The 288,358-nt window shown below is 49.0% G+C and overlaps 4 protein-coding genes across 11 annotated transcripts in view; 2 read left to right on the forward strand and 2 right to left on the reverse strand.

Moving 5' to 3' along the window:
- The first annotated feature begins 62,901 nt into the window (after positions 1 to 62,901).
- LOC140391497 (putative defense protein 3) lies at positions 62,902 to 76,478 on the forward strand. Its single transcript, XM_072476024.1, has 5 exons — positions 62,902 to 63,119; positions 66,127 to 66,239; positions 70,835 to 70,959; positions 72,840 to 72,898; positions 75,418 to 76,478. Exons 1-5 carry the CDS (start codon positions 62,927 to 62,929, stop codon positions 75,501 to 75,503), a joined length of 576 nt encoding a protein of 191 aa, XP_072332125.1. The 5' UTR covers positions 62,902 to 62,926; the 3' UTR covers positions 75,504 to 76,478.
- Positions 76,479 to 77,631: 1,153 nt separating this feature from the next.
- Positions 77,632 to 168,497, reverse strand: gramd1c (GRAM domain containing 1c). Of its 4 annotated transcripts, XM_072476026.1 has the most exons (14): positions 168,367 to 168,449; positions 167,635 to 167,695; positions 124,066 to 124,184; positions 122,067 to 122,235; positions 109,528 to 109,696; positions 107,083 to 107,226; positions 106,197 to 106,315; positions 103,732 to 103,874; positions 99,410 to 99,513; positions 95,540 to 95,701; positions 94,700 to 94,778; positions 90,142 to 90,261; positions 87,751 to 87,856; positions 77,632 to 82,710 (listed from the first exon to the last, which is right to left on the reverse strand). In XM_072476026.1, the coding sequence occupies exons 3-14, from the start codon at positions 124,155 to 124,157 to the stop codon at positions 82,636 to 82,638; spliced, it is 1,482 nt and encodes a 493-aa protein (XP_072332127.1). In that variant the 5' UTR covers positions 124,158 to 124,184; positions 167,635 to 167,695; positions 168,367 to 168,449; the 3' UTR covers positions 77,632 to 82,635. The 4 variants fall into 4 exon arrangements, with proteins under 4 accessions (XP_072332127.1, XP_072332126.1, XP_072332128.1 ...); XM_072476025.1 differs by lacking the exon at positions 167,635 to 167,695 and having other exon boundaries at positions 168,367 to 168,497; XM_072476027.1 differs by lacking the exons at positions 167,635 to 167,695; positions 168,367 to 168,449 and adding an exon at positions 142,578 to 142,677.
- Positions 168,498 to 191,581: 23,084 nt separating this feature from the next.
- Positions 191,582 to 252,236, forward strand: LOC140391499 (uncharacterized). Of its 5 annotated transcripts, none has more exons than XM_072476030.1 (6): positions 191,582 to 191,741; positions 195,639 to 195,690; positions 196,767 to 196,963; positions 205,040 to 205,726; positions 233,176 to 233,316; positions 250,148 to 252,236. In XM_072476030.1, exons 3-6 carry the CDS (start codon positions 196,834 to 196,836, stop codon positions 250,165 to 250,167), a joined length of 978 nt encoding a protein of 325 aa, XP_072332131.1. In that variant the 5' UTR covers positions 191,582 to 191,741; positions 195,639 to 195,690; positions 196,767 to 196,833; the 3' UTR covers positions 250,168 to 252,236. The 5 variants fall into 5 exon arrangements, with proteins under 5 accessions (XP_072332131.1, XP_072332133.1, XP_072332134.1 ...); XM_072476032.1 differs by having other exon boundaries at positions 205,040 to 205,642; XM_072476033.1 differs by having other exon boundaries at positions 205,040 to 205,468.
- Positions 252,237 to 262,039: 9,803 nt separating this feature from the next.
- atp6v1ab (ATPase H+ transporting V1 subunit Ab) overlaps positions 262,040 to 288,358 on the reverse strand; it is a 41,611-nt gene continuing 15,292 nt past the window's right edge. The window contains exons 9-14 of the mRNA XM_072476035.1: positions 287,280 to 287,394; positions 284,668 to 284,731; positions 282,065 to 282,268; positions 275,209 to 275,303; positions 267,304 to 267,475; positions 262,040 to 265,570 (exon numbers count right to left, since the gene is read on the reverse strand). Of these exons, the coding sequence (XP_072332136.1) occupies positions 265,478 to 265,570; positions 267,304 to 267,475; positions 275,209 to 275,303; positions 282,065 to 282,268; positions 284,668 to 284,731; positions 287,280 to 287,394 (743 nt within the window). The 3' untranslated portion in view covers positions 262,040 to 265,477. The remainder of the gene's footprint in view (positions 265,571 to 267,303; positions 267,476 to 275,208; positions 275,304 to 282,064; positions 282,269 to 284,667; positions 284,732 to 287,279; positions 287,395 to 288,358) is intronic.

The following is a 288,358-nucleotide window of genomic DNA, read 5'->3' on the forward strand; positions in this document are numbered from 1 at the left end:
CCCCAGGAGCCTCTTCACTAATGTACCCAACCGAGGTGATAGTCTCTGCGATGGTGGAGGGTGTTGGAGACAGCAGTGACGGAAAGTCCGTGTCCTCTTCCGACCCGCGCTCTGGGGTGTCCTGAACCTCGACGGAGGGCTGGTGTTCAGGCTGCTCAGCATTCTGGGGGGCACTAGCTTTGGCACTGGGTGGGGGGGGGCACCGGATCGAAGGGGCCACTTGTCCGGCAGGTCCTGTAAACACAAGACGACCTGTATGGATAGAGAGTGGGCCGTGGGGTTCAGCGGGGTGACGGGGGGGGGGGGGGGGGGGGGGCTGAGGGGGGTATGGGGGGTGTGGGTTGAGGAGGTACAGGTTGAGGGGGTGACGGGGGGGGGGGGGTGTCCACACGTGTCATGGGGATCCGCAACTAAGCAGGGTCTCGCTCCCCCGCTCTATGACCTCCCTTTCCTCCAGGCCGCCGGATACATCCAGTGCCCTCTGCTCGGCCATGGTGAGGGGCCGTAGTTCTGGTGGTCTCCCTCCGGTCATCTCCCACTCCCGGTGGTTGTGCGCAGCATTCTCCTGGGGGTGGGTGGGGGGCAAACACAAACAACGACAGTGTTAGATGGTCCGGGACATGCAACCCACGGGGCGGGGAGCTGGTGGCCTCAGTCTCCAGGGTACCTGGCGGCTGGCATGTGTGCTGGCATGCAGGGCAGGGTGGGGGTTTGGCTGTCCTCGGGGAGGGCGGGAGGCAGGGTTACAGGTGTGGGAGGGGGTGGGGTTAGTGCCAAGGCACAGTAAAGCCTACTCCCCTGCCGCCCTGAGGAGGTCGTGTAGTCTCTCCCGGCACTGCTGGCCAGTCCGGGCGATGTTGCCCACAGCGCTGACCGCCTCTGCCACCTCGAGCGGCCTTCCACCCGTGCCGGGGTACAGAGCCATCCGCCTCTCCTCCATGGTGTCCAGGAGGGTCCCTGAACCGTAACGCTGCTCTGCTTCCAGGCAGCTTGTTGGCTGGGACGGTGAATGTGTGGGGGGGTGGATTGTTTAAGTGCGGCTGCGGCGTGTGAGCCTCATGAGCGGCAATCACGGACCCGGTGAATCCGGCACCGTTTCCCATGGAATTGATTGCGTTCCGCGTAAGAAGGACAAGCCCATTTAAAGCAACTGAATCAGTGCAGCGGTTGCGCCGTTTTTTCTGGCACAAAACACCACTGTTGCCAGCACCATGCCACACCAGCACCACGCCATGCCAGCGCCAGTGCCACACCAGCACCACGCCATGCCAGCGCCAGTGCCACACCAGCACCACGCCATGCCAGCGCCAGTGCCACACCAGCACCACGCCATGCCAGCACCACGCCATGCCAGCGCCACGCCACGCCATGCCAGCACCATGCCAGCGCCAGTGCCACACCAGCACCACGCCATGCCAGCACCACGCCATGCCAGTGCCACGCCACGCCATGCCAGCACCATGCCAGCGCCAGTGCCACACCAGCACCACGCCATGCCAGCACCACGCCATGCCAGCGCCACGCCAGCGCAGCACTTACAAGAACAAAGAAATGTACAGCACAGGAACAGGCCCTTCGGCCCTCCAAGCCCGTGCCGACCATGCTGCCCGACTAAACTACAATCTTCTACACTTCCTGGGTCCGTATCCTTCTATTCCCATCCTAGTCATGTATTTGTCAAGATGCCCCTTAAATGTCACTATCGTCCCTGCTTCCACTACCTCCTCCGGTAGCGAGTTCCAGGCACCCACTGCCCTCTGCGTAAAAAACTTGCCTCGTACATCTACTCTAAACCTTGCCCCTCGCACCTTAAACCTATGCCCCCTAGTAATTGACCCCTCTACCCTGGGGAAAAGCCTCTGACTATCCACTCTGTCTATGCCCCTCATAATTTTGTAGACCTCTATCAGGTCGCCCCTGAACCTCTGTCGTTCCAGTGAGAACAAACCGAGTTTATTCAAACTGCCCCCATAGCTAATGTCCTCCATACCAGGCAACATCCTGGTAAATCTCTTCTGCACCCGCTCTAAAGCCTTCGTCTCAAAAGCGGAGAATCCAGCCCCAGGTGTTGACGCCGGCGCAGAATCCGTGGAGTTCCACAACAGCAAAACTGGCGGAGAACCCGGACCGACTCAGCGACCAATGAGGGGCAGCACCGGCTCCACGTGGAACACAATCCATTCCAGTGGGAAACGGGGCCGGATTCGCCGGGTCTGTGATTGACAATCTGGAGGCTGACAAGCTGCAGCCTCACACACACATTACACTCCCCACACACACTCACCCCAGCCGCACACACACATTACACTCCCCACACACACTCACCCCAGCCGCACACACATATTACACTCCCCACACACACTCATCCCAGCCGCACACACACATTACACTCCCCACACACACTCATCCCAGCCGCACACACACATTACACTCCCCACACACACTCATCCCAGCCGCACACACACATTACACTCCCCATACACACTCATCCCAGCCGCACACACATTACACTCCCCACACACATTCATCCCAGCCCCACACACATTACACTCCCCACACACACTCATCCCAGCCGCACACACACATTACACTCCCCGCACACACTCATCCCAGCCGCACACACACATTACACTCCCCACACACACTCATCCCAGCCGCACACACACATTACACTCCCCGCACACACTCATCCCAGCCGCACACACACATTACACTCCCTACACACACTCATCCCAGCCGCACACACACATTACACTCCCCGCACACACTCATCCCAGCCGCGCACACACATTACACTCCCCACACACACTCATCCCAGCCGCACACACACATTACACTCCCCACACACACTCATCCCAACCGCACACACACATTCCACTCCCCACACACACTCATCCCAGCCGCACACACACATTACACTCCCCACACACACTCATCCCAGCCGCACACACACATTACACTCCCCACACACACTCACCTCAGAGAACAGGCTGGCACTTGTTGTTCTGGAGCGCGCCCACACAGCTGATGGGTCAGCTGGGGTCAGAGGGCATCCAGGGGAGGGTGGCCTGAGGGGGACACAGATACGACCCGCAGCACTAAACTTACAGTGGGCAGTCAGCGGGGTGCGCAGCTGCATGGCTACCTGTCCACCCCGACCCCACAGCCCAACTCCTGGCCACCCTCCCACCCCCCCCCCGCTACTCCCCACCCCCCTACTCCCCACCCTCCCCGCTACTCCCCACCCCCTGCTTCTCCCTCCCGCTACTCCACACCCCTGCTTCTCCCTCCCGCTACTCCCCATCCCCCCGCTACTCCTCTCCCCCGCTACTACCCACCCCCGCTACTCTCCACCCCCCCGCCACTCTCCATCCCCCGGCTACTCCCCACCCCCCGCTACTCCCCACCACCTGCTTCTCCCTCCCGCTACTCCCCATCCCCCCGCTACTCCTCTCCCCCGCTACTCCCCACTCCCCGCTACTCTCCACCCTCCCCCCCCCCCGCCACTCCCCATCCCCCGGCTACTCCCCACCCCCCGCTACTCCCCCCCGCTACTCCCCTCCCCTCTGCTACTCCCCAGCCCCACTTCTCCCCTTGCTACTCCCCAACCCCCGCTACCCCCCTGCTACACCCCACGCCCCCGCTACACCCCACCCCCCCGCTACACCCCACCCCCCCGCTACACCCCACCCCCCCGCTACACCCCACCCCCCCGCTACACCCCACCCCCCGCTACACCCCACCCCCCCGCTACACCCCACCCCCCCGCTACACCCCACCCCCCCGCTACACCCCACCCCCCCGCTACACCCCACCCCCCCGCTACACCCCACCCCCCCGCTACACCCCACCCCCCCGCTACACCCCACCCCCCCGCTACACCCCACCCCCCCGCTACACCCCACCCCCCGCTACACCCCACCCCCCGCTACACCCCACCACCCGCTACTCCCCATCCCCCGCTACTCCCCATCCCCCGCTACTCCCCACCCCCGCTTCTTCCCCCGCTACTCCCCATCTCCCGCTACTCCCCATCCCCCCGCTACTCCCCCCACTACTCCCCACCCCCCCGCTTCTCCCCCTCCCGCTACTCGCCCCTCCCGCTACTCGCCCCTCCCGCTACTCCCCACCCCCCGCTACTCCCCACCCCCCCGCTACTCCCCACCCCCCGCTACTCCCCACCCCCCGCTACTGCCCCCCGCTACTCCCCAGCCCCCCGCTACTCCCCCCGCTACTCCCCACCTCCCGTTACTCCGCCCCTCCCCGCTACTCCTCACCCCCCGCTACTCCCCCCACTACTTCCCACCCCCCGCTACTCCCCCCGCTACTCCCCAGCCCCCCCGCTACTCCCCCCCGCTACTCCCCACCTCCCGTTACTCCGCCCCTCCCCCGCTACTCCCCACTCCCCGCTACTCCCCCCACTACTTCCCACCCCCCACGCTACTCTCCCCCGCTACTCCCCAGCACCCCCGCTACTCCCCCCCCCGCTACTCCCCACCTCCCGTTACTCCACCCCTACCCCGCTACTTCCGCTCCCGCTACTGCCCAGCTCCGGTAGGAGCCCCTGGACAGCGTCAGCAAGCTTTGGCAATATTGGGCACTTTCCGCACCGCCTCTCTCTCCCTTCGCAGCCACGACGCCGGTTTCACGATGTTTAAAAGCACAAATGAACCGCGCCGTCGGGAACTCGGCCCAGTGGAGACGGAGAATCGCGGAGGACCCGGAGAATCCCGGGTCGGGTCCGCTTATGACATGCCGACAGTCTTTACTGAACGTGTGTTCAGGAACGTAGTGACGCTGCTGTCGAGGTGATGGAGAATTGTGATTTGGTGTCAAATCGGCACCCGCCGCCATTTTGGCATCGGAACCTATTCTCTGTTCACCTGCGTTTCCCGATTTCAGCGCAGCCAACGGAGAATCCCGCCCCTGAGCTTTAGGTTTTTCCCTTGGTGAAGGAGGCTGGTGAGGCTACGATCACTCGATGTGGGTGAATTCTCTGGGCTTCGCAACCCAGGGTCCCCACTTATTGCAATGGCTGTGTCTGGGGAATTCCCCGGTTATCGCTGAGTCTTGTTCAAGGATCAGCTACTGCGAGTTCTTGATAAGTATGTACCGGTCAGGCAGAGAGGAAGGCGTCGAGCGAGGGAACCGTGGTTTACCAAAGAAGTGGAATCTCTTGTTAAGAGGAAGAAGGAGGCCTATGTGAAGATGAGGTGTGAAGTTTCAGTTGGGGCGATTTGATAGTTACAAGGTAGCGAGGAAGGATCTAAAGAGAGAGCTAAGATGAGCAAGGAGGGGACATGAGAAGTATTTGGCAGGTAGGATCAAGGAAAACCCAAAGCTTTCTATAGGTATGTCAGGAATAAAAGAATGACTAGGGTAAGAATAGGACCAGTCAAGGGCAGGGATGGGAAGTTGTGTGTGGAGTCTGAAGAGATAGGCGAGATACTAAATGAATATTTTTCGTCAGTATTCTCTGGGCTTCGCAACCCAGGGTCCCCACTTATTGCAATGGCTGTGTCTGGGGAATTCCCCAGTTATCGCTGGGTCTGGGGAATTCCCCGGTTATCGCTGTGTCTGGGGAATTCCCAGATTATCGCTGTGTCTGGGGGGCTCCAGGTTATCGCTGTGTCTGGGGAACTCCCCAGTTATCGCTGTGTCTGGGGGGCTCCAGGTTATCGCTATGTCTGGGGGACCCCATGTTATCGCTGTGTCTGGGGGGCTCCAGGTTATCGCCGTGTCTGGGGGGCTCCAGGTTATCGCTGTGTCTGGGGAATTCCCAGATTATCGCTGTGTCTGTGGAATTCCCCGGTTTTCGCTGTGTCCGGGGAATTCCCCGGTTATCGCTGTGTCTGGGGGGCTCCAGGTTATCGCTCTGTCTGGGGAATTCCCCGGTTATCGCTGTGTCGGGGGGGGCTCCAGGCTATCGCCGTGTCTGGGGGGCTCCAGGTTATCGCTGTGTCTGGGGGTCTCCAGGTTATCGCTGTGTCTGGGGGGCTCCAGGTTATCGCTTGTCTGGGGGGGGCTCCAGGCTATCGCCGTGTCTGGGGGGCTCCAGGTTATCGCTGTGTCTGGGGGTCTCCAGGTTATCGCTGTGTCTTGGGGGCTCCAGGTTATCGCTGTGTCTGGGGGGCTCTAGGTTATCGCTTGTCTGGGGGGCTCCAGGTTATCGCTGTGTCTGGGGGGCTCCAGGTTATAGAACATAGAACATTACAGCGCAGTACAGGCCCTTCGGCCCTCGATGTTGCGCCGACCTGTGAAACCACACCAAAGCCCATCTACACTATTCCCTTATCGTCCATATGTCTGTCCAATGACCATTTGAATGTCCTTAGTGTTGGCGAGTCCACTACTGTTGTAGGCAGGGCATTCCACGCCCTTACTACTCTCTGAGTAAAGAACCTACCTCTGACATCTGTCTTATATCTATCTCCCCTCAATTTAAAGCTATGTCCCCTCGTGCTGGACATCACCATCCGAGGAAAAAGGCTCTCACTGTCCACCCTATCCAATCCTCTGATCATCTTGTATGCCTCAATTAAGTCACCTCTTAACCTTCTCTCTAACGAAAACAGCCTCAAGTCCCTCAGCCTTTCCTCATAAGATCTTCCCTCCATACCAGCCAACATTCTAGTAAATCTCCTCTGCACCCTGTCCAATGCTTCCACATCCTTCCTATAATGCGGCGACCAGAATTGCACGCAATGCTCCAAATGCGGCCGCATCAGAGTGTTGTATAGCTGCAACATGACCTCATGGCTCCTAAACTCAATCCCTCTACCAATAAAAGCTAACACACCGTGCGCCTTCTTAACAACCCTCTCAACCTGGGTGGCAACTTTCAGGGATTTATGTACATGGAGACCGAGATCTCTCTGCTCATCCACACTGCCAAGAATCTTACCATGAGCCCAGTACTCTGTCTTCCTGTTATTCCTTCCAAAATGAATCATCTCACACTTTTCTGCATTAAACTCCATTTGCCACCTCTCAGCCCAGCGCTGCAGCTTATCTATGTCCCTCTGGAACTTGTAACATCCTTCCGCACTGTCCACAGCTCCCCGACTTTAGTGTCATCTGCAAATTTACTCACCCATCCTTCTACGCCCTCCTCCAGGTCATTTATAAAAATGGCAAACAGCAGTGGCCCCAAAACAGATCCTTGTGGTGCACCACTAGTAACTGGACTCCAGTCTGAACATTTCCCATCAACCACCACCCTTTGTCTTCTTCCAGCTAGCCAATTTCTGATACAAACTGCTAAATCACCCTGAATCCCATGCCTCCGTATTTTCTGCAGTAGGGAACTGCATGGGGAACCTTATCAAACGCTTTACTGAAATCCATATACACCACATCAACTGCTTTACCCTCATCCACCTGTTTGGTCACCTTCTCAAAGAACTCAATAAGGTTTGTGAGGCACGACCTACCCTTCACAAAACCGTGTTGACTATCTCTAATCAAATTATTCCTTTCCAGATGATTATACATCCTATCACTTATAAACCTTTCCAAGATTTTTCCCACAACAGAAGTAAGGCTCAATGGTCTATAGTTACCGGGGTTATCGCTACACCCCTTCTTGAACAAGGGGACAACATTTGCTATCCACCAGTCTTCTGGCACTATTCCTATAGACAAAGATGACTTAAAGATCAAGGCCAAAGGCTCAGCAATCTCGTCCCTAGCTTCCCAGAGAATCCTAGAATGAATCCCATCCGGCCCAGGTGACTTATCTATTTTCCCACTTTCCAGAATTGCTAGCACCTTCTCCTTATGAACCACAAGCCTTTCTCGTCTAGTAGCCTGAATCTCCGTATTCTCCTCGACAACATTGTCTTTTTCCTGTGTGAATACTGACAAAAAATATTCATTTAGCACCTCTCCTATCTCCTCGGACTCCGAGCACAACTTCCCACTACTGTCCTTGACTGGCCAGACTCTTACCCTAGTCATTCTTTTATTCCTGATATATCCTGACAGTTATCGCTGTGTCTGGGGGGCTCCAGGTTATCGCTGTGTCTGGGGAATTCCCAGGTTATCGCTGTGTCTGGGGAATTCCCAGGTTATCGCTGTGTTTGGGGAATTCCCCGGTTATCGCTGTGTCTGGGGAATTCCCAGGTTATCGCTGTGTCTGGGGGGGCTCCAGGTTATCGCTGTGTCTGGGGAATTCCCCGGATATCGCTGTGTCTGGTGAATTCCCAGGTTATCGTTGTGTCTGGGGGGGCTCCAGGTTATCGCTGTGTCTGGGGGGGCTCCAGGTTATCGCTGTGTCTGGGGAATTCCCCAGTTATCTCTGTGTCTGGGGGGGCTCCAGGTTATCGCTGTGTCTGGGGAATTCCCCGGTTATCGCTGTGTCTGGGGAATTCCCCGGTTATCGCTGTGTCTGGGGAATTCCCCGGTTATCGCTGTGCCTGGGGAATTCCCCGGTTATCGCTGTGCCTGGGGAATTCCCCGGTTATCGCTGTGCCTGGGGAATTCCCCGGTTATCGCTGTGACTGGGGAATTCCCCGGTTATCGGTGCGTCTGGGGAATTCCCCGGTTATCGGTGCGTCTGGGGAATTCCCCGGTTATCGCTGTGTCTGGGGAACTCCCCGGTTATCGCTGTGTCTGGGGAATTCAACGGTTATCGCTGTGCCTCGGGAACTCCCCGGTTATCGCTGAGTCTGGGGAATTCACCATTTAGCGCTGTGTCTGGGGATTTCCCAGGTTATCGTTGTGTCTGGGGGGGCTCCAGGTTATCGCTGTGTCTGGGGGGGCTCCAGGTTATCGCTGTGTCTGGGGAATTCCCCAGTTATCTCTGTGTCTGGGGGGGCTCCAGGTTATCGCTGTGTCTGGGGAATTCCCCGGTTATCGCTGTGTCTGGGGAATTCCCCGGTTATCGCTGTGCCTGGGGAATTCCCCGGTTATCGCTGTGCCTGGGGAATTCCCCGGTTATCGCTGTGCCTGGGGAATTCCCCGGTTATCGCTGTGACTGGGGAATTCCCCGGTTATCGGTGCGTCTGGGGAATTCCCCGGTTATCGCAATGTCTGGGGAATTCCCCGGTTATCGCTGTGTCTGGGGAACGCCCCGGTTATCGGTGTGTCTGGGGAACTCCCCGGTTATCGCTGTGTCTGGGGAACTCCAGGTTATCGCTGTGTCTGGGGAATTCCCCGGTTATCGCTGTGTCTGGGGAATTCCCAGGTTATCGCTGTGTTTGGGGAATTCCCAGGTTATCGCTGTGTCATGGGAATTCCCAGGTTATCGCTGTGTCTGGGGGGCTCCAGGTTATCGTTGTGCCTGGGGAATTCCCCGGTTATCGCTGTGTCTGGGGGGCTCCAGGTTATCGCTGTGTCTGGGGAATTCCCCAGTATCGCTGTGTCTGGGGGGGGGGCTCCAGGTTATCGCTGTGTTTGGGGAATTCCCCGGTTATCGCTGTGTCTGGAGAATTCCCCTGTTATCGCTGTGGCTGGGGAATTCCCCGGTTATCGCTGTGTCTGGGGAATTCCCCGGTTATCGCTGTGTCTGGGGACTTCCCCGGTTATCGCTGTGTCTGGGGAATTCCCCAGTTATCGGCGTGTCTGGGGAACACCCCGATTATCGCTGTGTCTGGGGAATTCCCCGGTAAGCGCTGTGTCTGGGGATTTCCCCGGTTATCGCTGTGTCTGGGGAACTCCCCGGTTATCGCTGTGTCTGGGGAATTCCCCGGTTATCGCAATGTCTGGGGAATTCCCCGGTTATCGCTATGTCTGGGGAACGCCCCGGTTATCGGTGTGTCTGGGGAACTCCCCGGTTATCGCTGTGTCTGGGGAACTCCAGGTTATCGCTGTGTCTGGGGAATTCCCCGGTTATCGCTGTGTCTGGGGAATTCCCAGGTTATCGCTGTGTTTGGGGAATTCCCAGGTTATCGCTGTGTCTGGGGAATTCCCAGGTTATCGCTGTGTCTGGGGGGCTCCAGGTTATCGCTGTGTCTGGGGAATTCCCCGGTTATCGCTGAGTCTGGGGGCTCCAGGTTATCGCTGTGTCTGGGGGGCTCCAGGTTATCGCTGTGTCTGGGGAATTCCCCAGTTATCGCTGTGTCTGGGGGGGGCTCCAGGTTATCGCTGTGTCTGGGGAATTCCCCGGTTAGCGCTGTGTCTGGGGAATTCCCCGGTTCGCGCTGTGTCTGGGGAATTCCCCGGTTATCGCTGTGTCTGGGGAATTCCCCGGTTATCGCTGTGTCTGGGGAATTCCCCGGTTATCGCTGTGTCTAGGGAATTCCCCGGTTATCGCTGTGTCTGGGGGGGCTCCAGGCTATCGCCGTGTCTGGGGGGCTCCAGGTTATCGCTGTGTCTGGGGGTCTCCAGGTTATCGCTGTGTCTGGGGGGCTCCAGGTTATCGCTTGTCTGGGGGGCTCCAGGTTATCGCTGTGTCTGGGGGGCTCTAGGTTATCGCTTGTCTGGGGGGCTCCAGGTTATCGCTGTGTCTGGGGGGCTCCGGGTTATAGCTGTGTCTGGGGGGCTCCAGGTTATAGAACATAGAACATTACAGCGCAGTACAGGCCCTTCGGCCCTCGATGTTGCGCCGACCTGTGAAACCACACTAAAGCCCATCTACACTATTCCCTTATCGTCCATATGTCTGTCCAATGACCATTTGAATGTCCTTAGTGTTGGCGAGTCCACTACTGTTGTAGGCAGGGCATTCCACGCCCTTACTACTCTCTGAGTAAAGAACCTACCTCTGACATCTGTCCTATATCTATCTCCCCGCAATTTAAAGCTATGTTCCCTCGTGCTGGACATCACCATCCGAGGAAAAAGGCTCTCACTGTCCACCCTATCCAATCCTCTGATCATCTTGTATGCCTCAATTAAGTCACCTCTTAACCTTCTCTCTAACGAAAACAGCCTCAAGTCCCTCAGCCTTTCCTCATAAGATCTTCCCTCCATACCAGCCAACATTCTAGTAAATCTCCTCTGCACCCTTTCCAATGCTTCCACATCCTTCCTATAATGCGGCGACCAGAATTGCACGCAATGCTCCAAATGCGGCCGCACCAGAGTGTTGTATAGCTGCAACATGACCTCATGGCTCCTAAACTCAATCCCTCTACCAATAAAAGCTAACACACCGTGCGCCTTCTTAACAACCCTCTCAACCTGGGTGGCAACTTTCAGGGATTTATGTACATGGAGACCGAGATCTCTCTGCTCATTCACACTGCCAAGAATCTTACCATTAGCCCAGTACTCTGTCTTCCTGTTATTCTTTCCAAAATGAATCATCTCACACTTTTCTGCATTAAACTCCATTTGCCACCTCTCAGCCCAGCGCTGCAGCTTATCTATGTCCCTCTGGAACTTGTAACATCCTTCCGCACTGTCCACAGCTCCCCGACTTTAGTGTCATCTGCAAATTTACTCACCCATCCTTCTACGCCCTCCTCCAGGTCATTTATAAAAATGGCAAACAGCAGTGGCCCCAAAACAGATCCTTGTGGTGCACCACTAGTAACTGGACTCCAGTCTGAACATTTCCCATCAACCACCACCCTTTGTCTTCTTCCAGCTAGCCAATTTCTGATACAAACTGCTAAATCACCCTGAATCCCATGCCTCCGTATTTTCTGCAGTAGCCTACCATGGGGAACCTTATCAAACGCTTTACTGAAATCCATATACACCACATCAACTGCTTTACCCTCATCCACCTGTTTGGTCACCTTCTCAAAGAACTCAATAAGGTTTGTGAGGCACGACCTACCCTTCACAAAACCGTGTTGACTATCTCTAATCAAATTATTCCTTTCCAGATGATTATACATCCTATCACTTATAAACCTTTCCAAGATTTTTCCCACAACAGAAGTAAGGCTCAATGGTCTATAGTTACCGGGGTTATCGCTACACCCCTTCTTGAACAAGGGGACAACATTTGCTATCCACCAGTCTTCTGGCACTATTCCTATAGACAAAGATGACTTAAAGATCAAGGCCAAAGGCTCAGCAATCTCGTCCCTAGCTTCCCAGAGAATCCTAGAATGAATCCCATCCGGCCCAGGTGACTTATCTATTTTCCCACTTTCCAGAATTGCTAGCACCTTCTCCTTATGAACCACAAGCCTTTCTCGTCTAGTAGCCTGAATCTCCGTATTCTCCTCGACAACATTATCTTTTTCCTGTGTGAATACTGACAAAAAATATTCATTTAGCACCTCTCCTATCTCCTCGGACTCCGAGCACAACTTCCCACTACTGTCCTTGACTGGCCAGACTCTTACCCTAGTCATTCTTTTATTCCTGACATATCCTGACAGTTATCGCTGTGTCTGGGGGGCTCCAGGTTATTGCTGTGTCTGGGGGGCTCCAGGTTATTGCTGTGTCTGGGGGGCTCCAGGTTATCGCTGTGTCTGGGGGGCTCCAGGTTATCGCTGTGTCTGGGGAATTCCCAGGTTATCGCTGTGTCTGGGGGGCTCCAGGTTATCGCTGTGTCTGGGGAATTCCCCGGTTATAGCTGTGTCTGGGGAATTCCCAGGTTATTGCTGTGTCTGGGGGATCTCCAGGTTATCGCTGTGTCTGGGGAATTCCCCGGATATCGCTGTGTCTGGGGGGGCTCCAGGTTATCGCTGTGTCTGGGGGTGCTCAAGGTTATCGCTGTGTCTGGGGAATTCCCCAGTTATCTCTGTGTCTGGGGGGGCTCCAGGTTATCGCTGTGTCTGGGGAATTCCCCGGTTATCGCTGTGTCTGGGGAATTCCCCGGTTATCGCTGTGCCTGGGGAATTCCCCGGTTATCGCTGTGCCTGGGGAATTCCCCGGTTATCGCTGTGACTGGGGAACTCCCCGGTTAGCGCAGTGTCTGGGGATTTCCCCGGTTATCGCAGTGTCTGGGGAATTCCCCGCTTATCGCTCAGTCTGGGGAATTCCGCGGTTATCGCTCTGTCTGGGGAATTCAAGATTTCTCAAGATGCCCCTCAAACTTGACAATCGTCCCTGCTTCCACCACCTCCTCCGGTAGCGAGTTCCAGGCACCCACTACCCTCTGTGTAAAAAAACTTGTCTCGTACATCTCCTCTAAACCTTGCCCCTCTCACCTTAAACCTATGCCTCCTAGTAATTGACCCCTCTACCCTGGGGAAAAGCCACTGACTATCCACTCTGTCTCTGCCCCTGAACCTCTGTCGTTCCAGTGAGAACAAACCGAGTTTATTCAACCGCTCCTCATAGCTAATGCCCTTCATACCAGGCAACATCCTGGTAAATCTCTTCTGCACCCGCTCTAAAGCCTTCGTCTCAAAAGCGGAGAATCCAGCCCCAGGTGTTGACGCCGGCGCAGAATCCGTGGAGTTCCACAACAGCAAAACTGGCGGAGAACCCGGACCGACTCAGCGACCAATGAGGGGCAGCACCGGCTCCACGTGGAACAGAATCCATTCCAGTGGGAAACGGGGCCGGATTCGCCGGGTCTGTGATTGACAATCTGGAGGCTGACAAGCTGCAGCCTCACACACACATTACACTCCCCACACACACTCACCCCAGCCCCACACACATTACACTCCCCACACACACTCATCCCAGCCGCACACACATTACACTCCTCACACACACTCACCCCAGCCGCACACACACATTACACTCCCCACACACACTCATCCCAGCCGCACACACACATTACACTCCCCACACACACTCATCCCAGCCCCACACACATTACACTCCCCACACACACTCATCCCAGCCGCACACACATTACACTCCTCACACACACTCACCCCAGCCGCACACACACATTACACTCCCCACACACACTCATCCCAGCCACACACACACATTACACACCCCACACACACTCACCCCAGCCGCACACACATATTACACTCCCCACACACACTCATCCCAGCCACACACACACATTACACTCCCCACACACACTCATCACAGCCGCACACACACATTACACTCCCCACACACACTCACCCCAGCCGCACACACACATTACACTCCCCACCCACACTCATCCCAGCCGCACACACACATTACACTCCCCACACACACTCATCCCAGCCGCACACACACATTACACTCCCCACACACACTCATCCCAGCCGCACACACACATTACACTCCCCACACACACTCATCCCAGCCGCACACACACATTACACTCCCCACACACATTCATCCCAGCCCCACACACATTACACTCCCCACACACATTCATCCCAGCCCCACACACATTACACTCCCCACACACACTCATCCCAGCCGCACACACACATTACACTCCCCACACACATTCATCCCAGCCCCACACACATTACACTCCCCACACACATTCATCCCAGCCCCACACACATTACACTCCCCACACACACTCATCCCAGCCGCACACACACATTACACTCCCCACACACACTCATCCCAGCCGCACACACACATTACACTCCCCGCACACACTCATCCCAGCCGCACACACACATTACACTCCCCACACACACTCATCCCAGCCGCACACACACATTACACTCCCCGCACACACTCATCCCAGCCGCACACACACATTACACTCCCCACGCATACTCATTCCAGCCACACACACACATTACACTCCCCACACACACTCATCCCAGCCGCGCACACACATTACACTCCCCCACACACACTCATCCCAGCCGCACACACACATTACACTCCCCACACACACTCATCCCAGCCACACACACACATTACACTCCCCACACACACTCATCCCAGCCGCACACACACATTACACTCCCCACTCACACTCATCCCAGCCACACACACATTACACTCCCCACACACACTCATCCCAGCCCCACACACATTACAGTCCCCACACACACTCATCCCAGCCGCACATACACATTACACTCCCCACACACACTCATCCCAGCCCCACTCACATTACACTCCCCACACACACTCATCCCAGCCCCACACACATTACACTCCCCACACACACTCATCCCAGCCGCGCACACACATTACACTCCCCACACACACTCATCCCAGCCCCACACACACATTACACTCCCCACACACACTCATCCCAGCCCCACACACATTACACTCCCCACACACACTCATCCCAGCCCCACACACATTACACTCCCCACACACACTCATCCCAGCCGCACACACACATTACACTCCCCACACACACTCATCCCAGCTGCACACACACATTACACTCCCCACACACACTCATCCCAGCCCCACACACATTACTCTCCCCACACACACTCATCCCAGCCGCACACACACATTTCACTCCCCACACACACTCATCCCAGCCGCACACACACATTTCACTCCCCACACACACTCATCCCAGCCCCACACACATTACACTCCCCACACACACTCATCCCAGCCCCACACACATTACACTCCCCACACACACTCATCCCAGCCGCGCACACACATTACACTCCCCACACACACTCATCCCAGCCGCACACACACATTACACCCCCCACACACACTCATCCCAACCGCACACACACATTACACTCCCCACACACACTCATCCCAGCCGCACGCACACATTACACTCCCCACACACACTCATCCCAGCCACACGCACACATTACACTCCCCACACACACTCATCCCAGCCCCACACACATTACACTCCCCACACACACTCATCCCAGCCGCACACACATTACACTCCCCACACACACTCATCCCAACCGCACACACACATTACACCCCCCACACACACTCATCCCAGCCGCACACACACATCCCACTCCCCACACACACTCATCCCAGCCCCACACACATTACACTCCCCACACACACTCATCCCAGCCGCACACACACATTACACTCCCCACACACACTCATCCCAGCCCCACACACACATTACACTCCCCGCTCACACTCATCCCAGCCCCACACACACATTTCACTCCCCACACACACTCATCCCAGCCCCACACACATTACACTCCCCACACACACTCATCCCAGCCCCACACACACATTTCACTCCCCACACACACTCATCCCAGCCCCACACACATTACACTCCCCACACACACTCATCCCAGCCGCGCACACACATTACACTCCCCACACACACTCATCCGAGCCGCACACACACATTACACACCCCACACACACTCATCCCAGCCGCACACACATTACACTCCCCACACACACTCATCCCAGCCGCGCACACACATTACACTCCCCACACACACTCATCCCAGCCGCACACACACATTACACTCCCCGCACACACTCATCACAGCTGCACACACAGATTACACTCCCCACACACACTCATCCCAGCCCCACACACATTACACTCCCCACACACACTCATCCCAGCCGCACACACACATTACACTCCCCACACACACTCATCCCAGCCCCACACACATTACACTCCCCACACACATTACACTCACCACACACACTCATCCCAGCCGCACACACACATTACACTCCCCACACACACTCATCCCAGCCACACACACACATTACACTCCCCACACACACTCATCCCAGCCGCACACACACATTACACTCCCCACACACACTCTTCCCATCCTCTCACACACATTACACTCCCCACACACACTCACCCCAGCCGCACACACACATTACACTCCCCACACACACTCATCCCAGCCCCGCACACACACTACACTCCCCACACACACTCATCCCAGCCACACACACACATTACACTCTCCGCACACACTCATCCCAGCCGCACACACTCATGCCAGCCGCACACACACATTACACTCCCCACACACACTCATCCCAGCCCCACACACACATTACACTCCCCACACACACTCATCCCAGCCGCACACACATTACACTCCCCACACACACTCATCCCAGCCGCACACACACATTACACTCCCCACACACACTCATCCCAGCCGCGCACACACATTACACTCCCCACACACACTCATCCTAGCCGCACACACACATTACACTCCCCACACACACTCATCCCAGCCGCACACACACATTACACTCCCCACACACACTCATCCCAGCCACACACACACATTACACTCCCCACTCACACTCATCCCAGCCACACCCACACATTACACTCCCCACACACACCCATCCCAGCCGCACACACACATTACTACTCCCCACCCACCCCCGCTACTCCCCACTCCCTCGCTACTCCCCACCCCCCGCTACTCCCCACTCCATCGCTACTCCCCACCCCCCGCTACTCCCCACTCCATCGCTACTCCCCACCCTCCCCTCTGCTACTCCCCATCCCCCGGCTACTCCCCACCCTCCGCTACTCCCCACTCCCTCGCTACTCCCAACCCCCCGCTACTTTCCACTCCCTCGCTACTCCCCACCCCCTGCTTCTCCCTCCCGCTACTCCCCAAACCCGCTACTCCCCACCCCCCCGCTACTCCCCACCCTCCAGCTACTCCACCCCCTGCTTCTCTCTCCTGCTATTCCCCACCCCCCCCCCCCCCCGCTACTCCACCCTCCCGCTACTCCCCCCAGCCCTGGTACGACCCGTAGCACTAAGCTCACAGTGGGCAGTCAGCGACATGCGCAGCTGCATGGCTGCCTATCCACCCCGACCCCACAGCCCACCTCCTGGCCACCCTCCCACCCCCCCGCTACTCCCCACCCACCCCCGCTACTCCCCACCCCCCGCTACTCCCCACCCTCCCGCTACTCCCCACCCCTCTGCTTCTCCCTCCCGCTACTCCCCACCCACCCCCACTACTCCCCACTCCCTCGCTACTCCCCACCCCCCCGCTACTCCCCCCCCCCCCCCCCCGCTACTCCCCCCTCCCGCTACTCCCCCCAGCCCCGGTAGGAGCCCCTGGACAGCGTCAGCAAGCTATGGCAATATTGGGCACTTTCCGCACCGCCTCACTCTCCCTTCGCAGCCACGACGCTGGTTTCACGATGTTTAAAAGCACAAGTGAACCGCGCCGTCGGGAACTCGGCCCATCGGAGGCGGAGAATCGCGGAGGACCCGGAGAATCCCGGGTCGGGTCCGCTTATGACATGCCGACAGTCTTTACTGAACGTGTGTTCAGGAACGTAGTGACACTGCTGTCGAGGTGATGGAGAATTGTGATTTGGTGTCAAATCGGCACCCGCCGCCATTTTGGCATCGGAACCTATTCTCTGTTCACCTGCGTTTCCCGATTTCAGCGCAGCCAACGGAGAATCCCGCCCCTGAGCTTTAGGTTTTTCCCTTGGTGAAGGAGGCTGGTGAGGCTACGATCACTCGATGTGGGTGAATTCTCTGGGCTTCGCAACCCAGGGTCCCCACTTATTGCAATGGCTGTGTCTGGGGAATTCCCCGGTTATCGCTGAGTCTTGTTCAAGGATCAGCTACTGTGAGTTCTTGATAAGTATGTACCGGTCAGACAGGGAGGAAGGCGTCGAGCGAGGGAACCGTGGTTTACCAAAGAAGTGGAATCTCTTGTTAAGAGGAAGAAGGAGGCCTATGTGAAGATGAGGTGTGAAGTTTCAGTTGGGGCGATTTGATAGTTACAAGGTAGCGAGGAAGGATCTAAAGAGAGAGCTAAGATGAGCAAGGAGGGGACATGAGAAGTATTTGGCAGGTAGGATCAAGGAAAACCCAAAAGCTTTCTATAGGTATGTCAGGAATAAAAGAAAGACTAGGGTAAGAGTAGGACCAGTCAAGGACAGGGATGGGAAGTTGTGTGTGGAGTCTGAAGAGATAGGCGAGATACTAAATGAATATTTTTCGTCAGTATTCACTCAGGAAAAAGATAATGTTGTGGAGGAGAATGCTGAGGCCCAGGCTATTAGAATAGATGGCATTGAGGTACGTAGGGAAGAGGTGTTGGCAATTCTGGACAGGCTGAAAATAGATAAGTCCCCGAGGCCTGATGGGATTTATCCTAGGATTCTCTGGGAGGCCAGGGAAGAGATTGCTGGACCTTTGGCTTTGATTTTTATGTCATCATTGGCTACAGGAATAGTGCCAGAGGACTGGAGGATAGCAAATGTGGTCCCTTTGTTCAAAAAGGGGAGTAGAGATAACCCCGGCAACTATAGACCGGTGAGCCTCACGTCTGTTGTGGGTAAAGTCTTGGAGGGGATTATAAGAGACAAGATTTATAATCATTTAGGTAGGAATAATATAATCAGGGATAGTCAGCATGGCTTTGAGAAGGGTAGGTCATGCCTCACAAACCTTATCGAGTTCTTTGAGAAGGTGACTGAACAGGTAGACGAGGGTAGAGCAGTTGATGTGGTGTATATGGATTTCAGCAAAGCGTTTGATAAGGTTCCCCACGGTAGGCTATTGCAGAAAATACGGAGGCTGGGGATTGAGGGTGATTTAGAGATGTGGATCAGAAATTGGCTAGCTGAAAGAAGACAGAGGGTGGTGGTTGATGGGAAATGTTCAGAATGGAGTGCAGTTACAAGTGGCGTACCACAAGGATCTGTTCTGGGGCCGTTGCTGTTTGTCATTTTTATCAATGACCTAGAGGAAGGCGCAGAAGGGTGGGTGAGTAAATTTGCAGACGACACTAAAGTCGGTGGTGTTGTCGACAGTGTGGAAGGGTGTAGCAGGTTACAGAGGGACATAGATAAGCTGCAGAGCTGGGCTGAGAGGTGGCAAATGGAGTTTAATGTAGAGAAGTGTGAGGTGATTCACTTTGGAAGGAATAACAGGAATGCAGAATATTTGGCGAATGGTAAAGTTCTTGGAAGTGTGGATGAGCAGAGGGATCTAGGTGTCCATGTACATAGATCCCTGAAAGTTGCCACCCAGGTTGATAGGGTTGTGAAGAAGTCTTATGGAGTATTGGCCTTTATTGGTAGAGGGATTGAGTTCCGGAGTCAGGAGGTCATGTTGCAGCTGTACAAAACTCTGGTACGGCCGCATTTGGAGTATTGCGTACAGTTCTGGTCACCGCATTATAGGAAGGACGTGGAGGCTTTGGAGCGGGTGCAGAGGAGATTTACCAGGATGTTGCCTGGTATGGAGGGAAAATCTTATGAGGAAAGGCTGATGGACTTGAGGTTGTTTTCGTTAGAGAGAAGAAGGTTAAGAGGAGACTTAATAGAGGCATACAAAATGATCAGGGGGTTGGATAGGGTGGACAGTGAGAGCCTTCTCCCGCGGATGGAAATGGCTGGCACGAGTGGACATAGCTTTAAACTGAGGGGCAATAGATATAGGACAGAGGTCAGAGGTAGGTTCTTTACGCAAAGAGTAGTGAGGCCGTGGAATGCCCTACCTGCTACAGTAGTGAACTCGCCAACATTGAGGGCATTTAAAAGCTTATTAGATAAGCATATGGATGATAATGGCATAATGTAGGTTAGATGGCTTTTGTTTCGGTGCAACATCGTGGGCCGAAGGGCCTGTACTGCGCTTTATCGTTCTATGTTCTATGTTCTACAGGCAAAAACCAGCAAGTGCAGAAATCCTGTGTATTGGAACTTGCAAAAACCAGACAGCACTGAAACCAGCAGCCATCTGCATAGTAATGAGCGATCCCCGGGCACAATAGATACACTTCAGGTCAATAAGGCCAAGCCAGACTCCTCGGCGCCAGCAGGAGCCAAGACAAAGGAAGGCCAACGGACACTCGGGGACCGCCCAGCGATCAGGGAACGGCTCCAGTATTGGAGAAATCGATCCAAGTGATCGGAATGCAGTCCAATCACTTGGAACCAGATACGGGGTCCGCCCCAAACGGCGGGAAGCCCCTGGGGTCTATAAAGTAAAGCCCCCAAGTTCAAATCGTCCTTCTTGGCAGGGTCACTCAGCAACTTGAATCAACCCGTGAGAGTGACCTGTCTAAGCTGCCGCATCAACCAAGTAAGTCTCCAGTCAACGCTCGCTACAAGATAGGCGCTCCTAGCTACCAGTCCATACCAGCTTTTGAATCCTGCAGACTCAGGACCTGAACGAAAGGCCATTTGTTCCCCTGACCTGGTGGGCCAATTCCGAAGCTAAGTATAGGCCTTTTAGTGATAGGAATAGTCTAGAAAGTAGATTTTATGCATGCGTAGTGATTTACTGTGTATAATAGATGTGTTTTGATTTGAATCTTATTAATTGGTGTGTTGAGTTATTGATCAGTACTTGAACTTGAACCTCGTGGCGGTATCATACAGATACCTGGCGACTCTAGAGCAAAGGTTAAACAGACAAAGCAAATTACGAATTAAGAGCCAACCAAAAGTTAGCAACATATTACTGGCAACTCTGGTGGGACCTGACTTAGAAGTGGCTTAACCACTCCGGGAGAACCCAAAATTTGAATTAGAAATCGAATTGGGAACAGAAAAACCACAAATGTTCAAGCAGTTCTGATCAATCCTCAAAATTCGGAACTGTGCTAATGCATGCGTAACTAACAGGGCGATAAGGTAAAACTGATAGATTTTTTGTTGCGAAAAACTGTCGGGAGTTTGTATTCCGGAAAATAGCGAAAGTCGTACCCGTAATTACAGCACCGCCTTAGTACCCCTCGTTCCAAATTTTAAGAGAGTATTTAGAGAGGAAAGATGGCAATGCAGGCAATGCAACGCCTCATGAACCCTGAGGAATTTGTGGTTGCAGCTACCAGCAGTATAGTAGGACAGTGTCCCGTTTGGGAAGAGGAAATCAGAAAGTACCTCAAAGGGAAAGGATGGCCCCTTTGGAGTGAATTCTGTGACAATGAGGAAACAGGACCCGGGAGTATAGGACATACTTGGTGGGAGAACCTATCAGAAATTCATAAGAAAAGCTTGGGAAAAGCTCGCAAGCCGATGGCAATCGTGTCCTGTCTGGCACAATTGCGAGACACAGAGGAGGTCGTTCGGACGCTCCGTAAAGAGGTAGAAGGCGTACATCGAATGAGCAAGATCAATGTAAGTGAGGTTGAGAAAGAGAACATAGAGTTGAGAAGAAAGTTAGCAGCAAAGGACGGAGTGGTGGATGATGCCAAGTGGGCACACCAGTCTTGTCTGGCGCATTTAAGCAGCTTCCAGACACAGTACGAAAAGGCCTATCAGGACACGCAACGTGCAGTCCTGGTAAGAGAGGAAACAGAGAAACAGGTAGAGGCATTGCAAAGGCAGTGTAGCCACCTGAAAGCAACATTACGAGCACTCCATGCTACCACCACGGAGCACAGACAGAGCTCACTAGATTATGCAAAGTGCCGGAAGCAGATTACAGAACTGCAGTCTTTGCTTTCAATTCAGAATGGATTCCAGAGCACCTTTGGATCCCAGTTAGATACAGAAGATGGCCCGGATTGGGAAGAATTAAATGAGACCGCGCATAAATATGTTCAGGGGACATGTGCGCAAGGAAAGCCCCAGAAGAGAAAAGCGCCCCAACCCCCCACATCGCAGATAGTTCAGGCACCAATGAATCCAGTAACCACCCACCGCACAGTCACATCGGACAGAGATACAGAATTTCTTTATACCACCCCCTTAACCGTGACCCAATTACGGGACGCGTGCGAGAAAATCGCACCGTTCCTCCCCACCTCAGACCCCCACCACTACTTTGCTAGAGTAAAGCAGCAGGCAACCATGTACGGCCTGGATGAGCGTGAGCAAATGAAGCTCACAGTTTTGAGTTCAGACCCTTCTGTCCGAGCAGCCCTTCCCGACCCACAGAATGTAGGAGGAGGCACCCTTGCAGAGATGCACGCAGCGATCCTAGATGCGATCGGCTACAACAGAGGTGACCCCGTAGAAGGCCTGAATAAGTGCAGGCAGAAAAAGACAGAACACCCCACAGCGTTTGCTGGACCATTTCACAGCAGTTTTCGGTAATTCGGTAAGACCGCGCCCATTTGTCCCAAGACGGTATGGCCAAATGGACCCGCACCCTTATCTCCCATGCCATAGAGGAGGGACAAAAAGCCTGTACGAATTATGACCCCTCAGAGGAAGCCCACAATGAGAAATGGGTTTTAAAGAGATTGTCCCGCACCTGGGAGCAGTCTGTACAAAACAAACCCGCAGTTCGGAAACCCGAGGAACAGCAGGCAGAAGCAGACATCCAAGCGGTGAAAACGCACCAGAACCCCGCATGGGTGAACGAAGGCAGGACAGCCCCCCACAAATGCCACAGGAGTGTTACAACTGTGGACAGTTAGGACACTTTGCACGAGAATGCAATGCCCCACGAAAGCCACAGAGATCCCAGCAGGCAGGCAGTCTGAATAAGAATAGGACAGAGCCCATACATAGTGTGAGCGCCTGTTCAGACCAGACGGACCTGAACGGAGCGGACTGACGGTGTTCGGGCTCCCCCAGTTGGGTCTGCGACACCCTTTGGGATAGGTCCGGCCGACCAGTAGTTGCAGCAAAGATACGGGGGCAGCCCGTCGAATTTCTCTGGGACACAGGAGGGTCCAGCACCACAATTTTTTTTTTTTTATTAAATATTTTATTGAAAATTTTTGGTCAACCAACACAGTACATTGTGAATCCTTTACACAATATTATAACAACACAAATAACAATGACCTATTTTACAAACAGAAAATGAATAAATAATAAATAACAAAAATGAAAACTAGCCCTAATTGGCAACTGCCTTGTCACAAGTAACACTCTCCAAAAATATAATTTAACAGTCCAATATATAATTATCTGTAGCAACGACCTATACATACTATACAGTATATATTAACAACCCTGAGAGTCATTCTGGTTCCTCCTCCTCCCCCCTCCCCCCCCCCCCCCGATCCTGGGCTGCTGCTGCTGCCTTTTTCCCATTCCGTCTATCTTTCTGCGAGGTATTCGACGAACGGTTGCCACCGCCTGGTGAACCCTTGAGCCGACCCCCTTAGGACGAACTTAATCCGCTCTAGCTTTATAAACCCTGCCATGTCATTTATCCAGGTCTCCACCCCCGGGGGCTTGGCTTCTTTCCACATTAGCAATATCCTGCGCCGGGCTACTAGGGACGCAAAGGCCAAAACATCGGCCTCTCTCGCCTCCTGCACTCCCGGCTCTTGTGCAACCCCAAATATAGCCAACCCCCAGCTTGGTTCGACCCGGACTCCTACTACTTTTGAAAGCACCTTTGTCACCCCCATCCAAAACCCCTGTAGTGCCGGGCATGACCAAAACATATGGGTATGATTCGCTGGGCTTCTCGAGCACCTCGCACACCTATCCTCCACCCCAAAAAATTTACTGAGCCGTGCTCCAGTCATATGTGCCCTGTGTAATACCTTAAACTGAATCAGGCTTAGCCTGGCACACGAGGACGACGAGTTTACCCTGCTTAGGGCATCTGCCCACAGCCCCTCCTCGATCTCCTCCCCCAGCTCTTCTTCCCATTTCCCTTTTAGTTCATCTACCATAGTCTCCCCTTCGTCCCTCATTTCCCTATATATATCTGACACCTTACCATCCCCCACCCATGTCTTTGAGATCACTCTGTCCTGCACCTCTTGTGTCGGGAGCTGCGGGAATTCCCTCACCTGTTGCCTCGCAAAAGCCCTCAGTTGCATATACCTGAATGCATTCCCTTGGGGCAACCCATATTTCTCGGTCAGCGCTCCCAGACTCGCGAACTTCCCATCCACAAACAGATCTTTCAGTTGCGTTATTCCTGCTCTTTGCCACATTCCATATCCCCCATCCATTCCCCCCGGGGCAAACCTATGGTTGTTTCTTATCGGGGACCCCCCCAGTGCTCCAGTCTTTCCCCTATGCCGTCTCCACTGTCCCCAAATCTTCAGTGTAGCCACCACCACCGGGCTTGTGGTGTAGTTCCTCGGTGAGAACGGCAATGGGGCTGTCACCATAGCCTGTAGGCTAGTTCCCCTACAGGACGCCCTCTCTAATCTCTTCCACGCCGCTCCCTCCTCCTCTCCCATCCACTTACTCACCATTGAAATATTAGCGGCCCAATAATACTCACTTAGGCTCGGTAGTGCCAGCACCCCCCTATCCCTGCTACGCTGTAAGAATCCCTTCCTCACTCTCGGGGTCTTCCTGGCCCACACAAAACCCATGATGCTCTTTTCAATCCTTTTAAAAAAAACCTTTGTGATCACCACCGGGAGGCACTGAAACACAAAGAGGAATCTCGGGAGGACCACCATCTTAACCGCCTGCACCCTCCCTGCCATTGACAGGGATACCATATCCCATCTCTTGAAATCCTCCTCCATCTGTTCCACCAACCGCGTTAAATTTAACCTATGCAATGTGCCCCAATTCTTAGCTATCTGGATCCCCAGGTAACGAAAGTCCCTTGTTACCTTCCTCAGCGGTAGGTCCTCTATTTCTCTACTCTGCTCCCCTGGATGCACCACAAACAACTCACTTTTCCCCATGTTCAATTTATACCCTGAAAAATCCCCAAACTCCCCAAGTATCCGCATTATTTCTGGCATCCCCTCCGCCGGGTCCGCCACGTATAGTAGCAAATCGTCCGCATACAAAGATACCCGGTGCTCTTCTCCTCCCCTAAGTACTCCCCTCCACTTCTTGGAACCCCTCAACGCTATCGCCAGGGGCTCAATCGCCAGTGCAAACAATAATGGGGACAGAGGGCATCCCTGCCTTGTCCCTCTATGGAGCCGAAAATATGCAGATCCCCGTCCATTCGTGACCACGCTCGCCACTGGGGCCCTATACAACAGCTGCACCCATCTAACATACCCCTCTCCAAAACCAAATCTCCTCAACACCTCCCACAAATAATCCCACTCCACTCTATCAAATGCTTTCTCGGCATCCATCGCCACTACTATCTCCGTTTCTCCCTCTGGTGGGGCCATCATCATTACCCCTAACAACCTCCGTATATTCGTGTTCAGCTGTCTCCCCTTCACAAACCCAGTTTGGTCCTCGTGGACCACCCCCGGGACACATTCCTCTATTCTCATTGCCATTACCTTGGCCAGGACCTTGGCATCTACATTTAGGAGGGAAATAGGTCTATAGGACCCGCATTGTAGCGGGTCCTTTTCCTTCTTTAAGAGAAGCGATATCGTTGCTTCAGACATAGTCGGGGGCAGTTGTCCCCTTTCCTTTGCCTCATTAAAGGTCCTCGTCAGTACCGGGGCGAGCAAGTCCACATATTTTCTATAGAATTCGACTGGGAATCCATCCGGTCCCGGGGCCTTTCCCGCCTGCATGCTCCTCATTCCTTTCACCACTTCTTCTACCTCGATCTGTGCTCCCAGTCCCACCCTTTCCTGCTCTTCCACCTTGGGAAATTCCAGCCGATCCAAGAAGCCCATCATTCTCTCCCTCCCATCCGGGGGTTGAGCTTCATATAATTTTTTATAAAATGTCTTGAACACTCCATTCACTCTCTCCGCTCCCCGCTCCATCTCTCCTTCCTCATCCCTCACTCCCCCTATTTCCCTCGCTGCTCCCCTTTTCCTAAATTGGTGTGACAGCAACCTGCTCGCCTTCTCCCCATATTCGTACTGTACACCCTGTGCCTTCCTCCATTGTGCCTCTGCAGTGCCTGTAGTCAGCAAGTCAAATTCTACATGTAGCCTTTGCCTTTCCCTGTACAGTCCCTCCTCCGGTGCTTCCGCATATTGTCTGTCCACCCTCAAAAGTTCTTGCAGCAACCGCTCCCGTTCCTTACTCTCCTGCTTCCCTTTATGTGCCCTTATTGATATCAGCTCCCCTCTAACCACCGCCTTCAACGCCTCCCAGACCACTCCCACCTGGACCTCCCCATTATCATTGAGTTCCAAGTACTTTTCAATGCACCCCCTCACCCTTAGACAGACCCCCTCGTCTGCCATTAGTCCCATGTCCATTCTCCAGGGTGGGCGCCCTCCTGTTTCCTCCCCTATCTCCAAGTCCACCCAGTGTGGAGCGTGATCCGAAATGGCTATAGCCGTATACTCCGTTCCCCTCACCTTCGGGATCAATGCCCTACCCAGCACAAAAAAGTGTATTCGCGAGTAGACTTTATGGACATAGGAGAAAAACGAGAACTCCTTACTCCTAGGTCTGCTAAATCTCCACGGGTCTACACCTCCCATCTGCTCCATAAAATCTTTAAGTACCTTGGCTGCTGCCGGCCTCCTTCCAGTCCTGGACTTCGACCTATCCAGCCCTGGTTCCAACACCGTATTAAAATCTCCCCCCATTATCAGCTTTCCCATCTCTAGGTCCGGAATGCGTCCTAGCATCCGCCTCATAAAATTGGCATCATCCCAGTTCGGGGCATATACGTTTACCAAAACCATCGTCTCCCCCTGTAGTTTGCCACTCACCATCACGTATCTGCCCCCGTTATCCGCCACTATAGTCTTTGCCTCGAACATTACCCGCTTCCCCACTAATATAGCCACCCCCCTGTTTTTCGCATCTAGCCCCGAATGGAACACCTGCCCCACCCATCCTTTGCGTAGCCTAACCTGGTCTATCAGTTTCAGGTGCGTTTCCTGTAACGTAAACACATCTGCCTTAAGTTTCTTAAGGTGTGCGAGTACCCGTGCCCTCTTTATCGGCCCGTTCAGCCCTCTCACGTTCCACGTGATCAGCCGAGTTGGGGGGCTTCCTACCCCCCCCCGCCCCCCTTGTTGATTAGCCATCACCTTTTTCCAGCTCCTCACCCGGTTCCCACGCAGCTGTATCTCCCCCAGGCGGTGCCCCCCCGCCCATCCTCTCCCATACCAGCTCCCCCCTCTCCCCAGCAGCAGCAACCCAGTAATTCCCCCCTCCCACCCCCCCCGCTAGATCCCCCGCTAGCGTAATTACTCCCCCCATGTTGCTCCCAGAAGTCAGCAAACTCTGGCTGACCTCGGCTTCCCCCCGTGACCTCGGCTCGCACCGTGCGACGCCCCCTCCTTCCTGCTTCTCTATTCCAGTCATGATTATCATAGCGCGGGAACCAAGCCTGCGCTTCTCCCTTGGCCCCGCCCCGAATGGCCAACGCCCCATCTCCTCCGCCTCCCCTCCTCCCCCCATCACCACCTGTGGGAGAGAGAAAAGTTACCACATCGCAGGGTTAGTACATAAAACCCCTCTTTGCCCCCCACATTCGCCCCACCACTTTGTTCGAACGTTCTTTTTAATAACCCGCTCATTCCAGTTTTTCTTCCACAATAAAAGTCCACGCTTCATCTGCCGTCTCAAAGTAGTGGTGCCTCCCTCGATATGTGACCCACAGTCTTGCCGGTTGCAGCATTCCAAATTTTATCTTCTTTTTATGAAGCACCGCCTTGGCCCGATTAAAGCTCGCCCTCCTTCTCGCCACCTCCGCACTCCAGTCTTGATAAACGCGGATCACCGCGTTCTCCCATTTACTGCTCCGAGTTTTCTTCGCCCATCTGAGGACCATTTCTCTATCCTTAAAACGGAGGAATCTCACCACTATGGCTCTGGGAATTTCTCCTGCTCTTGGTCCTCGCGCCATCGCTCGGTATGCTCCCTCCACCTCCAACGGACCCGCCGGGGCCTCCGCTCCCATTAACGAGTGCAGCATCGTGCTCACATATGCCCCGACGTCCGCTCCCTCCACACCTTCAGGAAGACCAAGAATCCTCAGGTTGTTCCTCCTTGCGTTGTTTTCCAGTGCCTCCAACCTTTCCACACATCGTTTCTGATGTGCCTCCTGCGTCTCCGTCTTCACCACCAGGCCCTGTATATCGTCCTCATTCTCGGCTGCCTTTGCCTTCACGACCCGAAGCTCCTGCTCCTGGGTCTTTTGTTCCTCCTTTAGCCCTTCGATCGCCTGTAGTATCGGGGCCAACAGCTCTTTCTTCATTTCCTTTTTGATCTCTTCCACACAGCATTTCAAGAACTCTTGTTGTTCAGGGCCCCATGTTAAACTGCCACCTTCCGACGCCATCTTGGTTTTTTCTTGCCTTCCTTGCCGCTGTTCTAAAGGATCCACTGCAATCTGGCCACTCTCTCCTCCTTTTTCCATCCGTATCCAGGGGGGATTCCCTTCTGGTTTACCGCACAGTGTTTTTAGCCGTCAAAATTGCCGTTGGGGCTCCTATCAAGAGCCCAAAAGTCCGTTTCACAGGGAGCTGCCGAAACGTGCGACTCAGCTGGTCATCGCCGCACCCGGAAGCTCACAGAGGGACATAGATAAGCTGCAGAGCTGGGCTGAGAGGTGGCAAATGGAGTTTAATGTAGAGAAGTGTGAGGTGATTCACTTTGGAAGGAATAACAGGAATGCGGAATATTTGGCTAATGGTAAAGTTCTTGGAAGTGTGGATGAGCAGAGGGATCTAGGTGTCCATGTACATAGATCCCTGAAAGTTGCCACCCAGGTTGATAGGGTTGTGAAGAAGGCCTATGGAGTGTTGGCCTTTATTGGTAGAGGGATTGAGTTCCGGAGTCATGAGGTCATGTTGCAGCTGTACAAAACTCTGGTACGGCCGCATTTGGAGTATTGCGTACAGTTCTGGTCACCGCATTATAGGAAGGACATGGAAGCTTTGGAGCGGGTGCAGAGATTTACCAGGATGTTGCCTGGTATGGAGGGAAAATCTTATGAGGAAAGGCTGATGGACTTGAGGTTGTTTTCGTTAGAGAGAAGAAGATTAAGAGGAGACTTAATAGAGGCTTACAAAATGAGCAGGGGGTTAGATAGGGTGGACAGTGACAACCTTCTCCCGCGGATGGAAATGGCTAGCACGAGGGGACATAGCTTTAAACTGAGGGGTAATAGATAGAGGTCAGAGGTAGGTTCTTTACGCAAAGAGTAGTGAGGCCGTGGAATGCCCTACCTGCAACAGTAGTGAACTCGCCAACATTGAGGGCATTTAAAAGTTTATTGGATAAGCATATGGATGATAATGGCATAGTGTAGGTTAGATGGCTTTTGTTTCGGTGCAACATCGTGGGCCGAAGGGCCTGTACTGCGCTGTATCGTTCTATATTCTATGTTCTACAGCGATACCCGGGGATTTCCCCAGACACAGCGATAACCGGGGAGTTCCCTAGACACAGCGATAACCGGGGAGTTCCCCAGACACAGCGATAACCGGGGAATTCCCCAGACACAGCGATAACCGGTGAATTCCCCAGACACAGCGGTAACCGGGGAGTTCCCCAGACACAGCGATAACCGAGGAGTTCCCCAGACATAGCAATAATCTGAAGCCCCCAGACACAGCGATAACCTAGAGCCCCCGATACACAGCAATAATCGGGGAATTCCCCAGACACAGCTATAACCAGGGAGTTCCCCATACACAGCGATAACCGGGGAATTCCACAGACTCAGCGATAACCTGGAGCCCCCCAGACACAGCGATAACCTGGGAATTCTCCTGACACAGTGACAACCTGGGAATTCCCTAGACACAGCGACAACCTGGGAATTCCCCAGACACAGCGATAACCGGGGAATTCCCCAGACACAGCGATAACCTGGGAATTCCCCAGACACAGCGATAACCTGGGAATTCCCCAGACACAGCGATAACCGGGGAATTCACCAGACACAGCGATAACCGGGGAATTCCCCAGACACAGCGATAACCGGGGAATTCCCCTGACACAGCGATAACCAGGGAATTCCCCAGACACAGCGATAACCTGGGAATTCCCCAGACACAGCGATAACCTGGGAATTCCCCTGACACAGCGACAACCTGGGAATTCCCCAGACACAGCGATAACCTGGGAATTCCCCAGACACAGCGATAACCGGGGAATTCCCCAGACACAGCGACAACCTGGGAATTCCCCAGACACAGCGATAACCGTGGAATTTCCCAGACACAGCGATAATCGGGGAATTCCCCTGACACAGCGATAACCGGGGAATTCCCCAGACACAGCGATAACCGGGGAATTCCCCTGACACAGCGATAACCGGGGAATTCCCCAGACACAGCGATAACCGGGGAATTCCCCAGACACAGCGATAACCGGGGAATTCCCCAGACACAGCGGTAACCGGGGAATTGTTGCTAACTTTTGGTTGGCTCTTAATCCGTAATTTGCTTTGTCTGTTTAACCTTTGCTCTAGAGTCGCCAGGTATCTGTTTGATACCACCACGAGGTTCAAGTACTGATCAATAACTCGACACACCAATTAGTAAGATTCAAATCAAAACACATTTATTATTCACAGTAAATCACTACTCATGCATAAACTCTATTTTCTAGACTATTCCTATCACTAAAAGGCCTATACTTAGCTTTGGAATTGGCCCACCAGGTCAGGGGAACAAATGGCCTTTCGTTCAGGTCCTGAGTCAAATTCAGGATTCAAAAGCTGGTATGCACTGGTAGCTAGGAGCACCTATCTCGTAGCGTGCGTTGACTGGAGACTTACTTGGTTGATGCGGCAGCTTAGACAGGTCACTCTCACGGGTTGATTCAGGTTGCTGAGTGACCCTGCCAAGAAGGACGATTTGAACTTGGGGGCTTTATTTTATAGTCCCCAGAGGCTTCCCGCCCTTCGGGGCGGACCCCGTACCTGGTTCCATGTGATTGGACTGCGTTCCGATCACTTGGATCCATTTCTCCAATACTGGAGTTGTTCCCTGATCGCTGGGCGGTCCCTAAATGTCCGTTGGCCTTCCTTTGTCTTGGCTCTTGCTGGCGCCGAGGAGTCTGGCTTGGCCTTATTTACCTGAAGTGTATCTATTGTGCCTGGGAATCGCTCATTACTATGCAGATGGCTGCTGGTTTCAGTGCTGTTTGGTTTTTGCAAGTTCCAATACACATGATTTCTGCACTTGCTAGTTTTTGCCTGTGTTGGCTGAATTTCCCTTTAGTCTTTGCGGTTCTCCATTTTAAGTCGGGAAGTGGCCAACCCAGGTGGCTACACACCCTCCTTGTGATCCCTAACGTGAAGCGTGAAGGATCACATAACTGCGTTGTCTTCATTCCCTAACCCGGTGAGCACTCTTCCGTGGCCTCTACTCTGACCATAGCTATGCAAGAAAAATTTTAACTAATAATCTAAGTGGCGCTATATAAGACAGGGACATGCATTACAACACAAAAAAAAAGGTACCTCTAACTGTCCTCAATAAACTACACTCACTAAAACATTCAGTCATATTAACTTCCTAAACAATACAAAAATAATAGCAGCATTCACATTTTTCCTCTGGCTTGGCAGTCAAGCACAGGGGTGTACAATATTTCTATTTCTTTATTTACAAAAGGAATGCAAATGAATGTCCTTTATTATGGATCGAGGGGTTCGGGGTCCTGTTGATTACCGAAAATAGGGGATCTTCTCCTGTATACCGGGGTTCGAGCGCGGTAGGCTCTCCTTCTCCATTTCCTCATGCGGATAGTCTGCACGATGCTGCAGAGTATCGCAACACTAATAGGAATACGTAGGAAAGGGAGTACCATGTTATGAGCTTATCACACCATGATGGTGTGGTGTTGCCTGTTACTGGACTCTGGGTGCTATGGGGAAGTGAATCATTAACAGCCGGGGGGGGTTGGGGTCAGGGGGTTCGCGTTCGCGCGCAACCGGGTACACATCATAATGGCAGTGATCAACATGGAGGTGTCCTCATTGTTGTTCTTCTTTCTCTTCTCTTCGTTTCTTTCCTTTGGGCTTCTGGAGTTCTGTGGGATCAAGCATAGTTTCTGTTGCCATCTTGGTTAATATCTTGTCTGTTAGTACGTCTGTTCCTTAGTGCCAATTCCCCTTTACAATTTGTCACCATGTGTGACTCCCTCATTTATTTTTTAAACCGAATATTCAGGACAAGACACACTTAAAAATACTGAAACAGTGCGAGCCGTCTCGCAGGCTGTGCGATTTACCATCCAAATGTGTGAGGATGTAAATAGCATAGGGATGGCAATCTAAGGGTTGCCGGAAAACAAAACAAAACTTTTGAACCAAAAGTGCCGAAATGAGGTGCGTACGGGTAAGAAATGGGTGGAATCCCCGGGCAGGACGGTGATCAATGCCGTATGTGCTCTACCCGAGTGTAGCTGACCAGAGGGGGGTCCTCAGGCAGGACAGGGACCAATGCCGTTCCTCCACTGCCTGAGCAACCGGCAAGAACGGGCAAGAAATGTAGTCATCGTGGAGGGTTGCCGTATTGGTTCTACCTTCGAACCAGAAGAGCAGTTATGAACGGGGGTCTGGCAAACTCTCAGCGGTTTCGGCCGATGAGCGTGCTGGCACGTTCTCATAGGTTTCGGCAGACAAATAAGGCGTGGGGTCGTGGAAAAAAAATTTCCGATCTTACATACAACATATAACAATAACAGTAACAAACAACTTTAAACAACATGCTGCAGGTTCCATCAGAAAGGACACCGTTTCTCCCAAGCGGTTCCTTTTTAAAACATCATCTGGACACCTCAGTTATCAGTTGCGAACAGGGTCGCAAAGGGGTTCTCGTTTTGGGAGTCAGACTCAAAGTGATCCTCTTCTCCCGAATGCCATACTCTCGAATGTATAAGGGCGGATACGGCTGCATGGTGCGATTTGGGGTCCACCTCGTCGTTCCGGACGAGCCTGTATGAATTATCGCGGTGCCAAAAGGTGGTGTCTAGTTCTGTGGGGACGGAATTGTCATCGTAGGGCGGTGGTCTTTGGTGGGTTTGTTGAGGAACGTGATGAGGAAGGGATCACTCGAATCGTGGTCAGATTCGCTGGGTGTGGGGCCTGTTGCATGGGGACAGTAGGGAGGCGTGCTGTGGCTATTGCCTGTGTCACAGTCGCTGTCGCTGCTCCTGCAGTCTGTGGGTGTTCCGGGGCGGAGTCTAGAGTTTGGGGGTGGAGTCGAGGGCGAGTCCGTGGGTGCGGTGGACGTGTTGGGGGAGGGTAGGGATACGTTGGGTGTGGGCGGGGTGTGGTCTGCTGCGTCGAGCATGACGTGATGTGCGTGATTGGACTGTGGGCCATATGCCTTAAGCTGGTTAATATGGAACCACGCAGTCTTTCTGTTGGGGTACTTAATTTTGTAGACGGAGGGTCTTACTTTGTCCGTAATGGAGTACAGACCCGAATATTTAGGTGACAGGAATCTGCTGGGGTTGTAAATTGAGAGCATGACCTGCTGTCCTACCTCAAACTCAGTCGCATGCACTGTCTTGTCGAAACAGGCCTTGCTCTGTTTCTTCCTTGTGCCTAATCTTACTGCGGCTGCTAGCTGAGCCGTTTTCACATTCTCCACTAACTGTTTGACTGCGATCTCGTGTGTGAGGGCCATCACTTCGGGGCTGGTCAAGTCCAATCCTAATAAAAATTCTGTGCCTTTCATGGGGCGTCCGGTCATGAGGGTGTGTGGGGTGTAACCTGTGGATGTTGAGCCAGTATTTCTGAAAAACATCAGCGCAAAAGGGAGGACTGAGTCCCAAGTGGTGTTGTTTTGTTGGACCATTTTTCTGAGGGTGGATTTTAGGGTCCGATTCATGCGCTCCACGATACCACTTGACTGGGGGTGGTATGCGATCTGGAATTTTTGGGTAATGCCAAATATCGTGAGGACGTTCTTCATGACATGTCCCGTAAAATGGGAACCTTGGTCGGATTCAATGCTGCGGGGGAGACCCCATCATCTTAAAATGTGGTGGGTTAAGATCTTGGCTGTGGTCTTTGCCGTGTTCGTTCTGGATGGGAATGCCTCTACCCATTTCGTAAAAGTGTCTATGACGACTAATACGTACTTGTAACCATTCCTGCAAGGGGGCAATGGACCTATAAAATCAATCTGGAGGTTAGTCCAGGGGCCATTAACGGGGCGGGTGTGGCTATGTTGAGCTTTCTTTGCGTATCTGTCCGGATTGTTCTGGGCACAGATAAGGCAATTCTCACGTAGTGCGTTACGTCTTCTTTTAAACTTGGCCACCAACAGAGCTGCCTGAGGTGGGCTGTAGTGGGATCAATTCCCTGATGCCCATGACTGTCATGGAACAAACAAATAAGTTGATTCCTGTCCTGTTCAGGAACCACATAAAGGGTGTCTTTTAACACCACACCGTCATGTGTGGTCAGTGTATTTTTGAACCTATCATAGGGTGCTGTAAATTGTCCTTTCAAAATCTCCCTGAGATTGCTGTTCTGCTTCTGGGCCTGCACTAAATCCTCGATATTAGTCTGCGAGACCTGAACTGCATTCACTGGTGCGCTTTCGGGGGGCGTCCAAAAATATCCATGCCTGGAACCTGCTTTAGCCAATGCGTCGGCTTTTACATTTCCGGTGGGGGGGGGGGGGGGGGGGGGGGGGGGGGGCGGAGGAACGGTGGTGACTGCGAACTTTAACTATTCCAAATGTCCTGTCCTGTGCTTTCTCTAAAATGTGGCGGAGCAATGGGGCTGAAGGGAGGGGTTTTCCATCTGCGGAAACAAATCCTCTTGCTTTCCACAGGGGTAGGAATTCTGTAAAGCTGTTGTAGACATAGAGGCTGTCCGAGTATATGTCTGCCGGGCTGGGGAAGGAATTTGGGTGGTCCACAATGTACGCAACAGCTGCTAGTTCTGCCGCCTGCGCGCCTAAGTGGCCTGGTAGCTTTAAGGAGATCTCTTCTAGGGCGCGTCCCTGCGCATCCTCAACATATACAGTGAATGGTAGAACCCTCAAGAGTATTGAAAGTCAAAGAGATCTAGGAGTACAGGTCCACAGATCACTGAAAGGGGCTACACAGGTGGAGAAGGTAGTCAAGAAGGCATACGGCATGCTTGCCTTCATTGGCCGGGGCATTGAGTATAAGAATTGGCAAGTCATGTTGCAGCTGTATAGAACCTTAGTTAGGCCACACTTGGAGTATAGTGTTCAATTCTGGTCGCCACACTACCAGAAGGATGTGGAGGCTTTAGAGAGGGTGCAGAAGAGATTTACCAGAATGTTGCCTGGTATGGAGGGCATAAGCTATGAGGAGCGATTGAATAAACTCGGTTTGTTCTCACTGGAACGAAGGAGGTTGAGGGGCGACCTGATAGAGGTATACAAAATTATGAGGGGCATAGACAGAGTGGATAGTCAGAGGCTTTTCCCCAGGGTAGAGGGGTCAATTACTAGGGGGCATAGGTTTAAGGTGAGAGGGGCAAAGTTTAGAGTAGATGTACGAGGCAAGTTTTTTACGCAGAGGGTAGTGGGTGCCTGGAACTCACTACCGGAGGAGGTAGTGGAGGCAGGGACGATAGGGACATTTAAGGGGCATCTTGACAAATATATGAATAGGATGGGAATAGAAGGATACGGACCCAGGAAGTGTAGAAGATTGTAGTTTAGTCGGGCAGTATGGTCGGCACGGGCTTGGAGGGCCGAAGGGCCTGTTCCTGTGCTGTACATTTCTTTGTTCTTTGTTCTTTGTATATGCCGCATCCTATAATGCTTCTAATACTGTGGAAGAACCGTCCACATATATCCTTAAAGGTTTGCATGTGTCTGTGTGCTGGGGGCTCTGGGGTGAACTACCTATCTTTCTGGGGGGTGTTTTTGCAATAAAGGGGCCTGTGTTGTGGTGAGATGATTTCACATTTGTGGGGGGTGCCTGGGTACTGAAGGTTATCGGCTAAGAAAATGTGGGTCTTGGTCCTTTTAACAGTGATGTCCCGTCCCTGCAAAAGAAGGGTCCATCTAGCTGCTCTAATTTGGCTAACTGTACCTTCCTTGAGTCGTCCGTCAAGTAAAAGTTGGGTGCGGGTGTGTTCCGTGAGGATTGTGATGGGGTTTAGTCCAGTTATGTAGGAAAAATACTGAACTGCCCAGAAAACTGCGAGCAGGTGCCTTTCACAGGCTGAAAATCCCTGCTCCACAGGATTTTAAAGTCTGGATGCGTAAGCCACGGGTCTTAACTGGTCGTGCCGTTCCTGGAGGAGCACGGCCGAAAGGGTGCAGTAGGTGCTAGCTATCTCTATAGCATAGGGGGAAAGCGGGTCTGGAACCTGTAGTGCGGGGGCTGCAATGAGGGCTCTTTTCAAAGCATCCACAGCATCCGTATGCTGCGGAAGCCATTCCCAAGGGGCTCCTTTCTTTAGGAGGTCTGAGAGGGGCGCTGCCTTGCTGGCGAAACCGTCAATGTGGTTTCGGCAGGAGCCAACCAGTCCTAAAAACGACCGGAGGGCTGAAACATTCTGGGGAAGGGGCAATTTGGCAATTGAGTCAATTCTTTTGTGCTCGATCTCGCGTTTACCATGCGTGATAATTGCACCCAAATATATCACTTTGTTTTCCAAAATCTGGGCCTTTTTGGGGTTTACTTTGCAGCCAATCTGTTGTAGGAGTTCCAGGAGTTCGGCCAGAAGCTCGATGTGCTCTGCCTTGGTCTGTCTGCAGTAATAGGTCGTCCACATACTGGACCAGACATTGGGGGCGAGAAAATTTTGATAATCCATTTGCCAGCTGTCGGTGGAAAATGGAGGGGGAGTTGTGGAATCCTTGTGGAAGGCATGTCCACGTGTACTGCTGACTTTTAAAAATGAAGGCAAATTTGTATTGGCACGCTTTTGCCAATGGAATGGACCATAATCCATTACTGACGTCCAAAACCGTAATGTATTGTGAGTTGAGTCCCTGTTTGAGCATGGTCTTGGGACTTGTGGCTACCGTGGGGGCTGCTGCAGGGGTGACTTTGTTGAGTTCCCGGTAATTGATGGTCAGTCGCCATGATCCACCGGGTTTTCTCACTGGCCAAATCGGGGCATTATTAGTGGAGGCTACTGATCTGAGTACGCCCTGCTCTAATAAGCTGTCGATAACTTTTGCGATTTCTCCCTCTGCCTCTTGGGGAAATCCGTATTGCTTTTGGGGTCTAGGGTCAGGTCCTGTGATTTGAACGGAACCAGTCATCCGGCCACAGTCGTGTTTGTGGGTCGCGAATGCTGTCCTGTGCTTCTGCAGAACTGCCCTAACCTGCTTGTCTGTGCTAATTGTGGTCGGGTCAAACCAAAATTCGCCGACTGCGCTAATCTTGTTTGCGTATTCACCTATTGTGAGCGTTGCGGGGGCTCTTGCGTATTTTGCCATTCTCCAAACACATTGGTTTACCGGATCAAATGAAAGGTTGTGGGAGTTCATAAAGTCAATTCCCAAAATGTGTTCTGCTGTGTGGGGCAGGTCAACTAAAACTATGGGGTGCTTTGTCGTTATATTGCCAATCTGAATGGGTACAGGGGCTGTGATGTGTCCCTGCTGTGAGTGGCCTGTGAAGCCGCTGAGGGAGATTGTGGCTGTAGTGGGCCACGTGGAATATGGTGGAGGAATTAATTGTGGTGCGGGGACTTCCGGGTGCGGCGATGACCAACTGAGTCGCACGTTTCGGCAGCTCCCTGTGAAACGGACTTTTGGGCTCTTGATAGGAGCCCCAATGGCAATTTTGACGGCTAAAAACACTGTGCGGTAAACCAGAAGGGAATCCCCCCTGGATACGGATGGAAAAAGGAGGAGAGAGTGGCCAGATTGCAGTGGGTCCTTTAGAACAGCGGCAAGGAAGGCAAGCAAAAACCAAGATGGCGTCGGAAGGTGGCAGTTTAACATGGGGCCCTGAACAACAAGAGTTCTTGAAATGCTGTGTGGAAGAGATCAAAAAGGAAATGAAGAAAGAGCTGTTGGCCCCGATACTACAGGCGATCGAAGGGCTAAAGGAGGAACAAAAGACCCAGGAGCGGGAGCTTCGGGTCGTGAAGGCAAAGGCAGCCGAGAATGAGGACGATATACAGGGCCTGGTGGTGAAGACGGAGACGCAGGAGGCACATCAGAAACGATGTGTGGAAAGGTTGGAGGCACTGGAAAACAACGCAAGGAGGAACAACCTGAGGATTCTTGGTCTTCCTGAAGGTGTGGAGGGAGCGGACGTCGGGGCATATGTGAGCACGATGCTGCACTCGTTAATGGGAGCGGAGGCCCCGGCGGGTCCGTTGGAGGTGGAGGGAGCATACCGAGCGATGGCGCGAGGACCGAGAGCAGGAGAAATTCCCAGAGCCATAGTGGTGAGATTCCTCCGTTTTAAGGATAGAGAAATGGTCCTTAGATGGGCGAAGAAAACTCGGAGCAGTAAATGGGAGAACGCGGTGATCCGCGTTTATCAAGACTGGAGTGCGGAGGTGGCGAGAAGGAGGGCGAGCTTTAATCGGGCCAAGGCGGTGCTTCATAAAAAGAAGATAAAATTTGGAATGCTGTAACCGGCAAGACTGTGGGTCACATATCGAGGGAGGCACCACTACTTTGAGACGGCGGATGAAGCGTGGACTTTTATTGTGGAAGAAAAACTGGAATGAGCGGGTTATTAAAAAGAACGTTCGAACAAAGTGGTGGGGCGAATGTGGGGGGCAAAGAGGGGTTTTATGTACTAATGCTGCGATGTGGTAACTTTTCTCTCTCCCACAGGTGGTGATGGGGGGAGGAGGGGAGGTGGAGGAGATGGGGCGTTGGCCATTAGGGGCGGGGCCAAGGGAGAAGCGCGGGCTTGGTTCCCGCGCTATGATAATCATGATGGGAATAGAGAAGCAGGAAGGAGGGGGCGTCGCACGGTGCGAGCCGAGGTCACGGGGGGAAGCCGAGGTCAGCCAGAGTTTGCTGACTTCTGGGAGCAACATGGGGGGAGTAATTACGCTAGCGGGGGATCTAGCGGGGGGGGGGGGTGGCAGGGGGGGAATTACTGGGTTGCTGCTGCTGGGGAGCGGGGGGAGCTTGTATGGGAGAGGATGGGCGGGGGTGGGGCACCGCCTGGGGGAGATACAGCTGCGTGGAAACCGGGTGAGGAGCTGGAAAAAGGTGATGGCTAATCGACAAGGGGGGGGGGTAGGAAGCCCCCCAACTCGGCTGATCACGTGGAACGTGAGAGGGCTGAACGGGCCGATAAAGAGGGCACGGGTACTCGCACACCTTAAGAAACTTAAGGCAGATGTGGTTATGTTACAGGAAACGCACCTGAAACTGATAGACCAGGTTAGGCTACGCAAAGGATGGGTGGGGCAGGTGTTCCATTCGGGGCTAGATGCGAAAAACAGGGGGGTGGCTATATTAGTGGGGAAGCGGGTAATGTTCGAGGCAAAGACTATAGTGGCGGATAACGGGGGCAGATACGTGATGGTGAGTGGCAAACTACAGGGGGAGACGGTGGTTTTGGTAAACGTATATGCCCCGAACTGGGATGATGCCAATTTTATGAGGCGGATGCTAGGACGCATTCCGGACCTAGAGATGGGAAAGCTGATAATGGGGGGAGATTTTAATACGGTGTTGGAACCAGGGCTGGATAGGTCGAAGTCCAGGACTGGAAGGAGGCCGGCAGCAGCCAAGGTACTTAAAGATTTTATGGAGCAGATGGGAGGTGTAGACCCGTGGAGATTTAGCAGACCTAGGAGTAAGGAGTTCTCGTTTTTCTCCTATGTCCATAAAGTCTACTCGCGAATAGACTTTTTTGTGCTGGGTAGGGCATTGATCCCGAAGGTGAGGGGAACGGAGTATACGGCTATAGCCATTTCGGATCACGCTCCACACTGGGTGGACTTGGAGATAGGGGAGGAAACAGGAGGGCGCCCACCCTGGAGAATGGACATGGGACTAATGGCAGATGAGGGGGTGTGTCTAAGGGTGAGGGGGTGCATTGAAAAGTACTTGGAACTCAATGATAATGGGGAGGTCCAGGTGGGAGTGGTCTGGGAGGCGTTGAAGGCGGTGGTTAGAGGGGAGCTGATATCAATAAGGGCACATAAAGGGAAGCAGGAGAGTAAGGAACGGGAGCGGTTGCTGCAAGAACCTTTGAGGGTGGACAGACAATATGCGGAAGCACCGGAGGAGGGACTGTACAGAGAAAGGCAAAGGCTACATGTAGAATTTGACTTGCTGACTACAGGCACTGCAGAGGCACAATGGAGGAAGGCACAGGGTGTACAGTACGAATATGGGGAGAAGGCGAGCAGGTTGCTGGCACACCAATTGAGGAAAAGGGGAGCAGCGAGGGAAACGGGGAGTGAGGGATGAGGAAGGAGAGATGGAGCGGGGAGCGGAGAGAGTGAATGCAGTGTTCAAGACATTTTATAAAAAATTATATGAAGCTCAACCCCCGGATGGGAGGGAGAGAATGATGGGCTTCTTGGATCGGCTGGAATTTCCCAAGGTGGAAGAGCAGGAAAGGGTGGGACTGGGAGCACAGATCGAGGTAGATGAAGTGGAGAAAGGAATTAGGAGCATGCAGGCGGGAAAGGCCCCAGGACCGGATGGATTCCCAGTCGAATTCTATAGAAAATATGTGGACTTGCTCGCCCCGGTACTGACGAGGACCTTTAATGAGGCAAAGGAAAGGGGACAACTGCCCCCGACTATGTCTGAAGCAACGATATCGCTTCTCTTAAAGAAGGAAAAGGACCCGCTACAATGCGGGTCCTATAGACCTATTTCCCTCCTAAATGTAAATGCCAAGGTCCTGGCCAAGGTAATGGCAATGAGAATAGAGGAATGTGTCCCGGGGGTGGTCCACGAGGACCAAACTGGGTTTGTGAAGGGGAGACAGCTGAACACGAATATACGGAGGTTGTTAGGGGTAATGATGATGGCCCCACCAGAGGGAGAAACGGAGATAGTAGTGGCGATGGATGCCGAGAAAGCATTTGATAGAGTGGAGTGGGATTATTTGTGGGAGGTGTTGAGGAGATTTGGTTTTGGAGAGGGGTATGTTAGATGGGTGCAGCTGTTGTATAGGGCCCCAGTGGCGAGCGTGGTCACGAATGGACGGGGATCTGCATATTTTCGGCTCCATAGAGGGACAAGGCAGGGATGCCCTCTGTCCCCATTATTGTTTGCACTGGCGATTGAGCCCCTGGCGATAGCGTTGAGGGGTTCCAAGAAGTGGAGGGGAGTACTTAGGGGAGGAGAAGAGCACCGGGTATCTTTGTATGCGGACGATTTGCTACTATACGTGGCGGACCCGGCGGAGGGGATGCCAGAAATAATGCGGATACTTGGGGAGTTTGGGGATTTTTCAGGGTATAAATTGAACATGGGGAAAAGTGAGTTGTTTGTGGTGCATCCAGGGGAGCAGAGTAGAGAAATAGAGGACCTACCGTTGAGGAAGGTAACAAGGGACTTTCGTTACCTGGGGATCCAGATAGCTAAGAATTGGGGCACATTGCATAGGTTAAATTTAACGCGGTTGGTGGAACAGATGGAGGAGGATTTCAAGAGATGGGATATGGTATCCCTGTCAATGGCAGGGAGGGTGCAGGCGGTTAAGATGGTGGTCCTCCCAAGATTCCTCTGTGTTTCAGTGCCTCCCGGTGGTGATCACGAAGGCTTTTTTTAAAAGGATTGAAAAGAGCATCATGGGTTTTGTGAGGGCCGGGAAGACCCCGAGAGTGAGGAAGGGATTCTTACAGCGTAGCAGGGATAGGGGGGGGGGCTGGCACTACCGAGCCTCAGTGAGTATTATTGGGCCGCTAATATTTCAATGGTGAGTAAGTGGATGGGAGAGGAGGAGGGAGCGGCGTGGAAGAGATTAGAGAGGGCGTCCTGTAGGGGGACTAGCCTACAGGCTATGGTGACAGCCCCATTGCCGTTCTCACCGAGGAACTACACCACAAGCCCGGTGGTGGTGGCTACACTGAAGATTTGGGGACAGTGGAGACGGCATAGGGGAAAGACTGGAGCCTTGGGGGGGTCCCCGATAAGAAACAACCATAGGTTTGCCCCGGGGGGAATGGATGGGGGATATGGAATGTGGCAAAGAGCAGGAATAACGCAACTGAAAGATCTGTTTGTGGATGGGAAGTTCGCGTGTCTGGGAGCGCTGACCGAGAAATATGGGTTGCCCCAAGGGAATGCATTCAGGTATATGCAACTGAGGGCTTTTGCGAGGCAACAGGTGAGGGAATTCCCGCAGCTCCCGACACAAGAGGTGCAGGACAGAGTGATCTCAAAGACATGGGTGGGGGATGGTAAGGTGTCAGATATATATAGGGAAATGAGGGACGAAGGGGAGACTATGGTAGATGAACTAAAAGGGAAATGGGAAGAAGAGCTGGGGGAGGAGATCGAGGAGGGGCTGTGGGCAGATGCCCTAAGCAGGGTAAACTCGTCGTCCTCGTGTGCCAGGCTAAGCCTGATTCAGTTTAAGGTATTACACAGGGCACATATGACTGGAGCACGGCTCAGTAAATTTTTTGGGGTGGAGGATAGGTGTGCGAGGTGCTCGAGAAGCCCAGCGAATCATACCCATATGTTTTGGTCATGCCCGGCACTACAGGGGTTTTGGATGGGGGTGACAAAGGTGCTTTCAAAAGTAGTAGGAGTCCGGGTCGAACCAAGCTGGGGGTTGGCTATATTTGGGGTTGCACAAGAGCCGGGAGTGCAGGAGGCGAGAGAGGCCGATGTTTTGGCCTTTGCGTCCCTAGTAGCCCGGCGCAGGATATTGCTAATGTGGAAAGAAGCCAAGCCCCCGGGGGTGGAGACCTGGATAAATGACATGGCGGGGTTTATAAAGCTAGAGCGGATTAAGTTCGTCCTAAGGGGGTCGGCTCAAGGGTTCACCAGGCGGTGGCAACCGTTCGTCGAATACCTCGCAGAAAGATAGACGGAATGGGAAAAAGAAGGCAGCAGCAGCAGCCCAGGATCGGGGGGGGGGAGGAGGAGGAACCAGAAGGACTCTCAGGGTTGTTAATATATACTGTATAGTATGTATAGGTCGTTGCTACAGATAATTATATATTGGACTGTTAAATTATATTTTTGGAGAGTGTTACTTGTGACAAGGCAGTTGCCAATTAGGGCTAGTTTTCATTTTTGTTATTTATTATTTATTCATTTTTTGTTTATAAAATAGGTCATTGTTATTTGTGTTGTTATAATATTGTGTAAAGGATGCACAATGTACTGTGTTGGTTGACCAAAAAATTTTCAATAAAATATTTAATTAAAAAAAAAATCTATGTCCCTCTGTAACCTGCTACATTCTTCCGCACTGTCGACAACACCACCGACTTTAGTGTCACCTGCAAATTTACTCACCCACCCTTCTGCGCCCTCCTCTAGGTCGTTGATAAAAATGACAAACAGCAACGGCCCCAGAGCAGATCCTTGTGGTACTCCACTTGTAACTGAACTCCATTCTGAACATTTCCCATCAACCACCACCCTCTGTCTTCTTTCAGCTAGCCAATTTCTGATCCACATCTCTAAATCACCCTCAATCCCCAGCCTCCGTATTTTCTGCAATAGCCTACCGTGGGGAACCTTATCAAACGCTTTACTGAAATCCATATACACCACATCAACTGCTCTACCCTCGTCTACCTGTTCAGTCACCTTCTCAAAGAACTCGATAAGGTTTGTGATGCATGACCTACCCTTCACAAAGCCATGCTGACTATCCCTGATCATATTATTCCTATCTAGATGATTATAAATCTTGTCTCTTATAATCCCCTCCAAGACTTTACCCACAACAGACGTGAGGCTCACCGGTCTATAGTTGCCGGGGTTGTCTCTACTCCCCTTTTTGAACAAAGGGACCACATTTGCTATCCTCCAGTCCTCTGGCACTATTCCTGTAGTCAATGATGACATAAAAATCAAAGCCAAAGGCCCAGCAATCTCTTCCCTGGCTTTCCAGAGAATCCTAGGATAAATCCCATCAGGCCCTGGGGACTTATCTATTTTCAGCCTGTCCAGAATTGCCAACACCTCTTCCCTACGTACCTCAATGCCATCTATTCTAATAGCCTGGGTCTCAGCATTCTCCTCCACAACATTATCTTTTTCCTGAGTGAATACTGACGAAAAATATTAATTTAGTATCTCGCCTATCTCTTCAGACTCCACACACAACTTCCCATCCCTGTCCTTGACTGGCCCTACTCTTACCCTAGTCATTCTTTTATTCCTGACATACCTATAGAAAGCTTTTGGGTTTTCCTTGATCCTACCTGCCAAATACTTCTCATGTCCTATCCTTGCTCATCTTAGCTCTCTCTTTAGATCCTCCCTCGCTACCTTGTAACTATCAATCGCCCCAACTGAAACTTCACACCTCATCTTCACATAAGCCTCCTTCTTCCTCTTAACAAGAGATTCCACTTCTTTGGTAAACCACGGTTCCCTCGCTCGACGCCTTCCTCCCTGCCTGACCGGTACGTACTTATCAAGAACACGCAGTAGCTGTTCCTTGAACAAGCTCCACTTATCCAGTGTAGCCAACACTTGCAGCCTACTTCTCCAACCTGTCTCCCCAAGTCATGTCTAATGGCATCATAATTGCCCTTCCCCCAGCTATAACTCTTGCCCTGCGGTGTATACTTATCCCTTTCCATCACTAACGTAAACGTCACCGAATTGTGGTCACTGTCCCCAAAGTGCTCTCCTACCTCTAAATCCAACACCTGGCCTGGTTCATTACCCAAAACCAAATCCAAAGTGGCCACGCCTCTTGTTGGCCTGTCAACATATTGTGTCAGGAAACCCTCCTGCACACATTGTACAAAAAACGACCCATCTAATGTACTCGAACTATATCTTTTCCAGTCAATATTTGGAAAGTTAAAGTCTCCCATAATAACTACCCTGTTACTTTCGCTCTTATCCAGAATCATCTTCGCCATCCTTTCCTCTACATCCCTAGAACTATTTGGAGGCCTATAGAAAACTCCCAAAAGGGTGACCTCTCCTTTCCTGTTTCTAACCTCAGCCCATACTACCTCGGAAGAAGAGTCCCCATCTAGCATCCTCTCCGCCACCGTAATACTACTCTTGACTAGCAGCGCCACACCTCCCCCTCTTTTGCCTCCTTCTCTGAGCTTACTAAAACATCTAAACCCCGGAACCTGCAACATCCATTCCTGTCCCTGCTCTATCCATGTCTCCGAAATGGCCACAACATCGAAGTCCCAGGTACCAACCCATGCTGCCAGTTCCCCTACCTTATTTCGTATACTCCTGGCATTGAAGTAGACACACTTCAAACCACCTACCTGAACACTGGCCCCCTCCTGCGAAGTCAAATCTGTGCTCCTGACCTCTATACTCTCATTCTCCCTTACCCTAAAACTACCATCCAGGTTCCCATGCCCCTGCTGCATTAGTTTAAACCCCCCCAAAGAGCACTAACAAATCTCCCCCCCAGGATATTTGTGCCCCTCAGGTTCAGATGTAGACCATCCTGTCTGAATATGTCCCACCTTCCCCAGAAAGAGCCCCAGTTATCCAGAAATCTGAATCCTTCCCGCCTGCACCATCCTGTAGCCACGTGTTTAATTGCTCTCTCTCCCTATTCCTCATCTCATTATCAAGTGGCACGGGCAACAACCCAGAGATAACAACTCTGTTCTCGTTCTGAGCTTCCATCCTAGCTCCCTGAAAGCCTGCCTGACATCCTTGTCCCCTTTCCTACCTATGTCGTTAGTGCCAATGTGGATCACGACTTGGGGCTGCTCCCCCTCCCCCTTAAGGACCCGGAAAACACGATCCGAGACATCACGTACCCTTGCACCTGGGAGGCAACATACCAAACGTGAGTCTCTCACGCTCCCACAAAATCTCCTATCTGTGCCCCTGACTATCATAGAACATAGAACATACAGTGCAGAAGGAGGCCATTCAGCCCATCGAGTCTGCACCGACCCACTTAAGCCCTCACTTCCACCCTATCCCTGTAACCCAATAACCCCTCCTAACCTTTTTGGACACTAAGGGCAATTTATCATGGCCAATCCACCTAACCTGCACATCTTTGGACTGTGGGAGGAAACCGGAGCACCCGGAGGAAACCCACGCAGACACAGGGAGAACGTGCAGACTCTGCACAGACAGTGACACAGCAGGGAATCGAACCTGGGACCCTGGAGCTGTGAAGCCACAGTGCTAACCACTTGTGCTACCGTGCTGCCCAAATTACTATTATCGAGTCCCCAATTACTAATGCTCTGCTCCTCTTCCCCCCTTCCCTTCTGAGCAACAGGGACAGACTCCGTGCCAGAAGCCCGTACCCCATGGCTTACCCCTGGTAAGTTCCCCCCCCCCCACAAGTATCCAAAGCGGTATACTTGTTACTCAGGGGAACGACCGCAGGGAATCCCTGCACTGACTGCTTCTTCCCAGTCCCTCTTACAGTTACCCAGCTATCTCCAATCTTTGGTGTAACTAATTCCCTGAAGCTGCTATCTATGACCCCCTCTGCCTCCCGAATGATCCGAAGTTCATCCAACTCCAGCTCCAGTTCCCTAACTCGGTCTTGGAGGAGCTGGAGATGGCTGCACTTCCTGCAGGTAAAATCAGCAGGGACACTAACTGCAGCCCTCACCTCAAACATCCTGCAGGAGGAACATTGCACTCCCTTCCCTGCCATCCCTCTAACTTCCAACCAAGATCTGGCTAATCAGTAAATTTAAAAAAAAAAAGAAAAAATAATAATATAATATGGCACTTACCTCGCTCCAATGGATCTTATTATTAGGTTAGAGGAGGAGGGTGGGTGGGAGACACTACACGTGTAGTGTCTCGGGTTTCCTCTCCACCAGAATTTATTGGTTGGGGGGGGCGGGGGGCCTTCCCAGAAGTCCGCGGGTCGAAAAAAAATAAAACAGAAAAGAAGTGCTTTAGTGTTTTTAAAGGAGAAACTTACCTCCCAGAAATCACTTGCGCACCGCTCCCGCTGAAATCCAATGGCCTGCTCCTGTGAAAGTAAGTGTTTTTAAAGGAGAAACTTACCTGTGTATGGGGGGGGGCTCCAGGTTATCGCTGATTCTGGGGAATTCCTAGGTTATCGCTATGTATGGGGGGCTCCAGGTTATCGCTGACTCTGGGGAATTCCTAGGTTATCGCTATGTATGGGGGGCTCCAGGTTATCGCTGACTCTGGGGAACTCCACGTTAACGCTGTTTATCAAGCAATACAAGGAACTTGAATTTTCTGCACCACCTTCTAACTAACTCAAACCTGTACTGTACCCTCAGCTTCCATACTAACCACAAAAACGTGAGTGTTACAAATGCTCCTAATTGTGACGCACCAAAGCCCCTGTCTGTTCAATTTTAACGACGAGCCGCAGGAGAGCTGCAGATTAAACAGTCTGACGTGCGCATCTGCCAAACAAGTTCCAGTTACAAAGCTGACAATTTACCGTCAGTTTGGTGTCGAAACATTTCCTTTTTCAGATTTTGATCTGGGGCTTGCTGGAATCTAAACAAAGTATGAACAGTGCCCGCTGTGATTAAATGTGTTCCAATGAGTTCCGAGGATGAAGAGATACCTGCGGCACAGTAGCACAGTGGTCAGCACAATTGCTTCACAGCTCCAGGGTCCCAGGTTCGATTCCTGGCTTGGGTCACTGTCTGTGCGGAGTCTGCACGTTCTCCCCGTGTCTGCGTGGGTTTCCTCCGGGTGCTCCGGTTTCCTCCCACAAGTCCCGAAAGACGTGCTGTTAGGTAATTTGGACATTCTGAATTCTCCCTCCCGTGTACCCGAACAGGCGCCGGAATGTGGCGACTAGGATATTTTCACAGTAACCTTATTTCAGTGTTAATGTAAGCCTACTTGTGACAATAATAAAGATTATTATAATAGTGTCTAGAACTCCACACAGACAGTGGTCCAGGCGGGAATTGAACCTAGGATCCTGGTGCGGTGAAGCAACAGTGTTAACCACTGCTACTATGCTGCCAGAACTGCTTTTGTTTTGCTTTAATGTTTTGCATTGCCTGCAGTACCACTAAATACTCTTTGTTCTCCAAGTATGGAAGTCTGGTACGCAACCTTCTATTCTTGTGTAACTCTGCTGGCAATCTACCATGTGGCAATGGTAATGTTTTGTAATGTGATTTTGCAAGATATGGATCAGATTGGCTGTCCATAGCTTTCTGTAATGATTGTTTTTACAATATGTACACTTTTTTTGTTCAGATCTTTGGGGTCCATGCCTATACGAGCATCACCATTTTTCTGTTTCACACATACCATGACATTTATCCCATTGGTTGGTTCTTCTATCTTCTTGATAACTTGTGGTTTCGTATCTGATATGGGTGGTACGGTAGAAATGAGATTGACATGCAGATCTACACCGTCAGCAATTTCACTACGAATAGTTTGTATTGGTGCTGTAGATAATGCATCTTCTTTAAATTGTATCTCGTTGGTGAATGATAGTGCACTAAAATCAGCGAACACATCACTGAATTTGTTGAAAATGTTCTCAGAATTGTCGGAATGTTGATCCAATCCCTTGTGTTGCTATATACCAACTGCACTGGACCTAATTCTTCACAGGACTGATCACCTAATAATGAATTGGATACAATACATGACAGAATAAACTGTGTTCTTCACTACCACACTATAACAAGCACTATAATATTTAATGCTTGAACTATTATAATCTCTCAGAGATATTTTGTGATTTCTTCTAATTGGTTGAATTTTTAGATTTTTTAAATCAGTCTTGCTGATTAAATTGGCTTCGGCACCAGTGTCTAACTTTAATTAGACCACTGTACCGTTCACTTCAAATGGTAGCAGCCATTTGTCCTCATGAACCTCATTTATTTTAAATGGAGTATCTGTTTTGCATTTTGTTAAGTGCTGGAGAATATTTTGATGTCTCCAAAAAATTCTTCTTCTCTGTTGTTACTCCAACAAACAATGATGTTTTATCACTGGAGACTGTGTCTTCCACTGTGCGGACTGATCTGGGGTTGAACTTAGAGTGACAATTCTGAGCAAAGTAATTTTTTCATTTGCATCTGGAACAAAACTTACCAAACGCTGGGCACTGCCTTAATCTGTGCCTTTGACCACATCGTTTACACAGAAATACTGATCTTTATCCTGTTTGTTGGTGTGCGAGGAGCTGCGGGAAATTTCCCACCTTTTGGGGGGAGTTTCCCACCGTTTTAGATAAATGGCAGCAACCAGAGTGCTTTCCTCCAAGAAGATGCCCCCATTACTGAGAAACATTTTAGAATGCTGTGCTGCTAGCTCGTGAGCCTGACAACTCCTAACTGTTTAGTCCAAAGACAGCTCCCATTCCCTCAGCAACCGCTCCCTCAGCTTATTCTCATTCACACCAAACACAATCTGGTCCCGAATCAGGGAAGATTCAACTGCAGTGAAATTCCAGGTTTTAGCTTTTAACTTTGGATCAGTGATGAAATGATCAAGGGACTCTCCTGTCTTCTGTAAACGTGATCTAAACACATAGTGTTCATAAACTTCATTCTTTCTGGGGGTGCAATGTTCATCAAATCTTCAAATTATTTTGTTAAAATTCTTACTATCTTCATCTTTTGCAAATTTAAATATATTAAACACAGCAATTGCTTTGGGCCCTGCCGCTGTTAGGAGCATCACTACCTTTTGTTTCCAGAATTTTTAAAATTTAGAGTACCCAATTTTTTTTCTTCCCCTAATTAAGGGACAATTTAGAAATGGACAATCCACCTACCCTGCACATCTTTGGGTTGTGGGAGAGACACCCACGCAAACACGGGGAGAATGTGCAAACTCCACACACACAGTGACCCAGGGCCGGGATCGAACCCGGGTCCTCGGTGCCGTAGGCAGCAGTGCTAACCACTACGCCACCGTGACGCCCCGGGAGCATTGCTACCTTACGCAAATGATTGATCTCCTAAATTTACTGCAGTAAGGAACAGATTAAATTGTTGTTTAAACAATAGTAACAATAGATATTACTGAACCCAGTAATATAACATTTAATACCATCCCGCCCTGGTATCATGTTATGTTCTTGTCGGATGGCCTGATTTATATTACAAGAAAACTTGCAGCTAAATCTGTAAACGATTTATTAACATTAACTGTGGGTCAAATATATACGAAACAACAGATGAATAATATTATGAACATGCACAAGCAATCTCTCTCTCCCAGCTTCCCAGTCAGTCTGAGGTCACCTGTCTCTAACATTCACTTATATACTAATGAGACTCCTAGTGGTCAGTCGGTGAATTACAACACAACGATGCTATCACTACACCCCTCAAAGGGGAAAGCAGCCTATGGCAACTTAACCTTTATGGTCTTATTATTCTAATTTTCTGTTTTATGTCTGTTAATCTGTCCTCAATCCATGCTAAATCACTGATCATAGAATTTACAATGCAGAAGGAGGCCATTCAGCCCATCGAATCTGCACCGGCTCTTGCAAAGAGCACCCTACTTAAGCCCACGCCTCCACCCTATCCCCGTAACGCAGTAACCCCATCTAACCTTTTTGGACACTAAGGGCAATTTATCATGGACAATCCAGCTAACCTGCACATCTTTGGACTGTGGGAGGAAACCGGAGCACCCGGAGAAAACCCACGCAGACACGGGTAGAAGGAGCAGATTCCGCACAGACAGTGACCCAAGTCAGAATGGAACCTGGGACCCAGGAGCTATGAAGCAACTGTGCTATCCACTGTGCTACCATGATAAAAAACAGGTATTTTAAAAGTATTTTTATTCCAAATTTTCAACTTTTGACATTTTACATTAACCATAAACCCACCCAACACATTACATATCCCACCCAAATCTTCCCCCTCCCTCCCCTCCCTCAGCAGTCAACAGTAACCAACTTTCCAAAATGCAGCAGGAACAAACCCCAACTTTTGTAGAACCCATCACTCGGTCCGCTTAGAGCAAATTTCACCTTCTCCAGGGTCAGAAACTCCAGCAGGTCCCTCCGCCGCGTCAAGGCACAGGGTGGAGAAGCTGATCTCCACCCCAACAAGTCCCGCCTACCATCAATCAGCGAGGCGAAAGCTAAGACATCTGCCCCTGCACCCACCTGCAACTCTGGCCAGTCCGACACCCTGAATATGGCTTCCAGGGGATCGGGCTCCACATCTACGTGTAATACCGCGAAATGGTGTTGAACACGGACTTCCAAAACCTCTCCAGCTTCGGGCAGGACCAGAACATATGCACATGATTCGTAGGGCCCCTCCCACATCACTCACAGATATCCTCCACCCCCTCAAACCGCCTCGACTTTGTCAGGTGCACCCTGTACACAACCTTCAACTGTATCAGCCCCAGCCTCGCACACAAGGTCAAGACATTCACCCTCTGCAGCATCTCACACTACAATCCCTCCTCCAACACTTCCTCAAATCCTTCTCCCTCTTAGTCTTCATCCCCTCCATGGACACCTTATCCTCCTCCAAAATCCTCCTGTATACCACCGAGACAACCCCCTCTCTCCACTGTCAGCACCCGCTCCAGCAATGAGGAGACAGGTGCTATCGGGAAGGTCTTCCTCGCATGTCCCAGAAATTCTCCTCCCGTGCCAACCCAAACTCCTCCAATCTCGCAAACCGCCCTCCCAGAAACAGATCCTTCATCTCACTAATCCCCCTCTCCTCCCATCCCCTGAACTCGCATCCATCCTCCCCAGCTCCAATCTGTGATTTCTCTTGATCAGCATCCCCCCTGACCCCGCTCCCCACCCGAGTTGCTGCCGAAACTAACTCCAAATCTTCAGAGTGGCCACCACCATTGGACTCACCAAATACTTCATTGGGGCCATCGGGAGCGGGGCTGTTGCCATCTCCCGCAACCCCAATCCCCTACATGAGCCCACCTCCATCCTCACCCACAAGACCCCCACCTCCCTATTCTATCCCTGAAACTTCTCTGCATTCGCCGTCCAATAATAGTACATCAGATTCGGGAGGCATAATCCCCCCCCCCCCCCCCCCCCCCCCCCCTGACTGCCGTTCCCTCTGCAGGACCACCTTCCTTACCCTGGCCACCTTACCCACCCAGACAAACAAGGAGATCACCCACCCGGTCCAGCCCCTTGAAAAACTCCTTCGGCAAAAACACCGGCAGGCACTGAAATAATAACAAAAACAGAGGTAGAATGTTCATCGTCACCGCCTGTACCCGGCCCGTCAACAGCAGAGGAAGATTATCCCACCTCCACAAACCTGCCTTTACCCTCCCCACCAAGCTAGAGAAATTCAGCTTCCGAAACCAGACCAGTATCAGGTCACTTCCACTACCGATGGCTATCTGATGGATTTCTAGCTGGCCAGTTATGGGAAAGCCGTCTGATCACTTCATAAAAAATTTGCATCATGGCTTCTGTCTGTTTTTTTGAATAATTCATCTCAGGACCTCGAGGGTTGTAATCTCGGGATTACTCCCTGTGCCACGTGCCAGTGAGGCTAGAAATAGGAAGATAGAGCAGACAAACACGTGGCTAAACAGCTGGTGTAGGAGGGAGGGTTTCCGTTATCTGGACCACTGGGAGCTCTTCCGGGGCAGGTGTGACCTGTATAAGATGGACGGGTTGCATCTAAACCGGAGAGGCATAAATATCCTGGCCGCGAGGTTTGCTAGTGTCTCACGGGAGGGTTTAAACTAGTATGGCAGGGGGGTGGGCACGGGAGCAATAGGTCAGAAGGTGAGAGCATTGAGGGAGAACTAGGGAATAGGGACAGTGTGGCTCTGAGGCAGAGCAGACGGGGAGAAGTTGCTGAACACAGCGGGTCTGGTGGCCTGAAGTGCATATGTTTTAATGCAAGGAGCATTACGGGTAAGGCAGATGAACTTAGAGCTTGGATTACTACTTGGAACTATGATGTTGTTGCCATTACAGAGACCTGGTTGAGGGAAGGGCAGGATTGGCAGCTAAACGTTCCAGGATTTAGGTGTTTCAGGCGGGATAGAGGGGGATGTAAAAGGGAGGCGGAGTTGCGCTACTTGTTCGGGAGAATATCACAGCTATACTGCGAGAGGACACCGCAGAGGGCAGTGAGGCTATATGGGTAGAGATCAGGAATAAGAAGGGTGCAGTCACAATGTTGGGGGTATACTACAGGCCTCCCAACAGCCAGCGGGAGATAGAGGAGCAGATAGGTAGACAGATTTTGGAAAAGAGTAAAAACAACAGGGTTGTGGTGATGGGAGACTTCAACTTCCCCAATATTGACTGGGACTCACTTAGTGCCAGGGGCTTAGACGGGGCGGAGTTTGTAAGGAGCATCCAGGAGGGCTTCTTAAAACAATATGTAAACAGTCCAACTAGGGAAGGGGCGGTACTGGACCTGGTATTGGGGAATGAGCCCGGCCAGGTGGTAGATGTTTCAGTAGGGGAGCATTTCGGTAACAGTGACCACAATTCAGTAAGTTTTAAAGTACTGGTGGACAAGGATAAGAGTGGTCCGAGGATGAATGTGCTAAATTGGGGGAAGGCTAATTATAACAATATTAGGCGGGAACTGAAGAACATAGATTGGGGGCGGATGTTTGAGGGCAAATCAACATCTGACATGTGGGAGGCTTTCAAGTGTCAGTTGAAAGGAATACAGGACCGGCATGTTCCTGTGAGGAAGAAAGATAAATACGGCAATTTTCGGGAACCTTGGATGACGAGTGATATTGTAGGCCTCGTCAAAAAGAAAAAGGAGGCATTTGTCAGGGCTAAAAGGCTGGGAACAGACGAAGCCTGTGTGGCATATAAGGAAAGTAGGAAGGAACTTAAGCAAGGAGTCAGGAGGGCTAGAAGGGGTCATGAAAAGTCATTGGCAAATAGGGTTAAGGAAAATCCCAAGGCTTTTTACACGTACATAAAAAGCAAGAGGGTAGCCAGGGAAAGGGTTGGCCCACTGAAGGATAGGCAAGGGAATCTATGTGTGGAGCCAGAGGAAATGGGCGAGGTACTAAATGAATACTTTGCATCAGTATTCACCAAAGAGAAGGAATTGGTAGATGTTGAGTCTGGAGAAGGGGGTGTAGATAGCCTGGGTCACATTGTGATCCAAAAAGACGAGGTGTTGGGTGTCTTAAAAAATATTAAGGTAGATAAGTCCCCAGGGCCTGATGGGATCTACCCCAGAATACTGAAGGAGGCTGGAGAGGAAATTGCTGAGGCCTTGACAGAAATCTTTGGATCCTCGCTGTCTTCAGGGGATGTCCCGGAGGACTGGAGAATAGCCAATGTTGTTCCTCTGTTTAAGAAGGGTAGCAAGGATAATCCCGGGAACTACAGGCCGGTGAGTCTTACTTCAGTGGTAGGGAAATTACTGGAGAGAATTCTTCGAGACAGGATCTACTCCCATTTGGAAGCAAATGGACGTATTAGTGAGAGGCAGCACGGTTTTGTGAAGGGCAGGTCGTGTCTCACTAACTTGATAGAGTTTTTCGAGGAGGTCACTAAGATGATTGATGCAGGTAGGGCAGTAGATGTTGTCTATATGGACTTCAGTAAGGCCTTTGACAAGGTCCCTCATGGTAGACTAGTACAAAAGGTGAAGTCACACGGGATCAGGGGTGAACTGGCAAGGTGGATACAGAACTGGCTAGGCCATAGAAGGCAGAGGGTAGCAATGGAGGGATGCTTTTCTAATTGGAGGGCTGTGACCAGTGGTGTTCCACAGGGATCAGTGCTGGGACCTTTGCTCTTTGTAGTATATATAAATGATTTGGAGGAAAATGTAACTGGTCTGATTAGTAAGTTTGCAGACGACACAAAGGTTGGTGGAATTGCGGATAGCGATGAGGACTGTCAGAGGATACAGCAGGATTTAGATTGTCTGGAGACTTGGGCGGAGAGATGGCAGATGGAGTTTAATCCGGACAAATGTGAGGTAATGCATTTTGGAAGGGCTAATGCAGGTAGGGAATATACAGTGAATGGTAGAACCCTCAAGAGTATTGAAAGTCAAAGAGATCTAGGAGTACAGGTCCACAGGTCATTGAAAGGGGCAACACAGGTGGAGAAGGTAGTCAAGAAGGCATACGGCATGCTTGCCTTCATTGGCCGGGGCATTGAGTATAAGAATTGGCAAGTCATGTTGCAGCTGTATAGAACCTTAGTTAGGCCACACTTGGAGTATAGTGTTCAATTCTGGTCGCCACACTACCAGAAGGATGTGGAGGCTTTAGAGAGGGTGCAGAAGAGATTTACCAGAATGTTGCCTGGTATGGAGGGCATAAGCTATGAGGAGCGATTGAATAAACTCGGTTTGTTCTCACTGGAACGAAGGAGGTTGAGGGGCGACCTGATAGAGGTATACAAAATTATGAGGGGCATAGACAGAGTGGATAGTCAGAGGCTTTTCCCCAGGGTAGAGGGGTCAATTACTCGGGGGCATAGGTTTAAGGTGAGAGGGGCAAGGTTTAGAGTAGATGTACGAGGCAAGTTTTTTACGCAGAGGGTAGTGGGTGCCTGGAACTCCCGGAGGAGGTAGTGGAAGCAGGGACGATAGGGACATTTAAGGGGCATCTTGACAAATATATGAATAGGATGGGAATAGAAGGATACGGACCCAGGAAGTGTAGAAGATTGTAGTTTAGTCGGGCAGTATGGTCGGCACGGGCTTGGAGGGCCGAAGGGCCTGTTCCTGTGCTGTACATTTCTTTGTTCTTTGTTCTTTGGTGAGCCTAGTATGACTCAGAGACCCACCCTAGTGTCAGTATCACCTGCCTCATTGTTGCTAAATTAGAATGAACAATTAGCCCAGATTTTGCAGCACAGTAGCATAGTGGTGGTTAGCACTGTCTGTGTGGAGTCTGCACGTTCTCCCCGTGTCTGCGTGGCTTTCCTCCGGTTTCCTCCCACAAGTCCCGAAAGACCTGCTTGTTAGATGATTTGGACATTCTGAATTCTTCCTCAGTGTATGCAAACAGGTGCCAGTGTGGGGAAGGGGCTTTTCACAGTAACTTAATTGTAGTGTTAATGCAAGCCTACTTGTGACACTAATAAAGATTATTATAGATAATAACTTCCTTAAAATTTCGACAACGCAATTATCTTATTTTTGCGTCAGTCCCTTCCTCATTGTGAAAAAGTGCACAGTCATTTTCAAAATGTTTTTTATTTTTATTTTTCTGCCAAGTCATCTCTGCATCAATGAGGGGCTGGTTTAGCACATTGGGCTAAACAGCTGGCTTTTAAAGCAGGCCAGCAGCATGGTTCAATTCCCGTACCAGCCTCCCCGAACAGGCGCCGGAATGTGGCGACTCGGGGCTTGTCACAGTAACTTCATTGAAGCCTACTTGTGACAATAAGCAATTTTCATTTTCATTTCATGATCAGAAAACCAGCCAAAATAATGTGACAATTCCCTCCATTGAAAATTGCACAATGATTTTCTTTTTTATACAAAGAACCCAGTCATCAGCTATTGCTGAATCAGTTGGCCCAGGGGTTCAAATCCCAACCCCAGCAATTTGAACCCTCGCAGTGCAGTACTAAGGGAATGCTGCACTGTTGTAGGTGTCATCTTTCAGATATGATATTAAATTAAGGCCCTGTCGACCCTCTCAAGTGGATGTAAATGATCCCATGGCACATTGCTAAGAAAAGTGGGGCAATTCTCCCTCGTGTACTTGCCAATATTTATTCCTCAACCTCACGGAAACAGAAAATGTGATTATTGTTACAGCGCTGTTTATGGGATCTTGCTCTGCACAAATCTGATGTCACATAACCTGCTTTACAACAGTTCTAAAAGTATTTAATTGGCGGCAGACATTTAGGAGCCATGAAAGGCGCTATAGAAATTAAATATTATTTTGTTCTAACACTGAACTCATTACAGGCGCACAGATTGGTGAAGCAGGTTTGATGTCATCACTCTGCGTAGTTAACCAATCATGAAGTCGAATGGGGACAAAATATAGGAGCCGGTCATCCAGTCTATTGACTTTCTTCCCCCACAAATTGTTGATGAAGATTTCCCATTGTGCAAATCTCTGTTCTAAGAAAGCTATCATATTATGTGGCCATTCGGCCCATTCTGTCTGTGCTTTAAAAGAGATCCAATTAATCCCACTTTTTATTGACTCTGTGGGTTCAATGAGTAAGGGCTCCATTCGCCGTCGCATCTCTATCACCTGCCCTCAGTCCCTCACTGCCAGCTGCCCTCTCTCAGCCCCCTGATTCTCATCAGACCATCTCCCATTATCACCTACTTTCTCTCTCAGCTCTCTTACCTTCTGACCCCCTCTCACTGTTTCCCCTCTCTCAATCCTCCCGCTCCCTGATTGCCCTCTCTCTCACCATTTTCCCCTATCTCTTTTGTTCTGCCTCCTTCCCTCTTGACCATTCCCTCTTCTCTCAGCCTTCCTTTCTCTCTGATCACCTTTCCCTTTCTCCCATTGCCCCTTTTCTGTCCCTCTCTCAGGTGCTTAAGTGTTTGATTTTTACCTCTATTTAAGTTGGGTGGTTGCTAAACCCGAGACACTACACTTGTCTCCCACCCTTCCACCTCCTCTAACCTAAGGGAGTGAGTGAATATAAGGTAAGTCTCTCTTCTTTTTCTTTTATCCACAAGTTATAGCTTCAGATTTTCGGCGGGAGCAGTGGCCAGTGGTCTGTCGGGAAGGTAAGTAGCTGGGAGAAATTTAACTCTTCCTGGGTTGGTAAGTATTGTGATTGGTAAGTAAAATCCTTATTCCTTTCACTTATTCATTATTTGATATTATATTTGTAATCAGTTAAGGTAAAATGTAAAAATGGCAGGAGATTCCAGGCCCGTGTTATGCTCCTCGTGCTCAATGTGGGAGTTCAGGGACACGGCCGATGCCCCTGACTCCTTCATGTGCAGGAAGTGTGTCCAGCTGCAGCTCCTGTTAGACCACATGACGGCTCTGGAGTTGCGGATGGACTCACTTTGGAGCATCCGCGAAGCTGAGGAGGTCGTGGATAGCACGTTCAGTGAGTTGGTCACACCGCAGATTAGGGTTGGTGAGGGAGATAGGGAATGGGTGACCAAAAGGCAGAGAAAGAGCAGGAAGGCAGTGCAGGTGTCCCCTGCGGTCATATCCCTCCAAAACAGGTATACCGTTTTGGATACAGTTGGAGGGCGAGAAAAAGATTGGCAGGGCTATAGTCATAGGGGATTCAATCGTTAGGGGAGTAGACAGGCGTTTCTGTGGTTGAAAACGAGACTCCTGAATGGTATGTTGCCTCCCGGGTGCACGGGTCAGGGATGTCTCAGATCGACTGCAGGACATACGGAGGGGGAGGGTGAACAGCCAGTTGTTGTGGTGCATATAGACACCAACGATATAGGTAAAAAAATGGGATGAGGTCCTACAATCAGAATTTAGGGAGTTAGGAGATAAGTTAAAAAGTAGGACCTCAAAAGGTAGTAATCTCAGGATTGCTACCAGTGCCACGAGACAGTCAGAGTAGAAATTCACGAATAGTCAGAATGAATACGTGGTTTGAGAGATGGTGCAGGAGGGAGGGATTCAGATTTTTGGGACATTTGAACTGGTTCTGGGGGCGGTGGGACCATTACAAATCGGGTGGTCTACACCTGGACAGGACTGGAGCCAATGTCCTAGCGGGTGCTTTTGCTAATACTGTTGGGGAGGTTTTAAACTAATGTGGCAGGGGGATGGGAACCAGATTAGGAAGTTAGAGGTCAGTAAAGAGGCAGCAACTAAAGCCAGTAAGGTACTAGATAATAAACTCAATGTGACTAAGGGGAAGAGTAGACAGGGAAGAGATGATGAACGCAAAGGGACAGGTGGTCTGAGGTGCATTTGTTTCAATGCGAGAAGTGTAGCAGGTAAGGCAAATGAACTTAGGGCTTGGATTAGTACCTGGGAATATGATGTTATTGGTATTACGGAGACTTGGTTGAGGGAAAGGCAAGACTGGCAACTAAATATCCCAGGGTATAGATGCTTCGGGAGGGATAGAGAGGGAGGTAAAAGGGGTGGAGGAGTTGCATTACTGGTCAGAGATGATATCACAGCTGTGATTAAGGAGGGCACGATGGAGGATTCGAGCACTGAGGCAATATGGGTAGAGCTAAGAAATAGGAAGGGTGCAGTAACATTGTTGGGACTTTACTACAGGCCTCCCAAAAGCGAGCGTGAAGTAGAGGTACAAATATGTAGACAGATTATAGAAAAATGTAGGAGCAATAAGGTGGTCGTGATGGGAGATTTTAACTTCCCCAACATTGAATGGGACTCATGTAGTGTTGGAGGCGTACATGGAGCAGAATTTGTAAGGAGCATCCAGGAGAGTTTTTTAGAGCAGTATGTAAATAGTCCAACTCGGGAAGGGACCATACTGGACCTGGTATTGGGGAATGATCCCGGCCAGGTGGTTGAAGTTTCAGTCGGTGATTACTTTGGGAAAAGTGATCACAATTCCGTAAGTTTTAGAATACTCATGGACAAAGACGAGAGTGGTCTTAAAGAAAGAGTGCTAAATTGGGGAAAGGCCAAGTATAACAAAATTTGGCAGGAGCTAGGGAATGTGGATTGGGAGCAGCTGTTTAAGGGTAAATCCACATTGAAATGTGGGAGTCTTTTAAGGAAAGGTTGATTAGAGTGCAGGACAGACATGTCCCTGTGAAAATGAGAGATAGAAATGGCAAGATTAGGGAACCATGGATGACGGGTGGAATTGTGAGATGAAAAAGGAAGCATACATAAGATCTAGACAACTTAAATCTGATGAAGCTTTGAAATGAAAATGAAATGAAATGAAATGAAAATCGCTTATTGTCACGAGTAGGCTTCAATGAAGTTACTGTGAAAAGCCCCTAGTCGCCACATTCCGGCGCCTGTTCGGGGAGGCTGGTACGGGAATCGAATCGTGCTGCTGGCCTGCCTTGGTCTGCTTTAAAAACCAGCGATTTCGCTGAGTGTGCTAAACCAGCCCCAGATAATTGGAGGAATATCGGGAAAGTAGGACAAATCTCAAACGAGCAATAAAGAGGGCTAAAAGGGGTCATGAAATATCTTTGGCTAACAGGGTTAAGGAAAATCCCAAAGCCTTTTATTCGAATATAAGGAGCAAGAGGGTAACTAGAGAAAGGATTGGCCCACTCAAAGACAAAAGAGGGAATTCATGCGTGGAGTCAGAGGAAATGGGTGAGATTCTTAATGAGTACTTTGCATCGGTATTCACCAAGGAGAGTGACATGACGGATGTTGAGGCTAAGGATGGATGTTTAAATACTCTAGGTCAAGTAGGCATTAGGAAGGGGGAAGTTTTGGGTATTCTAAAAGGCATTAAGGTGGACAAGTCCCCAGGTCCAGATGGGATCCATCCCAGGTTTACTGAGGGAAGCGAGGGAAGAAATAGCTGGGGCCTTAACAGATATCTTTGCAGCATCCTTGAGCACGGGTGAGGTCCCGGAGGACTGGAGAATTGCTAATGTTGTCCCTTTGTTTAAGAAGGGTAGCAGGGATAATCCAGGGAATTATAGACCTGTGAGCTTGACGTCAGTGGTAGGCAAACTGTTGGAGAAGATACTGAGGGATAGGATCTATTCACATTTGGAAGAAAATAGACTTATCAGTGATAGGCAGCATGGTTTTGTGCAGGGAAGGTCATGTCTTACAAACCAAATAGAATTTGAGGAAATGACAACGTTAATTGATGAGGGAAGGGCTGTAGATGCCATATACATGGACTTCAGCAAGGTGTTTGATAAAGTTTCCAATGGAAGGTTAATGGAAAAAGTAAAGTCGTATGGAGTTCAGGGTGTACTAGCTAGATGGATAAAGAACTGGCTGGGCAACAGGAGACAGAGAGTAGTGGTGGAAGGGAGTGTCTCAAAATGGAGAAAGGTGACTAGTGGTGTTCCACAGGGATCCGTGCTCGGACCACTGTTGTTTGTGATATACATAAATGATCTGGACGAAGGTATAGGTGGTCTGATTAGCAAGTTTGCAGATGATACTAAGATTGGTGGAGTTGCAGATAACGAGGGGGACTGTCAGAGAATACAGCAAAATATAAATAGATTGGAGAGTTGGGCAGAGAAATGGCAGATGGAGTTCAATCCAGGTAAATGCGAGGTGATGCATTTTGGAAGGTGTAATTCAAGAGCGGACTATACGGTCAATGGAAGAGTCCTGGGGAAAATTGATGTACAGAGAGATCTGGGAGTTCAGGTCCATTGTACCCTGAAGGTGGCAACGCAGGTCGATAGAGTGGCGAAGAAGGCATACAGCATGGTTGCCTTCATCGGACGGAGTATTGAGTACAAGAGTCGGCAGGTCATGTTACAGTTGCATAGGACTTTGGTTAGGCCACATTTGGAATACTGCGTGCAGTTCTGGTTGCCACATTACCAGAAGGATGTGGATGCGTTAGAGAGGGTGCAGAGGAGGTTCACCAGGATGTTGCCTGGTATGGAGGGTGCTAGCTATGAAGAAAGGTTGAGTAGATTAGGATTGTTTTAGTTGGAAAGACAGAGGTTGAGGGGGGACCTGATTGAGGTCTACAAAGTTATGAGAGGAATGGACAGGGTGGATAGCAACAAGCTTTTTCCGAGAGTGGGCGTGTCAATTACAAGGGGTCTCGATTTCAAGGTGAGAGGGGGAAAGTTTAAGGGAGATGTGCGTGGAAAGTTTTTTACGCAGAGGGTGGTGGGTGCCTGGAACGCTTTGCCAGCGGAGGTGGTAGAGGCGGGCACAATAGCATCATTTAAGATGCATCGCGACAGATATATGAACGGGCGGGGAACAGAGGGAAGTAGATCCTTGGAAAATAGGTGACAGGTTTAGATAAAGGATCTGGATCGGCGAAGGCTGGGAGGGCCGAAGAGCCTGTTCCTGTGCTGTAATTTTCTTTGTTCTTTGTTCTTATCAGCCCTTCCCTCTCTCTCTCTCAATTGGTTAGAGTTAAAGAGATGTGTAATGGGTTTGAACCATTTGCCAGTTTATTGTTATAATAATATTTATTATTGTCACAAGTAGACTTTCATTAACACTGCAATGAAGTTACTGTGAAAAACCCTAAAGTACCTCCCATGGCAACACATTGCTGTTCGCGGGAGTTTGCTGTGTGCAAATTGACCACTGCAACAAATTTCAAAAATGCTTATACTGCCTATGAAGGGTTGGAGGTGGCAAAAGGCGCTATTCCAATTCAGCTCTCTTTGCTCTTCGAGGCAAGGAACTAAGTGGAGATTGCGCGTTGTGAAGATGTCTTAAGGAGGGTGCTTCCTGAATTGTAAATGGTTAAAACTCAGTTTAAACTGGGAAAGGTGAATATTGCCTCTCCTGTTGCGGACTGCCTGCATCTGTGTCGAGTGGGTGTTGGCCCCGCCCGCAGCTCCCTATAAGAAACTGGGAGCGGCCGCGCTGCTCTCAGAGCTGCAGAGATGGAGATGCCGCAACTTGTCCTCGCTGTCCTCGGCCTCTTGGCGAGTCACTGGCCGCCAGCCGCAGCCTTGCCCGGCGGCGCTCCGCTCAGTGCCTGCGGGTCTATGGCTCCCAGACACAACAACGTCTCCCCTCAAACCGGACTAAACCCTCACTCCATCTGGACCGAGAGCCAAAAGCCAAACGTGCAAGGTAGGAGCGGGAGTGCACTAGTAACTCCCTGGGGGCCAGTGAGTTACTGTCTGGCTAGTGGGCAGAAGGTCAGTGAGTTACTGCCTGGTTAGTGGGCTGGGGTCAGTTAGTTACTGTCTGGTTAGTGGGCTGAAGGTCAGTTAGTTACTGTCTGGTTAGTGGGCTGGAGGTCAGTTAATTACTGCCTGGTTAGTGGGCTGGGGTCAGTTAGTTACTGTCTGGTTAGTGGGCTGGGGGTACGTGAGTTACTGTCTAGTTAGTGGGCTGAAGGTCAGTTAGTTACTGTCTGGTTAGTGGAATGGGGTCAGTTAGTTACTGTCGGGTTAGTGGGCTGGGAGTATGTGAGTTACTGTCTGGTTAGTGGGCTGAAGGTCAGTTAGTTACTGTCTGGTTAGTGGAATGGGGTCAGTTAGTTACTGTCGGGTTAGTGGGCTGGGAGTATGTGAGTTACTGTCTGGTTAGTGGGCTGAAGGTCAGTTAGTTACTGTCTGGTTAGTGGGCTGGAGGTCAGTTAATTACTGCCTGGTTAGTGGGCTGGGGGTACGTGAGTTACTGTCTGGTTAGTGGGCTGGGGTCAGTTAGTTACTGTCTTGTTAGTTGGCTGGGGGTCAGTGAGTTACTGTCGGGTTAGTGGGCTGGGGGTCAGTTAGTTACTGTCTGGTTAGTGGGCTGGGGTCAGTTAGTTACTGTCTGGTTAATGGGCTGGGAGTCAGTGAGTTACTGTCTGGTTAGTGGGCTGGGGGTCAGTGAGTTACTGTCCGGTTAGAGGGCTGGGGGTCAGTGAGTTACTGTCTGGTTAGTGAGCGGGGGTCTGTTAGGTACTGTCTGGTTAGTGGGTTAGGGGTCAATTAATTACTGTCTGGTTAGTGGGTGAGGGGTCAGTTAGTAACAGTCTGGTTAGTGGGTTAGAGGTCAGTTAATTACTGGCTGGTTAATGGGCTGGGGGTCAGTTACTGTCTGGTTAGTGGGTTAAGTGTCAGTTAGTTACTGGCTGGTTAGTGGGTTAGGTGTCAGTGAGTTACTTGCTGGTTAGTGGGCTGGGGTCAGCTAGTTACTGTCTGATTAGTGCGTTGGGGGTCAGTTAGTTACTGTCTGGTTAGTGGGCTGGGGGGTTAGTTAGTTACTGTCTGGTTGGTGGGCTGGGGTCAGTTAGTTACTGTCTGGTTAGAGAGCAGGGGTCTGTTAGTTACCGGCTGGTTAGTGGGTTGGGGGTCAGTTAGTTACTGTCTGATTAATGAGCAGGGGGTCAGTTCGTTACTGTCTGGTTAGTGGCAGGGTCAGTTCGTTACTGCCTGGTTAGTGGGCTGGGGGTCAGTGAGTTACTGTCTGGTTAGTGGGCTGGGGGGTCAATGAGTTACTGTCTGGTTAGAGGGCTGGGGGTCAGTGAGTTACTGCCTGGTTAGTGGGCTGGAGGTCAGTTAGTTACTGTCTGGTTAGTGGGCTGGAGGTCAGTTAGTTACTGCCTGGTTAGTGGGCTGGGGTCAGTTAGTTACTGTCTGGTTAGTGGGCTGGGGGTCAGTGTGTTACTGTCTAGTTTGTGGGATGGGGGTCAGTTAGTTACTGTCTGGTTAGTGTGTTGGGGATTGGTTAGTTACTGCCTGGTTAGTGGGTTGGGAATTGATTAGTTACTGGCTAGTTAATGGGCTGGGAGTCAGGTAGTTACTGTCTGGTTATTGGGCTGGGGGTCAGTTAGTTACTGTCTGGTTAGTGAGGGGGGGTTCAGTTAGTTACTGTCTGGTTAGTGGCAGGGGGCCAGTGAGTTACTGTCTGGTTCGTAGGCTGGGGTCAGTTAGTTACTGTCTGGTTAGTGAGCAGGGGGATAGTTAGTTACTGTCTGGTTATTGGACTGGGGGTCAGTTAGTTACTATCTGGTCAGTGAGCAGGGGTCAGTAAGTTACTGCCTTGTTAGTTAGCTGGGTGTCAGTTAGTTACTGTCTGGGTAGTGTGTTGGGGATTGATTAGTTACTGCCTGGTTAATGGGCTGGGAGTCAGTTAGTTACTGTCTGGTTATTGGGCTCGGGGTCAGTTAGTTACAGCCTAGTTTTTGGGAGCCTGTTAGTTTCTGTCTGGTTAGTAGGTTGCGGATTGGTTACTTACTGACTGGTTAATGGGTTGGGTGTCAGATAGTTACTGGCTGGTTATAGTTACTGGTTGGCTAGTGGTGAGGTGCCTTTTTGGTCTGGGGCTATAAACCTGTGCTGTAGGTTTGTGATGTTAGCAGTGTTGCCACAACACACACATGATAGAAGGTTAAAGTCAGAGAAAATGATATATTAATATGTAGACACGTTTTAAAGATGGGGGCGGTGTTGGGTGGTGAATTGACAGGACACAGTATGCAGGTGCCTCAGTTTGAAATGGAGAGATAGCTGTTGTGGGCATATTGGGCCATTTGAAAGTTTTAATTTAGGAGTGTTGATGATAGAGGAGCCGTTTCTACTGAGGGTAGTTGAAACCAGAGATCCCTGATCTAAGATAATTTGCAAAAGAAGCAAAGATGAGGAGATTTGGGTTTTTTTACACAGCGAGTTGTTGTGATCTGGAATGTGCTGTCTGACAAGGTAGTAAAAGATATTTAGATAAATAATTTACAGCAATAGGGCTGAGATCAGGGGGGTGGGGTTAATTGGACAGATCTTCAAAGAGCCGGCGGCACTGTTCTGTTTTGTGTTGGATGCAGTTATCCTCATGATGACTTCAAACAGGCTTTTCAAGTGCAGGAAATTGGTATTCAGAAGTTCAGCCCCTTTAGTCACAGTCATTACAGCAAGAAATAGGCCCTTCAGCCCAACGTGCCTGTGCTAGCGATCGAGCTCATATCTATTCAGCCCTTAGTCCATAGCCTTCTGGGCTATGACGTTTTCTTTGAGCCTATTCATCTCTTCGCCTGCCACACCGGGTTAAATTCGGTTTACTCGCGTGAATATTTTCCAGAAAATTCTGTACAAATCTGCCAAAGTAAAATATAAATTAAAAATACCCCCCACAATCTGCTTTTCCTTTTCAGTACACATCGCGGGGCCAAACTACAAAGGCATCTTACTAGAGGCACGATATCCCAATGGAACCACTGCAGTTGGCACGTGGCAAACAGCACCAGCCAATACAAAAACAATAAGGGTAGGTGCAATATGTTTTCATTTATATTGATACTTTTATAAGTCGTCGAATAATGATCAGACTTCCTTAGAATTCTGTTGTAAAGGAATTTGTGCTTTAGATTTTGTCATGTTGGTGTTTTACATCTTGGAAGGATGCGTGGGCTAATTAACAGGCTGACGTATGTAACATGAATGTTCCATCTATGATGTAACTACCTTTAAAGCGGCCAAGTTGGGATGGGTGGGGGAGAGGGGGTGGGGTTGGTTTAGTCGGCGGCGCTCCTACCTGAGAGAAACACGGAATTCAGAACTGCAGCTCCAGAACGAGGTTCAAACTTGTCCTGGCACAGAAGGGGCACAATTAAACATTTTGGAATTGAGGTTGCCAATTGTTCGGGTCTTTTTTTCTCTCCGAATTCATTCTTTCCTTTCCATAAGACCATAAGACATAGGAGTGGAAGTAAGGCCATTCGGCCCATCGATTCCACGCCACCATTCAATCATGGCTGATTTCAACTCCATTTACCCGCTCTCTCTCCATAGCCCTTAATTCCTCGAGAAATCAAGAATTTATCAACTTCTGTCTTAAAGACACTCAACGTCCCGGCCTCCACCGCCCTCTGTGGCAATGAATTCCACAGACCCACCACTCTCTGGCTGAAGAAATTTCTCCTCATCTCTGTTCTAAAGTGACTCCCTTTTATTCTAAGGCTGTGCCCCCGGGTCCTAGTCTCCCCTGCTAATGGAAACAACTTCCCTACGTCCACCATTCATTATCTTGTAAGTTTCTATTAGATCTTTCCTGTTCCTGTTCCCAATTTCATTCTAATTCAACTCTATCCTTCTCTCTGGTTTCTTTGCATCCTTGTCAAATCTTCCACCTTAAATCACATTGGGTAAAGAGCTGGACTGGTGGTCTCTTCAGAAAGGTTTGGGAGTCTTTTTAATAGTTCACAGGCTGTGGGCATCACTGGCTAGTCCAGCATTTATTGTCCACCCCTAATTACCCTTGAGAAGGTGGTGGTGAGCCTCCTTCCTGAACCCCTGCAATTCCTGTGGTGTAGGTACATTCACAGTGCTGTTAGGGAGGGTTCCAGGATTTTTTATTTTTTAAATTAATTTAGAGTACCCAATTAATTTTTTCCATTTAAGGGGGCAATTTAGCGTGGCCAATCCACCTACCCTGCACATCTTTGGGCTGTGGGGGCGAAACCCACGCAAACACGGGGAGAATGTGCAAACTCCACACTGACAGTGACCCAGAGTCGGGATCGAACCTGGGACCTCATGAGACAGCGGGGCTAACCCACTGCGCCACCGTGCTCCCCTGGGTTCCAAGATTTTAACACAGCGACAGCGAAGGAACGGTGATATATTGCCAAGTTAGGAGGGTGAGTGACTTGGAGGGGAATCTCCAGGTGCTGGGGTTCCCAGGTAAAAGCTGCCTTCGTCCTTCTAGATGGTAGTGGTTGTGGGTTTGGAAGGGGCTATCTGAAGAGCGTTGGTCATATACTGCAGTGCATCTTGTAAATGGTACACATGGCTTATCGGCAGTAGTGGAGGGAGTAAATGTTTATGGAAGGGGTATCCACATAGTGGGGCTGCTTTGTCCTGGATGGTGCTGCGGTTCTGGAGTGTTGTTGGAGCTGCACTCATCCATGTTTGAATCAAAGCTGTAATAGCTCTCTAAAGGAGGACCTCCTTTCCTCCGCTGCCCCACCAGCTGTTCCTGGTGGAACTCAAACTGAATCTGTGAGCAGTTATTGCTGAGTAAGTGATGCTTGTGTCACGACACACTGGGCGGAATTCTCCCCCCCCCCCGACGGGTGGGAGAATCGCCGGGGCGCCACGCGTGTCCTGCCCCGACACCCGCACGCGATTCTCTTCCCCCCCCCCCCCCCACCACCACCACACACACACACACACACAGGGGAAAGACTGGTGGAAAGGGAAAGAAAATATTCAGAAACTCACTGGGATAGCTTCCAGTCAATGTCTTTCTGAAGTTCAGGCTTTTGTTTTGGTATTTCTCCCTTGAGGCTTAAGGTGGTTGTCTACCTTCTCTGCAGACTGTTATCATTCCAGGTTCACAGCAAAGGATGTGCCAGGCACTCACTGCTGTCAGAACAATAGGGCAGTTTTATCACTTCAGTAAACAGTAGAGACATCTCCTTTCACTTCCAAGGTTTAAACACTTCTGCCCCATTCTCTCAGAAAACATTGCAGAGGACCCAATCACTGACTGTTGTCAGGCAGAACACTGGGCGGAATTCTCCCCCCCCCCCCCCCCGACGGGTGGGAGAATCGCCGGGGCGCCACGCGTGTCCTGCCCCGACACCCGCACGCGATTCTCTTCCCCCCCCCCCCCCCAAACCACCACGGCGAGAATCGCGGCTGGCCGCTGGGAGAATCGCCGCTGGGAGAATCGCGGCTGGCCGCTGGGAGAATCGCGGCTGGCCGCTGGGAGAATCGCGGCTGGCCGCTGGGAGAATCGCGGCTGGCCGCTGGGAGAATCGCGGCTCGCCGTTTGCAAAAGTCGAGCGGCGATTCTCCGGCTCGGATGGGCAGAGCGGCCACCCCAACACGACAGGTTCCTGCCGGCGCCGTCCACACCTGGCCGTTGCCGGCGGGAACTGCGTGGGAACCGTGGGGGGGGCGGGGGGGGGCGGCCTGTGGGGGGGGGGTTCCAATGGGGTCTGGCCCGCGATCGGTGGCCACCGATCGGCGGGCCGGCCTCTCTGAAGGAGGACCTCCTTTCCTCCGCTGCCCCACAAGATCCATCCGCCATCTCCTTGCGGGGCGGCCTCGGGGAGGACAGCAACCGCGCATGCGTGGGTGACGTCATTTACTCGGCGCCGGCCGCGTCATTTACGCGGTGCTGCTTTTTACGCGACGCCAAGGCCCAGCGCGTGTAAATGACTCAACGCCGCTCCTAGCCCCCCGGGGGCGGGAGAATAGGGGGCTGGGAGCGGACTCCGACGTCGGAGTGAAACACTCCGGTTTTCACTCCGGCATCGACACTTAGACTCCCGTTGGGAGAATCGCGCCCAGAATCCCTGGCCAATCCACCGGTTGCCAGTTAACCAACCAAACCTAGATCCTCGAAAGCTGGTTCCCAATATTCACCCGGTGCCAAGGAGTCTGGCTTCTCCTTTCCAAAATACAAAACCTGGGAACACAGTGTCCTGGTGAGCAGGCTATTTTAACTCAGTCTTCTGCTTAAAAGGTACATCCCAATTATGGGTCCATGGACCAAAATAATGAAAGAAATGGGAACAAAGGAAATACACAGGAAGGACTCTTACACTTGATGCCACTGTTGATGACACTTTTCATCACTTTGCTGATGATCGAGTAGACTGATAGGACGGTAATTGGCTGGGTTGGATTTGTCCTGTTTTTTGTGTGCAGGACACACCTGGGCAATTTCCTACTTAACCGGGTAGATGCCAGTGTTGTAGCTGTACTGGAACAGCTTGGCAAGGGGTGTGGCAAGTCTGGAGCAGAAGTCTTCAGTTCTACAGCTGGAACGTTATTGGGGCCCAGAGCCTTTGCAGTATTCAGTGCCTTCAACCGTTTCTTGATACCACTTGAATCACAGAAATTTAACATGTGGAACAGTGAGTTATTAGGATGGCAAATTAGGGCCTGGTTCAGCACAGTGGGCTAAGACAGCTGGCTTGTAATGCAGAACATGACCAGCAGCACGGGTTCAATTCCCGTACCAGCCTCCCCGAACAGGCGCTGGAATGTGGCGACTAGGGGCTTTTCACAGTAACTTCATTTGACGCCTACTTGTGACAATAAGCAATTTTCATTTCATTCATTTCATATTAAGTGGAATGCTAGCCATTATTTTAGGGAGGTTAAAGTATTAAAATAAGGAAATCTTGCTGAAACTATATAGCACTTTGACAAAACATTTCCTGGAATATTACTTTTGTTATAGTTTTAGTCTTTTTACAAAAGACTTGCTTTAGAAGCCATGGAGTTGTGGATCGTTAGATTTATAGACTTCTAGCTGTTCTATGAGAGACTAAATTGACTGGGGATGAAACATATTGACAGGGTAAATGTAGTGAGGCTGTTATCCCTGCTGGAGAGTCTGGGACTATGGGGGCATGGGTTCAGGGTTGGCTATTTAGGACTGAAATATGTTTTCACTCAAAGGTCTGTGAATGGTTGGAGTTCCCTAGTGCAGGGAGCTGTTGATGTTCAATCAAGCACTACGGGAATCGAGGAGTATGGGGATAAGGCTGGAAAATGGAGTTGATCTAAAAGTTCAGCCATGTCCTTATCAAAGGAGCAGGTATGAAGGGATGTATGGCCTCCTGCTCCTCTTTATGATCTTATGTTAAATTTCTGTGATTCAAGTGGTATCAAGAAACGGCTGAAGGCACTGAATACTGCAAAGGCTATAAGATCATCGTTTACTAAGATCCCAAATGCCGTGTTAACAGTTTACACTTGCATCAACTAGCAGGACCATCATGTTTCGGAGTTGAAAGGGGAAATGTGGTCTCGCAGGGCTGGTTGCAAGAAGCCACATCTCAATACATTCTGGCCAATTCTCATAACTCTGTGTGCTAACCACTTGCATTACATTTGTCACAGTGCTTTGACAGAGCTGATAGTGCGGTTACGCACTCAAACACTAACGATAAAAGCAGCGCCACCATTTACATCTGGGTACCACCCCAATCTTCAGGGAATTGTACTGAAAAAGCGGTTGTTTTTCGGTGAGTATTCTGTTACTGGTTGAACCTGAAATTATCAAATCCAGAAATGACCCGAGGTGGTCAAACAAACTTGTGAGATTTACACCATCAGATCCACCAGGGAAATTTCACAAAACCCTGTCTGTTCTGGGCTTCCATCCAGTGAAGATTTGAGATCCCAGATGCTTTAGATGAGCAGGGAAGTCCAACTTTCACCCAAACTGAATGCTGCCCAAACCAAAGCAAATGCATTTTTGGAGTAAAGTTAACCCAAGACAGTGTGGAAATAATCACTTGGATAAGACTCTGCCTAGACTGGCACCTGGCAATAGTTAGCCAGCATGGATTAATATAAAAAACACTGGAAAAGTATGTCACGTGGACTAGATGTTAGGTGGATTTTCATTTCCCAGAGAGTACTGAGGTTCTAGAATTCCTTGCCAGCGAGCAGAGTGGGTGATGACTCTCTGCATTGCCCCAAGCAGGAACTGGACTTGTTCCTGATCTGGGCAGAGATTATATCATACAGAAGATAATTGGATTAACATAACACTTGATCTGTATGATTTCCTGGACTGGTTTCAGTTGCCTGGGGAGCTGTCAGAGAGAAATGCTTTCCCCTATTTGCCCTGGGGTTTGTGTCCCTTTCTCAAAACATTACACATCTGTGGGGAGCATGTATTTGGTCATGATCGGATGGTGGGTTCCAGAGCTGGCAGAGGGCAGGCATCAGAAGGATGGGAGATCTGTTCATAGACGGAAGCTTTCCCAGTTTGAAGGCACTAGAGGACAAATTTAATCTGCCGCCAGGAAACGCCTTTAAATATCTGCAAGTACGAGCCTTCCTGAAAAAACAGGTAGTGGCCTTTCCGACGCTGCCGCCACTGAGGATACAGGACAGGGTGGTCTTCGGCACCTGGGTGGGGGGAGGGGAAGGTGTCGGATATCTACCAGGAACTACAGGAGGCGGAGGAAACCCTGCTGGAGGAGCTCAAGGGCAAGTGGGAGGAGGAGCAAGGTGAGGAGTTGGAAGCGGGTCTGTGGGCAGAGGTCCTGGGCAGGGTTAATTCCTCCTCATGTGCCAGGCTCAGTCTAATTCAATTTAAGGTGGTCCACCGGGCACACATGACGGCAGCGAGAATGAGCAAGTTTTTTTGGGTAGAAGACAGTTGTATGAGGTGCAAGGGCAGCCCTGCAAACCATGTCCACATGTTTTGGGCATGCCCGGCGCTTAGAGTTCTGGCAAGGTCCAAAGTGCTTAACACACGGGTGGTGCCGAGTCCAGAGATAGTGATCTTTGGAGTGTCAGAAGAGCCGGGAGTTCAGGGGGTGAAAGAGGCCGACGACGTCTTGGCCTTTGCCTCCCTAGTAGCCCGGAGACGGATTGTATTAATGTGGAGGGACTCGGAGCCCCCGAGTGTAGAGACCTGGGTTAACGGCATGGCTGGGTTTCTCAGTCTCGAGAAAATAAAGTTTGCCTTAAGAGGGTCTACGCTAGGGTTCTCTCGGAGGTGGCAGCCGTTCGTCGACTTACTCGGGGAAAATTAAAATGTCAGCAGCAGCAATCCGTGGGGGTGTGGGGGGTGGGGGGGTGCTTCATTGGGATGGTGTGGGAAGATTGGGTCGCGTGGGGTAATGTCTATTTAATTGTTATTGTATATTCTCTTTTTACACTATGTTAATATTCGCTCTAGTTTGTTTTGTTATTATTGTTACTACTGTTTTATTATGAAAAATTCTGCAAAACCTTAATAAAAATACTTTTTTTTTAAATAAAGTATTTGGTCATGATCTTATGGCTATGATGAGGTGTAGGGTTGTACAGGGGTTGTTGTACAGGGGTCTTTTTCTGCTGTTCAATTTTGTCTGTTTGATATTGAAGTCAATATATTCTGTTGCAGAGCGACTGTTGCTCAGAGCAGAGCTGTTTATTGGCTGAACTTGAGATCCAAAATAATTTGTGAGTATTCATTACTAATTCATATCCTTCAGCAGAACTAAGCAACATGCTGCCTGCTGTGAGCTATGGAGGCCTATATTGGAGCATTAAAATCATCTGGTCTCAAATGCATTACTGTCTGCTGGATGGGGGAAGATGAAGAAAAGATAAAAGTGAAATGAGATAGCCATCTGAGTAATCTATAATCAACTCCACTGGACCATCAGTTTTGCAATTAGTAGGTGATTTAACGGAACTACCTCAAGCTTTAAGATACCCGTGCCTGGTCCAGTAACACACAAGCCATTTTGTGGAGGTAAACTTAATCTTACCTGCCCAACTGAAATTCAACTAGACCAGATTATCCACTCTCCACTTCGCAAACTGCACTTTGCTTGGAGGTCCTTGGGAAGTAAAGTTGGGCAACGTGAGAAACGGGTTGGGGGCGGGAGGAAGACAAATCTGAAGCTGCCGGTTTGCTTCAGTTACGATTACAGACAGTTGTGTAACATCAGTTAATAGAAACATTCACCAAACATCCTGACATTCTGATGAAAGGATTTGGACTCGCAGCGTCATTCTGTTTTGCAGCATTTTCTGTTTTCAGTATGTGCAACTTTTCGATTTCTGCTTACGATAGCCAATTGCCTCTTTTTAGTATTTATGGCCACAATACTTATAAATATGTGTACCCAAACATCACCCAGGTATAACTCATTTCCAAAATTGCACAAAGATTATTCAAAGGAATCTTGAATTGCCGCTGAATGTTCTGGTGGTTCTCACAGTCCGAACTGACCTATGGATGGACAGGAAATCGGAGTTGTGTAAGCACAATTCCCCAAATGAGCAACGTGTAGGGATAAGGCTTTGTGATTTACTTTTCTTTTAAAAATAAAATGGTGAGGTTTCTTGAATTTCTCTTTCTATTTCTATCTTTGCAATAGTGGGTAGCACTCTCACCCAAGGTCAAAAGGTTCACATCGGAGTTACATTCAAGTTACACATCGGAGACTTGAGCACATAGTCCAGCTAACCCTCCAGTGCAGCCCTGTGGGAGCGAGGGTAGCCCTGTGGGAGCGAGGGTAGCCCTGTGGGAGCGAGGGTAGCCCTGTGGGAGCGAGGGTAGCCCTGTGGGAGCGAGGGTAGCCCTGTGGGAGCGAGGGTAGCCCTGTGGGAGCGAGGGTAGCCCTGTGGGAGCGAGGGTAGCCCTGTGGGAGCGAGGGCAGCCCTGTGGCCTGTGGGAGCGAGGGCAGCCCTGTGGCCTGTGGGAGCGAGGGCAGCCCTGTGGCCTGTGGGAGCGAGGGTAGCCCTGTGGCCTGTGGGAGCGAGGGTAGCCCTGTGGGAGCGAGGGTAGCCCTGTGGGAGCGAGGGTAGCCCTGTGGGAGCGAGGGTAGCCCTGTGGGAGCGAGGGTAGCCCTGTGGGAGCGAGGGTAGCCCTGTGGGAGCGAGGGTAGCCCTGTGGGAGCGAGGGTAGCCCTGTGGGAGCGAGGGTAGCCCTGTGGGAGCGAGGGTAGCCCTGTGGGAGCGAGGGTAGCCCTGTGGCCTGTGGGAGTGAGCGTAGCCCTGTGGGAAGTGCAGCTCTAACGCTGTTGCTGCCTTTGGAGGAGATGTTAAGCCAAAATTCCATCTGCTCTTTAAAGTGGACAAGACCCCATGACCACTATCTTGACAAAATGGGGAGTTCTCCCTACTGCTTTGGCCCACCTTTATCCTATCAGCATCACTGATCATTCTGACATACTGCTCATTGTGGCAGCTTGCTGTGCATAAAAAATGACTACCACATTTCCTGGATTTCAACAATTCAAAAGCACTCCATTCACTGCAAAGCACTTTGGGATATATCCTAAAGGCATGAAAGAACAAAGAAAAGCACAGCCCAGGAACAGGCCCTTCGGCCCTCCAGACCTGCGACGACCATGCTGCCCGTCTAAACTAAAATCTTCTACACTTCCGGGGTCCGTATCCCTCTCTTCCGATCCTATTCATGTATTTGTCAAGATGCCCCTTCAACGCCACTATCGTCCCTGCTTCCACCACCTCCTCCGGCAGTGAGTTCCAGGCACCCACTACCCTCTGTGTAAAAACACCTGCCTCGTATATCTCCTCTAAACCTTCCCCTCGCACCTTAAACCTATGCCCCCTAGTAATTGACTCCTCTACCCTGGAAAAAAGCCTCTGACTATCCACTCTGTCTATGCCCCTCATAATTTTGTAGACCTCTATCAGGTCGCCCCTCAACCTCCGTCGTTCCAGTGAGAACAAACCAATCTCTCCTCATAACCAATTCCCTCCATACCAGGCAACATCCTGGTAAATCTTTTCTGCACCCTCTCTAAAGCCTCCACATTCTTCCAGTAGTGTGGCGACCAGAATTGAACACTATACTCAAAGTGTGGCCTAACTAAGGTTCTATACAGAAAGAGGCTATCAATTAAAACTCATTCTTTAAAATATTTGAAGGTTAGGCCTCAATTATCGAGAAAATTAGTTGCTCTCATCATGTTTAAACAAATGTTTTTGTTTTTACCTTACAGATGTTGGTTGTTCTGGATCTTTGATGAGCCTGTCTGGGTTTGCTGTTCTTGCTATGTCCATGGTTGCAGGGTTGGCTGCATTCTGAGCAGCAACAGTACAGCGCCTGTAAATTTCATTTGGGATTTTTCTTTACAAATGTATTCTGTTCTTCAAACTATTGCATAGTTTAAAGGCCATGTTACCAACCAGTTCTAAGGCATCATCTTCTTTACCCCTTTCTACTGAGAGTTAATGATGCAGAATCTATTAGCTCAATGATTGAGTTAGTTATTATGGATGAGGTGCAGAACTTGATGAGGCCTCAAGTAATTTGCAAACCCAAAGGTTTACCTGCTTATTCGTCTATGAAAAAAATACTCCGGCACACTTTCACTTGATTGTAAGTGAAATGTTCGAGGGAATGTTGTATCACAAGAATTTAGCAAACCAAATTAAACTCAGGTTTCAATGAAATGAGGATTGCTAATTTTTTCATAAATCCTGATTGTTGTTAATTGTACATAAATAAACATGAAGATCTTTATTGAATGTCACTGTTTTTATAGCAGAAGAAAATGTACTCTGGGGTTACTTAAGAAATATACTTACTTAAATGTTTTTTTAAAAATCTTCAATTGTAGAATTTCCAGCGACTGTCTAAATCATGATTCCCTTTTTGTTGATGTCGAACATTGAGTTTGTGCATTTTGCTTTCCAGCCCAACAGATTTGCTATGATTCGGAACACTGGCACTGGCATTACTGCACCAGTGCTTACTGAAATATTTTAAATGAAATGACATTAATCTGTTCACTGGGAACTGAAAGCTGGGATAGAAGAATAGACGTGAGCAACTTCATTTCTTTGCAGCTTACAAGGGAATGAAAACGGAGTTGCAGAGGAGACTGCAACAACCCAAAATGAACAGACCAATACAAAAAAGAAACAATTGGTGGATAGGAACATGTAAATATGAATGAAGGATACTGGATTCTTTTACAGTTAATTCTTGTAACATCTGACCATGTGTGTTACAATGTAGTCATTGCTACTACTTTGGAATAAAGATTTAGAAAAGCAAGTTTTACTTCCAGTCTTTTTAATAAAAGCCTCCAGAAAGCACCCAATCACACGGACTATATTGATGAATCCACGTTCAGTGGGTAAAGAGCAAACAATTATCCTTTTAGTGTTTACTTTGTGAATGGTTTAAAAGGTTTTGATATGAAGTTTGTTTTTTTTAAAAAAGGCCATCATCCATAAAACAAACTGGACAGAATTTTCTGCTGGTGGGATTTTACAACCCACTGGAGTCAATGGAATTTTAAATGGCCCTGTCCCACGATAACAGGACCGGAAAATTCCGTTCCCTGATCGGACCTGGAAATTTGTTCATTCAATGTTAACAAAGACCTAACCATGAAAATGGAGTGGCTCCTCCTCACCTGCATGGCTGATTAATGCTGGATTGGAAAATCAAATCCTCGAGAGATATGGTGCAATCTACCAGTGGGACGGGCTGGTAGATGCCATTTTACATTGACACCGCCCGATCTCTTCCTGCACAAACCTGAGCTCCACAATGCAGGAAATTACGCTGAGTGTGGCCTTGGGGATGGGGGGAGCGTTCCCCGCTGGGGCATTAAAAACACAATGCCATTGGATAGCGGGGTAACGTCTCAAACGACTCTGCTAATTCTGCCCAGAAAGGTTTTTTTTTAAAGTTACATCGCGCCCATGATCTATTGAACTTTTATCATAATCACAATATTATATTACTTTTCTGAGGTCACCATATCAAACCAAGGGCTGGTTAGGAGAGATTTTGAGAGATGGAACATTCTCTCAGGTTGCGCTACACTATAGAATCCTATTGGAATGATCCTTTGGAGGTCTTCATTTTAATACACAATGTGACATTTTCCCAATCTCTTACAATGATCAGAACAAGTCAATTGTATTCAACGGGCCATGCTCAGAGTTCACTTGACTTCCCATTGTAGAGGTGAGGTGGGCCTTATGACACAGTCTCAGTTAAACTGATGAGAAGGCAAAAACTGTGAGGATGGAAGTGGCGAATCATTCCAGTTACTCTTCTCCAGTAGGTGGCTCAAGAATCTCACTTGCAAGATTTGACTTAAGTCTAAAATGGATTACCTACCTTCTTATTTCAACTACTCAGCTGTGTTCAATGATATTTCTACCCAAGTCACTTGGTAACACAAAACAAGCTGTAAACAATACAGTTTATTTCAAGAACATGCTCTACAGATTTTGTGCAATAGAAATGTTTTAAAAATTAAGAAACTAAATATTTATTTCCATACATTTGTTATAGTTTGTCAGTTGTCATACATTTTCTCATCATCCTTACCCAAGACATCATGCATACTAAATCAGTAATGAAAATTCATCTTTTGGTTCAATTGGATTCTTCAAGTGGTTATTAATTAGTGCAAGAATTACAACCATACTCAGCTACAACAGATCTCAACAGCAGATCATCAGATTGTGGAGATCAATCATGTAATGAAACTGAGTTATTTCCAAATCCTCAAGCTCTCTTTTACCCATTCACTAGTTACAAATTTGACGTTGAGGTTTTGTTACCCCACAAAATAAAAGAGGATTGAAATTACTGTTCAGAATAAGAGCAAAGAGCCATCTAATATTTCTATATTTGGGGAGGTTTTAAACTAATGTGGCAGGGGAGATGGGAACCAGATTAGGAAGTTAGAGGTCAGTAAAGAGGCAGCAACTAAAGCCAGTAAGGTATGAGATAATAAACTCAATGTGACTAAGGGGAAGAGTAGACAGGGAAGAGATGAAGAACGCAAAGGGACAGGTGGTCTGAGGTGCATTTGTTTCAATGCGAGAAGTGTAGCAGGTAAGGCAAATGAACTTAAGGCTTGGATTAGTACCTGGGAATATGATGTTATTGGTATTACAGAGACTTGGTTGAGGGAAGGGCAAGACTGGCAACTAAATATCCCAGGGTTTAGATGCTTCAGGAGGGATAGAGAGGGAGGTAAAAGGGGTGGAGGAGTTGCATTACTGGTCAGAGATGATATCACAGCTATGATTAAGGAGGGCACGATGGAGGATTCGAGCACTGAGGCAATATGGGTAGAGCTAAGAAATAGGAAGGCTGCACTAACATTGTTGGGACTTTACTACAGGCCTCCCAAAAGCGAGCGTGAAGTAGAGGTACAAATATGTAGACAGATTATAGAAAAATGTAGGAGCAATAGGGTGGTCGTGATGGGAGATTTTAACTTTCCCAACATTGAATGGGACTCATGTAGTGTTGGAGGCGTAGATGGAGCAGAATTTGTAAGGAGCATCCAGGAGAGTTTTTTTAGAGCAGTATGTAAATAGTCGAACTCGGGAAGGGGCCATACTGGACCTGGTATTGGGGAATGATCCTGGCCAGATGGTTAAAGTTTCAGTCAGTGATTACTTTGGGAATAGCCATCACAATTCCGTAAGTTTTAGAATATTCATGGACAAAGACGAGAGTGGTCCTAAAGAAAGAGTGCTAAATTGGGGAAAGGCCAAGTATAACAAAATTTGGCAGGAGCTAGGGAATGGAGATTGGGAGCAGCTCTTTGAGGGTAAATCCACATTTGAAATGTGGGAGTCTTTTAAGGAAAGGTTGATTAGAGTGTAGGACAGACATGTCCCTGTGAAAATGAGGGATAGAAATGGCAAGATTAGGGAACCATGGATGACGGGTGGAATTGTGAGACTAGCTAAGATGAAAAAGGAAGCATACATAAGATCTAGACGACTTAAAACTGATGAAGCTTTGGAGGAATATCGGGAAAGTAGGACAAATCTCAAACGTGCAATAAAGAGGGCTAAAAGGGGTCATGAAATATCTTTGGCTAACAGGGTTAAGGAAAATCCCAATGATTTTTATTCGTATATAAGGAGCAAGAGGGTAACTAGAGAAAGGATTGGCCCACTCAAAGACAAAAGAAGGAATTTATGTGTGGAGTCAGAGGAAATGGGTGAGATTCTTAATGAGTACTTTGCATCGGTATTCACCAAGGAGAGGGATATGACGGATGTTGAGGCTAAGGATGGATGTTTAAATACTCTAGGTCAAGTCAGCATAAGGAAGGAGGAAGTTTGGGGTATTCTAAAAGGCATTAAGGTGGACAAGTCCCCAGGTCCGGATGGGATCTATCCCAGGTTACTGAGGGAAGCGAGGGAAGAAATAGCTGGGGCCTTAACAGATATCTTTGCAGCATCCTTGAGCACGGGTGAGGTCCCGGAGGACTGGAGAATTGCTAATGTTGTCCCTTTGTTTAAGAAGGATAGCAGGGATAATCCAGGGAATTATAGACCTGTGAGCTTGACGTCAGTGGTAGGCAAACTGTTGGAGAAGACACTGAGGGATAGGATCTATTCACATTTGGAAGAAAATAGACTTATCAGTGATAGGCAGCATGGTTTTGTGCAGGGAAGGTCATGTCTTACAAACCTAACAGAATTCTTTGAGGAAGTGACAACGTTAATTGATGAGGGTAGGGCTGTAGATGTCATATACATGGACTTCAGTAAGGCGTTTGGTAAAGTTTCCCATGGCAGGTTGATGGAAAAAGTGAAGTAGTATGGGGTTCAGGGTGTACTAGCTAGATGGATAAAGAACTAGCTGGGGAACAGGAGACAGAGAGTAGTGGTGGAAGAGAGTGTCTCAAAATGGAGAAAGGTGACTAGTGGTGTTCCACAGGGATCCGTGCTCGGACCACTGTTGTTTGTGATATACATAAATGATCTGGACGAAGGTATAGGTGGTCTGATTAGCAAGTTTGCAGATGATACCAAGATTGGTGGAGTTGCAGATAGCGAGGAGGACTGTCAGAGAATACAGCAAAATATAAATGGATTGGAGAGTTGGGCAGAGAAATGGCAGATGGAGTTCAATCCAGGTAAATGCGAGGTGATGCATTTTGGAAGATCGAATTCAAGATCTAATGGTCAATGGAAGAGTCCTGGGGAAAATTGATGTGCAGAGAGATCTGGGAGTTCAGGTCCATTGTACCCTGAAGGTGGCAACGCAGGTCAATAGAATGGTCAAGAAGGCATACAGCATGTTTGCCTTCATCAGACGGGGTATTGAGTACAAGAGTCGGCAGGTCATGTTACAGTTGTATAGGACTTTGGTTAGGCCACATTTGGAATACTGCGTGCAGTTCTGGTCGCCACATTACCAGAAGGATGTGGATGCTTTAGAGAGGGTGCAGAGGAGGTTCACCAGGATGTTGCCTGGTATGGAGGGTGCTAGCTATGAAGAAAGGTTGAGTAGATTAGGATTGTTTTCGTTGGAAAGACAGAGGTTAAGGGGGGACCTGATTGAGGTCTACAAAATTATGAGAGGTATGGACAGAGTGGATAGCAACAAGCTTTTTCCAAGTGTGGGTGTGTCAATTACAAGGGGGTCACAATTTCAAGGTGAGAGGGGGAAAGTTTAAGGGAGATGTGCGTGGAAAGTTTTTTACGCAGAGGGTGGTGGGTGCCTGGAACGCTTTGCCAGCGGAGGTGGTAGAGGCGGGCACAATAGCATCATTTAAGATGCACCTAGACAGATATATGAATGGGCGGGGAACAGAGGGAAGTAGATCCTTGGAAAATAGGCGACCGGTTTAGATAAAGGATCTGGATCGGCGCAGGCTGGGAGGGCCGAAGGGCCTGTTCCTGTGCTGTAATTTTCTTTGTTTATATTACATCCCCCCCTGGCCTCTGCTTTAACAGGTCTTGATTTATGTGAGTGCCTCCATGATAAACATTAGGTACAGATGCATACGCTGAACATGGTCTTATTATTTTCATGAGTAATGTCTGCCCTCAAGACGTCATTAGGAATCCAAGGTCAATTAAAACACAAGTGAAATAACAGAACACTCCAAAATGAAATAAATGCATGCTCTGTCTTCATATTCTAAAATGTAAACAAAAATTACCCTGAGTGGTGCTACAATTCACTTCATAACTTTGCCTTATTTTCTTTTAAAATCTTTCAAGTTTTAGGCAGGTACCTTTATAACACACTTTGGAATGAGACACTGGGATGGGGAGGAGGGGGGCGGGGTGGGGAGAGCGGGAAGAGAGGATTTTCAGCCCACGTTTTGCCATCTGAGAGGGGAAGAGGTACATGTTGGCACAGGTTGGTGCTGCCAGGCTGGCACAGTGCCAACTGGTGCCAGGGGGAAGTGTCAGGCGCAGGCCCTCGTGGGAGCCTCAAAAGGGGGGTGAGGGCAGGAGGTGAGGAATTGGGGGAGGGGGGGAGAAATGCTGGCGATACCTTCGCTGTGGTGGTGGGGGAGCCCCGATGATTGTCCGGGGGAGGGGGGGGGGGGGGTTGCAATTCAGTGCTGATCGGGGCACCCTTTAGTGATGGTGCCCTGATATCTGTGGAGCTGGGTACCGGCTCTATCAGGTCCCACCCCACCAGAGTGGGACCACTCCCACTCATTTAATTTTCTTTGTGAGGCTCAGAATTGGAGGGAAAATTGATCTGTTCAGCTGGAGAGTTACTCGTTGGTTTTCAGTCTGAGCCTGACATTTTGAAAAAAATGTGGTAAGACCCTACCCTATGGATTAAAAATCTGCTTATAAAACATTTTTAAAATCTAGATCTCCTGTATAAATTGAAGTGCCCTTTGATCCATATTGCCACAAGTTGCTCAATACATATCCCAGCTATCATTTGGGTGCCGCAATTAGCTAACCCCATGTTCTACATCAAATGAAATGGTCTTAAGTAATTAGTGCAGCAAAATCTAGAACGAACTACAGTCAAAATGAACTGTGCAATTCTTAACTGGTGAAAAATTACAATTGTTATCATAGATAACGGTGGTTAAATGATTAGTGATCTGCAGCGGTTTAATCATCAGTGTTTTGACATTTAACCAGGTTCTGAGTTCTGGAGAATTCACATCCGCCATAGACATCAATTAATTGGTTGAATTCATCTTTAATAGACGATGGTCAAGCGTTGAAATCCACTATAATCATGCTTTGTAGATTTGTGTGTCAAATATTTGGTAGCTCAGTGGTTCTGGGTCAGAGACGGTGGGCTTGATTTTCACACCAGGGCAGGAGAACATGATCGACTTTGGGCTGTTCCCAGTGTTAAATGCAGTACATAAACACAAAAGCATTGTTTTTATTGTTTTCTATCTCATGTTTTGACTATCCTCAAATTTCACCTGCATTCTTCAGAGCTCCTATCTGCTAGAGGTCTTCACAGTCTGGTTTTGTAGTTCAAAACTCTTCTGAATCGCTGCAAGTGAACTTTTCAACTACAAGTGAGAACAGAAAACCAGTGAAAACCACAATTGTTTTCATAAATCATGCATCTTTGTTCTTGAGTGCTTCATAAAAAGTGAAGGGGCAGTCCCCCACAGCTGTTCTTTCCTCCAGAACTGGAGTACAAAGAGGCTGCTATCCTGACTTAATGGACCTCTGCTGAGCTATAAAAATAAACAATCTGATTCTATGCTTTGAAGTTCCAGCGAGCTGTCAATCATGATGCTTTCAGCAGGCAAGAGTGTGAATTTCAATGTAAACAATCCTCCCAGCTGCACACACGGTCTTCAATACTTCAAAAGGCAATGAAATTGACTGTGTGAAAACCACTTCAAAGGTTTAAAAGTATAACCTCACCTTCATCTCAGACCTTTTAAATTTGGCCTACTGACAGGGAGTTTTTAAAGGGTTCAGGGGTACATAAGGGATCACTTTCACTTTATTATGAGAAAACTTTATTTCTTACATACCAACTTCCTGTTTAAAGGGTTTAGATGTGCAAACGGGATCATGTAGGTGCCAACGACATAGATAGAACAAGGAGAGCAGTTCTGCTGAGGGAATAGGAGCAGCTAGGGGCTAAATTAAAAAATGGAACCAAAAAGGTAACCTCTGGATGACTAGCTGAGTCATGAGTTAATTGGTACGGGGTCAATAAAATTAAAGAGGTAAATGCGTGGCTCAAAGGTCAGTGTGGGAGAAATGGGCTCAAATTCATGGGACATTGGCACCAGTACTGTGGAAGAGGGGAACTATTCCGATGGGACGGTCTTCACCTGAATCAAGCTGGGACCAGAGTCCTGGCGAATCGCATAACTAGGGCTGTAGATTGGGCTTTAAACTGAATAGTGGGGATGGGGGTCGGAGGGGAGGGGGGGGGGGGGGTCAGCTGTCTGGAAAACTAGAAAATCAAAGTTAAAGGAGAAGGTGAGAGTTCAAGTTAATGACGAGGGGGCATGTTACCAGAAAATAAGAGGAAGGGGCAGAACGTGTGAACATCATAATGCACCAAGGAATCAGACAAGAGGAGGGAAATCTGATGATAGAACAAACTTAAAGGCTTTGGGTGTGAGTCTCCAGAAATGTTTCTAAGTGTTGTAGCGAGCGGGAATTGCCACAAGCTTCCTGGCGCTCAGCCCAAAGCTGGCAATGTTAATCTACCTTAATTGGCCCATTTAACGAGGCCTCGCGGGCTTCTCGTCACAAATGAAAGCTCACTAGCAGGTTCGCCGGGACCGCAGTCGCCAGCTTCCCCCACACCCAAGCTAACAAGGTCGAGCAGCACTTGCTCAACCAATCGCACTCAGCTCACAGCCATGGCACCGAGACGACCGGCCCTAAGATTTGGAGACGTGGACCTGGAGAGGCTCCTAGATGTGGTGGAGGCCAGGAGGGATGTCCTGTTCCCCCGAATGTCCCGGAGGGTGAACCACACGACAGCAAGTGCTGCCTGGGCCGAGGTGACAGCTGCCGTGAGCTCGGGGGAGTATGACCAGGAGGATTGGCCTCCAGGCAGCACGGGCGAGTTGATCCCTCCCCACCTCCGAAGCCCCTGGCCCCCTCCAACCCTCAATCTGACCCCCAACCGACCCTTCACCTCAACCCTTCCATCATCCCCCCTCCTTTCACCACCCCCTCCTCCCACCGATGTAAACCACATGTGCAGCTAATGATGCCCCCTCGGTGTCTCCACAGGAGAAGCTCTTCCACATCATCGGGAGAGGGCCAAGACCGAGGGAGGGGTGCCGGACAAACGAATCCTCACGACCTTCGAGGAATGGGCCCTAGAAGTTACGTGGGGTGGCCGAGAACAAAGCGGTCACCAATGCGGAAGTCAGCGCACGCTGCAGAGGTGAGGATCCACAGGTCCCACCCGGATGGACTGTCAAACCGGAGTTGTTAATGCCATACAGACTGACCTGACCCATCCCTCCCACTGACCACGTCTTCATTCCCCCGCAGGTCTTCCAGCCAACGGAGCCGGCTCATCCAGGATATCCCCCTCCCCTGCGACCACCTTGGGGGGGGGGGGGGGGGGGGGGGGGGAGGCTTCAAAGATGCCACAGTCGATGCGTCACAGCTGTCATCCCCACCCTCCACCAGCACAGAGACACACACCGTCATGGGCAATGTTAGTGGACAGGCATCTGGGGCGCAATCTGGTGAGCACTGCAAGGTTGCTGACGCACATCAGGTGGAGTCAAGAATGCCCAGGGAGACAGCAGTCAGAGGGCTGCTGGATCCCAGAGTCCCAGCCAGATGCTGAGCCTCTGAAATAGGTTTACCCGGAGCTGATGGAGACGTTAGGGAGCAGCTGGGACATTCAGAGAGAGATGTCAGTGACACTCCAGCAGGTCTACAGTTGATTGGAGGAATCCCAGAGGCTACGGCACAGGGTATGTTGCCGGCAATGCTTGGCACCGAGGCCAACACTGCTCGGGTGGCAACCACGGTGGGGAGCCTGGTGCATGACGTCGGCAGCATGAGTGAAGATGTCCAAGGCGTAGCGCAGTCGGTGATGGCCATGGCGGAGGGTCTTGGTAGACTATCCCACTCGATGGAGTACATGACCGTGTACCACTCTCAGATGGGAATGATCGAGACACTGCAGACATGTCCCAGTCGCAGGTGGGTACTGCCGTGTCACTGCAGAGCATGGCCCAATCACGGAGGAGCATCGCCGAGGGCGTCGACACCATGGTGCAGACCATGGGGAGGTTCACAATTTCCGAGCACACGTGGACCGTGCCATCAGGAACTCGGCCCATCGGAGGCGGAGAATCATGGGTGGGCCCACTCATATGAAAACGGCGTTTCAAGTTTGCGTGCCGTGCAACGCATTGACGCCATTTTTGAGGTGACGGAGAATCGCGATTTGGCGTCCAACCGGCGCCTGCCCCGATTTTGGTGTCAGAAGCTATTCTCCGCCCAATCGCACGCCCCGACTTTGGTGTCAGCTAATGGAGAATCCTGCCCCATGTTTAACAAATTTATTTGAATTATTGGAGGGTGAACAACAGGGTAGATAGAGGAGAACCAGTAGATGTCGTATATTTGGATCTCTAAAGGCATGGATAAGGTGCCACATAAAAAGTTGCTGCAGAAGATCAGAGTTTATGTTATTGGGGGTGATATATTAGCATGCACACAGGATTGGGTAACTAACAGGAAACAGAGTTGAACAAATTGACATTTTCCAGTTGGCAAACTGTTACAGTGGATTGCCACAGAAATCAGTGATGCAGCCTCAACTGGTTACAATCTATATTAATGACTTAATATATTAATGACCCTAACCCTAAATGAAGGAAGAGACTGTATTGTAGTCAAATTTGCTGATGATCCAAAGAGAGCAAGTTGGGAGAAGCATGCAAAGAGTCAGTAAAGGGATATGGATAGGTTAAGTGTGTGGGCAAAAGATTGTTAGATGGCGAATAATGTGGGAAAATGTGAGGTTGTCCACTTGCCAGAAGGAATAGAAAAATAGATTGCTTAAATAGAGAGAGACTGCAGAGTCCTGCAGCACAGAGATCGGGGTAACTTGATGAATTACAAATAGTGAACATGCAGGTACTGTAAGTAATTAGGAAGGCAAATGGCTTTGATTGCAAGGGAAGCTTTGCGACAGACATACAACATTGGTGAGGTCTGGGGCTGGTTTAGCACACTGGGCTAAATCGCTGGCTTTTAAAGCAGACCAAGGCAGGCCAGCAGCACGGTTCAATTCCCGTACCAGCCTCCCCGAACAGGCTCCGGAATGTGGCGACTAGGGGCTTTTCACAGTAACTTCATTGAAGCCTACTTGTGACAATAAACGATTTTCATTTCATTCATTTTTCAGACCGCACCTGGGAGTACAGTATACTGTTCTGATAGCCTTGTGAAGGAGGGATATAATTGAATTGGAAGCAGTTCAAAGAAGTTTCACTTGACTAATTCCAGAGATGAAAGAGATGTATTCTGAGGAAAGGTTGAACAGATTGAACCTATACTCATTGGGAGTTTGGAATAATGAGAGGTGATCTTATTGAAACGCAAGATTCTGAAGGGGCATGGCAGGGTTAATGCTGAGAGGATTTTTCCCCTCAGTGGAATCAAGAACTAGGAGACAATTTTAAAATAAGGGGTCTCCCATTTAAGATGGAGGGGAGCAGGAATTTCTTCTCTCAAAGGATCATTAGTCTGTGAAACTTTCTTCCACAGACAGTAGTGGAGGTTGGTTCATTGAATATATTCAAGGCTGCATTGGCCAAATTTTTGATTGTCAAGGGTGTTACGGGGGACAGGCAACAGAGTGGGATTAAGACCACAATCAGATCAGCCATGATCTTATCAAATATCAGAGCAGGCTTGATGGGCCGAATGGTCTACTCCTGCTCCTAATTCTTATGATCTTCCAACTGTTTTAGCTTGTGAGTGGACTTGACTTAGAATCCCTACAGTGCAGAAGGAGGTCATTCAGCCCATTGAGTCTGCACCAACCCTCTGAAAGATCACCCTACCTAGGCCCACTCCCTGACTGTACCCCCACCTAACCTGAAGATCCCTGGACATTAAGGGGCAATTTTAGCGTGGCCAATCCACCTAGCCTGCTCATCTTTGTTCATAAAGCAGACATTGGGTGAGGGGGACGGGGGTTTTAAATGGATCTGCAGGTTCACCATATCTACTGTGCCTCTTCTTTTTTTATTCATTTATTGCCCATCCCCAATTGCCCTTGACAAGGTGGTACTTAAACTCTGCAGTCCGTGGTGTAGGTGCACCCCAGTGCTGTTCGGGAGGGAGTTCCAGGATTTTGAATCTGATGTACCACCTTAAGGGTTTTTGCGAACAGGGGTGGGCTTTTAAACCTGCCTGTTCCATACTTGGCCCACCAGGTCACTTAGGGCCTGGACTCCCTGAAGATCCCAACTGCTGGCATTGTTGAGACGGGGGCGGTATTGCAACAATGAGATTAGTCCCACCTCCTTATTCCCACCTCTGCCGTGTAAATCTGGCCATAGACCTTCAAAAATGTTCCCCACTGGTTATACCTGTTCCAGAAGTGAAATGGAATCATTGATCACTGTCCGCAGGTGTTGAAGTTCAACATTATCCTTGTGTTTTGTTTCCTGCTTTGTTATTGTCTCTTGATCCAAACTATAGGAAAAAGGAAAATAATAGACTCAGCAAACTGTGAAGAGGCTTTCAGAATAGGATTTAAACTAGGTTCAAGGATTTGCAGAACGGCACAAGCAAAATTACAGTAGTTCATGTGAACGGTCTTCCACAAAGCCTGGGCTCCTTCCAACAGGATGTGTCATTGTCACAGTTATTGCTTAGATTTAGGTACGAATCTGACCAAATGAACATATTAGTTAAGCAATAAAAGTGAAGTATTTCCTGCCTCCACAGTTTCTTGCTGAGATTTCTTTGCTAGATAAGAGAAACGAATCGCCAGTATAAAATTCAACAGGGAGTGTTCTAGAGCAGCGGCTGTCAAACTCAGGGGCATGACCTGCGGGTGGGACGCGGGAGGGTCGCAGAGCCATCCTTCGCGGCACTCACTATTGCGCAAATCCACGCGCAGCAGCCAGCTTTTAATAACGCCGGCTGCAAGCCGCCTTCAAAATGGCCACGAACATGTAAAAAAAACATGTGGCCGCATTGCGCATGCACGCCCGATCATGGTGCGCATGCGTGCCCGATCATGGTGCGCATGCGTGCCCGATCATGGTGCGCATGCGTGCCCGATCATGGTGCGCATGCGCATAACCGGAGATCGGGCGCGCGCATGCGCAGTGCGGCCACTTTTTTTTAAAAATGGTCGCAGCTTTTGTTTTACAAGTTCGGGGGGGGGGGTTTATTCATTTATTTTATTCGTTGAATTTAATTTTTTTTCATTTTTTACAAGTTCGGGGGGGGTTTTATTTGATAAAATTTTACAGGAAAAAATGCAGAACTTTGGACAGATGGAGACTCCATACTTTCCGACAACGGAAGGCTTCACCTTCATCCAACAGGTTCCATTGGAGGAGCGTGTACGAGGGCCAAAGTGACCCAAAACCATTTCCTCCATTTTTGTCAGCAGCAAACACGGCAAGAGAAAATGGTGGGTCGTGAAGGCCGGCCGCGTGGGTCGCGAAGGTTGGCCGGCTGGTAAAAATGGGTATCCGGAAAAAAAGTTTGAAGAACACTGTTCTCGAGGCAACTAGTGCCCTCCGCATGCTATTCTCCAGGGTGTCAAGAGGTAGGGGAGTCAAGGGGGGCGGTGCTTGGGCTAGGCTAGAGGGGCTCCAGTCTGGGGTCTTTCCCGGGATGGGGGACGTTTAACTGGTCGTCCCATCAGCAACCTTTAAACCCTTTAAGTTGTCTCCCAGTATGTCAAGTTCAAACATCTGCAAGATGAAGGCAAAAGTATTTGCTTTAATGTGGAGGATGCCTTTGAAGTGTTTTTTTCACAATCAATTTCATTGCCTTTTAACTTATTGAAGCCTCTTTGCAAGCTTAGCAGTATAAAACCTTTGAACTGCATTGTTTACATTCAATTTCATGGACCATTGACTGTTAAAAGCCTCTTGGCAAAATCAAAGGCAGGATTACCGTTGTTTATTTTTTTGGCTCTACACTGGTCCATTATCTCTGAAGAACTTCCTCTTATGAGCAGCTGATATTTCTAACCGCAGCTTTTGTTTAAAAAAAGAGGCTGCCCCTTTGTTCTGAGGAGCGTCCGACAAAAGGGCAGGGGCACGATTTCCCCTATGCCCCATCTCCCATGAAGGAGCCCCCTTGGCACACTGGAGGCAAATGTTGGGCTTTCACGATTCCTGCTGCTGGCTAATGGCCCCAGAGAATCCCCTCCCCCCCATTATCTTCTCATTTTCCCATTACTTTTTGCGTAAGCTTGTTTGGTGTAAACTGGCTCCCACATTTCTTACAATACAGCAATGACTGCCTTTCAAAAGATGGTAAGAAGTCTTACAACACCAGGTTAAAGTCCAACAGGTTTGTTTCGAATCACTAGCTTTCAGAGCACTGCTCCTTCCCCAGGTGAATCCATTCACCTGAGGAAGGAGCAGTGCTCCGAAAGCTCGTGATTCGAAACAAACCTATTGGACTTTAACCTGCCTGGTGTTGTAAGACTTCTTACTGTGCTCACCCCAGTCCAACACCGGCATCTCCACATCATTTCAAAAGATGCTTCACTGATTGTGCAAACAGTTTGGGACGTCCTGAGGGTTGTGATAGGTGCAATATCAATGCAAGTTTTTTAAAAATTTGTGAATAGAAAAACATGTAGTTTACCGACATTTAATCTATTTGATAACACTTCCCACAAGGTAGAAAATATTGTCACTCACAGGTTAAATATACTTTCAAACCAACAACAGAGTCTAACACCTTCAAATTGTTTTTTAAACCTTGCTTCTGACTTGACCACTTACCCAACACTCAGTTTTTCCGATATTCTTATCTTGTTTGAAAAATGGATCTTTTGAGCCACAGCTTCTATGTTCCAAAGTTTTAAAAACAGGCCTAAGTTCAACAAGGCTAGGATACAGAGTCTGAAATATAAAAAGAATTGAATTAGCTGTTCAGCTTCTAAGGCTGTAACTGCAAATAAATAGATTGTGCTATTTGGTAAGACAACAATTACAAAAATACTTAATATTTATTTTTATTGATAATTATCTCAGAAAATATAATAAATATAGCCCCTTCCATTTGTACAATGTTACAAACGTTTGAAAAATAAATTGTTTCTGACGAGCCTTCATCATTTTTGAATGAACAATTTTTTAAAAAAAATTTAAAAGTATTTTTATTAAGGTTTTACAGATTTTTTCATAATAATGAACAATTTATGACACTGCACATGAACATTCAGATGGCAACTGGAAGCTGTAGCATGGACCTAATCCTTTAAATTAGTTGGGACACTGATGTAAGGTAGATAGACACTGGTTTCTGTGACTTCCTCTTCTTGGATGCCCACAAAGAATTCACAGCAAATAAATTAGCTGTTCAGCTCAACTGCTCGATGAACCACACAGGATACCTGTCTCCTTCCTTCAACTCACTCCATCAGTATATCCTTCAGCCCATCTTCTCTCATGTGATTATCTGCCTTCCCCTGAGATTGACCTCAAACACTCCGTGCTGGCAACTTCACATTCTCCCTGGTAGAGGTTTTTCCAGAGTTCCCTTGTGGATTTATCAGTAATGATCTTGCATTTAGTCTTCTGGTTCTGTTGATCTTCCCTACGTTTACCCTATCATATTCCTTTATAATTTAAAAATATTTTTTCAGCCTTCTGTTTCCCAGATAAAAAAACCTCTTCCTGATCGGTACAACCTTACTTCTGGTGTCATCTTTTCATCTTTGTAAACCCTTTTTGCACTTTGATGCACGATCAATGACCACTAAAGCGAGGTTGTAGTCCAACTGAAGGCTTTAATAAGCTAGATGTTTCCCCCAGCAGCTCAGGTACAGAAAGAAGGCTGCTGGGGCGGCACGGGTTCTTATACCCTGCCTTGCAGGGCGGAGCTACCATACAGCTTGACCAATAGGAAACATACAATATCTATCAATGGTGTTCCAGCATTACCAGGTACCGTAATAACTCTACACAGACTACCACACACTTTCCTCCTTTTTTATAATAATATGAAGCCCAGAACTCTTCTTGGGCAGACTTTCAGCATCAAGGATGACTTGCTGCACTCCGGTTTGGGGGGGGGGGGGTTCTGTGGTGGCTAATAGTCTGTTTTTGGATCCACAGACTCTGCCACAGGTTTGACAGGTGGTGTTTGATGAGGTGGGTGGGTGGGACACTCTGGATTCCGTTGTTTACACTTGGCCTCTACGTGCTCAACCCCTACATCGCTCGAGGTAATTGGCACCTTCCTGGATGCTTCTTCTCCAGTTTGTGAGATCTAAGGCAAGCGGCTCCCACGTGTCGGTGGGGATGTTGCATTTATTTAGGGACGCTTTCAGAGAGTCCTTGTAGCATTTCCTTTGCTCTTCTAGTGATCATTCACCATTGCGGAGCTCGGAGTAGAGCACTTGCTTTGGGAGTCTTGTGTCTGGCATGCGGGCAATGTGACCCGCCCATCACAGCTGGTCGAGTGTGACCAGTGCCTCGATACTGGGGATATTGGCCTGGAGTGGGCACTCACGTTGGTACACCTATCTGCCAGTGGATTTTCAGGATTTTGCAGAGGCAGCATTGTGATATCTGTCCAGAGATTTGAGATGTCTGCTGTACATTGTTCATGTTTCTGGGGCATACAGGAAGGCGGGGACCACGGCTGCTCTGTAGACCATGAGCTTGATGCTGGGTTTAAGGTCTCGGTCTTCGAACACTGTTACTGAGGCGTCCAAAGATTGCACTGGCGCATTGGAGTCGATGTTGGATTCATCATCAATGTCTGCTCACACTGAGAGGGGGCTCCCGAGGTATAGGAAATGATCCACATTGACCAGGGGATCACCGTGGATCTGGATGGCCAGGGGGCTATTTTGTGTGGCAGGAGCGGACTGGTAGAGGACTTTTGTTTTCCGGATGTTTAGTCTGAGGCCTATTCTCTCAGATGCCTCGGTGAATGTGTCGACGATGGTGTGTAGCTCAGCCTCTGAATGTGCGCACACAGGCGTCATCTGCGCACTGCAGCTCGATGACAGAGGTCGGGGTGGTCTTGGTTCTGGCCTGGAGGCGTCGGAGATTGTACAGTTTCCGCTTGTCCAGTAGGTTAGTTCCACCCCAGCGGGGAGTTTGAGTGATGGGGTGGAGTGATTCTGCGAGGAAGATGGAGAACAGGGTTGCTGCAATGATGCGGCCCTATTTTACCCCAATTAGCACACATACGGGGTCTGTGGTGGTTCCGTTGGTGAGGGTCACGGTGTGGTGACCTACCAGGGCCTAGCATTAGGCCGGAGTAAAATTGGCCATTTTAAATTAAAGAATTGGGCACTTTAAACAAACCAAAGTCACTCCAGCACAGCCTTATGCGAATTCAGACTGGCCAAGTTGTAATACACTAAGAGGTCAGACAGGCTGCCAAGACATGTCCCTACCTGCCCTGTCAATCGGTCATCAAGAGATAATCGATCCACTTGGATGTGCATCGACCTATTGTTGCAAACCTAGGCCAGGCCAGACTCTCGGTCTGTAGAGTTCCCACCTTCACCTTATTTGGTAAAGGTGTACCTGCGAACACGGCCACTGGAGATGGACTCCTGGGGTGGGTCCAGGTGCCCTGTTAATTGGACATCAATCAGATCATTTGACGCAAACTCCCTCAGCAAAAGGCCACAGGAAGTGGGAAAAGGGTGCAAAGCTCACCCTTTTCCTTTAGGGCAGCACGGTAGCACAAGTGGATAACACTGTGGCTTCACAGTGCCAGGGTCCCAGGTTTGATTCCCCGCTGGGTGACTATCTGTGCGGAGTCTGCACGTTCTCCCAGTGTCTGCGTGGGTTTCCTCCGGGTGCTCCGGTTTCCTCCCACAGTATAAAGATGTGCAGGTTAGGTAGATTGGCCATGATAAACTGCCCTTAGTGACCAAAAAGGTTAGGTCGGGTTATTGGGTTACGGGGATAGGGTGGAAGTGAGGGCTTAAGTGGGTCGGTGCAGACTCGATGGGCCGAATGGCCTCCTTCTGCACTGTGTGTTCTATGTTCTCAGTGGGGATAAAAGTAGGAACTTTGGAGGAAGGGAAAGGAAAGGAAAACACAGCCAGTGAAAACAACCTTCATGAAGACGGACCAGAGGAATGCAGTGATCGAATCCATAGCCCTACCAAGCCTTCTTTGTGGGTAGCATAAACTGATGTTGGGTACCTCTAGAGTATATTTTGTGGCTTAATTGTGTTAAACAAATCTTGTTAAACTTGAATTTGTCTTTGTGGTTTGTTCTCCCCGTTATTAAGACACCTTGGTGAATCTTTTGAGAAAGTAAGCTGGTTGGACATTATCGGAGATTTTACAGATACAACAACAGCAGCTTGCATTTTCTCATGGAGCAGGCAGAGACTGGTGATGAATTTCTGCGTACAGCTAAATTTGAGGAGGATGTTCCACAATCCCTCACGGTTGACAGAGTCAAAGGCCATTGCGAGATTGAAGAAGGCCATGTGCAAAAGTTGATGCTGCTCCCTGCACTGTTCCTGGATTTGTCGCGCGCTGAAGATCATGTCCATCGAGCCTCTTGATGGGCGGAAGCTGCACTGAGACTCAGGGAGGAGCTCTTCAGCCACAGGGAGGAGGCAGTTGAGGAGTTAGCTTTTCACAGTAACTTCATTACAGTGTTAATGTAAGCCTCTCTCCAGCGGGCGTTGACTGCCTCTCTGTCTTTGATGGGTGCCTCTCCATATTTGGCTCAGTGTGGTGGGCCTGTGGATGCTTGGACCGTAGATGGTTTTAATGGCGTTGAAGAAGCCACACGCGCACATAGTGGTTGTTTGTGAGTTGCACTCTCTGCACCCATCATCTGTTCTTTAGGTCGAGAGTTCTTTGTTGTACCTTGGCCTTCAGTTGGCTGCAGGCTGGTTTCCTCTCATTTGAGTTTTGGTGGCGCTGCCAGTTCAGGAACATTTTGTGGTCAAGGAGATCCTGGATCTCCTGATTATACTCATTGAACCTGTCATGGTGTTAACTGGTCGAGAGTCCGAGCATCTCCTTGCTGGTGCTGACTATCACCATTACTTCAAGAGCAACTAACCAAGCGCTGCCTAAAAATTAGATTAAGACGGATGAAAAATGGGGAGGATATGCCTGAATTTCTGATTCATGCTTCCCCAAGAGTAAAGTTCCCCATTGTCAGTATCATTTTATAAAATTGGTCCTAATGCATTCAAGATTTTCTCGCTATTTTAACCCTTTCTTAATTTTTTTTTGAGCAGGTTCCTTGGTAGTAACTCACGCTTAGATCTGCAGTCTTCTTATCTATCTTTATGGTGTTCTTGCAAAAATGTTTTTGAAAAACCTTTCAAAACATACTTACATTGCACTCATGGTCAACACGAGCTTTGAAAGGTTCCAATTTCGGATGATTGATTGATTTTCCAAATTATTTCCTCGGTCTTCAATAAAGATAACAAAAATAGTACAAGTATTAAATAATGGTGTAATTGCAACCTAGAAGATACCACATATACTCGAATAATAGCCGATCTCATTTAAAAGTTAAACCCCAACTTTTGGCTAAAGAATCCTTAATATTTTGTATATCTCATGTATTAATCAGCTCTGGTTTCAGAGGGATGATAGAACAACATGTCCTTTCATGTTTTTTCCAATGTCAGTCATACTACCGATACTATCAGATAACCTAGACTTTCATCACAATATCATCTGGCACGATATTACATATTACATTTTATAAAGCTATCGGAGATGAGAAAAACTGACAGTTACAAATCAGTTACAAATCCTTTCAGAGATGGGACGCCATCAAAATAACAACAAATGTCAGCAGCAAGGTTACCAGGTGGGAAATGGTGTTTGGAGACGGAATTGGCCAGAACAGTGTCCAATCTTGCAACTCTGCAATCAGCTGATGTCAGTATCCTGCAACTCTGCAATCAGCTGATGTCAGTATCCTGCAACTCTGCAATCAGCTGATGTCAGTATCCTGCAACTCTGCAATCAGCTGATGTCAGTATCCTGCAACTCTGCAATCAGCTGATGTCAGTATCCTGCAACTCTGCAATCAGCTGATGTCAGTATCCTGCAACTCTGCAATCAGCTGATGTCAGTATCCTGCAACTCTGCAATCAGCTGATGTCAGTCACTTTCCCCCAAACCTGACTTAACCTACAGTAAAATAATGATAATGCTCCACCTGTGTACACTTCCCTTGCATCTGCATCCAGACGAGAACCTGTGTTAGTAAACTGGTCCAGGTGGCTACGACTGTATGCCCGCCTTCGCCTCCGAAGTCCAGGCTGACCCAAGTCTGCGGAGATTGGATTGTGCATCGATTCTTCAATCAACAAGTCTGATTCTGTAAAATGAGACACTTTAGAACGTTGGAGAAATCATTCTACAAATTATATTAAAATGACAAATAACCCAAATCCAGTAACAGGAAATGTCTGCAGGATGCTTTGTTGCTTACCTGGTTGTTTAAAAGTGCATCAGATCATTTCAGTTTATACACGAGTAACAGACCGACAGATCTACAACTGGACTGTAAACAACACAGGAGGTTCCGCCTGGGTAATACGTTCTCAATAAGCAAGTGAAAGCCAGGGTGGAATATGTGGGATACCAAGCAGAATAGCTGGCAAAGAGGGGAGGCTTCTTGTATTGAAGTTAATGATCGTAATCAGTCCTATTCAGTAGCGAGGATGACAAGAATCAATAACTCGGTTTATATCTACATTCATTATTTTGCCCTCGTCTTCAGGATCCGGTGCAGCTCTCCAACATCTTCAATATTCAGGTTGGAGTCTCGACATAAATCAGTAATCCACCTCCTGTTACCACATTCCTAGACTGACAAAATTGTTGACCATCCAATTTCCCTTTCTGGGTCATGTTAGCTGATCATTGTTATCTATTCCCTCTCCTCTGATAAGCCAACACTACCCCCTCCCTTTAAATCTGCTATCATCACCCTCTCCCCAAAATACCCTCATCATTAACCTTGCTGTCCTTGCAAACCTCCAATCCTCTTTTCTTCCAAAATGCAAAATTCCTTTCAAATGTGTGTCCACCTTTCCTACAATTACATGTCTGAATCTCTCCAATGAGATTTCTGGCCCTATCACTGAAAGGGCCGTTAACATCACATGAATCTATGGCCATGATTACACATTCACTTATCAGCCTCCTCAATCTATTTGCTATCTTTGACATAATTGACCACACCATCCGTCGCCAGTGCCTCTCCTCCATATCCAGCTGGGTGAAACTGCTCTTGCTAGGTTCCATCCATATTTGTTGAGTGATAGCCGGAGAACGACCTGAAATAGTTTTTCTTCTTATGCCCACACTGCTACTTCCAATTCTCCAAGGGTCTATCCTTGACCACCTAATTTCTCATCTACATGCTACCCCTCTGCAATAGCACCCAAATGCACACGAGGTTCACATACAAGCTGATGATACCCAGTTCTATTCTATCACCAGCTCTCTACAACAGGCCCAGTCTCTGATTTGCTATATCACCCATACATCATTGGACGAGCTATTTCCACCAAATTATAATGGGATATTTCTTGAGAACTGTTTCCATTCCTGGATACTGTCTAAAACAGAGCCAGATCACTTACAAAGCTGGGTGTTGAATCAGACCTGAAGATCTGTTCCATCACCAAGGGCGCTTACTTCCACATCTGTATCATTACCCAACTCTGGTTCAACTGAGCTCATCCATTCCTTTGTTACCTCCAGATTTGACTTTTCCTTGCCAATTTCCCACCTTCTATCCTAAACTCTGCTGCCAGTATCTGAAAGCATTCCAAGTATCATTTACCCATCACCTCTTTGCTTGCTGACCTGTACCGGTTGCCAGTTGGACAATGTACCAAATTTAAAATCCTCAACCGTGTTTTCAGATCCCTCCATGGTCTTACCCATTCCTATCTCTAGAAGCTCCTACAACCCCAAGATCTCAGTGCTCCTCCAATTCAGGCTTCTTCTGCATCCTGAGGCTAGCCGCTTCACCATTGGTGATCATACTTCCAGCTGCTGAGGCACTAAACTCTGGGGATCCCTCCCTAATGCTCCATGACTCTTTATCCCTCTTTCGTCCCTTAAGATAATCCTGAAAGTTGAACTCGATGAACAAACTTTTGGAACTGACTTGATTGGGTGGACTCTTCATTGCCTGACGCCGGTATCTGGATTTCTGATCGGGCAGAGAATGGTGGCTCGCCCGAAAAATGGGTTTAGGACCGGGTGACAAGCTCTTTGTGATGCTCTGCTGCCCTACCCTTCCTGACAGCTGTAACGTGCTAGCCGAACCGCGCTGGCGGGAAGATGTAAATTCAGGATTGGCATGCATAATCATGAAATTAATGGGCTGGAAGTCCAATCCTCCCCCCCCCCCCCCAATCCCCCACAGGGTTTTAGTGTGATGTTGGCCAGGTGTAGCCCTGGTACGGTGGAGCCCAAAGGGGGTCAGGGCACTGATAATTGCCCCTCTGCCATTGCCAAGGGTCCTGGAGGTTGGGTGATAGGTTGAGGGGTTGACCCTAGGACACTCCCACCCTGGGTTGGGGTTCTGCAAGCTGGGCTTTCTACTGTGAGAAAAGAGGAAGTGAAACCACTTAGCTCCTTTGATGTGGTGAGGAGCTGTCAATCATAGCATCAAAGCAGGTGCATTCAAGCGTGAAGGCAAAGATGAATAGGCAATCCACCAAGCAGCGGTATCTGAACCATGGAACTGTCAATCACAGGCTCGTGACAAGTATTGCTCTGTGAAATTTAATGGAGGCATAGCATTTCAAAGGCCGTCAGGGGAAGCTCTGAGAAGTGTCAGAAGCTTAGGAAAGAGAAGTTAGGAAAGGGAAAGTGTTCCTGAATTGCTTGCTCACTGAAATGTCTGGATTCTTCACATCAGAATTTAAAAACTGAGACCAGGAGGATGCTGTTGAACAGAGGGCTGCCTGAGATCACCATGTCAAGGGTGATCTTCAGATGCCCAGGGCTGGAAGGGACAGACCAGAAATTGGACCCCCATCCCAGATGGGAAGGGGGGGGGGGTCCCACGGTCAACCCTTCAACCACAGCCTGAGTCCATTGAACCCCCAGGACCCTTGGGGGATGCCCCTCTGAAGCCTGGCAGTGGGGCACATGAACTTGGCCTTACCCCGCCCCCCCCCTCCGTTAGGGTCACCATGCCAGGCACGGGTTTCATTGCCAAGGTGTAGGTATCATGGTGCTGGGGGCAGTGCACCATTGGCAATGTCAGGGGGTGAAGACTGAAATGGGTGCCTGTTGCGGGGGGTCAGGTCACACACATGTGACTGTGGTGGTGGGGAGGGGGGGGGGTTGATCCATTATTCCCATGGTGGGGGTTGGGGGAGGAATGTCCCTCCTTGTCAGTGGGGGGTGAGGGAAGGGGAAAAACCGCTGGACTTTGTGATTGGGCTACCCACTCAAAGTGATGACCCGATACCAGGATCCCGAAGGAATCCGGGAAGCTCTCCGTCCTGCAGGCACGTGGCGTGGCTCAGCACTGACTCAAACTTGGGCGCTGGTCCTATAGCCAGTGGAGACCAGTCCCGGTTCTCCGCTGGCAGGAGCACTCCGGTTCCAGAATGGAGAATCCAGGCCAATATCTTCTGGGAGTCAGTGTCAAAAATGCTTTTATTGATGTTGTTCCTGTTACACACTTTAGGATGTTTTGCGATATTAAACGCCGCTCTAATTGTAAGTTGTTATTTTTCGTGCAGAGGCACATCTAGCACGATTCAGTGTAATACAACGGAGCCTGGTCAGATTTCCTCCCCAATATTCTGTAGCCCTGGGATGACTGTGGTATTTTAGCTTTGCCCTGCCTGAGATCAATTCATTCGGAATGGACTGGACATCGAACATGTACCTTCTGATTTACACGGTTTAGAAACACATTTGTTTGTATATTTACCCACTAAGGTACTGGGGAAAACCCATCACACGCTTAAAATGCATCTTCCATTCCAGTTCAAATATACTTTACGTGATCACTAACAAGTTTATTGAATAACGAATGAGCAGAAACCTAAGTGTTTGAAGTAGTCCTCCAACCCACTCCATGAGTTTTTCTGTATGAAGGACTTCACCAAACTCCATGGCTGTTTTCTGTAGCACACATCTGTTGAAACTCTGAAATGAAAGATAATACATATGAAGGAAAGTTACTGAGAAACAAAAGCCACATTTTTTTAAGCCATCAAATGCTGTTAAATCTATAAAAACAAATTTCTCCGCCGGCGGGATGCTCCGTTTTGCCGACAGCCTGGGGGTTTCTTGATGGCGCGGGGCTGCCCCACAACGGGAAACCCCATTGACCAGCCAGCGTAACGGAGAATCCCGCCGGCGTGATGACACAGAAATGTGGCGCTATGAGAATCCAGCCCCCTAGTTTTAAAGATTGTTTCAGAGACAGATCAGTGGAGAGTCATACAATCCAATTAAACATTTTGTCCACAAAGACTGACAATTATAAAAGTTTTAGATTCACTAGTTCCAAACAGGCCAAAAAGGAAAACTTCCTGCAAAAAGCAAATTACTTCTGTGGATGCTGGACATTGTAAATAAAAATGGAGAATGCTGGAAAAGTGGGGTTGCCAGAGGTTAGCACTGCTGCCTCACATTGCTAGGGACCCAGGTTCAATTCCGGCCTCGGGTGACTATCTATTTGGAATTCACACTTCCTCCAGTGTCTGTGTGGGTTTCCTCGGAGTGCTCTTATTTCCTCCCACAGTCCAAAGATGTGCGGGTTAGGTGGATTGGCCATGATAAATTGCCCCTTAATGTCCAGGGACGTGCAGGTTAGGTTAAGGGCTATTAGGATAGGGTGGGGGAGTGGGCTTGGGTGGGGTGCTCTTTCAGAGGGTTGGTGCAGACTCGATAGGCCAAATGGCCTCCTTCTGCACTGCAGGGATTCTATAATTCTGCTCAACAGGTGAGGCAGCAGCTGTGGAGAGATGACTGTATTGATCAGGTTAATGACTTTAACAGAATTTTCTACATTGAATATTGTTCGGTTTGATCCATACGAACTCTTCAGGATTAGCTTTCAGGGAGGTTAACAGAGGGTTATGTAGTCTTTTTGTATCTGTGACTGAGTGCTGAAAAACAGCTTGCCTTTGATGCTTAGGTGAAGGACATAATGGAACGGATAGAAAAACATCTGGAAAAGAAGGGTGAGCAGACAGAGGCAATGGTCCATGAAGGAGCTGGAGAGGTAGGAAAGAGAAGTGTGTAGGTCTTGTGGAGGTGATTGTCGGAGTTGGGATCCAGGCTGGGAAGTACAGCTTTTAGATTTGGAATCTCAGAATTAATTCATGTGTCACATGCTGGGTTAATAGGTTTGACATTAATGTATGGCTTGAGAGATGATGTAGGAGGGAGGATTCAGATATTTTAGGAATCTGAGACTAGTTCTGTAACAGGGGGAAAGCTGTTCAGAAAGGACCGCGTCTGAACCGGAAGATTATCATTGTGCTCCGAGAAAGGTAAATAAGCCAGCGAGGATGAATTTAAATCAGTGCGATGGGGAAAGAAAAGCAGAACAAACTAAAAGTTAAAAAATAATTTAGACAAAGGCCTGGATTTACACAGCGAGGAGAATGGGAGCAGGTTCTAAATAATACATCTGTGATTCCCAGAGATAGCTGCCCAAATAAATCAGCAGCTGTCTCTATTCGCATGGCTTTAGTGAGGTAGGTGTCTGAAACCTGGAAGTGTGCAGATTAGACCAGGTCTGAACCTTGTGGATGTATCTGAATAACCAGGATACTCTTGTGGAAAGGTGAAGCACCTTCATGGGTATGATTCAGGACACGCTTGGGTCAGCTCAGCTGCCCTTTGGGATTGTTAAAATTGTACAGAGTGTATTTTAAAGCCTTCTCCCAGACCTGGAGCCCACAACCACTCCTCATATGACAAGCCCTTCATTCCCGGGATCATTCTAGTGAACCTACTCTGGACACCCTCGAGGTTCAGCACATCCTTCCTCAGATACGGGGCCCAAAACTGCTCACAATACTCCAAATGGGGTCAGACCAGAGCCTTATACAGCCTCAGCAATAATGTTTTGCTGCTGGATCCTAAAACCTGTCCACTCCTCTGGTCTACCACTATCCTTTGCCATTTTGTATATCCTGACTTTTCAATTTAACATTATCCTTGCCCTGCTTGGGATTTTGCCTCTTTCTCATGGAATCCCTCTTTTTGATTGTGTTAAACTCCTGCTGAGCATTATGGACCAGCTGTTTGAATATCTGCCACTGTTCATCTACTGACCTGTATCTTAGCTTATTTGCCCAGTTCATCTTAGACAACTCCTCCCGCATACCATCATAATTGACCCTATTTAAGTTGAAGACACTTGTTAAGGATGTTCACCCTCACATTGTATCTGGAATTCTATCATATTATGGTCCCTACCCCCTACGGGATCGTTAACCCAAGATCCCTTATTAATCATTCTTCATGACACAAAACCAAATCTAAAATAGCCTGTTCCTGGAGGTTTCCTTGCCCATGTTTGACCTGCAGCTATGAGACTTCATGGGGTCCAGAGTTGATGTTGAGGACTGCAAGGGGAACTCCATCCCAACTGAATACCACTGTTCCACCAGCTCTGCCATTGCCGTTTCTAGTGCCTAGGTCAATGCTGGGGGGTCTCTCCGGCTTCTTTCCTTTTAGACAACAGTGGCTGGCTATGCCATTTCAGGGTCAACGACACTGTTGTGGGTCTGGAGTCACATGTGGGTCTGGAGGCCAGACCAGGTAAGGATGGCAGACTTCCTTCCCCAAAGACATTAGTGAACCAGCTGGGGCTTTTATTTAAACAAAAATCTGATTTAGCACAGTGGGCTAAACAGTTGACGTGTAATGCAGAACAAGACCATCAGCGCGGGTTCAATTCCCATACCGGCCTCCCCGAACAGGTGCCGGAATGTGCCGATTAGGGGCTTTTCACAGTAACATCATTCAAGCCTACTTGTGACAATAGGCGATTATAATTATTATAATCGACAACGATTTCATGGGGGTGGTATGGTGACGCAGTGGTTAGCACTGCTGCCCTGGGTCACTGTCCGTCTGGAGTTTGTACATTCTCCCCGGGTCTGACCCCACAATCCAAAGATGTGCAGATTAGGTGGATTGACCACATGGAATTGCGAATGCGATTTCGGCGTCGGCTATCGGAGAATCCAGCCCTTAGTCTCGGGAACGGAGAATCCGGACGAATGTGTTTGTTGTGGAGAGGCAAGACATGAGGTTGAATGTTTTTGTTTTAGAAAATTAAAAGATAGATAAGAGGAGTATTGTTCAGGCCAAAACATTATCAATGGGAGGCAGCACGCCAGGTGAGAGCCATGTCTTCAATATTAATCTTGAAGAATTTGAGTCTTCCACATTGTCGGGAGGGTACAATGGGAGGGTGTCTTCATGGAAATGTGAATTAACTGAAGTTGTGAGGGACCCTATCCTAAAACAAGTAACTTAGTAAAGATACCACGGTCAAAATTTTACGTTCAAAGTTCTGCCGCACATCTGACCCGGATGCATCATGGGCCATACTGTTCTATGTTCTAAATCACGCAAGATGATGACATCATCATGCACTGATGTGATATTTTGGGTCGACGGACATGCATGAAAGTCAGAAGCCAATAATCAAGAAGCCAATTTAAATGAATTAAACACCAATTGACCGTCACTTTAAGATGCCTTTTCCTCTGCTTTAGGGTTGGTGGGCAGGCCAATTGGCCAGTGGTTTTTACGTTTAAGCTGTAACCTCAATCCAGGGCAGGATGAAAGCTCAGGGCTCAAATAAAATTGACAAATGATCCTGGGGACAGAGGCCTGTGTATGACTGTTCTGCCTAGACTCTTGTGGCTTAGTTGTTCCATCAAGATTGATTTTTTCTCAGACTGATCTGCAGCAGCTGCCCCCCCCCCGAAGAGGACATGGGAAGTGAAAGCTCACACTCTCCCTTTTCTTGGCCCAGGCCTCTTCTCACCCTCCGTGGCTGTGCTCAGTCTGTCTCAGTGAGTGTTTCACTTTGCCTGGCTGTCAATTAGTAAGCCAGTGTGATCCCGTGTCAACTGTGGCCGGCAATGCAGTCCACACCCTTTCCGGACCTGCTGAATGTTTGTGCCTGACGGGTGAAAATGTGGACAATCAAGATTAAAATCGAAAATTCAAGGAAACCCTAATGTCCTGGAATAGTTGGGGAGCGGGGGGCTTTGTGATTAAATGGATTGTATAAATTGGAATCAATCAACCTTTGGCACGTCTTAAACACAAAACATACTAAGGATTATAAGATATGCTCCATGGGGACAACAGCAAACATTACATTACCTTAGTCTGCACTTGCGTCTTGATGTCTGAATGATGCAGTATCGGTTATGTGTGTAAAAGTAGTCATGGTAAGGCACGTCATGTGTGGTCACCTCTGCATCAATCAGGTAGTACAGTCCAATCTGGTTCTCTTTACACAATATCTGTAACAATCCATAAATTTGTTTCAGCTATTCTTTAATGACCAAGTAAACAGAACTAACCAACTCTAGGCCAGCGACAAAACTGAAGACCAAGTTCTCTGAAGGAAAAACCTGGTAAATTTTCAAGAAGATATGGGCAATGTCATGGATATTGTTAGGATTTGAAAGAAAAGAAAGGACTTGCTTGGATAGTCTTTCATGACCTCAGCACCTCAAGTGTTTTACAGCCAATAATACTTTTCAAATATCATCATTGTTGTAACCATCAGGAATGTGCTAGCCAATATGTTCAGTACAGGTGCCAACACGAGGCAAGATAATGACCAGGTAATCTGTTTTTAAGAATTTGGTTGAGGGACAAATATTGGCGAGAACACTGGGAAGAACTACTTTACTCTTCTTCAAAGATTGCAACTTTGGGGTAGACAGGGCCTTGGTTTAACTTCTTATTCAAAAATGGCACCTGACAATGCAGATTCCTCTCCACTGCATTCACAGTGTCAGCCTAGATTATGTGCTTCAGTCTCTGGAGCCACTGACACATTAATCTATGTTTGTTGAGTCTATTAGCAATGCTCCAGTGATGCCCAATGTAAACTGAAAGAACAACACCTCATCTTCTGATTGGGCATGTTCTTTGCAGTCTCGTGGATTCAACATAAGAGTTCAACAATTTTGGACTGTGAACTTACCCCTCCCTTGATGTCCCCCCTCCTCTTTGTTTTTCAGTTCCCTTGGCTTGCCCCAACATAACCCTGCCCCTCCCCACATGGCGTCCTGAACCTTCTTGTTCAGCTTTGCTCCCACTAGGCACTAGCTTTTGTTCTCCTATTAACACTTTCTGTTCTCTTCTTTTGCTACTGTTAGCGCTCTTCAGTTCTTCCATTAACACTTTCTCCCCCCCTCCCCCACCCCCCTGGTCTGACGTCCATGACAAATCTGTCAACTTCTCTTCTGTTCTGCAGAACGGTCATATGAACTCGAATCGTTAATTCTGTTGCTCCCTAAACAAATGCTGTTAGACCTGCTGAGTTTTTATTTTAGAATGAGCTTAAGTCGGCCCACATGATGGTGTAATGTTCTTGTCGGATAGCCTGATTTATATTACACGAACACTTGTAGCCAAAGCTATAAACGATTTATTAACATTAACTGTCTGACAAATATATATAAAGCAACAGATGAATAACAGTATGAACATGCACAAGCAACCTCTCTCTCCCAGCTTCCCAGTCAGTCTGAGGTCACCTGACTCTAGCATTCACCTATATACTAATGAGACTCCTAGTGGTCAGTCGGTGAATTACAACACAACCATGATATCACCACAGGCAGTCGACTGATGGTGCAGAATAGGCCGCAGTTTTACTCTCCACTGAACAGTCAGGCAATCTAACAATCAGTTTCCCCATCAGGTAGATCACATCAAGGACCTTCCCCACGTCCCCATCAGGTAGATCACATCAAGGACCTTCCCCACGTCCCCATCAGGTAGATTACATCAAGGACCGTCCCCACGTCCCCATCAGGTAGATAACATCAAGGACCTTCCCCACGTCCCCATCAGGTAGATCACATCAAGGACCTTCCCCACGTCCCCATCAGGTAGATTACATCAAGGACCTTCCCCACGTCCCCATCAGGTAGATTACATCAAGGACAGTCCCCACGTCCCCATCAGGTAGATCACATCAAGGACCGTCCCCACGTCCCCATCAGGTAGATCACATCAAGGACCGTCCCCACGTCCCCATCAGGTAGATTACATCAAGGACCTTCCCCACGTCCCCATCAGGTAGATTACATCAAGGACCTTCCCCACGTCCCCATCAGGTAGATTACATCAAGGACCTTCCCCACGTCCCCATCAGGTAGATTACATCAAGGACCGTCCCCACGTATTATATCCCTCAGTTATTGGCAAAAGAAGTTCGTTTTTTACAAGTATTTTTTAGAAATTTGGTTAGTTTCCTTTTCCTCTTTGCTAAAGATTTTATTGGCAGTAATTTGCTGACTAACAAGCTAAAGCTATAGACAATTTATTTAATTTATTAACATTAACTGTGAGTCAACTATATACAAAACAACAGATGAATAACATTATGAACATGCACAAGCAACCTCTCGCTTCCAACTCGCCAGTATAGTACTCTTGAACCGAGAAATACCACACAGATGGCAGATTCAACACAGTTTCTTGATAAATTAATCTTATGAGAGACAATCAAGTCCAAGTAGGTCAACGGGACAGACACACACTTGATGAAACACCTAATCATACAGGTATATGTGTCTATATATATATATATAAAATATATACACCTGTTTTTCAGTTGCTGTTGAAAACTTGCCAATCAGAGGATTTGTGATGGTTATTATGTACTTCAGTGTCCTTGTCTGCTTCCCACTCACTCTTTCCTCCCATGGATCACTGACAAAATCTAGAGAAAACAATTTTTTCCCTCACATTAAAATTCAATGCGCTACCATTTGTTTTTCTTTTAAATCTACACATTTTAGAAATACTGAAAGTCATACAGCTAAATTTGCATGCCGAGCAGAACCCTCGAGTCAGAAGCTCTTGCTGTGGGATATATGCTTGGCACAATGTCATGATTCAAAGATAATCAGCCCAAAAGAGAATTGGATATATGCCGGAAGAGGAAGATTCCACGGGGCAATAAGGAAAGAGCAGGAGCACAGGGTGAACTGAAGTGCTCTTTCAAAGGGCTAGCAGAGACATGATAGGTTGAATAGTCTTGTTCTGCACTTCAAGGTTCTAAAAAAAAACAATGTCCCCCCTCCCCCACTCCACTTGGGGTAACTGTTTCTAGTTGCCCTTCGACACACTGCTCACCTTTGTTCTGCCACTCACACATTCTAATCTCTTATGTGCCACTATCATCACCCATCTTATTCTTAATCACCTCCAATTACATTCCTTTTGTCCTCGACATCTTTGTTAATCTCCACCTATCGCTGGTCCCCTATCCAGCCCCACAGCTCCACGCCCCCACTACAGTATAAATCTGACCCCATTTCCAGTTCGCTTGATCTTCGACAAAGAGTCGTCCAGACTCAGCTCCCTTTTCTCCCCACAGATACTGTCAGCCTTTCTAATTTTGTTCAGTATTTTCTGTTTTGTTCCAAAAGGGAACTACTGCACTTCTATTCCTGCTTATTGAAGAGCATTATCGTATTTAGTTACCTGTAATTTTTCTTGTACGAATAAATTTCTGTATAAATGGAGAGTCAGTAAATAGAAGCTCAAACATCTTGTCTGCATTCATGTTGAATACTCTGTTAATGTAAAGTTTACCCTGAAGGTCACTGCAAGGCGTCTTCTCTTCAGCTGCAGACAATCAAATTAAATTCACATAAGAACTATCTAACAAAATATTTTTTTAAATCTACTGCATGAATAGCATTTCATCCTATAATTTAGCTGTATTAGAAGTCTTACATATAGCACACACTTCTTTGAGTATAGCATACAATTCCTGTAAAAAGTAAATCCCATGTTTTATTTACAAAGAACAAAGAACAAAGAAATGTACAGCACAGGAACAGGCCCTTCGGCCCTCCAAGCCCGTGCCGACCATACTGCCCGACTAAACTACAATCTTCTACACTTCCTGGGTCCGTATCCTTCTATTCCCATCCTATTCATATATTTGTCAAGATGCCCCTTAAATGTCCCTATCGTCCCTGCCTCCACTACCTCCTCCGGTAGTGAGTTCCAGGCACCCACTACCCTCTGCGTAAAAAACTTGCCTCGTACATCTACTCTAAACTTTGCCCCTCTCACCTTAAACCTATGCCCCCTAGTAATTGACCCCTCTACCCTGGGGAAAAGCCTCTGACTATCCACTCTGTCTATGCCCCTCATAATTTTGTATACCTCTATCAGGTCGCCCCTCAACCTCCTTCGTTCCAGTGAGAACAAACCGAGTTTATTCAATCGCTCCTCATAGCTTATGCCCTCCATACCAGGCAACATTCTGGTAAATCTCTTCTGCACCCTCTCTAAAGCCTCCACATCCTTCTGGTAGTGTGGCGACCAGAATTGAACACTATACTCCAAGTGTGGCCTAACTAAGGTTCTATACAGCTGCAACATGACTTGCCAATTCTTATACTCAATGCCCCGGCCAATGAAGGCAAGCATGCCGTATGCCTTCTTGACTACCTTCTCCACCTGTGTAGCCCCTTTCAGTGATCTGTGGACCTGTACTCCTAGATCTCTTTGACTTTCAATACTCCTGAGGGTTCTACCATTCACTGTATATTCCCTACCTGCATTAGCCCTTCCAAAATGCATTACCTCACATTTGTCCAGGTTAAACTCCATCTGCCATCTCTCCGCCCAAGTCTCCAGACAATCTAAATCCTGCTGTATCCTCAGACAGTCCTCATCGCTATCCGCAATTCCACCAACCTTTGTGTCGTCTGCAAACTTACTAATCAGACCAGTTACATTTTCCTCCAAATCATTTATATATACTACAAAGAGCAAAGGTCCCAGCACTGATCCCTGTGGAACACCACTGGTCACAGCCCTCCAATTAGAAAAGCATCCCTCCATTGCTACCCTCTGCCTTCTATGGCCTAGCCAGTTCTGTATCCATAAAAATCCCTAAGCGAGAATCATACCCCTAGACCAACGAGCCAAACGACCGTCAGCTACCAGCTACCTCCTGGTCCAGCAATAGGTGGCACTGTTGCCCATTTCACCCAAACATATTCTTCAAGTAGGTGTTCCTTACAGCTTCCCATTTCCATTTTCAAACAGGCCACAGCCCAGCACGCCGCCCACGGCCCAGCACGCCACCCACGGCCCAGAACACGGCCCACGGCCCAGAACACGGCCCACGGCCCAGAACACGGCCCACGGCCCAGAACACGGCCCACAGCCCAGAACACGGCCCACAGCCCAGAACACGGCCCACAGCCCAGAACACGGCCCACAGCCCAGAACACGGCCCACAGCCCAGAACACGGCCCACAGCCCAGAACACGGCCCACAGCCCAGAACACGGCCCACAGCCCAGAACACGGCCCACAGCCCAGAACACGGCCCACAGCCCAGAACACGGCCCACAGCCCAGAACACGGCCCACAGCCCAGAACACGGCCCACAGCCCAGAACACGGCCCACGGCCCAGAACACTGCTTTACTTTGAGTAGAGGTGAGAGTCTGGTAAAATGCTCTCATTTTAACGGAATTCAGGCTCTCTGGATAACTGTCCTATTTAAATTCCAAAGAATACTGGTTCAAAACACAGGCTTTTCCTGCTGAATATAGGCTCTGTCCTATGGCACTTTAAGGTTCAAAAGAGGGAATATTCTTTCGAAATGTCCTGAGTATTTTTCTTTTAGCCCACCCCCAAACTATCTGAAATGGTAACACAACGGTGTAGAAATCAGCTAATCAGATAGCCCTGAATGGGACTGGTCCTCCATTGTTGAGTACATTGACACTGCCAAGGTTTACATACACAACTCACAGCCACCTGCTCAAGGTGGTGAATGAAGGAAATACAGCTGAAACCACACATTTGAAAAAATGAAGACCAATATAAAATTTAAGAGCCACCAGTTCCTCTTCTTTTTCAATTGTGTTTTAAATCAATCCCCAATACATTTTTCATACCTTCATTTACAATATTGGATGCATCTGTCCTCTCTGCGGGTAGATCTTCATTGTCATTATGGTCTAAACAAGAAGACGATGACCTGGTAGCAATTCTGTTGCTTTTCCTTTCAGACGTAGCAAGGGGCTGACTTAGTTCCAGATTCTCAGCCCTGACTTCTCTGGGAGACTGAAGAGAGATTTAATACCTTTCAGCAACACTATACTCTCATTGCCTGCCAATGAAATCCCCTTTGATAAACATCACCCAAGCCTTGTTGTCCAAATATTTTTTCAGAAGACTGTACCTTTTCCTTCTTACATGGAACGGACTACAGAGAGCCAGTTGATGTTGTTGGTGAAAATTACAGAAGTGATAAAAATGTTGAAAATTACAGAAAACAATTTTCTGCGTGACTGGGGTCTCGGACGAGGCAATTCACGGACTTTCTCGTGTGAAAGAAAGCAATGACATGCTGCTGAGGGATGGAAAATTAAATGTTATCAAACAATGGATACCGCAGAGTGAGCGGCACGGTAGCACAGTGGTTAGCACTGTTGCTTCACAGCGCCTGGGTCCCGGGTTAGATTCCCGCTTGGGTCACTATCTGTGTGGAGTCTGCATGTTCTCGCCGTGTCTGCGTGGGTTTCCTCCGGGTGCTCCGGTTTCCTCCCATAAGTCCCGAAAGACGTAGTGAATTGGACATTCTGCATTCTCCCTCAGTGTACCCGAACAGGAGTCGGGGTGTGGGAACTAGGGGATTTTCACAGTAACTTCATTGCAGTGTTAATGTAAACTTACTTGTGATGCTAATAAAGATTATTATTATAACCATTATCCATCCATTCCAAGCCTGTGAAACACACAGCTAACAATTGATAATTGGGAGCAGGGAGAACCCAAGGTCTCCAGACTTCAACCCGGATAGATAATCACCCCCAGCGCTGGCTAACGCACCCCCAGCGCTGGCTCACCCGCCCCCGGCGCTGGCTAACCCACCCCCCCAGCGCTGGCTAACCCACCCCCCCCAGTGCTGGCTAACCCGCCCCCCAGCGCTGGCTAACCCGCCCCCAGCGCTGACTAACCCGCCCCCCAGCGCTGGCTAACCCGCCCCCCAGCACTGGCTAACCCGCCCCCCAGCGCTGGCTAACCCGCCCCCCAGCGCTGGCTAACCCTACCCCCAGCGCTGGCTAACCCTACCCCCAGCGCTGGCTAACCCTACCCCCAGCGCTGGCTAACCCTACCCCCAGCGCTGGCTAACCCTACCCCCAGCGCTGACTAACCCGCCTATCTATTTTGGGACACATTTCTTCATGAACAATGGGCGAAAATTTAATTCATGGATGTCCATTTGTGCCTGAAAAATGATTGGCAAAGGTGGGATTTGAAAACTAAAAGGTATAATTTTAAAGATGGTGCAGGAGCAAAGGAAACTATGTGAAGGTACGCATATATTATTGAAGGTGGCAAGATAGGTCGAGAGAGTGATTGATAAAGCATATCGCATCATTATTAGAGGCATGGAGAGCAAAAGGAAGGAAGTTATGTTCTATTTGTATAAAACACTGGTTGATATATCTGGTTCCAGGCACCCTCTTTAGGAATAATGGGAAGGCATTGCAGAGAGCGCAGAAAAGATTCACGAGAACCAGGGATGAGGAACTTCAGTTACAAAGAAGTTGGGACTGTTTTCCTTTGAAAAATGAAGATAAAGAGATTTGATAGTGAGCACTGCTGCCCAACAGCGCAAGAGACCATTTCCGGCCTCGATGACTCTGTGGCATTTGCATGTTCTCCCCGTGTGTGCGTGGGTTTCCTCCGCGTGCTCCGGTTTCCTCCCACAGTCCAAAGGTGCGCAGGTTTGGTGGATTGGCCGTGCTAAAATTGCCCCTTAGCATCCAAAGATGTGATTAACTGGGGTTACGTGGATAGTGCGGGGGAGTGTACCTAGGTAGGATGCTCTTTTGGAGGGTTGGTGAAAACTCGATGGGTCGAATGGCCTCCTTTTGCACTGTAGGGATTCTATGGTAATTTAAAATTATGAGGGGTCTGGCCAGAGTAGATAGGGAGGACCCGAGAGTGTGGTGGAAGCATTCAGAATAAATTGAATTATCTGAAAAGGAAACGTGTGCTGGGCTACACCAAGAAGGCAAGGGGAATGGTACTAGGTGAAATGCTCCTTCAGTGCAGGCATGATGGGCTGAATGCCCTTCTTCAGTGCTGTAACCTCAATATTGCCTCAAATGATGCTTCAGTTGAATTAGTTGAGTGAAACTCACAGCAATGTATCCTGCAAAATAATAAACAATAAAACATACATCCATGCCACAGAATTGAACACACTGGCAGAAAATACCCTTACAAAAATTATTACAGACTAAACTACAAACACATAGTCACACATGCCTCACCAACTGAAGCCTCCCAAAGACAAACTTATACTGTGCACAGCAAACCCACATAAGGAACAGACCGCTGCACATTCAAATGTTTTTTTTTAAATCCCACAAAATGTTTACATTTACCAGTCACCAAACCCACAATATGCCAGTCTAATTGATCACATACTAAAACATAATGTATCCTGACTTCAGAAGTGTCATTTACTATTGAAATACCCTCTGAAATAGCCTTGCAAGCCATCAGTTCAAGGGCAATTAGGGATGGGCAATAAATGCTGGCCAAGCCAGTGATACCCACATCCCCTGAACGAATTTTTAAAAAAGACAGACTTCCAGTTGCAGAACATAGGGGACGAGCATGTGGTGTTTCTCCAAACAACCCTTTTTACAAGATTTTTCTTAATACGGCAGTATATTGTTATTTTCAGCTGCGAAAATTCATTTAAAACACGCAAGGATAAAGATACCCCTGCCAAGATGGCTACAGTGAAGATAGCGGCCGTCTCTCCCACGCTCCTCACAACCAAGACTTTGAGCGACATTCTGTTCACTGAGTTCGACAAATCCCAGTGAAGTTTGGCTCTGGAGCTGAAAAATTCATTGGAAGAATCACTGGGTCCTATTCGGTCCTCCCTCAACACCATTCATTTAGCTGTGGACTCTCATGCCAGCACTCTTATCGACAACGAGATGGTAGCAATCCATCATCACAGAGCTGCTTTTTCAGTTGACAAGGAGCATTGCCATGTTACGTACCAGGGCCACTCAATCAGGATCTACCAAGACATGAGTGTAGGCCTGGCAAGTGTCGTGTTGGGTGTTCTGGTCTACAAACAGGTCAACACGGCTGGAGATGGTGTAACTCTATTTTATTAACAACTCAACTGTAATAACATACTGTAAGCTTGGGTACATGCATTACCAGCTTATCTGTGGACCCTGTCCTATCACTATCGAGGTGAGGCACTCAGCACATGGTGACTGTCTGTGTTGCAGGCTGTGAGCTCTGTGCTCTGAGCTGGCTGCTGCTAGAATGGGCGGGAACTCTGGTGTCCCCTATCTTTATAGTGTGTGTGCTCTCACTGGTGATTGGCTGCGATGTTGCGTATGCTGGTTGGTCCTACTGTATGTGTGTGTCAGTGTGTGTGTGATTGCACCATGATATGCTGATGTATATCATGACAGCAAGGAGGCATGCAGCATTTAACAACATCAAGTCCACACTGTACAAGGGAATTAGCTTTGGGCTGATTCTCCCTGCCCGGCTCTGCATCAGATTTAAGGGACAATCACTTCTTCGACACACCAGATGAGACAGACTCTTTCCTTCAAACATGCATACTTAATTATTGATGGGCTTACTAAGTTTGTGGTTTTCCTCTTTGGGTATCATAGGTTTGAATACCTGTATAGGCTATTTTATATGTTCAAAAATAATGACATGTTTGACTGGTTGTTTACACTAGAGCTCTCACTATGCGGTTAGAGCAAGAAACTTTCCAATGGTGTATTTTATAATGTAGCTCATATGAAGGGGCTATTATTTGGGCAGCACGGTAGCATAGTGGATAGCACAATTGCTTCACAGCTCCAGGGTCCCAGGTTCGATTCCTGGCTTGGGTCACTGTCTGTGCGGAGTCTGCACGTCCTCCCCGTGTGTGCGTGGGTTTCCTCCGGGTGCTCCGGTTTCCTCCCACAGTCCAAAGATGTGCAGGTTAGGTGGATTGGCCATGTTAAATTGTCCTTAGTGTCCAAAATTGCCCTTAGTGTTGGGTGTGGTTACTGGGTTAAGGGGTTATGGGGATAGGGTGGAGGTGTGGGCCTCGGTAGGGTGCTCTTTCCAAGAGCCGGTGCAGACTAGATGGGCCGAATGGCCTCCTTCTGCGCTGTAAATTCTATGAAATTCTATGAAATTAACAATGTTTGTTCGTCAACCATGCCATACAACACCGAATACCTGCTGCTTATCTGGTTTATAATGGTGAGGTTAGGATTTGATTCATAGTTTTATTTAGTTAAAGGTTTATTATCGCGCTGTTTGGATATTGTCCTAATGGTTTGGGAGTGCGGTAGCATAGTGGATAGCACAATTGCTTCACAGCTCCAGGGTGATTGTTCTGGGATGGAGAGAAGTGGGAGTGATTTCCTGTGATGACAGTAATCAAAGACCTTTTTGTATTTGGCCATTTTCATTATGAAATGGATCCTCTTGGCTTTGATTTCTCTTCCAGTCAATTTACTGACACTTTTATAAAGCCTACCTATACGTATGACTAGCTCAGGCGGTTAGGGTGGTACGGGGTTCTCGATCAGATTAGCCACACATAATGTTAGGGGGTTAAATGTCCCAGTAAACCATTCCAAAAAGTGCTTTCACATCTCAAGATCCACAACACTTACGTTGTATTTTCAAGAAACTCATCTTCGTGCTAGAGATCACAAAAAGCATGGATAGGCCATGTGTTTCACTCCAGCTTTAACGGCAGAGCGAGGGGCAAGGCAATTTTGATTAACAAAGGACTACAGTTCTCCCCTTTAATGTAATCTCAGACTCTGGTGGACGTCATACAATAGTTAATGGCGCACTTTTTCAAACCCCTGTAGTTTCAGTGACCATCTACACCCCTAACTTGGACAATACAAAATATACAACATCGCTTCTATCGTCACTTCCTAATCTCAATACCCAGCACCTTTTTTCCCTAGAGAGGATCTAAACTGTGTTACAGATCCAAAGCTGGATCGCTCAAGTCCAAAAGACATTTGCCCTCACCAGCATTTCCAAGGCTCCTTCAGTCATAATATACACCAGTATATCATGGTGCAGACACACACTGATGGACACACAGTGGGACCAATCAACACACAGAACACCGCAGCCAATCACCAGTTAGAGCACACGCACTATAAAGACAGGGGGCATCAGAGTCCCCGCTCATTCGAGTAGCAGCTAGCTAGGAGGACAGAGCTTACAGCCTGCAGCATAAACATTCACCATGTGCTGAGTGCATCGACTGGTTAGGACAAGGCAAAGGTCTTTAGTTAAAGCTAGTATCGTGTTAACCCACAGTAAGAGTATGTTAAACAGTTAATGATTCAATAAAATAGTGTTGCACTATTTCAAGTAATGGTGACCTGTATGTGTTCCACGGATCCAGAGCGCCCAACACAACATGATACCAGGCGTTGAGGGGTATTAGCACTTCTTAGACCTACCTGCAAGTAGATCGGCCTTCCACCAGCATTCCACCATCCTGCACCATGGACAAAATCTGCCCGCCGCCACTGCTCCGCATTGCCGGCAACCTAGGGGTCAACTGGAAGATATTCAAACAGCGCTTCCAGCTCTTCCTTGAGGCCACAGACAGGGAGGGCGCCTCGGATATCAGGAAGATCGCTCTCCTCTTCTCCACGGCCGGGGACCATGGCATCCACATTTTCAATTCTCCCACCTTTGCGGATGATGAAGATAAACCAAAGTTCAAGACGGTCCTCCTCAAGTTTGACATTCACTGCAGCGTAGAGGTGAATGAAAGTTTTGAGCACTACGTGTTCCAACAGCGTTTGCAGGGTAAGGATGAACCTTTCCAATACTTTCTCACGCACCTCCGCATCCTTGCACAGTCTCGCAGCTACGGGCCCACCTCCGACTCCATGATACGCGACCAGATCGTTTTCGGTGTTCAGTCAGACACCCTACGACAGCAGCTCCTCAAAGTAAAGCAGCTCACGCTAGCGACCGCCATTGAGACCTGTGTCTTACACGAAAACGCCACGAGTCGGTATTCCCATATCCAAGCGGCTGAAATAGCGCAGCAAGGGCCCCACGAGGCGGAACGTGTCCAAGCGTTTGAGCAACTCCAGGGCCTCAGCCTGGATGAGGGCGGCCATTTTGCACGCTTTTCACGGACTCCCGCGCTTGTGCGCACCAAACGAGGGGACAGCAACATCGAAGAATGTAATGCGCAGGTGCGCACCACACCACGCATGCGCGGTGGCGCAGCGAACATGCTGACGCTACGACGTGCGACAACTGTGGCTCCGCCCATTTAAAACGGCAATGCCCTGTCAAATCTCGACAATGCCTAAGATGTGGCAGACTTGGCCACTATGCTGCCTTCTGCCTAGCAGCTCAGCCTGCCAATTCATATCGCTTCAGCCAGCCCCGCAGGAATGTCCGGGAAATTCAACCCACGGTCACCGAGTCCGATGCGGACCTCCCACACAGCAGTGACACCGAGGACCTGAAGGCGCCTTTTCGAGTCAGTGTCGTGACAAAAAAAAAAAAAAAAAAAAAAAAAAAAAAAAAAAAAAAAAAAAAAAAAAAAAGGGTGTCCCCGAAGCAAAGACACCAGCCGCTGTCGGTATACAGCATCGATCCAGACGATGAGTGGTGTGATACCCCGACTGTCAACCGGTCCCAAATACGATTCCGCCTGGACACTGGTGCATCCGCCAATCTTATTGCGCGGTCTGACTTCCAAAGCCTTCGTGTCAAACCAGCCATCCTTCCATCAGCCTGCCAGCTATTGGATTACAATGGCAATGTCATTGCTGCTAGCGGCTCATGCTAACGCGAAGTGACGCACAGGTCACGCAAAGCCATCCTTCCTTCTGACATCGTGGGCTCCTCGAAAGCATCCCTGCTTGGCGCGCAGGCATGCAAGCTGTTGAACCTAGTTCAGAGAGCTCACTCTCTCTCTCCTGATGACACGTCTGCCTTTCAGGACACTGACTTCAGGGCGCAACTCAACGCCATCATCAACCAGCACCACAACGTCTTTGAAGGCATGGGCACGCTCCCATATATCTACAAGATCTTATTGAAACAGAATGCCACGCCTGTGGTGCACGCACCTCGCAGGGTCCCAGCACCCCTTAAGGACCGCCTCAAGCAGCAACTGCAGGACCTCCAGGACCAAGGAGTGATCTCCAGAGTCACAGAACCAACCGACTGGGTCAGTTCCATGGTTTGTGTAAAAACGCCTTCCGGCGAATTGAGAATTTGCGTTGATGCCAAGGATCTAAATCGCAATAACATGAGGGAGCGTTATCCAATTCTCAAGCGCGAAGAGATCACATGCTAGATGGCTCGCGCCAAGCTCTTCACCAAACTCGACACCTCAAAAGGATTCTGGCAAATCCAGCTCGACAAATCCAGCAGGAAACTGTGTACCTTCAATAACCCCTTTGGCAGATATTGTTACAACAGGATGCCGTTTGGGATCATATCTGCCTCAGAAGTGTTCCATAGGATCATGGAACAAATGATGGAACGCATTGAAGGTGTTCGCGTCTATGTCGACGACATAATCATTTGGTCCACCACCCCGCAGGAGCACGTCAGTCGCCTCCAGCGCGTATTCAAACGTATACATGAGCATAGCCTCCGCCTCAACAGGGCCAAATGCTCTTTTGGTCAGACGGAACTCAAGTTCCTCGGGGACCACATCTCCCAGTTGGGTGTGCAGCCGGATACGGACAAGGTGGCTGCTATCACAGCCATGAAAACGCCAGATTTCTGGGCATGGTCAACTTTTTAGGGAAGTTCATCCCTAACCTCGCCTCTCATACTATGGCTCTCAGGAACCTGGTCAGGAAGACGACAGAGTTCCAATGGCTCCCTGCCCACGAGCGCGAATGGAGAGAACTCAAAACAAAACTCACCACGGCCGTGGTCTTAGCTTTCTTTGATCCAGCAAAGGAGACCAAAATTTCAACCGTTGCCACCCAATCTGGCATTGAGGCGGAGGCCATGCTCAAGTATACGTTTGAATACGCGCTGGAGGAGACTAACATGCTCCTGCATGGTGGACCAAATGATTATGTCATCGACATAGACGCGAACACCTTCAATGCCTTCCATCATTTGTTCCATAATCCTATGGAACACTTCTGAAGCAGATATGATCCCAAACGGCATCCTGTTGTACAATATCTGCCAAAGGGGGTAATAAATGTGCAAAGTTTCCTGCTGGATTTGTCAAGTGGGATTTGCCAGAATCCTTTTGAGGCGTCGAGTTTGGTGAAGAGCTTGGCGCGAGCTATCTCACATGTGAGCTCTTCGCGCTTGGGAATTGGATAATGCTCCCTCATGATATTGCGATTTAGATCCTTGGGATCAATGCAAATTCTCAATTCGCCGGAAGGCTTTTTTACACATACCATGGAACTGACCCAGTCAGTTGGTTCCGTGACTTTGGAAATCACTCCTTGGTTCTGGAGGTCGTGCAGCTGCTGCTTGAGGCGGTCCTTAAGGGGTGCTGGGACCCTGTGAGGTGCGTGCACCACAGGCGTGGGATTCTGGTTTAATAAGATCTTGTAGGTATATGGGAGCGTGCCCATTCCCTCGAAGACGTCGTGGTGCTGGTTGATAATGGCGTTGAGTTGCGCCCTGAAGTCGGTGTCCTGAAAGGCAGACGTGTCATCAGGAGCGAGAGAGTGAACTCTCTGAACTAGGTTCAACAGCTTGCATGCCTGCACGCCAAGCAGGGAAGCTTGAGGAGCCCACGATTTCAAAGGGAAGGATGGCTTTGCGTGACCTGTGCGTCACTTCAAGTTGGCACGAGCCGCTGGCATCAATGGCATTGCCATTATAATCTAATAGCTGGCAGGCTGATGGAAGGATGGCTGGTTTGACACGAAGGCTTTGGAGGTCAGACTGCGCAATGAGATTGGCGGAGGCACCAGTGTCCAGGCGGAATCGTATTTGGGACCGGTTGACCATCAGGGTGGCACACCACTCATTGTCTGGATCAATGCTGTATACCGATAGAGGCTGGATTCTTTGCTTCGGGGACACCCTGTTTTTTGTGATGATACCGACTCGAAAAGGCGCCTTCGGGTCCTCGGTGTCAATGTTGGGTAGTAGGTCCGCATCGGACTCGGTGACCGTGGGTTGAATGGCCCGGACATTCCTGCGAGGCTGGCTGAAGCGATATGAATTGGCAGGCTGAGCTGCTCTGCATAAGGCAGCATAGTGGCCAAGTTTGCCACATCTCTGGCATTGTCGGGATTTGGCAGGGCATTGCTGCTTTAAATGGGCGGAGCCACAGTTGCCGCACGTCGTAGTGTCAGTACGTTCGCTGCGCCACCGCGCATGCATGGTGCGGTCGTACTTGGTGCGCGCCTGTGCATTGCGTTCGTCGACGTCCCCTCGTTTGGTGCGCACAAGCGCGGGAGTGCGAAATGGCTGCCCTCATCCAGGCAGAGGCCCTGGAGTTGCTCGATTGCTTGGACCCGTTTCGCCTCGTGGGTACCTTGCCACACCGTTTCAGCCGCTTGGATGTGGGAATACCAACTAGTGGCGTTTTCATGTAGCACGCAGGTCTCGATGGCGGTCGCTAGGGTGAGCTGCTTTACCTTGAGGAGCTGCTGGCGTAGTGGGTCCGACTGAACACCGAAAACGATCTGGTCGCGTATTATGGAGTCGGAGGTGGGCCCATAGCTACAGGACTGCGCAAGGATGCGGAGGTGGGCGAGAAAGGACTGGAAAGGTTCATCCTTACCCTGCAAACACTGTTGGAATACATAGCGCTCGAAACTTTCATTCACCTCTACGCTGCAGTGAGTGTCAAACTTGAGGAGGACCGTCTTGAACTTTGTTTTATCTTCATCATCCGCAAAGGTGAGAGAATTGAAATCGTGGATGGCATGGTCCCCGGCTGTGGATAGGAAGAGAGTGATCTTCGTGGTGTCCGAGGCATCCTCCCGGTCTGTGGCCTCAAGGTAGTGCTGGAAGCGTTGTATGAATGTCTTCCAGTTGGCCCCTATGTTACCGGTGATGCGGAGCGGCGGCAGGCAGACGAGGTCCATTTTGCAGGATGACGGTATGCTGGTGGAAGGCAGATCACTTGCAGGTAGGTCTAAGAAGTTCCAATATGCCTCAACTCTTGGTACCATGATGTGTTGGGTGCTCTGGATCCGTGGAACACATACAGGCCACCAACACTTAAAATAGTGCAACACTATTTTATTAAGTCAGAAACTGTTGAACATACTTTCACTGTGGGTTAACACGATGTTAGATTGAATTAAAGACCTGTGCATTGTCCTAACCAATCTATGCACTCAGCATACGGTGAAGATCTGTGCTGTAAGCTCTGTCCTTCTGAGAGGCTGCATCCCGAATGAGCGGGAACTCTGACGCCCCCTGTCTTTATAGTGTGTGTGCTCTAACTGTGATTGGCTGCGGTGTTGTGTGTGTTGATTGGTCCCGCTGTGTGTCCATCAGTGTGTGTCTGCACCATGATATACTGGTGTATATTATGACAGTTGCATTGCAGTTCTGTATTATTGGGAGTGGAGTTGCATTGTGGTTCCGTATTATTGGGGATGGGGTTGCATTGTGGTTCTGTATTATTGGGGATGGGGTTGTATTGTGGTTAATTACCCTTATTGAATATCTTGGAAAATTGCTTGTCCCTGGTAATATTTTGCTGAATGTCATTACAATATTGCTCACCTGGATATGGGAAGATTGCAAAACAATGTGTGGCACGGTAGCACAGTAGTTAGCACTGTTGCTTCACAGCGCAAGGATTTCAGGTTCGATTCCCGGCTTGGGTCACTGTCTGTGCAGAGTCTGCACTTTCTTCCCGTGTTTGCGTGTGTTTCCTCCGGGTGCTCCGGTTTCCTCCCACAAGTCTCGAAAGAGCTGGTTAGGTAAATTAGGTAAATTCTGAATTCTCCAGCTGTGTACCTGAACAGGCACCGGAATCTGGTGGCTAGTGGATCTTCACAGTAACTTCATTGCAGTGTTACTGTAAGCCTACTTGTGACACTAATAAAAATCATCAAGGGCGGCACAGGGTTAGTACCCAGGTTTAATCACGGCCCTGGGTCACTGTCCGTGTGGAGTTTGCACATTCTCCCAGTGTTTGCAGGGGTCTCACCCCCCACAACCCAAAAGATGTGCAGAGAGGTGGATTGGCCACGCTAAATTGCCCTATAATTGAAAAAAATAATTGAATGTTCTAAATTTAAAAAAATATATTTTATTAAAAGGCTTCACAGAATCTCTAGTTTTGCCTTCGGTGTTGAGTTTGTCAGTCAGTGGCCTAAGCCTCCCAAGGTCCTTTATCATTACTGTGGCCACCAGAGCAGGTCAAAAGCTATGAGTCCTATGGCGAGTAACTCACTTCCTGATTCCCCCCCCCCCAAAGCCTGTCCACCATCTACAAGGCACAAGTCGGGGGTGTAATGGAATACTCTCCACTTGCCTGGATGAGTGCAGCTCCAACAACACTCAAGAAGCTCGACACCATCCAGGACAAAGCAGCCCGCTTGATTGCTCCCCTTTCCACAAACATTCAAACCCTCCACCACCGATGAACAGTGTCAGCCGTGTGTACCATCGACAAGATGCACTGGAGGAACTCACCAAGGTTCCTTAGACAGCATCTTCCAAACCCACGACCATCTAGAAGAACAAGGGCAGCAGATACCTGGGAACACTACCACCTGGAGGTTCCCCCTCCAAGTCACTCACCACCCTGACTTGGAAATATATCGCCGTTCATTCACAAACGCTGGATCAACATCCTGGAACTCCCTCCCTAACAGCACTGTGGGTGTATCTACATCTCAGGGACTGCAGCGGTTCAAGAAGGCAGCTCACCACCACCTTCTGAAGGACAACTAGGAATAGGCAATAAATACTGGCCTAGCCAGCGACGTCCACATTCCATTAAAGTTAATTTTTTTTAAAAAAAGCTCCCACTCTTTCATCTGATATTCTGCTTTTCCCTTACTTTGACGTTGGGTAGTAGTTGATCGGAGCATGAATTGTAGACTGTTTGTGTTTGAGAGCCTGAACAAACTTGGAGTTGGCTGGCATAATTTGTTGAGGACCTTAATGTCGGATTTAATTGATCAGCTACTGGTGACACGATATGGTAAAATACTGATGGAAAAAATACACAATGACCCTGCTGGTTTCTGGCGACTGATCTCCCCTGCATTCCACTATGCTAATTTAATAAATTTTAATATACATGAAGAAGAACTTTAAGTTTTAAAGACAAAAACAAATTAACTGTCGGCAGATGTAAACATTTTGAGTGATGGAGTCAAGTTAGCAACTGGCAGATGAAAAAGTTGGAAGGTAAAAAAAATAAACACAGACGACAAGCATAATGGAAGATAAAAAATCCTACCACAGCTGATGCATTATCCCGGATAGAAACCAAAGGATGTACAAGTGAAATGTCTCCAAACTGTAGTGGTGCACTTGAATCTTGAGCATGTGAATCGGTGCAAATAGTTTTGGGTGCATTCGGTTGCTCTCTACCATTATAGTCACTGCATGTGGTTCTCCCCATAGTTCTAGAAAATATATATGAAAACATTACACCATGCAAGTTGAAATGCTGTATATTCCTAAATTTCTCTGTTCAGAAATAAATAACTTAAAATATGATTATAACATAAATATACCATGGGTGGGATTCTCTGCTTGCCGATGCCGATTTCATAATCATCGGGGAGTACGCCGCATGTGAGGGCTTGTCAGAGGACAGAGGGAAGAAGGAAACGAGCCAGAGAGCGAGAAGAGCTGCGAGCGGGAGTGCCAAAGGGGAGGAGAGGCAGCAAGCAGAAGGAACGTGACCAGCGTGCAAGAGATGGCGAGGGAGAGGTGGAAAGCGCAAGGGTTGGGGTGCAGAGGTGGAAAGCAGGAGGGGCAGCTCCAATCAGGTCACATAATGTTAAATTGGCCTTGGCATGAACCATGCTAAAAATGGAAATCCCAATTCTAAAGGCTCATTATGTACACAGCGTTAAGGCAGAATCATTTACAACAGTGCAATTAAAAATGGGGACTTACTCTACATTATTCTGGATTCAATATTTTAATTTTGTTTAAACAATAAAACCCAGTGAAATTTTAAACATTGCATCCTTTAAGATTCAACTTCAGCAGAGGTGTTTCATTCAGTGTCTTAGCACTACAAAGTTTCATTTCTCTCTGTGGTCTGATAGGACGAGTAGTCTTCTAGTAATTCACTGTAAAAACAATTTAGTTAATTACAGTTAAGCAGCTAGTTATGGGTGATTAAACTTGAATAGCAAGCCTCTCATTGTAATAGCAAGCCTCTCACTGTCCCAGAGACAAACTCAGTAAAATGAAGGGTAAATAAGCACACAATTAATGAAAATCATGGTACTCTGGTGACCTACCAGGGCCTCGCGCTTAGGCCCGATTAAAATTGCCCATTTTACATTAAAGAATTGGGCACTTTAAAACAAACCACAGCCTCATGGGAATTCGGAGTTCTAATACACTAGCGGTCAGACAGGCTGCCAATACATATCCGGACCTGCCCTGTCAATTGGCCATCAAGAGATAATCGATCTGCTTGATATGAACCGGCCTATTGTTGTAAACCCAGGCCGGGCCAGACTGTAGGTCGCCTGGAGTTACCGCCATCACCTTATTTGACAAGGTGTACGTGCAAACACAGCCACTGGAGATGGACACCTGGGACGGACCCAGGTTACCTGTCAATTGGATTACTGGACACTAAAAATCCCCTTTTGATACCCCATTAGCAAAGGCCACAGGAAGTGGGAAAAGAGCGTGAAGCCAAAGGGGGATAAAAGTAGGCACTCCGGACCCCTCGGCAGTGAAGACTCGGCGTGGGAGCTGACTGTGACCAGACCAGAGAAGAGAAGACCAGACAGGAAGGAAGGAACGGATTGCCAGCGAGAACCACCTTCGTGAAGATGGACTAGAGGAAAGCCAGCAATCAGACCCATAACCCTACCAAGCCATCTTTGCGGGTCTTAGATACCTCTGGTATTTTGTGGATAATATAAGGGTTAATTGTGTTAAATAAAATTGCTGAATTTGAACTCATGTTTGTGGTTTGTTCTCCTCATTCTTAAAGACATCCTAGGTAAACCTTTGAGTAAGTGAACTGGTCGAACGTATCTGAGGTTTAACAGGTACAGCAGGTAGAATTTTAGCATCACAAAAATTCTTATTTTAGTATTACATCATCTCCCTACTGGAGTCTAATGCACTAATTAAAACTAAAAACATTAGTGGCACATGTAACTAAATTTACCAGTTATAAAATGCTGGATTTAACAGATGTTAGCCATAAATCCAATGATTATCTGGGTAATTGATTTATGATACAGACATTTTCTTACCCTCCAAAGTGAGCATCCTCGTTAGATAATTGCATATTATCCATTTCATCCCTTTTCAGTCCCATGTTCGTGCCATAATTCTGTTGTACCATGCTCAAGAGCACTGTTTCATTCAAATGCTGGAAATGCAAGAGAAAAAGGTGAAAATGGAAATGAAACAAAAAGGAATGATAATTGCATAGTTTTTCACATTCTTCGATAAAGGTGTATTCTCCAGCTTGAGAGGTGGGGAGCTGAACATCCAACTGTTCCAAAGAAATCATGCAGTCAGTGACAGTCTTTTAGATATTGGTGCTTGTGGGCAACTGGTAATGTTGGTCACGTGGTTGGGCTCTGGTCTTGCAAAAACCCGCAATTCAACACCGGCTAAAGTGTAAACAACAAAACATAAAACTCAATGAAGGTGAATCCTCGGCAAAGTCAGATAGAGGAGATGCTTCATGCTCCAAGTACGGAGATCCAACAATATTCTCCACATCTGTTGCACATCTGGGACAGAAGAAGGAGGGTGGCTGAGGTGCAAAAGGGGGTGGATAAGAGACCCAGCTACAACAGATCTCTAAGGGAATCTGCATCCATGCTGCAAATCTGTGTAATAATGTTTAGTTCACAAACATGTGGTTTGCTCCATACTCCTAATTAGAACATAAGGTTTTGCTAAAATAAAGATGACCATGAAATAGCTGAGGTATAAATGGAATAACTTTTCAGGGAATCATGGGGATTTCAGGGATTAGATCCAGCCATTTTGATAATATCTGGTTGAAAACAACACATCCTTTTGTACTGTACACACCAATCGGCTGGTGTGTCGCACAAGTTCAACGTAAAAACAGAGCTCCAAGAAGATTCCCTCGGCTACATATCCTCACACCCTGCTTCCTGTAAGCTCTCCATCACGGTCTTCCAATTTCACCACCTTTGACACTTCTGTTCCGATATTCAGCAATAACCTGCTCACAAATGCTCAGTTTGGGTTCTGCCAGGGTCACTAAGCTCCTGACCTCATTACAGCTTAGTTCAAACATGGATAAAAGAGCTGAATGGCAAAGGTGAGGAGAGAGTAACTACCCTTGAGCATTTGACCGAGTATGGCATCAAGGAGCCCAAACAGGAGGCAATGGGAATCAAGGGGAAAACTCTCTGCTGGTTGGAGTTATACCTGGCACACAGGAAGATGGTTCTGGTGGTTGGAGGCCAATCATCTCAGCTCCAGGACATCACTGCAAGAGTTCCTCAGGGTAGTGTCCCAGGCCCAACCATCTTCAGCTGCTTCATCAATGACCTCACTTCCATCATGAGGCAGACGTGGGGATGTTTGCAGATGACTGCACAATGTTCAACTCGTCAGACAATGAAGCAGTCCATGTCCAAATTCAGCAAGACCTGGACAATATCCAGGCTTGGGCTGACAAGTGACAAGTAACATGTGCACTACACCAACTGCCAGGCAATGGCAATCTCCTACATAAGAACATCGGAACAGGAGTGGGCCATCTGGCCCCTCGAGCCTGCTCCACCATTCAGTGAGATCATGGCTGATCTTTGTGGACTCAGCTCCACTTACCCGCCCACCTACCGTAACCCTTAATTCCTTTACTGTTCAAAAATCTATCTATCCTTGCCTTAAAATCATTCAACGAACTTCATTGGGCAGCTTCAACTGCTTCATTGGGCAGGGAATTCCACAGATTCACAACCCTTTGGGTGAAGAAGTTCCTCCTCAACTCAAGTCATAAATCTGCTCCCCCATATTTTGAGGCTATGCCCCCTAGTTCTAGTTTCACCCGCCAGTGGAAACAACCACCCTGCTTCTATCCCATCTATTATCTTCATAATTTTATGTTTCTATAAGATCCCCCTTCATTCTTCTAAATTCCAATGAGTACAGTCCAGTCTCCCAGTCTCTCTTCATAAGCCAATCCTCTCAACTCCAGAATCAACCTAGTGAATCTCCTCTGCACCTCTCCAGTGCCAGTACATCCTTTCTCAGGTAAGGAGACCAAAACTGTACACAGTGCTCCAGGTGTGGCCCCACCAGCATCCTACACTGCTGCAACATAACCTCCCTGCTTTTAAACTCCATCCCTCTAGCAATGAAGGACAACATTCCATTTGCCTTCTTAATTACCTGCTGCATCTGCAAATCAACTTTTTGCAATTCATGCACAAGGACACCCAGGTCCCTCTACACACCAGCATGCTGCAATTTTTTACTGTTTAAATAATAGTCCAGTTTGGTGTTATTCCTACCAAAATGGATGACCACACATTTACCAACATTGTACTCCATCTGCTAGACCCTTGCCCACTCACCCAAACTATCTATACCCCTCTGCAGATTCTCAGCGTCCTCTGCACATTTGCCTCTATCACTCATCTTGAAAATGAAATGAAATGAATGAATGAAATGAAATAGTGTCATCTGCGAACTTTGACACATTACACTTGGTCCCCCAACTCCAAATCATCTGTGTAAATTGTAAATATTTGAGACCCCAACACTGATCCCTGAGGCACACCACTAACCATTGATCGCCAACCAGAAAAGCACCCATTTATCCCCACTCATTGCTTTTTGTTAGTTAACCAATGCCCTATCCATGCTAATACATTACCCTAATGTCGTGCACCTTTATCGTATGTAGCAGCCTTTTGTGCGGCACCTTGTCGAATGCCTTCTGGAAATCCAGATACACCACATCCACAGGTTCCCCATTGACCACCGCGCTCGTAATGTTCTCAAAGAATTCCAATAAATTAATTAAATATGACCTGCCTTTCACAAACCCATGCTGCATCTGTCCAATGGGACAATCTCTATCCAGATGTCTCGCTATATCTTCCTTGATGATAGATTCAAGCATTTTCTCCACGACAGAAGTTAAGCTAACCAGCCTATTACCCGCCTTTTGTCTACCTCCTTAAAAATCTTTTAAAAAATTTAAAAAATTTTTTAAGAGTACCCAATTCATTTTTTCCAATTAAAGAGCAATTTAGCGTGGCCAATCCACCTAACCTGCACATTGGACTGGATTTGTTTATTATCACGTGTACCGAGGTACAGTGAAAAGTATTTTTCTGTGAGCAGCTCAACAGATCATTAAATACATGAAAAGGAAATAAAAGAAAATACATAATAGGGCAACACAACATATACAATGTAACTACATAAGCACAACATCTTTGGGTTGTGGGGGTGAAACCCACACAGACATGGGGAGAATGTGCAAACTCACACGAACACTGACCTGGGGCCGGGATCGAACCTGGGTCCTCAGCACCATAGGCAGCAGAGCTAACCACTGCGCCACCTTGCCACCCCGTCTAACTCCTTTTTTAAACAGTGGCACCACATTTTCTGTTTTCCAATCTGCCGGAACCGCCCAAGAGAATTTTGGGAAATTACGAGCGAATTTGTTATTTCCCCCGCAACCTCTTTTAGTACCCTGGGATGCATTCCATCAGTGCCAGGAGACTTGACTACTTTAGCCCTATTAGCTTGCCCAACACTACCTCCTTAGTGATAATGATTGTTTCTAGCTCCTCACCTGCCATAGCCTCATTGCCATCAATTAATGGCATGTTATTTGTGTCTTCCACTGTGAAAACTGACGCAAAATTCCTGTTCAATGCCTCAGCAAATTTCCTCATTTCCCATTATTAAATCCGCTTTCTCATCCTCTAAAGGACCAATGTTTACCTTAGCCACTCTTTTTAGTTTTATAAACTTGTGGAAACGGTTACTGTCTGTTTTTATATTCTGAGCTAGTTTACTCTCATAATCTATCTTATTTTCCTTTGCAGCTTTTATTGTGGCTTTCTGTTGACCTTTAAAGATTTTTCAATCCTCTAGTTTCCCACTAATCTTTGCCACTTTGCATACATTTGAAAAAGAATTGATACCTTCCTTTATTTCCTTTGATATCCATGGCTGATTAGCCTTTTCCTACAGTCCTTCCTTTTCACTGGCATGTACTTTTGCTGAGCACTGTGAAAAACCATTTTGAAAGTCCTCTACTGTTCGTCAATTGTCCCACCATCAAGTCTTTGCTGCCAGCCTACCTTAGCCAACTCCTCGCTCATCCCATTGTTTAAGCACAAGTCACTAGTATTGGATTTTACCTTTTCACCCTCCATCTGTATTCTAAATGCAACCACAATGTGATCACTCCTTCCAAGAGGATTCCTAACTATGAGATTATTAATTATTCCTGTCTCATTACACAGGACCAGATCTAGGATAGCTTGTCCCCTCGTAGGTTCCGTTACATATTGTTCGAGAAAACTATCGCAGATACATTCTACAAACTCCTCCTCAAGGCTGCCTTAACAGACCTAGTTTGAACAATCAACATGTAGATTAAAATCCCCCATGATAATTACTGTACCATTTTTACATGCATCAGTTATTTCTTTGATTATTGCCCGCTCCATCGTGATGTTACTATTTGGGGATCTATACACTACACCTATTAGTGACCTTTTCTCCTTACTATTTCTAATTTCCACCCAAATAGATACAACCTATTCTCCATAGAATCTTATGTTATTTTTTTCAAATTTAGAGTACCAAATTATCTTTTTCCAATTAAGGGACAATTTAGCGTGGCCAATCCACCTACCCGGCACATCTGTGGGTTGTGGGGGTGAGACCCATGCAGATACTGGGAGAATGTGCAAACTCCACACGGACAGTGACACAGGGCTGGGATTGAACCTGGGTCCTTGGCACTGAGAATCAGCAGTGCTAACCCACTGCATTGCCACCTTCTCCATTGAATCTAAATCATCTCTCACGACTGCCCTGCTGTCATCATTAAATATCAGAGCTACACCACCTCACTTACCTTCCTGTCTGTCCTTCCGAATAGTCCGATACCCCTGGATATTTAACTATCAGTCGTGACCACCCTGCAATCATGGGCGGTATTCTCCCATTCGGCAGCAGAGTGTCCACGCCGTCGGAAACGCCATCGCGTTTCACGACGGCGTGAACGGGCTGCTGGGAGTACCGATTCTGGCCCCTACAGGGGACCAGCACGGCGCTGGAGCTGTACACGCCGCTCCAGCCTCCCATCCCGGTGCGAACAGTGCGCCGCGGGATCCGCGCATGCGCAGTGGCGCTGGCGTCAACGAGGACATGCACAGTGGCGCCGCTGCCAACCCACACACGTGCGGTGGCCTCCCTCAACGCGCCGGCCCCAACATGGCACGGGCGCGAGTTCAGGGGCTCTGCGGAGAATCGCGTGCCGGCGTTGGGGCGCGGTTGCGGGGATTCTTCAGCCCAGCGCGGGGGTGGGTGAATCCCGCCCCATGTCTCTGTAATGGCCACTAAATACTCATTCGCAAGGTGATGCACGATCAATTGCACAGAGACGAGAGTTGAATACAACGGAGACTTTATTAATCTAAGATGTGTGGCCTCCTACAGCAGCTGGTGAAATGGCTGCTGTATAGGGAACACACATATTTATACTCCGTCTACTGGGCGAAGCCAGCAGGCAGGGACTGCCCCCGTACCTGTAGTACAGGGCCTTACCACACATCTCCTAATATATACAACAGTGGTGATTACCACATTCACCCCCTGTTAAAATAGAGTCCGGCGGGGATGCTGGAGAACTATATACAGAGCAAGTTTAATATACAGAAGTGAAGAATTTTTTTTTATTTCTGAAGTCCAGTACAAGGTGGTTTGATAGTCCCAAACCAATTATAGGTTTAGCCGGTCCGGGGCCAAGATGTGGCGTTGGGAGTGACGCAGTGGTGGCGGCGATTCCGGTGTTGGTCTGGTCCTCGGTGACTCCGGGAGCGTGCCGAAATTCGCTTAATCCTCGGGCGTGGGCAGGGGGAAAACGGATGGTCCTGGGGGGTGGGGGGTTGCTGCTGGGTGCGCCGGGGGAGGAGAGGGTGGAGCCAGGCCGGAGGGGTGTGTGTGTGTGGAACCTGCTGGTGCCAGGTCCCTGGGGGAGACAGTATCCTGGCGGCCATCAGGGTATGCTACGTAGGCATACTGGGGGTTAACGTGGAGTAACTGTACCCTTACAGCCAACGCGTCCACCTTATGGAGTCGGATGTGCCTACGGAGGAGTACGGGTCCTGGAGCTGCGAGCCAAGTTGGGAGCGACACCCCGGATGTGGACTTCCGTATCTGGATGGATGAAGCTTTCGGTGCTCCCGGAATCCAGCAGGCAAGCGGTCTCGTGCCCATCGATCTTCACGCTTGTCGAGGCAGTGGCTAGGTTGTGCGGGCGAGGGTGGTCGATCGTGACCAAGACGAGTCGTGGCTGATCGTCGCTGGTGTCGAGTGATGGGGTGCCCGGGGGGCACGAGTCCTGGAACAATGGTGGTGCCCATGTACCTTGGGGAAGACAAGATGGCGGCACCCACTGGCCGCGCGTGGTCCGAGAGGGAGAAGATGGCGGCGCCCACTGGCTGCGCATGTCCGAGGGGGAGAAGATGGCAGAGCCCACTGGCCGCACGTGGTCCGAAAAGGAGAAGATGGCGGCGCCCACTGGCTGCGCATGGTCTGAGGGGGAGAAGTTGGCAGCGCCCACTGGCCGCACGTGGTCAGAGGAGGAGAAGATGGCGGCGCCCACTGGCCGCGCATGGTCCGGGGAGGTGAAAATGGCGGCGCCCATTGTCCGTACGCGAGGGGGGTCGGGGCAATAGCGTCGACTGAGCGAGCCTGGAAGCGAAGTGCCCCTTCTTGCCATAGGCCTTGCAAAGGGCGGTGCGGGCCAGGCTACGTTGGCAGGGGTGTTTCTGATGCCCACAGAAGTAACATCAGGGGCCCCCGGGGTTGGCTGGCTGGCGCGTGGCACAGGCGTATTGACTGGGTGAGGCCCCCGGTGGGGCGGCCATCTGCGGAGTCCACGATGTGTAGGAGGGGTGGGCCGCGCGGCTGGGGGTGTAGGCCAGAATATTTCGCGAGGCGACCGTCACCGATAGCGGCAGTTTGTTTGTTGCTGCGAGGTCGAGCGTGGCCTCCTCTAAAAGTCGCTGGTGTATGAGGTCTGACCCTATCCCCGTACCGAAGGTGTCCCGCATGAGGAGGTTCGTATGTTCCGTGGGCGTGACGGCCTGACAGTCACAGTGTCTGACCAGAGGAATTAAAGCACGCCAGAAATCTTCGACGGACACAGCAGGGAGTTGACTGCGAGTAGAGAGTACGTGTCTGGCGAAGAGCGTGTTCATCTGCTGGGCGTAATTCTCTTTCAGTAGCGCCATGGCTGCAGCGTAGTTCGGCGCGTCCTGGATAAGAGGAAAGACGTTGGAGCTCAGCCGCGAGTAGAGTATCTGGATCTTCTGAGCTTCTGGGATTGGGTCTGGTGCAGACCTGATGCAAGCGTTGAAACAAGCTAGCCAGTGTTGAAAGTCCTTTTTTGTGGATTGCGGATCCAGCTGCAGGCGATCCGGCTTGATGCGGAGGCCCATCTTTAGAGTAATACATTTTTTTTTAAAAAAAAAATATTTTTTTATTCTCCATTTTCACATTTTCCTTCAAAAATTTACACCCCACCCACAAACAGTAAATGGTAACAAATACAAAATCAATCCCCTTAACAATACCAATGATCCCATCCTCCCACCACCCCAAACACCGGCCCACCTGTCAATATATGCATCCAATTAACCAAACCCTTCCACGGTGGCAACAAAAAACAAAGGAGAAAAAGAAAAAGGAGTCCGGGACCGCCCATGGTCACCATTGACCTAGAGAGTCCACTCCCCCTCCCCACCCCTACACTCAACGCCATCCAACCTCTGAAAGAGTACCGTACATGATACCCAAGAGTTGTACCCCCCCCCCCCCCCCCCTCAAGTCTCCAGCTCCTCCCGTCCACTGCCTCTTGTAAAACTCCTCCTCCCAACCTCTGTTCCTTCCCCCCAACTTTCCACCCCGGCTAGACCACTCAGACCCTGTTCTGCCAGGCTCCGATGGCCGCAGCCCCTAACCCCACCTCACTCCCGTTCACTGGCCGGCTTAAACCGGCCAGCGTGGAGGCCCCCGCCTGGGTCCCTTTCCCCCTTGCCCGACCCTAGAAAATTGGCTCCTTCAGCCCCTACACCCGCGCGCAGTGAAACAAAAAAGAAGAAAATACAGTCATGAGGTTACATCGGCACATGGCCATTTCTCAATTTCTCAGTTCTGCCACAGTCCTTCTGCTTTCGCAAACTCCTCCGCTGTTTCCGCCGTTCCAAAATAAAAGTCCCTGAGCTTATAAGTCACCCTCAGCTTCGCTGGATATACAATGCCGCACTGCACCTTGCTAATGTACAGTGCCCTCTTCACCCGGTTGAAGGCAGCCCGCCTCCTCGCCAGCTCCACCGTAAAGTCCTGGTATACACGTATTCCAGCTCCAGCCCACTGCACCACCCGCTTCTGCTTGGCCCAGCTCAGGACCTTCTCCTTCGCACTGTACCTACGGAAGCACAGAGTCACTGCCCTTGGCGGCTCACTCGCCTTTGGTACAGGCCTCCACGACCGATGAGCCCGATCCAGTTCATATCGGGAGGGATCCTCCCCCTCCCCCTCCCCCAATAGTTTTGCCAGCATCGCGGCAAAAGACTCAGTCGGCTTCGGTCCTTCAACTCCTTCGGGCAGTCCCACAATCCTCAAGTTCTGACGCCTGGATCGGTTTTCCAGGTCTTCCATTTTTTCCTCACAGATCCTTGTTAATGTCCATCACCTTCCGCATCTCCTTCCCCATCGAGGCAAGTTGATCACCGTGCTGCAATAACGTCTCCTCCACTTCCTTCAGCGCCTCCCCTCGCTCTCGCACCTCCGCCACTGCGCTCGCCACCTCCGTCCTCACCGGGGAAACCACCTCCTCCACCAACACACTCAAAACCTCCCTCATCTCCTTCCTCATTGTCTCCATGTATTTTGTAAACTGCCTTTCGAATTCCGCAGCCATCACCTTAGTTATTTCTTCAGCCGTAAGCAATGCGGCCTCCCCTGGTGCTCCAGCCTCCATTTTCTTTACTGACCCCGCGGTGACCTTTCCACTCCCCGACGGACTTCCAGCTGCTTTTTTCACGGCTGTTTATTTGCTGGTCTTCGATATTCCCCTCCTCGGTGCTGTCTCCCGACTTTTACTGCCTTCGCTGGCCCTAGGACCGGGCGTTAACCCCCGACAATGCCGTTCCTGAACGGGAGTCCTCCAACGCGCGGCTGCCTCCCGCCCGCCTTCACCGGACGTCCTTAGAGTAATAAATTGATGCACGATCAATTGCACAGAGACGAGAGTTGAATACAACGGAGGCTTTTTTTTTTTTTTTTTTAATTTTTCCTTTTCTGAGTTACCAAGCCAGGGCTCAGAGTGTGGGTCAGGGGCGAACCCCTAATCCAGCTCCTCGCCTGCTCCAAAAAAACTAATTCAAATTGAATCGAATTCATGGTCCCCACAAGAGAGACATACCAGATCTGAACCCAAAGGCTCAATCTACAGACACTTGATCTTAGCCAAAAGGCCGAGAAGCGATAACGGAGGCTTTATTAATCTAAGATGTGTGGCCTCCTACAGCAGCTGGCGAAATGGCTGCTGCACGGGGAGCACACATATTTATACTCCGCCTACTGGGCGGAGCCAGCTGGCAGGGACTACCCCCGTACCTGTAGTACAGGGCCTTACCACACATCTCCTAATATATACAACAGTGGTGATTACCACATGAGGATTTGTGCCATCAACTCATTTACCTTATTTCGAAAGCTAAGAGCATTCAGGTAATACCTTTAATATCTTCTTTTGAATTTCCAACACCTCCATTAATAACATCTCGGAGTTCTTCTTCCCTTTACTGTTTTTTATATTTTTCCCATGTAGTTGAACCCACCTCCTCAGGTGCTACCCTGCTGCTTTGCTTTAACCATTATACTTCCTGTAGTGTTATCCTGCCCATCCCTTCCCCCCATTTGCTAGTTTAAAGTCCTTGTGACCAGCCTATTTATCCTTTCCACTGGAACACCGGTCCCAGATCGGTTCAGAAGGAGACCGTCTCAACGGTACAGATCCCTCCTGTGCCAATGCCGGATGAAATGGATCCCTCTTTCCCGCACCATACCTTTACTTGCCTAATTTTCTCATGCCTGTGCCAATTCACAGGTTGCTCATGAAGCAATCCAGAGATTAGAATCCTTGACGATCTGTTCTTTAATTTTGTTCCTAGTGCCTATTAATCCCCCAACAGGTCCTCTTCCTAGTCTTGCCTGTGTTGTTCGTCCCAAAGTGGACCCCAACAACTGGATCCTCCCCTCCCACTCCAATATCCTTTCAAGCCGATGAGAGATGTCCCTCACCCTGACACCGGGTAGGCAACATACCATGTGGGACTCTCGGTCCTGCTTACAATGGATGCTATCAATCCTCCTAATTATAGAATCCCTGACAATACTACTGTCTTTTTGCTCCTCTGTTGCTCTTTCGGCACCGGTGTAATGTTGTCAATTAATAATGATGCACTTTAGAGTCGCCAGGTATCAATTGATACCACCACAAGGCTTTACCGGATTTCGATCAAAGGACCACACAACCAGTTAGTCAGTTCAAGTTCAAAAATAGTTTATTTACACACAAGGAATACTTCCAACATGCAACACAAAACACTACAAGTTAAACTACACCTAACAACTACAATAACCTGTATTTAACTTCAGGGCAACCGGCTCTATGCAGATGGACAAGGCCTTTGTCCGGATCTTGCGTGGCTGGGTGGAAGAAGTGGCTCTGTTTCTGCTGGGCTCATCTGTCTGGTAGCAATCGTTGGTCTTGAACTTGTCTGTCTGGTCGTTATGCTGCACTTGGGTTGGCACAGGCCGGATCCAAGAGAGGCCGAGCACATGGCTGTGTCTCTTCGTATCCCTCTGGCATTTTGCGCTCTTTGTGGCTCAACGTGTGAATTGGTCCTTAACTTGGACCCAATAATTCGATTTTGGCCAATCACTGCCTTCAAATTTGGCCAATAAAAAGGGGCGGGTGTCTTGATGGTTGGGCGTGTCCTTAGCGGTCATTGACCTTGGTTGTTTGGGCTCCCCGAGTAAAGGGAGTGGCGTCGATTAGTCTGTATCGGTTACCCGAGTGCAGTCCTATTGTTCTGGGGAAATGGGCCATTAGAATTCAGACGAGCAGGGGTTTCGATCGCGTCCAGCTATCTGGGTTGCAAATACACACACAAGCTCGGAGTCTGTCTGAGTCCTGGGTTGGCCATAATTCCCATGGTCCTTTGCAGGTGGCCATCTGAGATGGCTACACCTCCCACTTGAATGGCCTCCTGTACCACGGGGCAGTGGTCAGCTAGCTCATCCTCCCTACAGCCCTTTTCCTCATCCATGCCTCACTTGCAGTCACACCCTGCTGTCGCTGACCACTGACCGAATTTGAAGTACTTCATCTACGAGGTGTGACTGTCTCCTGAAACAAAGCGTCCAGGTAAGTCTCCCCTTCCTGGATGTGCCGCAGTGTTTGAAGCTCAGACTCCAGGTCATCAACTCTGGAGTAGAAATTCCTCAAGCAACAACACTTGTTGCAGATGTGGTCACTGCAGCTCGCAATGTCAGTTACCATATCGTGCAGCTACAGCACATCGCCTGCCCGGCCATCTCTAGTTAGTTGATTAATTAGTTTTGGTGTGTGTTTTTCCAAATTTCGCTCAGATTTCCTATAAACCAATTAGGTCACAGCTTTCCTCTGACATGTTTTCAGTTTTTTTCAGCTTCAGTGGAATCCCCGAGGTAAGTTTCTTTATACTCACCGAGTTTGATACTCTGCCCTCCGAGACTGCTCCCTGGAGACTAGGCTGTGAATCCCCGAGGTAAGTTTCTTTATACTCATCGAGTTTGATACTCTGCCCTCCGAGACTGCTCCCTGGAGACTAGGCCGTGAATCCCCGAGGTAAGTTACTTTATACTCACCGAGTTCGATACACCACCCACCAAGACTAGGCCGCGAATCCCAGAGGTAAGTTACTTTATACTCACCGAGCTCGATACACCACCCACCGAAACTAGGCCGCGAATCCCCGAGGTAAGTTACTTTATACTCACCGAGTTCGATACACCACCCACCAAGACTAGGCCGCGAATCCCAGAGGTAAGTTACTTTATACTCACCGAGCTCGATACACCACCCACCGAAACTAGGCCGCGAATCCCCGAGGTAAGTTACTTTATACTCACCGAGTTCGATACACCACCCACCAAGACTAGGCCGCGAATCCCAGAGGTAAGTTACTTTATACTCACCGAGCTCGATACACCACCCACCGAAACTAGGCCGCGAATCCCCGAGGTAAGTTACTTTATACTCACCGAGTTCGATACACCACCCACCAAGACTAGGCCGCGAATCCCCGAGGTAAGTTACTTTATACTCACCGAGCTCGATACACCACCCACCGAAACTAGGCCACGAATCCCCAAGGTAAGTTACTTTATACTCAGCGAGTTCGATACACCACCCACCAAGACTAGGCCGCGAATCCCCGAGGTAAGTTACTTTATACTCACCGAGCTCGATACACCACCCACCGAGACTAGGCCGCGAATCCCCAAGGTAAGTTACTTTATACTCACCGAGTTCGATACACCACCCACCAAGACTAGGCCGCGAATCCCAGAGGTAAGTTACTTTATACTCACCGAGCTCGATACACCACCCACCGAAACTAGGCCGCGAATCCCCGAGGTAAGTTACTTTATACTCACCGAGTTCGATACACCACCCACCAAGACTAGGCCGCGAATCCCCGAGGTAAGTTACTTTATACTCACCGAGCTCGATACACCACCCACCGAAACTAGGCCACGAATCCCCAAGGTAAGTTACTTTATACTCAGCGAGTTCGATACACCACCCACCAAGACTAGGCCGCGAATCCCCGAGGTAAGTTACTTTATACTCACCGAGCTCGATACACCACCCACCGAGACTAGGCCGCGAATCCCCGAGGTAAGTTACTTTATACTCACCGAGTTCGATACACCACCCACCAAGACTAGGCCGCGAATCCCCGAGGTAAGTTACTTTATACTCACCAAGTTCGATATACCACCCACCGAGACAAGGCCGCGAATCCCCGAGGTAAATTTCTTTATACTCAGCGAGTTCGATATACCACCCACCGAGACTAGGCCGCGAATCCCGGAGGTAAATTTCTTTATACTCAGCGAGTTCGATATACCACCCACCGAGATTAGGCCGCGAATCCCTGAGGTAAATTTCTTTATACTCAGCGAGTTCGATATACCACCCACCGAGACTAGGCCGCGAATCCCTGAGGTAAATTTCTTTATACTCAGCAAGTTCGATATACCACCCACCGAGACTAGGCCGCGAATCCCTGAGGTAAATTTCTTTATACTCAGCGAGTTCGATATACCACCCACCGAGACTAGGCCGCGAATCCCTGAGGTAAATTTCTTTATACTCAGCGAGTTCGATATACCACCCACCGAAATTGCTCCCTGGAGACTAGCCCTCCTTATTACCTCAGTCTGAAAGCAATTTATAACTAGTAGTCCTTACAGTTTATAAACCACGACAGGTATTTTCAAACTATAAGTGATAAAAGATGTAAAGGCTTACTGACCATTCCCTCTACTTACCAATCACTCTCTTCCTTGTAGCCCCAGCTGCAAAACGGCAAGAGCCCTCTCTGAATAAAGTTACACAGCAGGGAGAAAAATAAAAGAGCACCTCTTCCCACTCTGCACCGAATCCCCACTCTGCTTCAAATTCCCAAGTTTAAAGTTCCGTCTGTCAGTGCCTCCTTTCGGATGTGGCCTCTCCCACTGCTCGTGCGCCTGTGAGTGCGCTTTGAAGCCCTTTCTTAAATAGGGCTGAGATGACTCAGGTGACTCACACACCAGTTAAGCTTCAAAAATAAGTAATCAACTCTTCTTGACTCCTAATTAGGCTTCAGGTGATGGACAGTTAACTGCCACTCCGCTATCTGGATGGGGCAGCTCCTTATTAACCTTTTAACTGGACAACTGAAAGAGGGAAAAACTCACCAATTCAATTCCACTCTGCTTCAAATTCTCAAGTTTAAAGTTCCCCCTGTCTGTGCCTCCCTCCAGATGTGGTCTCTCCCACTGCTCGTGCGCAATGCTCAAGTGTGGCTCGAACGATCACCCCTTGACATTCAATGGCATTACCATCGCTGAATCTCCCACAATCAACATCTTGGGGGTTACCAATCAATTAGAAGCTGAACTGGACTAGCCATATTAATACCAGACCAGGTCAAAGCCTAGGAATCCTACAGTGAGTAACTCGTCTCCTGAACCCCCCCGCAAAGCCTGTCCACCATCTACAAGGCACAAGTCAGGAGTGTAATGGAATACTCTCCACGTGCCTGGATGAGTGCAGCTCCAACAACACTCAAGAAGCTCAACACCATCCAGGCTAAAGCAGCCGCTTGATTGCTCCCCCTTCCACAAATACTCAACCCCTCCACCACCGACAAACAGTAACAGCCGTGTGTACCATCTACAAGATGCACTGTAGGAACTCACCAGGGTTCCTTAGGCAGCACCTTCCAAACACATGACCACTACCTTCTAGAACAAGAGCAGCAGATATCTGGGAACACCACCGACTGGAGGTTTCCTCCAAGTCTCTCACCACCCCGACTTGGAAATATATCGTCGTTCCTTCAATGTCACTGGGGCAAAATCCTGGAATTCCCTCCCTAACAGCACTGTGGGCGTACCTACACCTCAGGAACTGCAGCAGTTCAAGAGGCCAACTCATCACCACCTGCTGGAGGGCGACTAGGGATGGGCAATGCATGCTGGCCTAACCAGCTACGCCCACATCCTGGAAATTAATCTTTTTTAAAAACACCTTTAAAAATGGTGCTTCCAAAATGTCTGTCTTTTCCTTAAACGAGGAATTCCCTCATTGATTCAGAGGGCACTCAATTGTGTGCAATCCATCTCTCACACCTCTGTCCTCCCTCCTCCCCAATAATAATCAGGTCCCTTGTCCTCACTTTTCACCCAGCAGCCTCCACATTTTGGGGATCATCCACTGCCATTTCTGCCAACTCCAGAATGCAGCTTGCACAAACACATTTCACACATACATATAATACAACACATCTGAAATTCCTACATTCATCACCCCCCCCCCCCCCCCCCCCGGACTGTCACTTGCTCTTTTGTTTTGTTTTCTCTGAGCAATGACCTTTGTTCTCCTATTAACACATTCTGCTCTTTACCTTTATGCCACGATCAGCACATTCTATAGCCCTTTCACACTATCATTAACACTTCCTTTTTCCTTTGTCTTGTGCCCAAAATATCTTTGTTCAATCTCTCCTAGTTCCCACCTATCGCTGACTTTCTACTCCGCTCTACCTTCTCCATCCCCTCTTAAACATTATAAAATCCATCACGTTTCTCCCTCTCTTTAGCTCGGAAGGGAGCCACAGGGATCCAAAACGTTAACCCTTTTCTCTCTCCACAGATGTTTCCAGACCTGCTGAGTTTTCTCTTTTATTTCAGAATTCCATCATCTACCGTATTTTGCTTTTATTCCAGTGATCAATACCATGAATAACTTGGGTCAAACCCCAAAATATTATTCATTGCAATTCAGTACAATCAGATTTTTCAAATATTGATGTGCATCTTATCCTAAAGTTCCTGCTGTGAAAGGTTGCACTATTGGTGGCTCCAGTTTCAGTTTTCAGGGTTAGGGAGATCGAGCGACAACTAATATTTAGATTTCAGTAATCCTACAGGCTGAAAGAGCACACTCTTCAAAGAACTCTGCATGTTTGTAATTGGCTCGAAGGGCCAACTCCTGCTGCTATTTTCTATGTTTCTATGTTCACATCCTGATCCCTTAAATCCATTGCATCACCGGCAAGGATCAAATTAGGAGAGTGATAGAACATGCAAGACCCTGTCAGGCAGGGAAGAGATGGTCGAGTGAGGAAACCATGGTTGACAAGAGAGGTTGAATGTCTTGTTAAGAGGAAGAAGTAGACGTATGTAAGGCTGAGGAAACAAGGTTCAGACAGGGTGCTGGAGGGATACAAGATAGCCAGGAGGGAACTGAAGAAAGGGATTAGGAGAGCTAAGAGAGGGCATGAACAATCTTTGGCGGGTAGGATCAAGGAAAACCCCAAGGCCTTTTACGCATATGTGAGAAATATGAGAATAACTAGAGCGAGGGTAGGTCCGATCAAGGACAGTAGCGGGAGATTGTGCATCGAGTCTGAAGAGATGGGAGAGGTCTTGAACGAGTACTTTTCTTCAGTATTTACAAATGAGAGGGGCCATATTGTTAGAGAGGAGAGTGTGAAACAGACTGGTAAGCTCGAGGAAATACTTGTTAGGAAGGAAGATGTGTTGGGCATTTTGAAAAACTTGACGATGGACAAGTCCCCTGGGCCTGGCGGGATATATCCAAGGATTCTATGGGAAGCAAGAGATGAAATTGCAGAGCCGTTGGCAATTATCTTTTCGTCCTCACTGTCAACAAGGGGTGGTACCAAGGGATTGGAGAGTGGCGAATGTCGTGCCCCTGTTCAAAAAGGGGAATAGGGATAACCCTGGGAATTACAGGCCAGTTAGTCTTACATCGGTGGTAGGCAAAGTAACGGAAAGGGTACTGAGGGATAGGATTTCTGAGCATCTGCAAAGACACTGCTTGATTAGGGATAGTCAGCACGGATTTGTGAGGGGTAGGTCTTACCTTACAAGTCTTATTGAATTCTTTGAGGAGGTGACCAAGCATGTGGATGAAGGTAAAGCAGTGGATATAGTGTACATGGATTTTAGTAAAGCATTTGATAAGGTTCCCCATGGTAGGCTTATGCAGAAAGTAAGGAGGTATGGGATAGTGGGAAATTTGGCCAGTTGGATAACGAACTGGTTAACCGATAGAAGTCAGAGAGTGGTGGTGGATGGCAAACATTCAGCCTGGATCCCAGTTACCAGTGGCGTACTGCAGGGATCAGTTCTGGGTCCTCTGCTGTTTGTGATTTTCATTAATGACTTGGATGAGGGAGTTGAAGGGTGGGTCAGTAAATTTGCAGATGATATGAAGATTGGTGGAGTTGTGGATAGTGAGGCGAGCTGTTGTCGGCTGCAAAGAGACATAGATAGGATGCAGAGCTGGGCTGAGAAGTGGCAGATGGAGTTTAACCCTGAAAAGTGAGAGGTTGTCCATTTTGGAAGGACAAATATGAATGCGGAATACAGGGTTAACGATAGGGTTCTTGGCAATGTGGAGGAGCAGAGAGATCTTGGGGTCTATGTTCATACATCTTTGAAAGTTGCCACTCAAGTGGATAGAGCTGTGAAGAAGGCCTATGGTGTGCTAGCATTCATTAACAGAGGGATTGAATTTAAGAGCCGTGAGGTGATGATGCACCTGTACCATTGGTAAGGCCACATTTGGAGTACTGTGTACAGTTCTGGTCGCCTCATTTTAGGAAGGATGTGGAAGCTTTGGAAAAGGTGCAAAGGAGATTTACCAGGATGTTGCCTGGAATGGAGAATAGGTCTTACGTGGAAAGGTTGAGGGTGCTAGGCCTTTTCTCATTAGAACGGAGAAGGATGAGGGGCGACTTGATAGAGGTTTATAAGATGATCAGGGGAATAGATAGAGTAGTCAGTCAGAGACTTTTTCCCCGGGTGGAACAAACCATTACAAGGGAACATAAATTTAAGGTGAATGGTGGAAGATATAGGGGGGGGGGGGGATGTCAGAGGTAGGTTCTTTACCCAGAGAGCAGTGGGGGCATGGAATGCACTGCCTGTGGAAGTAGGTGAGTCGGAAACATTAGGGACCTTCAAGCAGCTATTGGCTAGGTACATGGATCATGGTAGAATGATATAGTGTAGATTAATTTGTTCTTAAGGGCAGCACGGTAGCATTGTGGATAACACTATTGCTTCACAGCTCCAGGGTCCCAGGTTCGATTCCGGCTTGCATCACTGTCTGTGCGGAGTCTGCACATCCTCCCCGTATGTGCGTGGGCTTCCTCCGGGTGCTCCGGTTTCCTCCCACAGTCCAAAGATGTGCAGGTTAGGTGGATTGCCCATGATAAATTGCCCTTAGTGTCCAAAATTGCCCTTAGTGTTGGGTGGGCATACTGGGTTATGGGGATAGGGTGGAGGTGTTGACCTTGGGTCGGGTGCTCTTTCCAAGAGCCGGTGCAGACTCGCTGGGCCGAATGGCCTCCTTCTGCACTGTAAATTCTATGTTAAATCTAGGACAAAGGTTCGGCACAACATCGTGGGCCGAAGGGCCTGTTCTGTGCTGTATTTCTATGAGACACAGGATCAGAATTCGGCCATTCAGTCCATCGAGTCTGCTCCGCCATTCAATCATGGCTGATAATTTTCTCATCCCCATTCTCCTGCCTTCCCCCCATAACCCCTGATCCCCTTATTAATCAAGAACCGATCTATCTCGGTCTTAAAGACACTCAGTGATTTGGCCTCCACAGCCTTCTGCGGCAATGAATTCCACCGATTCACCAACCTTTGGCTGAAGAAATTCCTCATCATTAGATCATCCCTTCAGTCTGAGGCTGTGTCCTCGGGTTCTAGTTTTTCCTCCTTGTTGTACCATCAATTCACTGCAAGATGAGAACGAGTGAACAGAGGCTTTATTAACCGAGAACTTGCCTGCCTGTGAGTTCGGTAACAATGAGTGCCAGGTCTATATACAGCCCCGGGGCGGGACGGAGCCAGAGGCAGAGCCCGCCGGGGCTCCTGTACAATACATGGTGGTCGATCGTATTACTATTTCCTGGTCATAGACCACAGTACTAAACAGGCAGTTTATACTATGGTGAATACATTCACCACATTCACCCCCTGTTAAAAAAAAAATGAAGTCCGGCAGGGGTGAAGTGGGGTCATCATATATTCAGTCTGTCTGGAGGCCGGATTGTTCTTTTGGACCTAGTCAGCTCTGGTGGTGCGGCGGGTGCGGGCGTTGCAGTTGATGACTGAGAGCGTGTTGTCTGGAGCTTCAGTCTGGCGTGTAGGCGTCGGTTGAGGGGAGGGGGTAGGCAAGGGGGTGGTGGATGGCAGCAGTGTAGGCGAGGGACAGTACAGGAGCCCCAGGGGGGCGCAAGGAACGTGGGGGGTGGTGGGGCCATTGGCTGGGGAACCAGCGGGCGGCAGGTCCTGTAGGGAGATCGTATCTTGCCGTCCGTCTTGGTGTGCGACATAGGCATATCGGGGGTTGGCGTGCAGCAGCTGGACCCTCTCGACCAGGGGGTCAGTTTTATGGCTCTTCGTATGCTTCTGGAGAAGGTTGAGCCCCGGAGTTGTCAGCCAGGATGGAAGCAAGACCCCGGAGATGGACTTCCTAGGGAAGCCAAACACACGGTCGTGAGGGGTCTCATTCGTGGCTGTGCAGAGGAGCGACCTAATGGAGTGGAGCGCGTCGGGGAGGACCTCCTGCCAGCGGGGATTCAGGAGACTTCTAGACCAAAGGGCAAGAAGAACGGCCTTCCATACCGTTGCGTTCTCCCTCTCCACCTGCCCGTTTCCCTGCGGGTTGTAGTTCGTAGTCCTGCTCGAGGCGATGCCCTTACTGAGCAGGTACTGATGCAGCTCATTGCTCATAAACAATGTACCCCGGTCACTGTGGATGTATGCAGGGAAATCGAACAGGGCGAAGATGCTGTGCAGTGCCTTTATAACGGTGGCCAAGGTCATGTCGGGACAAGGGACAGCAAAGGGGAAGCGGGAGTACTCGTCAATGACGGTCAGGAAGTATATATTGCGGTTGGTGGACGGGAGGGGCTCTTTGAAGTCAATACTGAGGTGCTCAAAGGGCCGGGAGGCCTTTACCAGATGAGCCTTGTCTGGCCGATAGAAGTGTGGTTTGCACTTTGCGCAGACGTGGCAGACCTGGTCATGGCCCTGACCTCCTCGGTGGAGTAGGGCAGGTTGCGGGCATTAATAAAGTGGGTAAGTCGGGTGACAGAGGTCATCGTGGATAGCCCGAAGTTGGTCATTTTGCGCACTGGCGCATGTGCCGCGGGTCAGGGCATCTGAGGGCTCGTTGAGCTCCCCAGGACAATACTTGATATCGTAATTGTAGGTGGGGAGTTTGATCCTCCACCTTATGATTTTGTCATTTTTAATTTTGCCCCGTTGTGCGTTGTCAAACATAAAGGCTACTGACCATTGGTCGGTGACAAGTGTGAACCTCCTACCGGCTAGGTAGTGCCTCCAATGCCACACAGCTTCCACGATGACTTGAGCTTCCTTCTCAAGGATCTCGGAGGCGTTGAGGGTTCGGGAAAAGAAGGCTACTGGCCTGCCCGCCTGGTTGAGGGTGGCAGCCAGGGCGACATCTGACGCATCGCTCTCTACCTAGAAGGGGACGGACTCATCCACCGCGTGCATTGTGGCCTTAGTGATATCGGCCTTGATGCGGCTGAAGGCCGAGCGGGCCTCAGCAGTCAGGGGGAATATCGTGGCTTTAATAAGTGGGCGGGCTTTGTCCGCATAGTTGGGGACCCACTGGGCATAGTAGGAGAATAGCCCCAGGCATCGTTTTGAGGGTCTTGAGGCTGTGGGGAAGGGGAAGTTCTGTGAGGGGGCGCAGGCGGTCGGGGTCGGGCCCTAGGACTCTGTTTTCCACGACATAGTCGAGTATGGCTAGCCGGGTTGTGCAGAAAACGCACTTCTCCTTGTTATATGTGAGGTTGAGGGATTGGGCGGTTTGCAGGAACCTCTGAAGGTTGGCGTTATTGCCCTGATCATGGCCGCAGATGGTGACATTGTCCAAGTATGGGTAAGTAGCCTGCACCCCATACTGGTCCACAATTCGGTCCATCGTTCTCTGGAAGACCGAGACCCCATTAGTGACGCCGAAAGGGACCCTGAGGAAGTGGAAGAGTCGGCCAGCTGCTTCAAAAGCCATGTAGTGGCGATCTTCCGGGCGGATTGGGAGCTGGTGGTAGGCTGACTTCAGATCTACCGTGGAGAAAACCCGATATTGCGCGATTTGGTTGACCATCTCCGCAATGCAGGGGAGGAGGTACGCATCCAGTTGCGTGTACCGGTTTATGGTTTGGCTGTCGTCCACAACCATCCGATTCTTTTCCCCGGTCCTGACAACTACCACTTGTGCCCTCCAGGGGCTGTTGCTGGCCTCGATGACCCCCTCCCCCAAGAGTCGTTGGACCTCTGATTTGATAAAAGTCACGTCTTGTGCACTGTACCGTCTGCTCCTGGTGGCAATGGGTTTACAGTCGGGGGTGAGGCTCGCGAAGAGCGGGGGGGGGGGGGGGGGGGGGGGGGGGGGCCGACCTTAAGGGTCGCGAGGCTACATACCTTGAGGGGGTAAGGGTCCACCGAACTTTAGGGTCAGACTTTGGTGACTGCATTGGAAGTCTAGTCCAAGCAGTTTGGGGGCGCAGAGGTGAGGGGCAGTTTGGGGGCGCAGGAGGTGAGGGAGGACATACAGTTTAAATTGGGTGTACTCGGAGTCCTGTATTGCGAGGTTTGCGAATGGGATCCGGAGGCAAGGGAGATTGTCTGGGATGCGGGGTAGATGTGGAGGGAGCAGCGCCTTACCGTGTCGGGGTGGACGAAGCTCTCTGTGCTCCCGGAGTCGAAAAGACAGGGGGTCTCATGTCCGTTGACCCGGACGACCATCATTGACTTTTTCAGGTGCTTTAACTGCGACTGGTCGAGGGTGACTGCGCCGAGCTGCGGGTATTCTGAGTGGTCGGAGGTATCGGGGTCACAAGATGGTCGCCCCCACGAGTTGCACGTGACGGGCTGCGTGAAAGATGGCGACCCCCACGAGTTGCACGAGGCGGATGACACGCCTGAAGGGGCGTACCCGGCCGACACGCAGCCATATTGCGGGGTCTGTGAGTCCGTTGGTCGGGCCTGGTATGCTTTAGACTTCGGGGCTTTATGTCGGGCCAGGCAGACTCTGGCAAAATGTCCCTTTTTGCCGCAGTGCAGGCTGGGCAACGCTGCCGGGGGTGTTGGCTCTGACCGCAGAAGTAGCACGGCGGACTCACGGTCTGGACGGGCAGCCACGCGGCACAAGCCTGTGATGTAGTCGGACCTGGTAAGGGCCGAATCGGTGGTGCCCACGAGGGGTTCGCTGGGTCTGCGAGGAAAGCGCTGAGGCTCTGGTAGGCCACTTCTAATGAGGTGGCTAGTTTTACTGTGTCCTGCAGGTCCGAGGCCCCGTTTTCCAGCAGTCGTTGCCTGACGTAGTTAGACAGGACCCCAGCCATGTAGGTGTCCCAGATCTGCAGCTTCATGTGCTCCTTTGCCTTCACATCCTGGTAGTTGCATTTTCTGGCGAGTAGGGTCAGATTCTCCAGGTACTCGTCCAGCGATTCCCCGGCGTGTTGACGGCGGGTAGTGAGAAGGTGCCGCGCGAACGCCTCGTTGACGGACTTCATGAAATGCTCCTTCAGCGTCGCGACAGCCGCATCGTACGCGTCGGCTTTCTCAATCATCACGGAGATTCGATGGCTCACCCGGGCGTGGAGGAGGCGCAGCTTGAGGGCGTCAGAGGGAGGCGTTTCAGAGGAGTCGAGGTAGGCCTCGAAACATCAGAGCCAGTGGGAGAAGATCTCCTTAGCTTCTGCTGCTCGTGCGTCGAGGTCGAGTTTATCAGGCTTTACAGCGGCTTCCATAGTGATGTCTTCGGTTAATAGATTGTTGTACCATCAATTCACTGCAAGACGATGAGAACGAGTGAACAGAGGCTTTATTAACCGAGAACTTGCCTGCCTGTGAGTTCAGTAACAATGAGTGTCGCCCACAGGTGGCCAGGTCTATATACAGCCCCGGGGCGGGACGGAGCCAGAGGCAGAGCCCACCGGGGCTCCTGTACAATACATGGTGGTAGATCGAATTACTATTTCCTGGTCATAGGCCACAGTACTATACAGACAGTTTATACTATGGTGAATACATTCACCACTAGTCATGGAAACATCCTCTCCACATCCACTCTATCCAGGCCTCGCAGTATCTTGTAAGCTTCAATAAGATTCCCCCTCATCCTTCTTAGCTCTAATGAGTATAGACCCAGAGTCCTCAATTGCTCCTCATATGACAAGCTCTTCATTCCAGGGATCATTCTTGTGAACCTCCTCTGGACCCTTTCCAAGGCCAGCACATCCTTCCTTAGATACGGGGCCCAAAACTGCTCACAATACTCCAAATGGGGTCTGACCAGAGCCTTATACAGCCTGAGAAGTACATCCCTGCTCTTGTATTCTAGCCCTCTCAACATTAATCTTAAGAGAAGCATGGATTTGGGTCTGGCTTCATGTATTTTATATTTTCAAATTACAAAAAGTGCTGGTCAGAGTGGGTTCCATTTTTACAAACAACCAATCACAAGTAATTTACAGAAACAGGAAGCAATCTTGGTTTAAAGAATCTCATAACATGGGCCATGATGGGGTTTGAAGAGTCGTACTGGATTACTAATAAGTCATCACATTTCACATAAGCACAAGAAAAGCAAGTTTGGCGGGTTCCAGTTGCCTGGATTATAGATCTTACAGGGGCATATAAAAGAACAGAATTCTGGTTGGGAATTCTGCCTGCATGCAACAATTCAGCTTCATTTCTGGTAACACCTGTCCCTTCTACTTTGCTCCGCCTGCTCCATCCCCTCTTTAAACAGTATAAAATCCATCTTTTTAGCTCTGTATTTAGCATTTTGTACAAACTTATTTTTTTTAGAAAATATTTTATTCAAGGTATTTTCACAACACAACACAAAAAATCAGAAGAACAGAACAATTCAATAAACAACAACCACATCACACCCTCCCCCCCTGACGCCAACCCCACCTCACCTTCCCCATTTTAACCCCCTTACCCATCTCACCCCCTGGACTCCCGGGTCTTCTGACACCCCAAATATTGCCACTTCCACACCTAGAACCTCTGACACCACGTCTGAGAACCCCTGCTAGAACCCCCTCAGTCTCAGACACACCCATAACATGTGGACGTAATTCGCCGCCCCCCCCCGCTGCACCGCCCACACAGCTGCCCTCTACCCTGCAAAGAACTTACTCATCCTCGCCACCGTCATACCCTCTACCCTGCACCCTCTACCCTGCAAAGAACTTACTCATCCTCGCCACCGTCATATGAGCCCGATGTACCACTTTAAACTGGATGAGGCTTAGCCTCGTGCATGACAAGGACGTGTTCACCTTCCACAAGGCCTCCACCCGTGACTCGGCACCCACGGCTCTGTTCCCACCTCCTCGTCCCATTTACGCTTAATATCCCCCACCAGGACTCCCTCCCATTCTATCAACTCCTTACAGACATCCGCCACGTTCCTCCCTTATTTGTCCTTCGACAGCACCTTGTCCGGCAACCCCAGGAGCGACAGCACAGGAAAGGGCGGCACCTCTCTCCTTACAAAGTCCCGAACCTGCAGGTACCTAAAGCCCCTGGGCAACTCACACACTTCCTCCAGGTCCTCCAGCCCCCCAAATTTGCCACCCATAAACAAGTCGCCAAACCTTCAATCCCTGCATGCCGCCACCCCCCAAGCCCCACATCCAGCCCCGCCGGTGCAAACCTATGGTTATGACAGACTGGTGCCCACACGGAGGCATCCTTCAGCCCCAAATGCTGTCTGCACTGCCTCCACACCCTTAGGGCCAACACCAGCACTGGGCTCACGGAGTACCTGTCCGAAAGGTGCCAACAACAAATCCTCAAACACAAACTCCTGCACGATGGTGCCTCTACCCGCATCCACACCGGCCCTTCCCTCACGGCCCATTTCCTTACTATGGCAACGTTCACTGCCCAATAATGGTTCATCATGTTCAGCAACGGCAGCCCCCTCCGCGCCCCCAACCCCAAGAAATCCTGCCGAACCTGCGGGGTCTTCTCCGCCCACACAAACCTGGAGATCAGCCCACTGACCTTCCTAAAAAAAACATTTGGGGACGAAGATTGGGAGGTTCTTAAACACAAACAGAAACCTCAACAGCACTGTCATTTTCACTGTCTGCACCCACCCAGCCAGCGACAGCGGCAACACATTCCACCTCTTAAAGTCCCCCTTCATCTGCTCCATCAGCCCAGCCAGGTTCAGTTTATGCAACTGTGCCCAATTCTGCATCACCTGGATTCCCAAATACCTGAAACTCGCCCGCACCACCCTAAACGGCAACTCCCCTCGTCCCCTTTCCTGCCCCCGTCCTCAAAATCAGGAACACCTCGCTCTTTCCCATATTCAATTAGTATCCCGAAAACCAGCCAAATTCCCCCAGAATCCCCACGATGCCTCAGATGTTGTCCACCGGGTCAGAAATATAAAATACCAGGTGGTTCACATACAATGAGACCCTGTGCTCGACGCCTCCCTGCTCAATCCCTCACCAGTCCCTAAGCGCCATTGCCAGTGGCTCTATCTCCAAAGCAAAGAGCAACGGGAAGAGTGGGCACCCCTGCCTCGTCCCACGATGCAGCCAGAAGTACCCCAAGCTGACTCGGTCCATCTGCATGCCCGCGACCACCACCTTATATAGCAACCGAACCCAATCCACAAACCCTGCCCAAACCTGAACTGCCCCAAAACCTCCCACAAATACTCCCACTCCACCCGATCAAACACCTTCTCCGTGCCCATTGCCACCACCACCTCCTGCCCCTCCGAAGGCATCATGATTACATTGAGCAACCTCCTCACCTTCGCCGACAAATGCCCCCCCTTCACAAAACCCGTCTGATCCTCGCCTATCATCCAACAAAACCCTCAATTTATGATGCCAAAACCTTTGCCAATAACTTGGCGTCCACATGCGATAATGATATCAGGCGAAACAACCCATACTGCTCCGGGTCCTTGTCTCTCTTCAAAATCAGGGATATGGAAGCCTGCGACAAGTTACCCCCCCCCTCCCTTGTTTCATTACATGCCCTCACCTGTGGGCCCAGGTCCGACCCAGGCTTCTGGTAAAATTTGACCGGGAGCCCATCCGAACCCAGGGCCTTCCCGGTCTGCATCGTCCCTGTACCATCCATCACCTCCCTCAGCCCAATTGGGGCCCCCAGTCCCTGAATCGGCCCCTCCTCCACATTGGGGAACTCTATCCCATCCAGGAACACCTCATCCCCTCCTCCCCGGTTGGAGGCTCCGACTCGTAGAGCGTCCGATAAAACGTCTTGAGGCTCCTATAAAACGCCTCAAACACCTCATTCACCCTTCCGGGTCCATGACCACCTCACCCTTATCATCCCTAATTCTACCGATCTCCCTGGCCGCCTCTTGTTTTCTCAACTTATGGGTCAACATCCTATTTGCCTTTTCCCCATACTCATACACTGCCCCTCTAGCCCCACTGCCACTCTGCAGCTGCCCTACCACCTTCGCTGTAGAAACCAGCCCAAATTCCATCTGGAGCCTCTGCCTCTCCTTCAACAGCCCTGACTTCGGCGCCTCCAAGTATCTCCTGTCCACCCTCAAAATCTTATTCACCATCCTTGCCCTCTCCTCCTTCTCCATTTTCACCCCTTGAGCCCGAATTGACATAAACTCTTCCCAACCCCAACCATAGCCTTGAGTGCCTCTCCCAGCATGGCGGCTGAAACCTCTCCAGTGTTGTTCAGCTCCACATAGGCCGAATGGCAGCCATCACCCACTCACACATCTCATCCTCCAGCAACCCCACATCCAGTCTCCACTGCGGCCGTTGGGCCCACCCCTGGGACACCCGCAAATCCATCCAATGTGGTGTGTGGTCAGAAACCACAATCGTTGAATACTCCAAGTCGGCCACTCCGTCAACAGTGTCTGGTCCAACACAAAAAAAAAAAATCAACCCGGGATGCACCCTGTGCACATGGGATAAGTATGAAAACTTCTTCGCCCTCGACCTCCCGAACCTCCCAAATGCGCTCCATAAACCCCCTCAGCTCCTTCGCCACTCTGGTGCCCATGACAACTGGGGACTCAACCGGTCCTAGCTCAGATCTATGACCGTATTCAAATCACCCCCCCATAAATCAGCCGATGCGAGTCCAAGTCCGGGATCGTCCCCAACACCCGCCTCATAAAATCCACATCATGCCAATCTGGGGCGTAAACATTTACCAGAACCACTGGCATCCCCTCTAACCTGCCACGAACCATCCCATACATCCCTCACACCCCCAATCGGCCACAATGCTCCCCACCTCAAACGCAACCCGATTAACAAACACTGCCACCCCCCTCGCCTTCATATCAAGCTCCGAATGGAAAACCCACGCCACCCATCCCTCTCTCAGCCTCCTCTGGTCCCCCCCCAGCTACAGGTGCGTCTCCTGCAGAAAAGCCACATTCGCCTTCAGACTCCGTTTAACCGGCCCATTCAACCCCCTCACGTTCCACATGACCAGCCTGGTCAGGGGCCTCCCTGACCCCTTCCCCTGCCGATCAGTCATATCCTTTTTAGAGCCAGCCAACAGCCCACATCACGCAACCCCCCCAGGGCCAGCCACAATGTCCACTGCCATTGATCCCTTCCCAACTGCGACACACCAGCCACACCATTTCAGCAACCCCCTACCCTTTCCTCCTGGCAACCCCCCACTCCACTCTCATTGATTCGCATCGGGGCCTCTAACCACCCTTCCTCCCTCCAGTTCCCCTACCCCCGCCCCGTACCCCGCCACCTAACAGTCAACCCCTAAAAAGAGTAACAAAAGGCACACTCACCGTCGCTGCTCCCCCACAAGAACCTGCCCCAGAAAACCCACCATTAAACACTTTTAAAAGCACATGCTCCTCCCAGTCCATTGTCCCTCATGAATTCCATTGCCTCCTCTGTCAAAATAAAGCTCTTGATTCTGGATAGTCACCCGCAAGCGGGCTGGATATAATGCTCCAAACGTCACCCCTTCTCAAAGAGGGCAGCCTTTATCTGGTTGAACCTTGCCTCCTCTTTGCCAACTGTGCACCCAGGTCCTAGTACACCCGCAGCTGACTCTGTTCCAGGTACATTTATTGGTTTGCCTCGCCCATCGAAGGATCTTCTCCTTGTCCAGAAAGTGGTGCAGCTGCACCACCATTTCCCATTTCCCTCAGCGGCTCACCCGCCTGCGGCTCCGCCTCAGTGCCTTGTGTGCTCGGTCCACCTCCAGAGGTCGATTGAAGGCCCCATCCCCCATCAATTTCTCCAGCATCCTTCCCACATACACAGTCACCTCCGCACCTTCAATGCCTTCAGGCATCCCGACAATCCTTAAATATTTGCCTCCTGGATCGATTCTCCAGATCGTCCATCTTCTCCCTCAGCCTCTTCTGGCTCTCCCGCATCACTCCCACCTCCACCACCAACGAGGACAACTGCTCCTTGTGCTCCCCCACCGCCTCCTCCACTTTCTGGATCGCCTGGCCCTGGTACTCCAGTTTCTGCTCCACTCGCTCGATCCCAGCGGTCCCACCACCTTGGCCAGGTCTTCCAGGGCCTCTTTCCTCTGTTGTAGGAACTTATTGTTCAGAAACTCTACCAACTACCCCGTTGACCACAGTGTAGGCAGCAGCCCCCCCCCCCCCCCTCCCTCCCTCCTTATCCTCCGCCATCTTTTCCTGTGGCGCACCACAAAGACTCTCCGGGTGCTCTTTCTTTCTTGCACCATTCCTTGTCCGCAGATCCATCCACTAACCACACCAGAGGAGCATTACTTTCCCCAGGCACTCCTCTACCTATCGCTCTGTAACACTACACCATCCGGGCAGGAAAAGACCAAATAAATCCGCCTGGAGCGGGACCCACCAAATGCACCCATCCCTCCAATAACAGCGGGAGCGCATCCCACCTTGAAGATCTTAGCTAATAGTTTGATATCTACATTCAGCAGAGAGATCGGTCTGTATGACCCACATTGTTCCGGGTCTTTTGCCTGCTTCAAAAGGAGGGAAATTGAAGCCTGCGACAAAGTCGGGGGGAGCATTCCCTGCTCCCTTGCCTCATTAAAAGCCCTTACCAGCAGCGGCCTCAGTACTCTCGAGAACTTCTTATAAAATTCCACCGGGTACCCGTCGGGAACCGGGACCTTGCCCGATTGCATCGCCTCCCGCCTCTCCACCACTTCTACCAGCCCAAATGGGACCCCCAGTCACTCCACCAGCGGGAACTCCAGGCCCTCTAAAAGCCGCCTCATCGCCTCTGCCCCGGCTGGGGGTTCTGACTCACATAAATTGCAGTAAAAGTCCCTAAAAAGCCCATTCACTCCCGCCGGGTCCAAGACCGTATTCCCTCCTACGTCCTTCACTTCCCCAGTCTCCCTCGCAGCCATCTATTTCCTCAATTGTTGCACTAGCATCCTGCTCGCGTTCTCCCCTCTCACCCTTCTCAACTGCCCCACCACCGTTACGTCGATAGTAGTCCCATCTCCGCCTTCTCCCTATGTGCCAGAATCAATATAAACTCCCCCCTGACCACCGCCTTCAGTGTCTCCCATACCGTACCTGCCGAGACCTCCCCCGTGTCATTAATCTCCACATATCCCCGGATGGCCTTCCTCACACGTTTACACACCCCTTCCTCCGCCAACAGTCCCACATCCAGCCTCCATTGCGGGTGTTGGCCCCCCCCCTTTACTCACCCGCAGGTACACCCAGTGCGGGGCATGGTCCGACACCACTATTGCCGAGTAATCAACATCCACCACCCCCGCCAGCAACGCTGTATCTGACACACAGTCTATTCGGGTGTACACCTTGTGCACATGGGAGGAGAATGGAAATTCCTTCGCCCTCAGCCTCCCAAATCTCCACCGATCCCCCCCCCCCCCCCAGCTCCTTCACTGCCGCCGACACCCTCCAACCATTCCAGTCTCGGATCTAGAACCGTATTAAAATCCCCCCCATAATTAGCCGATACGAGTCCCAGGTTGGGGATTCTCCCAGGACCTGCCTCATAAATTTGACATTGTCCCAGTTCGGGGCATAGATGTTCACTAATACCACCGGCATCCCCTCCAATTTCCCCCAACTCACCAAAACATACCTCCCTCTGGAGTCCGCCTCTATACTCCCCACTTCAAACGCCACCCTCTTTTTAGAATCCAATCTCGAATGAAATACTTGCCCTCCCCATCCCTTCCTCAAGTCTAGTCTGGTCCCCCACCTGGTGGGTCTCACCTGTAGCATAGCCACGTCCGCCTTCAAGCTTTTTAAATGTGCGCACACACACGGGGCAACCATAGCCACTCTTGGGCCTTCCTTCAGCCCGCGTCCCGCTCCTCCTCGGGTGCCTACCGTCATCGACCCACCTCCTCCCACTTTTTAGAAGCCCTTCCCCTGCCAGCAGTTCATACCCCCCCACCAAGCCCGCATAACAATCACCCCAATCCCCCACTAACCACCTGCTCACCCCTCACCACGCTTCCGTGAACTAGCCCACCCAGCTAGCCTGGTAGCCCCCACCAATGGCACCTAGCATCCTACCCTCTATTGATTCCCCTCCCCCCGTTTAACCATCCTGCTAGTGCAAACAAAACAACCCACCCCAAATGGAAGAGAACGCCACTCCCAACCCCCACCAAAGGACGGAAACAAACCCAGAGCAAAACAATGGTCCCAAACACAGTTTAACAAGTCCCAACCCAACCCCAGAAACAGAGCGAAAAGCGTCCCCACCAAAGTTCAATGTCCTCCTTCTCCTGCCAGTCCATTGTCTCGGACAAACTCCCACTCCATTGCCTCCTCCGGAGTTCTGAAGTACAGTTCCCGGCCTTCATAGGTTACCCATAAACGTGCCGGGTACAGCATCCCGAACTTCACCCCTTTCTTGAAGGGGGCCGCCTTGATCTTCTTAAAGCTCGCTCTCGGCTTGGCCAGCTCTGCACCCAGGTCCTGAAACACACGGATTTCAGTGCCCTCCCAGGTGCAGCGCCTCGTCTGCCTGGCCCACCTCAAGATCCGCTCCTTGTTCAGGAATCGGTGCAATCGCACCACCATCGCCCTCGGCAGCTCATTCCCCGGTGGCTTCCTCATTAGCGCCCTGCGCACTCGATCCACTTCCAGAAGTCGTGTGATTGCTCCCTCTCCCATCAGCTTCTCCAACATCCCCACATACGCAGCCGGAGTCTCCTCCCTCACTTTCCACCGGCAGGCCCACAATTCTATGATTCTCAGATTCTGCCTGTGCGACCGGTTTTCCAGGTCGCCAAATTTCTCTTGCAGCCGCCTCTGCTAATCCCGTATCAACCCCATCTCAGCTGCCATCGAGGCGAGCTGCTCGTCGTATTCCCCCAGCCACCCCCTCCAATTTCTGGATCGCCTGGCCCTGGACCTCCAGCCTCATCTCCACGCAATTGATCTCTGCCTCAATTGTGCCCACCGCCCTGGCCAGGTCCTCCAGATCCTCCTTTCGTTGCTGGGTGAACTTCCCATTCAGGAAGCCCACCAGCTGCTCCATTGACCACTGCGTCATATCCACGTGCATCACAGGCTTTTGCTAACTGGTCCCCTCTTTTGCGACCGCTTCTGGTTCTTGACTCCATGCAATGGTGAGACACTGTCTTTTACCACCTCTCCTACACCTCTTTTCCTCCACACATCCACCAGTTAACCCAGAAAAGGTCCGAAAAAGCTTCCACGAGCGGGAGCCACCAAATATGCGACCACTCACACCATGGCTGTCACCGGAAGTCGCTCTCGGCATTTACAAGGTCACAGATGGCAGCTGTGGCATTAGCCAGATAGAGTAATGTAATGTAACAGCATAATAGTACATGTAACCTTTCATTTACATGATTAAAGGAGTAGAGTACTTAACCTTCTCACTTTACAAATATAGATTTCCATTACTGCTGAGTTTCTCAGCATAGATATGGAAGCTACCTTTTTCACAATTAATGCTAATTTTAAAAAAGGGCAAGTATCTATAGTGATTGACAAGGCCCTCAACCTTGTCATCCACCCTAGTTCACTCCTCCAGCACCTCATCCCCTTCCCACAGCACCTTCCCATGCAATTGCAGAAGGTGTAACACTTGCCTCAGCATCCCAAGCCCCAAACAGTGATTCACTGGCACTTCTTTCAGTGTGGTCACTGTATTCATTGCTCACACTGTTGTATCCTTTTCAATGGGGAGACTACTTTACGGAACACCTTTGGTCAGTGATGCACGATCAATAACCTCAGAAACGAGATTGGAGACAATTGAAGGCTTTAATACGCTAGATGTTTCCCCCAGCAGCGCAGGTACAGAAGAAAGCTGCTGGGGCGGCACGGGCTCTTATACCCAGCCTTGCAGGGTGGAGCTAACATGCAAGCTTATCCAATGGGAACAAGTACATTCTCCACCAATGGTATTCCGGCATTACTAGGTACCGTAATCCTCCTAACACAGACTACCACATTCACCCCCTGTTTAAAAAAAAAAAAAAAAAAAAAAGGTCCGGCAGGGGTGGTGGCTTCGTAATCCAACGTGATAAAAGTGGTAAAAGTTATAGTTATGAAGGTACCGTAATGCCTCCGTACAGCATTTCGCCTCATTACAACTTTTAACTATTTACAACAGTAATGTACATTTCAAAAGGAAGCAATTAGTCGATCGGGGCCCCTGATCATCCTCTGCGATCATTGTAGCTTTGGTGGTGATGTTGGTGGAGATTCGGGCGTCTGTGACTCCGGGAGCGTGGTTTCGGCTTCTGTGGCAGGTTCATCACCCCTAGACATGGCTGGTGGAAGGGTCGACTGACCTGGGAAGGGGGCAGCTGTGGGGTGCGCCAGTGGGCAGGGCCTAGACGGGGCCGGTGGAAGAACCGCTCCATCTGGGAAGGGGGTGGCTGTGGGGTGCGCCGGTGGGAGGGAGGGTGGGACTGGTGGCGGGGGTGTGTGTGGGGATCCAGCAGGCGCCAGGTCCCGTAGGGAGACCGTATCCTGTCGGCCGTCGGGGTACGCCACGTAGGCGTACTGAGGGTTAGCGTGGAGGAGATGGACCCTCTCGACCAATGGGTCTGATTTGTGCGCCCGCACGTGTTTTCGGAGCAGGACGGGTCCGGGAGCTGCCAGCCAGGTCGGGAGCGTGGTCCCAGAGGAGGACTTCCTGGGGTAAACAAGGAGACGTTCGTGAGGTGTTTGGTTGGTCGTGGTACACAGCAGTGACCGGATGGAGTGGAGTGGAGGGCACCCGGGAGGATTTCCTGCCAGCGGGAGACAGGGAGATTCCTGGACCGCAGGGCCAGTAGGACGGTCTTCCAGGTCGTTCCGTTCTCACTCTCTACCTGTCCGTTTCCCCAGGGGTTGTAACTGGTCGTCCTGCTCGATTTCGTAGACGTGGAGTGTGCGTGAGAAGAAGGCCACGGGTCTGCCCGCTTTGTTGAGGGTGGCCGCCAGAGCTACCGCGGACGCATCGCTCTCGACCTGGAAGGGGAGGGACTCGTCGATGGTGTACATCGTGGCCTTTGCAATGTCTGCTTTGATGTGGCTGAAGGCCTGGCGGGCCTCTATCGACAGGGGAAAAACTGTGGATTGGATCAGTGGACGGGCCTTGTCCGCATAGTTGGGGACCCACTGGGCATAGTAAGAAAAAAAAACCTAGGCAGCGCTTCAGGGCCTTGGAGCAGTGCGGGAGGGGGAACTCCATAAGGGGCGCATGCATTCAAGGTCGGGGCCTATCACTCCATTACGCACTACGTAGCCGAGGATGACTAGGCGGTCGGTGCTGAACACGTATTTATCCCTGTTATACGTTAGGTTATTTTCGGAGGTTGGTGTCGTGGTCCTGCTGGTCGTGGCAGCAGATGGTGACATTATCAAGGTATGGGAATGTGGCCCGTAAACCGTACCAGTCAACCATTCGGTCCATCTCTCGTTGGAAGACCGAGACCCCGTTAGTGACACCGAAGAGAACCCTTAAGAAGTGGTAGAGCCGCCCATTTGCTTCGAAGGCGGTGTATTTGCGGTCACTAGTGTGGATGGGGAGCTGGTGGTAGGCGGACTTGAGATCCACCGTGGAGAAGACCTTGTAATGCGCGATCCGGTTTACTAGGTTGGATATGCGGAGGAGAGGGTACGCGTCCAGCTGCGTAAACCTGTTGATGGTCTGACTGTAGTCGATGACCATCCTATGCTTCTCCCCGGTCTTTACAACCACTACTTGAGCTCTCCAGGGACTGTTACTAGCCTCAATGACACCTTCCTTCAGTAACCGTTGGACCTCTGACCCAATAAAGATCCGGTCCTGGGCACTGTACCGTCTGCTCCTGGTGGCGATGGGTTTGCAATCCGGGGTGAGGTTCGCAAACTGGGAATGCGGATCGACCTTTAGAGTCGCGAGGCTGCAGACAGTGGAAGGGGGGGGGGGTATAGGGCCGCCGAATTTGAAAGTTAGACCTTGGAGGTTGCACTGAAAATCCAACCCTAGGAGTGTGGCCGCGCAGAGGTGGGGAAGGACGTAGAGTCGATAGTTTTTGAACTCCCTTCCTTGGACTTGAGGTTAGCTACACAAAACCCCTTGATCTCTACTGAGTGAGATCCGGAGGCCAGGGAGATGTTTTGATTAACGGGGTGGACGGGGAGAGAACAGCGCCTTACCGTGTCGGGGTGTATGAAGCTCTCCGTGCTCCCAGAGTTGATTAGGCAGGACGTTTCATGCCCATTGATAAGCACTGTCGTCGTAGCAGTCGATAGTGTTCGGGGCCGAGACTGGTCCAGGGTCACCGAGGCTACTCGTGGCAGCAGATGAATGTTTTCTTCGGGTGGTGAGTGGTCAGCCGAACTGGGGTCCTGGGAGTCCATCCAAGATAGCGGCGCCCATGGCTGGGGGTGCACAAAATGGCGCCGCCCATCCATCGCACGTGGCGTCCACGGGACAAGATGGTGCCGCCCGGAGGCCGCCCGTGGCCCTAGAGGAAGATGGCGGCGCCCGCTGGCCGCACGTGGACCGTGGAGAGGATTGTGGTGGCGGTCCGCATTCGCCACCGGAGACCGCAGCGACCGCCCGGGCCTGGCATACCGCCACAAAGTGGCCCTTTTTACCGCGTCCCTTGCAGGTGGATGCGCGGGCCGGACAGCGCTGTCGGGGGTGCTTGACTTGCCCGCAAAAATAGCAGCAGGGCCCCCCGGGGTTGCCAGGTCGTCTTGCAGCACAAGCTTGTGGGGGGATGGGAGATGCCTCGGGGGTTCCACGCTGCCCAGGAGGGTGCCGCGCGGTTGGGGATGTAAGCGCGGGCGTTTCGGGAGGCCACATCCAGGAAGCCGGCAAGGGCCCGTGCCTCCTTGAGGCCTAATATGTCTTTCTCCAGCAACTGCTGGTGGATTTGGGAGGACAGCATACCTGCAACAAAAGCGTTCCGGTTCAAAAGTTGTGTGTGGTCGCTCGCCAAAACATGCGGACAGCTGCAGTTTCTCCCCAACACCAGGAGCGCATGGTAGAATTCTTCCAGCGATTCCCCAGGGATTTGTTGCCTTGTCGCTAGCAGATGTTGGGCGTAGACCTGGTTTACAGGGTGAATATAATGTCCTTTCAGCAGCTCCATTGCTGCATCAAAATCGTCCGCGTCCTCGATGAGGGTGTAGATTTCTGGGCTCACCCTCGAGTGCAGAACTTGCAGTTTCTGTTCTCCCGTGGGTGTGTTTTCGGCCGTTCCGAGATATCCGTTGAAACACGCCTGCCAGTGCTTGAAGGTTGCCGCCGAGTTTGCCGCGTGGGGGCTGAGTTGCAGACACTCCGGCTTGATTCAGAGCTCCATTCTTTTAAATCTAGCGTATTAAATTGATGCACGATCAACCTCAGAAACGAGATTGGAGACAATTGAAGGCTTTAATACGCTGGATGTTTCCCCCAGCAGCGCAGGTACAGAAGGGGTGGCACGGGCTCTTGTACCCCGCTTTGCAGGGTGGAGCTAACATGCAAGCTTATCCAATGGGAACAAGTACATTCTCCACCAATGGTATTCCGGCATTACTAGGTACCTTAATCCTCCTAACACAGACTACCACAGTCAGTTCGCAAGCATCCTCAGCTACACTTCCGCTCTTTAATGAGACTGCTTTAGGGCTCAGACATTAACCTTCTTCCTTTGCACTTTTGGGTCATATGATGATTTGCTGCTGGGTGGATGCTCACATTTAATGATCTGTACAGCAGGCATGGATACAAGTTAGATCTTTGACCAAAACCAAGTTTTATCTAGCAGATGCCAAAGCTTTGATCTAGGATGTTTCCTTGTGGTTTTGTATTTGTCCTTCTGAAGAGGGTGTTTGTTATAATAAAGCCAGGTTGAGCTCACTTAATAATAATCTTTAATAATGTCACAGGTAGCCTTACATTAACACTGCAATGAAGTTACTGTGAAAAGCCCCTAGTCGCCACATTCCGGCGCCTGTTCGGGTACACTGAGGGAGAATTCAGAATGTACAATTCACCTGACAGCACGTCTTTCGGGACTTGTGGGAGGAAATCGGAGCACCCGGAGGAAACCCACGCAGACACGGGGAGAACATGCAGACTCCGCACAGACAGTGACCCAAGCTGGGAATCGAACCCGGGACCCTGATGCTGTGAAGCAACAGTGCTAATCAACCCTCATACAAATTGAAATCTCCTCCCATAATCATCTGGTGCGTGGCCAAGTCCGCTGTGCCAAACTTTGCGAGCGGGAAAAAGCTATTTGCATTGGCTTCTCCCATCATGCTTGAAACAAGCGGATTTCCGGTTGCGGCTATGCCTGGGTAGGTCGCACATTCGGCAGCTCCCGCCGTGAACGGACTTTTGGGCCCTCTTGAGGGGCCCCAGCGGCACTTGGACGACGATTCTTGGTGTGGGAAGGCAGCAGTAAGGTCCCCCCAGCACTGCATGGAGTGGAACAGGAGTGGAGTGGTCATAAAGTGATCTTGGAGAAGAGGAGAACGGGCGCAAAAAAGTAAGATGGCGGTGGGCGGAGGCCAGGCAGCGTGGGCGCAATGGTCGCGGGAGCAGCAGGAGTTCCTGAAAAGCTGCTTTGCGGAGCTGAAAGTAGAGATGCTGGCCCCAATGAAAGCGTCGATTGAGAGGCTGGTGGACACCCAGAAGGATCAAGGGGCGGCGATTAGACGGGTGCAGCAGAAAGCCTCTGAAAACGAGGACGAGATCCTGGGCCTGGCGGTGAAAGTGGAGGCGCACGTGGAGCTGCATAAAAAGTGGCAGGAAAAGTTTGAGGTCCTGGAGAACGGGTCGAGGAGGAAGAATCTCCGGATTCTGGGTCACCCTGAAGGTGTGGAGGGGTCCGACATCGGGGCATATGTAGCCACGATACTGAATACACTAATGGGTGCGGGAGCCTTCCCGAGGCCCCTGGAGCTGGATGGGGCTCAGAGTCCTGGCAGGAGGCCTAAGGCAAATGAGCCGCCAATGGCCGTAATGGTGAGGTTTCACCGCTTCACGGACAGAGAGTGCGTCCTGAGATGGGCAAAGAGGGAACGGAGCAGCAGGTGGGAAAATACAGAGATCCACATCTACCAAGACTGGAGTGCAGAGCTGGCTAAGAAGAGGGCAGGATTCAACCGGGCCAGGGCGGTTCTCCACCGAAAGGGGATGAGGTTTGGGCTGTTGCAGCCAGCGTGATTGTGGGTCACTTTTCAGGACCGCCACCATTATTTCGATATGCCGGAGGAGGCGTGGACCTTTATTCAGAACGAAAAATTGGACTCAAACTAATGGTTTGCTGTGGGTGGGGGGAGGGGGGATTGGATGTGATGTGTGTGTTTTACTGGGCATGGGTATTGTTTTGGAGAGCCGCTCCTCGCGTTCAAAGGGGGGAGGGGGGAGGCTGCAGGAGAAGGAGCTGCACCAGAGGGGGGGGGCGGTGCCGCAGGGGTGTCCGTATCGACTTGAAGCGGATGGGGGGGGGGGGGGGGACTTTGATGGGGAATCTAAATGGGGGAAACGCTGGCAGAGGCTGGAGTCAGCTGACTTACGGGAGTGCAATGGGGGGAGCAAGGGGGCTTGACAGTTTTCTAGCCCGGGGGGGGGGGGGGGGACTGGGTTGCTGCTGCATTGACCGAAGGGGAGCTGGAGGTAAGATGGAGAGTCGGGGCGGCGGTCCTCCGCCTGGGGGGCTGGAGAGTACGGGAGGCGTGGGCACGGGGCCGGCCTAAGAAAGGAGATGGCTAGTCGGCCGGGGGGTGGGGGGGGGGTCAGTCCCCCGATCCGGCTGATCAAAGAAGAACAAAGAACAAAGAAATGTACAGCACAGGAACAGGCCCTTCGGCCCTCCAAGCCCGTGCCGACCATACTGCCCGACTAAACTACAATCTTCTACACTTCCTGGGTCCGTATCCCTCTATTCCCATCCTATTCATATATTTGTCAAGATGCCCCTTAAATGTCCCCATCGTCCCTGCTTCCACCACCTCCTCCGGTAGCGAGTTCCAGGCACCCACTACCCTCTGCGTAAAAAACTTGCCTCGTACATCTACTCTAAACCTTGCCCCTCTCACCTTAAACCTATGCCCCCTAGTAATTGACCCCTCTACCCTGGGGAAAAGCCTCTGACTATCCACTCTGTCTATGCCCCTCATAATTTTGTGTGCCTCTATCAGGTCGCCCCTCAACCTCCTTCGTTCCAGTGAGAACAAACCGAGTTTATTCAATCGCTCCTCATAGCTTATGCCCTCCATACCAGGCAACATTCTGGTAAATCTCTTCTGCACCCTCTCTAAAGCCTCCACATCCTTCTGGTAGTGTGGCGACCAGAATTGAACACTATACTCCAAGTGTGGCCTAACTAAGGTTCTATACAGCTGCAACATGACTTGCCAATTCTTATACTCAATGCCCCGGCCAATGAAGGCAAGCATGCCGTATGCCTTCTTGACTACCTTCTCCACCTGTGTTGCCCCTTTCAATGACCTGTGGACCTGTACTCCTAGATCTCTTTGACTTTCAATACTCTTGAGGGTTCTACCATTCACTGTATATTCCCTAACTGCATTAGACCTTCCAAAATGCATTACCTCACATTTGTCCGGATTAAACTCCATCTGCCATCTCTCCGCCCATGGAACGTGAGGGGCCTGAACGGGCCGGTCATGAGGGCCCGGGTGTTCACGCACTTAAAGGGACTGAAGGCAGACGTTGCTATGTTGCAGGAGATGCACTTGAAAGTGGTGGATCAGATCAGGCTGAGAAAGGGATGGGTGGGGCAGGTCTTTCATTCGGGCCTGGCTGCTGAGTCGGATCCCGGATCTGGAAGCGGGGAACCTGATAATGGGGGGGGGGGGAGAAGACAACGACTTTAATCGGTACTGGACCGATCCAGGTCGAGGTCAGGCAAGAGGACAGCTGCGGCCAAGGTTCTCAGGGAGTTTATGGATCAGATGGGGGGGGCGGGGGGGGGGGAGTGGTTCCGTGGAGGTTTGCTAGGCCGGCGGCCAGAGAGTTCTCTTTTTTCTCCCATGTGCATAAGGCCTATTCACGGATAGACTTCTTTGTGGTGAGCGGCAGTTCCTGGACCAATTGAGGTTCCCGAGAGTGGAGGAGGGGCAAGTGGAAGGCTGGGGGCCCCGATTGGGTTAGAGGAGCTGGTTACAGGGTTGGGGAACATGCAGGCGGGCAAGGCCCCGGGGTCTAATGGGTTCCCGGTCAAATTTTACAGGAAGTTTGTGGATCTGCTGATCCGCTGCTGGTGAGAACCTTCAACGATGCGAGGGAGGAAGGGATTCTCCCCCCGACAATGTCTCGGGCGCTGATCCGTAAGCGGGACAAGGACCCGCTGCAGTGTGGCTCGTATAGGCTGATCTCGCTCCTTAATGTGGATGCCAAGGTGCTGGCAAAGGTCCTAGCCACAAGGATTGAGGATTGTGTCCCGGGAGTGATATGCGAGGACCAGACGGGGTTCGTGAAGGGCAGGCAGTTAAATGCAAATGTGCGGAGGCTCCTGAATGTGATTATGATGCCCTCGGAGGGTGGGGATGCAGAAGTGGTGGCGGCAATGGACGCGGAGAAGGCCTTTGATCGGGTGGAGTGGGAGTACCTATGGGAAGTGCTTGGCAGGTTTGGGTTCGGGGAGGGGTTCATAGGGTGGGTCAAATTGTTATATCAGGCCCCGGTGGCGAGCGTATCTATGAACCGGCGGAGATCAGAATATTTTAGGTTGCACCGTGGAACGAGATCGGCGTGCCCCCTGTCCACTCTGTTGTTTGCTTTGGCAATTGAGCCGCTGGCCATGGCATTGAGGGAATCTAGAAACTGGAGGGGGTTGGTCCGGGGAGGGGAGGAGCATCGGGTCTCGTTGTATGCTGATGACCTTTTGTACATCGCAGATCCAGTGGAGGGGATGGTGGAGGTCATGCGGATCCTTAGGGAGTTTAGGGACTTCTCAGGCTACAAGCTTAACGTGGGGAAGAGTGAACTCTTTGTGGTGCATGCGAGGGGCCAGGAAAGGGGGCTGGAGGAGCTGCCGCTTAAGAGGGCGGAGAGGAGTTTCCGATATTTGGGTATCCAGGTGGCCAGGAGTTGGGGGGCCCTGCATAAGCTTAATTTGGCACGGTTGGTAGACCAGATGGAGGAAGACTTTAGGAGATGGGACGTGTTGCCACTCTCCCTGGCGGGCAGGGTGTAGTCCGTTAAGATGACAGTCCTCCCTAGGTTCCTGTTTGTGTTCCAGTGCCTGCCCATCCTCATACCCGAGGCCTTTTTTAAGCAAGTAAGCAGGATCATTATGGGGTTTGTATGGGCAAGTAAGACCCCAAGGGTCAAGAGGCTGTTTCTGGAGCCTAGTCGGGACAGGGGTGGGCTGGCGCTACTGAACCAGTGTAGTTATTACTGGGCAGCCAATGTGGCAATGATTCGGAAATGGGTAATGGAGGGAGAGGGGGTGGCGTGGAAAGACTAGAGGCGGCGTCATGCATGGGCACTAGCTTGGGAGCGCTGGTGACGGCACCTTTGCCGCTACCGCCGACGTGGTACACCACGAGCCCGGTGGTGGCGGCGACACTGAGGATCTGTGGGCAGTGGAGACGGCACAGGGGTGAGTTGGGGGCCTCAATTTGGTCCCCAATACGGAATAATCATAGGTTTGCACCAGGCAGGATAGATGGCGGATTCCTAAGCTGGAATCAGGCAGGAATTAAAAGGATGGGGGACCTATTTATCGACGGGGCTTTTGCTAGCCTGGGGGTGCTGGAGGAGAAATTTGGGTTACCACCCGGATACGCTTTTAGGTACATGCAGCTGAGGGCGTTTGTGAGAAGGCAGAGAAGGGAATTTCCGCTGCTTCCCACACGGAGGATTCAGGACAGGGTGACCTCGGGTGTATGGGTGGGAGAGGGCAAGGTCTCTGCGATCTATCAGGAGTTGCAGGAGGCGGAGGAAGCCTCGGTGGAGGAGCTGAAGGGCAAGTGGGAGGAGGAGCTGGGCGAGAAACTGGATGAGGGCTTGTAGGCGGAGGCTCTGGGCAAGGTTAACTCCTCCTAGTCTTGCGCCAGACTTAGCCTGATCCAGTTCAAAGTAGTTCACAGGGCACATATGACAGGGGCGAGGATGTGCGGATGTGGGGTGGAGGACAGATGCGTGAAGTGCTCGGGGAGCCCAGCGAATCACGCACACTAGCGCTGGGCACGCCCAGAACATGAGTGGTTCTGGAGGGGCTTCGCAAAGGCTATGTCCAAAGCCTTGGACACTCGGGTAAAACCGAGCTGGGGGATAGCAATATTCGGGGTATCAGATGAACCGGGAGTACAGGAGCCGGAAGAGGCCGGAGTTCTGGCCTTTGCGTCCTTGGTAGCCCGGAGGAGGATCCTACTAACGTGGGGGGATGCGAAAGCCCCAAGCGTGGAGGCTTGGATTAATGACATGGCAGGATTCATCAAGTTGGAGAGGATAAAGTTTGCCTTGCGAGGGTCTGTGCAGGGGTTCCTCAGGCGGTGGCAACCGTTCCTAGACTCTCGCGGAACGTTAGGTGGTGGTCACAAAAGAGCAGCAGCAACCCAGGGTTGGAGGGGTTTTTGGCTTGTTTTTATTATTGTAAGGGGCGTTTGCCCCATTTTTGTTCTTAGTTTGTTAGTTTAATATTTAGTGGTTTAAGTTGTTGGAGGGGATGGCGTAAGGCCCCCCCCCTTTTTATTTTTCTTATGTATATTTTCTTTCCTTTTTGGAGTGCTTTGTAAACAATTATTGAAAACCTTGAATAAACATATTTTAAAAAATAAATGCTTGAAACAAACGGGGGAGGAGGAGGGGGGGGGGGAAAGAGAGAGAGAGAGAGAGAGAGAGAGAGAGAGAAAGAGAGAGAGAGAGAAAGATAGGATGTTCAGGAAAAGTTATATTCTGACCTTGAAGTAGTCCTTACTAAAAGAAGAAAATGTTAATGACAGGGTTGGCGGTGGCTCCAATGTCTGGAGTGGAACTGTTGGGAAAAACCTGTTGATATCCTTCTAACTTTAAGATAAGCGCCAAATCACAGGTACACTTGAAATGATGCAACATAAACATTCAAAAACTGAAAATATTGTACAAATTAACAACAAATAATTGTTAATAAATATAAAACCAAACAACACCATTGTGCATATTTGGATAGGAAAGGATGCAAAAGGATCAGCATCTAAAATTACGGTTGTCTAGGTGCACATACAGCAGAAGGGATGTTACATACCATATTTTTCCATATATAATATGCATTTTTTCCTAAAACTGATCTAAAAGTTAGGGTATGAAATATACATGATAAATCAAAACGGGTTATGGGTTTTTGAAGCCAGTAATTGGGCCTCATGGGGAATGCAGCAAATCCTGTTTGGACTCAACTATCTTTCCCTAGCAAAGGATTTTTATCCGGCTCACAAAAGGAATTCAGGGCAGATCTCAGTTTCCCTGCCTGATACTGCATAAGGGCAGAAGGTTGGAAACTCTCACAAGGAAACACGTAGGCTCCAAATTTGCTGCCTGCAAAGGCGTTAAACAGTGCATTCTTTATTCAAAATCGGCTGAGTGACGGTTCTCCTCCGAGGCAATGCATCTGGGATTTCAAAACTTTACTACACCAAAGGACTTAAATGGCATCATAGGATGTCATCCGAACCCTTTTATTGGATAATGGATACTCAGAGTGCAGATATGTTAGCTGGTATATTAGATAATAAAACATGCCGGAGACAGATAGTGCAGGAATCCTCTGGGAGTCTGGCACTCATGAACAGGCCTCCAAGCGTGTAACAGCTGGCGCCCATCACTTACAACTGGTCTGCCATGTCCCTGGAAATAAAAATACTTTGACATTGCAAATGCGTATTATACACAGTGATGAGGAAAATTTGACTTCTTGTTTATGAAATTTCAGTCTAGGCGTGCAATACATTTGGAGACATAATGATGGTATTCAAACAAACTCTCTGCCATGACTGAGAAACCCCCCAGTTTGAGTCAGATTGGTACAGTCCTTAAATAGGAAAATAACAGCGGAATAACCACAATAAAAACACACACACACACACACAAAACATATAACCACAACGGCACAGCGCATTACAAATTACAGAATAGACCGCATTTGGATCTATGTAAACACATATCTATACATTATGTACAGATTTATATTCATTTAGACAAAAGGAACCATTTTGTTTAATCTACCCGCCAACAACTATGATCTGCGATTCTATTCTAACTGCTCCCTTAGCGATCCCACTGCCACCTATAAAACATGAAGACGAGATCTTAGCGAACGAATAAACCATATTCTCACAGTACAAGTTACAACAACGACAACAGTATATCATTCTATTTACTTGGCCGTGCATGCGAATATCACCTTTGCCACTCAGCTATTTCCACAAGGTTGGTAAGTATTGGAACCAGTTCGACAAATGTTTCAAACAGGCAAGACTGTTTGGACAAAGGATACTCAGACTATTTAGTGGGTCCAATAACTGCCTCAATATCAGATTGATTGCTGACATAATTCTATTAACTCCTGATAGCTGAGCCCACTCACTAAGAACAGGGTCCCAGATTTCTAATAGCTTACAGTGGATGAACCACACAGGGGTTCAAGGTGGCTCCCTCACCACCACCACCTTCTCAAGGGCAATTAAGGATAGGTAATAAATACTGACCTTGCCAGTGTAGGTCACATCCCATGAAAGAATTCAAAATATGAATTGAGGTGGGGTCTTTGTAGCCTAGCACAAGGCAAAGGACTTCACCATTCCAACATCACAAAAGAAAGAAAAAAAACCCCCAGTGTTTAATAGAAGTAATCTTTCAGGCCAAAACAAAGAAACAGATTTTGGACAAACTTAACGCAGAAGCTAGTTCAATTTTGCAAAGTAGCAAAGCCCTTCCTGTCTAATCTGGAAACATTACCTGTACTGTTCCACACCCATGCTAGCGTGACACGCTGACATTTGTACACAAACAGCAGACTGTGTAGAACCTGCTTAACATGGAAGTTACTCCAAACGCTGAAGGTTGAAGTGGGAGGTTTTAAAGGGTCGAAGTTCACATCATTGTTGCCGTTTCCTGTACAGATTGATGATTTCAGGTGGATCGGGGTTACTGGGTGTGACGCGCATGATTCTTAGTAGAATGAAGAAATGTGGCTTTGGCAGCTCGAGAGAATGCATTTCTATTTAACCATTTGTTGTTATCTGCTGTTGCTACACTTTAAATATTCAATTGTAATCATTCCTCAATTTTAAATTGAAAACTCTTCTTCCTCAATTCATGCGAACAATCTGGCACATAAACACAACCATTTTTAGTGTCAAAAAATAATAATAATCTTTATTCGTGTCACAAGTAGGCTTACATTAACACTGCAATGAAGTTACTGTGAAAATCCGCTAGTCGCCACACTCCGGCGTCTGTTCGGGTACACAGAGGGAGAATTCAGAATGTCCAATTCACCTAACAGCACGTCTTTCGGAACATGTGGGGGGAAACCGGAGCACCCGGAGGAAACCCCAGACACAACGTGCAGACTCCGCACAGTGACCCAAACTGGGAATCGAACCTGGGACCCTGGCGCTATGAAGCAACAGTGCTAACCACTGTGCAACCATGCTAATGTCTGTGAGAACTATAATATTATGAGCTAGATGACTCATGATCAAGCAGATATCTACGTTGCCACCTTGTACAAAACACATTCAAGCTGGTTATTTTATTTTAGCACATTTACAAAATATCAACAAGCAACATAAAGAAAATGAAAATTCTAAAAAAAGTGAGGTTTTCAGTTGTAAGTTTTCTGCTTTCAGTCATTAATTTTCTTAGTCGGAGCGTGGCTGGATTAGTAATCCAGAGGCCCAGGTTAATGGTCTGCGGACATGGATTCAAATCCCTCTACAGCAGTGGTGAAATTACAATTCAATCAATAAATTGGAATATGAAGCTAATCTCAAATGTGGTATCCATGGAACTATTGTCAATTGTTGGAAAAACCCATCTGATTCACTAATGCCCTTTTGGGAAGGAAATCTGCCGTCCTTGTAGGTCTGGCCTACATGTGGCTCTAGATCCACAGCAATGTGATTGACTCTTAAATGGCCGAGCAAGCTGCACCAGAAAAGGGCAATTTGGGATGGACAGCAATGCCCACAGCCCCTGAAATAATAAAGACTGGCTGTTAAGTCCTGGTTAATACAGGGAGAACAGATTCTGACATGAAGGTTAATCAGATGCAGGTTGGGAGCTCTCCTTAACTGAACTCCATAACTTGCAAACAAGTAATGAAAACATAGCTCAATGTTGAACTGCACTTTTTAGTGCAAAAGTAAATTGACATTCAGGCTTTCTTCTGTTGCCAATTACCCCCCGACCATCCTGACCTGAAAGTGTTGGCTTTTTACCTGGAATCTTATTTCATGGGCATTCCCATTCTTGTTCCAAGTGTTCACAATTCTGGTTTCAGCCTTAATTAAGTTGCTGACAAGCAATTTGACAATGGAAATTGTGAAAGCCAAATCCAATCCTATCCTCACCTGAGACACAATTATCAAAACAGCAAACAGGAGCAGGAACCCCTTCCCTTCCAAATAGAGATAAGACCAATTGTAACACTCCTCCCACTGAAATCAGTTAATTCAATACTGCTAGGGGGTCAAAGCTGGGAACGTCCTGGTCTAACTTGCAAGCTCATTGGATAGACTGAATAACCAATCATGGCAATGTCCTCTCTTTGTTTTTTTTGCCAATTCTTTTGCCTCTTTGCTTAAAGATATTGGGCGCGATTCTCCAATGCCGGTTGGGAGAATCGCCTGCCGCGGCAGCTTTCCACGCGACGCCGGTCCGACGCCCTCCCGCGATGCACCCAAGCGGCGAGATTGGCCCCGTCGAGTTCTGCACAGCGCAGGCCGGAGAATCGCCCGAGACACCCAAAATGGCGATTCTCCGCTACCCCCGCTATTCTCCGGCCCGAATGGGCCGAAGTCCCAACGGCGTGACCCCAGTTCACGCCGTCGCCGTTCACCTGGTAAATAAAGTCATCAGCCAGTCGTGCTGGCTGACGCTGAGCAGTGAGGAGGGGAGCGGACTGTTCCGGAGCTCCTGCAGACCGGGTCGGTTCCCCGAGACCGCTGCGGCCAACGGGGGGTGGGAGGGGGGCTGAGGGAGGGAGTGGAGGGGGGGTGAGGGAGGGAGTGGAGGTAGGAGGGGGGTGAGGGAGGGAATGGAGGTGGGAGGGGGGTGAGGGAGGGAGTGGAGATGGGAGGGGGGGTGAGGGAGGGAGTGGATGTGGGAGGGGGGAGGGAGGGAGTGGAGGTGGGAGGGGGTGAGGGAGGGAGTGGAGGTGGGAGGGGGGGTGAGGGACAGTGTGGAGGGTGTCGTCCATCTGCGGATGCCACGTCAGCCGCCCTGCTATGGCAGGACGGTGACGAGGACACGGCCGCAGGTTGTCATGTGGCTGATGGGCTCAGGCGACTGGCACACTGGTAAGGAGGACGGTGTGAACTGACCGTTGGACGCAGACAGTGACCAGGGGTTAGGCTGGCTGCGTGTCTGCACCGCGACCAGGCCACCGGGGCACACAGGTATCCCAGGCAGCCCGGCTGGCGAGGTGTGGAAGAACCTCCGTGTAACATGTCGCTTCTCTGCCCCCCACCAGTCTCCTGCAGGTCACTATGTTGCCAACCAGACAGCGATGGTCACTGCCGTGGTTGGAGCCGCTGCACTGCAGGTGGCCATCCGGCAGCGTAGACTGCGACGGCCCACAGTGGCTGCAGATGCAGCGGCTGCTGCTGCTGCAGCAGAGGGGATGGCTGCGGAGTGGCCTGTCATCGCCGCGCAGGCCGCAGGCGCTCAGGCCCGGAATGTCCAGGGGGATGCCAAGGGGAACATTGACCCCCAGATGGTGAGGAATGCACAGGAAGTGGGCACTGATATCGCAGTGCATGGGGGGGGGGGAGAGCCACTGATGGTGGTGCCAGGGCGTCACAGGCATCCAGCAAAGCCTAGGGTGTACCGTGACAGAATGTCGTTCGAGGCCCTACCAGACATTACATGCAGGAGGAGACTAAGGTTCAGTAGGGAGACGGTCGCATATATATGCCACCTCGTGGCGCACCTCGCACCACGTGGAACGGGAGGAGGACATGTTATACCAGTCTCCGTCAAAGTGACGGTGGCCCTAACTTTTTACGCTACTGGTTCCTTCCAGGCGCCGAACCGGAACCTATCCGGGGTCTCACGGGCATCGGTCCACAAGTGCATCCGGGCCGTGACCGACGCCTTGTACGCCATCGCGGACAGGTACATTAAATTCCCCGAGCACAGCAGGAAGCACGGGCACGTGGATTCGCCAAGGTGGCCGGGATACCGATGGTCCAGGGTGTCATCGATGGTGTGCACGTCCCCATGCGCCCGCCTGCAGACAGCAGGGACGTGTTCATGAACAGGAAGGGCGCATACTCCGTGAACATTCAGGTGGTCTGCGACCCCCACATGAAGATCATGCACTTGTGCGCAAGGTACCCCGGGAGTGTGCACGACGCCTACATTCTGGCACAGTCGTTCATCCCGCAATGTTCGATGGATTCCCCCCTCTCTCTCCACCCCCCCCCCCCCCCCCGCCCCCCCCAAACCCGGCTGAGGGGCTGGTTGCTGGGCGACAGGGGCTATCCATTGAGGTCATGGCTGCTGACGGCAATACGGAGGCCTCAGACCAACGCGGAGAGCCTATACAACGAGGCCCATGCAGCAACCAGGGGTGTGGTGGAGCGGTGCTTCGGCCTGCTGAAGATGCGATTCAGATACCGGGACTGATCAGGAGGGGCCCTGCAGTACCGGCCCGACAGGGGCAGTCACATAGTTGTAGTCTGCTGTGCGCTGCACAACATTGCCATGTAGAGGGGAGATGCCCTGGTGGAGGAGTCGGCGGGAGGACCCGGTGGCTGCGATGAGCGGCACCACTCCCTGCTCCTGGACGCGAATGGACTCCTCCAACTGCGTGTGCAGGTCCTGGAAGATGGCCCTCATCCCGTTATTCAGTCCCTGGGTGTCCACATGCATCGGGTGTCCGGGTGGGTCAAGTACATCCAGGAACCCGGGAACCGTCTCGGCGGCAGCTGGTTGCTGGGCCTGGGTTGCCCTCCGACCGTCCAGCCCCTCGGCTGCTCCAAACTACCGGCTCGGCTCTGTGGTGCGCACCAGACCGTGACCCGGGAGCCTCATCACTTATTTGCCCACCGAGGTGAGTGTCTCTGCGATGGTGGATGGTGTGGGAGACAGCAGTGCCGCTAGCTCTAGGTCATCGTCCATAAAGAAGTCTGGTGTGTCCTGGTCCCCCTCATGGCCCGGCGCAGGGTGCATGCGGCCCATGTCATGTTCCGCCCCAGGTGATTCCGTGGACTGTGTGGCCGTCCTCTGTGCGTCACCGTCCACTGTCCCCGTCCTGTCCCCGCCACTGTCGTGGCTCATGTCCCTACCTTCGGGCAATGCACAGCCATCACTTTCGTCAGTGTCCGTCCTGTGCCCCTCAGTATTGTCTTTGTCCATCCTCTGTGCGTCCCCCTCCAGCGTCCCAAACTGAGAGGATGGCCCTCCAGTCCGACCTCCTGCCACCGTCTGGCGTGCGTCCCTGGGTGCGGTTGAGGTTGCAAACGGTCGGCTATGTCTTGGCCGAGACGACCCTGGACGTTCGGCGGCTGGTCCTGGGGAACACAATGATACGGGGTTCGTTAGACACGCTGGGTCGGGTGTACGGTGGTGGTGGGGGCAGTGTGTGAGGGGGGAGGGGATCGAGGGTGCAGTGGCCAGAGCGTGAGAGGGGAGGGGATCGGGGGTGCAGTGGCCAGAGTGTGAGGGGGGCGTTGACGGGCTGAGGGCGGGGGGGGGGTTGGAGAGGACATGCAGGGTTGTCTCACTTGCTTCTGCGCCTCTGACCTGGCATGGCAGATCCCCCAGCGAGGTCCAGGGCCCTCTGCTCGTGAACGTTTAGGGGGTGCAGCACTGGCAAACCCCCTCCGGTTCTCATACGCTCACTATGGTTGTGCGCTGTCTTGTCCTGTGGGGGGGGGGGGTTGGATAAAGCATCACAATTAGGCGGGTATCATCAGGGCGTGCAGATATAGGCTATATTAATGTTGGGTGGGGAGACAGTTGGAGCCACGCCATGGCATCTCTCCAGGGGGTCGCAGTGCTCATGTGGGTCGAGTACAACGTTGTGCACCCTGACCCCCCCCCCCCACTCCCCCCCCCCCCCTCGTGCCCGGGGGGGGGGGGGGGGGGGTTGGTTGTGACCCGGGGGCACCCTCGTGGCACTTACCCTGGCAGCCCTAGTGAGGTCGTGCAGCTTCTTCCGACACTGCTCCCCGGACCGGGGGGTGTGCCCCACAGCACTCACAGTGGTGCCAACATCACGCCAGCCGCGCCTCACTGTGCTGGACGGCTGGTGATGCCCACGTCTTGGGCAGAGGGTGGCCCTTCGTTGTTCAACCTCAGAGAGGAGGGTGTCCAGGTCTGTGTTCTGGAACCTCGGTGCGGCTCGTCAGGGCTCAGCCATCTCTCCTCCTCCTGGGTCCTAAATGGATCGCGTCATTTATGGCGCTGCGCGGCATCATTCGGGCGTCGCGCGCTTACAACGCTGCTTTCGCGCCATGCCTCCCGAGTTCCTCGCGGCCCTGCTCCTTGCCCATTTTCGGGGCCTGAATCGATCGTGATCGGGGCCGTTTCGCGCCGTCGTGAAACTCGACGGCGTTCACGACGGCGCGGGGACTCTGTCGTGACATCGGAGAATCCTGCCCAATGAGTCTTCTACAAGAAATGTCATCCTCTAGACTTCCGGTGGCGGCCAAGGTGTGAGTGGTCGCACACAGAGCAGCTCCTGCTTGAAAGCGTAGGAAAGAGCTTTTTTTTAACCTGAAATCAGGTATAACTTCGAAGGAAAAGTGTAACTGAAGGATGATGTGGAGATGCCGGTGTTGGACTGGGGTGAGCACAGTAAGAAGCCTTACAACACCAGGTTGAAGTCCAACAGGTTTGTTTCAAATCACTAGCTTTTGGAGCACTGCTCCTTCCTCAGGTGAATGAAGAGGTAGGTTCCAGAAAGATATATATAGACAGTGTCAAAATATATGATGGTGGGATGGAACCTATTTCTGTCATCGTGTAGTCGTTTCAGTGATTCTTCGCCATGGGTCCAAAGGAAAAAAATGTCATGTATCTGGTGTATAATGTCGGTTGAAGGTCCTGTGCGGTGAGGAAGTGTTGTTCAAACTTGTGCATGAAGATGTTGGCCTATTGGGGTGCGAATTTGGTCCCCATGGCTGTTCCGTGCGTCTGGATGAAGAACTTGTTGTCGAAGGTGAAGACGTTGTGATCCAGAATGAAGCGGATGAGTTGCAGAATTGAGTCTGGAGATTGGCAGTTGTCGGTGTTGAGTACTGAGGCTGTTGCAGCAGTGCCATCGTCATGGGGGATGCTGGTGTAGAGTGCCGAGACGTCCATTGTGACGAGGAATGTTCCTGGTTCAACTGGTCCATGGGCGCTGAGTTTCTGTAAGAAGTCCATCATATCGCGACAGAAGCTGGGCGTTCCTTGTAACAGCTCTTTAACCTGAGAGTACCCCTCTCTCTGGATCTGTAAAGACTTAATTACCTGCAAATGCTCGCATTCAAAGTATCGTCTTGCATCTATGATTTTGTCTATAGATATGTTTCTGGTACTTACCTCTTCATTCACCTGAGGAAGGAGCAGTGGTCCGAAAGCGAGTGATTTGAAACAAATCTGTTGGACTTTAACCGGGTGTTGGAAGACTTCTTACTAACTGGAGGATGACAGAGAAGTTCCCCCTGGGAGTGGCATGTCTGCTGGTTACCAAACCCGGCAGAAGAAGGTGAAGGACCTGGCCACGGAGTTGGAAGAGACCTGTGGCACAGTAGTTAGTGGAAAGATGGCAGAGCGGGAAGGGTCAATGCAAGAAGGAAAGCCCCAGATGGAACAGTTGATGGCCTTCATCAAGGAATAGTTCCACTAGATGAAGGAGATGCAGGAGGATCACTCGAAGGCTATCGAAGGGGCTGTGGCAACCCTGAAGGGCTGTCGCAAATCCGGGAGATTGAGAGGGTGATCTCGGAATGCAGCAATAAAGTGGTGACACTGGAGGCGGAGGTGGGGCTCTTAGGAGACCTTTGAAAGACGTTGAGAGCAAAGATGGAGGAGCAGGAAAACAGGTTGAGAAGTCAGAACCTGTGAATAGTCGGTCTGCCTGAAGGAGTGGAAGGTGCGAGTGCCGCGAGGTACGTTTTGAGGATGCTGGCAGGGCTGGTGGCGGAGGGGGTGCTGGACAAGGCCCCTGAGAAGACAGAGTGCACAGGTCTCTGAGGCAGAAGGCAACAGCTGGGGAGCCGCCATAGGCAGTGATCGTGAAACTGCACAAGTTTGTGGGGAAAGAGAAGATTCTGCAGAGGGCCAGGGAGAAGTGGAACTGCGAATGGGAGGGGAACAAAGTCCAAATATACCAGGGCATTGGAGCTGAACTGGCAAAACGGAGTGCGGAGTTCAAAAGGGCCAAGACAGTGCTGTATTGATGGCAGATCAGGTTTGGGGTGCTCTACCTGGCAAAACTATGGGTGAATTATGAAGGCCATGAATATTATTTTGAAACCCCAGAAACAGCCAATAACTTTATCAAGGAACATAAACTGGGGGAGAACTGAACAAATTTGAGAGATGGAGGTGCCGGCACATTGGAGTAATGGAGAATGTGGGTAGAGTGGGGGTTGCAGGGAGGGGGGCTTTTTTCTTTTCCTCCAATGTGGAGGGGTTTTCTTCTGTTGGATTGACACAAGGTAGCAGGGGTGAAAAGTTTCTATGGCAGACGGCTGACCCCACCCCTCTCCTGCTGCCTGTGGCTGTCGTAGAATCATAGAATTAACAGTGCAGAAGGAGGTCATTCAGCCCATCGAGTCTGCACCAGCTCTTGGAAAGAGCACCCTACATAGGAGCAACTGTGCTGACCACTGTGCTACCGTGCTGCCCTGTGGTTTTTCATTTTATTTGTCTTTGGGGAAGGTGACCTGTGGTTCGAGATGAGTCTTTGTTTGGGTGGGGGAGGGGTGGTCCAAGATGAGCCTTCTTCATGGAACAATGGTGAGAATGGGGAGGGGTGGGGGGGTCGGTAGGAGGAGCCTTTGGGCGAGAGTTGCCACGCAGGCAGGTAATGCTGGTGAACGCAAGTGAGGTGGGGGAGAAGGCAGAGAGAGATGGCCATAGGGGGGGGGCGGGCGGAGGGAGATGCAATGCGACGAGGTTGGAGAAGAAACATAGTCAGTTGAGAAAGGGGCCATCTTGGATGGGCCAGGTATAGGGTGAAATTAACAGGGGAGAGCCAAAAGGGGAGGATGACGGATGGTAGAGGGCAATGGGAGAGTAAAACCCCGGTAAGGCTGATAACATGGAACGTGCGCGGGCCAGTCAACTAGTGAAAAGATCTCGGGTCTTTGCGCACCTCAGGAGTTTAAAAGCAGAGGTGGTCTTTCTGCAGGAGATGCACCTCCGAGTGAAGGACCAGGTTAGGCTGAGGAAGGGGTGGATCAGATATTCCACTCGGGATTTGATTCAAAATCATAGGGCGTGGCCATTTTGATGAGTGAGAAAATGGGGTTTGTGGGTGCGAAGGAAGTGAGGGATCCGGATGGGAGTTATGTGATGATGAGTGGGGTACTGGAGGGGGCGCCGGTGGTATTGGTGAATGTGCATGCAACGAATTGGGATGATGTAGGTTTATGAGGGGGTTGCTGGCAGCAATCCCGGATTTGTCCACGCACCAGTTAATCATGGGAGGAGATTTTAATTTTGTCCTAGAGCCGAGGGTAAATAGGTCAAGTCCCAGGTCAATGGGTAGGATACGAATGGCAAAGGTGCTGGGCGGGTTTATGGAAAAGATGGGTATGGTGGACCTGTGGCGCTTCAAGAACCCAGGGGGAAGGGAGTATTCCTTTTTCTCACATGTGTATAGGAAGCATTCAAGAATCAACTTTTTTGTGGTGAGCCGGGAAGTTTTGGTTGGCGTGGAGGGGGCAGAGTACGCGGGGTAGTAATCTCGGACCATGCACCCATTGGCCCCATTTGGAAAGGGTTAAAAGCAGTGGTCCGAGGAAAGATTATCTTGTTCAAGGCACGTGCGAATAGAGAACGGAGGGAGGAATGTGAATGGCTAATGAATGAGATAGTTGAGATAGATAGGGAGTACTCGAGGGCACCCACCACGGATGGATTAGCAAGGAGGAAATAGTTGCAGGGGCAATGTGATAGGTTGATGATGGGAAAGGCACTGCTGCCTCACGGCGCCGAGGTCCCAAGTTCAATCCCAGCTCTGGGTCACTGTCTTTGTGGAGTTTGCACATTCTCCCCGTGTTTGCGTGGGTTTCGCCCCCACAAGACAAAAATGTGCAGGGTAGGTGAATTGGCCACGCTAAATTGCCCCTTAATTGGAAAAAATGAATTGGGTACTCTAAATTTATAAATAAAATTTTTTATATGTTTCATTTATTCATTTCATATATTTTGTAAACCATACACCCATATCATCATTTGAAAGCCTATAAGCTTTGTACATTTGTATTTGTTCAGGGAAATCTATGATTTAACTGCAGATTTTAATTATTTACTTCTTTGAAGTTGATCTTTGGCCCATCTCAGCATGTCAAACATCATTCCACGGAACATTTTCAAATAATTTGCACAAATGCCAGTTTTATCTCCTTTGCAATTGGTTCTGTGATAAGACATGACGATCCATCACTTATTTCTTTCAATTGTTTTTCAAATGGAAAAGTGGTCTTATTTTCTACCACAGAGCGATACAACTAGTTTTACAATACCCACATTAATAATATGAAGCTTGAAAATCTTTGTATATGCTGGCTGAATAATTTCTGGTCTGCTGGCTGGAATAATTTCTCTCCCGCTAAAGAGAGAGATTAATCCACAAGACTCGCCCTTTTGAGGTTAGATGGATGCCATTACTTAATTAAGAACCCTACAGAGTCAATTTTATTAATTTGCACTCTTGCCATTGAGCTTTGCACGTTGGCTATGTCAGTCTGGGGATCAGGACATTTCACTCAAATTTTAAGTGGCACAATTTGCACTTGGATTGGCGATTGTGTCCAAAGTTGAATCTCTTCTTTAAGGTTACACTAATCTCTGTTTGGAAGAAGTTAAAGATTCTGAGTTGCTTTACTTTATTGTGAAGAAATGTTCATTACTTGCATACTATTAATATCTCTGATCCAGGTTTCTTGAATTGTTTTTTGAATTTGCCAGCTTTTGGCAAATTTGGTATGTGGGGTTGGAAATCTGTAACGCTATGCCATACAAAGGAGGCTATTCTCTGGGGCCACTAGCCCCAGACAAGATTCCTGATGACCCCTTGAATCGGGCTTGAGGGCCAAATCGGGAATCTCACCGGACATGAAACCCATTTTCACCCTCTCCTTCCGCCTAGAGAGGGTGAGAACCTGATCCAAACTAATAATCATTAATTTGAATGTAATTAGCGGGTTTTAAGCAGAATGCGCCGGCCTCCGGGGTTGCTCCTGCTCCCCCCGCTGGAAATAACCCAGGCACAAATCACTACTGGTCCCTAAAAGTGGGGACCAGGCACCAGGGACAGCGAGGGGGACAAAGGTGTTGTTAAAAGCTTGTCAAGTTGAAGTTAAAAGTATTCCCTCTGATGTGTTGGAACCCTTTGATATCTCTGCCAGCATGTCAAGTTAAAAGAGGTCTATTGGAGGCAGCACTCAGACAGAGCACCTGGTCTTTCTAGGAAGCGCTTCAGAACAAATAAACAGCGTCTGAAAAAAAAACTACGGTTAGAAACAACACCTGCTCAAAAGAGGATGCACTTCAGAGTTAATGGACCATGAAGAGCTATATAAACAAACAAAGTTGCACAGTGGTTAGTTAGCACTGCTACCTACTACGCTGAGGACCCGGGTTCAAATCCCGGCCCTGGGTCACTCTCTGTGTGGAGTTTGCACATTCTTCCCGTGTCTGCATGGGATTCACTCCCACAACCCAAAGATGTGCAGGGTAGATGGATTGGACACGCTAAATTGCCCTTAATTGGAAAAAAAAAAATTGGGTATTCTAAATTTATTTTAAAAAACCAAGTTAAACCCTTCTTTGAAATAATCTGGACCTGTCAATCAACAGGCTTGTAAAAGGTAATGGACTGTGAAATTGAATGTAAATAATGCAGTTCAAAGCTTTTAGGCTTCACAGCATGCCCAGAGGCTTAAAACGTTGAAAGGAAATGAAATTTACTGTGAAAAAGCACATCAAAGGTTTCTAACACATCAAAAGGGAAGACCTTTACCCTCATCTGAACGATCATTGATATTGACAGGCTGGGAGAAATGTTAAAGGTTTGAGGGCTACAGAGAGACTACCTTAATCTGACAGATCTTTGAACCTGACATGCTGGGAGAGACATAAAAGTGTTTCAAGGCTACAGAGAGAAGACTTTATCTTTATCTGACAGATCCTTGAACTTGACATTATGGGAGAGTTATCAAAGGGTTCCAATACATCAGACTGAAGACTTTTAACTTGAATTTGACATGCTGGGAGAGGGTTTAAAAGTTATCAAAGCTACGGAGGGAGCCATACGATCTCCATTCCAGGAAAGACCCTGGACCTGAGCTCCTGCAGCCCAGCTCGAGCCACCCCCGACCCCCATCTCCCTAAAGGACCCCCTTTGAGACTCTGGAGGTAAATGTAGAGAGGCTACTCACCCCCTTTCTCCCCTCGGTGTTCATGGCGTCAGGTTAGCCATGCCAAGGAGTGGGTCTGAAGGGGGACATTGAGGGGGCCGTCTGGAATGGGTCCGAAGAAGGGGCCCTAAAGGGGAGGACATGGGGAGTAGGGCGAGGTAGGGCGCTGTTTCTGAGGGTCTGTGCAGACTGGATGGGCTGAATAGCCTCCTTCTGCACTGTAGGAGTTCTATGACATTTGGCAAGCCCATAATTCATAGAATCTACAGTGCAGGAGGCCATTCGGTCCACCGAGTCTACACCGACCCTTGAAAGAGCACCCTACTTGAGTCCATATCTCCACCCTGTCCCCATAACAGTGTAACCCCAACTAACCTTTGGACACTACTGGGAAATTTAGCGTGGCCAATCCACCTAACCTACACATCTTTGACTGTGGGAGGAAACCGGTACACCCAGCCTCATTTTGCATGGTAAATTCTATGATTCTATGAAAATCTCTTGTGCTCTATCACTTTCGTAGTTTGGCTCATTTCATCTTGATTACCTGACTTAAGTGTCCTGGAGCATGCGTATTACTTCAGTCCTTATAATCTGCCACGGCTAGTTTTAAGTTCTAGCTGTATATACTTCCCAGAAGTTTATGTGGACATTGGACCTAATAAAGTTATTCTTAAAAGTGTTAGCTGTAGAGATACTTTGAACAGACCAGGTGAACACCCCTACACCAAGGACGACAGCAACAAGTGCAGTATCATTTTCACCCAGTGATAGATTCATATCTTGCTTATCTAGCATTTAAAGTTGTTGTTGCTATAAGATATATGCAATAAACCAATATTGTGTGTGCGTGAGAACCTGATAGGAGGTGTGGCTGACAATAGCCTTCATTCAAAGGGTTGATTCTGTCCCTGTCATAAGTTTAAGCTCATGATAACTTTGAGCTCCAGACATGAGTAAGAACTGATTGCGAGCTTGATGTTATTGGCAAACTGCAAGGGTGGGATTGCTAAGGAGTGTGGAGCAATAAATGAGATGGCATTGCAGGACTTAGAAATTCACAGCATCAAAGGGCCAATCCCTAACAATTCCGATTAGACTTTGCCAGACAAATGTGACCTTCCAAAGGAGCTGAACAGGTTTCTGCAGGCTTCAATGGAAGATTTCACTGAAGCGTGCACCAGAGAGTTGGTACACTTCAGCACATTAAGGCACATGGGTCAATAGCAAACATTGCAGGCTGCATATGGGCAAGGGGGCAATGTCTGTGATCGTAGATTTACACATCATAAATCTGGACTAAAGTCCGAAAGAGGTTTACAAATGTTGGGAGGGCAGGTGATGCATTGTAGCTGCACTATGCAGGAGCTGATGGATGCCAGTGTGATCCAAGGGAACCATGTCTGCAATAAGTGCCTACAATTCAAGGAGCTTTGGTTCAGAGGAATGAGCTGGAGGCAACGTTACAGACACTGCGATGCATTAGGGAGGGGAAAGGTTACCTGGGCATTATATTCCAGGAGGCAGCTAGACACAACCTCTTAGACAGGATTGTCTGATTTCATCCAGGGATAGTAAGTTGTGACTATGAGTGAGGCAGGTAAGGGAATCAAGGTGGTAGAAGTGGAGGACACTTTGCAAGTGTCCAACAGGCTCAAGGTTCACGCAGGGGCTGCAAGACGAATGAGCAATCTGACCATAGCACCAAGGTATCGGAGGCCATTCAAATGGGGGAAGTAAATAAAAAGGTAGTGTTAGTAGGAGATGGTATGGAATCATAGAATTTAGAGTGCTGAAGGAGGCCATTTGGCCCATCGAGTCTGCACCGGCCCTTGGAAAGAGCACCCACACCTCCACCCTATCCCCATAACCCCACCTAACCTTTTGGACACTAAGGGGCAATTTTGCATGTCAAATCCAACTAACCTGAACATCTTTGAACTGTGGGAGGAAACCGGAGCACCCGGAGGAAACCCATGCAGACACGGGGAGAAAGTGCAAACTCCACACAGTCACCCAAGGCTGGGATTGAAATGAATGAATGAAATGAAAATCGCGTATTGTCACAAGTAGGCTTCAAATGAAGTTACTGTGAAAAGCCCCTAGTCGCCACATTCCGGCGCCTGTTCGGGGAGGCTGTTACGGGAATTGAACCGTGCTGCTGGCCTGCCTTGGTCTGCTTTCAAAGCCAGCGATTTAGCCCTGTGCTAAACAGCCCCTGAACCGGGGACCCTGAAGCTGTGAGGCAGCTGTGCTAACCACTGTGACATCGTGCCACCCTATAGTCAGGGGGACAGACACTGTTCTCAGCAGCCAAGAACTATAGTCCAGAAGGCTGTGTTGCCTGCCTGGTACCGAAGGTCAGGACATCGACATGAGGCTGGAGATGAACTTGCAGTGGGAGAGACATTTTCAGTTGTCATGGCCCAAGTAGGTACCAATGATATCTATATAGGACTAGGAGATTCTGCATCGGGAATATGGTAAACTAGGGGATAAATTTAAAAGCAGAATGTCAAAGGTACCTGAACCGTGAGCAACTTTTATTCATTGACAGGATGTGAGTATCACTGGCAAGATCAACACTTGTTGTCCATCCCTAATTGGTCTTGAAACTAAATGGCTTATTGTAATCTACATTTCAATTGTTTATTTGATCACAGCATCGTAATCAACATTCCCCTTTGGTTTACCAGCAATGATGAACCACAAGCTAACTTTCATGGGCTTCCAACAAAAATAGAAGGGATTACCTTAAATAACTGTACCTTGCCAATGGATAATTGAATTAATGCCGAACAAAAGACGCCCAGTAATAAATATTGATATATAAACAGACTGTTGAGATGGAAAAATCACCTTGGACAGAAGATAGCCTCTTGAAGTGGACCAATGCTTGCTCCAGTTGTGACGATGGGGAGATGTTGGGAAATTGGATCGAAGATGTAGTGGGCAATTTAGGGGTAAACAGCCTAAGGGTAAAACTGCTAGCACTGAGTCAGAGGTATACACCCACACCTGGCTTGAGTTACATTTTCCCATTCAGACTTAAACTTGTTAATGGGAATAAAGAGGATACCCTAGTTCAGCCGGGATGATTCACTCAACATCCATTGACCACCGGGACACTCTGGCCTGACCAGCCATTAGCTCACTACAGAATCTGATGGCTTGTTTTGTCCGTAAATTGGATGTTAGTTTGGCCTTGTTCTTTTGTGTAACAGGGGGAGTAATCAAAAATACAGAGAGCGATGATTAATTCAAGTCTGGACACTTCTGTACAGTACCATCGTTGAAGGGCTGGGCAGAGCTTAGAGAGACAAAAGAATCCTGTTCGAACAGGTGGGTGCAGAAAGATTTGGAGAGTGATTGAGAGAGGCCATGAATGAAAAGCTGCTATAGAGACAGGCTTTCGGAAAGAGTCTGAAGGAGACACACTAACAGCAGGAATATGGTCTGTAAATGCAAGTGTCATTTTTCCCTGCTTGTGTAAGTGGAGTTGAGAGCTGTATGTTCATTTTATGTACTGTTTAATGGGAAATTGTATCTTAAGATTAAGAGATACGTAGACGTCAGGGCGGAACGTTGGCACAGTGGTTAGCACTGCTACCTCATGGCGCTGAGGACCTGGGTTCGATACTGGCCCCGGTCACCGTCCATGTGGAGTTTGCACATTCTCCCTGTGCCTGTGTGGGTCTCACCCCCACAACCCAATGATGTGCAGGGTAGTTGGATTGGCCACGCTAAATTGCCCCTTAATTGGAAATTTAAAAAGAAAATACATACACAAGCTGTTCTTGTGAAGTTTAAAAGTTTAAATATTGTTTTTCTTTTGTTATATTAAAGATTTGTTTGTAAAAATAACCAAGCCCTATTTCTCATGCAATTACTCCTTCAGCGAATCAATCTTTCTGCAGTTTTAAAAATACAAAAACCATTGCAGTTCTGGTCCAGTATCTTAGCTACTGTTGGGGTCTGGTTTGACAACCTTAACACATGCTCACATCTTGATTATCTGAGGGGCACCCTCATGAGACATCACCCTGTATATTTTTAATATTTTTTTTGATCCTCATGACCATCTAAAACTTTAAAAACTGGACAAAGACTTTTAAAATGTCTGAAGCTGTATCTGTCTGTGACTCTCGAACAAAAGGAGCTATGTGGCAGTATCAAAGAAATTTGAACATCACTATCTCTGAACAAACTTTTACAAACCACTGTGGCCTGCAAAGACCAAATTCAAAGAGAGCTGTACAAAGGCCATCTGCATTTGGCCCCTTGTTCCGCACTGTAACCAATCACTGTTTGTCAATGTACCATTTGTCAATGTACTCTGTCGATTATTCTTTTTTTGTCTACTATGTAAGTACTGTAAACATTCCCTTGGCCACAGAAAAATACTTTTCACTGTATTTCGGTACATGTGACAAATCAAACCAAATCAAATTTCATAACCCAGATTGGCCAAATGCAGACTACTTGTCTGCTAGGACAAAGGCCCCCCCCCCCCGCAATCTTTCTTTCAATTCTTAATGGCTGAGACATCCAACTAACTCGAGGACTTAAGACTAGGTATATACCCTTTGTTAAAGACAATGTTGAGAGGTGGGGGTCATTTGACATGGATCTGGAACTTGTGTAACCAGTAATATTGCCTTGCAGTAATGCATAATCTCAGTCTGTTATTTTTCCATCTAACTAGCAGCATCATAGAAAAGGGGCTTTATCCAGTTTGAATACCTGACCCCATCTATACTGCTTCTACTAGAAAGCCTGTGCTATCATCTACAAGATCGAATCCGATCTGCATGCCTATCTTATCTTAGTCAACACCACAGGAAAAATAAATTAACCAGCATCCGTTTTCAGCTAACAGACCCTGTGAAGAATGCCTCACAGGAGACACAAAGGGGGCATCATTAGCCACACGCATGGTTCACAGTATTGGGAAGGGGTGTGTGGAGGGAGGGGTGGGGGAGTTGAAGGGGAGGGGGTGGAGGAAGGATTGGGTGTCGCATGGGGAGGAAGGATTGGGGGTCGCAATGGGGAGGTGGGGGTGGAAGCTCCCTTGGGGGGAGGGGGGGGTGCATTGCTGTCTACTCACTTGTGCTGCTCGGTGTAGGTCGTTGATCTTCCTGCATTGGAGACCAGTCCTCCTGGTCACACTCCCCGAGCTCACAGCTGCTGCCTTGTGGCTCACCCTCCAGGACCTCCGGGGGAACAGGATATCCCTGCTGGCTTCCACGACGTCTAACAGCCTCCCCAGGTCAGCATTTCCCAATCTTGGGGCTGGTCTCCTCAGCGCCATTATTGTGAGCTGGCTGGGGTTGGCTGAGCAAGTGCAGTTTAAGTGCTGCTTGATCTTGTTAGCGGGGGGCTGGAGAGCGAGGTGCTGGCGAATCAGCTGGCAACCCTTCATTTGCAGCGAGAAGCCTGTGAGGCCTCGTTAAGTGCACCAATTAGCATTGAATTGTGTTGCCGGCCTCGCTGGGCTGAGCACTGGGAGGCGCGCGTCACATCCCGCTCGCTACCAAACTTAGAAATGTTTCTGGAGAATCGCGCCCTGAGTCATTTTTTGGAAGAATTCTGCCCGTGATCTCTACATTAGAAATCTTTCTTTGTCCCTCTTTTGCTCAATGATTGCAAAGGGTCAACATTGCGACCCCCTCCTGCATTTGAGTGTGCGCAAATAGACAAAGCCTTTGAGTTCATCCTATCTCAAGATTGCTGTGAGATCATTAATAGAAATTAGACCACACAAACACCGAGGTGTTAGGAAATACGCCACTGCTCTTTGTTTCTGGATTGGTGGTGAGAGGAGAAATCAGTGCTGTTTAATTAACACCTCCTGTCCGTAACACTTAACTCAAGCCGAGTTTAGACAGAAGTGAGCTTTTCAAAGTGATCATTCTGGCTTTGGCTTTGCAATCTAGCTTGCTCAAGAAGACTGAGAACACAAAAACTGCCACTTTCATCTCAGAGATCAGGTACATCTGACCCAGGACCAGTAAAACATTCTCACCTGTTGCGGGTTGAATATCTTATCTGCCTATTTAGCTCATGTATCATATCTAAACTTTTGCTTCTTCATAAATTGCGTTAAAGGCAGCCATGACTTTGACCCCCTTGTGGGTAATTTGTGATTCCCACTAAATCTTATATCCAAACAGGCCTTCTCCCACCAGCTTCATCTCGCCTCATCAATATATTAATGTATTTTTTTCTCCCTCTAGCTTCCTTTAAATGCACATTTGCCAGTAACCTCAACTCTCCCCTGTGGTAGTAAGTTCTACATTCACACCAATCTCTGGGTAAAGAAATTTATCCTGAATTCCTTTGGCGATTTAAGGGTGACTATCTTGGGCTGGATTCTCCACCCCCCAACGCCGAAATAGTGTCTGGCGCCAGGGCAGAGAATCCATTTCCCCGCACGGAATCGGGACCAGCGCCGGTTCCCTGATTCTGCGGGTCCTGAAAAGCGCCTCCGACCAGCCGAAATCCCGACGGCGTGGATCTAATATGGTCCTGCCAGTCAGGAAACTAGCGTGGTGGCTGCAGACACAGTTCGCGGCCGCCCTGGTAGGGGGCGGGCCGATCGGAGGGCAGGGGGGGCCTTATACGTGGCCGGGCAATGTTTGGGCGGGCAGCCTGGGTCGGGCGCATGACTGATTGGGGGGTCTATTTTTAATGTCCAGCTCCGCAGAGTCCACCATGGAGCACGGCGGCTGGAGGCCGCCGCCGTGCGCATCCGTGGCCTCCGACCCGGAAATGCGGGGGCCCATATCTGCTGCAAAAGCTAGTTTTACGCCGGGTCCCTGTTAGCCCCCTGCAGGGCTGGGAATATGGGACCTTTCACGCCAGTTTTTCTGGTGTGAAAGTCCACATTACTTACGACGGCGTGGGAACACAGTCCCAAAAACAGAGAATCCAGCCCCTTGTCTTTATGACCCTTAGTTTTGGGCCTCCACACAAGTGGAAACATTTTATTTTACATCTACCCTGCGAAGCCTTTCATAATCTTGATGAAGTGATTCTCAGCCTTCTCTTTCCTGGAAAGTGGTATCACAGCCTGTTCGATCCGTCCTGATAGTTACAACCTCTCAGTTTTCCTATCGTCCGAAACGCTCACACAAAAACTCTGGCCTGTATTTTGTCTGAATCTTGGTTCTAACATTGCAAATTAAACAAAGAACTGAAATTGCTCGAGTGTACCTCAGCGCCTACAGAAGAATACAAAAGTTCAGTATCATTGTAGTGAGTCCAGGCTGATCCCATACGGCACCTTTCCTGCTTTCCACATGCATCAAAAGTCAATTATATCAAAAGTTAAATCATATATATTCTAAAACATGTCACTCTTATTACACATGTACCTGCCAGCTACATTAATAATCATGAGAAATACTCCATGCATTTTTTTTCAATAACCAGCAGCTATTGGATAGGTACATGGATTACAGTAAAATGATATAGTGTAGATTTATTTGTTCTTAAGGGCAGCACGGTAGCATTGTGGATAGCACAATTGCTTCACAGCTCCAGGGTCCCAGGTTCGATTCCGGCTTGGGTCACTGTCTGTGCGGAGTCTGCACGTCCTCCCTGTGTCTGCGTGGGTTTCCTCCGGGTGCTCCGGTTTCCTCCCACAGTCCAAAGATGTGCAGGGTAGGTGGATTGGCCATGATAAATTTCCCTTAGTGTCCAAAATTGCCCTGGGTGTTGGGTGGAGGTGTTGAGTTTGGGTGGAGTGCTCTTTCCAAGAGCCGGTGCAGACTCAGGGGGCCGAATGGCCTCCTTCTGCACTGTAAATTCAATGATAATCTATGATTAATCTAGGACAAAGGTTCGGCACAACATCGTGGGCCGAAGGGCCTGTTCTGTGCTGTATTTTCTATGTTTTATGTTCTATGTTCTGTACTTGCTTGAATCAAGACATTAAAACTGAAAATACTGAATTTTTAATCAGCATTTAGTTTTTACCTCGTTTTATTTCCCATCAGTATGAACATTTGCCTCAAAATGTTTGGGGGGAACGTTTTGCGCTGGTGTTACACCAATTTCAGCAGAATACAATAATTGCTGCTGAGGCCACTTGAGAGCAGCAATTGGAATGGGAAAGACAACCTGAGCTGCAAGGAAGGTCGAAGAATCCAGTGTGATACTTCAGAGCTCCAAGCCTGCAATATTCAAAATGGAGGAAGAGAGCAGGAAAGTTTATTTGAGGTCAAGGAGCAAAGTATCTGCCAAGACCTTGGCATGCGCCATGCGCAGGGTGGTACCAATGTAAGTGTGGGCTTCTTCCTCGCAACCCAGGGGCAGCACGGTAGCATTGTGGATAGCACAATTGCTTCACAGCTCCAGGGTCCCAGGTTCGATTCCGGCTTGGGTCACTGTCTGTGCGGAGTCTGCACATCCTCCCTGTGTGTGTGTGTGGGTTTCCTCCGGGTGCTCCGGTTTCCTCCCACAGTCCAAAGATGTGCAGGTTAGGTGGATTGGCCATGATAAATTGCCCTTAGTGTCCAAAATTGCCCTTAGTGTTGTGTGGGGTTACTGGGTTATGGGGGTAGGGTGGAGGTGTTGACCTTGGGTAGGGTGCTCTTTCCAAGAGCCGGTGCAGACTCGATGGGCCGAATGGCCTCCTTCTGCACTGTAAATTCTATGATAATCTATGGTTCCTTTGCAATGCAGCAAGATAGGTAATTACCTCACTAGAGCAGTGAAAATAGGCCCCCAATTTGTTGAGTCATGCTTGTTGTCTCTGAACACATGTGCCCCCCCCCCCCCATCAAATACACTTTGTTCAAGACCTTCACAGTGCCAGAGGCGGCTGAGGTAATAATGAGGGTTTACTTTGTGAAGCACAAGGGTAACTTATGGAATTTGAGCACATCAACATCACTAGGCCTTATTCAAAGATATTTAAAGCTTCTTTATGGGCTGGGTAAATAAGCACAATTGGAAATTCGGCTACTTTATTTCAGATCCAGAAGGCTGGGAGAAATAAGTTAGTTGCCCCTTAACTTTGAGCAGCAAAATGAGTTGCCCGGGACCAAAATCACAGAATGTCATGTCTTTAAACTCCACCAAACATTCTTGGCCTTGTGTTCCTCTATTCGAGGATATGGCATTGCTATTGGCAAAGCTACCAAAAAATACCTTCTACTCCAATTGTTTCTCGATATTTCATTGTCCTTCTTTTGCATGTGTTGCCCATCTCTCCTCTCCTCTTGGCATTCATCTCCCATTCCCATCTGTATTTTTCCTTCATTTTCTCCAATCCATAGAATCCCTACAATGCTAAAGGAGGCCATTCAGCCCATCAAGTGTGCACCGTCCTTCTGAAAGAGCACCTCACCCAAGCCCACTCCCCCGCCCTATCCCCAAAACCCTGCGCATTGATCATGGTCAATCCACGCAACCTGCACACTTTGGACTGTGGGAGGAAACCGGAGCACCCGGAGGAAACCCATACAGACACGGGGAGAATGTGCAGACTCCGCACAGACAGTGACCCGAGGCCGGAGTGCCACCTTCTGCACCCCCCCCCACATCTTTATTTCTATTTCCCCACCAGTCAGTTCTTCCTTTCTGCTCATGTGCTTCTGCCTTTCTCTTCTGCTGAAGACTGTTAACTTGGATTAGACAGGCGGCGATGACTGGTGGCTTTTGGGCTCCTCTCTGGTTGATGATCTTGCCTCCCTCTTTTGCTCCTTGCTGAGCATGGAACTGTGCGGGACAGCTGTACTGCCTCTGGCCATTACTGGTGGTGGCTGGCCATGGGGGAAGATTTAAGGACCCGCAGTCTACCTCCACCTCTGCGTCCTCAACCTCCACCACTGGGTCCTCTACCTCCACCTCTGGGTCCTCAACCTCCACCACTGGGTCCTCAACCTCCACCACTGGGTCCTCAACCTCCACCACTGGGTCCTCAACCTCCATCACTGGGTCCTCAACCTCCACCACTGGGTCCTCAACCTCCACCACTGGGTCCTCATCCTCCACCACTGGCTCCTCATCCTCCACCACTGGCTCCTCATCCTCCACCACTGGGTCCTCAACCTCCACCACTGGGTCCTCAACCTCCACCATTGGCTCCTCATCCTCCACCACTGGGTCCTGAACCTCCATCACTGGCTCCTCAACCTCCACCACTGGATCCTCATCCTCCACCACTGGATCCTCATCCTCCACCACTGGCTCCTCATCCTCCACCACTGGCTCCTCATCCTCCACCACTGGCTCCTCATCCTCCACCACTGGCTCCTCATCCTCCACCACTGGCTCCTCATCCTCCACCACTGGCTCCTCATCCTCCACCACTGGCTCCTCATCCTCCACCACTGGCTCCTCAACCTCCACCATTAGATCCTCATCCTCCACCACTGGCTCCTCATCCTCCACCACTGGCTCCTCATCCTCCACCACTGGCTCCTCATCCTCCACCACTGGCTCCTCATCCTCCACCACTGGCTCCTCATCCTCCACCACTGGCTCCTCATCCTCCACCACTGGCTCCTCATCCTCCACCACTGGCTCCTCAACCTCCACCATTAGATCCTCATCCTCCACCACTGGCTCCTCATCCTCCACCACTGGCTCCTCATCCTCCACCACTGGGTCCTCAACCTCCACCACTGGGTCCTCAACCTCCACCACTGGGTCCTCAACCTCCACCACTGGGTCCTCATCCTCCACCACTGGGTCCTCATCCTCCACCACTGGATCCTCATCCTCCACCACTGGATCCTCATCCTCCACCACTGGATCCTCATCCTCCACCACTGGCTCCTCATCCTCCACCACTGGCTCCTCATCCTCCACCACTGGCTCCTCAACCTCCACCATTAGATCCTCATCCTCCACCACTGGCTCCTCATCCTCCACCACTGGCTCCTCATCCTCCACCACTGGCTCCTCATCCTCCACCACTGGCTCCTCATCCTCCACCACTGGCTCCTCAACCTCCACCACTGGGTCCTCATCCTCCACCACTGGATCCTCATCCTCCACCACTGGATCCTCATCCTCCACCACTGGCTCCTCAACCTCCATCACTCGGTCCTCAACCTCCCCCACTGGATCCTCGTCCTCCACCACTGGGTCCTCAACCTCCACCACTGGCTCCTCATCCTCCACCACTGCGCCACTCTGGCTGTTGTTGTTGTTGTTGTTGCCGGGTCACGTGGTGCCACGCACGGCCGTTATTCGCACGTGGCCTCCCGCCCGATTTGAATTTGCAGTGCCTGCATTGCCGGTAGGCCGCTCATGCGCACTTCTCCACGGCTTGGCAGAGCGCTGGAAGAGGATTGGTCGGCGCTGGCTAATTTATTCAAATCTTATGCCAGGCCGTCACGTGCTTCTCTGTCAGGCTCCAGACCCGCCCCCTCAGGTGACGTGGACGAATGGCCTCGGGTACTTGGCGCAATGGGATTTCTCGCCTCCCGAAATAGACTCAAATCCCCAAACTGGCCGTTTTTATGGGATGATAAGACACCAGAAGCCAAAGAGAATGTCTTTGTTGAGGTATGTACTGTCAGATCATTTAAAAACTATATATTTTATGTTGTGTATTTTCTTCCCTTCATTAAATTATTTTATGCTCAAAGTTTTGTTAAAGAGAATAATGTACTCTTCTACATCACCCCCTCAGTACTGACCCTCTGACAGTGCGGCGCTCCCTCAGTACTGACCCTCTAACAGTGCGGCACTCCCTCAGTACTGACCCTCTGACAGTGCGGCGCTCCCTCAGTACTGACCCTCTAACAGTGCGGCACTCCCTCAGTACTGACTCTCTGACAGTGCAGCTCTCCCTCAGTACTGACCCTCTGACAGTGCGGCACTCCCTCAGTACTGACCCTGTGACAGTGCAGCTCTCCCTCAGTACGGACCCTCTGACAGTGCAGCACTCCCTCAGTACTGACCCTCTGACAGTGCGGCACTCCCTCAGTACTGACCCTCTGACAGTGCGGCACTCCCTCAGTACTGACCCTCTGACAGTGCGGCACTCCCTCAGTACGGACCCTCTGACAGTGCAGCACTCCCTCAGTACTGACCCTGTGACAGTGCAGCTCTCCCTCAGTACGGACCCTCTGACAGTGCAGCACTCCCTCAGTACTGACCCTCTGACAGTGCGGCACTCCCTCAGTACGGACCCTCTGACAGTGCAGCACTCCCTCAGTACTGACCCTCTGACAGTGCAGCACTCCCTCAGTACGGACCCTCTGACAGTGCAGCACTCCCTCAGTACTGACCCTCTGACAGTGCGGCACTCCCTCAGTACTGACCCTGTGACAGTGCGGCACTCCCTCAGTACTGACCCTCTGACAGTGTAGCACTCCCTCAGTACTGACCCTCTGACAGTGCGGCACTCCCTCAGTACTGACCCTCTGACAGTGCGGCACTCCCTCAGTACTGACCCTCTGACAGTACGGCACTCCCTCAGTACTGACCCTCTGACAGTGCGGCACTCCCTCAGTATAGACCCTCTGACAGTGCGGCACTCCCTCAGTTCTGTCCCTCTGACAGTGCGGCACTCCCTCAGTACTGATCCTCTGACAGTGCGGCACTCCCTCAGTACTGACCCTCTGACAGTGCGGCACTCCCTCAGTACTGACCCTCTGACAGTGCGGCGCTCCCTCAGTACTGCCCCTCTGACAGTGCGGCACTCCTTCAGTACTGACCCTCTGACAGTGCGGCACTCCCTCTGTACTGACCCTCTGACAGTGCAGCGCTCCCTCAGTACTGACCCTCTGACAGTGCGGCGCTCCCTCAATACTGACCCTCTGACAGTGCGGCACTCCCTCAGTACTGACCCTCTGACAGTGCGGCACTCCCTCAGTACTGACGCTCTGACAGTGCGGCACTCCCTCAGTACTGACCCTCTGACAGTGCAGCACTCCCTCAGTATTGACTCTCTGACAGTGCGGCACTCCCTCAGTACTGACCCTCTGACAGTGCGGCACTCCCTCAGTACTGACCCTCTGACAGTGCGGCACTCCCTCAGTACTGACCCTCTGACAGTGCGGCACTCCCTCAGTACTGACCCTCTGACAGTGTAGCACTCCCTCAGTACTGACCCTCTGACAGTGCGGCACTCCCTCAGTACTGACCCTCTGACAGTGCGGCACTCCCTCAGTACTGACCCTCTGACAGTACGGCACTCCCTCAGTACTGACCCTCTGACAGTGCGGCACTCCCTCAGTATAGACCCTCTGACAGTGCGGCACTCCCTCAGTTCTGTCCCTCTGACAGTGCGGCACTCCCTCAGTACTGATCCTCTGACAGTGCGGCACTCCCTCAGTACTGACCCTCTGACAGTGCGGCACTCCCTCAGTACTGACCCTCTGACAGTGCGGCGCTCCCTCAGTACTGCCCCTCTGACAGTGCGGCACTCCTTCAGTACTGACCCTCTGACAGTGCGGCACTCCCTCTGTACTGACCCTCTGACAGTGCAGCGCTCCCTCAGTACTGACCCTCTGACAGTGCGGCGCTCCCTCAATACTGACCCTCTGACAGTGCGGCACTCCCTCAGTACTGACCCTCTGACAGTGCGGCACTCCCTCAGTACTGACGCTCTGACAGTGCGGCACTCCCTCAGTACTGACCCTCTGACAGTGCAGCACTCCCTCAGTATTGACTCTCTGACAGTGCGGCACTCCCTCACTACTGACCCTCTGACAGTGCGGCACTCCCTCAGTACTGACCCTCTGACAGTGCAGCACTCCGTCAGTACTTACCCTCTGACAGTGCGGCTCTCCCTCAGTACTGACCCTCTGACAGTGCATCACTCCCTCAGTACTGACGCTTTGACAGTGCGGCGCTCCCTCAGTACTGACGCTCTGACAGTGCGGCGTTCTCTAAGTACGGATTTTCTGACAGTGCAGCACTCCCTCAGTACTGACCCTCTGACAGTGCGGCACTCCCTCAGTTCTGACCCTCTGACAGTGCAGCACTCCCTCAGTACTGACCCTCTGACAGTGCAGCACTCCCTCAGTACTGACCCTCTGACAGTGCGGCACTCCCTCAGCACTGACCCTCTGACAGTGCGGCACTCCCTCAGCACTGACCCTCTGACAGTGCGGCACTCCCTCAGTACTGACCCTCTGACAGTGCGGCACTCCCTCAGTACTGACCCTCTGACAGTGCGGCACTCCCTCAGTTCTGACCCTCTGACAGTGCAGCACTCCCTCAGTACTGACCCTCTGACAGTGCAGCACTCCCTCAGTACTGACCCTCTGACAGTGCGGCACTCCCTCAGCACTGACCCTCTGACAGTGCGGCACTCCCTCAGTACTGACCCTCTGACAGTGCGGCACTCCCTCAGTACTGACCCTCTGACAGTGCAGCACTCCCTCAGTACTGACCATCTGACAGTGCGGCACTCCCTCAGCACTGACCCTCTGACAGTGCGGCACTCCCTCAGTACTGACCCTCTGACAGTGCGGCACTCCCTCAGTACTGACCCTCTGACAGTGCAGCACTCCCTCAGTACTGACCCTCTGACAGTGCAGCACTCCCTCAGTACTGACCCTCTGACAGTGCGGCACTCCCTCAGCACTGACCCTCTGACAGTGCGGCACTCCCTCAGTACTGACCCTCTGAGAGTGCGGCGCTCCCTCAGTACTGACGCTCTGACAGTGCGGCGCTCCCTAAGTACGGATTTTCTGACAGTGCAGCACTCCCTCAGTACTGACCCTCTGACAGTGCGGCACTCCCTCAGTTCTGACCCTCTGATAGTGCAGCACTCCCTCAGTACTGACCCTCTGACAGTGCGGCGCTCCCTCAGTACCGACTCTCTGACAGTGCAGCACTCCCTCAGTACTGACCCTCTGACAGTGCGGCGCTCCCTCAGTACTGACCCTCTGACAGTGCGGCACTCCCTCAGTCCTGTGCTGAAATGCTCAATCCTAGAATAGAGTTTGAAACTACAGCCTTCTACTACAGTGACGAGGAACTGAAGATGTTTATCCTCTTTGATCGAATAACATTCACAGTACTGTATTACCTTGGGAACAGATTTTTTTCTTTTATAAATTTAGAGTACCCAATTCTTTTTTTCCAATTAAGGGGTAATTTAGCATGGCCAATTCACATACCCTGCACATCTTTTTGGGTTGTTGGGGTGAGACCCATGCAAACATGGGAAGAATGTACAAACTCCACACAGACAGTAATCCGGGGCCGGTATCAAACCCTGGTCCTCAGTTCTGTGAGGCAACAGTGCTAACCACTGTGCCATCATGCTGCCCTTTGGAAAATGTTTTCTTAGAAAGGCCCACTTCTGTATTGTAAAACCTGAGGCTAAATGTGCAACATTGGCAGGACTTTGAATGAGGCTTTATTGACTTTTGTTTATATGTAACTTGGTTCTGATTGATTACTCATCACGTCAGTGCAATAAGCACCTCTCTTCACTTGCAGCTCCAGGGTGTTGGTGATACTCCTATCCTTCAATCAATCATTGGAAAATCAGGTACTTTGGGTCATTTATTTCTGTCACTCCTAACCAGGGGACTTCACCACACCCTTGGGGCGGAATTCTCCATTTTAGAGAGTAAGTGCGAACACAAGGACAGAATCGGTGGACTTCTATGACAGCAAAATTGGAGCTGCTCCCGGAGCAATTCAGGAACCATTAATGGGCTCGCACCGGCGCCATGTAGAACACGAGCAAATCCAAGAAAAACGGTGTTGGATTCGTCGGGGCTGGGATAGACAATATTGCAGCCGCATATTAGCACTCCACTCCCCACATGCACTCATCCCAACCAACAAGATGGCACTGGTTGTGTTGGGAGTGTGCCCATCCCATTGATGGGTTGGCTGGGGTCAGAGAGTACTTAATGGGGTGGCCTGGTGGGACACCCACACGACCCATGTTACTAAGTTCCCAGTGGGCAGTCAGCGGCGTGCACTGCCACATGGCTGTCTTGCAGGCTGCGGCGATGGTGGTCGGTGCTCATCCACCCCGACCCCACAGCCCCCGCTATTCCCTCTGGCTCTGGCAGAAGCTCCCACCCAGGGACATAATTGTCAGCACACTATGGTGATGTGGGACACTTTCTGTACCCCCTCTCCCTCCCTCAGCAGCCCCGGCATCTTTTTCCCGATTTTTGAAACCGGAAGTGGACCTCGCCGTCAGCAATTCCTCCTGGCAGAGGCGGACAATCACGGAGATTCCGGTGAATACGGGGTCAGGCCCGCTAATGATATGCCAACGGCATTTACTGTACGTGGGGAGTAGAACGCATTGACGCCACTGTCAAGGCACCAGAGCACGGCGGCTGGCCCGCGATTTTGGCCTCACGACTGATTCTCTGCCCAAACGCCTGTCCTGATTTCCGAGTAGGCCGATGGAGAATCGTGCCGTTAGTGTATGCCATGATTTATGCAATAATTGGAACATTTTAATGAATGTTAAGAAATTTTAACAAAGATCTTAATTTTCTGTTTTAATTTGCAATTTTATCAATTAAAACTCTATTATTAATTTCAACAAATTATGTTCATAACTTTTGCCAAGATTTTCACTTTGTAATCTCTTCCCAGCATCTGAAATATATTTTCTCCAACTGCGGTAACATTTCTATGTGGGCTGTTTCAAAGTGCAAGTGTCATGATTATACTGCGACTAATACTCTCCAGCCCGTGCCTGCATTTCTGCTGTAGTGAAAGCTTTGAAAACATGAAATCCTTTTGCCCTACACTCCTCATTCAAGCTATTTTTCAGCTTGTATTCATAATTGGTGAGTAAAGACTGAACTTTTATTTTGACGCTAATTGATGGCGACAGTTTTTAAAAATTATTCACTACCTTGGTTTATAGTGTTGCTCTCAAGGCCAGCATTTATTGCCCAAGCCAAAATTGCCCTTGACAAATGAGTGCTGTCTTCAAATGTCATAGGCAACAGGCAGTTTAAAATACCTGCCTTTTGATTAAAACGGTGATTATGTGATTACTGCTTAAAATTCCTGGGCAATGAGGCCAGTTCTGTTGTAATTTCTCCTGGCTTCACTAAGGTCACTCACTTATATTTGGCTTGATCTTCAAAAGTTTATTTACTAGGTAGTTTTTGAATTCTCCAGCATTTCACCCAGATACAAATTGACAAACTAATATTATTATTTGGATACAATATTAGGTAGTCTGCATTCTTCATACATTTGCCAATTATGTGTATTTACAAATTATCCTGAACTAAGAGGACACTTTTACACAGAAAATTATAGAATTGTACAGCACAGACTGTTGTTTGCAGCTGAAAATCTTTACGGTATAAAAAGACTTACATTAATATTTCATAGAATTACAGTGCAGAAGAAGGCCATTCGGCCCATCGAGTCTGCACCGGCCCTTGGTGAGAGCACCCTACCCTTCTTTTACTAAATTTAGAGTACTCAATTAATTTTTTCCAATTAGGGGCAATTTAGTGTGGCCAATCCACCTAGCCTGCACAACTTTGGGTCGTGGGGGTGAAACCCACGCAGACACAGGGAGAATGTGTAAACTCCACACGGACAGTGACCCAGGGCCGGGATCGAACCCGGGTCCTCGGTGCCGTGAGGCAGCAGTGCTATCCACTGCGCCACCGTGCTGCCGAAGAGCACCTAGCTAATCCCACACCTCCACCCTATCCCCGTAACCCAGTAACCCCACCTAACCTTTTTTGGACACCAAGGGCAGTATAGCATGGCCAATCCACCTAACCTGCACATCTTTGAACTGTGGGAGGAAGCCGGAGCACCCGGAGGAAACCCATGCAGACACAGGGAGAACATGCAGACTCTGCACAGACAGTGACCCAAGCCAGGAATTGAACCCGGGACCCTGGCGCTGTGTAGCAACAGTGCTACCCACTGTGCTACCATGCCACATAGGTATCGCTCAGATACCTAGTATCAACCGAATGAACCTTCTCCGGACTACCTCCAAGGCCAGTATATCTTTCTTTAGATAAGGGGACCAAAATTGTTCACCGATTCCAGGTGTAGTCACACTAGTGCTTTGTATAGTTTTAGCCCTAACATCTCTAGTCATTTCATGTATCCTTAATTCCTCATCACAGATATCGTCCCTCTCCCCAGATGCATGTACATTGCTATGATTCTGAGTCACTTTGTGACATAGGATATCACCAGAGGCAATCGTCTTTTTATTTTGTTTGCATATTGTTGCTCCAGCCTGATCACAATTGCACTGATTTGTTTTTCTTACTACTCAGTTTAAGTTTATAGATTTGTAAGAATCTTGTTTTAATCATTCAATCCAGTGAGCCTGCTTCAGTTTTGTCAGAGGAATCCAGTTAATCCCACATTTCTCCATATTCCTGCATTTCTTTCTCCTTCAAATTTTAATTCCACCCCCTTGTGAAGGGTAAAATTGAACCTGAATTCAACATCCTATCAGGCAATGTATCCCAAACCTTAACCACTTGTGTGAAAGGATGTTCCTCATGACCCACTGGATCTTTTGCTAATCACCTGAAATCGGTGCCCTTTGATAACAATCATTCAGCCGTTGGAAAAAAATTATCTTTATTTACTCTGCCTGAATCCTTCATGATTTTAAACATCTCTATCAAATCTCCCCTCAGCTTTCTCCGATCTAGGGTGAATATATAAGACGTAGGAGTAGAAGTAGGCCATTTGGCCCATCAAATTTGCTCCGCCATTCAATGAGATCATGACTGATCTGATATAATAATCTTCAATTCCACTTTCCCACCTTATCTCCATAAGGCTTAAAAATCTGTCTCTCTCAGCCTTGAACATACTTAACGATCCAGCCTCTGCAGCCCTCTGCGGTAAAGAATTCCACAGATTCACTACCCTCAGAGAAGAAGTTGTTTCTCATCTCTGTCTTGGGCTACCCTATTCTGTGATTATGCCCCCTGGTCCTAGACTCTCCCACAGCCTCTTCCATGTCAAGCAAATTCCCTGAGAATCCTCTGTCTCAATAAGGTCACCTCTCATTCTTCTAAACTCCAATGAGTACAGGCCTAATTCACTCAACCTCTCCTCATAAACAAATCCTTGCATACCCGGGATCAACCGAATGAATCTTCTCTGGACTACCTCCAAGGCCAGTATATCTTTCTTTAGATAAGGGGACCAAAATTGTTCACCGATTGCAGGTGTAGTCAAACTAGTGCTTTGTATAGTTTTAGCCTTCAACATCTCTAGTCATTTCATGTATCCTTAATCCCTCATCACTGGAAATATTTTAGTAAATTTATTTTGTACCATCTGCAAAATCTTCACATTTTTCCAAAGTGTGCCACCCAGAATACAAAGGTCTACTCTGATCCTTTTAAAAAATTATTCGTTCATGGGACCTGGACATCGCAGGCTGTGCCAGCATTTATTGCCCATCCCTAATTCCCCTTGAGGGGGCATTTCAGAGTCAACCACATTGCTGTGTGTCTGGAGTCACATGTCAGCCAGACCAGGTAAGGACAGCAGATTTCCTTCCCTAAAGGGCATCAGTGAACCGGATGATTTTTTACAACATATGACAATAGTTTCATGGTCATCATCAGATTTTTATTGAATTCACATTTCACCATCTGCAGTGGTGGGATTTAAACCTGAGTCCCAAGAGCATTACTTGGAGTCTCTGATTTACTAGTCCAGTGATAATATCACTACACCACCACCTCGCCTGCAATCAGGAATAGCTATAACCATGGGTAATACACAGTGCATTCCCTGTGAGCGCTCTATTGGATTATGGAATTCATCCTTGTTTTTCATTCACTCCATAAACCTTGGGCGGGATTCTCCGATTCTGGGGCTATGTCCCTATCCGGAGTGGGAATGGTGGTGTTTTAAGCCATAACAAAGTGACGTAAACCGGCCACCGATTCCCCGTTTTGCTGGGGGCTAGCATGCGGCAGCATAGAGCACTCAGCTCTAGCTGCCGATATGGCCCGGAGAATTGCTGGGTCCGTAGCCGCGCATGCGCATGGTGGCGGCCTGCAGCGGCCGCGCTGTGCTGCATGGCGGAACCCATTCACAGACCCGGCTCCCCCACAGCGCCCTCTGCCCCTAATAAAGTCCTCCCCCCTGCCCACGGATCGGCCTTCCCCTGTCTGTGGCGGCGCTGGACTGAGTCTGCACCCGCCACACCGAGTTCCCGACGGATGAGACCACACGTGATCGTTGGGAACTTGGCCAGTCGGGGGCGGAGCATCGGGGGGCGGGCCTCCGGCAATGTCCTAAGGCCACCGCTTTGGAGGGGGCGGATCATCGCGAAAGCGGCACCGCCCCTGATTTGGTCGGAACTGTGATTCTCCGGCTGATCGCCTAATGCGACTTCGGCGTCGGTGACTGGAGAATTCAGCCCCTTGTGTCCTTCCTGTAACATTTGGATGTGAATGTGTTTTTGTGTGTACTGGAGCAAATATTTTCAATTTCATATTTTTTTTTGTCTATTACTTAACATCCATTGACCCCATCAGTCTACTTCCCAGTAATGACTGTTCAGCCATATTCTCTCTCTATCTCTCTCTCACTTTCTTCTGACAGATAATGTTACACTGACAAGGCCAATTATTTAAAGAGGTCCAATCATCTGAAATTACATACCTTATGTCTAATATTAGAATACAGGAATGAGATATCATTTTACTTTCAATATAGACTAGATTTTGTAAATGACATTGAGCAGAGGGTCATACATGCCCAATAAATCTGGTACCTTCTACTACCTGATCATTTGTCTAATCTGTCCTACCAAGGAGAGCAATATTTGTATAGTCACAGCCAAAGCAGCAAATAGTGAGTCACTCATATTTGGCACTGTCTGCATCACATTCAGAATTAATAAAATCAGTCACATTTGGTACTGCTTCAGAGGGAAAATGTTCTGACCTTGTGATCTCAATAGGTAGCCTTGTGCAATGGTAGCACATATTATAAATTTGAGTGCACATACTACATTATTTTGCAACCAATTAAATCAATAGACAGGAGTGGGGAAGGGAGGAGGTAATTGGTTGCATGTGAGGAGGTCCCTGCTGTCTTGACAACTGCTCTCACAGGAAAAAAAAACAGAATACAGCATGGTAGATGGAGTTTGTGACAGCAGAGCAAGATAAGGAGATATTACAGAGGTTGAGCATTTTAATTTAGCAGGGATGTAGCCGTGGTAGATATGTAAGGAGGTGTTGGAAAGAGAATGGCTCATGGAAAGGTGAAAGAGGCTGCAATATGATGGGCGCAAGGGGATGGGGGAACACATGGAGGATTGGGAGGGGAACTACAGAGGACTGGCTTTCCAGCAACCATCACCCTAAATGCTACCTGCAGCTGTGGTATCACTTTTTCTCACTAAACCACAGCACATTACTCAGCATCTGCTGTCTGTAAGGAAAGGAGAAGCAGTGCAAGAATGAGGACCAGAAGATGACAGAGAGAAGTAGAGAAGACAAGTGGAGAGCATGGAAAATACCACCTTGAACTTCCAACACAACTATCAGTCTTTCCTGGGATTTCACAAGTGGCACCCTGACAGGAGTTTTAATATTAAATACTAAATCAAGAAGGTCTGCAACAATTGTGCTGCAAGGTGTTTGTAGGTATACTCTCCACACAAATAAGGCAAAATGACTTTCCCGAAAATGTTTCATCTTCCAATTTTCCTCAGTAACTGAACTTTGTAATATTCAGAACCAGCATTTAAACAGAAAGTTACATAATACCTACAAACACCTTGCAGCACAATAGTTACATAATAATAATCTTTATTATTGTCACAAGTAGGCTTACATTAACACTGCAATGAAGTTACTGTGAAAAGCCCCTAGATGCCACACTCTGGCGCCTGTTTGGGTACACTTGAGGGAGAATTCAGAATGTCCAATTTACCTAACTAGCACGTCTTGATGGACTTGTGGGAGGAAACCGGAGCACCTGGAGGAAACCCATGCAGACACGGGGAGAACGTGCAGACTCCGCACAGACAGTGATCCAAGCCGGGAATCGAACCCGGGTCCCTGGCACTATGAAGCAACAGTGCTAACCACTGTGCTACGGTGCCACCTCTCCCCCTCCGCAACACCTCACACCATAACCCCTCCTCCAGCTCCTCCTCCCCTCCAGCGATGCTATATCCTCCTCCAAAAACCTCCCATAAATTCCTCCAACTCCATCATTGGCAACACCCCCTCTGACAATGAGGAGGGCAGTGTAAGTACAATAGATTTAATCATTATAAAGAGAAGAGACATTCAAAGAGAGATTGGAAGCTGTGCTTAGAGAAATTTGTGGAAGAAGCAGAATGAATCCTAGTCACCCTCACAGAGAAAATCTCCAAGGTCTTGATACAAGTTTTAGATTTCTGTTATCAAGTGTGAGAGAGCAGTGCTGTGAAATACTTCCCTTTTAGTATCAGTGGATGTCTTGTGGTAATCCTAGTGGGTTTTGTACAGATTAAAAATCTATAGGGATTGTTGCCTAAAAAGGGGTTTTTAGCGCTAAATTTAACTGAGCAGAAATCTTTGGGAACTGTTCGTAGGACTCCTTTTAACTGTGCAAATCTAATCTTGTGTGTTGAGTTTATTTTCTTTTTGTTACTAAATGTTTTAATTTAATATTTAAGATCTTTAAAAGTAGTATTGAAATTTTTGTTTCCGAGTTCAGTGTACATACTTCCTTGTAATTAAATGAAAATTGACAATCGTTGTTATAGCCTGTCCACTTTTCCCTTGGGATTTGGACAGCCCATTAATTACCACCTGCTATACCATAACACCGGTAATGTGGGGTATTTCACCCACCAGTCGCACATATTGTAAACTTAATGGGTCACATTTTGCTGAAAATATAACTGACTGATGTTTGCTGTTATAATGTGAAAATTAGCCAGCCACTTATGATAAGGAAGAGATTCACAATGAGCTGCAAATTGCTTCAAGTTGCTAGACAGTTTGCTGCTGATAATTTAGTGAAGGTGACCGCTCGCCCTCAACTTCCCTGTGAATTTCAAGAAATTGAAGTTGTGCATTAATTGCCAATTAAACTCACTGTGAAATTAAACTCACTGCGTAATCAGCGATGTAAGTACCTTTAACTAATGCCCAGAAAGTGAATAATTAAAAGTTTGGAGTCTCATTCCTCCAGGTTGTGAATTTTTGGAGATTTTAAAACATCAAATATAACATTTTATTTTTTAACTTTCCTTTCTGTCTTTTTTTCTCTTTCTTTCCTAATCCAATCTTTTTTTTACCCCTCTCTTTATTTCTCTTTCTGGGTTTGACCTGACTTGAATTCACCAGATTTCTTTCTCTGGTGTCGCTCCATTTCTTTCTCAATTTTTAATTCTCATGGGTTAAGGAGATAAACAGTTATTCCGATTTGTTCAGTGAGGTCGCCCCACATTATTACTACATTTTAACACTGTGGGGAAAAAACATTTTTGAGTTGAAGGCTGCAGAAGCAAGTCTAACTCCAAAATGTCCCACTCCAGTAAATTCAATATCAACGAATGGAAAACTGTGCAACCGTTGTGATTTTTTTCTAGTATCAGCAGTCGCAATTAACAGGTAAAATGGCATGGATGGAAAATTAGCCATTCAATATCATTAGAATCTCTCCCCTTACCTTGACTTGGGTCTGGAAACAACCCTTAATATTGTGATAGTGTCAGATATGTTAGTCTGTATTCTCATTTGACAATTTAAGGCCCTGATTTTTATTTTTGGATGAGGATCTGTATTTAATAATAATAATAAATAGTAAGTGGAATGAGGGCACAAATAAATAATATGGAGCAGGGGTTAAAAAAGATGTGAAGGCAAAGTCCAAGGGCATATACCTAATGAATACGGAGAGATATCTGGGAAAAGAGTCTAACTTTAAGAAAAGAGTCAAAGGGAAGGAAGAGTAGGACTGAATAAATATAGACTGTTGCGTACATGGAAGCTACCATGTAAAGAGAAACCCCTGTATTCCAATCATAAAGTTTGAGATGTTAAACTGATATAGTACATGGTACTCAGAGAACTGAAACAGACCATTGAGCCCAACAGATTCATCCTGGTATTTATGCTCCACATAACCCTCCTCCATCTCTCTTCATCTCACCCTATCAGCATATCCTTCTACTTATTTCTCCTTCATCTGTGTATCTAACTTCCCCTTAAATGCTTCCATTCACCTTAACCACAGGGCAGCACGGTAGCCTTGTGGATAGCACAATTGCTTCACAGCTCCAGGGTCCCAGGTTCGATTCTGGCTTGGGTCACTGTCTGTGCGGAGTCTGCACATCCTCCCCGTGTTTGCGTGGGTTTCCTCCGGGTGCTCCGGTTTCCTCCCACAGTCCAAAGATGTGCGGGTTAGGTGGATTGGCCATGATAAATTGCCCTTAATGTCCAAAATTGCCCTTAGTGTTGGGTGGGGTTACTGGGTTATGGGGATAGGGTGGCGGTGTTGACCTTGGGTAGGGAGCTCTTTCCAAGAGCCGGTGCAGACTCGATGGGCTGAATGGCCTCCTTCTGCTCTGTAAATTCTATGATAACTCCATGTGGTAGCAAGTCATCTCCCCATTCTTTGGGTAAAGAGGTTTTCTCCTGAATTTCCTATTGGATTTATTATTGACTGTTTTATTTGTATGGCCCTGGTTTCTCCATGTTTACCCAATGTTCTCTGATACTTAATGAACATCGAGATGGGAGATTTCCTCTGTGTACAGTGAGGAAAAACCATACGTGCATTCCTTTATATTGGATTTCCCCATTTCATATACAGAGGAAATCGTGCCTGCCTTTTGCGAGTTATAGCCCATAAACGTTCTGATTATTTCTTCATTGTTATATAAACAGCTACATCCATCAAAACTGATCATGTGGCTGAAAATGGAACCACTTCTGTCTTCATTCACCTGAAAACTCGGCATAATGAAACTATGGCGAATGGAAGAGACAATGTGACTGCAAACACAACTCTATCTTTGAAAACAGTTGCAACAACCAGCCTTTGGTCTATTGGGAATGAATTATTGGTTTCTGAAAGCATTGTGGAGTCAGATGCAGCAAACATTGCTGAAAGAATTATGACTGAGGAGGTACTTGCCCAACAACCATCTGTGGATCAAGGTATCAATAAACTTAAAGTTGAGAAGGGAAAGTCGGCAGTTCTGCCGTGCTGGTATCACAATGATGCCACTTATTTAGAAAACCTCTCTGTATCGTGGTACAGGGAAGACCTCACTGAGAAGTTACCTATTGTAAGAGACAACACAACTGTATCTGGTAAATATTCTGGTCGAGTGTTTCTAACTGGACAACTATCAAACGGAGACGCTTCCATGACAATTCTAAATGTGACCGAGAGTGATGATGGAACTTATTTCTGTACAGTAACACTTGCTAATGGGACAACTTTGAATGGTGATGGTACACACCTCATCGTGAAATCAAAGACAGGTAACTTTACATTGGTCCAGATCTTCCAGTTTCTAGGTAGCTGGGGACTGGACGTACCCCGGAAGATGCACTATGGAATGCCTTGTAAGTCTCAACCTCATAATAATAATATTTATTATTGTCACAAGTAGGCTTACGTTAACACTGCAATGAAGTTACTGTGAAAAGCCCCACAGAGGGAGAATTCGGGATGTCCAATTCACCAAACAAGCATGTCTTTCGGGGCTTGTGGGAGGAAACCAGAGCACCTGGGTGGGAACTGCCTGCAAATTTTCAACTTCAGTAGGCAATTCCCCTGTATCTAGAACCCTCCAAAAAGCCTGAGATAGATTCGGAAACTTTGGAGATTTCTGTCTCAGTCGCCAGGGAAGTATTAGACAGGAAAACACCAGTCTAACTCCTGGGTAATTAAAGAACTAACCTCTTCCGCTGACTCCACACTGACACCCCCGCTCCCCCCTTTGCCCTTCCCTGACCCTCCAACTCACCACTGACCCTCAGACTGCCCCACGACCCTAGGACCCCCTGCTCCACTGACTCTCCAACCCCATCTTGAGCCTCCGCCACCCACCCTCAACTCTCTGACCCCCCCCCCCCGACTCCACCTGACCGACTCCCACCCCTGACCTGACCCAACCTTACCATACTGCCACCCAGCCATATATGACCTGCTTCATACCCATCCTGCCACCTATGACTGTGCCATCATACCCAGCTGGTGACTTCCGCTTGTGACCATGGAGTGACTGGTCACATAAAGGGTTGTTCCTGTTCAAAGTCACAGAAAAGGGCTCTTTTTACCCAGATCCGGGTGGAACTTTGATGAAAAGGCGTAGATGAATGTTGGAGGAGTAGTTTGCCCCTGGAATGGTATGTCTTCTGATCACCGGACCCGGCAGAAAACAGTGAGAGATTTGGCTGTAAAGTTAGAAACAGTCTTGTGCTTCACAGACAGTCTCTTCCAGCATGCAAGCACTGAAGGGGCAAGCTGTAAGGCCCCAGATACAGGAACTGATGACTTTTATCAAGGAGGAATTCCATAAACAGAGGAAAGAAATGCGTGAGGATCTTGCAAAGACCATTGCAGAAGCTGTGGCACCCCTGAAGAGTACTTAGGAGTGGATGGAGAGGTGTTTGGAGGTGCAGGGGTCACAGATTCGGGAGATTGAAGGAGTGATCTCGGAACACAGCGATCGTGTGGTGGCTCTGGAGGCGGAGGTGGGGCTCCTAGGGGACCTTTGTAAAACGCTGAGGGCAAAGGTTGAGGAGCAGGAGAATACCTTGAGAAGACAGAGATTGTAAGGACTTGTAGGGGTGAAAGGTTTATGTGGGGATGGATGTTCCCATCCCCCCTCCTGTTTTAAGGGACTGTTTGTGTTTAACATCTGTTTGTTTGCTTTCGGAGACGGCTACCTGGAGTTCAGGAGAAGCCCTTGTTTGGGTAGGGGAGGGTAAGGCCATCAGGAGGCCTTCTTCTTTGAGCTGAGGAGTGGGGGGGGGGGGGACAGGGAGAGGGAGCTCATTAGGATGTGCCTTTGGGCAGGGGCAGCCTAGCAGGTTATGCTGGTGAACGGAAGTGAGGTGGTGGGGGAGAAGGCCAAGAGGGGTGGCCGGGGGGAGGGGGGAAAGGGGAATTGGCGGGGGGGGGGGGGGGGGGGAGGTTCTGCGATGTGGCAGGGGGTGAGAGATTACATGGTCATGGGCGAAGAAAGGGGCCATCTGGGATGGACTAGGTACAGAGTGGAATTAAAGGGGCAGGAGTTAAGTGGGGAAGATGACGGACGGTATAGGGGATTGGAGGCGCAAGGCTCCGGTAAGGTTGGTAACGTGGAACGTCCAGGGACTGAATGGGCCGGTTAAAAGGTTGCGGGTTTGCGCGCACCTCAGGAGCTTGAAAGTGGGGGTTGTCTTTTTGCAGGAGACACACCTCCGTGTGAAGGACCAGGTTAGATTAAGGAAGCAAAAAAATGGGATTTGTGAGTCCGAAGGAGGTGAGGGATCCAGGTGGGAGATATGTGATTGTGAATGGGGTATTGGAAGGGGCACCGGTAGTGTTGGTAAATGTGTATGCACCAAATTGGGATGATGTGGGTTTTATGAGGGGATTGCTGGCAGCAATCCTGGATTTGGCTACGTACCAGTTGATCATGGGAGGAGATTTTAACTGTGTCCTGGAGCTGAGGGTGGATAGATCGAGCCCCAGGTCAATGGGTAGGGTACAAATGGCAAGGGAGCTGGGGGGGTTTATGGAGAGGATGGGTATGGTGGATCCATGGCGCTTTCAGAACCCAGGGGGAAGGGAGTATTCCTTCTTTTCACACGTCTATAAGGTGTATTCGAGGATTGATTACTTTGTAGTGAGTCGGGAGATTTTGGTTGGGGTGTAGGGGGCAGAGTATGCGGGGATAGTTATCTCAGACCATGCACCCCACTGGCTGGATATTTGGTTCAGTACGGGACAAGAGCAGATGTTGGGTTGGAGGTTTGACTCGGAGTTGTTGGCGGATGGAGGTTTTTGTGATGAGGTGCGGTTGGCGTTAGGGATTATGTGGAGTTCAATCAGAATGGGGAGCTGTCGGCGGGCATTTTTTGGGAAGCACTGAAGGCAGTGGTCCGGGGAGAAATTATCTCATTTACATTTTGTGCGAATAAGGAAAGGAGGGCAGAACATGACCGTCTAGTGAGCGAGATAGTGGAGGTGGACAGGGAATATTCGAGGGTGCTCACCGTGGACGGATTGGCGAGGAGGAAAAAGTTAAGGGACAATTTGACAGGCTGACAACGGGGAGAGCGGTAGGGCAACTGGTTAGGGCAAGAGGGATGCAATACGAGTATGGGGAGAAGGCGAGCCGCATGCTGGTGCACCAGCTGCGGAGGCTGCCTGCGTCCAGGGAAATATTAAAGATCCGGACTGGGGCTGGGGATGTGGTGTCGGAGCCAGGGAAGATAAATGAGGCATTTAGAGAGTATTACCAGGGACTTTATGAGACAGACCCAGGAGGAGAGGAGGGGGACATGGGGTGGTTTCTGGACAAGCTGGAATTTCCCCAGTTGGAAGAAGCAAAGAGGCAGGTGTTGAAGGAGCCCCTGGGGCTGAGGGAGCTGCTGGAAAGTATCAGGGGTATGAAGTGGGGGAAGGCTCCTGAGCTGGATGGGTACCCGGCAGAATTTTATAAAGAATTTGCGGCGGACCTGGCAGCACATTGGTTGGGGGCGTTTAATGAAGCACTGGAGAAGGGGGAGTTGCCGGAGACGATGAAGTAGGCAGTAATCACACTAATCCCCAAAAAAGAGAAGGATCCGGTGGAATGTGGGTCGTATAGACCTATATCACTATTGAACACGGACGTGAAAGTATTGGCTACGTTGTTGGCAGGGAGGATGGAGGATTGTGTCCCGGGGGTGGTTGCAGAAGATCAAACCGGCTTTGTGAAGGGCAGGCAGATCGCGAATAATATACCACGGCTGTTGAATGTGGTGATGAATCCGTCGAGAGCTATGGTACCGGAGGTGGTGTCCATGGATGCGGAGAAAGCATTTGATCGGGTGGAGTGGCGGTACTTGTTCAAAGTTTTGGGAAGGTTTGGGTTTGGGCTGAGATTTATGGCATGGGTGCAGTTGCTGTATGTGGCGCCAAGAGCGAGGGTGAGAACGAATGATATGAGCTCACAAAGCTTTGACTTACGCAGGGGTACGAGGCAGGGGTGCAGGCTGTCGCCGCTGCTGTTTGCGCTGGCCATAGAGCCATTGGCGATGGCTCTCAGGGGGTCGGCAGAGTGGCAGGGGATAATGAGGGGACAGAGGGAGCATCGGGTGTTGCTCTATGCCGATGACCTCTTACTGTATGTTTCGGATCAGTTGGAGAGTATGGGAAGGATAATGGGTCTGTTGGGGAGGTTTGGAGGGTTCTCGGGATACAGGCTGAATGTAGGGAAAAGCGAGGTATTCCCAGTGCATGAGCTGGCACAGCGGGCTAATTTAGGGGGGATGCCATTTACAGTAGCGAGGGATAGGTTTAGGTACTTGGGTATTCAGATAGCGAGGGAATGGACGGGGCTGGTGGAGGAGGCCAGGGAGGATCTTAAGAGGTGGGATACACTGCACTTAACGTTGGCGGGGAGGGTCCAAGTGGTGAAAATGAATGTTCTGCCTAGGTTCTTGTTTATCTTTCAGGCTCTCCCGATCTTTATACCAAATACCTTTTTTCGGAAAATAGACACAATCATCGCTGACTTTGTATGGGAAGGTGCCGAAGGTGGGAAGGATCCTGCTACAGAGGCAGCAGGGGGGGTTGGCGTTACCAAACTTGCTTCATTATTATTGGGCGGTGAATGTGGACAAGGTGCGGCGGTGGTGGGAAGGAGAAGGGGTAGAGTGGAGGAGGAATCTTGTAAGGGGTCCAGTTTGAGGGCTATGGTGATGGCAGCATTGCCAATAGCTCCGAGTAGGTATTCAGGGAGCCCAGTGGTGCAGTCCACGGTGAAGATATGGAATCAGCTGAGGTGGGAAGGAGAAGGGGTAGAGTGGAGGAGGAATCTTGTAAGGGGTCCAGTTTGAGGGCTATGGTAATGGCAGCATTGCCAATAGCTCCGAGTAGGTATTCAGGGAGCCCAGTGGTGCAGTCCACGGTGAAGATATGGAATCAGCTGAGGAGGCATTTTCGGGTGGAAGGGATGTCGGTGCTAACGCAACTGTGCGAGAATCATGGGTTTGAGCCGGGGGGGATGGATAGTGTATACAGGAGGTGGAGGGAAGTGGGGCTGGTCAAGGTGAGGGATTTGTATTTGGAGGAAGGGTTAGCCAGTCTGGAGGAGCTAAGGGAGAGGGTAGAGCTGCCGAGGGGTAGTGAGTTCAGATATCTACAGGTTAGGGACTTTGCACGAAAGGTCTGGAAGGGGTTCCCTAGATTGCTGGGATACACCCTGCTGGAGCGACTGCTGCTTCCAGATGTGGAAGGGGAGGGAAGAATTGGGGATATATGTAAGTGGCTGGGGGAGCAGGGAGGCGAGAGGGTGGTGAAGATCAAGGAGAAATGGGAAGCGGAGTTGGGAATGGAGATCAATTGGGGAGTATGGAGTGAGGCACTGCGAAGGGTAAACGGGACGACCTCTTGTGCAAGGATGAGCCTGATACAGTTTAAGGTGGTGCACAGGGTGCATATGACTCGGGCGAGAATGAGTGGGTTCTTTCAGGGGGTAGCAGATGAGGGTGAGAGGTGTGGGCGGGGGCCAGCGAATCAGGCGCACATGTTTTGGGGTTGTGAAAAATTGGGAAGATTCTGGGCGGGAGTGTTCGCGGTCTTAGCCAGGGTAGTGGAGGAGGGAGTGGACCCGGTCCCTTTGGTGGTGATATTTGGGGTTTCTGAGAAGCCGGAGCTCATGGAGAGGAGGAAGGCCGATGTCTTGGCCTTTGCGTCTCTGATTGCACGGCGACAAATTTTGCTCGAATGGCGGTCGGCATCGCCACCGGGGTAGCAGCATGGTTGGGTGACCTACATGACTTCCTGCGGTTAGAGAAGATAAAGTATAAGTTAAGGGGCGGGGCTCAGCAGGGGAGTTTGAGAGAAGGTGGGGGATGTTTGTGACCGTGTTTGAGGAGCTGTTTGTCGCAGGGTGGTTGGGGGGGTGGGGGGGTGGTGGGGGTGAAAAAGGAGAGAAATCTGTACAAACTGTATAGTTGATTGTTGGGAAGAATGCTTCCCGGGGTGTTTATTTGTTGTAATCTACTTTGATACAAGTTTGAATAAAATGCGTTTATAAAAATAAAAAAAATCATACCCAGCTGGCATCCTACCCATCCTGCCACCTACCATTCTGCCATGACATGCTTCCAGCCACCATACCCATGCTGCAAACTGTAGCCATCTGGGATGGCCACGTCCCGATTACAAAATGGACACTTGCAAAGAATGCAGGGAAAATTGGACAATACTGAGAAACAAGCAGGTGCAAGGTCTGTCTGTTGATTAGAGCCTTAGCTCTCAGACAGGACAGAAACTGTTAAGCCATCCACATACTAATGAGCCATCTCCGGGGACAAAAAGGAAACATTTAGATAAACAATGTCAAGGCAGACACCCCGGTGTAGCCACCTAAAATGGCTGATTCCCGATTAATTTGGCCAAACCCCGATCTAAAATGGCGAACGAAAGAGGCTGATGGGAAAATCAGCCAACAGGACTCAAACGGACAGCTGCAGACAGAGCAGTGTATTCGGCTCTGGGGAAGTCGGCCCAGACCGATACCTGCAACCATTAACAGCACATCAACCGAGCCATCTGCAGTTTAATCGGCCATCCCCGGGAACAATTGCTACAAATTCGCAATTGAAAGCCGATCCAGACCTCTTGGCGCCAGCAGTGGCTGAGACAAAGAAAGGTGAACGACCACCCCCCGATCAAGGAATCGCCCCATTATTGGAGCAAGTCCAATCACTTGGGACCAGGGTCAAGGTCCGCCCCGAGAGGCGGGAAGCCCCTAGGAACTATAAAGATAGGGGCCAAGTTCAGATCGATCCTTCGAGAAACCCTTCGACGAAGAACCAAGTAAGTCTTACTCCAGCGATCGCTACCAGATAGGTGTTCCAGACTATCGACCCGTACCAGCCTTTTTGAATCCTGCAGGCCAGACCCAATTCGATAGACCATTCGTTTCCCTGACCTGGTGGGCCATCACCAATGTTAAGTATTGGCCTTTTAGTGGTAGGTAATAGTCTAGAAGTAGGATTATTGTATAAGTATTTGTTGCTGTATATAATGAATGATCGTTGATTTAACATTTACTAAGTGGTGTGCTGCATTACTAATCCATTACTTGAGCTTGAACCACGTGGCGGTATCAGAAAGATACCTGGCGACTCGTGAGCAAAGGTGACAGAATTAGAGCTAATAAAACTAAGGCTACTAGCAACATTTTGGCGACTCCGCCGGGACCCGATCTAGAAGTGGAAAACCACTCCAGGAGAACCCAATAAATTTTGATTTAAAATCCAATTGGAAACAAAAAACCACAAGTGTTCAAGCGGTTCTGATTAATAATTCATAATTCGGAAGTGTGTGTATGCATGTGAATCTAACAGGGCTATAAGGTAAAACTGATAGATTTTTGTTGCGTCAAAACTGTCGGAAGTCTGTATTTTCAGAAATTAGCGCAAGCCGTACCTGCATCTACGACACCACATTAGCCCCCTGTTCCAAATTTAACCAAAGCAAGCGGATCGGAGAGATGGCCATGCAGGCAATGCAACGCCTCATGAACCCCGAGGAATTTGCGGTCGCAGCGACCAGCAGCAGTAGAGTGGGACAGTGCCCCACTTGGGAAGAGAAAATTCGGAAATACCTCAAGGGCAAAGGATGGCCCATGTGGAATGATTTCTGTAATAATGACGACTCAGGTCCCGGAAGTATAGGGCATACTTGGTGGGAGAACATGAGTGAGATCCATAAAAAGAACTTAACAAAAGCTCGCAAGCCGATGGCAATTGTGTCCTGTCTGGCACAATTGCGAGGCACAGAGGAGGTCGTTAGGACGCTCCGCAAAGAAGTAGAGGGCATACATTGTATGAGTAAAGTCGATGTATGCGAGGTGGAGAAAGAGAATCTGGAATTAAGGCGGAAATTAGCAGCAAAGGACGAAGAGGTGGCTGACGCCAAACGGGGTCACCAGTCTTGTCTGGCGCATTTGAGTAGTTTCCAGTCCCAGTACGAAAAGGCTTATCAGGACACGCACGCGTGCAGTCCTGGTAAAGAAAGAAACAGAGAAGCAGGTGGAGACGCTACAGAAACAATGTAGTGATCTCCAGGCAGCCTTGAGAGCGCTCCACGCTGCAACCACAGAACAAAGGCAGAGCACCATAGACCATGCAAAGTGCCGGAAGCAAGTTGCAGACCTGCAGTCACTGCTTTCTGTCCAAAAGGGATTTCAAGAAATCTTTTGGGGAAAAATTAGACCAGGAAGACGGGCCTGATTGGGAAGAATTACAGGAAACAGTGCAGAGATATGTTCAGGGAACATGTGCGCAGGGAAAGCCCCAAAGGAGAAAAGCACCCCACCCCCCACACAACAGGTAGTTCAGGCTCCAATGAACCCCGTAACAACCCACCGCACAGCCACATCAGACGAGGCGGAATTCCTATGTTCCACCCCCCTCACAGTGACCCAATTACAGGACGGGTATGCAAAAATCACACTGTTCCTCCCCGCTTCAGACCCACACCATTTCTTTGCCACCGTCAAACATCAGGCGACCATGTACGGCCTGGATGAGCGAGAGCATGTAAAGCTCATGGTTCTATGTTTAGACCCATCGGTAGCAGCAGCCCTTCCCGACCCGCAGAACGTAGGAGGAGGCACCCTTGCAGAAATGCATACCGCGATCCTGGATGCGATTGGGTACAACCGGGGTGACCCCGTAGATGGCCTAAGTAAGTGTAGGCTGAAGAAGTCTGAGCACCCCACAGCGTTTGCAGGACGCTTGTGGATTCACTTTGAAGCCGTTTTTGGAGACGTAGACCGTGCCCATTTGTCCCCAGACAATATGGCCAAATGGACCCGCACCCTTATGTCCCATGCCACAGAGGCAGGACAGAATGCCTGTAGTAGTTATGATCCCTCGGAGGAGGCTCAGAACGAGAAGTGGGTGGTTAAAAGATTGTCCCGCGTTTGGGAGCAGTCTGTTCACAATCGACCCGCCGCTAAAACCACTGAGGAAAAGCAAGCCGCCGCAGACATGCAGGCAGTAAAAGCCACACCTCATAACCCCGCCTGGGTAAATGAGGGAAAGAAAAGCCCCCCAACAAAACCGCAAGAATGTTACAACTGCGGACAGTTGGGACATTTTGCCAAAGAGTGCAATGCCCCTAAAAAGCCACCGAGAGCCCAACAGACAGGCACTCTCAGTAAGAAAAAGGCAGAGCCCATCCATAGCGTTAGCGCCCGTTCGGATCAGATGGACTTGACCGGAACGGACTGACGGTGTACGGGCTCCCCCAGTTGGGTCTGCGATACCCTTTGGGATAGGTCAGGACGACCCGTAGTCGCAGCGAAAATTCGGGGACAGCCTATCGAGTTTCTTTGGGACACAGGAGGGTCCCGCACCACCATAAATTCCTCCACCCTTTGTCAGGACACTTGGCCCACTACAGCTACTATCACCCTCAGCGGCTTTACAGGCCACTCACAGCAGGGACACATCACAGCCCCTGTACCCATTCAAATATGAAACATTACCACAAAACACCCCGTAGTTTTAGTCGACCTGCCCCACACAGCAGAACACATTCTGGGAATCGACTTTATGAATTCCCACCACCTATCCTTCGATCCAGTCAACCAGTGTGTCTGGAAGATGGCGAAATCCACTAGAGCCCCCGCAACGCTCAACATAGGGGACTATATGAACAGAATTAGCGCAGTTGGCGAGTTTTGGTTCAACCCCACCACACTCAGCACGGACCGACAGGTTAGGGCAGTCCTGCAAAAGAACAGGGCAGCATTCGCGACCCACAAGCACGACTGTGGACGGATGACTGGCTCCGTACAAGTAACAGGACCGGACCCTAGACCCCCAAAACAGTACGGATTCCCCCTAGAAGCAGAGGGAGACATCCTAAAATTTATAGAGAGCTTATTAGAGCAGGGCGTACTAAGACCGGTAGCCTCTACTAATAATGCCCTGATTTGGCCAGTGAGAAAGCCCGACGGATCATGGCGCTTGACCATTGATTATCGGGAACTCAATAAAGTCACCCCCGCAGCAGCCCCCACCGTAGCAACAAGTCCCGAGACCATGCTCAAACAGGGACTCAATTCCCGATATTTCACGGTTTTGGACGTCGGTAATGGATTCTGGTCCATTCCATTGGCAAAGTCGTGCCAGTATAAATTTGCCTTCACTTTCAGAGCACAGCAGTACACGTGGACACGCCTGCCACAAGGCTTCCACAACTCCCCCTCCATTTTCCACCGACAGGTGGCAAATGGACTAGCAAAGTTTTCTCGCCCCGAATGTCTGGTACAGTATGTAGATGATCTACTACTGCAGACAGACACTAAGGAAGAGCACTTTGAGCTTCTGTCCGAACTCCTGGAATTGTTACATTCCATTGGCTGTAAAGTCAACCCCAAAAAGGCCCAGATATTGGAAGAAAAAGTGGTTTATTTGGGTACAATTATCACACACGGCAAACGCGAGATCGCGCATAAAAGAATTGACTCGATCGCTAAATTGCCCCTTCCCCGGAACGTTTCAGCCCTCCGGTTGTTTTTAGGACTGGTTGGCTACTGCCGAAACCACATCGACGGTTTCGCAAGCAAGGCAGCGCCCCTCTCAGACCTCCTAAAGAAAGGAGCCCCCTGGGAGTGGCTTCCGCAGCATACGGATGCTGTGGCCTCTTTAAAACAGGCGCTCATAGCCGCCCCCGCACTACAAGTTCCAGACCCGCTTTCCCCCTACGCAATAGAGGTAGCGACCACAGACCGCACCCTTTCAGCCGTGCTCCTGCAGGAACGGCACGACCAGTTAAGACCAGTAGCTTATGCCTCCCGAATTTTAGATGCTGTGGAGCAGGGATTTTCAGCCTGTGAGAGGCACCTGCTCGCAGTTTTCTGGGCAGTCCAGTACTTTTCCTACATTACCGGACTGAACCCCATCACCATTCTGACCGAGCACACCCCCACCCAACTTTTACTGGACGGGCGACTTAAAGATGGTACTGTCAGCCAAATACGCGCAGCTAGGTGGACCCTTCTCTTGCAAGGACGGGACATCACAGTCAACGGACAAAGACCCACACATACTTAGCGGACAATTTACAGTAACCCGGAACCCCCCATGAGTGTGAAATCATCTCTCCATACCATAATACAGACCCCTTTATAGCTAAAACACTCCCCAGAAAATTAGCAAATCCATCTCGGAGCCCCCCTCACCCAGACACGTGTGACCCCATTAAGATTTATGTGGATGGATCTTCCACAGTCGTAGATGGGCAACGCATAACAGGTTGCGGGATTTATGTTGAGGACGCGCAGGGACGCGCCCTCGAGGAGATAGCATTAAAACTCCCCGGACACTTAGGCGCGCAGGCAGCAGAGCTTGCGGCCATCGCGTACATAGTGGACCACCCAGATTCCTTCCCCAGCCCAGCAGACATATACTCAGACAGCCTATATGTCTGCAACAGCCTTACAGAATTTCTATCCCTGTGGGAAACAAGAGGGTTTGTTTCCGCGGATGGGAAACCCCGCCCCTCAGCCCCATTACTGCGCCATATTCTACAAAAAGCCCAGAACAGGACTTTTGGCATTATAAAAGTCCGCAGCCACCATCGTTCCTCCCCCCCCCCCCCCCGGCAATGTAAAAGACGACGCACTGGCTAAGGCCGGATCCAGGCATGGGTATTTCTGGAAACCCCCCCGAAAGCGCGCCAGTGAGTGCAGTTCAGGTCACGCAGACTAGGATCGAGGATCTAGTAGAGGCCCAGAAGAAGGATAGCGCTCTCACTGAGATCGTGAAAGGGAAGTTTCCAGCCTCCTACGAGAGGTTCAGAAATACACTGACCACACATGACGGTGTGGTGTTAAAGGACACCCTTTATGTAGTTCCTGAGCAGGATAGGAACCAGTTAATTTGTTTATTCCATGATGGTCATGGACACCAGGGAATCGATCCCACCGCAGCCCACCTCAAACAGCTTTGTTGGTAGCCAAATCTCAAGGAAAATGTAAGCCATTACATCGAGAATTGCCTTATCTGTGCGCAGAACAACCCCGATAGATATGCCAAAAAGGCCCACCTCAGCCACACCCGACCTGTTAACGGCCCCTGGACTAACCTCCAGATTGATTTTATACGTCCATTGCCCCCTTGCAGGAGTGGCTATAAATATGTTCTGGTGGTCATAGACACTTTTACAAAGTGGGTGGAAGCATTTCCAGCCCGCACCAACACCGCGAAAACCACAGCCAAGATCCTAACCCACCACATCTTTACAAGATGGGGACTCCCCCGCAGTATTGAATCGGACCAAGGTTCTCACTTTACGGGACGGGTCATGCAGAACGTCCTCACGATATTTGGCATAACCCAAAAATTCCACATTGCGTACCACCCACAGTCGAGTGGTATAGTGGAGCGCATGAATCGGACCCAAAAAACACCCTCCGAAAAATGGTCCAGCAGAACAACACCACTTGGGACTCAGTCCTCCCTTTTGCGCTGATGTTTTTGCGTAACACCGTTTCCACCTCCACAGGTTACACCCCACACACCCTTATGACCGGACGCCCCATGAAAGGGACAGAATACTTGTTAGGTTTAGACCTGACCAGCCCTGAAGTTACGGCCCTCACCCACGAGAAAGCCGTTGAGCAATTAGTTGCTAATGTAAAAACGGCTCAGTTAGCAGCCGCAGTTAAATTGGGCACCAGAAAGAAACAGAGCAAGGCCTGTTTTGATAAGGCAGTGCATGCAACGGAGTATGATATAGGACAACAAGTGATGTTGTCTGTATATATCCCCAGCACGTTCCTGTCTCCAAAATACTCTGGTCTGTACTCCATTACGAATAAAGTAAGCCCATCGGTATATAAAATAAAATACCCAAATGGTGGTTTCATATTAACCAGTCGAAGGTTTATGGAGCACAGTCAAACCACGCCCACCACGTCATGCTTGACGCAGCAGACCACACCCCGCCCACAGCCAACGTAACCCGACCAACCCCCACCACGTCCAGCCCAGCCATGGACTCGCCCTCGACTCCACCCCCAAAATCTACACTCCGCCCCGGAACGCCCACAGACTGCAGCAGCAGAGACAGCGACTGTGACTCGGACGATAGCCACAGCACGCCTCCCTACTATCCCCATACCACCGGACCCACACCCAGCGACTCCGATTTCGACTCCAGTGATCCCTTCATGATCACTTTTCTAAACCAATCCCACCACCGACCACCGAACCACACGGACGACCCCGACGTTGTCCCCACACAACTCGACACAACTTATTGGCACCGCGACAATTCCTACAGGCTCGTCCGCAACGACGAAAGCAACCCCAACTCACACCAAGCAGCCCTTTCAGCCTTAATTCACTCCAGAGTTTGGCACCCGGGAGAAGGGGACGACCTTGAGTCTGCCTCCCAAGCCGCCAACCCCTTTGCGACCCTGTTCGCAACAGAGAACTGAGGTGTCCACATGATGTTTAAAGGAAACGCTTGGGAGATGTGTTGTCCTTCCTGCAGGATGTTTTATGTCGTTCGTACGTTTGTTTTGTGTTGTTCGTCCTACAGTAAAAATTGTTCCAGCCGCTTGTTCAGTGGTACCAACTTATCTGCAGATACTTCAGCTAATACCGGTTCGGGTACCAGACGCCCGATCGTAACTGCTCTTCTGATTCAAGGATAGAATCACTGTAGCAGCCCCACCACGATGACTACATTTTTGCCCGTTCTTGTCGGTTGCTCAAGCAGTGGAGAAACGGCGTGAGACCCGCCCTGCCTGGGGACCCCCCCGTTGGTCAAAGACGCTCGGGTAGGGGAAATACGGCATTGGTAGCCGTCCTACCCGGGGACTCCATCCAAATCTTACCCGTCGCGGCCCATACGCACCTCATTTGGCATTTTTTATTTAAAAAAGTTTTTATTTGCTTAGGAGACCTTTAGGTTGCTGCCATATGCTATTTACATCCTGGAACATTTGGATGGTAAATCAGCAACGGTCCGTCATTGGGAAGTGTGCCGTGTCCTAAAATTTGTTTTGGAAAAAAAATGAGGGAGTCACATACAGTGACCAATTATAAGGGTATAATTGGCCACAAAAGGACAGACACACTAACACACCGGATATTAAACCAAGGTAGTTACAGATACTATGCTTGTTTTCACAGAACTCCAGAGGCTCCAGGACCGGAGAAAACAAAAGAACACAAGAAGGAAAAGGAAAGAGGACAGCCATGATGACTTCTTTCATCGTGCTCAATACTCTTTTGACGAACATTTGGTTACGTGGGAACGCGGACCCCATTACTCCAAACCTCCCTGCCGTTAATGTTTAACTGCCCCGCAGTACCCAAAGCCCAGTCACCAGCAACACTGCATCTTCCTGGTGTGCCAGGTTCATAACCTGGTACTCCCTGTCCTACGTGATTGAAGCACTGTTAGCGTTGCCGATACTCTGCTGTGTAGTGCAGACTATGCGCCTCCGCAAATGGAGAAGGAGAGCGTACCGCGCTCGAACCCCGGTATATCGGATCCGATCCCCTATATTCGGTTATGACCAGACCCCCGACCCCCGCGACCTATAACACAATAATAAAGAACATGCACTTGCGTTTTTTTCTGTAAATAAAAAGATTTACAAAACTTTTCATGAACAAAAAATGTATGATCCTGAGCTTGAATGCCAAGCCAGGAAAGAGTATATTAAATGTTGTGATTGTTGTTGTATGTTTTAGGAAGATAGGATAATGCAATGTTTAGTGAGTATAGTGTATTTAGGTAAAATTAGAGGTTCCAAGTTTTTTATTTTGTAAATGCATGCCCCTGCCTGACATAGCGCCCTTAGAATTGTTTAGGTAAAAAATTTTGTGCATAGCTAGGGTCAGAGCAGTGGCCATGTAGGAGGTGTGTCCCCCCCCCCCAGTCAGGGAATGGAAAGAACAAATTTATGTGATCCTTCACGCTTCGCGTTAGGATCACAAGGAGGGAATGTAGCCACCTAAAATGGCTGATTCCTGATTAATTTGGCCAAACCCCAATCTAAAATGGAGAATGAAAGAGGCTGATGGGAAAATCAGCCAACAGGACTCAAACGGACAGCTGCAGACAGAGCAGTGTATTCAGCTCTGGGGAAGTCGGCCCAGACCGATACCTGCAACCATTAACAGCACATCAACCCAGCCATCTGCAGTTTAATCAGCCATCCCCGGGAATAATTGGTACAAATTAGCAATTGAAAGCTGATCCAGACCTCTCGCCAGCAGTGGCTAAGACAAAGAAAGGTGAACGACTACCCCCCGATCAAGGAATCTCCCCATTATTGGAGCATATCGAACCCAGTGATTGGGACCAAGTCCAATCACTTGGGACCAGGGTCAAGGTCCGCCCCGAGAGGCGAGAATCCCCTAGGAACTATAAAGATAGGGGCCAAGTTCAGATCGACCCTTCTTCTCCTACTCGCAACCTTCGAGAGACCCTTCGACGAAGAACCAAGTCAGTCTTACTCCAGCGATCGCCACCAGATAGGTGTTCCAGACTATCGACCCGTACCAGCCTTTTTGAATCCCGCAGGCCAGACCCAATTCGATAGACCATTCGTTTCCCTGACCTGGTGGGCCATCACCAATGTTAAGTATTGGCCTATAGTGGTAGGTAATAGTCTAGAAGTAGGATTATTGTATAAGTATTTGTTGCTGTATATAATGAATGATCGTTGATTTAACATTTACTAAGCGGTGTGCTGCATTATTAATCATTACTTGAGCTTGAACCACATGGCGGTATCAGAAAGATACCTGGCGACTAGTGAGCAAGCGTGACAGAATTAGAGCTAATAAAACTAAGGCTAATAAGAGCAACACCAGCGCCAGAGGAGACTCAAGCAAACCAACGGCCACCTAGGACACGCCCAGCATCCAGGGGATCCACCCCTCTATTGGAGGAAGATCGATATGAATGATTGTGGGAAAGGCCCAATTAATTGAGGCCAAGTTCAAGGCCCGCCCAAAAGCACGCAAAGCCCTTTTATGTATAAAAGGTATTCCCCAAGGGAGAATCTCTTCTTTGGCCTTGGCTTTCAGAGAAGAGAGACCTGCCGAGTTGCTGCATCAGACTAAATAAGTTACAAGTCAACGCACGCTACGAGATAGACGCTACTAGTTGCTATCCAGTAAGCAGCTCAACCCAGCAGCCTCAGAACCGAGCAACGACCACTGTTCCTCTGGCTGAGTGGGCACCCGAAGCTAAGTATAGGCTTTTAGTAATAGCGATAGTTTAGTTTGTAGAGTTTATGCATGAGTAGATTTGACTGTGTAAATAAATGAGCATTGCTTTTGAACTTACTAACTGGTGTATCGAGTCTTTGATCAGTATTCGGTTCTGAACCTTGCGGCGGTGTCGAAAGATACCTGGCGACTCTTGAGCAAACGTAATTAAACAGCCAAATTAAGAGACAACACCAAAGAGAGCAACATTTACTGGCGACTCTGCTGGGAGTCGATTTAGAAGTGGCCTCACCACTCCGAGAGTACCCAAAATTTGAATTGAGAATCCAATTGGAAACTGAAAAGCCACAAGCTTAAGAACAGTACTGACCAAGCCTCTGAGATTCAGAAGTGTGTTATTGCATGTTTACTAACAGGGATATAATGTAAACCGGAGAGATTTTGTTGCGTAAAACTTTCGGGAGTTTTGTAGGCCGGAAATTAGCATAAGCCGTACCCGTATTTACATCACCACTTTATCACCCCCTGTTCCGAATTCAGTAGAGAACCTAGATAGAGAAAATGGCAATGAAGGCAACGGAATACCTGATGAACCCCCAGGAATTTGAGGTCGCAGCGAACAGTAGAGTAGGACAGTGTCCTGTTTGGGAAGATGAGATCAGGAAATATCTCAAAGGGAAAGGATGGCCCCTTTGGAGTGAATTCTGCGCTAATGAGGAAACCGGTCCCGGGAGTATAGGACATACTTGATGGGAGAACCTGTCAGAGATACACAAGAAGAGCTTGGGGAAAGCTCGCAAGCCGATGGCAATCGTGTCCTGTTTGGCACAATTGCGAGGCACAGAGGAAGTCGTTAGGACGCTCCGTAGAGAGATAGAGGAGAGAGACAGAAGTAGTGAGGTAGACGTGAGTGAGGTAGAGAAAGAGAATCTAGATCTGAAAGAGCAGTTAGCAGCAAGGGACAGAGAGGTGGATGATGCCAAGTGGGCACATCAGTCTTGTCTCGTGCATTTGAACAGTTTTCAGACGCAATATGATAAGGCCTACCAGGACACGCAACGTGCGGTCTTGGTAAGACAAGAGACAGAACAGCAAGTGGAGAAATTGCAGAAACAATGCAATGATCTGAAAGCAGCCCTACGAGCACTCCACACTTCCACAACGGAACAAAGGCAGAGCTCTGTAGACCACGCAAAGTGCCGGAAGCAAATTGCAGAATTGCAATCTCTACTTTCCGTTCAAAATGGATTTCAAAGTACATTCGGACCACAGTTAGATCAAGAAAATGGCCCCGACTGGCAGGAATTGAACGAGACTGCCCATAGATACGTACATGGGACATGTACGCAGGAAAAACCCCAGAAAAGGAAAGCGCCCCAACCCCCAACCGAATAGGCAGAACACACCTCCATGAACCCTTTAACCACACACCGCAGGGCCACAGCAGAAGGAGAAGCAGATTTCCTTTACACAACCTCGTTAACCGTGACCCAATTACGGGACACGTGTAGAAAAATTGCACCGTTCCTTCCCACATCAAACCCCCACCAATTTTTCGTGATAGTCAAGCAGCAGGCTACCATGTACGGCCTGGACGAAAAGGAGCAAGTGAAGCTCACAGTTTTAAGCCTCGACCTTTCAGTCGTGGCAGCCCTTCCCGACCCACAGAATGTAGGAGGAGGCACACTCCCAAGAGATGCACACAGCGATCCTTGATGCGATCGGCTTTAACAGAGGAGACCCCGCAGAAGGCCTAAATAAGTGTAGGCAAAAGAAGACAGAGCACCCCACAGCGTTTGGACGCTTGTGGATTCACTTCACCGCAGTTTTCGGAGAGTTAGCCCGCGCCCATTTGTCCCCAGATAATATGGCCAAATGGTCTCGAATTCTAGTCTCCCATGCCACAGACACAGGACGAAAAGCTTGCGCAAATTATGACCCCTCAGATGAGGCCCACAATGAAAGATGGGTTTTGAAGAGATTGTCCCGCGCTTGGGAGCAATCAATTGCAGGCAAAACCGCATTTATAACACCCGATGAAGAGCAGGTAGAGATGAACCCAGTTAAAGCACACCAGAACCCCGCATCGGTAAATGAGGGCAGGAACAGCTCACCCAGCCCAAAGCTCAGGAATGTTACAACTGTGGCCAGTTAGGACACTTTGCATGAGAGTGTCAAGCACCCCAAAAGAAGCAGAGAAGCCAACAGACAGGCACCCTAAACAGAAATAGGACAAAGCCGATCCATAGTGTTAGTGCCCACTCAGAGAATGCAGACATGCACGGCACCGACTGACGGTGTTCGGGCTCCCCAACTTGGGTCTGCGACACACGTTGGGACAAGTCCGGTAGACCGGTAGTGGCAGGCAAAGTTCGGGGACACCCTGTAGAATTTCTTTGGGACACAGGAGGGTCCCGCACCACACTCAATTCCTCCACAATGTTTCAGCGAGACACGTGGCCCACAACAGACACCATCACACTCAGCCGCTTTACAGGCCATTTACAACAGGGACACATCACAGCCCCTGTAGCAATACAGATAGGGAACATCACGACTAAGCACCCCGTAGTTTTAGTTGATCTGCCCCAGACAGCAGAACATATCCTTGGGATAGATTTCATGAGCTCCCATAACCTTTCTTTTGATCCAGTTAACAAGTGTGTTTGGAAAATGGCAAAGGCAGCACGAGCCCCCGCCACGTTCACAGCAGGAGAGTATGTAAACAGGATTAGCTCAATAGGAGACTTCAGGTTCGACCCTCGAACCATTAGTGCAGACAAACAGGCTAGGACAGTTCTGCAGGAACGTAAAGCAGCATTTGCACAGCACAAGCACGACTGGCAAATTGGCTGGCTTTGTGAACATTACAGGTCCCGACCCTAAACTCCAGAAGCAGTACGGATTTCCCCAGGAAGCAGAGGGAGAAATCTCCAAAGTAATAGAGAGTTTGTTGGATCAAATCGTACACAACCCACCAATTTGGCCCGTCAGGAAATCCGATGGATCATGGCGACTGACCATTGATTACCGGAACTGAACAAAGTATCCCCAGCAGCAGCCCCCACTGTAGCCACGTGTCCCGAGACCATGCTCAAACAGAGATCTCAGTCAAAATTTTATTCGGTTTTGGACATTAGTAATGGCTTTTGGTCCATTCCATTGGCTAAAGCGTGCCAGTACAAATTCGCCTTTACATTCCAAGGGCAACAGTACATGTGGACGTGCCTTCCACAAGGTTTCCACAACTCCCCCTCCATTTTCCACCAATAGCTGGCAAATGGATTAGCAAAATTTTCACGCCCCAATTGTCTGGTCCTGTACCTAGATGACTTGTTACTACAGACAGACACAAAGAGAGAGTACATTTCGCTTCTCGCCGAACTCCTAGCACTCCTAAAAGAAATTGGTTGTAAAGTCAACCTCAAGAAGACCCAGATTTTGAAAGAGAAAGTGATTTACTTGGGAACAGTGAACACTCATGGTAAACGCGAGATTGAGCAAAAGAGAATTGACTCGATCGTCAAATTGCCCCTTCCCCACAATGTCTCAGCCCTCCGGTCATTTCTATGACTGGTTTGCTACTGCTGAAACCATATTGACAGCTTTGCCACTAAAGCAGCGTCCCTTTCCGAACTTCTCAAGAAGAAGGCACCTTGGGAATGGCTTCCACAGCATACAGATGCCGTGAACGCTTTAAAAAGAGCACTCAGCACAGCCCCCGCACTACAGGTCCCAGATCCACTTTCCCCGTACGCAATCGAAGTTGCAAGCACCGACCGAACCCTTTCGGCCGTACTCCAGGAACGCCATGACCAATTACGCCCCTTAGCATACGCCTCACACGTGTTAGACCCCGTAGAGCATGTATATTCTGCCTGTGAAAGGCACCTGCTCACAGTTTTTTGGCCAGTACAGTACTTCGCCTACATTACAGGACTCAACCCCATCACCATCCTCACCAAACACATCCCAACACAGCTATTGTTAGACGGCCGACTTAAAGGTGGCACAGTCAGCCAAATCCGCGCAGCCCGTTGGACCCTTTTACAGGGACGGGACATCACAGTAAAACGAACCAAGACCCACACCTTCCTTGCCGATAATTTGCAGCATGCAGGCACCCCTCATGAATGTCAGATCATCACCACAAAACACAACACAGGCCCATTTATTCCCAAAACACCCCCCAGGAAAACAGGTAGTACACCCCAGAGACCCCAGCCCACAGACACGTGCGCACCCCTGAAGATATATGTGGATGGCTCCTCCACAGTGTTAAATGGACAGAGAATTACCAGTTGCTGTATATATGTAGAGGACGCGCAGGGACATTTCTGCACGGGGATGAAAATTCATTAAAAGTTGCCAGGACACTTAGGCTCGCAGGCAGTAGAACTGGCAGCGATTGCATACATTGTAGACCACCCCAACCCGTTCCCGACCCCAGCAGACATCTATTCGGACAGCTTGTATGTCTGTAATAGTTTGACAAGAGTTCCTACCACTCTGGGAAACAAGAGGATTTGTTTCCGCGGACGGTAAACCCCTACCCTCAGCCCCATTACTCCGCCGTATCTTAGAGACAGCGAAGGACAGAAAATATGGAATAATTAAGGTTCGCAGTCATCACCGTTCTTCCCCCCCCGGTAACGTTAAAGCAGATGCCCTAGCGAAGGCAGGCTCCAGGCATGGTGATTTTTGGAAAGCACCCCAGTATACGCAGTTCAGGTCTCACAGACCAACATTCAGGATTTAGCGAAGGCACAGAAAGAGGACGAGAAACTCAGGGAAGTTTTAAAGGGAACCTTTCCAGCCCCGTACGACAAGTTTAAAAACTCAATCACCACACATGATGGTGTGATTTTAAAGGATGTCATTTATATAGTTTCCAGCCAGGACAGGAACCAGATCATTTGTCAGTTCCATGACAATCATGTACACCAAGGAATTGAACCCACCCTAGCCCACCTCAGACCGCTCTGTTGGTGGCCTGATTTAAAAACCGATGTGACGCACTACATAGAGAATTGCTTGATCTGTGCCCAGAACAATTCGGACAGATATGTGAAAAAGGCTCAACTTAGTCATACACGCCCTGTTAATGGACCCTGGACAAATCTCCAGATAGATTATATAGGACCCCTTTCCCCGTGCAGAAATAGTTGTAAGTATGTGTTGGTGGTCATAGACACCTTCACAAAATGGATGGAAGCATTTCCATCGCAAACTAATACGGCCAAGACAACGGCTAAAATATTAACACACCACATCTTTACACGATGGGGCCTCCCACGCAGTATAGAGTCCGATCAAGGCTCCCATTTCACCGGACGTGTAATGAAAAACATCCTCACGATTTTTGACATTAGAAAGAAGTTCCATATCGCATACCACCCCCAGTCAAGTGGTATTGTAGAACGAATGAATAGGACATTGAAAGCCACCCTCAGGAAAATGGTGCAGCAAAATAACAGCACCTGGGATTCAGTACTCCCATTTGCTTTAATGTTTTTAAGAAACACGTTATCTACATCCACAGGATACACCCCCCACCCCCTCATGACGGGACGCCCCATGAAATGCATTGAGTATTTATTAGGACTGGATTTGGCCAGCCCCGCAGTTACAGCCCTCACGCATGAAAATGCGGTTAAACAATTGTTAGCGAACATAAAGGCAGCCCAATCCGCAGCAGCTGTGAGACTTGGAACCAGGAAGAAACAGAGCAAGGCTTGTTTCGACAAAACAGTACACGCCACTGAGTTCACAGTAGGGCAACAAGTTATGCTTTCCCTTTACAACCCCAGTTCATTCCTTTCCCCAAAATTTTCCAGACCGTACTCCATTTCGGACAAAGTCAGCCCCTCAGTATACAAGATAACCTATCCCAATGATAAGTCTGCGTGGTTTCACATAAACCAGCTCAAGGCTTATGGCTCGCAGAATACCACACACACCACATCCTGCTTGCAGCAGCAGACGAGCACGCCCCGCCCACAGATGACGTATTCTTGCCCGTCCTCAGACACAACTTCAACTCCACCCCCAGAGGCACGACTCCGCCTCTCCCTTCCCTCAACCAGCAGCCAAAGCGACAGAGATAGCGATCACGATGACAATAGCCACAGCACATCACGTTACGACTGTACCCCTGTACCAGGTCCCACTCCCAGCGAATCCGAGCATGATTCCACTGACCCCTTCGAGATTACATATATCAAAGCCCCTGACCCAGACCCACCGCCTGACGATTACGGACTGAAGCATAGTAGCTCCAACCTCGACACATGATTCTGGCACCGAGACAATTCGTTCAGGCTCATCCGGAATGATGAGATGGACCCCAATTTGCCCCAAGCAGCTTTAGCACGGTTACTACAGTCAAAGAGTTTGGCAGCCGGGAGAAGATGATGACTTAGAGTCTGACTCCCACCAAACGAATCCCTTTGCGACCTTGTTCGCTATTGAGCAGTGAGGTGTCCAGATGATGGAAAAAAAAGGAACCGATGGAGAGATACGGTGTCCTTTCTGATGGAACCTGCACCATGTTTGTTGTATGTTTGTTCGTTAGTGTTAACGTTAAGTGTTGTTCGTCAACTCAAAAGTTTTCACGGCCCCACGTCACCACTCCTTTGACACCCAATGCCTGTTAATGGAACAAGTTTGTTCCCAGACAATAGTTCAGAGGAATTAGTTTGTCAACAGAATCCAGTTTAAAGGTACAAGTTTGTCGCCGTACAGCCGTTCAGAGGTACTAGTTTGTTGACAGAACACGACTCGTAGCTACTCTCCTGATTCGAGAGGAAGCCCCCACGATGACCACATTCTTACCCATTCTTGCCGGTTGCTCAGGCAGTGGAGAAACGGCATTGGTCCCCACCCTGCCTGAGGACCCCCCTCTGGTCAGCTATACTCGGGTAGAGCACATACGGCATTGATCACCAACCTACCCGGGGATTCCACCCATTTCTTACCCGCTGCGGCCCATACGCACCCCATTTTGGCTCGTTACGTTCAAAATTCTTTTGTTTGGTTTTGGCAACCCTTAGGTTGCTTACATATGCTATTTACATCCTCAAACATTGGGATGGTAAATCACACAGGCTGCGAGACGGCTCGCAGTATGGCAGTATTTTTCTTAGATGTCTTGTCCCAACATTAAAAAAAAAAAAATGAGGGAGTCACAGATGGTGACCAATTATAAAGGGAAATTGGCAGTAAAGGACAGACAGACAGACATACGAGATCTTAAGCAAGATAATAACAGAAATTATGCTTATGTTCACAGAATTCCGGAACCTCAGGAACCCCAGAGGAAGTCAAAGAAGAAGACTGACAAAGATGAAGACATCCTTCGTGTTCACATGGATCTTAGCGGTATCCCTTCAGTTGCGCGCGGACGCTACCCCCCGACCCCTACCACACAAACCGTAAATGATTCTCACCCCTGCAATACATGTAACCCCGAGATAATTAGCCCCGCGACAGCTAGCAATACCCTGACCTGGTGTGATAAGTTTATCACCTGGTACTCACTCTCATATGTAGTCGAAGCACTCTTAGTGCTGGCGATACTTTGCAGTGTCGTGCAAACATTTAGAGTTAGGAAATGGCGAAAGAGAGCATATCGCTCTCACACCCCAGTATACAGGTTTAGGTCCCCCATTTTCGGTTTTCACCAGACCCCCGAACCCATTGGGACGGATTAAAGTGCATCCATTTTTCTTAATGTATTCTGTGGAATAAAGAGATGTAAACCTCTGTGTCTGACTGCCAGGCCAGAGAAATGTGTGTGCTGCTATTTTGTACAGGTTAAGATGAATAGATTATTTTTGGATTGTTTAATGAGGATAGTTTATTGAGAATAGTTAGAGGTTCCAGTTTTTTTATTTTTCTGTAATGCATGTATTAATGTCATAGTACCCCATAGAGTTTTATGATAATGAATGTATTTAAATGGTTTAGGTAAAATTGTGTTGCATAGGATAGGACAGTGTAGAGCCTAAGTATGGGTGCCCTGTTTGGTCAGAGGATGAAGACGACGCAGTAGTGTGATCCTTCACACTTCGCGTTGAGGATCACAAGGAGGGTGTGTAGACATCTGGGATGGCCATGTCCCGATTACAAAATGGACACTTGCAAAGAATGCAGGGAAAATTGGACAATACTGAGAAACAAGCAGGTGCAAGGTCTGTCTGCTGATTAGAGCCTTAGTTCTCAGACCGGACAGAAACTACTAAGCCATCTACATACTAATGAGCCATCTCCGGGGACAAAAGGGAAACATTTAGATAAAGATAAACAATGTCAAGGTAGACACCCCGGCGCCAGAGGAGACTCAAACAAATCAAACCAACAGTCACCTAGGACATGCCCAGCAACCAGGGAACCCACCCCTCTATTGGAGGAAGATCGATACAAATGATTGGGAAAGGCCCAATTAATTGAGGCCAAGTTCAAGGCCCGCCCAAAAGCACGCAAAGCCCTTTTAGGTATAAAAGGTATTCCCCAAGGGAGAATCGCTCTTCTTTGGCCTTGGCTCTCAGCGAAGAGAGACCTGCCGAGTTGCTGCATCAGACCAAGTAAGTTCCAAGTCAACGCACGCTACGAGATAGACACTCCAGCTCAACCCAGCAGCCTCAGAACCGAGCAACGGTTCTGAGCAACGGCCCACTCTGACTGAGTGGGCGCCCGAAGCTAAGTATAGGCTTTTAGTAATAGCGATAGTTTAGTTTAGGGGCAGCACGGTAGCATTGTGGATAGCACAATTGCTTCACAGCTCCAGGGTCCCAGGTTCGATTCCAGCTTGGGCCACTGTCTGTGCGGAGTCTGCACATCCTCCCCGTGTGTGCGTGAGTTTCCTCCGGGTGCTCCGGTTTCCTCCCACAGTACAAAGATATGCAGGTTAGGTGGAATGGTCATGATAAATTGCCCCTAGTGTCCAAAATTGCCCTTAGTGTTGGGTGGGGTTACTGGGTTATGGGGATAGGGTGGAGGTGTTGACCTTGGTTAGGGTGCTCTTTCCAAGAGCCGGTGCAGACTCGCTGGGCCGAATGGCCTCCTTCTGCACTGTAAATTCTATGATAAGAGTTTGTAGAGTTTATGCATGAGTAGATTTGACTGTAAATAAATGAGCATTGCTTTTGAAATTACTAACTGTTGTATCGAGTCTTTGATCAGTATTCGGTTCTGAACCTTGTGGCGGTGGCGAAAGATGCTTGGCGACTCTTGAGCAAACGTAATTAAACAGAGCCAAGTTAAAAGACAACACCAAAGAGAGCAACAAAACCTACCCACCTTGCCACCTTACCTGTTTACTTTGTTTATACGCATGAAAAGCTTTAGGACATTTTAATAACTTTTCAGTGTGTTAGTGAATGAAGACTGTTGTTATGCTCTTGACGTAGCATAAGCTGCTTCCTTGATGTGCACTCTGACAAAGGAAGGTTCAGACTTGGAGTTAGCTTGAACACATTTATTAAACTGTTAACGATTCTCCCACTTGGATTCGACTCTCTGTTAATCCTACTATAGCTACTCAGACTAACTAACCAGTCTGCTACAATCCATGTGGTGGGTGGGATGTGTTTCAATCAACCCTGTCTGTATTCACTAAGTGTCTCCACTGGAAAGAGAAAGATCATGTGTGCTGTGTCCTTATAAATGGGTAGCCCCCTTGTGGTAGTGTCACCTGTGTGTGTGTCTTGACTGCCCATTGGTCATATCCTATCTTTCTGGCCTATTGGTTGAATGTTTGTGGTGTCATGATGTCTCTGGCGCTCCCTCTAGTGTTTATCTAGTCTTAGTGTATTTGCATTAACCCCTTGTGTACTTACAGTGATGCATATCACCACAAAGACTATTATGATCCCAGACCAGACCCCAATTGTGGCTAGGATACTGGACCAAAACCCCAATATTTTAGTTTATGTGAAAGACTGTGCAGGAAGAATGATTCGCTCCAGGAGGGATTGCACAAAAAAACAGCCAGTTTCGGACAGCCAGACTGCAGCTTTGGGTGGTGCTGCCGATCGCCAGCAGAGCAGGATTCTTTGGCGGGCGATTAGGGAGGCAAAGGTTAAGGCATTGCCCCACCTCCCCATAAAGAGTTCTGGCTGATTGGAAACCCCGAAGACTGCCACTTTTGGGTATGGCTCCACCCCCACCCCCACAATCTTGGATATTGCCTCAAAAAAGGTTGAGAATCCAATGTTCTTAAAGTTTCCCAGTTGGCACAAAACTTAACAAAATACAGAATCCAGTGCTGTAAAATGATGGCATGGTTGGATTCCGATCCTGCCTTACAAGGAAAGTCTCTGAGAAAAGGTATGCTCTGCAATTCTGACGAAGCCCTGACTGGAAGTCCAAGCCAGAAATGTGGAGCACCATCGTAGTGTAGCAAAAAGTAGCAGAGTGGCAAGCTGACTGTGATGTCATTCCTGAGAAAATTTGACCTGTTGTATTCCTTTGAAGCTAAAAAAACTGAAAGGTTCCTCCAAAGGCAACAAATTACTTTATTAATTAATAATATGCTTCTATGTAATTACATCTCTTTATTGTCTCCCATTTCTCTGTAACCACCTCCAGTTCCATGGACTGTGGCCCTTATTTTACTTGCTTGAAACTTTTAAGATCTTGAGGGGTGCTGAATGGGTGGACATGGAGAGGACCCCTTGTCAGAGAGTCGAGAACTAGGGGTGACCTAGAATAAGAGGTTGCCCATTTAAGAAAGAGTTGAGGAGATTTTTTTCCCTGAGGGCTGTGAATCTTTGGAGCTCTCTTCAAAAGGCAATAGAAGCAGTCTTTGAATATTTTTAAGGCAGAGCTAGATGATAAACAAGGGAGTGAAAAGTTATCAGGGTAGGTGGGAGGTTACATTTAGATCAGCCGTCATCTTATTGATTGGCAGTGTCAACTCAAAGAGGCTGAGTGGCCAACGCCTGCTCCTAATTCAAATGTTTGTACGCCATTGTAATGTAGGAATTTGGTTTAAAAAAAGTAAATCCTCCTAATTTCTAGTTGACGATTGATGACACTAGTCTTAAAATATGGTTTAGTATTTTGAACATTTTATATTTAATTCTTAGTGCACAACTATTTCGGTATTAAAATTGATATTCAACAAATCATGTTGATTGAGATGGGATCTAGTATTATAAACGTCCAACCCAGATCAAGAGATGAGAATTCCACTTCTCACATTGTAAGACCTGGCTTCAAGTTAAATTTGGTCTATTATGGAGACCTTTATTCAGCATAAAGAATATGACAGCAATTTACATTTATTTAGTGCAAATGATAGAGGGAAAACGGCCAAAGCGCTTCAAAAACAGAATAATCATAAAGATGAACATTGAGTCAAAGGAGGTATATGAGAAGGTGTGTTTGAAGGTGGTCTTAAAAGGGGAGCAGTTGCTATAGGAGCAGAGGGGTTTAAACATGGAATTACAAACATAGAGCCTAGGCCAATGGTGGATACAAGAGGATAGGGTGTATACAAAAAGCTGGGGGGTTACTATGTGTTTATTGAGTGACATGCTATTTTTCTGATTAAGGTGTGTACTTTTAATCTTATTCTCTTGCAGGTGCTTTTGGTATCAAAGAAATGTTAGGAAGCACCATTGGGATTGTTGCAGCAAGTACTGTTGTCTTAGTTGGATTTATGACAATTATTGTGCCACGCTTGAGAGAAAAGATGCCATGTCAAAAATTAGACACACGACCAGGTGAGATAAATTTGCACTGTACCAAATTCATTAGCCCTCCAGTGAAGCTGACATATAAAATGTCATCTTAAAGACTGGCGTACAAGTAGAGGAGCCAATTTTAACTCCATTGTGACAAGCAAATGAGAAATTGAATAATGTCAACCATGCAAGTTTTTTTTTGCAAAAGGCTAATCTGATATTGGGATTCATTTACAAATAGAATTGATTACATAATTACAGAGAAGAAATCTTGTAGATTGTAGATATGGCTGCCACTGTTGGTCGGTGGTGGAGGGTTTGAATGTTTGTGGAAGGGGTGCCAATCAAGTGGGCTGCTTTGTCTTGGATGGTGTCGAGCTTCTTGTGTTGCTGGAGCTGCACTCATGCAGGCAATTGGAGAGTATTCCATCACACCCCTGACTTGTGCCTTGTAGATGGTGGACAGGCTTTGCGGGGTGGGGGGGGGGGGGGGGGGTCAGGTGGTGAGTTGCTCGCTGTAGGATTCCTAGCCTTTGAACTGTCCTGGTAGCCACAGTATTTATGTGGCTACTTCAATTCAATTTATGATCAATGGTAATCCCTAGGATGTTGATTGTGGGGATTCAGCAATGGCAATGCCATTGAATGTCAAGGAGCGATGGTTAGATCCTCTCTTGTAGGAGATGGTCATTTCCTGGCACTTGTGTGGCGCGAATGTAACTTGCCACTTGTCAGCCCAAGCCTGAATATTGTCCAGGTCTTGCTGCATTTGGACATGGACTGCTTCATTATCTGAGGAGTTGCGAATGGTGCTGAATATTGTGCAGTCATCTGTGAACATCCTCACTTCTGATCTTATGATGGAAGGCAGGTCATTGATGAAACAGGGGGCAAGTTTAACCGAGAGCGCCAGATGATGGGGGCTGAAACCAACATTGCACCCAATTCTGTTAGTTTCCAACTGGTTAAGGATTTTCCCCCATAGAGAAGATGTAAATTCAGCTTTACACCTGACCCATGGGTTCCCCATCAAGCAAACTGGGTTAAACGTACTCCCTGATGTTCAAAAATAAAATTCTTAGGACAGGGTGATAGGATCAAACAACAGGTACTGAAAACGATAGCTTCAATCTTAATATTCAGCTGGAAGGAATTGAAATTTAGTCATGACAATGCTAGACAGATGCTCAGATTGAAAACAGCATCTGCTGTAACATCACAGCACAAAAGGCAGGTTTCCATTTCCAGAAATTACAGAAATGCTCCACTCCTGAGTGAATCACATCAGTACTGTTCATTTAACTGTCTTAATCTGTTGGACCTGGCAGCTCCAATGTAACTGCCATTCAGTGTTTAAATGAAATGAAATGAAATGAAAATTGCTTATTGTCACAAGTAGGCTTCAAATGAAGTTACTGTGAAAAGCCCCTAGTCGTCACATTCCGGCGCCTGTTCGGGGAGGCTGTTACGGGAAGTATACAAGACTTCTGTAAACAGAAGTATACAAATAGATATAACGCGGGTGGTTTTTTTTTTGACTGCATACAATAAGGTTTGTGTATAGGCCAATTAGAATATCGATGATGCAGTAAAACAGTCTGTGGAGTTCCTCCTATAGTCACTGTACAAGCCATGTTTGTGTTCCCCAACATTCTCCCATCCTAGTTGTAGGAGTGGTTTCAAGGCCTGTGTATTGAGTCAGCTTCCACATGGGCTTTTCACCTGTGGCTCAACTGAGTACAAAGAACAGCAGACACATCAACAATCTGAAGATGGTTTAATTTTCTACACGCTTGCTTTCATGTACATGAGAGATAAGACCTGGAAAGCTGCCAAGGTCCTTCTACAGAACAAAGGCACAAACTCAGCACATATACAACATTCAAAAATCAATAGCCCTCCCCATTGGATGTGATCCAATCCCTGAAGCTGCTCTGTTTAAACACACCCAGTAGAATTGCAAGCAATGTTTAAACTTCACCCAATAGAATTGCAAGCAACCCATGATTGATGCCAGGATCCTCATCCTGACAGCTACGTACAATCGCAACATCCTGTGCTGTTTGTTTGTGAGAAACAGAACAACAGAACCAGCACCCTGGATTGTTTCACTATTGATTACTTATTACTGCTACGTCCTAAAAATACATGTTTAATGGTTAATAATGATTACTCGGTATTCTTCCTATAATTCATCTCAATCCTTAATAAAGTAACTTTTGTAAAACTACTCTAGTGGCATGCTAACTATTTAGTTTTAAGAGGTATCATCGCTGAATCCCCCCTTCGATCCTCCCTTTTGGCCCTTAGCTAGCTGAAGAACAGGCCATTAAAGAGACATACAGAATTTGTTGGAGTCTGGCCTAGGTGTGGAATGGACAACAAAAAAGTTCTGTGACTGAAACAGTTCCGCCGCCTTCTCGGCGTGAATCTGGATGAGCTCCCGCTCCTTGCTCCAGAGGTGGTCAATTTGCATCGTCTCTTTCTTAAGTCCTTCCCAGTCGGCCCACAAGTGCGGGATGCGTGGAAGTCCCCCCTGGACGTATCGGTGAATCTGGTGGTCATCGTCAGTTCGCTCGAGGTCATCTGCTTCCACAATGGACACATCCCTGTATGGAGTCAGTTCATGTCGGCCAATGGTAATAGACTTGGATAAATTGGTTAGAACAACATTATGTCCAGGCAATTCACACAATGCCACGCTTGGTATAATTGTGGTATGACATCACAATGTAGTAGTTGTCCAAGTATTGAGCACTATTAAACACAGTCTGATTGTTTACTTCGACCGCTAACGTGCAGTCCTCATACGTAGTATACCCGCAGTAATCTTATGTACTAATGGCTCTCTCTGGGCACAACCAGTTATTTCCCCCACCCACTTTGCATACCCAGAGGTCGATAGATAACATCCTACCTGCCCTTTGGATTGCATGTACAGGGGCATCCTTCAGTTTAACTAACACACCATCCCCATAGTGTCCCAAGTTGTTCACCTGAAGAAGTTCATGAGTGCTGTTCTCCCCTGCCCTGGGAATATTCAACATCATTCCCACTAGGAGTGTGTGGTTATCATTCACAAAGGGAACACGACTGGCCAATGTCAACTCCCTCAGGTGTTCAGGAGCTTGGTGGGCAGTTTTGACCCAAGCCATCAATTGATCATTGCTAACCCAATTAGGCACTCTGTGTGCAGCCAGCTGGAGTAGGTTGGCTTCAAGGCTTTGTAAAAGTATGTTGCATACATGTTACATGCCTGCATGCGGTACACCTCTTCGAGATAGCACTCTGTCTATCAATTAACTCATTAATCGTGGTCTGATATGGTTGCAACTGTTTAAGTTCTCTCCACACAAGCTGATTGACTTGCTGGCTAAGGTCTGTAGCCTTTTCGGCATCCTGGTATATGTCCTTAACTGCAGCTCTCATTTGCCCTTTCATAACCTCAATTTCCTCACTTATCTCAGCAAGGTCAAGGGCGTTGACAGTCGAAACTCCTGCCCCATACCCTCCAACCAACAGTTCCACTATGCCTCTCTGTCGTCACTTACGTGTTGCCAATCCGCTCCCATCCAAAATCTCCCTCTCTAAGGCTACAAACAATCCTTGCCCATAGCAATAGGCTGGTAAGTGTAGACTGGTGAGATTAACCATAACGTTCACATGTTCATATCCAGGTACTATGGTCACTAATTCGTCAGAGGGGATCAGAACTAACCAGTGTCCCATCGTGTGGCTAGTGATATGCTCATATCACATTCGGCCTTAGGGGTTGTCCTTGGACTCGTGGTTGTACTCGAGCCAGAGCTCGCCGGTGTCACAGTGGTGGTTGTAGCCTTCTGCCTGGTTCCCGCCCCTATCTGGTGGGGTCCTTGCTTCCTACAATATCTCACCCGATTCTCGGGCTCCTGTGCTGACTGGCTGCCTACCGCACTTCCCTGATACAAAGCTGTTAATCTGTCACATATCATCTCATGATTTTCAGTACAGTTAGGTGCCTGGCAGGGATCTATGCAGTGAATTTCCAGACGGTCCCCTATTACTTTATATTTCACAATTGGGCGATTTGGGCCATCGATGACATTTAACGTTCTCTGATCGGCCATTTTTAAAAAACAATGTCATCTTGCCTGGGGGCAAAGTTCCTGCGTCCCAGCTTTCCGTATCACCTGTAGTTCCTTTGATCCTGCGTTCCCAACTGATATAGGGCCTAGGTATTTCAGAATTGCAAGTAATTTGTATAAGCTGCCCCGCAGGAACATATAGAGTCCCGTTTGTGCATACATCCCGAGTCCCATCATAATAAAAACCTATACCACTCCTCCCCTTTGCATCTCTCATAACATTTACAGCAGCCCAACGTACCCGCGTAACATTGGTATACATGCGATCATTGGTTCTTCTATCCGTAATATCTGGTGCCTTCCGTGTCCCTGGCGAGGTGGTCAATGTTGATGGCTGCAACCAGAAATGAAGTGGGGCTCCAACGTGGGCTAGCAATAGAATCCTATGAGAATAAACAAACACCTTCCTGCGCTCAATTTCATGATATCATTCGCATCATCTTCACTCCTTCCTCGTATTTGTCCAATATCCTGAACCACTCTGGTGGCCCATCTACAAATCCAGATAAGTCCCATTACAAGTGCCGCAGCTGGCAATGCCATGCCCCCCCCGCCCCTTGGGTTCGCCGACCCACCGGAGGGATCTCTCAATCCTTGTGACTGGGACTACTCATGAGGATATGGTTTCAACTGCGTCCAGTTGCGGACTGGGTTTCTCGTCTATTAGGGCACATGTTTGTCCAGCAATAATTACTGCATAGGGTCCCTCCCATCGAACCCCTAGTCCCTTTTTACCCGTCATGAGTTTGACCATTACCCTATCCCCTGGTGTTGGTAGTTTTGAGGTATCCTTTCCAGTCAGTTTGGTCCAATCTCTATGTTGTTGCTGTGCAATTACCTGACCCTTAAGGGCATGCAGGCGGTTCACCAGATCTTGCATGCATTGGAGTACAGTTCCTTTGCTTATCTCAAGTTCCACTCCTCCAGGTATCACCTCCTCCGGGAGGCGCATTGCTCTCCCTGTCATTAACTCAAAAGGGGTTAGACCCGTCCCCCGGGTGGGGGTGGTTCTTTGTCGCAACAATATTGCCGGCAGGGCCCGTACCCAATTATTCCCTTCCTGCAATATGGCTTTGGCCAGGTTGTTTTTTTAAGGGCCGGTTCATCCGCTCTACCATTCCCGAGCTTTGAGGATGGTATGGGATGTGGAATCTTTGCCGGTTCCCCAAAACCTTACAAGCCTCCTTCATGATTTTTCCCGTGAAATGGGCCGCTTGGTCAGAATCCAGTTGGAGGGGCACCCCCAACCTTGGTATTATTTCATTCGCCAATGTCAAAGCCACGGTACTAGCGGTGGCGTCCTTACACGGGAGTGCTTCCACCCACCGGGTGAATTGATCGACAATCATCAAACAGTATGTTTTACCCTGTACCCGAGGCAAAGGCCCAGTAAAATCCAATTGCAAATTTTCCCATGGTCCCTTGGGCCGGGGCTGATTTCCCATTTTATCTTGCAGAGACGGCCTGGTTCCACCAGGGTGCACTGTATGCATCGCTGGCCGGATTTGGTCACAACCCTGCCCATTCCCTTCCACCACCAACATTCCTTTAATAGTTTGATCATATTATCCCTCCCTGTGTGCGCTTGTCCATGATATATGTCTAACAGGGATTGTTGCACAGCCTCGGGGGCTATTATCTTCCCCTCTCTCCTCCATATTCCATCATGGCCTATCCGTCCCCCGTTCTTTCCCCACCCCTCCTTTTCCTCCACTAGTGCTCGTTCTTGCACCTGCCCTACATCAATATCAGCATTGCCTGCGGCCTTCACAGCTGCTATTCCTGGAGTCTGCATCCCCACCCATTCCTGCTCTAATAGGTCTTTCGCTGCCTGATCGGCCCAACTGTTACCTTACTGCGCAGAATTCTCAATTCTCCGATGGGCTTGGACCTTAATCACGGCTGCTCCTAAGGACTGTCGTGCGGCCAGGATCACGTCCTTTATTAAATTCTCATGCTGAATGTGTCCTCCGCTGGAAGTCACAAACCCTCGCCTACCCCAGACTGTCATGTAGTCATGAACTACACCAAAAGCGTACCTACTGTCCGTGTACACATTGATTTGCTTTCCCTTGCCCCATTCCAGGGCCCTTGTTAAAGCTATTAATTCAGCTATCTGTGCTGAGTGGTTCCCGGGGATCTGTTCTCCTGTAATCAACTCACCTTCACTATCCACTAGAGCCCATGCTGTATGGGGCTCTCCTCCCATATACTTCCTTGCTCCATCCACATATACGTTGCTCACTCCCTCTCCCACGCATTCATGCTCCGTTCCTTGTATCGTTAACCCTATCGTGGGATTTTCCCTCATATCTAAACAGCATAGGGCTGTTTAGCACACTGGGAGGGACCCTATGCAGCCTAGGGCTGTTTAGCACACTGGGCTAAATCGCTGGCTTTGAAAGCAGACCAAGGCAGGCCAGCAGCACGGGTTCGATTCCCGTAACAGCCTCCCCGAACAGGTGCCGGAATGTGGCGACTAGGGGCTTTTCACGGTAACTTCATTTGAAGCCTACTTGTGACAATAAGCGATTTTCATTTCATTTTCATTTCATCTTTACAGATTTCCACATGTCTGTCCCCAGGTAAAATATTAGCTTTCCAGTTTGAGCGTCTACTATCCGAGACACCCTTCAGTCTTCCAGCCTCTAAGAGTTGAACAATGGTATGAGGCCTATGGAGGATTATCTTACCCATCAGGGTGATGGGTTCTGATGCATTTATTGCCCATGAAGCGCACGCGAAGGCCTGCACACATCGGTGTATGCCTGTGGCTACCGCACCCATTTGGGCGGAGTAGTACCCGACTAGTCTTAATTTATCCCCATGCCTCTGGGCTACGACAGCAGCCTGCATTCCACTATCCTCCTGGAAGTAGATGTGGAATGGCTTACTGAGGTCCGGCAACCACAGGGCAGGCGCCTTCACCATTGCTTGTTTTAGATTGGAAAAAGCCTGCGTCTCCTCCTCCCCCCACTGGATCTTGTCTTTGCTAGCCCTTCCTCCCTTGGTTAAATCCTGCAAGGGTTTTGCAATGGCTGCGTATCCCTCTTTTGTGAGGGCCACAAAGAATCCAGCACGAGTTTCAAGGATACAAAGAAATAACATTTATTTACAATAACATATATATATATATACACAACAGCAGCAACCTCACTTGCTGCTTACTCCTTCCTGCTAGTTCCAAACTGGCCAGCTTTATTTATACAGGGAGTCTGCTAATGATTTCTCCGCCCACCCCCCCCCTCATTGGGGAAGCTCATACTCCCACAGGATTGTGGGATTGCCATTAGTCCCCAGCCAATGATAAGCAGGCAGGTTATAACATCCCTCCCCCCCCCGAAGTCCAAGGAATCCACCGAAGACCATGGCGAAGGAGGGCGTCGTACGTGTTTTGCCGCAGGCCGGACCCCATTTGCGTGTAACGAGACGGAGACCGGCTCTTCCGTGATGAACGGCGTAACGGTTGTACATCCATGGCCCGTGGGCCCGAGGATTCCCCCTCTGATGCGTCCTGTGTCTCCATCTCGGAGTCAGAGTCTGCTGCCTCTGTCATCTCAGCGTCTCTATCTCCTCGCAGTTGTGTAACGACCTGCGCACGCTTTGAGTGGGGCACCAGAGGAAGATTGTGAGGACTACTTTCCATTGTCTCTGCGGCTGTAAAAATGAGCTCCGGGGGCGGGGAATCTTTGGAAGGGATAGTCTTCTGGACCGAACGTGGTCTACATGTTTGCACTGGAGACGACCCTGGGCTTGCACCTGGTAAGATATAGGGCTCGTTTGGCAGAAGATTACGCCAGGGACCAACTGGGCATCACCAGCAAAATTGCGAATGAACACTGGGTCACCGGGTGCAAACTGCCGAATTGGCCGATGCCGAGAAAAACCCTGTCCCTGCCGTTCTTGTGTGCGGCGTACGTTTGCGCCAATGTCCGGGAAAACCATACTAAGGCGGGTGCGAAGTCTCCGGCCCATTAGTAGTTCTGCGGGAGCTACCCCAGTCCCCGCATGGGGGGTGGTTCTATACGAAAACAAAAAGCGAGCCAGTCGTGTCCATCGACCCGGAAGACTGCTTCTTTAGGCCTCGTTTGAATGTCTGCACTGCGCGCTCCGCCAACCCATTTGAAGCCGAGTGGTAAGGGGCAGTGCAGATATGGCGTATGCCGTTCATCTTCATGAACCTCGTAAACTCCTAACTGGTGAATGGAGTGCCGTTATCCGTGACCAGCACCTCGGAGAGGCCATGTATACTAAAAGACAAACGCATCTTCTCAATTGTCGCGCAGGAGTTGTGCCTAGCATCTTATGCACCTCTAGCCATTTAGACTGGGCGTTGATTAATAAAAGGAACATGGATCCTTGAAAAGGGCCGGCAAAATCCGCATGCAAGCGCACCCAAGGCCGCCCTGCCCATTCCCAGTGATGTAGGGGCACGGCTGGCGGAAGCTTCTGATGCTCCTGACAAATGGAGCAGCTTTGGGCCACCTTCTCAATGTTGGCGTCGAGGCCTGGCCACCAAACATAACTCCGGGCCAACATTTTCATTTTGGTCACACCTGGATGCCCATTGTGCAAGTCTCTTAGTATCAGCTCCTGTCCTTTTTCCGGGACAATCACACGCGTCCCCCGCAAGAGGATGCCGTCTTCCATGCTGAATTCTGACAGCTTGGAGGAAAATGCCCGCAACTCGCCTGGGAGCTGTCTATGCTGCTACCATACAGGACTATGTGTCGAACCTTTGACAGGACTGGCTCCATCTGGGTCCACTCACAGATCTGTGATGCCGTGACAGGCAAGGTGTCCATAAAATCTAGGGTTGCAACCACCTCAACGGTCGTGGGGGTTGACATGGGGCCGGTCGATAAAGGCAATCGGCTCAGTACGTCTGCATTCGCTATCTGCGTTTCTGGTTTGTGCTCCAGAGAATACTCGTATGCAGCGAGCAACAAAGCCCAGCGCTGGATCCGTGCGGAAGCAATGGGCGGTATTGGCTTATCCTCTCTGAAAGGTCCCAGCAGAGGCTTATGATCAGTCACGATAGTGAAGTGGCGGCCATACACATACTGGTGGAAAGTTTCATCGCAAAGACCACTGCCAGGGCCCCCCTCCTCGATCTGCGCATACTTTTTTCCCGCTGCAGTCAATGTGCGGGAGGCAAAAGCTATCGGCCGCTCGGCCCCGTTCTCCATCTTGTGGGACAGGACGGCCCCAATACCATATGGGGATGCATCCCATGTGACGAGCAAAGGTTTTCCAGGATCATAGTGGGTTAGTAAACCAGACGACGACAATTGTTTTACCCGCCGGAAAGCGGTTTCTTGCGACTGACCCCAAACCCAGGTGTGATTTTTCTTTAGCAGAAGATGCAACGGGGCCAGCGTAGTTGCCAGATTGGGGAGGAACTTCCCGTAATAGTTTACGAGGCCAAGAAAAGAACAAAGATGCGAAGTGTCAGTCGGGGCGGGGGCCTGTTGAATCGCGCGCATCTTCTCTGCGACGGGGTGCAAAACTTCGCGGTTCACCCAATAACCCAGGTAGACTATTTCCTTCGCCTGAAAAACGCACTTTGTGCGACGTAAACGGACTCCAGTCTCCGAAAAGCGTCTAAGGACAGCCTCCAGATTTTCCAAATGTTCCTGCTCCGACGTCCCTGTGATCAAAACGTCATCTAAGTAGACAGCGACACGCGGTAAACCTCTCAAAATGCCCTCCATAACGCGTTGAAAAATAGCGCAGGCAAAGGATACTCCAAAGGGCAAACGTGTATATTCATACAGACCCCGGTGTGTATTAATCGTTACATATGGTCGGGAGGCAGGGTCCAGCTCCAACTGTAGGTAGGCGTGACTCATATCTAATTTTGTGAACAAGAGTCCGCCTGCAAGCTTTGCGTAGAGATCCTCTATGCGAGGCATTGGATATCGGTCGAGTAGGGAAACCGTATTCACTGTAAGTTTATAGTCGCCGCAAAAGCAAACTGTGGCATCTGGCTTAATTACAGGTACAATTGGTGCTGCCCAGTCAGCGAAACGGACGGGCTTGATAATACCCAAAGTTTCCAAACGAGTGAGCTCCCCTTCTACCTTCTCGAGCAAGGCGTAAGGCACCGGGCGCGCCTGGAAATAGCGCGGCGTGGCTCCTGGTTTGACTTGGATACTGGCTACGGCCCCTTTTATTTTCCCCAAACCGGGCTGGAATACATCTGGGTATCGTCCTAGCACCTCAGTCAGCCCTCCAGAAACTGTTTGGAGGATGTGCTGCCACTGCAAGCGCAAATGGCGCAACCAGTCCCGACCCAACAAGCTGGGCCCATGGCCGCGCACCACGATAAGTGGGAAACGCCCCTCCTGGCGTCCATAAACAACAGGGGTCATCGTAGTTCCTGCGATGTCCAATGGTTCTCCCGTGTAGGTGGCCAACCTGGCCTGTGTGTCGGTTAATGTAAGGGTCTGTATACCCTGCTTAATGCGGTCGAATGTCCTCTGGGCGATCACGGAGACCGCTGCGCCAGTGTCCAACTCCATCTCAAGTGGGTGACCATTGACCCATACTGTCACCTTAATGGGGGGGAAACACGGGGAGCTGCCACACAATGCAGCTGCAGGCAGTCGTCCTCCGTCTCCACGTCCTCAGGAGTAGTCGCCGCAGGTTCATCCACATGGAAAGTACGGCCACCGGGCTGGTCCCAGTTTCGGTCGGAACGACGGTGCCTCTGGCGCCCCCAGGACCAGCGTCCGCGATGGGGTCGGCGCCTACAAGTCTGACACGGACATGGCTCCTCATCCATTGGTTTTGGAGAAGGCTCCCTTCGGAGAGGAATGTCCGACGGCCACTGGCGTCGATCCGGACGTTGTCTTGCCCAAGGTACCGCAGGAGTGCAGGGGGACGTTTTCGGACGGAAGGGGTTGTGCCCCAAGGCATGCACTTCCATTCCCTGTATCTCCTGCACTCCTCGTTCTGCACTCTCTCGGGACAATACTATTTGAATGGCCTGTTGAAAAGTCAATATTGGCTGAGCTAACAACTTTCTCTGGGTGGCCGCATTGTTAATACCGCAAACCAAACGGTCGCATAACATTTCTGACAAGGTTGCACCATAGGCACAGTACTCCGCAATCCTGCGTAGCCTGGATAGAAAGTCGGCAAGGGATTCTCCTGGGGTCCTCTCAGCGGTATTAAACCGGTAACGTTGGACTATCGTGGACAGGGCTGGGTTAAAATGCTACCCCACTAAATTCACAAGTTCCTCAAACGTTTTGGTGTCCGGCGCAGCTGGGTACGTAAGGCTCCTAATCACCCCAAACGCATGCAGGCCGCAGGCGGTGAGCAATATGACCACCTGGCGCTCGTTTACGGTGATATTGTTTGCCCGGAAATAGTAATGCATCCGTTATGCATTCTGGTTCCAGCTTTCCAGCGCAGCATCAAAAACATCCAAACGTCCATACAGAGGCATGGTGTAATAGAAAACAACTTCCAACCTGCATCCAACAAAAAATCCAGGGAGGTGGCTTCAGCAGTGTAGACAGCTCTTCACTTTAACCCTCGTCACCAGTTTTGTGAGGGCCACGAAGAATCCAGCACGAGTTTCAAGGATACAAAGAAATAACATTTATTTACAATAACATATATACACACAACAGCAGCAACCTCACTTGCTGCTTACTCCTTCCTGCTAGTTCCAAACTGGCCAGCTTTATTTATACAGGGAGTCTACTAATGATTTCTCCGCCCCCCTCATTGGGGAAGCTCATACTCCCACAGGATTGTGGGATTGTCATTAGTCCGCAGCCAATGGTAAGCAGGCAGGTTATAACACCCTCCACAAAGTTCCTGCAATCGTTAAATAATCCCAGCACTTGTCTGACCCTTTTCACCGTGTGGGGTCTCTGCATGGCCAGCATGGCTTTCTTTCTGTCTTCCGGGAATATTTTCCTTCCTTGAACAATGATATGTCCTAAGTATGTCACCTGACTCTGTCCAAGCTGTACTTTGTTCGGATTTAGTTTAAGTCCAGCGTCTTGGATCGCCTGCACAACCTGGTGGAGGGCCAGGCAGTGTGCTGCTGAACTGTTTGAGGCGATTAAAATATCATCCACATATTGTTAAATAGTGGTCCCAGCACAATGTAGGGGTTCGATTATCTAGGCCATATTCTTATGAAATATAGCAGGGCTATTGTGGTACCCTTGTGGTAAGCGGGTCCAGGTGTACTGCTGGTTCCCCACTTGTACTGATGCTCCTCAGCCACAGGGATTGACCAAAAGGTGGATGAGAAGGTAACCAAACAGGTGGATGAGGGTAAAGCAGTTGAATGGTGTATATGGATTTTAGTAAAGCGTTTGATACGGTTTCCCATGGTAGGCTATTGCAGAAAATACAGAGGCATGGGATTCAGGGTAATTTAGCAGTTTGTATCAGAAATTGGTGAGCTGGAAGAAGACAAAGGGTGGTGGTTGATGGGAAATGTTCAGACTGGAGTCCAGTTACTAGTGGTGTACCACAAGGATCTGTTTTGGGGCCACTGCTGTTTGTCATTTTTATAAATGACCTGGAGGAAGGCGTAGAAGGATGGGTGAGTAAATTTGCAGATGACACTAAAGTCGGTGGAGTTGTGGACAGTGCGGAAGGATGTTACAAGTTACAGAGGGACAGAAATAAGCTGCAGCGCTGGGCTGAGAGGTGGCAAATGGAGTTTAATGCAGAAAGGTTTGAGGTGATTCATTTTGGAAGGAATAACAGGAAGACAGAGTACTGGGCAAGATTCTTGGCAGTGTGGATGAGCAGAGAGATCTCGGTGTCCATGTACATAGATCCCTGAAAGTTGCCACCCAGGTTGAGAGGGTCGTTAAGAAGGCGTATGGTGTGTTAGCTTTTATTGGTAGAGGGATTCAGTTTCGGAGCCATGAGGTCATGTTGCAGCTGTACAAAACTCTGGTGCGGCCGCATTTGGAGTATTGCGTGCAATTCTGGTCGCCGTATTATAGGAAGGATGTGGAAACATTGGAAAGGGTGCAGAGGAGATTTACCAGAATGTTGCCTGGTGTGGAGGGAAGATCTTATGAGGAAAGGCTGAGGGACTTGAGGCTGTTTTCGTTAGAGAGAAGAAGGTTAAGAGGTGACTTAATTGAGGCAGCACGGTAGCATTGTGGATAGCACAATTGCTTCACACCTCCAGGGTCCCAGGTTCGATTCCGGCTTGGGTCACTGTCTGTGCGGAGTCTGCACTTCCTCCCCGTGTGTGCGTGGGTTTCCTCCGGGTGCTCCGGTTTCCTCCCACAGTCCAAAGATGTGCGGGTTAGGTGGATTGGCCATGATAAATTGCCCTTAGTGTCCAAAGTTTCCCTTAGTGTTGGGTGGGGTTACTGGGTTATGGGGATAGGGTGGAGGTGTTGACCTTGGGTAGGGTGCTCTTTCCAAGAGCCAGTGCAGACTCGATGGGCCGAATGGCCTCCTTCTGCACTGTAAATTCTATGAGAATCTATGATACAAGATGATCAGAGGTTTGGATAGGGTGGACAGTGAGAGCCTTTTTCCTCGGATGGTGATGTCTAGCACGAGAGGACATAGCTTTAAATTGAGGGGAGATAGATATAAGACAGAGGTAGGTTCTTTACTCAGAGAGTAGTAAGGGCGTGGAATGCCCTGCCTGCAACAGTAGTGGACTCGCCAACACTAAGGGCATTCAAATGGTCATTGGATAAACTTATGGATGATAAGGGAATAGTGTAGATGGGCTTTAGAGTGGTTTCACAGGTCGGCGCAACATCGAGGGCCGAAGGGCCTGTACTGCACTGTAATGTTCTATGTTCTATGTTCTAAACCTGTTAGCTATGTCTACAACTGTAAATATCAAGTGATCCGGCCCTATAGTATTAAGAATACTCGCTGGGTTTGCTACTATCGGGTATTCCCTGGTTGCATTACTATTTAGGGCAGTGTAGTCGATGGTCAGTCGGTAGCTGCCATCCGTTTTTTTTAACGGGCCATTTGGGGGAATTAGTACAGGAGGAAGTTTTAGTTACAATCCGTTGCTGTTCCAGATCAGCAATGATGCCTTTGATGGCTTCCAATGCTTCCGGTTTAATGGAATACTGCTTGTGTGTAGGGTGAACTCCTCCAGGGATTGTTATGGAGTTGACGCCAAGGTAACCGCAATCCTGCTTGAGTGTGGCCCAGGCCTGGGGTATTGGGAGGCTAGGTTTTCCCAGACCTTTCCCTTCTCCCAACTGGGCCGAATAGTCGCTACCCGGGAGATTGTACATCCTTTCCGTTGCCCCCACCGGTCCTGTCTGTCGGGTTTGTTCCACGTTATGGAGGCTGCCTTTGTGTCAATTACAGCTCCCAGCTGTTCCAATAAATCTATCACCAGAATGCTGCCTTCCCCAGTCGAGCATTTCCAAATTTGAACCTGTTCTGCTTGATCTCCTATTTCTAAAACTATCGGTTCACTTCAGATTGCTGTTCGTGTTCCTCCAGTCACTCCCTGTAGTTGCATACTATGATTAGTTGTCGGCAAGGGTAAATCTGTAATGGACCCAGCAGTCCCGTTTCTCGTGGCCATTCCTCCGACAGTTAGTGCATCGAATTACCCTCCCAGTGGCCCTGTTCTGCCATTCCCTCGCAAAGTGTCCTTTCCTCCCACATAAAAAACATTCCCCTTTTGCTTTGGGTTGGAATTCCCCAGTTTGAATTGCGGCTAATTTGGAGTTTTTCTGGCAATTTGCCTCAGCTTTCATGACCCAATTCATAATTTCCTGATATGTATTTGCTACCGGGAGACCCATTTCTACTATTTTAGTTAGGGCTGGACTGAACCCGTCCTTTAACATATTAAAAAATATCTCATCATCTTTCTGGGGTTGACTACACCCTCCCTCATCTACATAACTTTGGAACTTCCGTTCCCCGTATTCGTCTGCTGTTTCTTTGGGACCTTGTTTAACGAGTGTCACCTTTGTCCAATTAGCACTACCGTGTCCTAAGGCCCGCCCCAGGTCCCGTTTAAAATTATTTTATTTCTGCCGGTCTGTTCTGCCGGCTGCCGTTATCCAGCCCCTGCTTTGTACATTGACGGGGTAACATCTGCCAGGCCGAACCAGGTAATTTCCCCTTTGTTAACAGTCTCACATCATCCAGGGTTAGATCATGGGTTTCCTTTAATTCATCCATGGTTTCCCAAAAGGCTGAATTAGTATGGATTCGGCTCAGTGGACCGAGTTTGTTCGTGAACATTTGTTTCTCCGCTGCAGTCAGCGACATTGCTTGAGTGGCCACTATTGCCCCTCTCCCACCCGCGGTGGTTTTGAATGTAGTTCGAATTGGTGCCATGGGAGCAGATGGGATTTTTGAATTATATGGGGGTGGATAGTCATTATACTGGGCTGCTTCGTCAGCTAAACTTCCTCCGTCTATTTTCCCCTGTTCTCCTTCCTCCTCAGGGAGGGAGGGATATAGTGGCTCAGCCACCATCCTTTCCTGGGGTTTGTTAAGTCCCTCCTCCTGCGCTTTTCTTATAGAGGCTGCTTGTTTCTGCTCTGCCTCAGTTTTGAGGCAATTTTTCATCAGGGGAGCAAGAATTACAGCTGCCATCTCTGCCTTATTTTTAGTCTGCCCTAGCCACCAAGCCTTTTTGCTCAGCTTCGGGCACTTCTGAATCATATCCTTTTTCAACCATCTTATTGATCAACTTCCTATGCTCAATAACAATGGATTGTATCATACTGCCAGCAGGTCCCCACTGGGGGCTCCCTGTTTTGGACTCCATCGAATCGTCGCGGGGCCCTACCCTTTCCAATCTGCTTTTTTAAAAACGCGCGGCGGTCTATCCTGCACTGCTCCTGGGCGTGGTACAAAAGTCCGTCTTTGTCCACCCAATAGTAGCGCGTTCTCTGTTGCTTGTGTCTGCCGCTACCTACTCGCAACTTGCACCCCTTGTTCAAATCGCACAACTTATGGGTCCGACCATGTGATACGCAACCTCTATCTACTGGGTGGTAAATTAAAATGTACTCACCTGGAGAGGCATATCATTCTGGGCAGAATCCTGTGGACGATAATGCTAGCAGCGCCAAAAAATGTAGGAGCGGTTTCAAGGCCTGTCTATTGAGTCAACTTCCACGTGGGCTTTTCTCCTGTGGCTCAACTCAGTACAAAGAACAGCAGACACATCAACAATCTGAAGACATTTTAATTTTCTACAAGCTTGCTTTCATGTACATGAGAGATAAGACCTGGAAAGCTGCCAAGGTCCTTCTACAGAACAAAGACACAAACTCAGCATATACATAACATTCAAAAATCAATAGCCCTCCCCAGTTGGACGTGATCCAATCCCTGAAGCTGCTATGTTTAAACTTCACCCAATAGAATTGCAAGCAATGTTTAAACTTCACCCAATAGAATCGCAAGCAACCCATGATTGGTGCCAGGATCCTTATCCTGACAGCTATGTACAATCTCAACATCTTGTGCTGTTTGTTTCTGAGAAACAGAACAACAGAACCAGCACCCTGGATTGTTTCACTATTGATTACTTATATGTCCTAAAAATACATGTTTAATGGTTAATAATGATTACCCGGCACTCTTCCCATAATTCATCTCAATCCTTAATAAAGTAACTTATGTAAAAACTACTCTAGTGGCATGCTAACTATTTAATTTTAAGAGGTATCATCGCTGAACCCCCCCCCCCCTACTTTACTAGTGTCCAATGCTAATGATTGTTTTGTCTTTTCCTCCAGCTCAAGTTGCTCCAGCTTAGTTCAGAAATTGACAACGTTGATCCACTGTGAGTTAACTGATAAGACGGATGTTCCTATATTCAGCTTTCCTCCTCCATTCTCCTCTTCAACCTTAATGTGAGATTTCTGCAGTGATGTGAAACGTTAAACTTTAATATCAGCTTACTTTGAGTAGCTAAACACAGAAATAAGGGTCACGATTTGAAGTGATTTATTGGATTCACAAGCGTGTGGATCTCAGGTGATCTATTCTCATGAGCTTCCATAGCTTGCTCAAGGAAGAAAAACACTCTACCACTGCCAGTGCAACAGTACTGAGTCTCCATATCCATTTGAATTAGGTTTTTATTCTTAAGTCTTCTGAGAGAGGCAGATATTTCAGATGAAAACCCTGATGAAATGACCCCCTCCCACATCAACAAGGTGGATATGTTTAAACATAGTAAATATGTTTAGCAACATTGGAACATTGAGCTCATCATGTGCATCTCCTTTTAAGAAAAAAAGTCATAGGGATAATCATTAACTTTTCATTGAACAAAAAGACATCTACCGGGATTGAGCCACCCCATGGAAATCCATAGATAAGATCATATTCTAAACTAAAAGTTGACACATGGTAATGGATTCAAGGTGGGTAGGCTGGAGATGGAATTGTGGAGATTACTGGAACAATAGCCACACACTATAGGTTTCTCACTGTAGTCACTTCCTGACATAAGGTCAACATGAAATTAGCTACAGCTCTAAACACTGGGACAAGCAATACTGAGAGGGAGAAAGATAGCATTTGAATGCTAGACATTTTGTAATATCTTGCCAGTGTCTAATGAGCATTCAGCTACATTGGTCAGCATGGAACTAGGAGTATCTAATGGTGTTAGGTATAGGTATAATTTTAGGTTATATGCTGTAAGCAGTTAACCCCACAAAAAGCATGGTTACAAGTGATGCTTTTAACTTTCATTACAAATTTTTTTACTTTTGCTCAATACCCCACAGATGTTCGCTTAGATGGGGAAGATTTGAAAAAAATCATTCACAGAATGCATGTGCTGCTGCAAAACCAGCATTTCTTGCTTATGCCCTTGAGCTGAATGGTGTGCTAGGTCATTTCAGAGGGTTTTAAGAGTCAACCACATTGCTGTGGATCTGGACTCGCATGTAGGCCAGATTGGGTAAGGATGGCAGATTTCCTTTCCGAAAAGACATTCGTGAACCAGATGAGTTTTTACAACAATCAACAACATCTTTAGACTTTTAATTCCAGATTTTTATTGAATTGTCAGGCGACATTTGAACCAGACTGGATTCCCAATCCAGGGACAATGCCACTATGTCACTGCATCCATTCTGTCACTGGGCATTTTAGAGGGAAGATGGAAGTCAACCATATTGCTGTGGACTGGCCAGATAGGGAAAGGGCAGCAGATTCTGTCCCTCAAAAACAGATTGGTTTTTGGAACAATCTAGTCATTACAAGGTCACTATTACTGATACTAGCTTTTTACTCCAGATTTAATTGTTTCCAAGCTGCCATGCTAGGATTTAAACCCTTGTCAGTTAGTCCAGGCCTCTGGATTACTAGTTCCAAAAAGTAACATGCTGCCACTGTCCCATTTTGGATATACCAGAGTGATTTAACCAAAGAACAACCAAATTGGATAGTGAGTAGTATTTTCCTGGTTTACCTTGTACCAGAATGAGGCCCTATATAGTATGTAGCTGTGGATAGGGATATACATGTGCTTGTACAGGGGCTAGGGTATGACAAGCGTTCCAGATACCATTCATTCACCTACAAACCATGAAATATTTTGCCTTCACATCTTTCCATTTTAAATGTCTTTGCAAAATACATTTACTTCCACCATACAATTGTTGAATTTGTTATTGATCTCCCAAATACATTGGCAAATGTCAGTTCTCTTCCTGACAGGTTTCTACATAGACAGAAGCACCAGGTTGAGAGCTCAAAAACCTGGTAAATCACCTGATGAGTTGTATGATTAAGTGCCAGTGATTTATTGTCAAAAGAAATGAATTTCTATTTTACAGCTGAGGGTGAATAAATTTGACCTTTTTTGAATCATGTTTGTTGAATCCTTTGGTAAGAATTATGAAGAAACTACATGTGCTTTATACTGGAGGTAAAGGGGAGGCGGCTCATTACATTGCATGGGCGTAACCACATATCTTTTACCACTACTGGGGGGGCCACTGAGATAGCAGAATACTAAATTTTGTAATCCTGTGAAAGTTTCATATTAATGCAACAATAGCTGTCATTCAACACCACGAAGGACATTAAAGATGGTTTAAATGCTGTAGATATCCCCTCAATTGCAATACTGTCCTATTCAGCATGTCCTGACAGACTTACTGCATTGTTGCAAATGCATGAAAGAACTTCTCATACTTAGCATGGTGGTTAGCACAATTGCTTCACAGCTCCAAGGTCCCAGGTTCGATTCCAGCTTTGGTCACTGTCTGTGAGGAGTCTGCACGTTCTCCCCGTGTGTGCGTGGGTTTCCTCCGGGTGCTCCGGTTTCCTCCACAGTCCAAAGATGTGCAGGTTAGGTGGATTGGCCATGATAAATTGCCCTATTATTTGCATTTCTCATATTTATAAACAGTTGTATATATACACATCACATTTTTCTCGCCTGCGCTAATTTCCTTTATTATACAGAGGTTTAGTTTGTTCTTCATTTAACTGACCCTACGTGCCTTTCATTGCCCTCTGGATCGGTCTATGGCTCCTCCCCCCCTCTCCCCCCCGGCTTCGGCTGTGCTTTTCTTTTATTCTCCGGACAGAGTGGAATCATCTCTCGTGGTTTCCCTGCCTTCCTTCCGCCTCTCTCTCTCTCTCTCCTCTTCTCTCTCTCTCCCCTACCCCCCCCCCCCCCCAAGGCTGCTCCGATACCCCGAAGATTGCCACTATTGGGCATGGCTTCACCCTCACCCCCACAACCTTGGATATTGCCTCGGAGAAGGCTGTCCAGACCCCAGCAAGCTTGGGGCAAGCCCAAAACATGTGGGTATGGTTGGCACCGATCACATTTTCCTCCACCTCTGGGAAGAACCTGCTCAGTCGAGTTCTGGTCAGGTGCGCTCTGTGCACCACTTTGAGCTGCATTAGGCTTAGCCTTGCGCAGGAGGAGGTGGAGTTCACCCTGCTCAGTGCTTCGCTCCAGAGTCCCCATCCTACCTCTGTCCCCAGTTCGTCCTCCCATTTTTGTCTGATCTCGTCCAGTGGAGTCCGGGCTCTGTCCAGTAGCTGTCCGTATATTTTCCCACATAGCCCCCCTTCTCGTTGCTTGTGCCTATCAGGTCCTCTAGTAGTAGTGTGCTTTCTGGGGCCCCAGGGTACCCCACTGTCTCTTTGCAGAGGAAGTGTTTTATTTGGTGGTGTCTCATTTCCTGTCCTTTTGCTAGCCTCCACTTCCTCGTCAGTTCGTCTAGTGTCGCCAGTCTGTGCCCTACGTAGAAGTCCCCGACCGTCAATGTGCCCCCGTCCCGCCTCCATTTTTTGAAGTAGGTATCTAGCATGGCCGGGGGGAATCTGTGATTGCTGCAGATGGGGGCCATGGGGGACATTTTAGTTATCCCGAAGTGAGGGCCGAAGGGCCTGTACTGCGCTGTCATGTTCTATGTTCTATGTTGTCTGAGCTGGGTCCATGTTCTCAGCGTGGCCACTACCACTGGGCTTGTGTATCTTGTTGAGGGGGATGGGAGTGCTGCTGTAGCCAGGGTCCGGAGGGGCGTTCCTTTACAGGATGCCTCCTCCATTTGTACCGAATCTGTGTCGCATTCTTGTACCCATCCCCTCACTCTTTCTGCCGTCGCTGCCCAGTGGTAGTATTGTAGGTTTGGTAAGGCCAAGCCCCCTTTGATTTTCCTTCTTTGCAGTGTCTGTTTTGGGATTCTCAGGTTCTTCGCCGCCGCCGCCACCGCCACACAAACGCCATGATTAGACTGTCTACGTTTTGGAAAAAGGCCTTGGGGATGAAGATCGGAATGGATCTAAACAGGAAGAGGAACCTTGGCAGTACGTTCATCTTGATCGTCTGCACTCTCCCCGCCAGGGAGAGTGGGAGCGAGCCCCACCTTTGAAGGTCTCTTCTTACTTCCTCCACCAGGCTGGTCAGGTTCCACTTGTGGATCCGTGTCCAGTCTCTGGCTATCTGGATCCCCAGGTAGCGGAATCTGTTCTGGGCTGTTTTGAACGGGAGCCCCTCCAGCTCTCTCCCTCCCCCGTTTGGGTTCACAGGGAATGCCTCGCTTTTGCCCAGGTTAAGTTTGTAGCCAGAGAAGGTTCCAAACTCTTTCAGTATTTGCAGTATTGCCTTCAGTCCCTCCTGTGGCTTCGAGACATAGAGGAGCAGGTCATCTGCATAGAGTGAGACTCTGTGCTGTCTCCTCTCCGAATTCCCTTCCAGCTTTTCGCGTCCCGCAGGGCTATCGCCAGGGGTTCGATGGCTAGCGCGAACAAGAGTGCGGACAGGGGGCAGCCCTGTCTTGTTCCTCTCTGCAGCTGGAAGTATTTCGAGCTGGTGGTGTTGGTTCAGACGCTCGCTTTGGGAGCGTTGTACAAGAGCCTCACACAGATGGTGAACCCCGCTCCTAGCCCAAGCTGTTCCAGTACCTCGAGGAGGTATTTCCATTCGACTCTGTCGAAGGCCTTTGCGTCCAGGGAGACGATCACCTCTGGTGTTCTCTCCCCAGAGGGGGTCATTATTACGTTCAGCAGCCGCCTGATGTTTGCTGTGAGCTGCCTACCCTTGCCAAAGCCGGTTTGGTCCTCTACGACCACCTCTGGTACACAGCCCCCCAGCCTTTTGGCCAGGACCTTTGCGAGTATTTTCGCATCCACGTTCAGCAGTGAAATGGGTCTGTATGATCCGCATTCCGTCAGGTCTTTATCATTTTGAAGTATCAGTGAAATTGTGGCCTGTGCTAGCGTTGGGGGCAGGGTGCCACTTGCCAGTGAGTCCGCGAACATGTTCCTTAGGTGTGGAGCCAGGACTGGTGCAAATGTTTTGTAGAAGTCCGCCGGGAACCCATCGGGTCCCGGTGCCTTCCCCACCTGCATGGAGCTGATGCTCTCCATGATTTCTCCCAGGTCTATTGGTGCTTCCAGCTCCACCCATCTGTCTTCCCCCACAACTGGTAGTTCCAGTCCGTCTGTTTCATCCCCGCATCCCCGTTGGGGGCTCGGAGGTGTGCAGTCCCCGGTAGAAGGTCTCAAATGCCTGATTGACCTCCTTTGGTTCTGTTACCAGTCTGCCTCTGTTATCCTTTACCTGCGCTATTTCCCTTGTGGCTGCCTGCTTTCTCAGCTGGTGAGCCAATAGGCGGCCAGCCTGGTCTCTGTGTTCGTAGAAAGTCCCCCGTGTCTGACGGAGTTGGTACACTGCTTTCCTAGTGGATAGCAGGTTAAAGTCCATTTGCAGCTTTTTCCTCTCTGGCAGCAGCCTTACGGTCGGGGCCTCGGAGTATTTTCTGTCCACTTCCAGGATGGAGTCCACCAGTTGTTGCCTGGCCACCCTCTCTTCCATATCTCTGCTTGCCTTGTAGGCTATGATCTCTCCTCTAATCACGGCCTTCAGTGCCTCCCAGAACGTGGAGGGTGAGACCTCCCCGTTTTGGTTGTTACTCACGTAGTCGCCTATGGCCCGCGATGTTTTCTGACAGAAGGCCTTGTCAGCCAGGTCTATGTCCGGCCTCCATGTGGGGCGCTCGGCACTGCCGGTCTCCAACCTCACATCCATATAGTATGGAGCCTGGTTAGAGATAACGATCGCAGAGTACTCCGTTCCCGTGATCCCTGGAAGCACAGATTTCCCCACTGCAAAGAAGCCGATACGGGTGTATACCTTGTGTACTTGTGAGAAGTATGAAAATTCCTCCTCTCCCGGGTGCAGGAACCTCCATGGGTTCACCACACCCATCTGCTCCATAAATGCTCCTAGTTCCCTAGCTATGCCAGTCTTTTTCCCTGCTCTGCGGTTTGATTGGTCGGTCAGTGGGTCCTGTATACAGTTGAAGTCGCCCCCCATGATCAGTCGGTGTGTGTCAAGGTTGGGGATTTCTGTCATGGTCTTCTTCATGAATTCTGTGTTATCCCAGTTGGGAGCATACACATTTGCCAGTACGACCGGTGCCCCTTCCAGGACACCACTGACCATGACGTACCGTCCCCTGGGTCCGCAACTGTCTTGGTTTCCGTAAACCTCGTCCTCTTACTAATTAATATTGCTACTCCCCTAGCCCTCGTCCCGTAGCATAAGTGGTATGTCTGTCCCACCCAGCCCTTCCTTACCAGCCGTCAGTCCTTCTCCCTCAGGTGCGTCTCTTGTAGGTAGATTATGTCTGCTTTCAGGCTTCTTAGGTGGGTGAAGACTCTGGATCTTATGACCGGGCCGTTGAGTCCCCTTACGTTCCAGGTAACAATCCTGGTGGTTTTTTTTTGACCCCCTGGTCTTGTGGGGTCACCCATACTTACCTGGTGGATGCGCCCCTGCCCTCCGGGGTTTCCCTTCGTTTGGGGGGCCGTACAAAATGGCCGCGGTCATCGCTCTCACCATGAGGTCGGGCCCCAGGGCTCTGGGGTTTCCTTTTGTCCAGAAGGCACCCACCATGGCCGCCAACTGCGTGTACGCCACGTGGCTGCGCCCCTGCACTCCAGGGTCTCCCTTTGTCCTGAAGCCCTCCCGAGTGGCTGTTTGTGGCACCGTCTTGGTTCCTCGCCCTGCTCCATGCCTGCCAAGGCCTGTGTTCGTGCTGCTTATCTACCTCACCCTTCCCTTTGCTTCTCTTTTGTTCTGCGCTCTCCCCCCCCCCCTTAGTCCCTGTTCCTCTGTTCCCCCAGTGTTCTTCCCCCTCTTCTGCCCTGCCCCCCCTTCTCTTTATGCCAGGCGCTCCCTCTCCCCTGAGAAGCGCGCCGCGGCCCTCCTTTCTTCCTGTTGCCCTGTTCTGGTCCTGTTTTACCTTCCTTTTGCTAGCCCTTGTCTCGCCCTCCTGTCTGCCTTTTTCACCCTCATTCACCTTGCTTCGCTCTCCCCCATTGCATTGAGAGGTGGAACGAGCCCGGGAACGAGTCAGCACAGTCCCGGGCAGTGCACCAAGCAAGTGTGTACAGTTCGTGATCTTACTGTCTCGGTTTGCGGTCTGCCCGCTGCTCTTTTTTCCGATTCTTTCTTTTCCATCCCCGTCGCTTTCATGATGGCCGTTGGGGCTGTCCCTCCCCCAGTTTGTTTGCTCTAACGAACTCCTCCACTGCCGCTGGGGTGTTAAAAAACAGCTCCTTCCCCTCAAATGTTACCCAGAGTTTGGCTGGGAATAACATCCCAAATTTCACATTACTTTTATAGAGTGCTGATTTGGCCCTGTTGAATTCAACCCTTCTTTTGGCCAGGTCCACCCCAATGTCCTGGTACACCCTTATGGTCTTCCCACGTGCTCGCTTTCGTCTGCCGGGCCCACTTTAGGATTTTTTTCCCGGTCTTGGAACCTGTGCAGCTTCACGATAATCGCTCTGGGCTGCTCCCCGGCTTTGGGTCCTCCATCCCCTCTGGCAGACCCACTATTTTAACATTCTGCCACCTGGACCTATTTTCCTGGTCCCCCACTTTCCCTCTTAGGGTCGTTACCAGCCTTTTCACCTCGGTTTCCTGAGTTTCCATCCTGTCGCTCTGCTCCAAGGTGGCTCACTCCAACTCCCGAATAGTTTTCTCCTGCACCTCCACCTTCCTTTCCAGGCCGTTGATGGTTCGCTGCATTTTTTCTGTTGTCTCCGCCAGCATCTCCTTCATCATTGTGTGGAGCTCCGTCCTGAGTGCCTCCCTCATGGCGTTTATCTCCGTTTTTATCTCCTCCTTTATGGCGTTTATTTCCGTTTTCAGCACGCTTCTCCATTCCTCCCCGTGCCGGGAGAGGGGGGGGGGGGGGGGAAAGAGATGGTCGTGGCATCCTGCTCCGCTCGCCAGCTTTTCCGCTTCCTGATTCGCCTGAACCTCCGCCTCGCCCCGTGGGGTCGTCTGCCTGCGCGGCCGCAGCTCCTGCTTTTTTCCTTTGCCTTCGCTGCGGTTCCTTCTTACATCTCGCCGTCCCCTCAAGTTATTATTTGGAGGCATATTTCTGTGTGCCTTCCTTTTAAAAACAATTTTTTTAAAATAAAAGATATATTTTTTTTGATAGTTTTTTTTTCTGTTTAAAAAGTTTTTCTTTTTAAAAAAAAAAAAAAAAAAGAATTTGCAGGAGAGGAGAGGAACAAGGAAGGCTGAATTAAAAAAATAAAATAAAAATTTAATACTTCTTATTTTGTACTTGCGATCCTCTCCGTGCTCAGACTTTCGGGCCGTTTCGGAGCGATCCCCACTCCTCCTCCACGTGCAGCACACCGGCACCAGTCTTTTTTTTTTCCTCTCCCTCTCCAGCTCCATGGAACGGAGCTTTGGCGCCTGGGCAGGGCCGAAGGAATTTTTTTATTTTTTAATACCCCGGGAAAACCCCCCCAAAAAAGCCGTGATTTTGCGGCAGTGCCGGGAGCGTCTTTGCTGCGGCTGCTCCGTTCGTGATCGCCACCGGAAGTCTGTGGACAAGGATAAGAGTGCTCCTAGGGTGAATGTGCTAAATTGCGGGAAGGATAATTATAACAATATTAGGCGGGAACTGAAGAACCTAGATTGGGGGCGGATGTTTGAGGGCAAATCAATATCTGACAGGTGGGAGGCTTTCAAGTGTCAGTTGAAAGGAATTCAGGACCAGCATGTTCCTGTGAGGAAGAAGGATAAATAAGCCACATTTTGGGAACCTTGGATAACGAGTTAGTGTAGGCCTCGTTAAAAAGAAAAAGGAGGCATTTGTCAGGGCTAGAAGGCTGGGAACAGACAAAGCCTGGAGGCCTGGAAGCCTGGAGACGGGTCAGGAGGGCTAGAAGGGGTCACGAAAAGTAATTGGCAAATAGGGTTAAGGAAAATCCCAAGGCTTTTTACACGTACATAAAAAGCAAGAGGGCAGCCAGGGAAAGGGTTGGCCCACTGAAGGATAGGCAAGGGAATCTGTGTGTGGAGCCAGAGGAAATGGGCGAGGTACTAAATGAATACTTTGCATCAGTATTCACCAAAGAGAAGGAATTGGTGGATGTTGAGTCTGGAGAAGGGTGTGTAGATAGCCTGGATCATATTGAGATCCAAAAAGACGAGGTGTTGGGCATCTTGAAAAATATTAAGGTAGATAAGTCCCCAGGGCCTGATGGGATCTACCCCAGAATACTGAAGGAGGCTAGAGAGGAAATTGCGGAGGCCTTGACAGAAATCTTTGGATCCTCACTGTCTTCAGGTGATGTCCTGGAGGACTGGAGAATAGCCAATGTTATTCCTTTGTTTAAGAAGGGTAGCAAGGATAATCCAGGGAACTACAGGCCGGTGAGCCTCACGTCAGTGGTAGGGAAATTACTGGAGAGCATTCTTCAAGACAGGATCTACTCCCATTTGGAAGCAAATGGACGTATGAGTGAGAGGCAGCATGGTTTTGTGAAGGGGAAGTTGTGTCTCACTAACTTGATAAGAGTTTTTCGAAAGAGGTCACAAAGATGATTGATGCAGGTGGAACAGTGGATGTTGTCTATATGGACTTCAGTAAGGCCTTTGACAAGGTCCCTCATGGTATACTGGTACAAAAGGTGAAGTCACATGGGATCAGGGGTGAGCTCGCAAGGTGGATACAGAACTGGCTAGGTCATAGAAGGCAGAGAGTAGCAATGGAAGGGTGCTTTTCTAATTGGAGGGCTGTGACTAGTGGTGTTCCGCAGGGATCAGTGCTGGGACCTTTGCTGTTTGTAGTATATATAAATGATTTGGAGGAAAATGTAACTGGTCTGATTAGTAAGTTTGCAGACGACACAAAGGTTGGTGGAATTGCGGATAGCGATGAGGACTGTCAGAGGATACAGCAGGATTTAGATCGTTTGGAGACTTGGGCGGCAAGATGGCAGATGGAGTTTAATCCGGACAAATGTGAGGTAATGCATTTTGGAAGGTCTAATGCAGGTAGGGAATATAGAGTGATTGGTAGAACCCTCAAGAGAATTGAAAGTCAGAGAGATCTAGGTGTACAGGTCCACAGGTCACTGAAAGGGGCAACACAGGTGGAGAAGGTAGTCAAGAAGGCATACGGCATGCTTGCCTTCATTGGCCGGGGCATTGAGTATAAGAATTGGCAAGTCAGGTTGCAGCTGTATAGAGCCTTAGTTAGGCTACACTTGGAGTATAGTGTTCAATTCTGGTCGCCACACTACCAGAAGGATGTGGAGGCTTTACAGAGGGTGCAGAAGAGATTTACCAGGATGTTGCCTGGTATGGAGGGCATTAGCTATGAGGAGCGGTTGAATAAACTCGGTTTGTTCTCACTGGAACGATGGAGGTTGAGGGGCGACCTGATAGAGGTCTACAAAATTATGAGGGGCATAGACAGAGTGGATAGTCAGAGGCTTTTCCCCAGGGTAGAGGGGTCAATTACTAGGGGACATAGGTTTAAGGTGTGAGGGGCAAGGTTTAGAGTAGATGTACGAGGCAAGTGTTTTTACACAGGGTAGTGGGTGTCTGGAACTTGCTGCCGGAGGTGGTGGTGGAAGCAGGGACGATAGTGACATTTAAGGGGAATCTTGACAGATACATGAATAGGATGGCAATAGAGGGATACGGACCCAGGAAGTGTAGAAGATTGTAGTTTAGTCGGGCAGCATGGTCGGCACGGGCTTGGAGGACCTGTTCCTGTGCTGTACTTTTCTTTGTTCTTTGCACAAAGTATATTCTCGGAATGACATTTTTATCCTGAGCAGGGCGTTACTGGCGGGGGTGGTTGATACCGATCGCTGTGTTGGACCATGCCCCACATTGGGAGGATTTACGGGTGAGTAAGGAGAGAGGGCAGCGCCCACTATGGAGTTAGATGTGCGACTATTAACAGATGAGGGGGGGGTGCAGGTCCATCCAGAACTATTTGGAAATAAATGACACGTGGGAAGTCTCTGCAGCAACGGTGTTGGGAGGCAGTGATTGGGAGGGGGAGGGGGGGGAAGAATGTTAGTCTCGATATGGGCCCATAGAGATAAGATGGAACAAGCTGAGATGGATAGGCTAGTTGGGGAGATACTCCAGGTGGATAGGAGATATTTGGAGACCCCGGAGGCAGGGTTACTGAAGGAGCGACGGAGGCTACAGTTGGAGTTTAGGCTGTTATCTACAGGGAAGGCGGTGGAGCAATTGAGGAAGGCGCCATACGAGTATGGGGAGGCCAGTAAGATACTAGCACACCAGCTGAGGAAAAGGGAGGCAGCCAGGGAGAGTAAAGGACAGAAGTGGGAACATGGTCTTGTACCCAGCAGGGGTGAATGGGGTGTTTAAAGAGTTTTATAGCAAGCTATACGAGTCGGAACCCCCGGCTGGATTGGAGGGGATGAGGCAGTCCCTGGTTCAGCTGAAGTGCCGGAAGGTGGAAGGAGGACTGGTGGAAGGGTTGGGGGCCCCAATTGAAATTGAGGAAATAATGGAGGGGCTGGAGGCCATGCAGCTGGGTAAGGCCCGGGACCAGACTGCATGGCCTCCAGCATGGCCTCCCTGTTTCTTTGTTTGGGCGTGAGGAACATGCCAAAAATAAAAATGTCTTATATACCATGTTCATGTTATTATTATAAAAACTATAAATACCTTAATAAAATGTTATTTAAAAAAAGAATTGTGATCAATCTGAAGATCTTTGAATAGCCTTTCAGTCGAAAGATCAGATTCCCAAATTACTGGAATCAGACACTTTCACTTCACCGTTGAGATGATTCAGACTAATGGGCAATTTCTCAGGCACTTGAAACATCAATACTGGACATCATTGCAACTTTATTAAATAGTTTTTATTTTTTTGTAATTTTGCACAATGACCAAACAAATAAGAAAAATGTAACCATCCTGTGCACACAGATAATTTACTGAACAGTGAAATTTCCCATAATCAAAACTGGAAAAATACAACTTGAATCATTGCCTTACATTAATCACAATGTACAGCTGCATCACTGCATTAATTCCCAATATATTCTTATTCCTTTTACAGCAAAATAATTAATTACATCCACATTTCATTGCTATTTGCTGCATTACAAGGCTTTTGACATGAATTTGATCAGAGGGAATGCCCATTTTCACACAACTGGAAGCAGAATTACATGCATCTACTGCTTATGAAAATGATGTTAGTTGAAGAACTGCCTATTTATATTCCAGACGTGTAGAATGCCTTCCATTTGCTGTAGACCGTCATCTCTGGAGATATCTTTTTGCTAAAGCTAACATTCTAGGCACTGGTAAGCAGAGACCAGACTGATTTGCAGCGCCTTGCTTCCTTTAATTTTTTTTCCCCAAAAGTTATTTGAAAGTATTTAAATAATCTTCAAAAAGGAGCCATTGCATTGACACCCTTCCAAATTTATTTTTGGGAAGAAACGTTTGAAAGTGCTAAGAACCAAATTCAAAATTATTTACAAATGGACTTGAACATTTCCTTTGCTTTTCCTAGGACAGAATAGATTATGAACATTTTAAAGTTAAATCAATGAATTACTGCACCTGACAAACCAATCAGAGCCAAATTCCTTCAACGGCATTTAAACAAAAATAACACCTAATTTCCACAAGTATTGCACAATTTAATATTTCAAACTTTGGCTCAAAGGGTACAAAGCTTGCTTCGATCTTTGCAAGTTCAAAATGGGCATAATTAGGTGAAAATACCAGAATCTAGAAATCTCAAATATTGAAAAATCAAATAGATTTACAACTACCGAAATTAGCTTTTTTGATAATTTATCTAACTAGCACAAATTTTAATGCATTGCAATGGCCTTTAGTTTTATAAGACTCAATAATAAATAATTCCAATTATGATAGTAGACCTTCTAGTAAGCTTCATGAGGAAGACAAGATTTCAAAAACATTAAACTATATATTTTAAAACACTAAAATATTTGCACTGTATTTATTAAGCAGCAGTGAATAATTTTCCAAACTAAAGTTAAGCTACACTTTTCCTTACTCCATGAGTTATGTTCTAGCTTGGCCTTTATGCATGGTGTGGTTCACATTTACAAATATCATACAATCTCCTCCAGTATATGCTCATCACCAATCACAACCAGATTTCGGGCAGCAAAATGAACAGTGACAAAAATCAAACATGCAGATGGAATAGGAAATCATTTATAAAGCCAAAGCAATCCATTAGTAGGCAAGTGCACCAGTTGCATCCTCATGAGAACAAAAAAAATTTGTAATTACAATATTTTAACCACATCTAACTAAAATAGTAATGCAATAAATTTTTAACATATTACATATTTCTGATACCAGCTATTCAATGAACTCATCCTCCTTCCATTAGACAAACTAGCAGTGCAAACTGGATAATCTAAATTCCTAGAAATCAATTTTGCACCGGTTATCTCGCAAAATAAAATATTGTATTACAGGACTGGAAATCCTGAACAATACCAACAGACAGACTAAGTCATCGATACAACTGGTCCACAAAGCAGCGTTTCAGGTAGTCCACAAACCAGAATGGTCTTGGAAAAAAAATATTCTGCACACTGAGGAACATTCTGGGCTCAGGGTCAGGGCCATGCTCTTGGGAGGTATAACTCAGACGGAGGACAAAAAGTGGGGTAAAAAAGTTAATAGCAGCATCAACACTAACAGTGTGTACTAGTAACACTGGTAGGTACAATGCCCCATATAAAACATCTGATTGTTTCAAAACCACCTCACCTGAGCCCATCTTTCTAGTTTATAAAACTTACACAAACGTTTTCCTTACTTACTAACCAGAGCTTCATTACGTTCTTCTTTACCATGTCAATTTTCCCTCAACTTCATAGATTTGGTTTGGTCATCATTATTAACCTTCCACCTCAATTATCTTTCAGCTGCAAAGCAACAAAATTGGATGTTCAGCATATTTCTGATCAACTGTACTTTATCAGCCCGACTCCAGACATTACCACCTGACCTTGGGCGCAGTACTCCGTACAGATGGCTTTCTGAATCCAGATGTGTGCACATAACTCAGTTCTCCATCCAATAAAGCAAGTTTATTACAAATTGTTGTGTACTGACCCTTTCAAATCACAGGTTGGTTTTTCCCAGTGATGACAGCCAAGTGTTTGGCCTGTCAGGATGAAAATGTTTCCTTTCTGCTGTAAAACCTCCAAAACACCTGGGTTAAAAACATTTTCAGTTTAATTTAGGAAGCAGTTGGTATGAACGTCAAACAAATCAAAGTAGAGATTCCAAAAGTGCTCAGGGGAATGAGGCCAGTGCTCTGACAGAACAGCAAATCAAGAGCTTTGAGCACAATTCCACACTAGATCAAGGTTAAGGAGGATGCAGAGCTTACATAACCCAAGCCCTAGTGCCTAGCCTTTAGTTATTTTGTTTAAATTGTAGGACAAGGTATATCTGGCTCTGTTGCAATGTTTGAAAATGGTGCTGCATAGACTGGCTCTGTTATCTTCTACAATAATGAAAAATCTAATGAAGTTAACTAAATTCTGTCAAGCTAAATTTTGCATGCATGTCATCAATGTTGATCAGCACCAGTTGCTGGTGATGCTGTTAGGATTGGAGCTGGTATTTCTGCTTGCTATTACTGCATTCCCCATGGTAGCTGTACTCTGGCGAAGAGTCATGAGAATTTCTTTACACATCAAGAATGGTTTCAAAGTTGCTGTATTCCATGCCAAAACAGGATTACTTCTGAATGTTTCGGATTCAGCTGATGAAATGAAAAATGAAATGAAAATGAAGAGAATCCAAAGGTAAGGCTAGAATTTTATGATTGCAATAGTGCAGATACCTATTTTCAATATATATATATACAGACACATATGTATACATGGACACCTTACAACGCATATTTGCCATTGACTTACATTTAAAAAATAAAGTGAGGTGGTCACATTTGTTTCTGCAATGGTTTAAAAGTGAACTTGACCTGTTGGTTACAGGAAACCAAGGGTGTACAATACCAGTTATGGCAGAGACACAATACTGACATTTGTTTTCACTATTGGTAAGCAGATCCCACCCTCTACAAAGACATTCAGAATAAACTATCCCTATCAAACTCCGTCTGAGCGGTGAACATTGAACACATCAAAACATTTAAGATTTTAAATGTAGAAAAGGAATGCGAGGAAACCAAAAAAGAAACAACACAGCTATAAATACTGGGCAATCCGGATTTTGTTTGAAGTATTTTCAGGAACAACTGGTTTTAGTCTTCTAGACTACGGAATGCAGTTTGCATGTCTTCAAGAAGTTGCACGTAGTCTGCTTTGATTTTTGCCTCACCATCCTTCACTGGGTCCTGGAAAGAGAATGTACTCATATCAATCTGTGCCGTTCAGGCTGAAAGACACCGTTGCATTTTAAGTGGCAAAGCACTGCAAGAAGTGAGGTCAAGTTAATATCACATTTACTGTAAATTCAGTTGTGACTAACTTTGGGATGACCCAAGGTTATGAACTGAGCTATAGAACTCTAAATTCTTTGTTTAAATAATTTGAGAAATGGTAAGCATGAAATGAACAAAGAGCCCCAAGCCCCTTGTTAAGAATATACTTCAGCTTTATACTGTATGGTCATATTCTGGTCCGATTTACTTCTCTTTTGTTTACTGCAAGTTTGCCACAATTAGCTGCTCCCCAGAAACTACAGCTTGTTAAACAGAACTGAAACAGCAAGCGCAGCTCTTTTTGTCTGTGCTCAAAGATGCTATCACAGCCTCTGCTGTCCTCCCATACTGTTGCACAATAATAGGGGACTTCAGACAACGCATTAGTATATTCAATGGGCAACCCAGCCTGTAGCAAAAGCGGCTGCAGCTCACAAGTTAGATTCTCATGAGGAACTAGAGTGAAAATTAGTGAAATTAGTGAAAACAGAAGGCTTATACTATGGGGTAAAGTTACCAGTCCTGCCTACTGCCTGGATCATCGTGGATGGAAAATTTGACGGACCATTAAAATGTCCGTTGACCTCTGACTGGAATTTCTGGACTTCAGCGGGTGCGGCCAGAAATCCCGCTCTATAAACCCAACAATCCACAAGTGTGTAGACATGGCACGACGGCACAGTGGTTAGCACGGCTGCCTCACGGCACCGAGGTCCCAGGTTTGATCCCGGCTCTGGGTCACTGTCCCGTGTGGAGTTTGCACATTCTCCCCGTGTTTGCATGGGTTTCACTCCCACAACCCAAAGATGTGCAGGGTAAGTGGATTGGCCACACTAAATTGCCCCTTAATTGGAAAAAATGAATTGGGTACTCTAAATTTATAAAAAAGTGTAGAACTAGATTTTACCATGGTTTGATATTACTGAAGTCTTTCCCTTAAGTGAAATCAATAGAACGGAAAATCAATCCGATCAGGACTACTTGATTTTTGTTCGCCTGAGATTTATTCCATTAAGTGCCATGAATTACAGTGACTAAGAGGTCAACACCTTGCTGGGATTGTAGAACCAGCTCTATACCGGCACCTGGGGTTGATTCTCCACATGCTTTTTGATATTAAAATGGACTTTAATCTTTATGGTACATCGAGGTTGTACAAAATTTCAATTATAGATGGCTCCAGGATCATATTGAAAAACCACATCCACGGAGGAATAAATAACCAGGTACCATTGCTGGTTAAACATTCCCAGAGTACAGGGTTTGACTCTAGCTCATACTGACAGGAGAAAAAAACCTCCTGCATCTCTAGGATGCAGCACCTTTCATAAGAAAAATGCTGTCGCAGACCAATTATAAATGGAAACGGGCCCAAATGAAGACCCCCATTCAATTTCACAGCAGAAACCATTTGGTATAGGCAACTGTTTTCATCCAGTGTTTTATCATGTTGGGTTAGATCAACTTGCAACAGCTATCGTTCATAATCCAAACAGAGAACAGATAGTCACAATGTGAAATGACAGCACTTTTCTCTCTCCTCCTCTCTCCCACCATCCCGTATTCAGTCGTCAATTGTCAAAAGTGCAGTTAATAAGGAGAAGCATTCAGGGCAGTATGGTAGAAACCTTGCTTATTCTAGTTACCTTGAATTTCATGGAACTCAGCTTGTACAGAATCTCGCCCATGTGTTCCCGGATGATAGACCAGGTGATCTTGTTATCACTTTGGGCAGTCGACTCGACAGCATGACGAGCCATGTCATAGAAGCCAATCATATTTGAGAGCATACCAACGGTTTTGTAGAACGGGCAGAAGCTGAGGGTAGGTGGAAATCAAAACAGCTTTGTCAGAGTGCAGCGGTCAATGCAATATTGGCAGCGACTTCAAAATTGGATTATGCTTTGCAAATTCTGTCAAATGTGAGATATGGTACGAATTAAGTAATGGCATGATGGGAAAACTGGTCAATGGGAAGACTGGTCAAAAGGTTTTGATACAATGTAAGAAAGGCTGAAACTACTCATTCCAGCTCTCCAGGCCCATGTAAAGAATGCTGCCCTAACCATTTCAGACTGCAAGACTGATAAGGCCAACTCTGCATAACTTGAAGTCAGAGAGCAGTCAACAAATCTGCTGAGTCTTTCACAAGTTCCACGCTTTCGCGGAGAATTAGCTCAATATTTATACATTATCAAGATTGCGTGACAACAGTATAGTCAGGAGTTTGATCGGAAATACAAACGGAAGCATAGAACAGACCATTTTTGGTCACATCACTCATACCATTATTTTGTCCTTGGAGGGAACATTGAAAGTTCGGAATAGAATTGTTTCTTCCTGAACTTATCTTGTGTAATTCCTACGGCCCTGGGTTATGACGAGTTAGTTTTATCAGGAGTTGCCGAGGTCCGGTGTTTTGGAATGGCTCGACCTTCGCTGATCTTTTCAGACTTCAAGTTATGCAGAGTTGGCCTTATCAGTCTTGCAGTCTGAAAATGGTTAGGGCAGCATTCTTTACATGGGCCTGGTGAGCTGGAATGAGTAGTTTCAGCCTTTCTTACATTGTCTCAAACCTTTTGACCAGTCTTCCCATTGACCAGTTTTCCCATCATGCCATTACTTAATTTGTACCATATCACAAATGAAGCTCACCCAAATCCACAGGCATCACTGTGGAGAGCGGAAACCCCCAACTTCTCCCCACAAGTCACCTCCTCGGATATTCTTCCACCATATCCAACACCCTCATCTCAAGACATTCAAGGACAAGAAAATCATGCACTTTATTATCCAAATTCAAGACTTCAATCTTTAACCTTACATGCTCCTCCACCACTCAAACTTATTCCCTCAATGATTCCTCACTGCCTTCAAAATCACACCACAAAATCCACAACTAAATTCCTCAAGCCCATCTCATCCAAGCCAAACCTTCGTTCTTCAGACCTTTGCTCTCAGATATAAACCTGGTCTCTACCATGTTTAAAAAATAACCATACCGACTTCCGGGTGCGGCGATGACTAGCTGAGTCGCACGTTTCGGCAGCTCCCTGTGAAACGGACTTTTGGGCTGATAGGAGCCCCAACGGCAATTTTAACGGCTGAAAACACCGTGCGGTAAACCAGAAGGGTGTTCCCCCTGGACACGGATGGAAAAAGGAGAGGAAAGTGGCCGGATTGCAGCGGATCCTTTGGAACAACGGCAAGGAAGGCAAGCAGAAACCAAGATGGTGTCGGAAGGTGGCAGTTTCATATGGGGCCCTGAACAACAAGAGTTTTTGAAACGCTGCGTGGAGGAGATAAAAAAGGAAATGAAGAAAGAGTTGTTGGCCCCGATATTACAGGCGATTGAAGGGCTGAAAGAGGAACAAAAGACCCAGGAGCAGGAGCTTCGGGTCGTGAAGGCGAAAGCAGCAGAGAATGAAAACGATATACAGGGTCTGGTGGTGAAGTCGGAGATACAGGAGGCACACCAGAAACGATGTGTGGAGAGGTTGGAGGCACTGGAAAATAACGCAAGGAGGAACAACTTGAGGATTCTTGGCCTTCCTGAAGGTGTGGAGGGGGCGGACGTCGGGGCATATGTGAGCACGATGCTGCACTCGTTAATGGGAGCCCCGATGGGTCCGTTGGAGGTGGAGGGAGCATACCGAGTTATGGTGCGAGGATCGAGAGCAGGAGAAGCTCCCAGAGCCATAGTGGTGAGATTTCTCCGTTTTAAGGATAGAGAAATGGTCCTTAGATGGGCGAAGAAAACTCGGTGTAGTAAATGGGAGAACGCGGTGATCCGCGTCTATCAAGATTGGAGTGCGGAGGTGGCGAGAAGGAGGGCGAGCTTTAATCGGGCCAAAGCGGTACTTCACAAAAAAAAGATAAAGTTTGGAATGCTGCAACCGGCAAGACTGTGGGTCACATATCAAGGGAGGCACCACTACTTTGAGGCGGCGGATGAAGCGTGGACTTTTATTGTAGAAGAAAAATTGGAATGATTCGACTACGAAAATGAACGTTTGGACAAAGTGGTGGGACGAGTGGGGGGGGGGGGGGGGGGGGGGCGAAGAGGGATTGTATGATTAACCTGCGGTATGGTAACTTTTCTTTCTCCCACAGGTGGTGATGGGGGGAAGGTGGGGAGGGAGAGGAGATGGGGCGTTGGCCATGGGAGGCGGGGCCGAGGGAGAGGCGCGGGCTTGGTTCCCGCGCTATGATAATTATGGCGGGAATAGAGAAGCAGGAAGGAGGGGGCGCCGCACGGGGCGAGCCGTGATCACGGGGGGAAGCCGAGGTCAGCCAGAGTTTGCTGACTTCTGGGAGCAATATGGGGGGAGTAATTACGCTAGCGGGGGGTCTAGCGGGGGGGGGGGGGAGGGGGGAATTACTGGGTTGCTGCTGCTGGGGAAAGGGGGGAGTGGGTACGGGAAAGGATGGGCGGGGGGGCACCGTCTGGGAGAAATACAGCTGCGTGGGAACTGGGCGAGAAGCTGGAAAAAGATGATTGCGAACCGGCAAAGGGGGGTGGGGTGGGAAGCCCCCCAACTCGGCTGATCACGTGGAACGTGAGGGGGCTTAACGGGCCGATAAAGAGGGCACGAGTACTCGCACACCTTAAGAAACTTAAAGCAGATGTGGTCATGTTACAGGAAACGCACCTGAAACTGATAGATCAGGTTAGGTTGCACAAAGGATGGGTAGGGCAGGTGTTCCATTCGGGGCTGGATGCGAAAAACAGGGGGGTGGCTATATTAGTGGGGAAGCGGGTAATGTTCGAGGCAAAGACTATAGTGGCGGATAACGGGGGCAGATACGTGATGGTGAGTGGCAAATTACAGGGAGAGATGGTGGTGTTGGTAAACGTGTATGCCCCGAATTGGGACGATGCCAATTTTATGAGGCGAATGCTAGGACGCATCCCAGACCTAGAGACCGGAAAGCTGATAATGGGGGGAGACTTTAACACGGTGTTGGAACCAAGGCTGGATAGGTCGAAGTCCAGGACTGGTAGGAGGCCGGCAGCAGCCAAGGTGCTTAAGGATTTTATGGAGCAGATGGGAGGGGTGGACCCGTGGAGATTCAGTAGACCTAGGAGTAAGGAGTTCTCGTTTTTCTCCTATGTCCATAAAGTCTATTCACGCATAGACTTTTTTGTGTTGGGTAGGGCATTGATCCCGAGGGTGAGGGGAACGGAATATACGGCTATAGCCATTTCGGATCATGCCCCACACTGGGTAGACTTGGAGATAGGGGAGGAAACAAGAGGGCGTCCACCCTGGAGAATGGACATGGGACTAATGGCGGATGAGGGGGTGTGCTTAAGGGTGAGGGGATGCATTGAAAAGTACTGGGAACTCAATGACAATGGGGAGGTTCAGGTGGGAGTGGTCTGGGAGGCGTTGAAGGCGGTGGTTAGGGGGGAGCTGATATCAATAAGGACACATAAAGGGAAGCAGGAGAGTAAGGAACGGGAGCGGTTGTTGCAAGCACTTTTGAGGGTGGACAGACAGTATGCGGAAGCACCGGAGGAGGGACTGTATAGGGAAAGGCAAAGGCTGCATGTGGAATTTGACTTGCTGACCACAGGCACTGCAGAGGCACAATGGAGGAAGGCGCAGGGTGTACAGTATGAATATGGAGAGAAGGCGAGCAGATTGCTGGCACACCAATTGAGGAAAAGGGGAGCAGCGAGGGAAATAGGGGGGGTGAGAGACGAAGATGGAGAGACGGAGCGGGGAGCGGAGAGAGTGAATGAAGTGTTTAAGACATTTTATAAAAAATTGTATGAAGCTCAACCCCCGGATGGGAGGGAGAGAATGATGGAGTTTTTGGATCGGCTGGAAATTCCCAAGGTGGAAGAGCAGGAAAGGATGGGATTGGGAGCACAGATCACGGTAGAAGAAGTGGTGAAAGGAATTAGGAACATGCAGACGGGAAAGGCCCCGGGACCGGACGGATTCCCAGTTGAATTTTACAGAAAATATTTGGACTTGCTCGCCCCGCTACTGACGAGGACCTTTAACGAGGCAAAGGAAAGGGGACAACTGCCCCCGACTATGTCAGAAGCAACGATATCGCTTCTTTTAAAGAAGGAAAAGGATCCGCTACAATGCGGGTCCGACAGACCAATCTCCCTCCTCAATGTAGATGCCAAGGTCTTGGCCAAGGTAATGGCAATGAGAATAGAGGAATGTGTCCCGGGGGTGGTTCATGAGGACCAAACTGGGTTTGTTAAGGGGAGACAGTTGAACACGAACATACGGAGGTTGTTAGGGGTAATGATGATGGCCCCACCAGAGGGTGAAACGGAGATAGTAGTGGCGATGGATGCCGAGAAAGCATTTGATAGAGTGGAGTGGGATTATCTGTGGGAGGTGTTGAGGAGATTTGGGTTTGGAGAGGGGTATGTTAGATGGGTGCAGCTGTTGTATAGGGCCCCAGTGGCGAGTGTGGTCACGAATGGACGGGGATCGGCATATTTTCGGCTCCATAGAGGGACAAGGCAGGGATGTCCTCTGTCCCCATTACTGTTTGCACTGGCGATTGAGCCCCTGGCGATAGCGCTGAGAGGTTCCAAGGGATGGAGGGGAATACTTAGGGGAGGAGAAGAACACCGGGTATCTTTATATGCGGATGATCTGCTACTATATGTGGCGGATCCAGCGGAGGGGATGCCAGAAATAATGCGGATACTTGGGGAGTTTGGGGATTTTTCAGGGTATAAATTGAACATGGGGAAGAGTGAGCTGTTTGTGGTGCATCCAGGGGAGCAGAGTAGAGAAATAGAAGACCTACCGTTGAGGAAGGTAACAAGAGACTTTCGTTACCTGGGGATCCAGATAGCTAAGAATTGGGGCACATTGCACAGGCTAAATTTGACACGGTTGGTGGAACAGATGGAGGAAGATTTCAAGAGATGGGATATGGTAGCATTGTCAATGGCAGGGAGGGTGCAGGCGGTTAAGATGGTGGTCCTCCCAAGATTCCTCTTTGTGTTTCAGTGTCTCCCGGTGGTGATCACGAAGGCTTTTTTCAAAAGGATAGAAAAGAGTATCATGGGTTTTGTTTGGGCCGGGAAGACTCCGAGTGAGGAAGGGATTCTTACAGCGTAGTAGGGATAGGGGGGGGGCTGGCACTACCGAGCCTAAGTGAGTATTATTGGGCCGCTAATATTTCAATGGTGAGTAAGTGGATGGGAGAGGAGGAAGGAGCGGCGTGGAAGAGATTAGAGAGGGCGTCCTGTAGGGGGACCAGCCTGCAGGCTATGGTGACAGCCCCATTGCCGTTCTCACCAAGGAACTATACCACGAGTCCGGTGGTGGTAGCTACACTGAAGATTTGGGGACAGTGGAGACGACATAGGGGAAAGACTGGAGCACTGGGGGGGTCCCCGATAAGAAACAACCATAGGTTTGCCCCGGGGGGAATGGATGGGGGATATGGAATGTGGCAAAGAGCAGGTATAACGCAATTGAAAGATCTATTTGTGGATGGGAAGTTTGCGAGTCTGGGAGCGCTGACCGAGAAATATGGGTTGCCCCAAGGGAATGCATTCAGGTACATGCAATTGAGGGCTTTTGCGAGGCAACAGGTGAGGGAATTCCCGCAGCTCCCGACACAAGAGGTGCAGGACAGAGTCATCTCAAAGAAATGGGTGGGGGACGGTAAGGTGTCGGATATATATAGGGAAATGAGAGACGAAGGGGAGACTATGATGGACGAACTAAAAGGGAAATGGGAAGAAGAGCTAGGGGAGGAGATTGAGGGGGGGGGATGTGGGCAGATGCCCTAAACAGGGTAAACTCGTCGTCCTCGTGCGCCAGGCTAAGCCTGATTCAGTTTAAGGTATTACACAGGGCACATATGACTGGAACACGGCTCAGTAAATTTTTTGGGGTGGAGGATAGGTGTGCGAGGTGCTCGAGAAGCCCAGCGAATCATACCCATATGTTTTGGTCATGCCCGGCACTACAGGGGTTTTGGATGGGGGTGACAAAGGTGCTTTCGAAAGTAGTAGGAGTCCGGGTCGAACCAAGCTGGGGGTTGGCTATATTTGGGGTTGCACAAGAGCCGGGAGTGCAGGAGGCGAAAGAGGCCGATGTTTTGGCCTTTGCGTCCCTAGTAGCCCGGCGCAGAATATTGCTAATGTGGAAAGAAGCCAAGCCCCCGGGGGTGGAGACCTGGATAAATGATATGGCGGGGTTCATAAAGTTAGAGCGGATTAAGTTCGTCCTAAGGGGGTCGGCTCAAGGGTTTACTAGGCGGTGGCAACCGTTCATCGAATATCTTGCGGAAAGATAGATAGGGGAGAACAAAGAAGGCAGCAGCAGCGGCCCAGGACTTGGGGGGGGGGGGGGGGGGGGGAGGGAGGGAGGCCTGAGACAAGGCAGTTGCCAATTAGGGCTAGTTTTTATTTTTTGTTATTTAATATTTATTTATTTGTTGTTGTTTTTGTTTAAATTTAAAAAGGTCATTATTATCTGTATTGTTACAATGTTGTGTAAAGGATGCACAATGTACTGTGTTGGTTGACCAAAAATTTTCAATAAAATATTATTTAAAAAAAAAAAAATAACCATACCCCTCTGGAAAAAAAAAAACATCCTCAAACATTTCACCTTCCATACTCATTCTCCTGGATACCAATTTGAAAAAGAAAAGCGAGCACTGGGCAAAGTTTATGCACTCACTCAGTCTGTCTTTCTCTTTTAATGTGCGGGTGCACAGAGCAGCTTCAGGCTCCATGAATTGCTAACCTTCAGTCCTCTCCTCCCAAATACAACAAGTCAATGCTCAATTCATCTGCCCCTGTCAATAACAGAGACTAACTGGCGTCCTGATGATGCCTACACTACCAACACCCCATTCTTCCAGAGAGATTTCTCAAAATGCAATTCACCTCCACATCACTGCAAGGAGGGTTGAGTAGGCTATCGTCATTTTTCAAGAGTTTTTCTGAGGCTCCAGTTAGATAAATCACATGTCTTTTCTGGCTATAAAACTGCCCTCTTAAGTGCCTTCATCAGTTATATAGAAATCAGGAAACACTGTTGGGAAAATGCTCTCACAAATGCACATTTCACCACCACTAATCCCAGAAACAGGCCATTCAGCCTAGTCTATGCTGGTATTTGGGCTCCACACAATCCTTCGCCCATCCCTCTATCAGCATGTCCTTTTATTCCTTTCGCCATCATGTGTTTATCTAGCACCTCCTTAAACATATGATATTATTCACCTCAACCACTCCTTGTGGTAACGATTTCCACATTCTCATTACTCGGAGTAAAGGATTATATAGTAAATGGATAGAATGCAAAGACATTTCTTCTGAATTCCTCCCATTTAATATCTTGCTAATTACCATACAATGATTGGTCTCTGATTTTGTTCTTTTGCACAAGTGGAAATACAATGTGTCTACGCTATCAAAATCTTTTATGACTGTACAGGAACTGCTTTACGTTGCAAATAATTTACTAAAAATACTTCAAATGGCCATTACAGAGTACATGCATGTGTTTGGTGGGAAGGGATAAACAGGAGAGAACATTCACCGGTCGTAGGGAGTGTATCCGTTCTGCTGCAAGAAATCATCCTTTATCAACTTTGCCACCTCCAAAGTTATTTTGTCTGTCTCCGCCAGGGATGCCTATACAAAAATTAGACACTTGAAATGAGCAACAAAACTCGGAGGAACATTTGCCATCACTCCTTTCATTAGTAGTCCAGATTTTATTTTCAAGTATGACATACCTTTCAGAATGAAGACAGTGGAAAATTACACCGAAAACCCTCAGAGCCCATGTTCATGATACCGAAAACCCTCAAGAGCCCATGTTCATGATACCGAAAACCCTCAAGAGCCCATGTTCATGATACCGAAAACCCTCAAGAGCCCATGTTCATAATACTGAAAACCCTCAAGAGCTCATGTTCATGATACCAAAAACCCTCAAGAGCCCATGTTCATGATACCGAAAACCCATGTTCATGATAGCGAAAACCCTCAGAACCCATGTTCATGATAGCGAAAACCCTCAGATCCCATGTTCATAATACTGAAAACCCTCAAGAGCCCATGTTCATGATATCGAAAACCCTCAAGAGCCCATGTTCATGATACCGAAAACCTTTAGAACCAATGTTCATGATACCGAAAACCCTCAGAACCCATGTAATAACAAAGGCTGTATTTAATGCTGCTGCAACCAGAGAGGATGCATTTCCTGACCAATGCAGTGCCTCTATTAATGATCTCACATGTAGCATTCAGACAGTGACAAGTCTGCATCTTTTTAATAATGTTAGATGAGGGCAAAATACTGACCAAGGGGCCAGAAAACTCAGAGCTTTTCTGAATAGTGCCATTGAATCTGGTGTCCATCTGGTGTGCAGACAGGGCCTCAGTTTAACTCCCGGAGTACGGCACCAATTGTTAGCCTAGATTGTATGCTCAAGATCTGGAGTGAGATAGGAAGTGACAGGCTAACCAAAAGTACCTGTGAGACATAAGTTTTGGACAAACTGGCACTGTTGACGGTGATCTCAGCAAGGCTGAAAACTTGTTTAAAATACATTTTTATTGGCATTTTCCCACTTTTAACAGTTTAACATATAAAGCACATGATATTTACAAAGTAACAGCTCAAGTGTATCTGATATTTACAAGCCAGTTTGAATCTTGTGCAAATATTTTTTACAAGCCCCCCCCCCCCCCAGGTTTTTATTATTGGTTGTTTGGTGTTTTGGGGGGGGGGGGGGGTGGGGGAGGCTGTGTGGCCCTTCCCCTCCTCCCCTTGCCCTATGATTTGTTTTGTGCCTTCCTTGGGATTCTCCCCACCTCCTGCCCCAGTCTCTTGTGCATGCCCTCCCTTGTTGCTGTTTGCTTCGAACAGGTCTTGGAACAGGCTGCAGAACGGCCCCCATGCTTTGTGAAAGCCCTCGTCCGACCCTCGGATGGTGAACTTCATCTTCTCCAGGTGGAGTAATTCCGACGGGTCTGCCAGCCAATCTGCAGCTGTGGATGGTGCTGCTGGATCGCCAGGTGAGGAGGATTCTCCGGTGGGCGATTAGGGAAGCAAAGACAAGGGCGTTGGCCCTCTTCCACAATGAGTAGTTCTGGCTGGTCTGATACCCCGAAGACTGCCACTCTCGGCATGGCTCCACCCTCACCCCCACAACCTTGGACATCGCCTCGAAGAAGGCTGTCTAGAATCAGACAAGTATGGGGCAGGCCCAGAACATGTGGCGTTGTTGGCCGGGCCTCCCTGGCACCGTTTAGATGTGTCCTCCACCTCCGGGAAGAACCTGCTCATTCGGGTTCTCGTCAAGTGGGCTCTGGGCACCACTTTAAACTGCATAAGGCCTAGCCTAGTGCAGGAGAAGGTGGAGTTGGCTCTGCTCAATGCTTCGCTCCAGAGTCCCCAGACTACTTCTGTCCCCAATTTGTCCGCCCATTTCAGTCTAGTTTTGTCCAGTGGTAGTCTTGCCCTGTCTAGCAACCGTCTTTATATGTTTCCACAGTTTCCCCCCTCCTTATTGTCAGTGCTGATTAGCTCCTCTCAGAGTGTCTCTCTCAGAGCCCTGGGGTGCCTTGTTGACTCCTTACAGAGAAACGGTTTAATTTGGAGGTGCCTAAGCTACTATCCCATCAGTAGGCCCAGGTCAGTTTGTCTAAGGTCGCGTGTCTGCCCCCGATGTAGAGGTCCCTAACTGCTAGCGTCTCCCTGTCTCCATTTTCAAAAGGTGGCGTCGAGCATGGCTGGTGGGAATTTGCAGGTACCGCAGATGGGGGCCATGGAGGACATCTCGGTTAGACCGAAATGTTGCCTCATTTGATTCCACGTCTTCAATGCGGGTACCACCACTGGGCAGGATGTGTGCCTTGATGCAGGAGATGGGATCGTTGCCGTGGCGAGTGCTCGGAGGGTTGTTCCCTTGCAGGAGGACCCCTCCAGCCTGACCCATTCCTTATTGGATTCTCGTATCCATCCCCTCACCCTCTCGGCTATGGCTGCCGTGGTAGGATTGCAAGTTCAGCAGGGTCAGGTTGCCCATTGTTTTCCGCCTCTGCAGTGTTGACTTGGGATCCTCTGGCTCTTAACACCATAATCATTTTGTCCACTTTGTGGAAATAGGCCTTGGGGATGAAGATCGGCATGGATCTCAACAGGAAGAGGAACCTCGACAGTATGTTCATTTTGATTGTCTGTACTCTCCCTGCCAGGGAAAGCAGAAGTGCATCCCATCTGTTTATTTCCTCCTCTAGACAGGTCAGGTTTCACTTGTGGATGTGTCCAGTCATGGGCTACCTGGATCCCCGGGTAGTGGAATTTGTTTTTGGCTAGCTTGAATGGTAGACCGTCCAGCTCTGCCCCTCCCCAGTTCGGGTTCACAGGGAATGTCTCGCTCTTGCCCAGGTTGAGTTTGTAGCTCGAGAAGGCTCCGAACTCTCTCAGAAGCTGCAAGATTGCTTTCAGGCCGTTCTTTGGGTTAGAGATGTAGAGGAGCAGGTCATCCACAGAGCGACATTCTGTGCTCCCTGTCCCTTCTTTGTATAACCATCCAGTTTCTTGCATCTCACAGAGTGATCATCAGTGGTTCAATTGCCAGGGGACAGTGGGCATCCATGCCTTGTGCCTGTGTAGTTGGAAGTATTCAGAGCTGGTGGTGTTGATCCAAATACTCGCGTTGGAGGCGTTGTACAAGAGTTTCACCATTGAGGTGAATCCTGTCCCCAGCCCAAACCGCTTCAGCACCTCGATGAGGTACTTCCATTCGAAGGACTTTTCTGCGACCACAAGACATAGGAGCGGAAGTAAGGCCATTCGGCCCAGAGTCCACTCCGCCATTCAATCATGGCTGATTTCAACTCCATTTACCCGCTCTCTCTCCATAGCCCTTAATTCCTCGAGAAATCAAGAATTTATCAACTTCTGTCTTCAGCGTGTTCTCCAGCGTGGAGAGCTGATACTCTCCACGATCTCTCCCAGTCCTACTGGTGCTTCCAGCTCACTCCACCTACAGTCCCCCACGACTACCATGTCCAGTCCATCGAGGAACTGTTTCATCGCCACATCCCCATCGGGGGGGGGGGGGGGGGGGAAAAGAGGTTCGGAGGTGAACAGCCTTCGGTAGAAGGTCTCAAACATTCGGTTGACTTCTTTTTATTCGATTACCAGTCTGCCTCTGCTATCCTTTACCCGAGCTATCTCCCACGTGACTGCCTGCTTTCTCAGCTGGTGAACCAGTAGGTGGCCAGCCTTTTCCCGTGCTCGTAGAAGGTCCCCAGTTTCCGACGGAGTTGGTACACTGCTTTCCTGGTGGATAGCAGGTTAAAGTCCATTTGCAGCTTTTCCCTCTCTGCCAGCAGCTTTACGGTCGGGGCCTCGGAGTATTTTCTGTCGACTTCCAGAATGGAGTCCATACCTGTTGCCTGGCCACCCTCTCTTCCCTATCTCTGCTTGCCTTGTAGGGTATGATCTCTCCTTCAATCACGGCCTTCAGTGCCTCCCAGAAGGTGGAGGCTGATACTGCCCCGTTTTCGTTGTTACTATCATAATCACCTATGGCCTGCAATGTTTTTTGGCAGAAGGCCTTGTCGCCAGGAGGTCCGTGTCCAGCCTCCGTGTGGGCGCTTGGCACAGCCTGTCTCCAACCTCATACCCAATGTGGAGCGTGGTCGGAGATAAAGATCACGGAGTATTCGACTCCTATATTCATGGAAGCACCGCTTTCCCCACTGCAAAGAAGTCTATTCTCGAGTATGCCTTGTGGACCAATGAAAAGAACGAGAATTCTTTTTCACTGGGATGTAGGAACCACCAGGGGTCCACCGCCCCCACCTGCTCCATGAATGTTGCCAGCTCCCTGGCCATGCATGTCCTTTTCCCCAACCTGGGCAGCGATCGATCGGTCAAAGGGTTCTGCACACAGTTAAAGTCACCCCCCCCATGATCAGTCGGTGGGTGTCAATGTCGGGGATATCTGCCGTGGTCATTTTTATGAAGCCTGTGTCGTTCCAGTTAGGCACGTGCACATTTACCAGAACTACCGGTGCCCCGTCTAGGACACCGCTGACTATCTCCCTTGGTCCATAACCGTCCTGGTTACAGTGAACCTCGTCCTCTTACTGATCAATATGGCTACTAATCTAACCCTCGTCCCATAACCTGAATAGTACGTCTGTCCCACCCAGCCCTTTCTTACCCCCAGTCAGTCCCTCTCCCTCAGGTGTGTTTCCTGCAGGAAGACCATGTCGGCTTTCAGGCTTCTCAGATGGGCAAAGACTGGTGGTGGTGGACGTGCCCCTGCGTGCCAGGGTTTCACTTTGTTAGGGGGCCGTCCAAAATGGCTGAAGTCACCATTCTCGTCATGAGGTCGAGCCCCAGCGCTCTGGGGTTTCCCCAACTGTGTGTACACCACGTGGGTTACCCTCGTTTAGTGGAGGGATTTTTTCTTCAATTTGGACAAAATTTAAGTGTCTTTTTTTGTCCTGGTTTGGAGAGCCACCTGTGTGTCTCCGCTCTGCACATCACAAAGCTGCAAACTTGAAAACTTTTAATTGCAAGGTGAGGCAATCAGTGGGAGCTGAAAACAAAGAATGTCAAGTCAATTTACTAAACCACATCTTATAATTATTCAGCATCTTTAACTGGTAAAGCAGCCCAAAGAGTTTCAGAGGAGGAGCAAGTGGGACAGATGACCAAAAGCTCAGCAGGGTTTAAGGAGCATTTTAAAATAGGAGTGAGCAAGTTGGGGAACATGGAATATACGGCACAGAAGGCGGCCATTCGGTCCATTGAGTCTGCACCGACCCAATTAAGCCCTCATTTCCACACTATCACCGTAACCCAATAACCCCACCTAACCTTTTTTGGACACTTGAGGGCAATTTTAGATGACCAATCCACCAAACCTGCACGTCTTTGGACTGTGGGAGGAAACCGGAGCTCCCGGAGGAAACCCACGCAGACACTGGGGAAAACGTGGAGAATTTTTTTAATTTAGAGTACCCAATTATTTTATTTTCCAATTAAGGGGCAATTTAGCGTGGCCAATCCACCTACCCTGCACATCTTTGGGTTGTGGAGTGAGACACACACACAGGCACGGGGAGAATGTGCAATCTCCACACACAGTGATCCAGGGCCAGGATCAAACTCGGGTCCTCAGCGCCATAGGCAGCAGTGCTAACCACTACACCACAGTGACGCCCCAGGAGCATCGCTACCGTTCGCAAATCTGATTGATCTCCTAAACTTACTGCAGTAAGCAACAGATGAAATTGTTGTTTAAACACACGCCAGTTGCTGTCCACATTACCATGAAATCTGAGACTAATTGGTGGTTTCAGTGACTCCATGTAGTTCATTCATGCAGTCTGCAAAATCTTCAAATCTCTGTGGACCTCGTGGCAGGCACGGCGATAGTTTTTTCTCTGTTTTATATCATCCCACCCTGGTACCATGTAACGTTCTTGTCGGATGGCCTGATTTATATTACAAGAACATTTGTAGCTAAAGCTATAAACGATTTAACATTAACTGTGGGTGAACTACGTACAAAACAGGCTAACATTATGAACACGCACAAGCAACCTCTCGCTTCCAGCTCTCCAGGCAGTCTGAGGTCACCTGACTAACATTCACTTATATACTAATGAGGCTCCTAGTGGTCAGTCGGTGAATTACAACACAACAATGCTATCACTACACCCCTCAAAGGGGAAAGAAGCCTATGATCATCTGGGACTATGGCAACTTAACCTTTATGTTCTTATTATTCTAATTCTCTGTTTTATGTCTGTAATCCATCCTCAATCCATGTTAACACACTGCTCATAGAAGATCACAGAATTTACAATGCAGGAAGCCATTTGGCCCATCGAGTCTGCAAAGGCTCTTGGAAAGACCACTCTACTTAAGGCTATGTCTCCACCCTATCACCATAACCCAGTAACCCCGCCTAACCTTTTTGGACACGAAAGACAATTTATCATGGCCAATAAACCTAACCTGCACATGTTTGGACTGTGGGAGGAAACCGGAGCGCTCCACGCAGACACGGGGAGAATGTGCAGACTCTGCACAGACAGTGACCCAGCGGGGAATCAAACCTGGAATCCTGGCGCTGTGAAGCCACAGTGCTAGCCACTTGTGCTACCGCACTGCCCGAAGGAATTCGAGAGCTTAGGGCCGAGGTAGCTATTTCAATCAACCACAGGCAAGTTTGTCCATGTACAACAGGAACCTGCAAAAAGCAGGGTTAACACGGAAATGGGTGTCTGTGCTTTTGGTGTCTGGATTTTGTCTGTATCAGTGTCGTCAGCTATAGGTGGAATGGATTAGAGAAAAATGATGCTTCCCACTAACACAGATTCTCAAAGCAATGTTCAAGAAACATACTCACCTTTCCAACAAGCTGTACAATTTCTGCGAGGTCCTCCTCTTCCTGCAGGATCTCTTTAGCTTTGGCCCTCAGTGGCACAAACTCAGTGAAGTGCTTGTCATAGTATTCGTCCAAAGCACGGGTGTACTTACTGTAACTGATCAGCCAGTTAACTGAAGGGAAGTGTTTGCGTTGCGCCAACTTCTTATCCAACCCCCAAAATACCTTGATGAGAGGAGGGGAAAAAAGTCAATTTCCAATATCCCTCTCTGGAAAAACGTGCTGACACTCCTCCTCCTCCTCCTTCCCCCCCCACAACCACTCCAATGCCTCAAGTTTTAAAATTCTTATCTTTTACTTCCTCACTCTTGCCCACCTTCAATTTTCCCCAGCAAGTCACCCCCTCCCCAACTCTTCACTCCTCTGGAGTATGGGTACAGCAGGGGGGGGGGGGGGGGGGGGGGAGTACTGAGAAAAAGGGGGTCATGGGGAGGTTCACACAGAAAGAGAGAGAGAAGGGAATGCCAAGAGAAAGAGGGAGGTCGGGTGCAGAGAAAGAGAGTGAGGGGGTTGGGGGGGGGAAGAGAGAAAGGATGGGACCAGGCACAAGATGTGCAGGAAAGTGGGTGAGAGAGTAAGACTGTCAGGAGGGAGAATAAAAGCATGAAAGTAGCCAGTGCTTTTTTTTCTCTACTGCTTCCGATCGCCATCTGGTGGCAAACATACAAACTGACGATGAATATCCATCAGCAGGAAAGAATACTGTTGCTCACTGCTTTGGCCACTCGCATTTGTCATTTCCCTGTTTCGGGACATTCCTCTGGTTTGAAGTCCACAACTGAACAAGGGCATGACAACAGGAGGTCAGATGCCAGCCTAGAGACATTCCCTGGCAGGGGAATCAAGGCCTTACTGGGCTGTGACTGACATCACTGACAAATATGCTGTCTGTAACAGGCTGTAATGACTTTAAATGATTTGCATCATCCATGTACATAGTAGAGGCTGTCCCTGGCATGATCTGACAGTCGCAGCTCTCATTTCCATGTGATTGGGGAAGCTTTCCCCTCATTTTCATTGGGTTGTGCTCTGCTCCAATGGTCCAATTTCTTCTGCTACAGACCATTTCTGAATTTCTCTTTCACCGATGTAGAAATGGGACCAAAGCAAAATAGATAATTCAGGATTTTTCAAAATCGGTTCTGCAAGTGGATGACTCGATTAATCCCTGGGTATCATTTTATGGTAAAATAACACAAACATTTGCAGCAATGCTTAAATCTGGTATTCTTGTTTTGCAGGCTATGACTAATAGAATGTACAAGGATCAATGCTGGGTTCTCAGTGATTGAGAATCTTCATTACCTTCAACATTACTTTACATTAACATTTCAGTCCCTTTGACTATGTTTGCTGACAATACAAAGCTAAATGGAAATGTAAAATGGGAGGACGGGCACTGCAAAGGGATAGATAGATGAAGTGAATGGGAAAGAAGGTGGCAGATGGAGTATCATTTGGGGAAGTGTGAGGTTATTCACTAGGGTCTCAAGAATAGAAAAGCAGAATTTATTTTACAAGGCATGAAACTTCTAAATGTTTATTCATGTGCTCATACAAGGAACTCAAAAGTTAGCAGTCAGGTAGAGCTAGCAATTAGCAAGGAAAATACCAGGTTGTCCTTTACTAGGAGGGGACTGGGAAACAGGGATAAAGTAGTCTTGCCACAATTGCACAGGGCTTTGGTGAGGCAACACACAATACTGTGTGCAGTTTGGTTCTCTAAATTCAGGGAAGGATATATTGCATTGGAGATAGCACAGCAAAGGTTCAATCGATTGACCCCCCGGGATGACAGAGTCTGTGCTATGATGACAGACTAAGAGAATTGGGCCTGTATTCTCTGGGGTTTAAGAAAGGTACTCTCACTGAAACGAACAAGCTTCTGAAGGGGCTTGACAGGGTAGAGATCATTTCCCCTGGCCAGGGAATCAAAAATACAGGAGCAACAGCCTCAGGTGGTTGATCATTTAGAACTGAGATGAGATTACATCACTCAAAGGGATTAGGAATCTTTGGAATTCTCTGTCCCAGAGCGTTTTGGATGCTCCATTGTGGATATTTATGTTGATGATATTTAAGCATTGTCCCCAGATCACTGCTTGGGAACGGCTCGGAATTCAGAGTTGTGTACCCGTGCTCCTATTTCCTTTGTTCTGGTGTTCCCAAACAATGCAGTAGAATTATAGACACTACACAACTGCGGATTCAAAGCTCTCTCGAAGCACTGCTCTGGGGAGAAATACAATTGTATATTTGAGTGGATAGACTTCAAAAAACTGCACATTCTTTTTAAAAACAGGACACAATGGGCAAATGCACAAGTCTCAGTGCTTGTATAATACACCTACTTCCTCCCCACACCAATGGCACAATAAAAGTATGATTGCAAGAATTAATTAACATCCCATCAGCTCCCATCCCTGATAAAATTACATACATGAATTTCAAAGAGCGGGATCATTTTATCTACTGAATCAAATATTCAATCACCTCCAATCTGTTGACAACATGAAAGGTACAGTTGAAAAGCCTGGAGAAGCTTGAGATTTGTTTTAGTTTACCTGCACGATACCAAGAGTAGCTGACGTCACAGGATCAGAGAAATCACCACCAGGGGGGGAAACACTGCAATCAAAGATAAAATCTGTTCAGGGGGTTGAAGTGAACCTCTAATTAGCTGATCGAGATGCAGCTTCAATTGGGTGAAGGAACATTTGTTATTAAAAAAAAACAAAGGCAGAGAGTGCTCTAGAACAAAAGGGCAAGAGAAGAGAGTGAGAGGCCGATGGGAATGAATAAACGAAACAAAGAAAAAAATCTAGAAAGTGCCACAGATTTGCTCCGGGTAGGTTGGATGGGGGATACCAAGGCTGGTATAGGGCAGGTATTAGGAGGATGGGGGATCTGTTTATAGATGGGGTTTTCCCCAGCATGCAGGCGCTGGAGGTTCGGTTTGGCCTGCCCCCGGGGAATGCGTTCAGGTACCTTCAGGTTCGGGACTTCCTTAGAAAACAGGTGGGGACATTCCCGCGGCTGCCCCCATGTAGGATCCAGGATAGGGTGGTGTCTGGCATCTGGGTAGGGGACAGGAAGGTGTCGGACATATATCAGGAGCTGCAGGAGGTAGAGGAAGTCTCAGTGGGGGAGTTGAAAGATAAGTGGGATGAGGAGCTGGGCGAGGGCCTGTGGGCTGATGCCCTCGGCAGGGTGAACTCCTCCTCATCATGTGCCAGGCTCGGATTAATCCAGTTTAAGGTGGTGCATCGGGCGCATATAACGGCGGCAAGAATGAGTAGGTTTTTTGGGGTGGAGGACAGGTGCCCGAGGTGTGCAGGGAATCCGGCGAATCATGCCCATATGTTTTGGGCATGCCCGGCACTTAAAGGATTCTGGCAGGGGTTTGCAAGGGTGATGTCTAGGGTTTTGGACGCTCGGGTGAAGGCGAGCCCAGCGGTAGCGATATTCGGGGTGGCGGAGGATCCGGGAGTGCAGGAAGCAAAAGAGGCCGAGGTACTGGCATTTGCCTCCCCGGTAGCCCGGAGACGGATTCTGTTAATGTGGAGGGACTCGAAACTCCCGAGTGTGGAGACCTCCTGGGTTAGCGACATGGCAGGGTTCCTCAGCCTGGAGCGAATAAAGTTCGCCTTGAGAGGGTCCTTGATGGGGTTCAGGTGGGGGGGGGGGGGGGGGGGGGAGATCAGGTGAGGTTACTGTTGATATAATGTGAGTTGGGCATGGGGACAAAACCCACCTGGCTCTGTTTAAAAAAAAAAAATCTGTTGTGTAAGTAGTTGTATAGCTTTGGGCTATGTTTATTGTCATTTTTTTATTACTATATTTATTTCTATTTTTGTTATGTAAAAACACTCATTCGAATACTTTAATAAAACATTTATTTTTTTTTAAATCTAGAAAGTGAGGCAGATAGATATGGACACCTGCATACAATTATTTAGTGTTCCGAAATAATAAAGAAATGGTTTTAGAATGAGATGCCAAACCTTAGAATTAAGACATTCTCAGATTTTGAGAACAGTTTGCAACAGAAACGTTTAGGAGATTTGGAGCAGCTGTGACACAAGCTATCAAAGTTGCTTTAATCAAGGTCTTGATCTGCTCCTGATCAGGAGTGTTTAACATATTCCCAGAGATTTGAAAGAGTGCCACATGCAACAGTCCTCATTTCTTTCTAATGGGATTTGAGAGGATCATGTGGGAACACAACGGTGTGAGGCATGGCTCTCACCCTGTAGCATCAGAATGCAGGACATACACCTCAGAGTAACTACTGAATTGTTACCAAACAGCAGGGCAAATTCCCGACTGCCTGATCCACACCAAGCTTGCTGAGGGAAGAGTTCCTTATTGTCTGGCATGTGTGTTTAACAGATATCAATCTCAGGAGCAAACCAAGATCCTGATTAAAGCAACTTAGATATGTCAAACGCAATAATTTTCTGCTTTGTTTTGGTGTTTTTAAGGTAGATATGGAATTACAGTGGAGTATGAAAGATTATACATATAGAATCATAGAATTTACAGTGCAGAAGGGGGCCATTCAGCCCATCGAGTCTGCACTGGCCCTTGGAAAGAGCACCATACCCAAGCCCACGTCTCCACCCTATCACCTTAATCCAGTAACCCCACCCAATCTTTTTGGACACCAAGGGAAATTTATCATGGCCAATCCACCTAACCTGCATATCTTTGGACTTTATCATGGAGTTTTCAATGGAGAGGTGTTTAAAAATTATCCGGAGAGGGGGATGCAATAGGCCAGAAGGTTAATATTCTGTGATTTACACTTTCAACTCAATGAGTAGCACTATACTCAATTTGCTTCACCCGATGCCCGTGTCTATGTTTTGACATTGCGATTTTCCGTACGTCCCATGTTTATTTTCATGTATGGAATAATCTGCTTGGACTGTATGCAGAACAATACTTTTCACTGTACCTCAGAACACGTGACAAATCTAAATCGAAAGACCATCACTCTCAATGTGCCTTAGTACTCGCCTGATTGCATTGAAATCAAAGCAGATAACGATGAGCATGAAGAAGTGCACCTCATGTTTTTATCCAATTAAAAATAAGCTAACAAGCAGCTTCCCACTGAACAAATTCCCTTAGACACAGGGTTGATACTTCTCGTTCCCGGTTAAACACTTACGCTCCAACAATGCTGACACTACCCTCTCGCTCTGGGTTTCCCAGACACTTGACCCGTCCTGCACGCTCATAAAATGAGGCCAAACGGGCACCCAGGTAAGCAGGATATCCACTGTCTAGAAAAACAGATAAAGTTAGTTTCAATCATATTTTCAAAGTATTTGGACAACATCAGTCACCTGAAAATACAAATGAGCTCCAATTGGAGGATGAAGGTGATGCGAGCATGGGAGTGGCTTTGTTTCGCGACCTCTTGCTTCACTCTTTTAATCCTTGATTTTATTCTAGTGTACATTTCATACTTGTCTTATTTTGGGATGTGTGTTTTGCACTACGTTTTTGGATGATCCAGATTGGAGTTTTGCGATGAGGAGCAGAGTTAAAACCTAGAAAATCCTCGTTTGACCGTGGCGGTCAGTTGACTGCGGTGGGGCCCAGCTTGCAGTGACGTTGTTGGTGAATGCACCTTCACCCTGGCGGTGTTTTGTGTATTGGGACGATGGCTGCCATTGAGAATTCTGTTCTAGTTAAGGATTTTGGCTCCGTGGTACAGGGCTTTGGAGCTCACTGAGGAACTGCAAGGTATCCTTGGGAGAATGCTGGAGGTGCAAGAGCGGATCCTTGTATTCTATAGAGCACAAGCCCTGATAAGGGTCCGCCTTTTGAGTAATTGAGATCCTGCTGCATGGTGTCTTGTACGTTGATAATTTTGGGAGTAGGCTGGACAAGGAATCCGTACAGTGCAGGAAGCCATTCCACCCATCGAGTCTGCACCGATCCTCTGAAAGAGCACTCTACCCCGGCCTATCCCCATAACTCCAGCTAACCTGCACATCTTTGGACACTAAGGGGCAATTTATCATGACCAATCCTACCCAACCTGCATATCTTTGGGAGGCAACTGGAGCACGCAGAGGAAAGCCATGAAGACAAGGGAAGAGAAAGCAAACTCCACACTGTCACCCGAGGCCGGAATCAAACCCAGGTCCCTCGTGCTAAGGCAGCAGTGCTAATCATTGTGCCACCATGATGCCTTCAGCAGCAGTCTCACTGTCCAATATCTAAGCGTAGGATAGTGTA

This window comes from Scyliorhinus torazame, chromosome 15, assembly GCF_047496885.1.
Source record: "Scyliorhinus torazame isolate Kashiwa2021f chromosome 15, sScyTor2.1, whole genome shotgun sequence".
Taxonomy (NCBI): domain Eukaryota; kingdom Metazoa; phylum Chordata; class Chondrichthyes; order Carcharhiniformes; family Scyliorhinidae; genus Scyliorhinus; species Scyliorhinus torazame.

Bases quoted from the DNA above. Each gene is read 5' to 3' on its own strand.
- LOC140391499 (XM_072476030.1), top strand. From the start codon at position 196,834: ATGATTATACTGCGACTAATACTCTCCAGCCCGTGCCTGCATTTCTGC. The intron at 196,964-205,039 runs GTGAGTAAAGAC...TTATATAAACAG, and splicing joins TCAGCTTGTATTCATAATTG to CTACATCCATCAAAACTGAT. The intron at 233,317-250,147 runs GTGAGATAAATT...CTTTTCCTCCAG, and splicing joins AAAATTAGACACACGACCAG to CTCAAGTTGCTCCAGCTTAG.
- gramd1c (XM_072476025.1), bottom strand. From the start codon at position 124,157: ATGGTACAACAGAATTATGGCACGAACATGGGACTGAAAAGGGATGAA. The intron at 103,875-106,196 runs GTGTATATATTT...GGATTGTTACAG, and splicing joins CAACAGCAACTGAAAAACAG to ATATTGTGTAAAGAGAACCA. The intron at 87,857-90,141 runs GTAAGTGGTCAA...TTTTTCCTATAG, and splicing joins TCGGAAAAACTGAGTGTTGG to TTTGGATCAAGAGACAATAA.
- LOC140391497 (XM_072476024.1), top strand. From the start codon at position 62,927: ATGGAGATGCCGCAACTTGTCCTCGCTGTCCTCGGCCTCTTGGCGAGT. The intron at 66,240-70,834 runs GTAGGTGCAATA...CATTTGTCACAG, and splicing joins CCAATACAAAAACAATAAGG to TGCTTTGACAGAGCTGATAG. The intron at 72,899-75,417 runs GTGAGTATTCAT...TTTACCTTACAG, and splicing joins CTTGAGATCCAAAATAATTT to ATGTTGGTTGTTCTGGATCT.